The following is a 288,358-nucleotide window of genomic DNA, read 5'->3' on the forward strand; positions in this document are numbered from 1 at the left end:
CCCTTAATTATGTTGGTTGATAACCCAAGGCGGCATGAAATGTAGACAGTTGATGATGGGGGAAGCTGGACTGTGTGATGGACTAGACTAGCTCCACAACTCTCTACAAGTTCCTGCAGCCTTGGACCAGGCTGTTGCCAGAACAAGCTGTGATACATCCTGATAAGACGTGTTCTATGGAGCATCTGTAGAAGTTGGCAAGAGTTGTAAGATGCGTGCCGAACTTCCTTGGTCTTCTGAGGGAGTAGAGGCATTGGCATGCTTTCTTGGCTGTAGCCAAGTGGTTGGTCCAGAATACATTGAGGAACCTCTCAACCATATCCACTATGGCTTCATTGATGCTGATTGGGAAGGTTACACTTACTCCCTTCCTCATGTCAATAACATATGATGAGCGTTTGACGGCACTGGGCCTGTACGTGAGAATGATGAGGGGGGACCTAATTGAAACGTACCGTACAGTGAAAGGCTTGGATAGAGTGGATGTGGAGAGGATGTTTCCACTAGTGGGAGAGTCTAGGACTAGAGGTCATAGCCTCAGAATTAAAGGGCTTTCCTTTAGAAAGAGATAAGAAGGGATTTCTTTAGTCAGAGGGTGGTGAATCTGTGGAATTCTCACGGAAGGCTGTGGAGGCCAAGTCAGTGGATATTTTTAAGGCATAGATAGATAGATTCTTGATTAGTACGGGTGTCAGAGGTTATGGGGAGAAGGCAGGAGAATGGGTTTAGACGGGAGAGATAGATCAGCCATGATTGAATGGCGGAGTAGACTTGACGGGTTGAATTGTCTAAATTCGCTTGTATCACATGAACATATGAACATGAAGTAGCTCTATCTTCTTGCTGTCATTGAGGGAGAGGATGTTGACCACACCATGTTACCAACCTCTCTGTCTCTTTCCTTGTCATTGTTCAAGATATGACCCACCACAGTGGTGTCCTCAGCAAGCTTGTAAATGAAGTTAATGAACAGAATTTGGCCACATGATGGTGAGTGTATAGTAGGAGCTGGGAACGTATACTTGCGCTGCAGGCACTAGTGTTGAGAATTATCGTGGAGGATGATTTATCACCTATCCTCACTGATTGTGATCTATGGAAGTCAAAAATCCAATAATTTGGGTGAGATGGGTGCTGTTTCTTAGGTCCAGGAGATGCGTTTGGCTGGGATTATGGCATTGAAAGTGGAGCTACAGTGCTTTCAGAAAGTGTTCAGACCCCTTCACTTTTTCCACATTTTGTTACGTTACAGCCTTATTCTAAAATGGATTAAATTCATTTTTTTATCAGCAATCTACACACAATAGCCCACAATAAAAAAGTGAAAACAGGTGTTTAGAAATTTTTGCAAAATAATTAAAAATAAATAACTGAAATATCACATTTACATAAGTATTCAGACCCTTTACTGAGGCACCTTTGGCAGTGATTACAACCTCAAGTCTTCTTGGGTGTCACGCTACAAGCTTGGCACACCTGTATTTGGGTAATTTATCCCATTCTTCTCTGCAGATCCTCTCAAGCTCTGTCAGGTTGGATGGGGAGTGTTGATGCACAGCTATTTTCAGGTCCCTCCAGAGATGTTCGATCGGGTTCAAGTCCGGGCTCTGGCCGGGCCACTTACGGACATTCACAGACTTGTCACGAAGCCACTCCTGCGTTGTCTTGGACGTGAGCTTTTGGTCGTTGTCCTGTTGGAAGGTGAACCTCTGCCCCAGTCCGAGGTCCTGAACACTCTGGAGCAGGTTTTCATCAAGGATCTCTCTGTACTTTGCTCCGTTCATCTTTACCTCGATCCTGACTAGTCTCACAGTTCCTGCCGCTGAAAAACATCCCTACAGCATGATGCTGCCACCACCATGCTTCACCGTAGATATGGTATTGGCTAGGTGATGAGCGGTGCCTATTTTCCTCCAGACATGACACTTGGCATTCAGGCCAAAGAGTTCAATCTTGGTTTCATCAGGCAGGGAATCTTTTTAAGGTGCCTTTTGGCAAACTCCAAGCGGGCTGGCATGTGCCTTTAACTGAGGAGTGGCTTCTGTCTGGCCACTCTACAATAAAGGCCTGATTGGTGGAGTGCTGCAGATATAGTTGTCCTTCTGGAAGTTTCTCCCATCTCCACAGAGGAACTCTGGAGCTCTGTCAGAGTGACCATCGGGTTCTTGGTCACCTCCCTGAATATGTTAGTAAGTCTCTATCCTAAGGCCCTTCTCCCCCGATTGCTCAGTTTGGCCAGGCTCTATGAAGAGTCCTGGTGGTTTCAAAGTTCTATTTATGATTGACGGAGGCCACTGTGCTCTTCGGGATCTGCAATGCTCCAAAAAATGTTTTATACCCTTCCCCAGATCTGTGTCTCAACACAATCCTGTCTCGGAGGTCTACAGACCATTCCTTCGTCTTCATGGCTTGTTTTTTGCTCTGACATGCACTGTCAACTGTGGGACCTTATATAGACAGGTGTTTGCCTTTCCAAATCATGTACAATCAATTTAATTTACCACTTGTAGACTCCTATCAAGTTGCAGAAACATCTCAAGGATAATCAATGGAAACACGATGCACCAAAGCTCAATTTTGAGAGTCACCGCAAAGGGTCTGAATACTTACGTAAATGTGATATTTCAGTTATTTATTTTTAATTATTTTGCAATAATTACTAAACACCTGTTTTCGCTTTTATATTATGAGGTATTGTGTGTAGATTGATGATAAAAAAAAATGACTGTAACCAATTTTAGAATAAGGCTGTAATGTAACAAAATGTGGAAAAAGTGAAGGGGTCTGAATACTTTCTCAATGCACTGTATAGTCAATAAATGGTAGTCTGACGTAGGTGTCCTTGTTACCTAGATATAGCAGCGATGAGTGAAGGGGCAGGGAGATGGTGTGTGCCATGGAGCTGGTGCAACGGTAGGCAGACTGCAGTGGTTGTCTGGGAGGTTGGAATTAATGTACACCATGATCATCATCTCAAAGCACTTCTTGCTGGTGAACGTCAGAGCCACTGGACGGTGGGCATTCCCTTATGGTTCTTTGGCACTGGGATGATAGTCTCCTTCTTAAAGCGGGTGGGAACCTGGAATGGAATGGAATGCTATTTATTGTCATTCAAACCTAGGTTTGAACGAAATTTCATTTACTACAGTTTTTTACATTACAAAAAAAAAAAACAAGACCCACAATTAACACAATTTACATAAAGATCCATCACAGTGAATCTCCAACACCTCCTCACTGTGATGGAAGGCAAAGTCTTTATCTCTTCCCTTTGTTCTTCTCCCGCGGTCCAGCAGTCCAACTGCAGCGTCGAGACGAACTGGGGCTCTGATGTTAAAGCCCCCCGGCGGGCGATCGTAAGTCCTGTGGCCGTTTAAGCCACGCCGGGTGATGTTAGACCCCGCTCCGAGTCCTTTAAACCCCGCGGTTCCAGCGGGAGAAGTTGCCGTAGCGGAGCTCGGAAAAGCGGTCTCCCACCAGGGACCTGCGAGCTCCGATGTTACTGTCCACTGGGCCTGCGGCCGGAGCCTCCGAACTCCAACGTCGGGTTGCAGCTCTTCCCGTTCCGAAGTCGCCAGCTCCGCGATGTCAGTTCCGCAGGCTCCGCGACTGGAGCCCTCAGGTTAGTCCCGGCCGGAGGCCACCGCCGGCTCCTCGATGTTAGGCCCAACGACATCCGAGACCCGACAGGGAATAGTCGGGTCCCCGTACAGGGAAGAGATTAAACGGTTTCTCCCACAGCCCCCCACCACCCCCCACATATACACAGCTAAAAAATAAAAATAAAAACTAGCTCAAGACATACATTTAACAAGACAAAAATGTAAAAAAAGACAGACGATTGTAGTCGAGCCGCTGCCGTTAGGCGCCGCCACTTACTTACCTCAGAATGGAATTGTGAGAGGTCATGTGTAGGAAGGAATCAGCAGACGCTGGTTTAAACCGAAGATAGACACAAAAAGCTGGAGTAACTCAGCGAGACAGGCAGCATCTCTGGAGAGAAGTGATTCGTGACGTTTTGGGTCGAGACCCTTCTTCAGACTAGGGTCTGAACTTTATGAAGGAATCTGAAGAAGGGTCTCGACCTGAAACGTCACCCATCCCTTCTCTCCAGAGATGCTGCCTGTCCCGCTGAGTTACTCCAGCTTTTTGCGTCTATTCATTGTGAGAGGTTAAACAGGTCCGTGACTACCTGGGCCAGCTGATCTGTACGGATCCTGAGAACTCAGCCGGCACCTCCATCCAGGCCAGTTGCTGTCCATGTGTTTGCTCTCAGGAAGCAGGAGGTAACATCTCTGACAGTGACTGTGGATACAGGCGCACCTGAGACTGTCGACAGGGTCACATCATTCCCACCGACCCTCTGATCAAAACGAGCATGTCAGGGTGGGATGCATTGTTGTCAGGGATACTGTCCAGTTACATTTTGTAGCCATTTGCAGCATACAGACAGTGTCACAATCACCAGGTGCCTGTGTACTTATCCCAGGACTCTAGCTTGGACTTAATTCTGTCTGTGCATCCTTGATAACTTTCTGAAGGACCTAAAGAGGTTTCTTGTATTTCTCAAGATTGTTTGACTTGAATGCTGCAGAATTCAGCCATTCGGCCCATCAAGTCTACTCCGCCATTCTATCCGCTGATCTATCCCTCCCTCCTAACCCCATTCTCCTGCCTTCTCCCTGTAACCCCTGACACCCGTACTAATCAGGAATCTATCTATCGCTGCCTTATAAATATCCATTGACTTGGCCTCCACTGCCTTCTGTGCAAAATAATTCCACAGATTCACCACCCTCTGACTAAAGAAATTCCTCAACTTGTACTTCTCCTGGGAATGGACTTCATGGTTCCTCCATGGTTTCCACTTTGGGAATTGTCATATTGTCTTTGTTAGCGTTCCCCTGCACACTTGCTAATGAAGTTTGTTATGACGGTGGCATGCTCAGTTGTGTTAACCACAGAGTCTTTGAACATGGAGCAGTCACAAATGATCTCAGTTGTTTCCTCAGGCATGAACTGAGCAATGTTCTGTACCTTCGGGTTCTGCTTATGAGCGGTGACTAGAGGCACAGGCAGGTAGTCAGATTTACTAAAGTGAGGTTGTGGGATTGAGTGGTAGGCATTTTCAGTTTAGTTTATTGTCACATGTACCAAAGTACAGTGAAAAGCTTTTGTTGCGTGCTATCCATTCAGCGGAAAGGCAATACAGTGTTCAAATACATGATAAGGGCATAATGTTTGGTGCAAGGTAAAGCCAGTAAAGTCCGGTCTAGGACAGTCCGAGGGTCCCTGATGAGGTAGATAGTAGTTCAGCACTGCTCTCTGGTTGTGGTAGGATGATTCAGTTGCCTGATAACAGCAGGGAAGAAACTGCCCCTGAATCTGGAGGTGTGCATTTCACACTTCTATACCTTTTACACTTCCACACTGTTGATGGTTGTGTAGCAGTGGTTGAGTGCTTGTGCCTCTGGAGGGGCAGACGATATGCTGATGGTGTTTTGGTAGCACACTCTTGAGATTGGCCTGGTTGAAGTCCCTGGCTATCATGAAACAAGGCCTGAGATACTTATTTTTCAGCTTGGTGTGACGTGACGAATAGTGCTTGAACAAGGAACCAAAGATGGGATAAGTCTATCGGAGGTACAAGTGCAAATAGCAGGATTGTTGCCAACAATTGCAGAATGTAAAAAATGGGAATGGTACTATGATTTGAAGATGCCAAACTCAATGTTAAGTCTGTGAATCTGTAGAATCTATTTATTTATTTATTTATTTTATTATTTATTTCGAACAGAATAAAAGAATAAAAAGCAAGTATGAAACAGCATACAAAAAACAAAACAAGAATACTTATAAAGTGTCATAAACAATATCTATAAGTAAATGAAATTGTATGTGTCCGAAAAGGAGCAGGAAGAAGCCAAAGCTTATTAATTCCCACCCCTTATTCAACTGCTTACAATTATCTTATACAAATTTAGCAGCTATATGTACACCATATGTACACCAGCAGCTATATGTACACCAAATTATCCACATTTAAACACCAATCAAATATTTACAAAGCCATACAAAAAAAAATGAAGTGTTGTTCCTAGATCTAATGTTAACCTCCAGGGAAAAAGTCAGAATTGGAATTGATTGAATGGAAAGGAAAATAGATTAGAAGCATGAATAGGAAAGTGATGTCATCAGAATACTCAATGAAGATGGGGAAATTGTAGGAACATTATTATGTTCCTTTAGTTTCAGTTCTTTTATTAGGAACATATTAGTTCCTTTAGGACAGGGGTTCCCAACCTTTTTCGTCCCATTTACCCATGGCAACTTTAATAGCGCATAACAATGTTATTTGACTTACTTACGAACTACCGATGATATACCAGAACCAAACACAGTCAGTCAATGAGAAAAAACACGTATAAATCCAGAATCAGCAAATTGACTCCCTGGGTAGGTGAAATTGACCCCCTGGGGGTAAATTGACCCCAGGTTGAGAACCCTTGCTTTAGGAAGTGCGATGGGAAGAGGTGCAGTCAATATCGTTACTATGGCCAGTAAGCTTATGATGGATAGTAATTAATAGCCAACCTACATATCATCTAGCGGTGTGGCCATTGCTAGAAAGCAAATTTCTCAGGTATTATTCTATTGTAGAGGCACAAACGTCATGAATAAATGATTTCTTTATTCAGGCATTGTAGGTAAGATATACATGCATGTTTAGCACTAACATAATAGTCATTGTTGCTGCTGAGAGGCTGTTGCCTCGTGGGCTCGAGCTGAGCTCCTGCTGAGGTGGCTGGACACTCTCATGAAGAGCGAGGAAGAGAGCGAGAGAGGGAAGGTCGGTTCTTATATACTAGGGCACACCCCTATCCCCCGTGACCCTACCCCCAACGGCCAAGGGTTCGCATAGCAAGAGTGGCCGAACCACTAGGTGCCACAACACTATCAATGATGGTGCAAGTGACATCCCAAGAATGCCCAAGAATTATTTTTTTTTTTTTGAGTTTATTTTATTAGAAGCAATTGTACAAGAATAAAGCAATCGGCATGAAAGTTATACAATTTCCGTACAGCTTCATTTCTAACATTTTATAAATTAATACATAATTTTTTTTTTAAAAGAGAAAAAAGGAAAGAATGAAGAAAAAGAAGAAAAATGCAAAAGAGAAAGACCCCTGAACTACCAAAGAAGTGTGAGAAGAAAAAAGTGAAATGAGAAAAAAGAAGATGGAGATATGGCCCACTGTCCTCCCATCCCCCCCCCCCCCCCCCCCCCCCCCCCCTCCGCTCACCCATCCCTAGCATTGGTTTTAAATTTGTGTTCAACCATTCTGTTGTTGAAGAAATTCAGTGAAGGGAGACCATGTTTTGAAGAATTGGTCTGCTTTATCAGCCAAAACAATGCCTAAGAATTTAATGTTGATCTCTGCAGGAGGAGCATATTAATGGCACACATTCCATGCATATGAGCATGCTCCAAAAGGGCTGGAGTAACAACGGGTCAGGCAGCATCTCTGGAGAACATGGAGATCACGTTTTGGGTTGTGGCCCTTCTTCAGACTGATATGCACCAACATCCTAAACATACGTAATGATTACCAGGAGGTTGTACACCACCTGGCCACCAGCCCATACCTCTGCTATGACCCTAACTGCCTTGACCCAGATGAATAGGTACCCAATATTACAGCCATAGAATGGAGTACACCAGAACACTCTACGACAAAGAATTTTGAAGTAGGGACTCGATCCGTAAGGTTAGTCATTTCTTCTCTCCGGGGATGCTGCCTGTCCTGCTGAGTTACTCCAGCATTTTGTGTCCATCTTCAAAGAATTCTGATCTCAGTTTGAACTGGGTGTGCAATGTTGCACAATTGATCGGATGCAATTACAGCTGTCGGGGGAAGAGCAAAAAACTCTTGTCATCCAAGGGGCACTTACAACATTCCTTAGCAAATCAGACCACAGAGGGTTTGCATTCAAAAGATGAATATTACCCGACAAATAAAATGCTATCCTATAGAAACGTATAGAAGTATAAAAGAACTGGACAAGCTAGATGCAGGAAAAATGTTCCCAATGTTGGGCGAGTCCAGAACCAGGGGCCACAGTCTAAGAATAAAGGGGAGGCCATTTAAAACTGAGGTGAGAAAAAACTTTTTCACCCAGAGAGTTGTGAATTTGTGGAATTCTCTGCCACAGAGGGCAGTGGAGGCCAATTCACCGGATGGATTTAAAAGAGAGTTAGATAGAGCTCTTGGGGCTGGCGGAATCAAGGGATATGGGGAGAAGGCAGGCACGGGTTATTGATTGGGGATGATTAGCTATGATCACAGTGAATGGTAGTCGGGCCGAATGGCCTCCTCCTGCACCTATTTTCTATGTTTCTATGTTTCTATCATTGTAGAATGTGACACAGCCCATGCAAAGTCTGGCAGTGGCTGTGAGGTGGGGGTGAGGTGGGGTGGTGGGGGCAGGGGTGTTGAGGTGGGGTGGTGGTGAGGTGGGGTGTGGGGAAAGGAGGCACTGTCAACAAGTGGTGCACATGTTTCTCAATCTAAAAGCAATCCAAGTTAGGGGTACATTGTCTCTTAAGCAGCATCTCAGAGTTCCTTTGCACAATGCTGTTTTTTAGTCTCGGTAACATCAGAGGAAATATTTTTTTTATGTGGGAGGATTCAAAAGACATGTTTCGTAGGAAAAGTAATTTTCTTATCAGAGAGTTTTGGGATGGAAATTGTTACTTTATCGAGTTTCTGTTCATGAATAAGTGGCTGATTACACCAGATACAAGGTACTAATAGTGGCACTAAATCAGAGATAGACATCAACAAACTAACATTTACCGAGCAAATACAGTACGACCTGTTAAAATTGAATTGCACCATGACTATCGTACTTACTTTAAAGACATTTGTCATGATGAAAAATAGCTTTCAAACATTAAAATTGAATGTTATGTTTATTGCCTCTTTACATTTCAAAAGCTTTTTCATCTTTTACATTATGATTTTTACTCCACTTTCCCTTAAGTGTTTGCGTTTTCATTTAGGTGTTTCTCCAAGTCAAAGACCACTTGTCTAAGTGAATCATGCCCCATTTGGAATGCCTCTCTTTACACACCTAATGTCTGGCAATGCAGTGAGGTCAGAGGGCATGTTGCTATTTTTGACTTCCTGGTTATGTGGGAGGCCCTCTTAAGGTCTGCCGATGTCTGGAACAAAGTAGAACATAATTTAATTTATAAACTGCAAATATTCTTTTTATTTAAACGTTCTATTTGTATTGCGTTGAAACAGAAAATGTACGGTATCAATTCATTAGGTGATAGGACAAAAACAATTAAAGAGAGATGTGTCAAATAATTCCCTCTTTTATTTGTCATTGGTTGTAAAATTAAGATATTAAGGCAGTTTAGGAAGCTTTGCCAAGGGGATTAAATAATTTTATAACTAATATGCAATTACCTGATGTGTAAATATCTCTTTGGTAAAACTATTGTTAACAACTGTCTGCCAAGGTCTGCTGGATCTCCCAGTTGCTAACTATTTTTAATTACCCTTCCCATTCCCAGACCAACCCTCTGTTCTTGGATTTCCAGAGTTCGGCCATAAGCAAACTGGAGAAACAGCACCTCATATTCCGCTTGGGTAGCTTACAACCCAAGGGTATGAACATTGAATTCTCCAATTTCAAGTAATATCACCCCTACTCTTTCTCTCTTTTCTGTGCTCCCCCTCATCACCTTACCACGGAGCGCACCTAATTCCTCCACTAGCTCCCACTCCCCGCAGTCACCCTGCTGCTTTCCCCTCCTTTATACATTCATCCTCCATCTCAGACTTGCTCATTTCCCTTTCATCCCCCTTCTTTCCTCACTGCATTGACCCTTGTACACGTATCCCTCCCCCTGGCTTCACATTTCTCCTTCCTTCCTTCCTCCCTCCCTCCCTCCCTCCCTCCCTCCCTCCCTCCCTCCCTCCCTCCCTTCCTTCCTTCCTTCCTTCCTTCCTTCCTTCCTTCCTCCCTCCCTCCCTCCCTCCCTCCCTCCCTCCCTCCCTCCCTCCCTCCCTCCCTCCCTCCCTCCCTCCCTCCCTCCCTCCCTTCCTTCCTTCCTTCCTTCCTTCCTTCCTTCCTTCCTTCCTTCCTTCCTTCCTTCCTTCCTTCCTTCCTTCCTTCCTTCCTTCCTTCCTTCCTTCCTTCCTTCCTTCCTTCCTCCCTTCCTTCCTTCCTCCCTCCCTCCCTCCCTCCCTCCCTCCCTCCCTCCCTCCCTCCCTCCCTCCCTCCCTCCCTCCCTCCCTCCCTCCCTTCCTTCCTTCCTTCCTTCCTCCCTTCCTCCCTTCCTCCCTTCCTCCCTTCCTCCCTTCCTCTATCACTTGCCTGGTTTTATCTGCCCCCACCTCTCTTTTCTTGATTTCTCCCCCACTACAATCAGTCTGAAGAGGGGTCCTAACCCAAAACACACCCCCTCCCCCATCCATTGCCAGCACAGATGTTGCCTGACCCACTGACTTTTTTCCAGCACTTTGTGCTTTGGGCTTTTATAACCAATCTGGTTATTTCATGGCTCCGATTACTGAGACTAGTTTTATTTTTTCCCTTCTACTTACAGATTTATGACTTGAATTTGAATTCCACAGCAAGCATAGCAGAACACAACACGTGTCCTTGGATGAATGGACCAGATTACTAGCCCAGTAATTTACCACAGCACTTCTGCACTTCATCTAGGCCCGGTGAGGTGGCTGATGTCAACCTCATCGGGACATCCGTGGCAGATTTGCACCCTGCGGTCAGGTCTCTGGAGCTCCAGTCCGATGGAGCCAGCAGATCCATTCCCATGGCTGATTTCTGAGGCCGACTTTGCGGGACGGTATCTCGACTCCCCAGCATCCTAGGCGGACCATCCTGGTACCGTTCTACTCCACTTGGAGGCCATAATGTCTGTTGGTCCAGCAGAATGGATGTTCCAGCACGGCTCTGGAACCAAGGGTGCTGTAAAATCAGTGGTGGACCTGCAGTTCCTCTCATCAATAGATAGAGCTTGTCCTTACTGATGGTGTGGGAATTGCAATTGTTGAACAGCAGGAGGAGCTGACCTTGTGTGTGGGAAAGACCAATTGTAGAGAATATTAGAGAAAGTCAGATTAGAAGTAAGAAAATTGATAGGATACTGGAGCCACATCATCAGTCTTAGCTATATCTTCTATGTCTTCTATATACACATGGCAATTATTTCTTCAAAGTGGACTATCACTGTACAACACACATTTGTACTTTTCATCATAAATGATGTATTTGAGCATTGGTTTAATTGCTCCTGGTACCAGTTATTGGTGCAGGTGTAGTTTTATTGCTGTCATGTGTGCAAGTTTACAGTGTAAAACTTTGCAAGTTATCCAATCAAATTGTACCATACCAGAGTACAGTTAAACAGGACATTAGACCAAGTTGTACAAAGGGGGAACATAGCCAGAGAGCAGGATATAGTGTTATAGTGTCACAACTCCTCTCCTGGACCGCAACCTTGACGTGGGGGAGAGGCTTGTGTACTCCAGTGATCCTGAGAGCTATGCCGGATGGGGTTTCATATCCCTGGCAGGTTCAACCAAACCGGACAGGTCTCGGGTGAGGAGGCTGACGAAGCAGTACCTGGTCCTCCAGGTTGGGGGTTGGGCATGGGGTTAACTACCCCACCCTGGAAAAAAGTGTGAGTTACAGTAACTTTGACGAATGAAAACCAATTTACACACTTGGTTGAAGAAAGTGCCCCAGCAATGGGGTACATGACGCTTCCCAGCCAAACCAGCAAGGGCGCTGGGAAGCTGACACACCTTCTGATGCCAAAGAAACCCATCCTTGTGGGGACATGGAACATCCGAACCCTGTTCCAGGCTGGCAAGGCTGCCACAATTGCCAACTAAATGGTGCGCTACAATCTCTTAGTGCTGGGCTTGGCTCTAACAAGATGGACACAGTCAGGGGAGATCAAATTGGTCAGGAAACCTGCCACAAACATCACCAGGCAAGCCCTGAAATGGAACCCCCAAGGAAAAAGGAAAAGAGGTTGCCCCAGGAACAGCTGGAGAAGAGGTGTCCAGACAGAAATGTCTGAGAGTTGGCTCAACTGGGGAGATCTCGAAAGAACTACCAACAACCGAGTGAGGTGGAGGACATTTGTCAATGGCCTATGCTCCCTAGAGGAGCAAAGGGCTTAAGAAGAAGTAGTGTCACAACTACAGAGTGAGTGTAGATTTAAGGTGCAAGAGCCGCAATGAGAAAGGAGAGAGGAAATACATGCATGTGACCACATCCATATATATATACACAGTTTCATAGTTCCTGCTATTTCACAACCAACTTCATAATTTTCTTTCTGTGGAAGGAGAAACCCTTATTGAAGAAAGCTGTCAATGGGTTAAGCATGGAGCACAGTAGAAGGACTCAACATTCCTTCATGAAGGATGGCTATATGACTGCGGGGCTAAAGCTCAAAATCCCAGGGACCCAATGTTGAAGAGAACTATGATCTGGATATATTTGTCTCGTATGGAAGAAGTTCTGAACGACGTGGCTGAGAGTGGACAAGTGGAAGTTATTTATTGCTCAAATTTGCAATCGTTTGCATCAGACTTCCCACAGAGCTTGTTGGATGTGGTGAAATACTAGGCAATTACATTAGTATTGTCATCCCAAAGCAGCTCCAGAAGAGGTTTTGTTGGTCTCTCTGTTTAGTTTAGTTTAGAGATACAGCGCAGAAACAGGCCCTTCGGCCCACTGAGTCCGTACCGACCAGCGATCCCCGCACTTTAACACTATCCTACACACACTAGGGACAATTTACATTTATACCAAGCCAAGTAACCTACAAATCTGTATGTCTTTGGAATGTGGAAGGAAACCAAAGATCTCATGCAGGTCACGGGGAGAACGTACAAACTCTGTACAGACAGCACCTATAGTCGGCATCGAACCCAGGTCTCTGGCGCTGCATGCGCTGTAAGGCAGCAACTCTGCTGCTGCGCCACCGTCCCGCCCTTATCTTGAGAGTTGGCATGAACACTGCACTTGGTTAGGATGCCTATCATCTGTTTGGGATGTATTTAACGGCACAGAGTTGGTGTCATTTTAGGCCTGTAACCAGCACCAGTTGAGTGCACGAGGAAGGTGCATGTATCAGCGAGTAGAGAGTAGTGCTGCCAAAGTCCCTTACAGAGAGACGTAAAGGTTCTGAACTCGAAGGTCTGATGTACCTGAACAAAATAAAAGAATGGATTATGGTGATGATCCCCTCAAATGTGAGGAGAGACAATGAACCTTCCAGTGAATCAGGACAACCATTCAAGGCTCAACCTAAATTGGAGGAACAGCACCTCATATTTCACTTGGGCACCTTACAACCCAGCGGTATGATTATTAACTTCTCCAGCTTCAAGTAACCCTTGCTTTCCCTCCCACTCCATCCCTCCCCATTCCCAGTTCTCCGACCTGTCTTACTGTCCCCGATTACATTTTACATCTGTTTGCTTTATTGTCACCTTCTCCTAGCTAACAATGATCTCTTCTCCATTTTCCTTGAACTCCATCTCTCTTGATGTCTCGTTTTCACACCTTACCCTTCCTTCTATCCAGAGATGCTGCCTGTCCCGCTGAGTTACACCAGCATTTTGTGTCGATCTTTGGTGTCAACCAGCATCCGCAGTTCCATCCTACACATCCAAGTCACCTACTGCTCGAGGGAAAACAAAGTAACAGATCAGGGTCACAATTATCTGGCACAGAAGGTTTTAAAAATAAGGTGAAAAAGGGTGATTGGAACTTTAGCATTCTTTTGGCGAATACTCATCTGCAAAATGAGCACATTTCCAAGATTGCAGCTGATGAGGATTTGGATGATGGCAGGGAATTGTAGATTTCTACCTCATAAGAAGGAATTTGGAAGGTCTTTTGCAAGGTTTTGTGAGGATGTGAGAGGAAAGAACCAAATACAATGTGGTTTTATTTAGCCAGTCATTAGGTTATTAATTGTTTGTCTTCTCCCCGGCCATTGGCAACCTCTGATTCCTATCCACCTCGGCCTATAGGAACTCTATCACTTTCCAATTGCAGGATGAGCAAGTTTCTCTTCATTTTAATAACATGCAGAACTATTCAAAGTAATAGTCAAGGTCTCTCAGAGGGTTTGAAAATTATATGATCAATGTAACTTTTTTATAAGTTGATATATAGGCCTCATTCCATCTGCAATTCCCTGTTTTTATGAAAGTACTTTCATTAGGAGAGTACAGCAGAGAAACAGGTCCTTCATGGCTACTTTCCGATCCTGAACCATACTTCTTGCAACCACAATGTTCTATTTAGCTCTGAGATGTGCTTCCAATTTCATATCATTTCTATCACCAAAGTTGCCTAGTTCAGTCTGTTGCCTGTCTTAATCCCATCTGATGCTATCTGCTCTGGGAATCCTCGTGCGTCTTCTTATTACTAACAGGATCTTGTATCCTCTGCATGGATTCAATCAAAACTGTTGTTCATATCCTAACTTACACAATATCCTGTTTGCCATCACCCCTGTGTACCCCAGTTCAGAAACATTAAAATTCGAATTCATGGTTTCAAAGGTCTTCGCAGTCTATTTCTCTAACCTCCTTCAGCCTACATACAACCTTCCAAGATATCTGTGTGTTTTTCCAGTGTTGGCCTGATTTCCTTCCACCCTCCGCTGACAAACTTGACTTCTGATATGTTAGGGCAGCTACTGTGTTCCTTACAATCTCTGCCTTTTTACCCATCTCCTTTTCGATTAAACCACTTTTAAATTTTATTAATTTGACTCGGTTTTTGGTTGCCCATCCTAAAACTTTCTCATATACTGTAGCTTGCGTCAAATTTTACCGCATGAAGTGCCTTTAGAGTATTATAATGCAAAATCATCTTGTGTTATTGTGGGTAGCTGCATATATGAACATCTAACCTTTGTATACTGAAAGCATATCACAGCTTCTTGTAAACCTGTCTCTGGCACCTAGTGAAATGGGATTGATGTTGATGCACAAGAAGCTGTTACAATGCCTTCATATCTCATAGAATTAAAATATTTATTTTTCATGTCACTGAGGGGAATGTCATATCATGATTTGGGACACAGGAACTCTTATCAATTTTTCTTTGCACATGTGGAACACATGGATCTCTCTCTCTCGTCTCTCTTTGTTCCACTGGGCACGAAAGAAGCTAAACGGGCCTCCTGAATAGAACATCAGTGACCATGGTACAATGTTGAACAGCTGTCTGATGAATATGGAATGGGTCACCTGATGCTATGTGGGGGGAAAAAGCAGACGCTAAGAAATTTAACGCACTGGGGAACTTGTCTAATCTAGAAAGGCAGATAGATTTGATGAAGATCGACACAAATAGCTGGGGTAACTCAGCGGGTCAGGCAGCATCTCTGGAGAGAAGGAATGAGTGACGTTTCGGGTCGAGACTCTTTGATGAAGACTCCTTTTACTGAATGGACTAATTGCAGAACAAAGCACTTCATCCGGACAAATCGTTGTCAATTGAACTGCATCTATCTTCAATGGGTTTCACAAACCAAATGCATCTTAGCTTCTTTAACTGAATATGAAAACCATGAATCTTGTTAACAGGAGAAGATAGAGAAGCTTAATATTTGGGCGTCCAGAGTTAAGTCTAGTTTCTTCCTGTTATCAGGCTCCTGAACTCATCGCCTCTTTCACACGCCCTTCCTGGATGTAATCTTTCTGTTAACTCCACCTTGGTGGTTTTATTATTGTCCTTTACTATTATCACCACTTATACACTACTTAGGTGTGCACAGCAATCTTGCACCATTTTGCTGTTTTACACTTATTGTTGAATTCATCATTATTCTATGTGTAGTTTACTTTGTGAGTTTCTTGTGAACAAGGTTTTTCATTGCACCCTAGTGGATATGATAATAGACTAATCTGAATCTGAATCAGATATCTGATTCTTAAGCATTTCAAATTGAATACTGATAGGAAGAGTAATTAAATGTTAAAGTGTCTGTCATTATTTGTGGACTAACTAGGTGGACTTATTAGCACTATGGGTTAAATAACCTTTTCATTGCAGTTTAAGAGAATGCCAATTTGTTTAACTGCTCAAATATACTTGCACCCAACATATACTAAGACCCAAGACTGAGCCCTCCCTGAGACTGGTGACTGAATCAGGAGACTAAGGCACATTCCATTTAGGTAACTGTGAAATGTACTTGTTTTTTTGCCAAAGTCACAACTCTCCGTGGTTCCGTTTGTGGGTAGAATGTGCAGTCTGTTAACACAAACAGGCCGGATCTCCTGGTTCGCAAAAAAAACCCCTCTTTAGCCATTGCAGAGAGTCTGCAGTGAGAAAGTGAAAACTGTGGTTGGGACTTTAAATGACTCCACATGTACTTCCCTTTAGATCTGTGAACTCCACCTGCAGTACAAACAGAACGAGTTCCAGGGCAGCGGGAACCCCAATGCACTGTATTTCTGGAATTTGACGGCGTACACCTCTAATTCCATTTTTGAAATGTGGTTTTCTCTGGCAAACTCAGCAATTGTTGCGCACCTCGCATTACCCTTGTGAAGATGGTGGTGACAACTTCCCGGAACTGCTACAGTCCTTCTCATCAAGGTACTTCCACGGGCTGGGAGATTGCAACCTTCACGTGGTCCGCCCTGTGCAATCAACCTGGTGTGCACAATCGAATAAGATCAAATAGAACAAGTTGTCATACAACTTTAGGCAGTGCACGCCATACGCAAGAAGAAGGTACTTCCACAATGCTAGTGTGTGAGAAGTTCCCTGATGAAGTATTCTACTCTCCTTGGGCTTTACTGTGGTAGAGATCCTGGATTTGGGAGGTGTTTTGTGATTAGCCTAGGTGAATACCTGTAGATGCAGTACATTTTGCGGGTGGTATACATGGTAATCACTTTGCAATGTAATTCCAGGAATTAATGTTTAATGTATTTGATGGGGCATCAATCAGGTGGGCTGCTTTGTTTAGTTTTAGTTGTTTAATTTAGAGATACAGCCCTTCGGCCCATCGAGTCTGTGCCGACCAGTAATCCCCGCACATTAACATTATCCTACACACACTAGGGACCATTTTACCTTTATACCAAAGCCAATTAACCTACAAACCTGTACATCTTTGGAGTGTGGGAGGAAACCGAAGATCTCTGAGAAAAGTCACGGGGAGAACATACAATCTCCGTACAGACAGCACCCGTAGTCAGGATCGAACCCGGGTCTCTGCCGCTGTAAGCGTTTGTAAGGCTGCAACTCTACCGCTGCACCACCGTGCCGCACGTCCTTTGTCCTAAATTGCGTCAAGCTTCTTGAGAGCTATTGGAGTAGCAGTCATCCGGGCAAATAGAAAGTATTCAAGTCAAGTCAAGTCAAGAGAGTTTATTGTCATGTGTCCCAGATAGGACAATGAAATTCTTGCTTGATGCAGCACAACATTGTAGGCATAAATACAGATCAGATCAGTGTGTCCATATACCATAGAATATATATATATACACACATAAATAAACAGATAAAGTGCAATAGGCTGTTATAGTTCAGAGTTTGTTTGAAGTTGTGTTTGATAGTCTGATGGCTGTGGGGAAGGAGCTGTTCCTGAACCTGGATGTTGCAGATTTCAGGCTCCTGTACCTTCTACCTGATGGTAGCGGAGAGATGAGTGTGTGGCCAGGATGGTGTGGGTCCATGATGATGCTGGCAGCCTTTTGAGGCAGCGGCTGCGATAAATCCCCTCGATGGTAGGGAGGTTAGAGCCGATAATGGACTGGGCAGTGTTTACAACTTTTTGCAGTCTTTTCTGCTCCTGGACGTTCAGGTTGTCGTACCAAGCCACGATGCAACCGGTCAGCATGCTCTCTACTGTGCACCTGCAGAAGTTCGAGAGAGTCCTCCTTGACATACCAACTCTCCGTAATCTTCTCACGAAGTAGAGGCACTGATGTGCTTTCTTTATGATTGTATCAGTGTTCTGGGACCAGGAGAGATCTTCGGAAATGTGCACGCCCAGGAATTTGAAGTTCTTGACCCTTTCCACCATCACACATCACTATTTTTTAGATGGTATAAAAGCTTTGGGATTTTAGAATCGGGTGAGTCTCTTGCTTCAAGATGCCCATCTTCTGCCCTGCTTTTGTAGCTATGGCATTTATGAGGTTACTCCAGTTTAGATTCTCCTCAGGGATGACCTCCAGGATGATGATGCAAAAGCAACTCAATTGAAGATAGAGGGCAGGTGTTGAGACACTCACTTGTTGGAGATGATCATTGCCAAATATTATTTCCAGTTTTTAGGCCAGGACTGAATGTCCTGTTGCATGCAGCAATGGCCTGCTTTATTCTCTATGGAGTTGTGGACAGAATTAAAAATTGTGCTACCATCAGCGAACATCTCCACATCACAGTGATACAGCGGTAGAGTTGCTGCCTTACAGTGCCAGAGACCCGGGTTTGATCCTGATAATGGGTGCTGTCCATACAGAGTTTATATGTTCTCCCAGTGTCCTGCGTGGGTTTTCGCCGTAATCTTCGGTTTCCTCCCACACTCCAAAGACGTACAAGTCTGTAGGTTAATTGGCTTGGTATATAAATGTAAATTGTCCCTAGTGTGTGTAGGTTAGTGTTAGTGTACGGGGGCGCGGACTCGGTGGGCTGTAGGGCCCGTTACCACGCTGTATCTCTAAAACTAAAACTAAGCTGTAATAGCTGTCATAGCTGTAAATTCCGATTGTATCAATCAGCTTTTATTCTACGATTGGTCTATCTCCATTGACTGAAGCAGTCCTCACTTATTTTCCTTTGCCTGAAGGTACACATCTCCTGTGGTAACATTTACCAGTTCATTGTGCTATTTTCAGTTCTTACTCAGCTAATGAAATTGACTTGTGTGGCACTGTCACTGTCCTCAATAAGTAATATCATCTCTTCACGTCCAGGGTGCTGAGACTCTGTCCCATCAGCACAATCTTTACACCTTTTTCATGCTGTCATAGAAACATAGAAACATAGAAAATAGGTGCAGGAGTAGGCCATTCGGCCCTTCGAGCCAGCACTGCCATTCATTGTGATCATGGCTGATCGTCCCCTATCAATAACCCGTGCCTGCCTTCTCCCCATATCCCTTGACTCCACCAGCCCCTAGAGCTCTGAAGGTTTCTATGAAGTTATCTGATCATCCAACTCAGAATCCTGTACCCGCCCTCTCCATACCCCCTGATCCCTTTAGCCACAAGGGCCACATCTAACTCCCTCTTAAATATAGCCAATGAACTGGCCTCAACTACCTTCCGTGGCAGAGAATTCCAGAGATTCACCACTCTCTGTGTGAAAAATGTTTTTCTCATGTCGGTCCTAAAAGACTTCCCCCTTATCCTTAAACTGTGACTCCTTGTTCTGGACTTCCCCAACATCGGGAACAATCTTCCTGCATCTAGCCTGTCCAACCCCTTAAGAATTTTGTAAGTTTCTATAAGATCCCCCCTCAATCTTCTAAATTCTAGCAAGTACAAACCGAGTCTATCCAGTCTTTCTTCATATGAAAGTCCTGACATCCCAGGAATCAGTCTGGTGAACCTTCTCTGTACTCCCTCTATGGCAAGAATGCCTTTCCTCAGATTAGCAGACCAAAACTGTACGCAATACTCCAGGTGTGGTCTCACCAAGACCCTGTACAACTGCAGTAGAACCTCCCTGCTCATATACTCAAATCCTTTTGCTATGAATACTAACATACCATTCGCTTTCTTCACTGCCTGCTGCACCTGCATGCCTACTTTTAATGACTGGTGTACCATGACACCCAGGTCTCGTTGCATCTCCCCTTTTCCTAATCGGCCACCATTCAGATAATAGTCTACTTTCCTGTTTTTGCCACCAAAGTGGATAACCTCACATTTATCCACATTATACTGCATCTGCCATGCATTTGCCCACTCACCCAGCCTATCCAAGTCACCTTGCAGCCTCCTAGCATCCTCCTCACAGCTAACACTGCCCCCCAGCTTCGTGTCATCCGCAAACTTGGAGATGTTGCATTCAATTCCCTCGTCCAAATCATTGATGTATATCGTAAATAGCTGGGGTCCCAGCACTGAGCCTTGCGGTACCCCACTAGTCACTGCCTGCCATTGTGAAAAGGACCCGTTTACTCCTACTCTTTGCCTCCTGTCTGTCAGCCAGTTCTCTATCCACATCAATACTGAACCCCCAATACCATGTGCTTTAAGTTTGTATACTAATCTCTTATGTGGGGCCTTGTCGAAAGCCTTCTGAAAGTCCAGATATAACACATCCACTGGTTCTCCCTTATCCACTCTACTAGTTACATCCTCGAAAAATTATATAAGATTTGTCAGACATGATTTACCTTTCATAAATCCATGCTGACTTTGTCCAATGATTTCACCACTTTCCAAATGTGCTGCTATCCCATCTTTAATAACTGATTCTAGCAGTTTCCCCACTACCGACGTTAGACTAACTGGTCTGTAATTCCCCGTTTTCTCTCTCCCTCCCTTTTTAAAAAGTGGGGTTACATTAGCTACCCTCCAATCCTCAGGAACTACTCCAGAATCTAAAGAGTTTTGAAAAATTGTCACTAATGCATCCACTATTTCTGGGGCTACTTCCTTAAGTACTCTGGGATGCAGCCTATCTGGCCCTAGGGATTTATCGGCCTTTAATCCATTCAATTTACCTAACACCACTTCCCGGCTAACCTGGATTTCACTCAGTTCCTCCATCTCATTTGACCCCCGGTCCCCTGCTATTTCCGGCAGATTATTTATGTCTTCCTTAGTGAAGACAGAACCAAAGTAGTTATTCAATTGGTCTGCCATGTCCTTGTTCCCCATGATCAATTCACCTGTTTCTGACTGCAAGGGACCTACATTTGTTTTAACTAATCTTTTGCTCTTCGCATATCTATAAAAACTTTTACAGTCAGTTTTTATGTTCCCTGCCAGTTTTCTTTCATAATCTATTTTCCCTTTCCTAATTAAGCCCTTTGTCCTCCTCTGCTGGACTCTGAATTTCTCCCAGTCCTCTGGTAGGCTGTCCTTCCTTTCTCTGATGTGTGTTCAGCTTTCCATTTTCCATTTCTCCATCGTGTTGTGGATATTATCACATTTCTACTCTGAAACTCCATTAAGAAAGATGAATGCTTTCTATTGTTTTCTTCTTAACTATTAGAAACATAGAAAATAGGTGCAGGTGTAGGCCATTCGGCCCTTCGAGCCTGCACCGCCATTCAATATGATCATGGCTGATCATCCAACTCAGTATCCTTTAATGCTTTAATGAATGTGCTCAAAAGCAGTTCTTTTCGTCTTAGGCTTTGTGAGGTTTCTCGAATAATAAACTTTAAAAGAGAATAAAATAAAAAAGAGAAGCCATAGTGTTGCTTTGCTCAGAAACAGGCCCACCAAGCCACCAAGTCTATGCTGACCTTTTCATTCATCTATACTGATCTGAAGTCTGAAGAAGGGTCTAAACCCAAAATGTCACCTATTCCTTTTCTCCAGAGATGCTGTCTGACCCGTTGAGTTACTCCAGCTTTTTGTGTCTATCTTCAGTTTAATCCAGCATCTGCTGTTACTTCCTACACTGATTCTATTTGCCCACAGTAGGACCCTATCTTTCAATGCAGTGAAAACCACCATCGCGTAAAGTTGCCAATCCCAACCAAGGAACAGCTACCACCTGGTCACAGGTGTGACTGGAATACCTGGAAGTCCCTCAATAGACTTCGTACAGGGATGGGACAATGCAAGACCAATATGAGGAAATGGGGCTATGCAGATGTGGCAGACACAGAATGTGAATGTGGAACATCTGTACAATCCATACCACACCTACTAAGATGATCACTTCTTGGTGAACAATGCTGCCTGGAAGATCTAGCGGTGGCAAACGAGAAGGTTGTCCACTGTGCAAGAGCCTGGCCCAACATTTGAAACATAGACAATGGACACGAAAGAAGAAGAATGCCTTACCTATTTAAGTGTTGTCACAAATGCTTCTTAAACACAGTATCTGTATCTAATTCCACCAGTTCCTCTGGCAGCAGGTTGTAGATATCAACCATCCACCCTCAGATCCATTTTAAAGCTCCTTTCTCTCCCCTTAAACCTATACCCTCTTGTTTTTAATCCTCCTATCATAGGAAAACGATTCTGATTATCTCCGCATCTTTGTGTCTCTCATAATCGTACATACGTCTATCAGGTCTCCCCTCAACCTCCTTGGCTCTAGTGAACTCAAGCTCAGCCTATCCAATCTACTGCACGTAACTGAAGTTCTCCAATCCATTTTGTGTCTATCTTCAGTGTAAACCGGCAACCACAGTTCCTTCCTACACAAGTCGAGTTAATGATTTAACTCCTGGGCACAGTTAAAGTCAAAGAAATGAACAGGTTCAAAAGTAGTTTCAGATGGGGTGAAGTATTTTCTCTGTACTTTCTCGAGTGCCATCACATCCTTCCTATAGTTGTGTAAAGTTGTAACCAAAGATACGTGGATTAAACTGCGAGAGGCATAATGGAAGTTGGAGTCTTATTCCCAAAATGGCGGACGTTCCGCTCCATTGCGTACTACACGTCAGTCCATTGGATTTTGTAGGAGTGGTCTATCTTGCTCCTCTGGTATCTTTGCTTGTAACATAGTGTCCCAACTCTTATCCACTATGCCCTGCCCTTTAGCAGCATCTGTGTAGAATGCAATAGAGCCAATATTTCAGGTGATTGGTACCTCATCAGTTTAATGCTGACTGTCTTGTGAAACTCCAGCCCAGAATATAAAAAATAAATAAATGGCCAGGTGTACAGAGATGCAATGCACTATTCCCAGATTTTCTACATAATGAACATTATATTTGGATTGAATGCGGGAATGTTGCCTGGGATAGACACAAAATGCTGGAGTAACTCTGCGGGTCAGGCAGAATCTCTGGAGCAAAGGAATACATGATGTTTCGGATCGAAACCCTTCTTCAGAACCGAAACGTCACCTACTCCTTTACTCCATAGATGCTGCCTGACCCACTGAGTTACTCCAGCATTTTGTGTCTATCTTCAGTGTATACCAGCATCTGCAATTCTGTCCTACACAATGTAGCCTGGAAGTCAAGTTGATGATTTAACTCTGGGGCACAGTTAAAGTGAAAGATGTGACCAGCTTCAAAAGTTGTTTCAGAGAGGGTGAAGTATTTTTTCTATTCACTTCAAAAGTGTACAAGTTGTCAGTTCATCACTTTTGGCATCGATAAGCTTAATTTTCAAAGATTTTGTTAAACACGAAGACTTGCTGAGAATATTCAGCTATTCATAGCATTTAGGGCTGCTCCTTATTTAGGTGTTTAAATGTATTTTCATTCATACCGGTCTGGTTTCCTCGTACAGTGTAAACCTTTAGCCACCAGGGGGACCTTGGTGGCTGCGGAAGTTCACTTGGAGACTGAAACTTTTATTGCTGAGAAGGCTTTTCCTCAAAGATGTTACTGCCTTTGAAGACATCTTTCCATCCTACTAAATCCATAATTTCTTCTATTTGTTCTAAAGATTTGCAATCCATTTTATGACCACCTCATGATCTCGTTTTATTTTGCTTAACTTCTGAAATTACCTAAATGCTGATATTTTATTTTATTTCCGTTTACTTAAAAGTAATAAACCAAATGCATGATTCACCCTCTCCAGCATTAAGCACATTGTTAATTGTAACTAACAATTCTTACAATGCATTTTTTTGTATGTACAGAAGACCTACCTAAATTCTAGTTCCCAAAGCCTTGCTCCTCCCCACCACGTTCCCCAAACCGACCACCATCCCAAACCAAGTTATCCCCTGAACTTGTACCTTAAACTTCAACTTAAAATATAATTCTGAACTTTATTGCTTGGTTCATTTTGGCAATTAGTCTCGGTGGTTTCCGATATCTTCTGGTGTCCTTGTTTTATTGTTATATACTTGCTTTGATTGGTTTCTCGTCCAATATGTGCCGAAGAAACGTGAACTCGTGGTAAGTAGTTGTCAAATTTGCATCTTTTCAGCGCGTTGTAAAAAGCAAGATATAATTCATCTTGCAGTTTGGAGAGAAAATGTTTGAAATTCCAAATAAATTGCTACTCTGAATTTAATGTATATATACTTATTTTCTTGAGCCCAGCTGCAAGCGTTTTCATGTTTTAAACCAATGTTTTTCTTCAGGGTGCAACTGAAGATAATTAATAATTTAGAATATCTGTGTGGGTAGAATTTAATGATGAGACATTAGATATTTGAACTGTAAGTTAAAGTTAGCGCAACTCATGTTTCGGGCTAGTGTTTTCGATTTCAAGATTCGAAGAAGGGAAAACTCAACTGCATCATTGATAGAGAGACAGTGAATAACTCTTTACGACGTTTTTGTCTTAACAATGGGCCCCTCCGTTGACAGACGCTTGAGCAGCATATTTAGCGCAGAGTTTGATGTTTGCTGTGACCCACTTGTGCGGTTGCAGAGTGTATATACAATGCTGCCTTTGCCCTGTTGGTGGCGCGCGTTCATTACAAACTGTTGGACAGTGCAGAACCTCTGACAAAGAACCACGAACTCCCTCCTTTTACTGCTAACCACTGAAAAGCGCGCTTATCCGAGTTGATCTAAACGCATAACTTTTTTTTCAATCGGTCCGCACAAAATTGAATTTGATCTTTATCACCCTGCTGTCTATTTTCCGCTTTGATTTGCAATATTCCTGATTACCAATTGAGCACGGCAGCCTAACAAAACCAATTCTGTGTGAGATAAAATGCTGTTTTAAAAAAAGTCGCAGAAGCAAACGAGCTATTTAAGTAATCAGTAAAGTTTGGGTTTAATCCATGTTCAGCATAAAATATATTCATACGTGGTTCGCGATTAGAACCAAATATAAATGTTACAGAATAAACACGCCCACCTCGGTATGTAAATATATCTTAAAGATGGATTAGAAAGTCTAGCAAATTATGTCTCTGCTAATATGCATACGATTGTAAATCATTTGTTGTTCCGTTAGTATAGAATTATAGACAGAGGGTGTTGCAGTCTCTATCTAGTTACATACTTCCATTTGCACCTCAACGCTGCACAGCTACAATCAAAAATAAATCTTTCATTTTCATACGCTGGCTCAACTAAGCGTGTCCCCAGATTCCAAAGGTGAATGGTTCTGGTGAAGTTGGAGGGATCTTCAGCCACTTCCCACCGGAGGCATGTTGAAGAAATGCCAACCTCTCGAATCAAAATCCTGCTTTTCACGCGTGAGATAAATTGTTTGTGGTCCCATGTGTGTGATCACAGCCTCCTCATTTGTCATCATAACAACCGTTTAGTGTAAAATTAACAACAACTTAACTACACCAGTTATAAACAAGATCATGCATTACGATAGATTGATGGACAGTGAGTGGGCAGCAATAACCAGCCAAGTACGCTGTGAAACAAACGATTAAAAAAAAGTAAAGTATACATGGACTTTAATTGACTTTTCACGTTCGGAGATTCTCCTTTAACGGGTGTCCTGAAAATGCATGGAACCCAAGTAACATTTTTTTCGATATCTATTTCTAAATATGCTTTTATTTAATCGCATTCCGTTTTTTTAAGCTAGTTTACCTGTATACAACAATTTCCAAGTTTTCACAGCGCTACTGATTTATGTAATACATATGTGTGAATTATCATTTTAAAAGTTATTACATGCTAGGCATTAATAATAATTTATTGATGTAACACATCTCAATAAAAGGAATTGTTTGGATTGTAATATGTTTTAATACTGGACACGACCGCTAAATTTCAGGTGTAGTATAACACTTTATCATTAGGAAGGATGGGGGCAATCCATGTTATTTATGAATCTCACACAAATCCTGCAAACAAACACTTTAAAAACAAATTAAGAGAATGGCCAAAACATAAAACTAATTCAAATATTTGTTTGCTGGTCAAGTAATCCATTTTGATCACGACCATTGTTCTACAAAACCTGGATTTTACAGAGGATGTTAATACTCAGAAAGACATCTTCACGTTAATATTCATAGTCAGCCACAGATTTAAACCTGTTCTGATGACTGAACTGCTAAAGCTAATGATTACCTTTTCAACAACAGTAGATGAGATATTAACCTAACTCTTAATTCGTTATTTTAAAACCATTTGACATCTTACATGTTAAATAACTCAGACAATACCTATTTTATCCAATTGTTTTATCATTCCATTTTCACATGGGCATCACCTATACTCTGCTGATGTAAACGCTAACATAGACATATATATGTATATGAACTACTGAACGGTGGTTCAGTGTATTATGCATTTTTATAAAAACATATGAATTATAAGTTCATAAGTGGGTTGTATGTTGCATATTACCGTAGGATACTGGTGGGTTTGGAACATGGTTTAGTGTTTGGGCTATTTGAAAGTATGTCCGAATCTTGTAGCAGTTGGTGGATGATATATAATCAATATAGATTCCGATCACCATGTTACGTGTAAATGAATCCATGGCCATGACTCCTTCTATGGAGCGCCAATTAGAACATGATATAACAATATAAAACAGCTCATAGAAATACCATATTAAAATCCCATGTATGCATTGCAGGGGCAGTTTCCTTTCCTGTTTATTTATTGCTTAAATAAAAGAGGAAGTCTAGAAATTCTGACGCATGTTTTGGCTGAACATTCCGACTAGTTGCAGTATGTTTTGTCAATGTAAAGTAACACACGTCGAAGCAAACCTATGTAAAGTAGTCGCTAGTCGGTTAATAATGTGCAATAGTGTTATTGAGAAGGTTTTGTGTGTCTGCGCAGGGCTATAATTCAGCTTTAACAACAGACTAGCTGAGTGAAGTCCCCTGAAAGGGTCGATGCGGGGCTTGGCAAACGTAACCTCTTGGCTCTGTGCGCCGTCCATCTGTCTGCACTTGAGTCCAGACAGACTCAATAGGTCCTTGTGTGCTTATGTCTGGTCTCAAAAGGTGAAAATGGCCTGTAACTGGACTAACTAACTAAATGTTCAAGTTTATAACCGAAGTAGTGACCGTTCCATAAAACGAAACTCAAAATGATGTCAAAATGATGCCCCTTTTGATGTATGGGGATTTCTGCACATAAAAAGCAAATAGTTAAATTGTTTCATTAGATGAAGAAATCAGTATAACAGATACCCAGATAACATCTTAGGCTCGCTGAACACCTGCAAAATGCATTCACGTAAAGAAACAGAAAATGAATAGAGACTTTTACTTAAGAAGCCAAATATAGTTTCCATTTTTTTCACCAAATGGAATAGTTTAAAAAGATTGTCGTTTAGTTTGACTTATTATCCAAAAGGAATAAAGTTACAAAACTTTAATTTGAGAAAAATATATATAATTGATTCCTGATGCAAATTTCTATGCACAAAATGTAAAAGAAATCCGAGAACATGCAAACGCACCCGGATTCTGTAAAGATAATGTTGATAAAGCGAATTGATGAGCAGTAGAAAGAGGATATCCAGATATACAATCTCGCAGAAATGTAGCCGCTAGGAGTTGTCAAACGTTGAACAAACGTTGTCATTTGGGTATAGAACGTTGTATAAACTAAAATAAAGTAAGCGGGGGAAGTCAGCATGTCTTAACCAATGTTACAATTTCTTAAGGTAGCTCGACTTTCCAGTTGATCGCCCCTATGTTTTTCTCAGGAAAGCACTTTGTACCCCCAATGAAAGGTACTTGTTTCAGTTTTATGAGTTTCCCTTTTCTCACACCTGGATGGGGCGCTGGGGGGACGGGGGGGGGGGGGGGGGGGGGGACGACGACGACACAGATTCGGCCACAGACAAAACAATCTTTGTTGTACTACTACCTCTCGGTTGCCTGTCTCATCTTGAACAAAGGCAATGAATATTATAGCACCAGATCCATATGTATAACATAGCACACAGCATGCATGCCACCAATTACGTTTGCATTGTACAGCGGGGGCATTTCAAACGTTACACTTTCTCACTCAATTTTGTATGCCGAGACACACATCTTTTGTTCGCGATTAGTTTTGGTACAAAGCCTACACGATTTGCACTTCTGAATATAGTGCAAACGTCATCTGAACGCTTTCTGCTTAAGTACCTCCTAATATGTGGGATGGAATATGGAAGCTTGTAATTGACACTCATTTTTACTGGCAAGCACTGGCACGTCTTCAAGACATTGCAGACAATACAAAAACACTGCCAAGTTCGCCTTTATTTTCAATGGGTACAGCAACGGACCTTTTCAATAAAGCGTATCGTATCTGGTAATGAGAGAAAAAAAAGGGAAAGTGTTGCATTACTGCTATTAGTTCCGTCTTGTCAACGGATAGGATAGACATCAAATAACGCATTCACTTTAATGCAATGGAACCAGATAGAGTCGCATGCTACAACCGTCCACTTTCCCAATACAAGATTTTTTTTTTTAAACAATGCATTTAATGTCCTCCTTCGTAACAAAATAATATGTTTCCGGAAGCTAAGTATCGAAGACTTATCGATTAGTTATTCGTTCATCGATTGTCACGTTACTAAACCCCAGCCTTTATCTGCCTTACAATGGAATTAAACTTTCGTATTCGAACCGCTGTTCACTGTCCAGTGTAGCTATGTAGATTATGCAAACATTTGATCACAATCGCTAACAACAGGGCCCTGGCCGCCGAGCAAGGGTGGGGGACCAATTCTACTACACACGGTCTAAAAGCGGGGCTTTAAAAAAAAGTCAATTTACTAAATGATGTAGAAAAAAAAATAATGACAGAACGGCGGAGTGGTTTGATTTATTTGGCGGATGGGTCGCGACTGCTAATGCCTGATCATTTACATATTGAAATGCGACCAAGCGGACACTCAATTTTCCTGCCCATGTTTTGCACATGGCTCTCTCGGTTTTCAAGCAGTCAGGTTACCTCGCAACGCTCCTTGAGGAGGTCAGGCGGTCGATTCCGCGTTGATCAATTTTGACTGCAAGGCATCAACATTATGAAAAACACCCTGGCACCAGATGGAGCGAGGTCTAGGTAGAGGTCAAGGTTAGCTCAGCCTGCTATTGAATCGGCTGCGTGATAGATCGTTGACTTGCTTTGCTCGGAGGCACCCATAGGGGTTTCTGCGAATAAAAGGAGTCACAAGTGAAACGGTTCGACGCTGCTCTGAATGCTAAAATAATTATTAGATGCATTAAAAAATACGAGTAGCCAAACACTTCTTTGGAAAAAAAAAGACACACGCAGATACACGCTCGGCACATTTATTAAACAAATCAGCCGACTTTGAATACACAGCGCCAGTCATTGGATGCATGGCATAAAGTTATTGTTAGTGAGCTAATCAAAAGATAGAATTAACTCTTTCGTTACCGACTTGTCCACAATTCGCAGCTGAATGCGTGCAACCGCCCCTTCCCTTCTCCAGTCATTCGATCGTTTTTATGGGGACCATTGTGCTGCTGGGTCGGAGTTTAAGTGGGCGAACGTTGCAGACACTTAAAGTAACTTTTATTTGGCCGCGCCAATAGTTTTTAATCACGAACGAGTGAAGAACCCAGGACTACGTTTTAGTTTGGCTGGGTCTCGCCAATAAATGGATCAGCCAGCTCAGTTCAGTGACTACTGGGTAAAATGGCAGATAAAAGCTGACCAGGTTAGCAGCCAGCTCCCAGATGCAGATTAGATCAGAAATCATTTTGCATTAGAAGTGGGGGAGGTCCGTTGGAAGGAACCTGGCTCCCATGCAGTTCTGCGACTCTTTGCACTCTCTCCCCATAAATTTACAGAACCCTTTCCTGCAGAAAACCGCACGTTCAAAACAACATAACCTACAGTAATTTGGAATCCTTGCAGATGTGAAATGTACTTTTATTGTTTTAATAGAAGTGCCATCTACTCCGGGTTAGGAGTCACTAAACCATATAGTTTAAAAGGCATGACTTAAAGTAACCTAACTTCCTCCTGAAAGAGGGACAGTGCAGCTGCAACCGCAGGTCGTATCTGATCGTTGAGCGTCAGAGTAAAAATAGATAACCCCTTCAACCACTTGTCACATCTAGTGAAAACAAAAAAATGGCGAAGTCTCTGTTAACACATCCCACCATTGATCACAAATGAGTTCAATTTCACTTCTGCTGCCTGAACTGTTCTGTTGGCCATATTCGCGTCCACAGCCTCCAGCTAAAAACGTCTATACTCAATTAAAAAAAACACCACCACATACACCACGTTACATTTTGGGGTTGGGGGCGGGGGTTGGTGTGGAAGATGGTGGTGGTGGTGATGTACAGTTCTCAGACTTCACGGAAACAATGAATCAAAGGCGACCCTCAAATCTTCTACAGTTTATGCTTCCCGTTACATCAATGCATAGTACAACACAAGATGGTCTTAGCCATCTGCCCTGATCGATATTTCTCCGAATTCCAATGCCATGTATTAGCGATAAATCTCTCCTTATTTATGACTCTCTAATTGCAAAGTACACTTGTTTTTGTTTGTTGTGCAGATTTTTGTTTTAAATCGACATCGATGGGGAGGTTTAGCAAAAAAAATGTTTTATTTTGTTATTGATTTATCAGAGTTCCAGCTATCACCTTTAATGAAATCATTCAAGTATTACCATGGGCAACATAATTAACATACAATCATTTTTCCTTTAATACATAATGTGCTTTGAAACCTTATTACTTAAAAAAAAAATAAAGCGATCGATACAGGTGCAAAATCTTACAAAGGTTACTTGAAAACTCTCATCTCAGAGTGCATATCTGCTTCGAAATGAGAAACTGCACTACAATTTTTAACTACGATTTTCATTCAACTCAAATACCTGCTACTAAAATACCTGGAAACCCATTGAAAAACGAGAAAGCATGAAGCTCAATTATTAATCCGCTCTCGAATTAGTACACTGCATAGAAGAGCGGCACAAAGGGTAGAAAAATAATAGGATTAGTATTTTCACTTTGCATTATAGATTCGCTTGATGCATTGTAAATCTTGTGAAATATTCACTGATAAGTAACCGAAGACAACACATCTGTGGTTAACAGGTAATGTCCCACAAAACAGATAGCCGAGGACACTTATATTTACAAAATAAACGTATATTTAAAAAAAAACTACGTACGCACAGAAAGTCTCAGCAATCCCCACGAACTGTTGTTTTTGCCCGATAGTGTGAGAAATTCATGGACTAGATTTCTGATTTTAATTTAGAATTATATTCAAATGTAGGTATGTTTTATTCTCCATCTGCACCATCTGGGCTCGCGTGTACGCCATCGAATATTATAAAGCTAATCCTCGTTTTGTTATTTATTCGGTAGAATACTTTGCAAATCTCGTTTATTTCCCGAGTAATTAGTTTTGTGAATAAAGCCGGCCCTTTGCTGTAGGTGACAAGAGGAACTTTCGCATTCACACACACACACACATTTACATGTATATGCACACACACACACACACACATTTGCGTGTGCGCGTTTTAATGTCTGGTTCCTTGCACTAGTGCTGAAGATGTGTAAACCTGCGTGCTTGGCTGCATGAATTTGGCCAGTGACTCTGTGCCCATGGAGTTGCGAACAGCCCAGAGCTGGCACAGGGAAGATGGAAGGGGCGGAGGGTGGAGTGGCTTTGAGAGAGGGAGGCTTTGATGGATTGACTGGAAGCAGCTTGAAGCTGCGCCTATTGGATGTGTGTGTGTGTGAGACAGTGTGTGTGTGTGTGTGTGTGTGTCTCCCTCCCTCTCCCTCTCTCTCTGAGCACAGGGGTTTGTCCAGCCCCGTGTCCCAGGGTATGTATCATTGGCTTGCTCTCTCCTCTCGCCCTGCCCAGCCACCTCCTGACGTTCAAGTTCGCGGGCACGTCACGTACGCACTTGAACTTGGTGGTTTTAAAGCCATGACGGCTATCCCACAATCCATCTCCATGCGCCATCTTTGTATTATTTCTAATTTATTTTATGTCAAGCCATTGATGAAGATATTTTCTCTGGAGTCTCCTTCTTCCCGCTCCCGATGTGACCGAGCATGTCTCGCCGCAAGCAGGGCAACCCTCAGCACTTGAGCAAACGGGAATTTTCACGTAAGTATCCTTTGATTCTGTTGCTCTTGCTGCACTTTTTTCCTTATTTTTTTTAATTTAATTTGGGGGGGGGGGGGGGGAGAGAAAAGCCCGTGTGAAAGTAATGAGTGAGGGGGAAAGAGAGGGGGGAAAGAGTTGATGGTTGGAGCAGTGCGGGGAGCGCTGGAGCGCTGGGCTGGCAGCAACAGCAACAGCAGCAGCAGCAGCAGCAGCAGCGGGCAGAGTGGAGGGGAGAGAGTGGAGGGGAGAGGAGAGGGGGACAAGCGGGGCAAGTCTGGCGCTGACCCGGGCAGGCAGGCAGGCAGGCAGGCAGGCGCCGGCTACACTTGCCCTTCTCCACAAGTGCAGCTCCGAAAGAGTTCGCGATCATCTGTTAACTCTCGCATCTGAGTGAGTTTGCAGCGGTGATCCTGCAGCCCCATAGAGCGCACGCTGTCGGACCTTTGCCTTTCATTCTCCTCCTTGCCCCCCTCTCACTCTCTCTTTCTCTCTCACACCCTCTCCCTCTCTCCCCTGCTTGCCTGAGCCTTCACTCTCTCTCCCCCTGCGCCGGCTGAGAGCACGCACTTTACCCTGCACACACATCTCTACCCCCGAGAACTTTAAGTTGCCGCTCAACTTTCCATCCCTTCCACTGAGTTTGGGGGGTGGAGTGGGGGGAAGGTTTGTTTTTTTGGAAGATTTTCAAAATGCAAAAGCAGAAAAAAAAAATTTCGCCGGGACTTGCTTGTGATTGGGAAAGAAATCTCGTGTTGTGTGTTTACAAGGAGCTTGCGGCTCCGCGTGTGCGGCACCTCCTGCACGACCCGGCACTCGCGCCTTGTTGCCGCCGCTTCCTCGCTTCACACCAATGCAATCCTCCCCGCCCGATTATTATTAATAATTGCACCTTAAAATGGTTTAACCCCTGTTGGTGCAAATGCAAATGCAATTGCAAGTGCGGAGGGAGGTTGCAAGGGGAGCCCAGGCACACGTGTTAGCGGGCGGGCGGGCTGGGCTGCTCGGCTCCTTGCCGCTGTCCCAGCTCCCGGCTCCGGGCTCCCGAGTCCCGCTCCCCGCCGTCTCTCTCCCTGCAAATCGCTCAGCAGTTTGGCTGCAAGACTGGGGGGTATTTCTCTTTCGCGCCCCTGTCTGTGTGCATCTGACACTTTTATTTTAACGTTTATCTTCTCTGAGTCTCTGACACTTTTTAATGTATTCTTTTCTGTGCATCTGACACTTGTAATGTTTTTCTTTGGAGGGGAGGAAAGGGGAGGGAGGGAGGAAGGGGGGAGGGGGGGTCGTTCGTTTCTCGCCAGGAACCCAAGTCTTGCTGCGGCCGCGGATCTCCCTCCCTCCGCTAGCAGGGGCTTCCAGACAAAGATACTATGATCTTTGCTTCCTGCCCCCCCCAAGCTGCCTGCAGGGAGACGGGTCGGTTTTTTGCGCGCTGGACGCCAGCAACACGGCGAATGTAATGCAACCCATTCGAGAGGACGAGGCTCCTTTGCGTTTGAACGATCCTTTTTTAAACGGGGCAATAGTTGCAGAAAAGGTGCATGTGTTTGCAATAAGCAAGGAGATGGAAGCTACCGGTGATAGTGACAAACGCCGGGCTTTCGGGCTGCTGTGTATGTCTATGTCAAGCCAGCGTTGGATTGTGTTCAGTGCAGAGTACTGGCACGGTGGTTGCAAGGAGAGGGAGAGAGCTGTGTCAAGTTGGTGAGACGGAGCAGGGAGGGGGGTCGATACAGTCGGTTCGTGTCGCTAGGAGGCAGAGTAACATAAAGAACAAGTCCAAGCGCAAGACTGCAACCTGCACAAACTTCAACACCATTCCTTAACGACTGCTCAGGTTCGTTCTCTCTCCACGTTAACCCCATCCAAAAAAAAAAGAGAGATAGAAACTCTTTGTCCCCCTTCCCCACCCCCACACCACAACCCTGCCGGCTTCTGTGGTTGTTTCTATGTGATGGTATTTCAGGTAAAGGAATCTCGAGAAGCTCGGCGCACTGGTCCCAACTTCACCATCTGTTAAAATCGATGGCTGAATTTAAAAAAAAGTTATTTCTTAACAAATCTGAATATTGCAGTGCCCCGATTCGTACTGTTAGAAATCTGGATCAACTGCAAATCAGATGTTTTCTTAAATGCAGTTGTTAATATAAAACAGTTCAGCTTGTTGGCCGAATCTTTTGCTTTGATGCACGTGTTTGATGCGGAGTTTGGTGTTCGCTGATGGTTTTATTATCACGGGAAAGGCTTTGAAAGAGAACATAAGCCCGAAACAACGAGAGTGACGAGCTTCGGCGGTCAAGTGTTAGTTTGTCAAGACCGACTCCCTCGCTCCGTCTCTCTCGTTTTCTCTCCCCCAGATCTCACACACTGTGTGTCGTTCATAACTTTTTATTGGCATTCGCAAGCCGACACTCCCCAATAGTTTCGTGAAATCATATTTGTATAAAAAAATCATCTGATGCTTCCCACAACATTGTAGCAGATTCACGCAGAGGTGGCGCGGAAGCTTTTACTCAGAAAGAAAATACACCGTGGCATTGTTTGAATAGATTCTGACAGCTGAAACTCGATATGGCTTTGGCGAGACAATAAAATGTAAATATGTTTTCAAAAGAACCTTGTAGTTTTCTTGGAAGCTGAGTGTAAAGGTGTCTCCAATGTATGTGAGCGAATTATACTGTGTGTGCCACCATTACCATCGGTATAATGATCACAAATAACCCAACGCAAATTTCAACCCGTTTCTTACATAGAAATAAAAGATTTGGTCTCGAGATTTGAAACGGCACAATTTCTATTTGTATATTACCAAGAACGGTATACCATTCCTCGTGGAAAACTCTCTCAAAGACCAAGATCAACCTCCTAGTACTGACACTATCATCCTCCTAGGTAGCAAATGTATGACATCTTCAAATACATAAAGCAAGACTGACTCATAGGTGTCGAAGTGTGGAATTATAATATTTTGCTGCAATAACGCTATTAATTTAATGAAAGGAAAGCTCGTGGATGAAACAGCAACTGCCTATAAATATAAACTCACATCCTATTTCTTAATAATGAAAATGTACTGGTGTTTCAAGTCCAGTGAAAAAAAAATCATAGGGCTATTTGTCTGGATTACAGAGCACGACTTATTCAATAATTAATTTTTAAAAAATCATGTATATATAAATTATGTTTATTTTTCTGAGGGCATATCCTTACCATAGGATCAAAATAAAATACAATGGAAAGATAATTTCCCATTCAAAATTAATCAGTAATGAATTGTGAAAAAATCTAGAGGCTAACTGAAATCATCTTTCTCTTCCTCAACAGTTTTTTTAGGTATCAAAAGCTTTAAAAATCAAGTTTGCAGAATACTTTCGTACTTATGCAGTATTTTTCCCCTTGAGTGCTGAAGGAAATTCTATTCAATTGCCATGATTCTTTTAAATTAAATCAAATTATCGGTGAACATAGACTGACACTTTTTAATGCAAATGTTTTATCTTAATGATGCATGTTACTATACTGCAACGCAAACTGAGTCAGTTCGATTTATTCATAATTTTCTAAATACTAAATGCTTTAATGTCAGTGTTGGTTGCCAGGGTGTAGGTGAGATGCATTCACATTTAATTTAATAAGTTGCCATGAAATGTATGCTGTCAATGGATTGTTTCCTTCACTACCAGAAAGCAAACTTAGCTTCCAGTGATCGGAATCCTATAGACATAAACTTTAGAACTCTGTGATGCAGGTCTAAAATGGATATGCGGTTCTTTGCGGCTTTCTGTAATTAAAACCAATTTGTTGGCATTCTGTGAAAAGGGGTTACGATATGTTGCAGCCCTTTCAATGTTATTAACGTTTATGGTAAAATAATAACGCTTGTGCTAAGTGCAGGAAAAATGGTTATTTGGATTCTGATAGAGAGCATTTAACAAAAGCAGCAAGGGAGGAACGAGCTTCCATTACAAAGGGCGTTCTAAGTATGAGTATTTGGAGCCGTGTAGCTTAGAGTAAGTAGCCAGCTGTTTCATGTGGCTACCAGAGCTGACATAAGCAAGCCAATTTCCTAGTGCCAAATAAGCCACATTATTTCCCTGACTTTTTTTTCCTTTAAATGACCAAAATTTATTTAAATGAAGAAAAAAGACCTGCACTGACTCTTGCTCCACTACCATTGTAATTTAAATTACCAGCACTTCCTAAAGCAGTCAGTTTCATCTATGGGGAATTCTGGTGAAATTTACTCTTGGTTTTCTGGTGCGCTTTTGTTTTTGTGGAAGAAACCAATTTCTTTGAAATCTAATTAAACAGTTTTTGTAAACTTGGCCGTCTTTGTCTGTTGCCGTGCCGTGATAAATTTCTGTGAAGAGCATGCAGTTAAAAAGGACAGCGACCCTCTTGCTCTGAACGCTATTCATGTCAACCGAGTCTGTTACTGCAGGGAAAGTAGAGGGGTGGGGGAGTTGAAGTTGATTCAATTTGCTGAGAAGAATCACAGATTTTCATTATTTTTTTTTGCTCTCTTTATGTTCCTCCACTGTAGCTGATTCCCTCGAAGCCATTCTCACAGATGAAGAAGAGGCACATGGCACCTTGGCAGCTCCTGAGGGTGACCACGACCTCCTTACCTGTGGCCAGTGTCAGATGAATTTCCCACTGGGGGACATTCTAATCTTTATTGAGCACAAAAGGAAGCAATGCAATGGCAGCCTCTGTCTGGACAAAGCTGGAGATAAGCCACCGTCGCCGACTCACAGTGAACTCAAAAAGGCGTCCACACCTGTTGAGGTTGGCATCCAGGTCACTCCAGACGATGACGATTGTCTATCTACATCATCGAAGGGAGTTTGCCCCAAACAGGAAAGCACAGCAACAGGTAAAAAAAAAGCAAACAAAACACTCCACCTTACACAAACAGGAAGAAGCAAAGAAAAACACATGCCTCGCTGTTTACCTTTTATTTATTTTTCTAGCTTTAATCAAACTGCTGCTGCTAGCTCCCAGTCTATATCAGCTGTCAGCATTTGCACTGTAATTAAACAAAGCCCCATGGCAAAGTGACATGGGTGACCTTGACTTTAAGATGCCATTTATACCAGCCAGGCCAAAGTTAAGAGGGCAGATAGTTACTGAAGCGCATAGACATGCTTATTCAAAAGTTTAAGGGCATGTTGGAAATTTCAAAGGTTGGTTTGACAGGAAAGGCCACTCGATGCACCATAACTTCACAGTGAATGATAAATGGCCCCCATACTCTCTCTCTTCCTGATGTGGTTCTGACAGATGTATCTTGATCATTCCATTTTTGTTTCCTCTGCAATATTTCAATCTCTTCGACTTTTTCTCGCGCTCTCTGTCTCTGTCTCACGCTCTCCTTCCCTGTCTCACTCCTTCTCTGTCTCTGTTTCGATCCCTCCATCTGTCTTGCTCTCCCTGCCTCACGCTCTCCCTCTGCACTTTGCGTCCTCTCTCTCCGCCTTGCGCTCTCCGCCTCGCACTCTGCCTCTCTCTGCTCTGCCTCTCCCTCTCCCTCTCTGTCTCACGCTCCCTCTCATGCTCTCTCTTTCTCAGCTCTCTCCGTCTCACGCCATCCCTCTCTCGCTGTCTCCCTCTCTGCCACGGGTCCTCCTGTTGTGCTTCGCTGTCTCTCCGTCTCTCGCGCTTGCCTCCATCACTCGCTCTCCTGCCTCTTTGCTCTACCCCTCTTGCTCTCCCCCTCTCTCTGACCCTCTCTCTCTCACCCCTCTCTCTCACCCCCTCTCTCTTGCTCTCTCTTGTCCTCTTATTCCCTCACTGGCTTGCCCGTTCTTGCATGTGTATCCCTGTTCTTGTGCTTTCACCTGTCCTGTCTCCCCAGCACGCGCACACCCTTCCTCACCCTCTCTCTCACGTGCATGGTCTCCCTCTCTTCGGCTCTGCTCTTTCTCCGTTGCTCTATTAGATGCTTGCACACATGCAGACGCTCTTGCATGTATATCCTTTCTTGCTCTTTATCTCTTCCTCAAGCACCAGTTTCTCTCCTAGTGCTGCTCTTTCCCATGTGCTCGTGCACTCCCTCACAACCTCTTGCCTGCACCCCTTGTTCCTGGGGATTCCCTTTCTCTGATTGATTTTCCGCCTGTCCATCTCTCGCTCCCCCCAACCCCACCACGTCCATCTCCGTCTTGCACTCCACTGCCTTCTCCCTCACTCTGTGAGTACTCTGCCTCTGTCTACTTGTGCACACTTCACCTCTCCTTTTCTCTCCTGTGTTTGTCGTCCCCAGTCCCTGGCACAACCTCACAGTTTTTTTTCATCATCTCCTGAAAAATAAGGTCAAATCTTGATTCAAGTATTTTCTTCAAGTTAATACAGGAGTTTGATAGCCATTTTCGTCTCTGAATATTATTTTGTGTTTCTTTAATTATCTTTGTTTCGTGGCTTGTTTAAAACATTGAGAGTGAAAACACTGAGGAAAATGTAAAGGCTTTAAACTTGTGATAAAATTATGACTATATTCTGTTCTAATGCTCTTTCATATCTCTGATTTGAAGTAAGTAAATCCCCAGAAATCCTCTTTGCAAGCAATTTGTGCTGATAGAAAATAATAGTTCCGTTAGTTATTTTTTTAGGTCACCTTCATGTTTTTATGTCAGAGTTGTGATATTAGGATATTTTTAATGAAGATGTTGTTATTTGAGACAAAGTTTGCTAGTTAATTTTAATTGTGTGGTTTATTTCCTGTTGAATAACTGGTCCTGGTTCAAGAACGCATTTCTCAATTTAAGCAGATTCTCAAGACAGTGTGCACATTAATGTGCTAATTTTCAAAGTTGAATGTGGCCTTGTTTTGCTCACATAGCTACTTCAATCAAAGATGTTAATACATCCCAGAAAAAAAACAAGATAAAAGGTGCATTGCAGATTATGTTTACTTAATGGCAACCAATTATGCAGGAAGATACCCAGCACATTCCAGAGAAATTGCTTTTATTTAGAAAGAAAATGTCCCCACGACTGGCTGCTTTATTTTACAATTTTGATATATTATGGTTTTGCCTTTTTGGGAGAAGGTTGGAGGATTGCGTTATTATTCCTATAAAAGTGAATCTGGTATTTACCTTTGAGAAAGTGGGTTGGAGATTCTTTGAGGGGACAAATAATGTCGTGACCATTTACATGCACAGTCTCAGATGCAAAGGAAAATGAACACAAATACAGGGCATGATTAATGAACCTGGAGCTTGGCGGAAGGGGCTCCTAGCCTTTAGAGACTGTAAAAGCCACGCTAAATCGCCAAATATGGGCTATCGCTAGAGTGATGCAACCTGCTATTTACATATTGAGGAAAGCAACTCAAAGGAGATGCCACACAGCTACCGTCAAACAAATCTGATCCAGACTGTATCAAGCAGCCAGCGAACTGCACAGTAGCTATATTGCATGCATTGGAGACCAAGCACACAAACCCGCGCCTGTACAGCAGGCATTTAGACTCCTAAATGCAATGCATGAGCCGCTCTATCTGCATGAACATTACAAAAAAGAGCAATTTTGTCCCATGAAGACCAGTTTCAGAATAAAATAATAAATATTCTGTCACACGTTTTCCATATTATTAATAATTAAATAATCAGTGTCGTAAACTACTTTTAACAACAAGCATTACAAATGTGTACTTTATTACACTGCATTTTACAAACTAAGCGATATGATTGCATATACACTTCCGAGCCCTCCCTGCTGTCCCTTCCTTATTTGCCGTGGTGAAAAAAGTTTGAACTGTTTTCCTGACAAATTTGTTGTAATTTCACAGCTCACATTTACAAAGTATCTATTAAAAGATAGGTTATAATTGTTAAAATTCTCGTCTATGTTGTTATGAAATAACCGCTATGAAATATTGTAAAGGGGATAAAAATTGCAGCGCAGCCACGAGCTTCTCATTACATTAAACAGACTGATCATGAAAAGTTTTATTTATTGTCTATTTTGATGGTGCTGAGGTTTTAAGTGTGCACTGCAAGGCAGAGGGAATAAGCATTTTTGTTTTGTTACTTTCATTTATTTGAAAATGGTTTGTGGATTCCTTTAATTAGATTGTGTTTAGGAGAATGCTGTGCCTAAGTCCAGTTTTGTAAAATACTAGAAGTGAGACCAGTATCCTAATATAGTGGATGTTTTGTTAACCTTGGTAATTGGTGGCTGACTGCTGACACCAAACTAGCCAGGGCACCAGCACTCTGTTCCTTTTGTGATAGCTAGTCTTTGATAAAATTATATATTTTTGGAATATATTTTCAGTTGTAAGGAATAATAATAAAAAAAAACAGGTTTATTTGGTGGAGAATAATTCATTGTCTAAATTTTTACATTCATATTGCCAAGGCTTTGTGGAATAAAAGCATTTAGTGCCTAGTCGGCCATTTCCTGGCATCATGCCACCCCTTTCCCAAAAGCTCAAAGCACTGGGTATCTTAAGTATTCAGCTTCGTGCTCCGTACTAGTTTAATATTGAACGCTGGTGCAGCAGTGCATACCAGGCCCGCTGGGTTCCTCTCATTTTACGATATTCTCTTCCCTCTTTCTGCCTATTTCTGCATTGACTCCCCTCTGCCCCCACCCCACCCCACCCCACCCTCCCAATATTGATTTGGAACCAGTGTCTTAATATGTTCCTATTCAGCGTCTGAGAAACACTTTGGCACTGGAAAGAGCAAGGTGCAGGGAGGAAAGAGGTCAACGCAGATCCCAGCAGGTTTTTAGTGTTCTTCATTTGCCTTTACAATCAGAGCTCAATTACCAAGTCTGAGTGTGGCCCTCAGGTGTAAGCTCAGATGGGATCATGTAAATGTCCTGTGAGATGCCATGCTGTAATATTAATGTTATTCATGAGTGCACTGTAATATTGTGCTAGGATAGAGATGGCAGCTCTGGGCATGGCACCATTTGGGAAATGGGCACGGACCTTTTTAAACAAATGAAAATTCTTGTAAAGAATTTCACCATTACGTGATGAACATTATCTAATGATAAATTAATTTTACAATAAGCCAGACCTTGCCAGTTGTTTTCCACTAAAGTGGAAGTTATCAGTTACGTTTGTTATATTGACACCTACCTACTGTATATCTGAGCAAGATGCCCGTTTAATCACATTAAAAAACACGAAATCTGATCATTATTATAAATATTTTGCCTTAAGGAATTATCATGTGTTTTGGCTAAATATGATACCAGTTAGCTGGGGCTAATAACGAATGATGTACACACAGTATATTCGGTTCTGAGTGCATACTTAAGTGGCAAGTTGGGCCATTCTTATGATTCTTTAACATAGTATTCAAATGAATTCATTAGTTGTTTCATTAATGAAGGGAGAACAATATTTGGGCAATCAAATATACATCCATTTTAGCTTTAATACATACATGGCTTTGGGCCCGGGGAGGGAGAGTTTCTGGAAAGAGGAGAGGAAGAATTTCCATCAATTATAAAGAAATAGTTTGTTTTTGAATTAGCCATCTAATTTTTAATAACTCTGCTTTGCATATATTTGATCACATTGCGATACAACGTTATTGTTTAGTGTGAGAAATGGGTTGGTCGGGATTAGCAGTGATAATACGAAGAGCTCACCCATTTCATGATATTCAGACAGTGAACTGTTCCTCCATGGCGAGCTGCAGTTCGGGAGCTGCCTGATTCTTGGAATGTTGTTAACATACACGAGCAGCAATCGTTTCAGAAGAACGTGTGGCCACAAGTGTTTTGCTCTTGTTACTCCTGGGTTTTCTTTTGAAATGCTCAAATGACTGTGGCTATTTGATGGAGCAGCTGCTTGTCATTTCCTCTTCATTTCCACAGCCCTGTTCACGGGTTTGGTGGACGCAGAGTTCCTTGATGGACTCTGATGTGAAAGAGAGACCAGTGGGCAATGGGCTCAACAGCACTAATATTCATGCAATCACAAATTAAATGTCAAACAACCTTGATCATTCTGAGAGCTATTTTTCCGCTAAACCCTGGTATTTGTTCTCCTTATTACCCCTTTCCTGCATGAAACTGATTTATTTTTACAGAATGATTCTGAAAACATGCTGAAGAGCATTAGGTACAATGAGGTATGTTGTGGCCATCCATCTTGTATTTGCTCATTTGATGAAAACCCCCCAAATTTTTAAATAATGTATTTGCTCCTGGCTCATATTGTGGAGTTAGCCATTGTCCGATACCCCACAGTTGAATATTATAAATGTTGCGCCGTATGCAATATAGTCTCACAGCACTCACAGCTAGCTAATTGTCATGTGTGTGTGTTTTAATCAATGTATGCAGATTGTGAGTGTGTGTGTTGCTCATTGTTAGACATCTATTGGTACGTTTCCGAATGATAATTTAGATCCACGGATGCCAATATGTGTTATTATCCTGGCGTTGTTATTGTTCCTGAGACCTGTCTTGAGGATTTTTATTTTCGGCAAACTTAGATTAACGGATCTAATATTTTTGCATTAAAAAAAAACTTTAAAAAATAGCTCAGAACAACCTGCGCTTTCTGGATGAATCTTGCTGATAATTTACCAAACCTCATTTGAATTTTAAGCACTTCTTTAATCTTCAAAGGCTAAATTGCTTTATGAATATGCATGGCGCGGGCAGACTTTAGTTCATTACCTAGTTGTAAATTCTAATGACCATTAGGTCCTCGCTGTAATTGCCAATTGTTTTGCATTTTTGATTGGCCTATTAACATGTGCATTCGGCACGCATCAGGCTGGCCTGTCAGAATGCTGCAGAAAAAAAGGTGAAAATTGTTTGTATCGCCAAAGACTTGAGTGTTTCAGAGCTTGGAAAATTGATGTTGTAAATTAAAGCAGTGCCAGTTTCTCCCCCCTTTCCCCAAGATTGAAAGTTCACCAAGAGATTTGACATGTTTAATTTACATGATGACTTTGCGCTCCTTTATTAATGTAATTTGCATATGAAGCTGTTGTTAATCACTTCTGATCATGTTTTCTGCATTAGCACAGAAGCTGCCACTGTGGCTCTTTTCCCAAAGATGCTGTAGTCAAAAGCTGCTAGCTGCCCGCTTCCTCCCACTCTGCGATGCTGAAAGCATGCTTCAGAGTTGTTAATATTCATCAGTGAAACAGTATCCAGAACACAAATAAATTATTAAGTGCATGAACTTTTTAGACAGTAAGATGAACTGATGGGGTCCATCTGTGAGTTCTAGTTTTTTTTTTTCCGTGTGCGCAGTCCTATCTGACTTTGTAGCCTTTGGTCCTGGTCCAAGTGCATGCATAATTGATTCCACACGCGCTATAATTTTCTTGATGTAATTGCATTAGCAAGATACGACGAAATCTAATGGATAATTTACGTTCCCCCCCCCCACTTTTTTTGTACGTAAAGAACTGAAGACCAGCGGGAAGGAAGGGGTGGAATAGGTGAAAGAATGTGTCTAGTAATACAGTATAAGCAAGGTGCTCCATGCCATGTTGTTTGTTCCGCTGTCGTGTGTCTGCAAAACAGTTAGAATGACTTGACTTTGGCATCATGCCCTCTTCCCAACAGAATAGTTAAATACTGCTGAATTAAATCTCTCATTTTACGGTTCGGTAAAAAATGTTGCTTTTACAATTTTTGCAAGAAAAAAATTAATGTCCCCTCTCCACTCGGTCGCGATACTACACCACTTTGATGCATTGAGGAATTTTTTGCTTAATTGCACTGAACATGGCCACCACACAAACGGAAGGAAAATTAAACGTACCCATTGCCTGAGCTTGTTGGAGAGAATCTGTCTCCTAAAACCTGAACACTTTCACGAGAAGTATTTTTAAAAAAAATATCCTTTGAGATCGCTGTTACTGCAGACTGATGAGAAGATGAGCAGTTTGCAACTGCTACTTTTTATCGCTGATTCTTGCATCAAAGAAACTAGAATTGAGGCTGATGACAAAGCTGATCTGTACCAAGGAATTCAAATGTAAGGAGCCTTGATAATAAACAGTGGAGATTCTATACGAATTAATATGGAGGATGAATGAGGATCTGTCCTTTTATTTGGATGGAAGATGCAAACAGTGAATATAATTCCTCATCTTCTCTCCCCCCCCCCCCCCCCCCCCCCTCCACCGCAGCAGCAGCAGCAGCAGCAGCTTACCATACAGTATATCACATTAATTTGGGAATGCTATTCTTTCCGAGGAATGGTTGGCTGCCTTTGTTGAATGTTTGGACTGATATTAACCTATGTTCTTTGCTTCAATCAGAGATGATCGGGTTTATAATTTGTACACAGGGAAGTGAAACCAGCTTGATCCAAGTAAAGTGTTCGAGAGTTGTGCTTTCCTCCAATGTGTTCCGACTCTCCTCTCGAGAAATGCAAACTGAACAAAACCGAGCACACATTAAAATGTACAATGGTGGACAGCATAATGGGGAGGGGGGCCTTTATCGTAAATCCTTCAAAAGTTTTGAATTGGAACCTGGTTCGTTTTGCTTTTGATGTGTTCAGATCAAATCGTGGCAGTGCAGAAGTGTGAGGACGGGAGAGTCAGTGGGTGTCGCTGCTCAATGGCTGCGTGAATAGCGACATCGGTTTGAATCGGTCTTTAATAAATCAGCTTATTGACAGCTTGAGTCCGACCTGTTTGGCTATCTGCTCCCTATGGTAATTTCCCTATTTCAGATCAATCTGAATTGGTTTCCCTGTGCAGACGTGAATGGATTCAACTCACTGCATGAGCTGTTAATGAACCAATCTGTGCACACCAGCACAGAAAATGGTTTATCTAAAATAAACCACCCCCAGAGTAGATTTATTAAAGATCAAGCTAAACCTGATGCTGCCTTAAATGTGCACAGATACAAGTGATCAAGTGCAAAATGAAGTACTTTAAAATGTCTAATGTACACAGAGACAAACAGAATTAGGAATGCGTGATGTTAGCAAGCGACTATCTGTAAAGAGCCTGACTGAAAAGCAGCTTGAAAGCTTCTTAAACAAGGAAAGTTCTAACAGAAATGTTTTCCAAACCTATTTGCCACAAGTGAAACATTTGAAGTAGCAAGGGCATCCTGTAATAATTTATTTGCCGTTTCCTTGACCCCGTTCTTTTCAGGATCACCAGTAGCAGCTTTTAAAATCCTGTTATTTAGAAACTACTTTCATCAAGACACATGAATTTCTTTTTTAAACTTTTCAAGCAGAGAAAAAGGAACAGTCACTTTCTTTTCATTTAATATAGCTTTGTGCTTTTCCCCCTCTTCAGCTTTTTTTATTAAAGCTAACTTGGCTGGGAGGGGCTTACACAGAGCGGTCAAGCACATCTGCTCGTCTGAAGACGGTAAAGAAAGGGGTTAGCAGCACCGGGGCAGCAGCACAAAGGGAAATTGTACATTTGAACCATTAGTCTCTTTCGCCTTGGTGCAACCAGACTGGTTTAGCAGACAGAATGATAGATTGCTTTGTCATAGGTCCCAGGGTGTGCCCTGAACTTGAAGCACTTTGTTTATCCCGAATAGAAAAGGAAAGGCAGACATAATCTATGTCTAGCTTTTAGGAGCTGAGGGGTAGAAGAGTAGACTGGCAGGGGTGGAGGAGGGCTTGGTGGGGGAGGGGAGGGGATTGGAGGCCCTGATGATGGCTGTCCATTAACATATATGAACTTGGCTTGGCTCCAGACTTTTGATGAAAGTGTCACAGTCATCGAGCAGTTTTTTCTTTACCTGCTGACAGTATTAATGCTCCTGGGTCTTTTGGCTGAGGGGGTAAAAAGCCGACACCGCTCAGTTTTTATCTTGAGAACCAGTTGAGACTGGTCTGCCTGGCCTTGCGGGCAGGCCGGCCCTTATCGTCTTTCCTGGCTTGCCTTGTAAAGACTTGTGATAATGCCTGTAACCAGAGGGCTTTGGACAGGGGGGGGGGGGGGGGGGGGTGGGGTGGTTTTGGAGAGGGGTGGTGGAGGGCGGGGGAGAGAGAGAGAGAGAGAGTGAAATAGAGAGAGAGAGAGAGAGAGAGAGAGGGAGAGAGGTTTGCTGTTTGTGCAAGCAAATTAAATTGAGAGTCTTTCATAAATGGGAGAGGTTGAACTTGCCCTATAGAAATCATCTGCAAACTAATCCACACGTGGTGTCTAGAAACGTGATGTGACAGCAAAAGGAGGGGGGAATATCAGGACAAAAGGATGTATTGTAGATGATGGACACAAGACTGAGGGAAAAAGTGGGTGAAAAAAACGTGAAGGAGCCTGTACTGGCAAATCAGACCCCAGTCTTGTGAATGGCGAAGCTGCTCGGGAAAGGGTTAGCAGGGCTGTATTGTTCCTCTGATCCCAAAGAAATAATACACAGAAAATCAATGGCCTTGACTAGTGATAATTTACAGTACTCTGAGTGCTAACTATTCTGGTACTCGATGATGAGCTCCCAGTACAAAGAGCAGTTCTCCAGCATTTTATTTCTGTCACAATGCATCATGTCTGTTGTAGGTCATTCCTTTTCCTTTAAAAAAAAAAAAATTGTTTCCTCAGAATATCTTAATGCTGTTCTTGCATAATTTATGAGTGCCTTCACACATTGAAGATTTTCATTGCAGTTTACTTTTGGTGTGTAGGTGTCGAACACACGGCAATAATATCAATTGTTATTTTGCGCAAAAGGCTTTTTTTTTTAGGTGGGGAGGGGGGGTGGGGGTTGTTCTCTGATCAGCTTAATGGGCTGCTACGAATGGAAGGAAATGCCTCTGGTTCACAACTGAAAACCTAATCAATACTCCAGCATGGAACTGACAGTTCTTCTGAAGCTTTGGCTCTAAAATATTTATACTAAAGACTTCTTGAGAAAGCCGCTTTTTGCATTTACCCCAAAAGCCATGTTTCAGTATTCATTCGGATAGATATCATCATTATTGCATCACGGCCTGTAGGATGTGTATGATTTGCAGCCGTGAATTTATTTGGTGTCATTTTTGCTCCGTTTTTTGGAAAATATCACATCAGAATTTTGCACCAGCTATTTTGGGAGCCTATCTTTGTTTTTTTTTGCGGGACACCAGCGAGCTGAATAATGTTGAGCGTGCACATGTTTAGTTTATTCTCAAAAAACACTTCCGGTCCTTATTTAGATTTTCTTAGGATTTAGGAGGCCATTAAACCCATCAAGCCTAGTCAGCTCTTTGAGCCATCCCATTCATCTTGTTCCCCCATTTATCTCCCTGTAATCCGTTCTCTCTTGCGTGCCTATTAACCTGCTGCTCACCCACACCAGGGGTAATTCACAATCGCCAATTATCTATCAACCAGAAGGCCTTCAGAAGCAGGGCACCTGAGGGAAACCCACAATATTACAAGAAGAACATGCAAACACCACACAGAGAGTACCGGAGTTCAGGGTCAAACCCAGATGGCTGGAGCAGATGGCATCTGCACTAACCACTGTGCCACCATACCACATCCTCATAGCAACATTAACTGCTGTGCCACTCTGCTGCCCTTAACAGCAGCACTAACTGAAAACCACTGTGTCATCCTTATGAACATCTTTAACTATTTCCCAAAGGTGATTAGGACAGAATCAAGAGCAAAATGTTTCCGAGATCAACCGAATATAGAAATTGGCAAAATCCAGCCTGAAGTAGTTTGACAGATTGATTTCACTTACGGCAGAGTCCTCTAAAACTACTGATACCTTGCAACAGCCTGAAGGTTTGGTTATTTGCTAAACTAGCGCACTTAGATGCTTTTTCTAAAATAAGCATGCAGTTCCTGCACTTTCATTTACTGATAACGATATGAAGACTATACTGGAAGTAATTGTTAGGGTTTGTGGTTGGATGTTGCTGAAATTATGAACAAATTGTGAAATGCAATTCTTTTGACTTGTAAGCTTAAATGTCGAAAGTACCACTGAGGGAGGTTGGTATTTTCAAAGTGGGTCGTGGAAAGAATTTTGTTGCCCGTGTCCACTTGGCCTTGGATGCTATTTTCTTGGCAGGTCGTGGCATGCGATCAGTGTTAACAGGCTGTTGTCACAAACACAGATGGAGGCGATAGCTATCCGTACTCAAAAGAAAGTTTTGAAATTGAATTCATTATTTAAAAAAAACGTATGAACATGAAAAATACATGGCTCATTGCATCGTTATAGACAATGTCTGCCTTGAGAAAAGATGGAATTAGTGATGTGTTCATTGGGAATTGTGCAGAATGGGGCAAAATAAAAAAAGGCTAGTTAGTTTGGCACTTCGTGTCTTTGTCTAAGATACGTTCCTGCACTTTAGTGTCCGTTGACAAGTATCTTCAGCATTGAAACAAATCTTATCGTTGTGACATCGGAGAAATTTGGGCGTCACACTGGCTCAGTGGTGGAGTTGCAGTCTTGCAGTGCCTGAGACCCAGTTGACTGCAGGTGCTGTTGGTGTGGAGTTTGTACGTTCTACCTGTGACCTCGTGGGTTTTTCTCCTGGTATCTCCGGTTTCCTCCCACATGCCAAGGACATGCTGGTTTGTAGATTAATTGGTTTTGGTAAAATTGTCCCTGTAAGAAGGTGCTAGTGTACGGGGGGGGGGGGGGGGGGGGGGGGTCAGCGCTGACTCGGTTTCTGCGCTGTATCACTGAAGTCTGAAATCTAAATTTTAACAAATCTTAACTTTGGGGCAGATTGCAGCTAAATGAGGCATTCTTGAGTTCATGCCCCATCACAGGTCCATATTTAGACGACCGATTTTACAAATTGGCACCTGGCCTTGCCAGTGCTCACTGTGACTGCCAATTGGAGAGCAGGAAGATTTGAGATAATATCTTTTATTTGCTGCCGCTGGTATTTCTATTAATTTAGGCAATTGCACTGAAATAAGAATTGCTACGTTGAGTGATTCCATAAAGCTGAGAAGTAGGAAAAACAGCAAAGATCAGACTTGTACATTCTGAATTGGCCACATGTAACATTTCAATACTGAACCTTGTGCATCCGATCGCATCGGACCCTGGGGGCTTTCAGAGAAGAGGGATTTTGGGGATAATGTTCAATGACACATTAAAAAAAAGAAATGTAATTTATGAGGAAGCTGACAATTGATGTTTCAATTATTTAAAAAAAAACTTTAATAATGTGTTTTACATCTGAAAATCTTAGTGTTTTTTCTCCATAAATAAATCTGATTGGACATCACAAACTTAACGGCAACTATCTGGGTGCTACTTAAAGGGCTTCTGAGTTACTAGTTGTCATTTTGTATTCAATTTTTAGAGGATAGGAATTGGTTATCTTTTTAATCTTCAATTGAGTATTATCAACACATCCATTCTAGATCATGTTAATGGCCCACAGTTTGTAAAGCAAGGACCAGAGTCCAATTGAGGATGTGCCTGCTCTTGGCAGATGTGGAGTAACATTAAGAACTATTATTTTTTTCCCCCTTTTAAGGGTAAATCTACACAAATGTGACTGGGATTTTGCAGGTTCATAAGTGGCCTCTTGGGACTGAAGATTGATTACAAGTAAAATACCCCAGACCTTATCCCGCAGCCAGGAATGTGGAGCTAACATTTTCTTGATTCAGGAGAGGATCGAATCCTCATTCACCTTGTTTTTTTTCATAACCCAGAATTGTAACTAAAGCAGGATAGTGATTATATGATGTTTTGATTATCAGCATTTAAAGTTTGTAATATATCCACACACCACGAACTTTCCTCAAACCCCATTTATGAATAGTTTCATATGGAGGACATGTGCGATCAGGAAGCTTGCTACTCCTGCAAATTGGGAAGTATCAGGATTAAAATTATTACAACCAATAGCTTGTTGTTTTAACCATCATGTTACTTCCTCAGAGCCAAGCATAGATGTTGCTCTAGTGTAGCTAATGTATATACATACAAGCGGTTACATATTTATATGTCCTGCCGAGGTTCAGAGTTCTTTTGAGCTCTGAACAGTTTGCTCTAAACTTGTCTGCATTCACACCTCCTCAGAAAAAGCCGATTCTTTCCCATACTTGAATGCTCTGACTAATTACTTTACCTAAATTCAATGTGAAGTGCTTAGTTTCTCAATCTCAATGACTGTCCTAAAATTGGAATTAAAAAGGTTCCCAACCACTGAAAAAGAGTGAGGTTGTGGTGGAGGAAGGGGGAGGTTTGAGAGGTGAAACACCTGGACAGTCATCATGTGCTCTCATTGCCGTCCTGGTGTCAGGCTTATGGTTCCTGGTAAACTGGTGTACTCCTGCTCTGCGGCTGTCCTAAGCACTTTTAAAAGAAGACAACACACCTTTCGGCTCTTCAGGGTTCTGAATGAAATCACTGAAAGCTCGGCATTCTCTGTTTGCCAAAAACGTGCTTCAAATAAATTGCCAAAACATTCGCTACAGTAGGATGCTCTTGCTCTGCCTGCCTTGGGTCTCCGGTGGGGCAGTCAGTTTCAAAAAGTGCCGCATGGATTTTGTTTACTGTGGCATGTTTCATTGGAAGTTGGGCCATGCCATTTGGTGGGGATGCAAAATGAACTTGACCTCCTGTTTCATACAGTTCTCACTGTTGCCAATCTGAAAACCGGCAAAACCTATAATAACCCAAGTACAATGTTTAAATCTATGCGCTTGGCTCAGAGTTGCTTGTCTTCTACCTTGCTGCGAGGCAGAATGAAGGTTACCACACATCCTTGGCCCCACAGGTTTTTGTGCTGTCCTCAAAATTACATTTGGGAACTTCAGTGAAATTTGCTGTGGAACAAAAATCTGTAGAACCTGCAATGCTTTTAGTTGATTTGGGAAAACCCAAGTCATAAGTATTTTGAGTCATAAGTCATAAGTAATCGTTATTGATTTAACCAAGGGAGTGGATTAAAAAGCCCTGGTATTGTCAGAGTTGTATAACAGTTATAGCATTCTATTAATAAAATTCCTTTCAAAAGAAAAAAATGAGCCTTTATTTCCAAAGAATGGCTTCCAAGTTTCTAAAATTCTAACCATTGTCTTGCCCAATGCTGTCTAGGTACTTGTTCTTTTAAATAGAAGTGTTTGCCTTTGACTGACTGTATTTTCTCCCGTGTTAATATGTGAATCAATGTGCTGCTTGTGCTCATTCTCCGAGCCATTCTGTCTGTCTGGTCTCTTTGAGTGGAGTTCCACCGTGATGGGTCAGGGTTCACATATGCAAGGAGCTCACAAAAGTGAAAGGAGAAATTTAAATTGCTCTTTCCACCCCACTGACAGTGCCCACTATCATTGAAATTACTGTCACAGCGTGAACTGTGCTGATGATGCACAGTTCACTCTCTGCTTCTCAAGATGTTGGGGTAAGCTCTGGGAAGGGGGAGAATGTTACAGTTTGCACAACAAAACAAGTTTTAAGTTTGCCCTTTTGAGTGTCCAGACCCTAAGTTAATGAGTGCAGCTGACCGAGAATGGAACGGGAGCGTGAGGATAAATGTTGCCTAATTCTGGGAAAATGGTGAAAATTAGCTTCTCTTTTAACCCCAATACCATCGGATACTAACATAAATAGGATAAATAAAACTTTAACCATAGGCTTTTATCAAACTGTTGCTATCCTTAGCTCCGTGGCCTGAGATTGATTAGTTCCAACCCTACTCGTGTTAAGAAAAACAACATTTTATTTTACCGTTTGCAATGCTCTTCAATTTGTTCTTGTTTAATTTGAAATGCCTCCTGTGTATTATCCCCTACTCGTCTGAGTCTGTCAGGTTCAGATCCACTACAGTTCTATTCCGATAATAAAAAGGCAACCAAGGATGAGTAACTTTATCTCAAGGCCGATGCACCTTTGCTTTCAGAACTACTCAGTGGGAATGTGCACGAGTGGAGTTACTGATCTGTTAATTCCTTCTGTTTTCCTCCTTCTCCCTGTACCATGCGTATTATGTCTTTGTTTTCTCAATGGGAACTGCAGTCTAAAAGGTAATTCATTGCTTGATAAGCTGTGAAACATTTCATTGTTAAAAACACCGTGTAAGCATTAGTATTATCGTCTCATTTTAATATTGAACTTGGCCAGACTATGATCTGTATATGAAGAATCAACCATACATTGTGGAACAAGAAAGAGACTTGGATTTGTAGCACACGTTTCACAACCTTAGTATGTACCGACATTCCTTACAACCATTGATGTTTCTTTGAAGCAGTGTCACTGTTGTAATGTAGTACGATCAATTCTGAGCACAAGTAAGGAGAATTAATTTGATTTGAAAGCAATTGGTTAATTTCGTTTTAAATGCTATGTCTGGAGTTGTCTTCATATTAATATTTCCAGATCTTGGTCAGCTTGGTTTTTATATTTGTAAAATAATTAGAAATCGTCTTCTCACAGATATACAAAGTATTGTATAGGACAGTAAAACAAAAAACGAGCTGGCTTTGAAATTTTTTAGTTGCAGTCATACATGTGTATAAATGCTAAAAATATTTTTTTAAAGTGGGCTTTCAGTGGGCCTAAAGGGGAATTGTTCCCGACTGATATTTTTCTTCTAATAACCACTTTAGTGGTTGAAGCAATGCTGTCTCTTTGATATTTATTTACTCTCACTTCCGTTTGTACAGACTGTGATTTTTAATATTAAAAGATAAATCTGGCATTATTTAGTCCATAACACTTCAGATGTACCCTTCTGCATAATTATGAACATTATACAGATAAATGTTGTTGTTCTGTTTACTTCTTGTATTGTGTATTTATAAATGAGCAATAAGCCAGAAGTGAAGTGGCAAGTATCTACAAGTAAAGAGTAACAATGCAGCCCGATTGATGCTAAATACTGACTGATAACAATTTGGGATTGAGTAGTCAGCCAATTTTACCTAGGATTGGAAGGAATCAACCAACTTACTCAAAATCCATTGTGGATGCAATTTTTATTTTTCTCAGTAATTGACATCTATATTATTGAAAGCAGGTTCACTGGCAATTTAATTTAAAAAAATACATAATTCACAAACACATGATAAAATGTATCCTTTATAATTGCGCTCTTGATCTTTGAATGCCTTAAACAATTTTGTTTACAGATCTTTATTTTGTGGCTGAATCTGAAACCTGACATTTGTGGCTGCTTGCCTGTACAAACTATTATTCTGGAATCCTTTTTAGCCTTTTGCAAAGCTGTTTATGGTGCGAGCACTACTGTGTGACTACATGGTCTATTTTGGTATGATTGAATTATGTATTTACTGTACAATCCATTTTGTTTAGTTTATGCCGTAGCTTTTTAATTGGTGCTCACTGGATACCGCAGCTTCCATGAGGTGAAATGCCCGATTACTATATAATAATGCATCTGATTACCTTCTCCTTTGGTGCTGCATTTCCACTATTGGTCTTTGGCTTTTTTTAAATACATCTTGGAAGAAATTTTGTTGAGGAACATTCAATTGTGCATAGATCATCAAAGGCTGTTTTACTTCCAAACCTGCTCACAGCTAATTTCGGGATGAGAGTTTTCTCAGCAAACTACAATTGAATTGTGATCGCCTTTCATTATCCGTTTAGACTTTGTGGGCTGAAACGAACAGAATTTCACCTAAATTGCAAAATAGTATAATGTGCTAGAATTTCCTCAATCTAATTTATGCTTATATTTGCATTAGATTTCATGATCATTTAATGGTGGAAATTTCCTGGGAATCTTTTTGAGTTCTGGTAAAACATAAAAATGCAGTAGTGTAAACAGAAATCAGGTGGGATTTGAAGAATGAAACATACATTCCTTCCTTTCAAGTTCACATTGATCATTCATACTACAAAAAAAAAACATTTCAAAGATATTACACTATTATTTATGCACTATAAACATGCATGTTTATAATCCTGAAAGCCCCTGACACCATAGAAAAAAATATCAAAGTACAGTGCATGCTTTCCTAAGGAGAAATTAAAACTAATTCACAAAAAGCAAGTCATTCTAAAACATTAGGTATAACAACTTTAGGTTTTTGCAATTGAGGTAAAATCCTGTTCTTTGCTATCCACATCAAAATTGTGGGCTTTACCATGCCATTTCATAATTTGGTGCAAATTCAAGAAAATTTCTCTGGTCTCTGCTCTTTTCAAGGTGGAGAGCTAGATTAATACTCAAAGTTTTGTTGGATGTAACTAGCGATCGATTGAAGAAGTTGGCACATGTTGATGTTTTGACGTAAAATAAGGTGGATCAATTTGGCATGGGATTTTGTGAATGTGGCTGTTGAAGAATTTAGCTCCGTTGTCATGCAGTTTTTAATTTCTAGGAAATCACTAGGCTTTTCAAACAATGCTCTTGTCCTCGCAATAGCACATCATCTTGCTCACTGTGACTTCATCGTGGGGGCCCAGGCAACCTTTTGATGAAATTATATATTTTCCCTCTTTCAGTTTTTTGTTTAGTCTTGCTGTTGCAGCCTGTTGCCTGATGTTCACGCTGTAAGGATGCAGGGGATTTGTGTGGGGGCATCCATTCCCTTCATTTGCTTCCCATCATTTGCTTTTGGGATCATGAGCATTCACACAACGTCCAGCGAGATCTCCGCTTTACTGAACGTGACTTAGTGCCCTTGGAAAAGGACTGAAGAAGACACGCGAGCGAGCAGCATTGTCTCCCTGCTGCTGAGTAGTAATGGGATTCACAATCTGCCCTCCAAATACCGATTTCAAATTAGCCTCAGTGGGTTGCCATAAAATTGATATAAGCAGCTTCACTTAAATATGTAAGAAGAAACTGCAGATGCTGGTTTAAACCGAACATAGACAAAAAAAGCTGGAGTAACTCAGTGGGACAGGCAGCATCTCTGGAGAGAAGGAATGGGTGACGTTTCGGGTCGTGACCCTTCTTCAGACTGGTTAGGGATAAGGGAAACGAGAGATATAGACGGTGATGTGGAGGAATAAAGAACAATGAATGAAAGATATGCAAAAAAGTAATGAGGATAAAGGAAACAGGCTGTTTGTAGGGTGAAAATGAGAAGCTAGTGCGACTTGGGTGGGGGAGGGATAGAGAGAGAGGGTATGCCGGGGCTATCTGAAGCGAGATAAATCAATATTCTTAACACTGTAAGCTGCCCAAGCGAAATATGAGATGCTGTTCCTCTGACAATGGAGGAGACCGAGGACAGAAAGGTCTGTGTAGGAATGGGAAGGAGAATTAAAGTGTCCAGCAACCGGGAGATCAGGTTGGTTCACGCGGGCTGAGCGAAGGTGTTCCGCGAAACGATCGCCCAGTCTGCGATTGGCCTCGGCAATGTATAAGAGTCCACATCTTGAACAACCGATACAGTAGATGAGGTTGGAGGAGGTGCAAGTGAACCTCTGCCTAACCTGAAAGGATTGTCGGGGTCCCAGGACAGAGTCGAGGGAGGAGGTATAGGAACAGGTGTTGCAGGGGAAGGTGTCTGGGGAGGGGGTGGTTTGGGTGGGAAGGGATGAGTTAACCAGGGAATTGTCGAGGGAATGGTCTCTGCGGAAGGCGGAAAGGGGTGGAAATGGGAAAATGTGGCTAGTGGTGAGATCCCGTTGGAGGTGGCGGAAATTTTGGAGGATTATGTGTTGTATGCGACGGCTGATGGGGTGGAAGGTAAGGACTAGGGGGACTCTGTCTCTGTTGCGACCAGGGGCAGGGGGAGCAAGGGCAGAGCTGCGGGGATTTTCCTCGTTACTTTTTTGTATATCTTTCATTCATTGTTCTTTATCTCTCCACATCACCGTCTATATCTCTTGTTTCCCTTATCCCTAACCAGTCTGAAGAAGGGTCTCGACCCGAAACGTCACCCATTCCTTCTCTCCAGAGAAGCTGCCTGTCCCGCTGAGTTACTCCAGCTTTTTGTGCCTAGCCACACTTAAATATGTGTGCTTCTTTCTGTTGTGTTGGATAAAGGTTGCATTGCGATCCATGTTAAGATTTTGGTCCAAATCTTGGCATGCCTTTATGGTTGTGTGCAGTTCTTGTCTCGCCACACACACTCAAGGAAGGATTTGGAAGCATTGGAGAAGATGCAATAAGAGGGTCACCAAGACGGGGCTTGGATTGGAGACTATTAGCTTGGAGGAGAGGACGGACAACCCTGGCTGTTTTTTTCTGGAGGGCGACCATCGAGAAGTTTATAAAATGATGAGAGGCACAGATAACGCAGGCAGTGAGTCATTTGGCCAGGGAGGAAATGCCAAATACCAGAGGTGGGAGAAAAGAAAAGGCGAGAAGGGGAAGGTTTAAAGCAGGAGTTGCAAGGCAAGTTTTTTCACACAGTGAGTGAGTGGTAGGTGTCTGGATCTCTCTGCCAGGGAAAGTGGTGGAAGTAGATATGACAGTGACATTTAAGAGACATTTTGACAGGCCCATGAACCTGCAGGGGGTGGAAGGATAAAAACTAGTAAGTCATGTTTTCTTTGAGGATATTAGTTATAGTTATACAGTATGCAAACAGATCCTTTGACCCATCATGTCTGTGCCAGTTTTCAGGTCTCCGTCTGTACTAATTTCCCATTTACAAGCGCTGGATCCACAGTTTCCTATGGCATGGCATTTCAAGTGCTTGTCTAAGTACTTGTCAAATGTGCCAGAGTACTGGTCCCCATCACCCCCTTAGAGTCTGCCCCAAATTTCATCCACGGTCAGCGTGAAAATCTCCACCTACAAATGCCCTCTGAATCTTCTACCCCTTACCTCAAATCTATGCCTTTTACCTCAAACCTTATGACCTCAAAGTGGTCAAGGTAACTGAAAATCTCCACTGCAGCCCACTTCCCCTGTGAATCTTTACTGAAGCTCTTCCAGTGCGATACATTCTTTCTATAATAGACATAAAAGGCTGGAGTAACTCAGCGGGACAGGCAGCATCACTGGAGAGAAGGAATGGGTGACGTTTCGGGGCGAGACCCGAAGGAATGGGTGAGATTTCGGGTTGAGACCCCCCTTCAGTCTGAAGAAGAGTCTCGCCCGAAACGTCTCCCATTCCTTCTCTCCAGGGAAGCTGCCTCTCCCGCTGAGTTACTCCAGCTTTTTGTGTCTTATCTTCGGTTTAAACCAGCATCTGCAGTTCCTTCTTACACATTCTTTGTATAGTATGGTGGCCAGACTACACTCAGTGCTCCAGCTGTAGTATTGTTTTATATGGCTGTACCAGAACCTTTGTGCTCTTCTTATATTCTGTGCCTCAGCTAATGTAACCGGTTTGCCTTCTTAACCATCTTATCTAGCTGTGCTGTTGCCTTGTGGGACCCTTGAACATATATATACATCAGGTCCCTTTGTTCCTCAATACTCCCTGGGCCCACCATTTGATGTGTATATCCTAGCTTTATTAGTCCTCTGAAAATGCATCGCTGTTTGATTTTAGGACAAGAATTATTGTTTAAGATTCTTCCATCGGGCCAATAATTATAAAAAAGTATCACACAGAATGTTATTTCCATGTTTATAGTGAAATGGAGCCTGAAATGCAACTGAAATGAAGGGGAGAGTAACAGATTATAGTACTTTACATTTTAAAATTTAAGAGTGAATCAAATGTTTGTGCTTTGATTACTCTCGCATTGCACCTTTCACAAACGTATCTTGCTTGAGATGGTGTTTTCACATGTGGTGTGATCTGTGAAGTTAAGCGATGTTGCACTTGGGATCCTCCACCAGGAGGTGGTCTTGAGCAAAGAAAAAGTGACTCCTTTCTCCCCTTCCCAGAGATACAATTGAGATTGGTTTCATCAGTTTTCCATTGATCCCGCACAGGATTGGCAGGATGTGAGTGCCTGTCCAGATTCAGAACCAAACTCAGTCAGTCAGTTTAGTTTAGTGTATTGTCACGTGTACCGAGGTACAGTGAAAAGCTTTTGTTGCGTGCTAGCCAGTCAGCAGAAAGACAATACATGGTTACAATCCATCCATTTACAGTGTATAGATACATGATGAGGGAATAACGTTTAGTGCAAGGTAAAGCCAGCAAAGTCCAATCAAGGATAGTCCGAGGGTCACCAAGGAGGTAGATAGTAGTTTAGCACTGCTCTCTGGTTGTGGTAGGATGATTCAGTTGACTGATAAACAGCTGGTTCTGGAACTCCAGAATCTTATTTGAATGCCATTCACTGCAGAGATGTGATATCATGCATCTCAGTGCAAAGTAATTGGGAGAGAAGCATATTGTTGTCACGTGCCATTCCTGACAACTCTTGAGTGGTTAGGTGCAAGCCTGTGGTTGGTCTTGACCTATTCCACAGAACAGGGCTCTATTCTACTTTGCATTATTTGTCAAGGCTGCGATCAAACCCGTTAATACTTTCTCAGTGTTTGCTGCTTGGAAAGTGTGACGTCCCCTTGATGCAGAGTGCTTAGTGCACTAACTATCATGAAAGTAGCAACATTTAACACTCCCTGCCAACCCCCAACCACAACCACAACCAATGTACGGTGAACCTATTTGCTCTTGGAGAATGGGGATTTGATAGCACTATTTTTTATAGGACTAGTTCCTGTCAGGAAAGCAGCCAGAAATCCAGTTTGTCACAACCTATAAACCTTATGTGCACTATCTGCTTTCAATCCTTATAGAAAATGTACAATCTGCTGCACAGATGGCGAATGATGTTGAGTCTGTACGCTAACTCTTATATACACAAAATTCCAGTTATTCATTCTTTTTATGTGGGAGGTAACACCAGGATTTTTTTTTCTTTCCTGCTCCCTCCATTTTTAATCTGTATCAGTCTGGTTTGGTCTGTGGCACCACACAAACTGAGTAAGAAGTTGTGGTTTCAGCCTGAATAAATTATTGAAGAAGGCGATTGACTGCAGAAATGAGGGAGGGCTGAGTTGCCTGAGTTGTTGACTTTTAAACAGAGTGCCGAGCCAAGGCCTAGATTGTGTTCAGCTGGTTGTAAAAGATAACATAGCTTTATTCGAAGAGCCGCTGGGAGTCCTTTAGTGTTATGGACAACATTTGTGACTCGGTCTGAATGTGGAAGTTTTATTTCATTGTTGACATTGTATCATTGCAAATTGTCTATCACAGGCAAACACGTTACTGCAAGAAATGCTATTACTACCGGCACTTGGAAAATAGGCAGCAAAAGTCCGCAGGAACACGCGAAACAAACAAAAAAAATGTTGCCAAGGTATATAACAGCTTAATATAACAAGGTATATAACAAGGGTCACAGCTTAAGGATAAGGGGGAAATCCTTTAATACAGAGATGAGAAGAACTTTTTTCACACAGAGAGTGGTGAATCTCTGGAACTCTCTGCCACAGAGGGTAGTCGAGGCCAGTTCATTGGCTATATTTAAGAGGGAGTTAGATGTGGCCCTTGTGGCTAAGGGGATCAGAGGGTATGGAGAGAAGGCAGGTACAGGATACTGAGTTGAATGATCAGCCATGATCATATTGAATGGCGGTGCAGGCTCGAAGGGCCGAATGGCCTACTCCTGCACCTAATTTCTATGTTTCTATGTTTCTATAACGAGATATGAGGGAAGGAGGTGAGATTAGTCAAAAAGGTAGCTCAGAAGAGAGTGAGGTGGAGAGCAGAGAAGGCCAGGGTGTTAATTCGGGATTTGGGCACCTAAAGCCTCAACTTCAGTTGAGTGATTTGGAGGTAATCAAGAAACCTGTGGAACTACAGATCATAATTGGTTGATAAATTGTTTGGACAATCGTGGGAATGTGCTGTTATGATTTATGTCAAGTTCTTCTAATTTGCTGGGCAGTAATTGTGACTTTTATAGAAAGAAAGTGGTTTTTGAATGGTTATAGAACTGGTTATAGGTGAGAATCTTCTCTTTTTGGCTTCCTACAAACTCAAAAATTTCACTGTGCGTTTTAGTCAAATCAACGATAAGTTGTTTGCAGCTTTAGTTTCTGAGTGGGATTGAGAGTGCTGTTCATTCTGTCGGTCAAAGTGAGGCCACTGTAGATACTTGATTTCTGGGTCACAAATGAGCATCATCAGATTGACCTTTATCATTATGGGCAGTCAACTTTTTTCGTAAGGAAAAGTGTTCATAATGTTTTTCCAAAGTATAACATTTGCAAATATATTCATATGTTGCCACTCACAGTAAGAGAGATGGTATACCTTTTGCTGACAAGGTTTATATTTCAACAGAAATATCGGCCAATTTTGCTCATACACACTTAAGGGCCTGTCCCACTTGGTGATTTTTTTCAGCGACTGCCGCCATCATTGACTGACGTATCCGGTCACCGAACAATTCGCGGCGTGACGACGTATGACGCGCGGTGTTTTTTCAAGTGTCGCAACATTTTTTTTATCGCCGCTGGATATTGAAATGTTTTGCCGACCCTGATATGACGCCGGCAGTCGCCGAAAAAAATCGCCATGTGGGACAGGCGTTTTACTATTAGCATTAAGCTCGAAGGGTTTTACGGAGGTTCCAGTCCCTCTTTGTGCAATATCAGGAAGATATTGTGGAGTTGGCATCAAACTTCAGTGAAATCCTCAGCACCTTGGAATTTGCCTGCATGCAACATTCACTTGTGGTCAGCTCCTTGCTGTGGGCACCCAGCAAACTTTAGGCCGACCAAAACGTGCTTTGATTGAGTTGATAATCTTTCAAAGGCAGTCTAATTTTGTCCAGGTGCCCTGGGCACAACCCATAGACCACAAAGAGTTCTATGAAAGATTTGATGCTTGGCAAATATATTAGAATTAACATCTTTAAATGTGTCCAGACGCACTTGATGAGGCTGCTGCTTTGCTTTCAACAGCAGTCTCTTTGATGGAAGCACATAGTTGCAGTTAATACTGCTTCCGCACCGTTCCAGGGAAGCAGCAGGTTCGATCCATATCTTCGGTACCATCTGTGCAGAACTTGCACATTCTCCCTGTATCTTCCGGGTTCTCCAAGTTACTCCCACATCCCAAATGCTTAGCCTACTTAGTTTACCGTGAATTGCCCTTAATGTGGGTAAATCACACTGATCTGTTCTGTATTTATTGATGCCTACTAAATTCTGTTGTGCTGAAGCAAAGCAAGAATTTCATTGCCCTATCTGGGACACATGACAATAAACTCTCTTGAAATGGCGAGAGAAAAAAAGAGCAATTGGTGGTCATGAGAAAGACAATAGGTTGCGTGGTTGGTTGCAGGAGAATATGTGACTGATGGGATTGCTATGCCAAAAGCCATGTGGACTCGATGGACTGAAAGGTCTTCTGTCTTTGTAGTTTGTACAGCAGCTATTTTCTTTCTCACTATCACTAAACAGTTTGCCAGTTTCTGTTCCGTGGTTTATGTTCAAAGAAGCCGACGAGGTTTACAAAGGGAATTTCCAAAGTGTGCACGTTGCATTATTAAATGATTTTCATTTGGTGTGCCATAAAAAAGTTAATTCTGATTAGCCCAGAGCAGTAAATGATACCTGATCAATGCAGCTTGTATTTTCAAAATGCCCTGTGCTTTTGAGGGAAGATAATGCCCATCCAATCCCACTTAATTTGCTTTATTATTGTAACAATAGAAATAATAATTTAGATTGGAGACTGGTAGGTAATTGTGACTACATTCTAAACCCTACCTCACACAATGGTCGCTGCCGAGGGAGTTGTAAAGGTCACTGTTGGCATTTCTGTTCAGGGCTGATTTTGGAATTTCTGCAGGTTCTGAGAAACTATTTTGAAACTGTACCTTCGGTGTCCGGTTTCTCATCATTTTCACAAAATGTCCGCTCCCAATCTTTGACATGTTTAACTATTATAAGCATGAGGCAGGCAGGCAGTCGGCTGTCTGAGAGTGGCACTTTTAGCTGCCACTTAAGTGCCTGCTGCTTGGTTTTCATCAGAATAAATGAGGTTTCAGGCTGGCTTGGCTTCAGTGAAAGTGGACAAAAGAAATAACTACCGTGGAAGTGTAATCAGCACCAACAAGCAAATATGCCTTGACTTATATTTTTAAAATTGTAATTAAAAGTTTTTAACGTGCAACTGGCCTTTCTTTATAACGTTCTTCAGGTGTCCCAAATCTGAGCCTCCTGTTAAGAGAGAATTTGCTTCCTGGCTGCCAGACCCTTCAGATTTGTTGCAATTTTGCTTCAGGAGTTGGCTGGCAATGGACTTTTTTTTTCAATATAAAAAAAGATGAAAGTTTTTTTTTTGAAAGCTAGTGAAAGGACAGTCAGTGGTAATCGTTGGCTGCACAGTGGGCCTGTGCAGCTACAACTGTTGCATGCTGCAGGGCCGCAGGGCTGCTCCACAGGACCTATTTTAAACATGGAAATGTGGGCAAGATGTTGAATTGCAGCCAGCTGGGGCCGTAGAGATGCACACCTTTCAGCTGCTTCTTTGAAATAAGTGATAACGCTATACTTTTGTAATCTCCTTGCAAATTCATTTTCCAGATTCATGAAGTTTAAACCTTGTGTCTAATATAGAATTTAATTAGTTGGCACATTTAGCAATTAAATGTTCTGTGTTTACAGTATAAGTTTATGTCATTTATCCCCTCAAGCCTGTTATAGATCATACAGCACAGAAACAGGCTGTTCTGCCCAACTTCTTCATGTTGATCAAGATGCCCCACTCAGCTGGACCCACTTGCATATGTTTCCCTCTCAACCTTACCTTTCACTGTGAGGGTCCTATTCTGCATGCTGTGATAGGGATGAACTAGATGGGCTGAATGAACGAATGAATTAATATGTTTATTGGCCAAGTATTCACATACAAGGAATTTGCCTTGGTGCTCCGCCCGCAAGTGACAACATGACATACAGTGACAGTAAAGGAATGACACATAAAACATTAAACATAACCCAGGCACTTGGTTACAGACCTGCAATGCCAGGAATGGAATAAATATATCACCATTAAAGGCCGTGGTGAATATTGTTCAATAAAATCAGGATCAGTAAGGTTCTGGCTAATGTTATTATTGTCGCTTTCATTATAGATGGATTACTTTTCTCTTGAGCTTTTTTTCTGGATGCTTTTTCTCACCGTATGGATCATGACAGGGAACATGGCTGGTCAGTTTGAAACTACAGCCCAGTCATGGTGATGGGTTGGTTATTCCTCATTCTGCTAAGCAGTGCCTATTTCAGGGAGCAGAGGCACTCAAAGCGCGATATATATGAATGACCTGTCAGTCCCTAGATTTGGCATCTTAGTTTTAGTTTAGTTTAGATACACAGCACAGAAACAGGCCCTTCGGCACACCGAGTAAATGCCGACCAGTGATGTCCGCACACTTACACTATCCTATACACCCCAGGGACAATTTACAACGTTACCAAGCCATTTAACTTACAAACCAGTATGTCTTTGGAATGTCGGAGGAAACCAGAGAGATCCCGGAGAAAACTCACGCAGGTCAGAACGTACAAACTCCGTGCTGACAGCACCAGTAGTCAGTATTGAACCCGGGTTCTCTGGCACTGTAAGACAGCAACTCTACCACTGTTCTACTCTGCCACCCCATCTGATGCCATTTCAGACTCGCCTTCAGACCAAACCTAATTGCAGCAAAAGCAAGACCATATTCTTTGGCATTTTATGATAGACACAAAATGCTGGAGCAGCTCAGCTGGGCAGGCAGCATCTCAGGGCAGAAGGAATGCATGACGTTTTGGGTTGAGACCTTTCTTCAGAAGAAGTCCGAAGAAGGGTCTAGACCCGAAACGTCACCCATTCTTTCTCTCCAGAGATGCTGCCTGTCCTGCTGAGTTACTCCAGCATTTTGTGTCTATCTTCGATTTAAACCAGCATCTGTAGTTCCTTCCTATGCTTCTTTGGCATTGGCCCAACTGATCGATCCTTGCTCCTCTTCAATGTCACATCTCTGTGGGAATAATCATCAGAGAAGACAAACTATGCAGGCAAATGATATTCATATAGATGGGCAAAACAGTGGATCAAAGGGGCCATTTATGTGCTGTAGGCCTCCATGACTTTATCTGCCATGTACCAACAATACAGAGCTGTGAGAGTTAGGGAGAAGTAGGGGGAAGCAGAGCTGTGTTAGGTAGGGTGAAGCAGAAGATGAGATTATGACAGCACCACTCTTGTGGGAAAGAACCTAGTTATTAGCAGAGTGCCCTCCATTTGAGTGGCTGGTGTGATCCATATCCTCCTCTACAGCAGTACAACAGTCCATTTGTTTTCATATAGTCATATTGCACAGAAACAGGCCGTTCAGCCCAACATGTCTAGGATAACTCTCAACACCCACCTATACTAATCCCAGCACTTGATTCATGGCCGTGGCAATTTCAGTTTTGTCTGGAGATTGAAAATGCATTGTGTCCATATAAGTCTCCAAAGAAAGGAGGAAAAATGCAGTCAATGGGGTCATAATCCTGATTGCTACCATAGTGCGTTGCTGCTTTACGTAACACACAAACACCAAGGATCACTGTTGTGACATCCTATGTTGAAGAGGGATGCCTCGAGGCTTATTAAAGTTGCCACGAAAACTGTACGGCAAAGATCATAGTTATAAAGTCCTTCACTCTATTGCAAATGAATGTCCCAGCTGCTACTAAAAATGGAGACATTGGCCACATCAGACCATTGGCCACCTGAGAACCCACAAAATTGGAGTGGTTGGAGACTGCCTAGTAGAGGGGAGAATTTATAAAATAGTAATGTAGGAAACGTTATGTGAACTTTTAAACACTAATAAAAACTCATGCATTTGCAGATGATAAAATTAATTGTTTTGAGGGAGAAGCAAACAACTTGTAATTAAACATAGAAACAGAAAATAGGTGCAGGAGTACGCCATTCGGTCCTTCGAGCCTGCATCGCCATCCAATATGGTAATTGCTGATCATCCAAAATCAGCACCCCGTTCCGGCTTTCTTCCCATATCCCTCAATTCTGTTAACTCGAAGAGCTAAATCTCTCTTGAAAACATCCAGTGAATTGGCCTCCACTGCCTTCTGTGGCAGAGAATTCCACAGATTCACAATTCTCTGGGTGAAAAGATTTGTCCTCATCTCAGTCCTAAATGGCCTACCCCTTATTCTTAAACTGTGACCCCTGGTTCTGGACTCCCCCAACATCGGAAACATTTTTCAAGCATCAACCCTGTCCAATCTTCTAAGAAGTTTATATTTTTCTATACGATTCCCTCTCATCCTAAATTCCAGCGAATACAAGCTCAGTTGACCCATTCTTTCATCATACGTCAGTCCCGCCATCCCGGAAATTAACCTGGTGACCCTACGCTGCACTCCCTCAATAGCAGGAATGTCCTTCCTCAAATTAGGAGACCAAAATTGCACACAATATTCCAGGTGCAGTCTCACCAGGGCCCTGTATAACTGCAGTGGGACCTCCTTGCTCCCAAACTCAAATCCTCTCGCAATGAAGGCCAACATCCAATTGGCTTTCTTCACTGCCTGCTGTACCTGCATGTTTACGTTCAGTGACTGATGTACAAGCACACTCAGATCTCGTTACATCTCCCCTTCTCTTAATCTGACACCAGATAATAATTTGCCTTCCTGTTCTTGCCACCAAAGTGGATAACCTCACATTTATCCACATTATACTGTATCTGCCATGCTTTTGCCCACTCACCCAACTTATCCAAGTCACCCCGCAACCTCATAGCATCCTCCTCGCAGCTCACACGGCCACCCAGCTTTGTGTCGTCCACAAATTTAGAGAGGTTACATTTAATTCCCTCGTCTAAATCGTTAATATATATTGCAAACAACTGGGGTCCCAACACTGAGACTTGCGGCATCCCACTAGTCACTGCCTGCCTTTCTGAAAAGGACCAGTTAATTCCTATTCTTTAGTTCCTGTCTGTCAACCAGTTCTCTATCCATGTCAATACTCTACTCCCAATACTATGTGCTCTGATTTTGCACACTAATCTCTTGTGAGGGATCTTGTCAAAGGCTTTTTGAAAGTCCAGATATATCATATCCACTGGCTCTCCCTTATCCATTCTACTTGTTACATCCTCAAACAATAAGTAGAGCTAATAGGACTTGATGTTTCAATCCCTGTAGTAAATCGGCACTCTTGATATTGGCAGTGGGATTGGAGTGGTGGAAGGTAGGGTAGGTATTTCATCGGGGTATCCGGTGTGCACTCTCCTTTGACGTTTCATTGATAGGCACACAACATCTCCAGAGGGCTCAACTGATACCTGGCGTCCCAGTTACACCCCCCCTCAGTTCTATACCCTCCTGTCTTCATCTTGTCGGCCAATTGTTGTCTTTCCTTTTAATCCAAATCCAATTGCTGCTTTTTTCTGCTGAATTTGACAATGGCGATTGCTTGTTGGAGGGAGCGACTGGCCAGGTATTTGTAACTTGGTTGATTTGTGTCTCAATAGGTTTGCCTATATCTGAATGTGTAATGTGTGCTGATTCCATGTTACTGTTTAATAAGGCAAGTAAAAATGAAAAAAGCTTCTTTGCAGCTTTTAATTCCTGGCCTCATTGATGAACACAGTGTTGCTTCTGGTCCTATTCTATTATTTGTATAATGGTATGTGATGTCACACTTCTCCACAACAAAAGAACAAAATGGCTTGTCACTTGGCTTCTCAAAAGTAGCTTCTTTAACTGTCTCAGTCAGACCTCAGAATGAATGCTAGGTTAAGTTAACAGTCTTCAATAAGTTAATACATTTTAATTTTTATCTGCCTGTTATTACAGTGCCGGCCTGTCACTGTTGCAGAAATGTGGGTGGCTGGGTGATAACCATACACCAGTGAGAGATTCTAATCTCATTGCAAGGAAGTTTTGTTGCGGTGATTGAATAAACATCCAGCGTTTGTGAGGCTCTGTGTGCGCGTCTGTGGAAAGCACTTTACTCGGAAAGGGGTTACAGTCTCATGAGTGATGACATTGGTTTGAGACAAGAAAATATCCAGAGACACTTGGCTTCTATGCAGCATCAGAAGAAAGTGAATTGGCATAAAAATGTAAGGAGCAACACCATTTGGAGGACAAAACTCAATGCATGCTAACAGAAAATTAAGATAGATAGCGGAACATTTTGTGTAATCTAATTGTAAAATTTTCTGTTTCAACAATTGGATTTTTCAATTTAAAATATTGAATTAAGCAATTTTAACATGTGTTTTGAGTTTTTGGGCTTCTTTCTAGAATTTAATAATTAGAGATTTTATTTTTCAAAGCAAAGGGAAACTGTTGGCATTGCAGCCAATAGTCACTGTCGTTTTCTCTTTTCTGTTTTTGGTTATTCTGTGAAATATTAAGGTTTAAAAAAAAAAAACCTAGCAGAAGTCCTACTCTACTCCCCCTGGATTAAATTGCTAGATAGACCGAAAGTTGTAATGAGTTATTGTGTTTTGCGTTTTTGTTTCATTCTTTTATCAAATAATCATGCATTAGAGACTGAGGGAAAACAACCAAAGGACAAGTTACTGAAGCTAATTGTCTGTGAAGAATGCATGATACATATCGAAGTGCAAAAGAGGAGAAAAAAGGGATTTCCCCAAAGCTTTTACAATTTAATATGTTGTTAATATAATTGGCTGTTTATAATGCTCATATGTTTATCAAATTTATGTTTCATCTGATTTGAAATGAAATCCTTCAGATAAGAATTCATTATATTGGGACGGGTGATTGAAAGAAAAGTGGACGAGATGGACAAAGTGGGAAGAGTTGATCTCAGATACCCTCGAAGGGCAGCACGGTGGCGCAGCGGTAAAGTTGCTGCCTTACAGCAGCAGTAGACCCGGGTTTGATTCTGACTACGGGTGCTGTCTGTACAGAGTTTGTCCGTTCTCCCTGCAACCGCGCGGATTTCCTCCGAGATTTTAGTTTTCTTTCCACATTCCAAAGATGTACAGGTTTGTAGGTTAATTGGCTTGATATAAGTGTAAATTGTCAATAAAGTGTAAATCCTACTGTGTGTAGGATAGCGTTAATGTGTGGGGATCGCTGGTCGGTGGAGACTCGGTGGGCTGACGGGCCTGTTTCCATGCTGTATCTCTAAACTAAACTAAACTTACAGAAATAACAAAAGTTTCTTCAAAGATGTTTGTAGCTAAAACAATTTTTAATGGTATTAACAAACATCACTTTGAAATTATTTGGTTAGAGCCATACAGATGGAGACCAATATGGCTGAAGGGCCTGTTTCCGTGTTGCATCTCCAAGCTAAATTGAAATAAACCCTAAATTGGGCTCATGGAAGGATTTGTATTTGGGGAGGGAATCTGATATTATCTATCTGGCTTGGAATGAATAATTGTGCAATGATGGGTGAACCACAACACCATCTTGCATTGATGTAGCAGCATTACAAGGTGTTTTAAAGGACCATTGATAAGCTATTCAAGGGAATATTAGGACAAAAGGTAGCTCCAATAGGTAGCTTCCTGGGAGTGTCTTGGACGAAAGAGTGCTGGTGAAGTGTAATGACAGAAAGAGTTCCACGTGCATCTCTTTCTGTGTCCCAAAGCAGATTTTAGTCAATTTTGAAATGTAGTCGCTGTTGTAACTTAGGAAATAGTTTGCTAATTTGCAAACATCAAATCTTCACAAGCTGCAGCGTGATAATTACCAGATAATTTGCTTTTTAGCGATACTGACTGAGGGGTAAATACAGGCCAGGACACTGGGGATATTTCCCCAACTCTTAAAAATTGTGCAATGGAATATTTTACAACAACTTGATTAACCAGAGAAACTGCAGTTGCTGGAACTATGAGCAAAATAAAAAGTGCTGGAGGAACTCAGCTGGCCAGGCAGTGCCTGCAGAGGGAGTGGACAAATGACGTCTCGAGTCGGGAGCCTTCTTCAGACCGCTAGAGTATGGGGGAGAAAGGTGAAAAAGAGAGGTGGTGTTGGAACAAAACCTGGCAAATGAGAGTCTGAAGAAGGGTCTTGAACCAAAACATCACCCATTCTTTCTCTCCAGAGATCCTGCCTGTCCCGCTGAGTTACTCCAGCATTCTATGTCTATGACAGGTAAATACACGTGATGGGGGGCAGTGGTGGTTGGCAGGCGGGTGGAGTAAGGAGAAATGTGGTTCCTTGGAACAAAATCTTCTGGTTATAGGATTCATCCTGTCCACAAGAATTCTGTAACTCTTAAAATTAGAAACCTTACCTTTAACAAAGTTTTTCTGAGTATTAGACCATGAGCTATTACTGATATTACTGACATTAATGCTGGCACAGAGAGAGAGCATTTTTTCCTGAGATTAATGCTCTACCGATTGTCCATCAAGATATATTTTTTAAAGAGTAGTTAGAAAACACATAGTAGACTGTGGAGTTTCTGTGAAATTGCAACTCTAGTGATGGAACGTTTTAGTTTAGTTTAGTTTAGAGATACAGCACGGAAACAGGCCCTTCAGCCCACCGAGTCCGCACCGACCAGCGATCCCCGCACACTAACACTATCCTACACACACTAGGGATAATTTACATTTATTCCAAGCCAATGAACCTACAAACCTGTACATCTCTAGAGCGTGGGGGGAAACCGAAGATCTCGGAGAAAATCCACTCAGTCACGGAGAGAACGTACAAACTCCGTATAGACAGGACCCGTAGTCGGGATCAAACCCGGGTCTCTGGCCCTGTTCGGCAGCAACTCTGCCGCTGCGCCACCGTGCCGCCCACGTTGCAAGGACGAAGCCTATATTAGTAACATTTAACCTGTTGTGCATCTCAATCATTATTTAAAAAGTGACTTCCTCTTTATTAATCCCAGAATCTAAACTATCCCTGGTTACATGATGGCAATTTTTGGCCAGAGTGTATGTTAATTGACCAGCTAAAGGGCTGAAATCCACTTCAATATTTATTTTGTTAGCTTTACATCAGCTGTTTCCTCTGGAACAGGATCTGAATGACTGGGTCCAGTGTGTGCATAGCCTTGTACTGTGCCAATACATGCTGGCACGATGACAGATCCCTTATTTAATTTGTAATTGATTAAACTGTTTAACCAATTTATTTAGAATCTAGTTTTAAATCCAGACCATTCTAAATCAGCTATGATTGTTATTAAGAGGTGTACATTTACTCTTCAGCTGTGATTCAATACATAGGAATTCTGGCTCATGACACCATGGATTTGTGGGTTTGGAAGTCTCTGACTTTGGCGAGTTCCTCATCTCATTGTGTCGAGGCCTTGGTTAAGATGTGTATAACTGTCTCCATTGTGTTTCACATTTAAGCTGCCGATTATGGTAAAGGAGCTATCTGTCCTGTAGCCCTTTGACCCAACGTTGCTGTGAGTGCAGGGTTTGAGGTAGCATGTGTCAGCTGACCATTAGTCCACAGGGAGAACTGCACCTCAGAAACATTGATGCCATTTCATCACTGTTGGCTTGATTGCTACCAGGGTTCGTGATGTTAATGGCTTAGAGTTAAGTTGGGTTTATTGTCATATAGTTTAGAGATACAGCGCGGAAACAGGCCCTTTGGCCCACCGGTACGCACCGACCAGCGATCCCCGCACATTAACACTATCCTATACCCACCAGGGACATTTTTTACATTTTCCAAGCTAATTAACCTACAAACCTGTACGTCTTTGGAGTGTGGGAGGAAACCGAAGATCTCCGAGAAAACCCACGCAGGTCTCGGGGAGAACGGACAAACTCCGTACAGACAGCACCCGTAGTCAGGATCGAACCCGGGTCTCCGGCGCTGCATTCGCTGTAAGGCAGCAACACTACTGCTGCGCCACCGTGCTGCCCTTATATACATAAGTACAAGAACTTAGGTTGGTGGTGCATTTATCCATTGAGGCAGCGCTGCACCTTTCATTTGGTCATTTTCAGAATAACGTATTGACTTTTGAATGATCAAATGGCCATTATGTCCATTTTTATGTGCATTTAGCTGACAGGTGGGAGGAGTCGTGGAGCTTGAAAACTTGTGCAAACCTTAGCAGATTGAAAATATGGAGAAATTGAAAATGTGTAGTTTGTGCACCCATTATATCAACCCGTTTAAGAAGACCAAGGGACAGTTTTGTTCTGATATATTTTTGGGAAACACATTATTTAAACTAGGCTGGCGACAGTGAAAAGAAAATGTTGTATTTCAAGAAGCGGAAGAAATACAACGTCCTTATCATAGTAATATTAAATGAAATAATTTCTCTGGAAAAGAATCAAAATATGAAGATTAGATATAATTCTGTCCACAATAAAAAATAGATATATGCATCTTTGCATTGCATAGTAATATGGACAGAATGAAACTCTGAAATTGGCATGAAGGAATCATTTCAATAATTTGTTGAATAATCCAATGATAATAATTTGTTCTGAAGAAGGGTTCCGACCCGAAATGTCACCCATCTTTTTTCTTCAAAGATGCTGCCTGACCCGCTGAGTAACACCAGCACTTTGTGTCTATCCTTCGTATAAACCAGCATCTGCAGTTCCTTCCTACACATAATGATTTGTTTATTGTAGATGAACAACAGTAGATCAGTTTTTTATAATCTGCAACAACCCCCATTTCCAGAGACAGTGAAATCTATTAGGGAGGTAAATACTGGCAGAGGAAGTGCCCAGGTTACAACAGGGTTTTGTTCCTGAGAACTGTTTGTAACTCGAACTGTGCGTAAAATGGAAATGAACAAGAACAGTGTGTGGGAGCGCAAGTAGGTGCAGGGAGAGAGGCTGCTGGCCTGACTCGGTGAGTAAATGAGTGAGACAGCTCAGTTCTACTAGCTGAGCTCAGCTCAATCTAGCCCCACATTGCTGTGTCTCGGCAGTGGCGTTAGGGAATGGGGCGAGAAGATAGATGGAAGTGCTCCGTTTCCTCCTGGCAGAAGATGCAGCAGCCAGCATCCCACCCAACTCTTCCGTCTCCCAAATGATCTTTTGTATGTGTGGGTGTCTGTAAATCGGGGGTTCGAACCTGGGGAGGGCTAGTACTGGTGGCCCTTTGGATGAACACAAAACATTTTCATGATTCTGGATCTAGTTATTTTATGTTTCACAATGACTGAAAGATTTATTTGGTTCCTTTGAGTCCGATGTGCCCAGCTTCTTTTTAGTGCAATAGTCAGTTGAAGCTGAACCTGTCTAGGTTAATAACATGAATTTAGTTGGTATCTGTATCAAACTATTTGATGCTACCAATGATGCCCATTATTGGTTATGTTGTGCTTGGGTTAAGAGATTATATATTTTTATCTTTAAACTATTACTTATTTAGAGTCTGATAGTGCATGAAGCTTTCCTCTCAATTTGTTGTCTACCAGCAAGAAGAAAATATTTGAAGAAATATCCCAACGTGAAACATCGTCTGCCTATTTTCCTTCACAGATGCTGCCGGGCCTGCTGAGTTCCTATAACAAATTTTTGATCATCTGTGGTTTATTTGTGGGACATTAACGTTTATTGTTCATCAGTAAATGCCTTGAACCTAGCAGTTTATTAACAGTCAATTACATTGGAGGGCAGGACTCATAATTTGACCAGACTGGATAAGGATGCAGACTTTTTTTTCCAGAAGAATTTTAATAAAACAGGTAGATTTTTATGATAATCTAATTTTGGAGTTACTGCTAAAAGACTAGCAATTTTTACTTTCCAGATTTATTTAATTATTTGAATTTAAAGGTTCACGTTTGCAGTGGGATTTGAAGTCCTTTTACTTAATCGGTGGTCCAGAACGCTTTCTGCCAGTGACTGGATAAAATAGCACAATTGATCGGCATCCCATCCACATTCCCTTCACCCATGGCTGTGATCTAAATTAACTAAATTCTCTGCAACTCTCTTCCTAAACCTATAACCTCTGCACTTACAAAAATGAGGGCAAAAGGCACGCTGTGACACTGCTGTCAGGAACAGCGATATATTTCCAAGATTGTACAATGTCAAATTTGGAATTTCTCCTCCAAACCTGATAGCACACTAACTTTGGAAATCTATCACCATTCCTCAATGTTCCACCCTGGAACTACTTGTCTATGGGAGTCATCTGCTGGAGGGCCATTCTTTGGAAAGCGAGCCAAAATGTCACACACGTGACCAGATGGCATCACATAAAGTAATACATTAAAAGATTCTTGTACGAGATTAATCTTGTTCATTGCTATGTTCCTACCTACAGAACTATAATGCACGTCTGCTAAAGATGTGAACATTCTAGCTTTTTAAACTTCATAGATTTTGTCAGATAAAGCTGAGTTTTATGAAAAGAGCGCGTTTGTGTGAGGTCGCACACGTGACCAGTCATATTTGACCTCTGACACTAAACAAACATTGTCTGCATAACATAAACATTTCACTTGATAAACTTCGAAAAAAGATATGAATCATATATACAGCACAAAACAATATGCCTGTGATGCTTTCAGAATTGAAAGAGATGTATTCCACCATTTATCATATTTTTGGGCACACGGGTGACTAAGAATGGGCCTGGACCAGTTCAAGGAGGTTGTTTGACCATGACCTTGTGAAGGCCAAGGCATTAGATTCTGGCAAGATGGCCAGTTCTCATCAGATGGTGGGGTGAGGGGGAGGAAGGGAATATATCATTTAAACCAAGCTGAAAAGTTGAGGGCATCTGATACATGGTGATTTATGAAGTGTGCCTCAGCACACTGAACGCTAATTGCTAATTCAACTGGCATAAGTGGTGCTGGTGCAGTGCCAAACCTGGGATAGATGAGAATGACCTGTGACATTCTCAGTGGGTATTTGATTGGAGTGAATAGCCTCTTCCTATTCAGACCTGTGTGTTGCTTACTGTGTCACCTTATATGAAGTCGGTGTACATGATGCCCAGTGGCCATATAGGGCTACAGTGGGAATTCGACCCAAAACATACTGCAGTGAGGGGTATTTATCTGTCTTCTGTTCTAGTGAAGAAGCCATAAATGATGTGTGCTCTGTTGTATGTCATGATGCAGAGCAGGCAGCTGTACTGAAGAGCTGCTGTAAAATGTTTTCTGGCAGCAGATTAACCAGAAAACCTCGTTGTCTGGCTAGAGTTACAATGTCACCAGTGTGCTCTGCACCATGGGAGTTTTAATCCAAACCTCCTGAAACATTTGCCTCTGTTACCAGGAACAATATTTCCAGAGGCACCTGCTTCACTTAAGTTCAGATCTAAACATTATTTTAAGTTTGTGTGAGTTTTCTTTCAATGCAAAAATGCTATGAGGCTGTTCTGAAGTGAAAGGTGAGAACTTGTGGTTAATTAAGTTTGATTGTAAAGACTTTCTCTCTTCTCAGTTTTCTCCCCTGATGACAGGCACATGCTGAAACTCTTGTGTTCCACACCCTTGGCCTTTCTTCATATACAGCCCTAGATGATGCGCATTGGAAGGCTGAGCGATCTTTGTGGGGGTATAACAGTGAAACCCAGTTCAATAATATTTTGGTATCTGAATGACCCTGGCAAGATTAACAATTCTAAATTATCCTTAACTTTGCATGAGAAGTTGGAAGTAAGGCCCCTTCTTGACTTCCTGCAGTCCTTCAGATATTCCAAAATGCTGCAGAATGAGGAATTGTCTATAAACTCAACTGACCCAAGGTCCATTGAGGAAGCAATAACAATTTATTTCCAAAGCAAGATCATGTGTTGCCTTGGAGAGGAATCTGTACGTTGTGACATTGTCTGCAGCCCCAGTGTTATGTTCAGGGTCACTGTCTTGTGAGGTGCTGGTGGAATCGCTTATGTGAGCAACAGCAGTGGATTTTATAGATGGTGCACGCTGAAGCCGTCGTGTGGGTGCTGGAGGGAATGAAGGCCTATGGTGTTGAATGGGATGCCAATCGTGCTTTGTTCATGATGGTGCTCAGCTTTTTGAGTGTTTTTCGAGTTGCCATATCCAGGGAACTCTGATTTATGCCTTGTAGATGGTGGAAGGTCTTTGAGATGTGGTGAGGTGAGTTATTTGATGCAGACTACTCAGCCTCTGATCTGCTCTTGTAGCTATATTTATGTGGCTGATTCAGTTGAGTTTATAGTCAATGACATCCCTAAGGATATTGATGGCCTGGAACGTGATAATGGTAAAGCCCCTGGTCCCACTGTACAAGGTAATTCTCAAGTTCTCCCGAGTTTTCCCCTGATTCGAACTCGGAGAATGTCCGTAGCGGGTCCGTAGGAGTTCGTGGATGTCATAGCGGCTCGTAATGCTAACGGTAGGTACTCGGGAAATCTGGTAAACTCGTGACGTTTTTTCATCCCTGTAAAAAATGTCCACGAGTAAAAAAATACTTGTGATGAAAAAAATGGTTACTTTTTACTCGTAGCTGATCACTACGAGTTCATTGTTTAAGCAGGAGCTGTATGGTGACAAAACAGTTAGCTCTGCTTCCTCACAGTTTCAGGGATGTGGGTCTCTTCCTGATCTTGGTGTTGTCTGCAGGACGTTTGCAGATTTTCTCTGTGACCACATGGATTCCTCTGGGTGCTCCGGTTTCCTCCACATTCCCAAAGCCACTGGTAAATTCATTGACGACTGTAAGTTATCTGCTTATGTAGGTTTGTGGCCAAAAAGTTAAAGTGGAACTGATGGCCACATACAGTATGAGAGTGAATACGTTGCATTGGTACAGGGAAAATAAGGAGGGGGAGAGGGACTAATGGGACTGCTCCCTTGCGAGATGCTACTCACCTGGTGGGCTGAATAGCCTCCTGTGTCATTATAAAATGAGAATGTTGGAAAGCAGCAGGAGTGGACACTTTGCATTATTCTGCTGCATTATTGGTCCGTGGGTGTTGGATCCATTATAATGAATAATATTGTCCCCGTGATGACTGTGAACTATTTTGACATTTGTTGGGTTTGCCTGGACCTACCTGATCTCCCGGTTACCAAGCCATTTAATTCCCCTTCCCATTCCCACACAGACCTTTGTGTCCTGGGCCTCCTCCATTGTCGGAGTGAGGCCAATTGCAAATTGGAGGAACAGCAACTCATATTTTGCCTGGGCAGCTTACAGCCCAGTGATTTGAATATTGATTTCTCTAGCTTCAAGTAACTCTTGCATCCTCTCTCTCTCCATCCCTCCCCCACCCAAGTTGCACCACCTTCAAAGTAATCCTGTTGTGTCATGTTTAAGAAAGAACTGCAGATGCTGGAAAAATCGAAGGTAGACAAAAAATGCTGGAGAAACTCAGCGGGTGAGACAGCATCTATGGAGAGAAGGAATAGGTGACGTTTCGGGTCGAATCCCTTCTTCAGACTGATGGGGGGGAGGCGGGAAAAAGAAAGGAAGAGGCGGAGACAGTAGGCTTGTGGGAGAGCTGGAAAGGGGGAGGGGAAGGAGGGAGAAAGCAAGGGCTATGTAAAATTAGAAAAGTCAATGTTCATACCACACCTAAGCGAAATATGAGGTGCTGTTACTCCAATTTGTGCTGGGACTCACTCTGGCCATGGAGGAGGCCCAGGACAGAAAGGTCGGATTCAGAATGGGAGGGAGAGTTGAAGTGCTGAGCAACCGGGAGATCAGGTTGGTTAGTACTAACTGAGCGGAGGCGTAGGGTGCAGTGATCGCCGAGCCTGCAATCGCCGGGTCTTGCCGTTGACACCTTGAACAGCGGATGCAGTAGATGGGGTTGGAGGAGGTGCAGGTGAACCTCTGCCTCACCTGGAATGACTGCTTAGGTCCTTGGATGGAGTCGAGGGGGGAGGTAAAGCGACAAGTGTAGCATTTCCTGCAGTTGCAAGGGAAAGTACCTGGGGAGGGGGTGGTTTGGGTGGGAAGGGACGAATTGACGAGGTAGTAATAGAGGGAACGGTCTTATTCCCCATCCTCCCACTCGTAACAAGGTCATAGTCCCCCTTGTCCCCTTCCACCCCATCAGCCGCCGCATACAGCATATAATCCTATCTAAGTCTGAAGAAGGGTCTCGACCAGAAACGTTGCCCATTTCCTTTGCTCCATAGATGCTGCCTCACCCGCTGAGTTTCTCCAGCATTTATGACTACCCCCATATAATCCTACAACATTTTGCCACCTCCAACGGGATTAGACCACTGACCACATCTTCCCATCTCCTTCCCTTTCTGCTTTCCGCAGAGACCGTTCCCTCCGTAACTCCCTGGTCAATTCGTCCCTTCCCACCCAAACCACCCCCTCCCCAGGTACTTTCCCTTGCTAGCATCTGCAGTTCCTTCCTGCACATTTGTTGAGAACTGTTCTTTGTTGAATGGCATAGTATCCTATGGGATAGTGTATTTATTTACTGAATTACCAGGAAGAACATAGAACAGAGTTGCATTGGAAAGGACGCCGTAGGAATGGGCCCTTCGGCCCACCATGTCTATGCTGAACATGATGCCAAATTAAAATAATCCTAACTGCCTGCTTCCACCACCACCTCTGCAAGCGCATTCCAGGTACCCACGATATTCTTTGGGAAACAAAGACCTTGCCAAGCACATTTCCTTTAAACTTCACCCCTCTGACTTTAAAACTATGCCTTCCGGCTCTGAAATTTTCACCCAGGGGAAGAAATCCAGACCGTCTACCTATCGTAGGTTTTATAGACTTCTATCAGGTCGCTCCTCAGCTTCTGATGCTCCAGAGATAACAATCCAAGTTTGTCCATCCTGGCCTAATAGCTAATACCAGTGGCCTAGTAAACTTCATGTGCATCCTCTCCAAAGCCTCCACATCCTTCTTAAAATGGGGTGACCAGAACTGGACACGATACTCCAAATGTGGCCTCAGCAAAATGTTATGAAGTTGCAACTTGACTTTCTGAATCTCGTACTCAAGGCCTCAAACGCTGAAGGCAAGCTCACCAACGGTTTCCCTCACCACTCCATCAATGTAAAGCACGATTGAACCATTAAACCATTGAACTTGTGTTGCCATGGACATAAGCCCCCCATAAGCCTCCTCTGTACATCAATACTGTCAAGACTCCTGCCAATAACTACAAACTTTTCCCTTACAGTTGACCTTCCATAGTGCAACACCTCACACTTGTCTTCATTAAACTTTATCTGCCATTTCTCTGACCGTCTCTGATCCATATCCCATGTGTCTTTTGACAGCCTTCTTCACTGTCCACAACTCCACCAAATTTAGTGTCGTCTGCAAACTTACTAACCAACTCGTCTATTTTTGTCCAAGTCATTTTTCTATCATAGCACAGATCCCTGTAAAACACCACAGGCAAGGCCTCTAGCCAGAAGAACGCCCTTACTCTTCAACCCTCAGTCTTCCATGGGTAAGCCAGTTTTGAATCCATATCACAAGTCACCATGGATCCCTGGCATCTTAATCTTCTGGATCAACCTCCAGATGTTTTACGACAGACCATGTAGACAGCGTCCACTACTCTTCCCCCATCAGTCGCCTTCTTCACCTCAAGAAACTCAAAATCAAATTTGTAAGACATGACCTGCCCCACACAAAGCATGCTGAATGCCCCTAATTAGCCCATTCTCTTCCAAACGTGAGTGAATCCAATCGCTAAGCATCCTCTCCAGTAGCGTCCAGAACAATGATGTGAGGCTCATAAAACCCTAATTTCCTGGATCATCCCTATTTCCCTCCTTAAACAAAGGAACAACATTGGCTACTCTCCAGTCATCTAGGACTTTGCCTGTGGCAAGGGAGGATACAATGATCTGTGTCAAGACTTCAGCAATCTCAGTTCACTAACTTGGGATGGATAACTCAAGCCTTGGGGAATTATCCACCTTATTGCTCTTACTGCTAGAGCTCAGTGCCACCTCCTTCTTGATCTCAAAATATCCTGACATAACTATAACCCACGCAGATGTCACTATCCCCCATGTCCTTCTCTGTGGTGAATACTGATGCAAAGTACTTGTTTAGTAATTTGCGTACATCCCCTGACTCCCAAGTATAATATCCCTCCTTTATCCTGATTGTCCTACCCTTTCCCTAGTTACCTTTTTAATGTCTGTATAAAATGTTTTGGGATTCTCTTGCTGAAGATATTTCATGGCCCATATTGGCCCTCCTAATTTCCTGCTTGAATTCTTTCCTGCTTTTGTTATATTCCTTAAAGGACCTGACTGGTTTCAACTTTCATGTGATTTCTTTTTATAATTTGCTTCTTATTCACAACCATCTGAAAGTCTCTAAGCAGTTGTGATCACTGTTCCTAAAATGTTCTCCCACTGAAAAGTCAGTTACCGTACATGTCTGAAGAAGGGTCCCGACCCGAAACATCACCCATTCCTTCTCCCCAGATATGCTACCTGTCCCACTCCAGCATTTTGTGCCTATCTTCGTTTTAAACCGGCATCTACAGTTCCTACCTACACAGTTACCTGACCAAGCTTGTTTCCCAATACAAGGTCCAGTATGGCCACTCGTATACTTGGACCATCCTCATACTGTTTCAAGAGGCCGCCTTAGAGGCATCTAACACATCTTACCCTATCCAAGCCTCTTCGCTGGGGAAGTCCAGTCAATAGTGGGGAAGTTAAAATCAATCACTATGACAACCCTCTTGCTTACACATCTTTCCTTAACCTGTCAACATATCTGCTCCTCTATAATAATAATAATAATGGATGGGATTTATATAGCGCCTTTCTAATACTCAAGGCGCTTTACATCGCATTATTCATTCACTCCTCAGTCACACTCAGTGGTGGTAAGCTACTTCTGTAGCCACAGCTGCCCTGGGGCAGACTGACGGAAGCGTGGCTGCCAATCTGCGCCTACGGCCCCTCCGACCACCACCAATCACTCACACACATTCACACACATTCACACACAGGCAAAGGTGGGTGAAGTGTCTTGCCCAAGGACACAACGACAGTATGCACTCCAAGCGGGATTCGAACCGGCTACCTTCCGGTTGCCAGCCGAACACTTAGCCCATTGTGCCATCTGTCGTCCCATCTATCACCCGCAGGTTGTTGTGAAGCCTGTAGTACAATCTCATCAGTGATTGCACTTTTCTTATTTTTGAGCTCAGTCCGTATTGCCTCAATGTTGGAACCCTCCATATGTCCTCTCTGATTGCAGCTGTGACATTCTCTAGTTCAGAGTTTTACTCAATAAGAACATTGAGGCAGATTCCATATTCTTTGTTCTCAGTTAGGGAATGTCCTGCCATTGAACATCTGCTAAGGAAGATTGCATGTCTGTCTTGGAACCTGTTGAATTTTAACCTGAAGCTGAAAGGACAATGTTAGACTTTTGAGTAAAGAGGGAGGATGAAGTCTGGATTTCAGTAGTTGGAGTCCAAAATTTAGCCTTTTACCTAGAGGTTGAATTGCATTTTCAGTTTTGAAAAGTAGAAGTTGAAAAAGCAAATGCTTGCCATCCCAAGAAATCTGAAAGATAAGTGTGTAGACCAATGCATCACATTAATATATCTCATTTGCACTAATGCGGATGCAATTGATGGATTTGTTTGTGTTAGTTGCTGTTAAAATATCCATTCCTCTTTCGGCCAAATGTTTTTAATTCAACGTTAACTAAGATTTTTCTGTTTCTGTTAATTGATGTTACTTTGGGGGTCCAATTTCGCTTCTGATAAAATTCCACCGACTTTGAATATTGTGGTGATACCCCAGGTCACTTGTCCTAACTTCCATGGGTGTGTGGCTGTGTGTGGGTCACCACCGAAACAATGCTTGCAATAGAGCAAAGAGCAGTTTGTGAATGTGAAGAATGGAGAATGGAGAATGGTACCATCATAAGAATGATGACAAATTAGTGTCCTCGTTTTGTTCTCGTTGACTGCCAATCTTTCTCATTCAAGCAGACTAATATGAATAATTCCAGTTCCAGTTTTGATAGAACTTTTGAGGATACCATTTGTTAATTAGGAGTGACTAAACGATTTCAGTACATAAGAAATATAAGCAGGATTAGGCTATGCGGCCCATTGTGCCTACTCCGCCTTTCAATAGGATCATGGCAGATATTTTACCTCAGTGCTATTTTCCTGCACTAATCTCTTGATTCCTTTAACATTTAAAAGCCCATCGATCTGTCTTGAATATATTCAATGTCCGAGTCTCCACAGCCCTCTTGGGCAGAGAATTCCGAAGATTCACTACCCTCTAGGTGAAGTTATCGTCTCATCTCAGTCCTTAATAGCTGACCCCTTATTTACTGATTGTGACCCCTGGTTCTATACTCATCAGCCAAGGGAAACTTCAACCCGGCAAATAACCTGATAAACTCTGTAAGAAATGTTTCATTGCGATCATTGCACACTTTTCTAAATTTGAGAGTTTGGGCCCAGTTCTCATAGGATGCAGCATTTCTGTGAGAATCCCAAAGTAGCCACTGTGAAAATCTTTTTCTCTTTAAGTAAAATGTGTCATGAGGCATCAGTGTAGGAAAACAGGTCAAAACATGTTTATTCTCAGTAATTTCGTGGTTTTAAATTGGTTGAGATTGTCAAGATGAGACATTAACCTTCATAGTGTATATTAATATGTGGCAGAGTTTTTCTTCCCATTTAGTTTTCTATTACAACAGTGCTTTTTGTTTTTGACAGATTTTTGATGTTTCTTAAGTTGCTGTTTCTTGCTACACTTAGAATGTGACAGGACACTACTTTAGAAAGCCTGTTCACAAGCTGGAAAAGTGAGTACAAATGATTTCCCTTTCACCCCCACTCTGTTCCCCCTTCCACCCCTCTGCCTTTTTAAGTTAATTTGCTGTTTAAAATAGAACGGACCCGTTGGTGCTAGGATTAGCTAGTAAAAGTTGTCTCGATTACTGGAGGCCGACTCTGCCACTGACCTCTCTGACACCACCCTCCCTCCATCCCTCCCATGTCGTGATTTAGATGTGTTGATGACGTCATCAACCCGCCAACATGCTGAGACCTGTTTGGTTCCACTTCCTAGTGTGAAGTAAGACAGCATGATCTTAGAAGTTTCCTTCCTTCCATGAAACGTCCCTTGAGAACAAGCACAATATTAAAATTAGGTTCCCGACCAATAGTTAAAATTCTGATTGCCCCCCCTTGCGCAAAGAGGGGGAGGGCGGGTGGGTTCTTTAAACCTATTCTGGGTCGCAACATAGTTCCCTGGGAGGAGTGAGCTAGTCGTGGCGAAGATGGAGTTGTTGAAATGCAGGCAAGTTATTTATAAACTGTATATGCAAATAGTGATAATACCAAAGTATTAGTTCCGCAGGTTGTGGATATTTTTTTAAATACCTGCCCGTGATTTCATTCTGTCTTCATCTTGAACTCATCTTCAAGTTCAAGTTCAAGTGAGTTTATTGTCACGTGTCCCTGATAGGACAATGAAATTCTTGCTTTGCTTCAGCACATAGAACTTAGTAGGCATTTACTACAAAACAGATCAGTGTGTCCATATACCATGATATAAATATACACACACATGAATAAATAAACTGATAAAGTGCAAATAACAGATAATGGGTTATTAATAATCAGAGTTTTGTCTGAGCCAGGTTTAATAGCCTGATGGCTGTGGGGAAGTAGCTATTCCTGAACCTGGTTGTTGCAGTCTTCAGGTTCCTGTACCTTCAACCTGAAGGTAGCAGGGAGATGAGTGTGTGGCCAGGATGGTGTGGGTCTTTGATGATACTGCCAGCCTTTTTGAGGCAGCGACTGCGATAAATCCCCTCGATGGAAGGAAGGTCAGAGCCGATGATGGACTGGGCAGTGTTTACTACTTTTTGTAGTCTTTTCCTCTCCAGGGCGCTCAGGTTGCCGAACCAAGCCACGATGCAACCGGTCAGCATGCTCTCTACTGTGCACCTGTAGAAGCTGGTCTATTGGGGTTTAAGCAGGTGCTTGACATGTGGAAGCAGAACCACTTTATTTGGCAGTTAATGCAGAAGCCGTGAAGCGGAACAATGCTCAGTGGGGCAAATCGGCCATTTCCGTCAGATTTTGTCTCCCGTCTCTCTTCCTCTGGCCCTCCCTCCCTTCGTCACTCTCCCACCTGGCTCTTATCCCCCCTGCTCTTCTCTCAAGCCTCCCTGGATTTTTCATTCAATCTCTTCATTCCCCCTTTCCATTTGCCCTTTCAATTCCCCCTTTCATTCACCGCCTCCATCCCCTTCATTCCCTGTTCCATTCCCCCACTTCAATTTCCCCATCTCCATTCCCCCTTTCCATTTCCACCTCCCCTTCATTCCCACCTCTCTATTTCCCTTCTCTCCTGTCCTCTCGCTCCTGCCCCCCCCCCCCCCCCCCCCCCCTCCCCCCTCTTCCCTGGCCACCTCTCAGTACATTAGGGTTAGTGCTTTGATCTAATTATTGAAGACAAGGGAACATCTCTGTAAAATATTATTCTGCAGCTCCATAACATTGTGCAGTCAAGGTGTTCTGGGGAAAAGTGTGAAGTAATGGCTTGTGATATCCCATGTGCCAGCAGAAAAAGTAGGTCGTACTTGCGTTCACCGTCTCAACTATTCATTTCTGTGAAAAATTCCAACTTCAAAGGTATCCAGAGCACTCAGAACTGGTGAGAATAACTCTCCAAATATGGCCAGAACCATATCGAATGGGCTGTAGCGCGTGATTAATGCCCTGTTGACCTCTGATAATAAGGCTGCAACACTGATAGTATGTTTACCCAGGGTCACTTTCTCATTCCTTATTGGTAACGTGACCTTGAGTGGTGCAATGTTTTCTTTGCTCTCTCTTACTATGTGGAAGGTGTGGCTTTCTGGTTCAATGGCCTGCCATGCCATTTCACTCCTATTCCCTCCGTTCTTCCCACTCCCACCACCATCCGAGCAATGTCAGGCAACTCTTTGACACTGCCGTTTACTCAGGCAGACGATGCCCAGCTTCCCCAGTTACCAGTGGCTAGTATAAACAGGTATCTTGATGATACATCAACAGTGCTGCCACACAAGGTGTATTCACCCTGTGAAATACATGTATAACATTAACTCAGTTTCCCTTTCTCCACAGATGCTGCATGGACTGCTTGGTATTAATTTCCAACAGTATTTCTTACTTTACATTTTCAGGAATGGCAGCATTTTATATTTCTCACATCCAGCAGTGATTTTTCTCTCCTCAATTCTCATTCATCTCCCTTTATTTAAAACTTCTCAGGATAGACCAGCTACAGTTCGCAGGACGTTATTTTGGGAAGGAGATGAGGAGAAATCTCTTTAGTCAGAGGGTGGTGAATCTGTGGAATTGTTTGCCACAGAAGGCTGTGGATGCCAAGTCAGTGGATATTTTTAAGGCAGAGATAGATAGATTATTGATTAGTACGGCTGTCAGAGGTTATGGGGTGAAGGCAGGAGAATGGGGTTAGGAGGGAGAGATAGATCAGCCATGATTGAATGGTGGAGTAGACTTGTTGGGCCAAATGGCCTAATTCTGCTCCTATCACTTATGATTTCACTGCCTTCCCTCAGCCAGCACCAACGCCATTTAATTTCAATCAGTCTCTACCCTATTATACCCTGCTTTCTCTCTATGTTTATAACGTTTGTTCACTGATTATTCACACACACACGCACCCGCACACGCACACGCACACGCACATACATATTATATAGTGATATTTCTCACAAAATATATTTTGTCATCCCAATTACAAACACTTTACTCATGAAATCACTCATGAGTTGAACAACCTTTCTTAAATTTAAGGAAGGGTTCCCAATCTGGAATTTTTTAAATCAAATGAAATTTCATACCACAGTTGTTCCTTGAACATAATTGTTTCCGCAACAATGCAAACTATAAGTACATCGTATTATGCCTATATTTTGAACGTCAACTGTTAACACGAGTAATGTATTGTACATTTGTATTTGGTATACTATTATATGCCATGATCCAACTATGTATTTATTTTTTAAACATATCCATGTTTGTGCACTATTTGCACTTTGCCTCTCATTCCTGACTTCGACATTGAGAGCCTTTAAATGCCAGCTGTTTTTTCTTTATACAGACACTGTTGAAGTCACAAACTCATCCCTTCTTACTTTTCTGTCCTGGATTAGTTCCTTTGCTTACAATTTGGTTATAGCTATTTTCAGCCTTGTATTGGATTGGTATCTGTAAGTCTTTTGATCACTCACATAGCATCTTCTGAACTATTGAACTGCATCCACATTGCAACAAATTCCTCTCTTAATGCATCCAACTTAATTTGGCTCATTCAGGATGTTCAGTGATTCCATAAACAATTAAATGGTCTCATCTTTTGCAGCAATATCATCTAAGCCAGACCCGTTAAAATGATCTAATCTCAGTAACTCAAGCTGAACCTTTTTCCTTCCACCTCATGGTGCATTATTAACTCCTTTCAATGGCACAGTCCCTCATCTTGAAACTCCTGTGAACCAGTTCACTGTTATTGACAAAGTAAGTTGTGGATATTCGTTCTGAGATACTTTCTGTTGAGGGTGGAGAATATTCCCATTGCTCCAAAACTGCACAATCCTCACTCAAATGATATTGTGGTGTTGGCTTCTCCCAAAGGATTGTCCTCCACTCTGGGAAGTTTTACCCTGGTGTAATACCAATTATAAAAAGATGTTAGTCTGCGTCACAGGCTTACTTTGCAACTTTGCAATGAGCTGTAAGCCTCTTCAGTAATGTAGAAGCCTGCCTTTATAATGTGCTGCCATATCAGCAAGATTTAGCTTTTAGGGCTAACAGAAAAAGCAGGAACTGGGTACTGAATGGTGGTGCTGGCTCAAAGGGCCGAATGGTCTACTCCTGCACCTATTTTTTATGTTTCTATCATAGAATATTTGTAAAACTTGCTGTCCTACAGCAAATAGATGTCTTCAGTCCTTTCTGGCAACACTTGAATGGTCAGCAATGCATGGCTTTTGAAAAATACTCTTAATATTCTTGTTATGTCAAAAAGAATACTCTATATTGAGATTGCCAGTCCACATTACCAGCACACGTCTGGGACTTTGACATTTCCATGTGGTCTCTCCACAGCCTCGGACTCTACATGGATTGCTCAATTCTCAATTTTCAACTTTTGCATGCTTTGACCCAACTTCTAACTAATTTTCACCCAGTAAAGGCTTGCATTCAGCTGCCAATCTCCCCTTTTAGTCCATGCTTCACATTCTTCTATGGATGGATTATCATCCACCTTCCTCTGTAGTGGTGCCAGTGATTTCTCTCTGCATCTTGATCTGTCACCCATCTTTGCTGTATTCCCTCGCAGGGTAACACTTCCAAACACAAATATATGATTTGAAATTTTTTTTGAGGAAAATTCAATACATAGAGGTTAGGATCATTCTAATATCTCAGAAGTCAACTCATAATCTCATTTAATGTATAATTTCCCAATGTGTCTGTCTTGTATTCAAATCTTCATTTATTTTCATTGGAAGAACAGCTAATGGAGATATTTACCTCTCTCTGGCTCTTTGTAAACTGTTTCAACTTTTAACCAAATAATGTGTGTAAGTTTTATGTTAGGATTGTTCTAGGTCATGTCATTACCGTGTTCCTTTGGATTTCTAGAACAGAGTCTAGCTTACAAAGCCACATAATACAGTATCCAACATCAACTAGGAGCATAAGATTAATGGTCTTGAACTACACGTTGCTGTATCCAAAATTCTTTTTTATTCACTTTAGTTTTTTTTTAAAGTTAGGCTTCAAGTTAAATAAGAGTTGAGATTCCTTCCCTCCAGAGATGCTGAGTTCCTGCAGCATTTTGTGTCTATCTTCGGTGTAAACCAGCATCTGTAGTTCCTTCCTACACAAGAGTTGAGATTTGTCTGAATATGCTAAGCATTTTACATGTTAATATTTGCCCTGTGTGTTTATTAAAGGCCCAGAGAAGTATATTGATAATGATTTCTGAGTGTTTCAAGTATAGGACCTGAACAAGTCTATATTTAGATCTCAAACTGCTTCCTGAATAAAATTAACCTGCATTTTAGCATTTACTAGCTCCTGTGTGGCTTCAATTAAAGTTTGCTATGAATGCAGTTTCTAAATTTGTAATGTAAGTTCTACTTAAAGGAGACAAATTGAGGCAATATGTAGAGATTATAAATAAACCTTGGAATGAATTCTGTCACGTTGTGGGGATTAAAGCTAGGGGATGTGTGCATGTGGCCCAATGGCTGTGTCAAGTCCATCCACACCCTCCGCCATCTGTGTGGTTGTGTGACCAACACCCATCACTGCAGTGCTGAATAATAAGTACCTGATTGAAAATAAAAAGGTGGAGGCTGCAAATATCAGGAGGACAAGGAGCGCAGCGTTGATTAAAGTTTGTCCAGTCTGAACTTGGCCCACCCAGTTGCCATAGCTGCTGAATGATTCTGGGTCAGACAGCTGTTTTTTAGGCTGTCTCAAAAGTACCTGCAAGTCCAAACAAATCCTGTGCTGTGGCTGCCGCCTCGAGTTGCTGGTGGAATTGCTGACCTGTTCTGTATGTGACGAATGGGAATATTTAATTCGAGCTACTGTCTTCCACACCTCTCGCATTAAAACTAATTGCTTGTCACTTTCCATTGGAAAAACAGCGGCTTGTGAATGGAATGTACTAGATGCACAATAACATATAATGAAAATTCTGCTTTTTTATCCCACCTCAGTTTTCTTTTCATTAATTTTCATTTCTTTCCCTTCTTGAGACCCATTCTGAAGTAAATATCAGATAAAGTATAGAAATACATTAAACTGCGCACCGATATCCAATCCTAGGAAGATTAACTGAGCTGATTATGTTAATCATATCAATGTAATCCTCTTCAGACTGGTTTTGGGGATCAAAGCGAGTCCAAAGCTGGGTTGAACTGTTCATTTCATATTGTTTCAGACTTATATTTGGAGCTTTTGCAGATTTATATGAGGTTGAAAGCTGTTGATAATTGGATGAAATATAAATGACAGATAATGCTGCTCTTGTTTATAAAGCAACCTTTGATATTTGGAGGTGTTGGGGTATAAGTGGGAAGCGGGTATTTGGGAAAAATAACTTGACCTGCCATCCGAGAACATCGAGGTGGTGTTGGATGGGTGGTGAAGGGGGTGTGAGTGGTGGGTAACGAATTTTGGCTTCGAGGAGCTAGGTAAAGTCTACATCTTGAAATCTCTCATCAATCTTTTAAAGTTTGAACAATTGAAAGCTTAAGTTTGAGATTGATTTTGTTTTGGTGCTGGGTAAAGTTAATGAGAGTAATGGAACTGAGGTAAGTACATGTTGTTGTGTTATGGATCTGCCATGATCTAACTGGGCGGCACGGTGGCGCAGAGGTAGAGTTGCTGCCTTACAACGCTTGCAGCGCCAGAGACACGGGTTTGACCCCGACTACAAGCGCTGCCTGTACGGAGATTGTACGTTTTCCCCGTGACCGCGTGGGTTTTCTCAAAAATCTTCGGTTCCCTCCCACACTCCAAAGACGTACAGGTTTGTACGTTAATTGGCTTGGTATAAGTGTAAATTGTCCCTAGTTTGTGTAGGATAGCGTTAATGTATGGGGATCTCTGGTCGGTGCGAACTCGGTGGGCCGAAGGACCTGTTTCTACGTTGTATCTCTAAACTAAACTAAACCTGGTGGAATAGTCCTGTTCAAAAAGCTACTGTATTGTATTTTGCTCCGATGCTTTTCTGCCGTTGTGCATAACCCAATTTGTTATTTAGATTTTTAGGCTTGCATTTAACCATTAGCTATTCTGTGCACATGATATTCACGGAAATTTCAACATGTGCATTTGCTGTTTAATCCCCGGATATCTGTTTCAATTCTGAAGTAAAAAAACTAAAAGGCATTTTTGCAAAATGAAAATAGTTTTCTAAGATTGAAAAATAGTCATGTTTCATGACATAAAGCACCAGCCTTAAAATTCACATGAATGTAAAGGTTTATTTTGGGTCAGTGGACTGTACCTACAAGACTTCAGTGGTTAGTCGAGCCTGAGGAAATGCACCATGCAGTTTTATGATATTGTTGTGGTTAAAATGCTGCTGAGCTACAAAACTCTAGATCTGGTCTTTCTAAAGGTTGTATAACATTGTTTGTGGTGATTGATTTTTAATCTATGTTTGCTCAAAAGTCCATCTGCTAAAAAATTCTGCTCTATAGATACTGCCAGCACAGGTGTCACATTTAAAAACGCAATTGTGGTCGTACTAATATAACTATCTATTTTATTTTCTGTTCTTATAAACACAGTAAACAAAACAGACCACAAAAAGGAAGTTGAAATAAATTCTAAAGCTACTCATTTATTTGAGCACTTCAGTAGTTAATGGCTTGCCAAGAAATCCAGCCCTGCTGGTATTTTACAGTCCCAGCCACTTCTCTAGGGCTATGTCTCTTACTAGTCTTGCAGTAATTCAATACATTATAACGCATGTTATTATTTGAGAGCAAAAACATGAAAGTGGACTTATGTAAATTGTAAGAGCCCGCTGTGCTCTGGTCCAATATTTGTTAATATTCTGTGTTCATGATCTAACTAAGAAACGTGCATGTTTAAGAAATCTTTATTCTTTATGAAAACCTAAAATACATCCATCTCACAAACAAAATGTCTTCTAATCAAAAATCTATGTCCAAAATATGTAAATGCACTCCCTTTTATTATTAAATATTTATGCTCAGTTGATTTTCTTTTTGATTTCTCAGCAGTTAAACTGCTGCGAAAGAGCGGAGGAAGACAGTGTGAAACACACCATTCATTTATTAGCGGCCGGGCTAGTATTTAAGTTTAGCAAAACAAAGTATAAATTCTATTCCTGTACTGCCTGAGCATAGAGATTCAAAAACAGTGCCTCCATTACGGATTTAGAAGACCAAACTGAATAATGTTGACCTAAAAGCAATATTGGCTAATCAGTGCTTTAATGAATGGTCCTTTTGGTCTTCTGATTGATAGTCCTTGTTAGTGTTTTCGTTGGCTGCTTCAGAACTCGCAAGTGAAAAGCTGGTTAAATAAACTGTACAGTGATAATTGCAATGACATTAACACACTGAGTTTTTAAAAAATTGTTTTGATTCTGCAGTGTGATTAAAAGCAAACACTTCACATCGGGTCCACTCGACAGTGCCAATCCCACACTCAGAATTATGCATACCTGTGAGAGCGGAGAGCTTAAGCAGTTGATGAATGTTATCTGAAATTCATAGATTATTTTACCAATTTTAACATCCTTCTGGCTGTGCCCTTATCACAAGGGATCAAAAAGATATGGATACAAGAATAATACCAGCTAATCTTCACTGGTGTGATATTGGGAAATGAGACCAAGAGTAATATTTCTATGAAGTGTGATTAAAGGCAGGGCAATATTAAACAACACTCACAGTCATAATCCTGTTATACACAATGTCTTTATTCTTATATACTTTGATTTTATATCCTAATGTATTATGCCCAAAACTGCCACATTTTGTGAAGAAGAGTTTTTGTAGACTAAAAAAAAATGACTGGTAACTTTGGGCACCGTATCTCTGTCGTTTGGTAACCAGCATGTATGAATGTTAGCGATAGGCTGTGTCTTTTATAAAGAAACGTTTGACAAAAACCATTTCTGGGAATGCTCTGGTGCTCAGAATATTTTATTTCTTCTGTTTTTTTTACCTGGAACCTCCCTCTGGTTAGGGGAGTATGCCAAAAGAGTGGGGTATATTAAGTAGGTGGGCAAGCATAGCCTTCACGGGATGTTAGGGGCAACAGGAAAGGGTCGCTCATTTCAAAACTGGTATCTATTCTATTGTACAATGAGGCATGTGGTGGTAGGGTTGAGAGGGGAGAGCAGTCCTCTCCATGACGGCAGCGTTGATTGCCGAGCACGAGCTGTCATGAATATTCTTGTCTGCGAAGACTTTTCATGAATGTTCTTGTACGTGAAGGCATTGCCAGTCTTAGCAACCCTGATAAAAACTGGGATCAACCTGCAAAATGCCACCCATAAATCATCAGTACAAGATGTCCCCAGGTTTTAGTCGAGTTTATAAAACAAACCCAGGTAGCAGCAACTCCAGCAATTTATTGGGACAAGTGCCCACATTCTATGCAGTTTGTCTGGTATTTGCTAATATCTGTTCAGTGTCTCATCATTCAAATGCAAATGGATACCAGATGTATTGTTTATTACAGTAGTCACTACAGAATGTCAGAGGGCATTATTGGAATTTTGAGCTAGATCTGCAGTCCATTCTGATTTGACATTGTCTGTCAAGGCCTCTTTAATATTTAGTCTAATAATTATTCCGTTAGATATGTAGCTGGTTGTGCTTTACATTGCCTGGGTTATTCATTGCAGTTGTGGCCGAGTTCTGTATTTTTTAGGATATTTATTATAGTAACTATTGGTTTCAACATTATCTAGGTAGATTTTGTGTAGTGCAGGAATGATGCAGGGTTAACTGGCTTTTTATCCAGGTTAACAACTGCAACAGCAACTGAGTTCTGTGTTACTGTTTTTTTTAAAGTGGAAGCTAGGTTTTGTGTTAGCAGTGTTTTGTGTGCAGTGAACGCTTCACTAAATTAAATCTAGAATTCATGAAGAAATCACTCCAGATGGATTTAAGATTGTAATTATTGCACTGATAGAAAAACAAACCTGCAGATTGCAGCCATTGTAAACAACGCTCTTGGATTGAGTCATAAAGCTATGCAGCACAGAAACAGGCCCTTCAGGCCAACAGGTCTATGCCAACCAAAACGCCTAATCAAGCTCGTCCTACTTGCTTATCCCTCCAAACCGTCCCTATCCATGTACCTGTACAAGTATCTTTTAACTGTTGTTACCTCCATCATTTCATCTGGTAGATCTAAAGCAAGAAAATATTTAATTGATGGAGGCAAATACACTTTTAGATCATTTTGATTGATAATGAACTGATTATTTTAGAGGTTCTGTGACTAAATTATGTACCTGAGATTACTTTTTCAACTTTGGAAGATTCAATGTTCAGTAGCTGTTTCTTGGGCATTCATGAGGATGAACCCTCAAAAAACATCTAGGCTTGATGGTGTTCTTGAAACATGCACAGACCAACTGGCTGGAGATTTTAGTTAGTTAGTTCAGTTCAGTTTATTGTCACATGTACTAAGTTACAGTGAAAAGCTTTTGTTGCGTGCTAACCAGTCAGCAGAAAGACAATACATGATTACAATCGAGCCATTAATGGTGTATAGATACATGATAAGGGAATAACGTTTAGTGCAAGGGAAAGCCAGCAACGTTCGATCAAGGAATTAGTCCGAGGGTCATCAATGAGGTAGATAGTAGTTGTAGATTTCACTAACATCTTAAACTTCTCACTATTACGGTCTGAGGTCCCCATCTGCATTGACAGGACATGCATCATACCGGAGCCCAGGAAGAGAAAGGCGACGTACTGAATGATTACCGACTGGTGACACTCATGTCGTTGTGATGAAGTTCTTTGAGAGATTAGTTATGATGCAAATGAACTCCCGCCTAAGTAATGATCTGGATCCCCTTCAATTGGCTTACTCCGACAACAAAGCAACAATGGGTGCGATCATGCTGGCTTCCACTCTGCGCTGGGCCTCTTGGACAACGTGTACACATATGCCATGCTGTTATTCATTGACTACAGGTCGGCATTTCATGTCATCATCCCTTACAAACTCATCGTCAAGCTCGGGGGCTGGCTCTGCAACTGGGTCTTCAAGTTCCTCATCGGTATGATTGGCTCCATCAACACCTCTTCACTAACCTTCCACACAGAAGCACCTGAAGGCTGTGTGTTAAGACCCTGCTCTACTATCTCTACATCCATTACTGTGCATCCAGACACAGCTCCAAAGCCATCTTTAAATGCAACGACGATGCCACCATTGCTGGATGAATAACAGGTAGCGACGGGTCAGAGCTTAGGAGGAGATCAATAAACCGGTTGAACTCCAGTTAATCAATAATCTTGCTTTCACCGTTAGCAAGAACAAGGAGCTGATTGCTGCCTTCAGGAAGGGAAGGTCGAGGAACCATGCACTTGTCCTCATTGGCGGGACAGAGGTGGAGAAAATCAACAGTTTCAAGTTGCTGGGCCTACACATATCTGATGATCTGCCCTGGCCCCAACTAATTGATGCAATCACAAAGAAAGCTGACCACGCCTCTACCTCCTCAGAAGTAGGTGGAGATTTGGCATATTGCCGAATACTCTTTCAACCTTCTGTAGGCGCAGAATGGAAAGCACACTGACAGTGTACTGAGAGCTGTGTACTTTAACATGCCCTTAGTTTTATTGACTGTTTGTGCATATACTGAACAAGGTGCGCTTTCAATTTACCAGCAACATTGGAACAGATATTTTTCTTAATTAATGTGAGGTACTTTGCATTTTTTCTACATCCATTTTTATCTGTCATTTTCTGCCCTCAAACATATTTTTATCCCACTGACACAGTCATTTCTGAGCTATCTCTCTTGAATTACCTCCCCCCATCTGATTAGTATCAATGGAAATCTGACTACTTTGCATTGAGTTACATAAGAAATGATGATTCTCAATACCTGACCAATACTGGGGCATCTTATACTTCACCACTGCAAACTACAACTCCTTTAACCTTTACCCTTTATTCAAACTTTCCTCAAGGCAGTGTGCTTTGCATACAATCTCATCGAAGTTCAAAGCATTATTTTCAACTGACTTGCTTGGAACCTTCAGTTGAAAATGATCTTCCCCAAAACAAAAGCACCTGACAAAACCAAGTGATTAGTTTATTCAGTAAAGCAGTTGCCTTCATTATTATCATTACTAGTACATTATTATCACTTCATTATAGTTGCCTTCCTCATTTTTGCGAGTGTACTGGATTTTTATTGTAGCATGTCCTGGATATCATTTCCTGTAGCAACGAAGATTTGCAGAAGTCACAAATGTAAGCTTTGTAAGGGTGTAGCCTGCACCCATGGTGTCCTGAAATTGGAGCAATACATTATGGGCTAAAAACATAAGCACCATTCTTTTCTGGGGGCTAAGTACCATTTATGGAGAAAAAAACAATTGTAAGTTCAGACATCATCATTTGGAAAACTTTCGATTTAGTGATTTGATGTGTATATTTTGACTGAATATTTCCACTCCCACCTTTATGTAATTGTTCTTATTCTCACCAAAGTGAACAGTATGCTAACTGAAGGTAGACAAAAATGCTGGAGAAACTCAGCGGGTGAGGCAGCATCAATGGAGCGAAGGAATAGGCGACGTTTTGGGTCGAGACCCTTCTTTAGACTGCGAACTGAAGTGCTTCAAAGGGTGTCTTTACTAATGATAAAATATACCCACAAAAATGATATCAAACACAATTGACACTGTTCATACTGGGGTAGGTGACCAAAAGCAAAGAGTAGAACAGGGTTTTAACAGAGAGAGGCAGAAAGGTTTGGGAAGTGACTCCTGGGGGGATAGGACTTGTGCAACTGAAAGCAAAGCTTAGTGGCGGAGCCGTCCGATATCCAAGAGGCTAACTTGAAAATGCGTAAAGGGCTTGTCCCACTTGGGCGTCATTTATGCGACATCATTTACGCGTCACGGCGCACGACACGCATGTCGTGATGCGCGCATGGCGTGCATTTCACGCGCATGGTGCGTGGTGACGTAGGCAGTGACACGCGGTCGCGCGCGGCACCCTAGAATTTTGGGATTCACAAAATCTTCGTGCGCCACCTGCGTGACGTGCAAATGACACCCAAGTGGGACAGAACCTTAAGGATCTCTGAAGGTTGCAAGTGTGCTGGAAGCTACAGAGATGGGGAGGAGCAAGGTTGTACATGGAGTAGAAGGCAAGGCTGAGAATCACAAACGTAATGTTGCTTGATCAGGTGCTCTTATGGGTCAGTGAACTTTGTGTTTGGGTAGGTAAATATCTTCATAATTGAGTCATTTTGTAGTAGTCTATACAAATCCTTGTGAATTGTGCCCTGCCTCTTGGAACAGGTATTTCGCAAGTCCTTTAATTAATTCCCGATGAACTATCTGTCTTGTTGCATACCTTATGGCCTCTAGCAATTCAGTCTGAACTGTATCTAATTTGGAGGGCGTGGATCTCTTTCAGCATTGTTTACCTTTTAAATGTGCGGGTTTCAGTTTATACCTAATATGTGGGAAAAGGCCTCGTCAGATCTCAAGGGGTCTGTTTCATCACGAATCAGGACACCCACTTTGGTTCAAACATATTGCTGGTAAACTTGCCTTTTGTTTGTTTTGAATACAGTTTTCCAAAATAAAAGTCTGAAAACTTACTGATCTACACATATTCTGTGATGTCCTGGAATTCCCTAAGCAAAACCACCCTGTGAGTACCTTTCCCAGAAAGACAGCAGCAGTTGAGGAAGGCAACTCACCACCACCTTATGACGAGTAATTAAGGATGTCAGTAACATGCAGATCCTGAAAATGGACACCTTTTTTACAGATGTACATCTGTGCTGTGCCAGGTAAATGGACATGGCAGTTAAATATATTTGGCAATGATTGCCATGAATGCTGATCACTGAAATGTGGTTTTGGCAGGCTTCCGAGGCTGGAAGGGCGTGTGAAATATGTGATATATTATAATGCCTGTAGAGTATTTAGCATAAGGCATTTGGAGTATTTAACTAAATAGACTGCTTGCTTCTGAAATATTGCAAGGTTTGAATACGTCTTCTAAAAATATGATTTACACAAAAGAGAGCAGTTTATCTGCTTATTGTGGGCGGAGGGAGGACTGGAATGCACCTATCTGGGAGATCACTGACTAAATGTCAAATAGTTCTACCAATTAAATATATCACAAATTTATAGCAGGAGAGAGGAAAAGATGGCTGGAAATAGTTCTGATAACCAAAATTTCATAGAAGATTATTGGTGTACCTTGCAGTGCACTAATGTATCATTATCTCTGAATGAGTTGAGGGGTTTGCTGGTTCTAGGGTCACTAGCAGCTTTGTGCCATTAGAATCCATCCTCCAGAATCGTCAGTAATGTTTTCAGTTTTTATCTGCGGTGAGAGGGATGCGAGTTGCCGTTTCTCTCGGTGCCAAATGATATTCTGCTGTTGTGAATGATCTCTGATCTCATTTGCTGCTGGAGGTGTGCTCTCTTGGATTTCCTGAAAAGAATAATATTTAAAAGGGAGTTATTTTGGCACTGAAAAGCAGCACTCAGGCTGTGCATAAAAAAATGTCAATGTTTGGCAGGAATTTGTCATTCAGTTTGCAAGGACATACATTGAATTGATCATCAGAACTACGACCTGTAGGTGATATCATCACATGGGGCATCTCAGAGTCATAAGCATGGAAACAGGCACTCCGGCCTAACTTGAACATGCCGACCAATATGCCCTATCTACACTAGTCCCACCTGCCTGCCTTTGGCCAATATCCCTCTAAACCTATCTTATCCATGTACCTGTCCAATGTTTTTTAAACATAGTAGTACCTGCCTCAACTACCTCCTCTGGCAGCTTATTCCACATACTTACCATCCTTTGTGTAAAAAAGGTTAGCCCCAAGATCCTATTAAAGGGTTTGTCCTACTTTTCCGAGTTACTCACGAGGGGAAAACTCGGGACAATTTGTGAGTAACTCGGGAAAGTGGGACAGGGGCTTAAATCTCCCCTCCCCCCCCCACCTCACCTTAAACATATGTCCTCTGTTTCATGATTCCCCCACTCTGGGTAAAGGACTGTGCATTTATCCTATCTATTCCTCTCATGATCTATAAGATCATCCCTCATCCTCCCGCACTCTAAGGAATAAAGTCCTAGCCTGCTCATCCTCTCCCTATGGCTCAGGCCCTCGACTTCTGGTAACATCCTTGTAAATCTTCTCTGCGCCCGTTCCAAAATTAACAACATCTTTCCTATAACAGGGTGAATAAACATGAACAAGATATCTAAATGTGGCCTCACCAATATCTTGTACAACTGTAAAATGACCTCCTAACTTCTGTACTCAATACCCTGCCCAATGAATGCCAATATGTCGAAGGCCTTCTTGACCACCCTATCTATCTGTGACACCATTTTCAAAGAACTATGTACCTGCATTCCTAAATCCGCCTGCTCTACTTCACCTCCCACATCCCCTGCCATTCACTGGGTAGGTCCTGTTCTGGTTAAACTTCCCAAAATGGAACACATCACACTTCTCCGTGTTAAACTCCAACCGCCATTCCTCAGCCCACCTGCCCAACCGATCAAGATCCTGCTGCAATTTCTGACAACCAAGTTCACTATTTACGATACCATCCATTTTAGTGTCATCTACAAACTTACTGATCATACCTTGTACGTTCTCATCCAAATCATTGATCTAGGCGGCAAACTGCAATGGAGCTAGCACCGAATTCTGAGGCAAACCACTAGTCACAGACTTCCAGTGCAAAAACTATTTTCCTCCATCCATCCATGATGCCTATTTTATATCCATTTGGCTATCTCTCTTTGGATCCCATGTGATCTAACCTTCCACAGCAGCCTACCATGTAGAACCATGTCAAATCCCTTGCTTCTATTCTATCTGCAATCATTTAGTACAGTGATCATGGTCAGTCAGCTTTCAACAATCCACTGGTATTCAAACTTTCTACCTACTCCCACCACAAACTTCTAAAGGAGTATAAACAGCATTGAAAATGATGGCTCACTTTTGCAGAATTGTACCATGGAAAGCATACTGACAAATTGTACAATTACACTACAAATACACTTGTACTCGTACGAACAATTTTAACTGCTGATCTGATCCAAATCATTGATAGTAGTTTGACGTCTGTGGCATTTTGTAAGCATAAGGAAGTTAATTTTAACTCCTAAGAGGAGGAAGGTATCAGGAAGCGAATGAGGAAAGATACATTTAACAGCCGTCTACACTTCCTGCAATTAATTTTTTCAAAAACGAAACAGCATTTGAGAATTCGGAACCTTTTATTAGAAAGAAACTGTATTTAAATAAATATGGGAAGCCATTGTATGAACTATTTTCACTCTGGTATTAAAACTCATGAAGTGTTGTTATACCATTTATTAATCAACACCATTCAGTTTTCAAGTTTTTCATTTACAAGAAAGCTATTTCAACACCAACTTTATAGATCTGTTGAAAGTGTCATTTTTAACAAAGCCACGGGGTAAAGTGTATCTTTTCCTTTTGTTTCTCCATTTGTACGAGTTTTACCTGGCACAACCTCCAGCTGCTGAGGTTTGGTGCATGAACATAGACAGATACAACTAGATTCTATTTTGCCTGTGTCCCGACAGTAATGTACGATGCAGTATTCTTTTGTGAAGCACAATGTGAAATATATTAATTTGCCCCTTTTTTTGGCGTGACATCTCTGTAACCTAATTTCCATTTACAGTTGTGTGCCATTTTGTGGTGTACTGTGAATGACAAAAATCGGCAGATGGATGCTATGAACTAATTTTAGTGGATTTTGGTGTGTTGTGCTGGCACTGGCTACTAACTGCATATTGTATTTGTGAGGATCTTTGCCTCATTGTCCAGCAAAAGGACCCTTCTTGCATTTTCTTTTCATTCTTTCTTTTTAACCGTAAGATTGCTTCCTCTCAGCAATAATGTCAATACCTAGATATCTTTTTCTCTCTGAAAATCTCTGGCATGCCATATAAATGACGACACCTTTTTAATTTGGTTAGCTCTGTCAAATCGATTTCAGGAGAATATTCCATGATTATATCGACTTGCTATCAACATGAACACCATTCATAAATAGCATAAAATATATGGCTTTCTTTGACTATTGAAACATAGAAACATAGAAAATAGGTGCAGGAGTAGGCCATTCACCCCCTTGATCAAGGCTGATCATCCAGAATCAGTACCGTGTTCCTGCTTTCTCCCCATATCCCTTGTATGGTAAACAATTATAAAAGGTCTGATAAATATGACAGCAAGGGGTTTGTGTAGGAAGGAACTGCAGATGCTGGTTTACACCGAAGATAGACTCAAAATGTTGGAGAAACTCGGCGAGACTGGCAGCATCTCTGGAGAGAAGGAATGGATGATGTTTCGGGTGAAGTGTGTAGTGTACAACCTGCTGGCCTTGGTGTTGAATGAATACGTTTATTGTCATTGCACAATACTGTGCAACAAAATTCCATTGCATCTCCTCCGGTTAAAAAATATAAACACGACAACCATTGACACATATGCACACTTATTAGTAAAAATAATAAATAAGTATTTAAAAATAATTTTAAAAGAATGTTGCATTTCTTGGAATTACATTTTGCTTCCCCAGTGTTCTCTGTTGGAATTAAGTTCTTTTATCGCACATGGGTAGAAACTATTTTTTAGTCTACCGGTACGAGCCTTCAGAGACCTGAATCGCCTCCCAGAGGGTAGCAGAGTGAAAAGGTGGTTGGCAGGGTGGGATGTGTCCTGCTTGATGTTTGTGGCCCGGCGCAAGGTGAAGAGCTAAGGGGAAGATGCAACAGGGTGAAGACTGGGGGCTACCTTCTGTGTGGCTGTATGAAATGCATCCTAATGAGATTTGAGCAATCCCATCACCAGTTCCTCATTTGTTGACGTTACCACACATTACTATCTCTCAATTACTCGTCATTAGAGTGCCTCCTTTGTCAAAATGCAAAAGCAAAAGCTACCACCATAGATGTATGTTCACACCATGCCATTGTAAATCCAAGGACTGAAGAGGAGGTGGGATGTATGAAAGGATATGGGTAAGCGCATACAATCATTCTTTGATTGTTTTAGTGCCCCTGCTGGCCACAGATTTGGCACGTCTACCTGGGTTTTCTCTTTTGTCAATTTGAGCCACATTTTTCCATAAGAGGAATAGAAGTGACACAGAGAGTGGTGAATCTCTGGAATTCTCTGCCACAGGAGGTAGTTGAGGCCAGTTCATTGGCTATATTTAAGAGGGAGTTAGATATGGCCCTTGTGGCTAAAGGGATCAGGGGGTATGGAGAGAAGGCAGGTACAGGATACTGAGTTGGATGATCAGCCATGATCATATTGAATGGCGGTGCAGGCTCGAAGGGCCGAATGGCCTACTCCTGCACCTAATTTCTATGTTTCTAAGTGTTAGGAATGAGCCTGACCGATAATGATTGTTGATCAGTGCGTTGTGGTGGGGATGTTTAACGAGCAATATCTGGGGAACAGTGATTGATACAGTTGATGGTTGCTCGGATTTGAGGACGCGTTCACTGTATCTGACTGCCGCTTGAACTTCTCGTGGCTTAGCATTTAGTACATCAGGGCTTGACCTCCAGGGCAATCTGCTCCCTTTGCTTTCCATGTTTGACTCCGAAGGTCACCAGATCTCCCGTGATATAGGACATCTTTCATCTGTCCACCACCCTCACCAAATGTTGTGTTACCTTGTTTGAAAACCTAACGGATCCCATGTTCTTGAGTATGATGCCATCTTCAGTTTTCCCGGTTAGCCTGAAATGTGAAACACCTTTAGCTCAAACATTTTAGTTTCAAAATGTCAGTTGGAGGGACCATATCACCAACGCCCTCGATAGGGAGATGTGTGGTGCGTCCGTCACCGTGCCCGCCGGAATCCAGCACCACTGCGTCGCTAATGTTTTCAACGATGATGATTTTAGCACCTGCTTCAATCTCGGCTTCTTTCCTCAGAAGGAAAGGCTGGCTTTGGTGATACTATAGTAGCCACTCAGTATTGATTCACTGCTGAAGCCCTTACAATTAGCGGGCAGCACGGGGGTGGTGAGCTGCATGCATTATCCTGTGCGGACGGAGGTTAATTGCATGTTGTGATCCCTGCTCCCATATGTTCACCGCCTATTGTATTAGACCTTTAATTCATTTCTTAGGTTATTTTTTTGCTTTGATGCTAACATTGTTTGCATCTACCGACACTGACAGCCTCCCAGTCCCTCACGATCTGACAGTTTTTCAGGTGCCATCACCGTGATTGCTGCCTGGTTATTTTATGGTAAAGGAAAAGCAAGATTATCCAGCCAGAATCAGTGAGAACTATTAAAAATGAGAGGATGTTCCCCTACCCACCCTCCGTTCTGCTCTACCCAAGGGACAGAGGTTGCAGTGCACCATGTAAACATATCAAAAATCCAGCCTGGATTTTGGAACCTTTTAAACTATATGAAGTATATTTTTATGCTGGACCATTTGCAGAAATAAGAAATCTGGATCACAGTATCCTGAGAAAATTGTTGTGGAAGAAAGAGAGGGGAGAAAAATATAGAAAAAATTGTGGACCTTAAAACTGTGGAGGCTCCTTTGAAGAGGACAATTGTTCAGATATTATTTAAATACAAACACAGTTTATTGGGGATGATGGGATAAAAAAGAACACTGGCATTGCCACAGTATGACCAATAATGAGCTCCTAACACAATTTTAAAGGGACTTGTACCTTTCTGTTTCAGACTGTTGTTGTCTTGTACTTTGTTGCATCTATTTTTGTACAAAGAAAATTGCTCAGGGGAGTGAACCTCTGGCGCATTGCACAGCAGTGCATACCTTTTTAATTAATTTGTTGTGTTTATGGAAACCTTCATTGGTGTTTGATAATTAACCCTTTGAGTATAACATTATCTTGCAATTTTTTTTAATCAAAAAGATAAGCTCGATGGTGTTTACTATAAACTAAAATGTTTGATTAATAAAATCTTAAAGAGTGTCCCTGAATTTTAACTTAATTTTGGTTTGTCATAAAGGATCTTGTTTTAGCACCTGAAATGGAAATCAGAAACTGTTGGGAATACTCAGCAGATCGGGGTGTGTCTGTGGAAAGAGAAGCAGTTATTTACTTGATTTTAATTGACTGGTTTTGATCATCTTAATATTTGGAGCGACATAATCACCTAAGAATTTATTTGATGAAAATTTGAGTAGCTTTGCTAATACTCAGGACCCAATTAAAGTTTTCAGCAGATTGCACTGAGTATAGTATTAAACAATCACCAACTAATTATTATCTCAGAATACAGAATAATGAAAGGCGTGGATAGAGTGGATGTGGAGAGGATGTTTCCATTTGTGGGAGAGTCCAGGACTAGATACCATAGCCTCAGAATGAAAGGACGTTCTTATAGGAAGGAGATGAGGAGATATGTCTTAGTCAGAGGGTGGTGAATCTGTGGAATTCTTTACCACAGAAGTCTATGGAGGCCAAGCCAGTTGATATTTTTAAGGCAGAGATAGATACATTCTTGATTAGTACGGGTGTCAGACGTTATGGGGAGAAGGCTGGAGAATGGGGTTGGGAGGGAGAGATAGATTAGCCACGATTGAATGGCGGAATAGACTTGATGGGCTGAATGGCCTAATCCTACTCCTTTTCCTTATGATCTCGCCACCATTTCCCAAAATCTCTTGTTTTATAAGTACGGATTTTTTGAGGACATGGTCATGCACCATTGAGGACAAAGCAACACTTTATGACTGCTCTTGAGCAATGAACAGGCCATTGGGCCATGCTGGAGGTTGACTGTTTCACCTAAATTCCACTATGGGATTAGTGGTTCTAAATTCTGCCTTCAGAATGGAATTACTGCAGCTATCCTTCAGTGTTGAAAGGCACCAACTAAGCATGTTGGGACATTAATTATTTTTTAATGCATTTAAAAGGCAGTAAAGTAAACCTTGGCATAATAATACTATGTTTATGCTTGAGTCATTTGATACACTTGTTACCTTATGATGAAGATGACTTTTATCTTTCCATTCCTTATTTTCTCCAGAAGCAATAATTTACGTTAGAATGTGCTTTCAAAGGCACACACCCATCTTACTATTCACCATGTGGATATACTTATGTGAGACCAAATGTTTCTGTGTGACCACAGACAGTTATTCGGGCATCGCAGGCAAGCCTAGTCCTATCATCACTCAGTGTGCACATGTGCTCACAGCATGGAATTACAGCTGATATTTTAATCTTATTACGGAGATCTCAGGACAGCTACTTTCCTGGTTGAGATTGATGAACTAATCAGAGTGTAAGAGACAACCTTGGTCATGGAGCAAATATTGTACAGTTACAGGCCCTTCAGCTCATTCAGCTCGCGCCAACCAGCCAGCACCCATTTACACTAATCCCATTGTATTCTCCCCACATCCTCTGCACTCCCTGCAGATTCTACCATTGATCTACACACACACACACACACACACACAGGGTAATTTACACTGGCCAATTAACCCAGTTGTGAATCTGTTGAATTCTCTGCCACAGAAGGCATTGGAGACCAATTCACTGGATGTATTCAAGAGAGAGTTAGATGTAGCTCTTAGGGCTAATTGAATCCAGGGATATGGGGAGAAAGCAGGAACGGGGTACTGATTTTGGATGATCAGCCATGATCATATTGAATGGTGGTGCTGGCTCGAAGGGCTGAATGGCCTACTCTTGCACCTGTTTTCTATGTTTCTATGCTCAGCATCCTCTTGCCTGCATTCACCTGCAATGACAACGTGATCTCTGATGTGGCCACTGATGGGCAAGGACCAACGGGGATTTTGTCCTGAGAATATATGCACCGTGACAGATATTTCAGTCACACCCTTAGGCTTGCTTTACTGGCCACAAAACTGTCAAAAGATTTTGCTTGCTATGTTAAAAGTAACATTTTTAAAAATAATTAAAAGCAGTTTAAATGTTGGACACTAGAAAATAATGAATGAATTACATTTAAACACCCTCACTTATTTCAAAGTATGTCCAGGACACAGGTTCAATGCCCAGGTTACCCAGGATAATGGCAGGAAAACCGCAGGATGATGGCACTCCCGGTGTCCATGCCAAGTCCAACTCTGGAGTGCGATCAGAGTGACGGCAGTTTGGGACTTCTGCACTTGTGTTGTGGCCATCAACGGGCTTAAATAAAATGGTGTACTCTCACAGCAATGCATTTGTACATTGGCACTTGAGAGGAGTTGCAGCTTTACAGGTTTTAAATAAAGACTGAAATCTCTGTTCATTATCAGGAGCCACAAAAGCTAGTGGATTTCAGATATTGTTTTACCACATAATGATGGCGATGAGCAACAGGCAACAGGCTTTGTCATGCTTCAAGACAGAAAATCTTGTAGTTGGCACTCAGTGAAGGTGGCAGGAGTTTGCAGGGCATCCGTGACGGCACTGTTTCAATTTATCCATCTCTGGTGAGTTTAAACCCATGGTGGCGATTGGGCCCCTGTACCTCGTGTGAACCCTGACGTCAATGTGGAACCGTATTGTGGAAGTTGAGTACAAAGTGCTGCCAATATTATGCATTGTGCGGTTCAGTGAAACCTTCTGTGAATAGCTTCCTCCCCTCAGCTTGTGTGTTATCTCTGAGACCGTTCTGAGTCTACGGCCCAGCAGGTAGCACCTGACTTATCGTTCAAAATGCTTGGACAGAATCTTGTTCACAAATTTAAAATAAGATGTTCCGTAAACAGTCAACGGCTCAGACAGCATCAACAGGATAAAAACAGAATTAAAGTTTTAGATTGATGATCTTGTATCACCTTCTGTTTTCATTTTAGGTATTCAAAATCTGCAATATTTTGCATTTTAAGTATTTTCCTTAAATCTGTTTATATTGCTGCAAACCTAACCATTTCAAGTAATAGCCTATCTGGTGCATCACTTGAATTGGGAGAAATATTCAGGGTATCATAGCTATCGTTATGATATGAACCGATTGGGTAAGCTGGATCAGTTGTGATTTTCGAGAAGGAAATGGAATGACAAAGGAAGATGCTCATTTTTTGCATCTTTCACAATATCCTAAAACACTGTTCAGCCATTGTAGTATTCTTTAGAATTGACACCACTGTTAATGTGCAATGCTTAGGCAGGTCCTTGGAGTTTGGTCTGACTGCTTCTACTCCAGGTCTGTGGTCCTGAGCTGATTGAAGAGTGTCTCGTAGAATCTGTCTGTGTCTGGACGTTGTCACAAGTTGTTGCTTGACAGGATGGTTGTTGATTATTTGGGATGCTGTTTCCTTCTGCTCTTTGTACACGGCCTCTGTGCGGTTCTGTGGTTGAGACTTGAGATTCTCAGCATCTTCCTGAATGCTCCTTCTCCATTTTGAGCAGTCATGGCCAGAGATGCCCACGAGTTGGTGCCCACGTTGCATATTTTCAAGGCAACTGTGAGATATCCTTCAAGTGTTTTTGTTGAAATCTCGAAAATATCTTACCATGTCTAAGGTCAGAGTAAACTACTTGCTTTAGGAATCTGGTGCCATGCTTATATATAAAGTGCCACCCCCACCCTCACTGGTTGAGCTGGTTGTGTCTAATCAGAAACACAATGGTGGGTAGATGTTGATATTGGTTCACCGACCTTTCGGACGGATTTGCAGGATTTTACACGATGTTGTTAGTACTTCTCCAGTGCTTTGAGATGGTCTGTTGATGTCTGTTGTAGTTTACTCATGCCTCTGAAGCATTGATGTTGCTAACTCGTAGACTATGATCTTTCTGGCAGGTTTAAGGTCTTGATCATCAGACATCTTTTCCCCTCAGTTAGCTGGAGGTTTTGTTGCTGCACTGGAGTTGGTGGTGTTTTAGAACATAGAGCACTACAGCACAGGAACGGGCCCTTTGGCCTATAATGTTTGTGTCGAACATGATATCTAGTTAAACTGATCTCATCTGCCTACACACGATCCATAGCCCCCTACTCCCAAAAACTTCCACGTACCTATCTTAAAGCTTCTTAAACACTACTATCTTATCTGTCTCCACCACCTTTCCAATACTTTCCAGGCCCCCACCACCCTCTGTTTATAAAAACTTGCCCCGTACATCTCCATTAAACTTTCCCCATCTCACCTTATAGCTATGCCCTCTAGCATTGGCCATTTCCGCCCTGGCAAAAAATGTTCTGGCTGTCTACCTTATCTATGCCTCTATTATATAATTTCATATACTTCTATCAACTCTCCCCTTTCATCATTAATATCTGCCTTTGCTGAGAGGAGGCTCCTGAGAAATGGAGAGTGATCCATTTTTTAATGCTCAATAGACAATAGACAATAGGTGCAGGAGTAGGCCATTCGGCCCTTCGAGCCAGCACCCGCCATTCAATGTGATCATGGCTGATCATCCCCAATCAGTACCCCGTTCCTTTGTAAATCTTGATCATCAGGGGTGGTGATGGATGGGAAACAGTCTGACAGAAGACCCTTGTCTTCCAGATGGTTAGTGCAAGGCCCAGTCTCTTATAAACTTTAGCAAGGGAGTCAACAGTGACTGGGATCTCAGCCTCCAAATATGCGTATACAAACACCCTCTGCGTACCATAAATCAGCAATTGCGGCTGAGGTGAATGTGGTTTTGAAGTGGAGACGGCAGAGCTGAAACAGTTTCCTTCTTGTCCTGCAGAGTAATTGCATTCCAAAGGGAAGATTATAATAGGTGAGGCGTCTCAAGGTACCAGAAAAATACCACTAATGCTCCTGAAGGCTTTCCAAATTCTCTGGAAGGATAAATGAACCATTACTTATGCTCCCCTCCAGGGCAACATTCCTAGCTTTGAGCCTCTTGTTGCTATCAGGTGTCCATGTCTGGAGGCCATGGAATTCATGTCTCCAGAAACAGACACACTATTGTCAGCTCTGAAGTGGGGGGAGGGGGGGGGGGAGATCATCAGATGGGTAAGTTAATGAGTTGAGTGTGGGCTCCATGCTTCCTGAAGAAGAGTTACTACTGATGACTGATGAAGCCCTGCACCAGGACCACACAACATGGGGAAGGGTGGACTTGAGAACTTAGTGGTCATGCGCTGGCTGCAATGATAGAAGGATAGCACCTCTTAAATTGCCCACCTACTCACCCCATCAGCCACCTCCTGCTCCATTGATCCTGAGGACCCTCCAAAGAAAAAGCGAGTATCGCAGCAAGGATGATATTAAAAAAGTGCTAAATCATGTCCTTAATTAACCCCACTATGCACTGAAATTGGGTCTGTGGTGGATCATAGAATCATAGAAAATAGGTGCAGGAGTAGGCCATTCGGTCCTTCGAGCCAGCACCGCCATTCAAGATGACCATGGCTGATCATCCAAAATCAGTACCTCATTCCTGCTTTCTCCCCATATCCCTTGGTTCCGTTAGCCCTAAGAGCTAAATCTAACTCTCTTTTGAATCCATCTATTGGTTCTATTGGTTATGATTATGTCTTGCCTGTCATCATTCAGCATACATAGAATGGTAACATAGTTCTGCGATACAGCCTAATTTGAGAAGGATTCTCCATTATCCTTGGTTGATAGAGTCAATGGCTTTGTAGGGTTAAAGGCCATGTATTGTGGGCAGTGTTTAGTTTAGTTTAGAGATACATCATGGAAATAGGCCCTTCGGCCCACCGGGTCTGCGCTGACCAGCGATCCCCGCATATTAACATTACCCTACACACACTCGGGGACAATTTACACTTATACCAAGTTAATTAACCTACAATCCTGTACGTCTTTGGAGTGTGGGAGGAAACCGAAGATCTCGGAGCAAACCCACGTGATCATGGGGAGAATGTTCAAGCTCCGTACAGACAGCACCCGTAGTCGGGATCGAACCCGGGTCCCTGGCGCTGCATTCGTTGTAAGGCAGCGACTCTACCGCTGCGCCACCGTGCCGCCCCCAGAGTGCTGCTTTTATTTCTGCATTTGTTACATGGTGATGCTCATGTCCATTTTACCTCGATGGATATTTGCACATCGTGACTCTGAGGGGAACGCATTTGCAACTGGGAAGAGGCAGGGGAACCCTTCAGTAATCACCACAATTTGACTTGTCTTCTTTCTTAAAGATGGTCATGATTACAGCATCTGAAGCCCTCTGGCGTGCACCCAGATGAGAGAGATAACATTGTAATGTAGGTAATGAAGAAACAAGATAACCATCAGATAAAATGTTTTTCCACTAATAGTTGGCAAGGTTAAAATATTGACCAGGATAGCAGATAACATCCCAGCTCTTCATCAAAATTGCCATCAGGTCATTTACCTCCATGTGGAAGGGCAAAGAGTTGATAGATTTCCACAATCTTGAATTTGGTGCCTTAACCATGTTGGTGGAAGTGACAGATTTTCACATCTAGCTATACATCAGGAACAGCAGTATAGAATGGCCATACAGATGTTGAAATGGACTGGACACATCACAACTGCGGGGAACACAGAGTCATACTGGGCATCCTTTCCCCATCTCAAGTGGGGGAAATCTTTCCTTCTACCAGAGATACAGGGGGGAAGATTCCTCCTGGAGCCTCACATCTTTTATAGGTCTCAGTGGTTTCTATGCCCTGTGATGTAGCAATCTGAAGCAGCATCACACACTCTTTGTGACCACTTTTTGAGAATCCAACATATCAATTATCTCTGAGGACATCACATCCTTTTGAGTCTACCCACATTGCATAGGGGTCAGCAAATGCTGTTTTTGTAACTAAAGATAGAGAATGTTTTATCTGTTGGTGCAGCTCTTTCTGTGGTCAGAATCCACCTGTTGTCTCACTGGTCGAAGTAGTAAATTTAAACTATTGTCCAGTGCTCCACTGACTTCTTCATAGCTGCCAGCAGACACATAAATCATGAACGCTTTGTCCTGACAGTTTAGCTATATCATACATTATTAGCTGCCTTTTGACGACGCAGTGGTTCACACTGAGCAAAACCAAAAGTCAAAAACGATCCAACACATTTGGCACATTCTACTTGCAAGAAACAAGAGCGAGTTAACCAGTCATTTTTGCACATTGTGCCTCGGTTTAAAGCCTTGTTATACAGCAGCCCCTCCGATGGTGCAGTATTCTCTCAGTCGTGCACTGAAGCACCAGGCCAGACACTATCCTGGTACCGTCAAGTCTCTGGTGTGGAACATGAACTTAGAATCTTTTGACTCAACCAAGCAAGTCATTTAACTGAGTCACAAATGAGATGGCTAAAAGAAACTTGCAGAATCATCAAGAGAGGCTGAGTGGAGGGTGGGGTGGGTGGGGGGTGGGGGGGACAGAATGGGGGTCGGACACAACCATTTTTTTTACGAGCAAAAATGTCCAGGACCAAATGGGCTCCTTCAGGTTTAATAACAAAATGTAATAAGAAGGACTTTGATTTTATTCAAAAGACGATTTTGGAGTGAATGATATTTAGTGAAATATTAAAACTACTGAAATGGCTCTGAGCCATGGGACTTGTTCCAGGTTTAAACTCACTTCCTATTCAATTAGAATGCCTTTTTTCTGATTGATGATTGTGGACCATACCTCTGTTGTGCAGATTTTCTTTGTCTTTCAGTTGTGGAATTAACAATGCTACTCTGAACTAAAGCAGTAATTGTAACCAGTTCTATTCTATATGTTTAATGGATTCTCAAATAGTTGATCGGTGTTCACAATCTGTCAGTTAATTAAATCCCAGTTATATCAGACACCATGGCAAATGCATATTAATCACTAAATTGTTCCAAGTGCAGTGAAAGTAGATGATTAATGCATTATAACAGGTAATTGATTAGAAATGGCCAGCACTCATAAACAGCAGAAATATAAACAGCTCCCGGTAAGACATTTATACCCTGTAATTATATGGCCATGGTCTTGTGTGGCTTTAGAGTGCTATTGCTGGGCATAATTCACGACAAAATACTCAAAGTAGCTGGAGATATGTTGGTCTCAACCTGAAACGTCACCTATTCCTTCTCTCCAAGGATGCTGCCTGTCCCGCTGAGTTACTCCAACATTTTGTGTCTACCTGGAGATATGTTAACTTTTTACATATGCATTGATCTCAGCAAATGTGTTTTGTATCAATGTGCGTGTGTCTATGATTTGTCTCTTCACAAGTCCTAATATTTGTGAACCATTGTTTAAAATATCCTCCCTAGTAAGCCTACCACGCTCCCTTCTTTTCCTCGTGGGGGAAAACAAATGACAGAAGCACTTTGCAAAAATACTTCATATTTATTAATTCTGTCAAGTTTGTCCTTCATACTCAGAAACTGTTTATTGGATTTGCACAAACAGTAAGATATTTGGTACAATATATAAACAATAAAAATTAATATTTGGATTATCCACAAATAATGTGTTTTATTATTTTTCCAAAACATGTTGTTTGAAATCCTGAAGTTTATGTTTGTGATTTAAGACCTTGTTTTTAAAATACTCATTTATGCAAATGCAATCAACAATTTCTGTGAATGATGGTAAATCTTTACAGAACTCTCAATAAACATGATTTTTTATTTGCCAAATGCTTCTGGAAATTTGTTCATTTAAACCTTATTACATTTGTGGTAAATTCAGGGCGTGGAATTTTCTCCGTGGTGCTGGGTGATTTTAGTAGTGAATGAGTAGACATCATTTAGGGAGTTGGTCTATCAGCTGTTCCATGTTATTGATTACGGTACCGGGACGTGGCGCCGAAGGACGAGAAGTCGAAGCCAAATAACCGAATGAAAACGAAGCCGAAACGCCACCGAACCGAAAGGGCGTGACGCCTAAAAGCCAACTAACCGAAAGGCTGCGTCGCCTAAAAGCAAACTCACCGAATGGCCGCTCTGCCGAAACGCCACCTAACCGAAAGGCTGCGTCGCCTACAAGCCAACTAACCGAATGTCGCTCTGTCGAAAAGCCAAATAACGGACATGACATCTCCGGGGGGCGGGACATGTCAGCGATTGTTCCAGACCCCCGCGTCCATCACATCACTGGCCGGTGGAGACGGGAGGGTGGGGGTCATTTTCCCACACAACCCATTATTTGACTTTTCGACAGAGCGGCATTCGGTTACTTGGATTGTAGGCGACGCACCCTTTCGGTTAGGTGGCGTTTCGGCAGAGCGGCCATTCGGTGAGTTTGCTTCTAGACGACGCACCCTTTCGGTTATTTGGCGTTTCGGCTTTGTTTCCATTCGGCTATTTGGCTTCGACTTCTTTGCTTCGGCTTCTCGTCCTTCAACGCCACGTCCGCACACGATTGATTACTTCCAGTTGTTTGCTTCAATATAATGCCATGGACCACATGTTTCACGATTAGTGTGAAGAAACAATGGATAGTGATGTTATTTATGTATCGTTAGTGCTTCAGCAAATACTGCTCATTGTTCCCCACCCCAAGAATGAGCGTTCATTTAAAGGTGACCTCCTCTGAAGTATGAATTTGGGCAAAGGAATGCTCCTTCCCATGCAGAATACTGCTATCATCTGATTTTGCTCTGCCTGACTGGCCCAGATGCCCAAAGCCTGCAGCAGATTTGTTTTGTCCTTTGTTGGTGGCCATATCTTGTCACGGTTCCACTGGAAAAGGCATTGATAAGAAAATCTGGAGCTGGCGAAGAGAATTTGTTGTGGAGAATCTGTTCTGTCCTTATCTGAAGTCCAGTGCAGAATCTTTGCTTTGATACAGACCAATGATCCTTTGGCTGTTTAAGTCTTACTGCAGTCTGCATTGGTATTTGTCAAATTTTATTCCTAAAACAGTTAGGAAGCAGACGTTTTTCCAAGAATAAATGATTCGATTTGGTCAGGAAATGTTTTAATAGGAACCGAAGGGGCAACTTTTGCACTCAATGGGTGTTGAGTATATGGAACAAACTGCCAGAGGAGGTAGTTGAGGCAGGTACTGTAACAGCATTTAACAGAACTTGGACAGGTACATGGATAGGAAAGTTTTCAAATTATATGGGGCAAATGTGGGCAACTGGGACTAACTTCGATGGGGCATCTTGGTCAGCATGGACGAGTTGGGCTGAAGAGCCAATTTCTGTGCTGTATGACTATGACTATAGTAATAACTACAACGCACAAGCATTATGGCTTTCAGACCTCTGTGTATCCTGTCCACTGTAAATGTTAAATGAGTATATTATCATAATAATTGCACCTGGAATTTATTACTCCAGGTTGATATTGTGAATCATTTCTCAACTGGGGAAAGAAACAACATATTTAAGATAGTGAGTACAATTTTAAAATAATTAGGATATTAAAATTAATATTTGGATTATCCTCTAATCATGTGTTCTATGTATTTTTCTCAAACATGTTGCTTGAAATCATTAATTTTTCCTTTTGATTCAAGGTATGTATATATATATATATATATATATATATATTCAAAGGTATATGGACACACTGATCTGTTCTGTATTTATGCCTACAATATTCTGTTGTGCTGAAGCAAAGTAAGAATTTCATTGTCCTATCTGGGACACATGACAATAAACTCTCTTGAATCTTGAATCTTGAATCTCTTGAAGGCTTTGCTTTGAAATTCAAATTGGTCTATACACATTCAACAAGTTATGTGAATGAATTGAAGTTGCATACGTATTGCAGGAAAATAATTTGCATTTCGATCTAAGTTTTTAGAAATTACTTCAGTGAAGGTGAGTAAACAGTTAAGTTTGAGAAACTTAACAAAGTGGGAAAGCAACAAGCAGTGAACTCGAGTGGGATTCGAAGCTGGAGCTGAAAACACAGGAGCATCTGGAGGGAGATGAGCTGAAGGAAACTTATGTTTGGGAATAACAGTGGCAGGATCTGGGCTGAAATAGAGCTTGTGAGTAATTAAGTTGGATCTATAAATCAAGAGAGCAGACTTGGGAGCAGCAGGTAGCCAGGCCAGGAGATGGTGGGAAGGATTGGGAAGTCTGGAGTCTGGGGATATCCAATATCTTTTAAGGATGCAGTCAAGTTGCTTGGTTTTGTCACAGTGCAACTACACACTAGCAGTTTGGCTTCAGGGATTGTGTGGCTCGGATCAGGAAAGAGATTTACCCAGAAATGTTCACATTCCTTTCAGGATATTGAAAGCACTCTACAACCAGTGATTTTTGAAATGCCGTCACTGTTTCATTGAAGAAAGTACAACAGTCAATTTGTGCACGACAATGTGATCGTGAACACATTTATTTTCAATTACTTTATGTGAAGTATTGATAATGGTCAAGAAATTGGAGATAAACTACCTCCTCGACTTATAATAGGGTCACTGGATTTATTATAGGTAGACACAAAATGCTGGAGTAACTCAACGGGACAGGTAGCATCTTCTTCAGTCTTCTCGACCCGAAACGTCACCCATTCCTTCTCTCCAGAGATGCTGCCTGTCCCGCTGAGTTACTCGATTTAGATTTAGATTTAGACCGGCATCTGCAGTTCTTTCCTACACTGGATTTATTATGTTCTACTGAGGAAGCAGAAAAACTTCCCTGTGTATGGTTACTGGCTGATTACTTGTTGGCAAAAGTTACTATTTGAAAAAAAAAACTGGTTTTGACACCTAGCTCATGCAAACATTTTGATGCTATGGTGTGATTTAAATGTGTGATCTTGAGATTGCTGGTCCAATACGAGCCCTCACACATATTTCCTCCATTTCCTGCACATCTGCTCTGAACCGATCCACCCCAACCCCCAACACACCAGGTGGAACAGCAATAGATTTCTTTACTTTTCACCCCACCAGCTACCACAATCAACACATCCTCCGCCATTTCCACCAGCACCATCAGGATCCCATCACTGGCCACATCTTCTCCTATCTACCCCTCTCTGCTTTCCACAGGGCCCACTCTCTTTGTGATTGAAAGGTCTCTTCATACCTCCCCCCTACCCAGGCACTTTTCCTTGCAATCAGAGGAGCTGATTCACCTTTCCCCACCTCACCACCATTCAGCAACCTAAACAGCCCATGTGGATGGAGCATAACCTGCACCTCTTCCAATCTCGTCTACTGCATTCAACGCATGTGATGTAGCCTCTACATTGGTGAAACCAAGTGAAGGCTAGGTCAGTGATTCCCAACCTGGGGCCATATGGAAAATTTCAGGGGGGCCACAGAAGTTTTTTGGGATTTAGGGGGCCACAGGTTCAATGAAGGGGGCCACAGAGCTACCACCCTGTTGCCTCCTGAATTTCAGTTCTAATACATTTAAATCTATGTAGTTGAAATATTTTTGATGTTTGCGGAATAGAATAAAAGAGAATATATGTGCAATTAATAGACACTGATATTTTTATGGGAGGTATTATAATATTGAAGTACTTTTTTTCCGCTAATAATGTCAAGGGGGGGGCACAGAAAAATAAAAAGATCTCAAGGGGGCCATGAGCTAAAAAAGGTTTGGAACTAGTGGGCTAGGTGACTGTTTTATAAAGCATCAATGCTCTGTTCACAACCACCAACACGACCTTCTGGTTGCTTGTCAGTTTACATCCCACATCCCCTTCACATCTCACATCAACCTGCCTGTCCTCTGCCTTCTCCACTGCTATGAGAGCTACAGTAAATGCAAGTTAGACGAACAACGTGTCATATTCCACTTGGGTAGTTTACCACTCAAAGGTAGAAGTATGAATTCTCCAATTTCTGGGAACCCACACCCCTGGTGCTCCCCCTCCAAACACAGCCAACCGTCCACCTAGTTTTTCTTTGCCTTTGTTCATTCCTTCCATCTCCACCCACAACTAGTGCCACCTGGCCCTCATCCCCATTCCATCTGACTCCACCTATCAACGACCTGCCACTGTCCCACTCTTCCTCCCACACTTGGTTTAATCTTCCTATTATTCTCTCCCCATCTGTTTCCACTTACACCTACCAGCCACTATCCGACCCCTTGCATACTGCTATTTATTGACTATCTTTCCTTTTCCCTCTCAGCCCTGATGAAGGGACACAACCCGTAATGTCGATGAATATTTAGGCATCCACAGATCTTGCTTGACCTCCTGAGTTCTTCCAGGGTTCTATTTTTGTTGTGGATTCCAGTATTTGTAGTCTCCTTTGTCCTAATACAATCACCACACTGTTCTATGCCCATATGGTAGTGTATAAATCTCTCAACAAATTCCCTGTAACCCAAAACTCCCTGATAGTACAATTTTAATTTTCATAACAACCTTTCTTGTAGTGTCTCTGAGTAGGAGTACCAAATTTTGGGGAATTTCATCATCTGGGCCTGTTTGAAATAGGTTAAGATAAGTAAACGTATTCACATAGGGGTCCATTACTCTTTGGAGAAAAGATTTCAACCATATCAAAATGGGCAAGATTTATGTCTGGGTCCCAGAGGTGAAAAGCTTGTTGTAAGTCACTGCACCGACAAGCCTCCAGTCGATTAGTTGAAGTTTATTTTATGGTGTAATGGTAAAAATTATTTTCACATCTGGAATTCACATTCACTTACTAACATATGTTTCCAATAATAATCCTGACACAATGATATTCTTTTCCAGTAGACTGTAGCTCAGTGGAGTTCTGGGGCTTTAAGTGAACCTAGTTATATCTAGCATTGTGTTTGCAGTATAAAGCTGTCCTGGAAGTTGCTCTTGGACCCAGCTCATGCAGTTCATCAATGGTGAAGTCTCAAAGCCAGTGTTTCTAACTGTCGAGTTGGGACAGCCAAACAGATTTTTTGCAGTGCAAGGTAAACGGAGCCCGACATTGGTACAACTTGCACTTGTGTGCAGTGGGATTCGTATGAATTAAGCCTAGATTAGATTTGTGTTTTGGGGATGGCAGATGACTAGTGTGGGAAGGAACTGCAGATGCTGGTTTAAATCGAAGATAGACGCAAAAAGCTGGAGTAACTCAACGGGGTAGGCAGCGTCTTTGGAAAGAAAGAATGGGTGACGTTTTGGGTCGAGACCCTTCTTCAGACTGATGTCAGGGGAGTGGGTGGTACATACAACAGGACAATGTACATTTATTATCACATACACCAATTGGTGTAGTGAAATTTGACTTGCCATTGCAGCACACGAATAAAGATAAGACACAACATTAAAGAATTTAACAATAAACATAAAGCCATCCCCCCACAATGGTTCCCACTGTGGGGGAAGGCAGCATAAGGTACATAAGGAAGATCCATAAGGAAGTGTGTAGATAAGGAAGTGTAAGGTGTGAATACAGGACAAAGGGAATGGAGCTCAAGGAAAATGTAGAGTAGATCATTGTTAGTTATGGTAGATAACTATATTGACAAATAAAGTTGGCCTCAATGTGAGCATGATAACCCCAGGAATGTTGACTATATGGTATATAATTTATACCAATTGGCAAAAGAGATGAATACGAGAATTTTTTATAAATTTACTTGGCAATATGTTAGATCTGGAGTGCAAAAGGATGCTTGAAACAGATTAAGCATTAACTTACACAAGGAATTGGATATGTAATTGAAAAGGACAAGTTCGCTCGATTATGGGGAAGAGGCGGGAAAGTCACTAATTGGATAGCTCTTTCACATATCTGGCAAAGAATGACCTCTATCTGTGTTGTATGATTCTATAAACTGGAAATGGCAATTTTACTGAACTCCAAATCCATTACTGTAATTTAGTGGTCCTTAGTATTGTCTGTTTCTGACTGGAACATTTCCATCAGCTAATAGATAGAAAAGTAATAGACCAGTTGATAAATAAAATGGCATCCTTGTTTAAAATATTCATGTTTTCCCTTCCCTCATACAACTTAATGGGCAAATCTGCTGTGTGAAATATTCAGACAGGAGCTGTAGGACTTGAATCAGCTCTGGATTTGTGTTATGCAGATTATAACTACAGAAGCTCGTTGAGGACCAGATTATGTTTGGCTAGTGTCAGTAAGCAAGATCTCATGCTGGTAGATACCGGATGCGCTGCTGGTGCCCATCGAAATGGCACGGGAGATGGGAGGAAAGTCATCCATTTTTTTACGGGGTTATGATCTAGACCAACTGCCAGTAAGAATATCAATATCAATATCATGCTTTATTGTCATCTTGCAAGGCAACAGTTGTACAGTGCAAAATGAGAAGACGTTTCCCAGGGAATACCGGAGCATCGCACATATATTTAAAAAAATAATTTAAAAAATGGTGAAAATATAGTCTGACAGAAAATAATAAAAAGTGCTGTGGTTTAAAGTTTAGAGTTCGAAAGGTGTTGCTGTTCAGACTGACCTGGATGTCCTTGTACAATAATCAATGAAAGTTAACATGCACGTACAGCGAGCAATTAGGAAGACGAATTGTAAGTTGGCCTTTATTGCAACAAGAACATTTGAGTACAACAGTGTAGCAGTTTGGTTTCAATTATATATATATAGTGCTCTAGTGAGACGGCATCTGGAATATTGCATACACATCTGGTCTCCTTACCTAAGGAAGGATATATTTGTCATTGAGGAAACATATCAAAGGTTCACTAGATTGATTTCTGGAAGGGTGAGTTTGTCATTTGAGGAGAGATTAAGCAGACTGGGCCTCTCCTCTCTCGGGTTTAGCAGAATGAGAGGTGATCTAATTGAAACATTCAAAATTCTACTCGGGCTTGCCAAGGCAAACATAAGATGATGCTCCATTTGGCTAGGATGTCGAGAACCAAGGGTCACTCTCCGAATAAGAGGTCAGCCAGATAAGATAAGAAGTTACTTCATCCTGAAGAGATTCTCTACCTGAGAGGGCTCTGGCGGAATGTAATCGAGTTTATAAAGTTTCATATAGCTTTGACATGACTTCCGAACTCTTATACTCAATGTCTCGAATGATGCAGGCAAGCATGCCATATGCTTTCTTTGCCACTCCATCTACTTGCATTGCTGCTTTCATGGAGCAATGGACTTAGAATCATAGTGTCATCGAGCACATATACAGCATGGAAACAGGCCATTCGGCCCACCCTATTCAAATTGGCATTCTGGACTCACCCATTTGCCTGCATTTGGCCCACATCCCTTCAAACCTTTTCTACCCAGTTGTCTTTTGAAAGTCGTGATTATACCTTTTATACCTTGGTCTGCAGCTCATTCCAGATATGGTCTACCTTGTGAGTAGCATTAGAGTAACAGATCAGTCATGATCTTATTGAATAGCAGAGTGCAGGTGGGATGAGGTCGGTAAAATCAATTCTCAGTGAAATTACACAGACAAAACAGGGTTGAGAATCGCTGCACCTAGTGGGCAAGAGAGAAGAGAAGAAAGTTAGGCCAGAGTGAGACAAGAGAAAAATGTCTGATTATCCAGGTTAAAATCAGCGCAATCATATTTTCCAAGAACTGTTTTTAATGACTATTTGTAGACCCAACCCTTTCAACTAAAGTGAAGTGCTGAAACATCTTGCTCATTAGACTTCAGAGCATTGCTGGTGCCTAATAAACCTCTCCGAGCTTTGTTATCACTATTGTAGACCTTTAAGTCGCCCATTTTCAGTTAACAGGGGTAACAAATGCCTTTGTTCACTTTTTAAGATGTATGTTTGTGAAGAGAATTCTGTTTGGATGCAAAGCTGTGGGTAGCTGTCTGAACATCAATTCATGCTGTTAACAACACTACCTCCAACATGGTTTTGTTTTGGAACCACTGTTGGTCAAACAAGCTTTTGTTGTGTGCTGAGTGACTGACCACAAACAAAGCACAGAACATTGGACAATGAAAAAGCTGTTTTGCTATTACACAGAGACAGCTGTGATATTGCACCAAGCAGTAATCACTCACTGGGCATTAACTGGACAGTTAGGATGAATGAATCAAAGCAAGCATGAGGACTAGACTTTCAGTGGCCATGACACTGAAAGCTGTAACGTTTATACATTTTTCATAATACATTGTTATTTAAAACTAACCTAGACTTAAAAATCACCAAATCCCCCAAATATATTGTCATTCAATTGCACCTTTTTATATTATATAAGCTTTATATTATAAGGAAGTGGCTGAGAGTGAAAGTTGCTAATCACATTTATGTGAATAGTTCAACCTTATCCTCCTTACTGTTATTTTTTACTGGTTCTTTACTGGCTCGGACGGTGGAAGACTGAGGGTGAGGCTGGATGTAACAGTCAGGATGAGCTGCAAAATATTTCCACTGAGTTGCGGACAAGACACACAATATGACAGACAAGCAACTTTGAAAGCAGAGAAGGCTTTCCATATCTTGGGAGCCAGGTTTCAATGGAGACGGACGTCAATGATGGGATTCATCATCACTTTCAGTAGGCCAGCACACGTTTTGGCTGTTGGAAGAAACAAGTGCTTGAAGGTGTAGCTGGTAAAGGAGATTCCGTATTGCGCCGTGGACTTGATCTTTTCAGGAGCATGTGGGAGGGTATTATGAACGATTGAAGGAGTGGATCACTTCCCAAACTGCCCACTCGGTCAGGCACCTTCTGTCTTACATGGCAGAATCTGCTTCTCCTACGCTGCCCTCGAACGACTACAGAACTAATCAGCTTTGATCCAGAGGGGACTGCTAACCAAAAGGAAGATAGGAGTTGGTGTGAGATATAATGCTGGAGTAAACTTGGGTAGATGGATTGGGAGGAAAGGGTGATATGCACATTGGGATGAAGCTGAATATATCACTGCGTTTGTCTACCTCGACAAACACCTGGACCCACTGCAGTTTGCTTACCGCCACAACAGATCAACGGTGGATGCGATCTCGCTGGCTCTCCACTCCGCTCTGGACCACTTGGACAACAAAAACCCATATGTCAGGCTGTTATTCATTGATTACAGCTCGGCATTTAATATTATCATCCCCTCCAAGCTGGTTACCAAACTTGCAGAACTGGGTCTCTACGCATCCCTCTGCAATTGGATCCTCGACTTCCTCATCCACAGACCACAGTCTGTTCGTATTGGTGGAAATGTGTCAGACTCAATAACAATCAGCACGGGAGCACCTCAAGGCTGCGTGCTCAGCCCCCTGCTGTACTCACTCTATACTCATGACTGCATAGCCGGTCATAGTGCGAACTCCATCATCAAGTTTGCTGACGACACCACTGTCGTGGGACGTATCACTGATGGGGATGAGTCCGAGTATAGATGAAAGATTGAGCAACTGTCCATATGGTGCCAGCGCAATAACCTGGCCCTGAACACCAGCAAAACCAAGTAACTGATTGTGGACTTTGGAAGGAGTAGGATGGGGACCCACAGTCCCGTTTATATCAACGGGTCAATGGTTGAAAGGGTCAAGAGCTTCAAATTCCTGGGCGTGCACATCTCTGAAGATCTTTCCTGGTTCGAGAACACTGATGCAATTATCAAGAAAGCACATCAGCGCCTCTACTTCCTGAGAAGATTACGGCGAGTCGGTTTGTCAAGGAGGACTCTCTAACTTCTACAGGTGCACAGTAGAGAGCATGCTGACCGGTTGCATCGTGGCTTGGTTCGGCAACTTGAGCGCCCTGGAGAGGAAGAGACTACAAAAAGTAGTAAACACTGCCCAGTCCATCATCGGCTCTGACCTTCCTTCCATCGAGGGGATTTATCGAAGTAGCTGCCTCAAAAAGGCTGGCAGTATCATCAAAGACCCACACCATCCTGGCCACACACTCATCTCCCTGCTACCTTCAGGTAGAAGGTACGGGAGCCTGAAGACTGCAACGACCAGGTTCAGGAATAGCTACTTCCCCACAGCCATCAGGCTATTAAACCTGGCTCGGACAAAACTCTGAACATTAATAACCCATTATTTGTTATTTGCACTTTATCAGTTTATTTATTCATGTGTTTTGTAGTCAATGCCTACTATGTTCTGTGTGCTGAAGCAAAGCAAGAATGTCATTGTCCTATCAGGGGCACATGACAATAAACTTGAACTTGAACTTGAACTTGAACTTTCATGTTCCGTCTAAGTCGTCGGCAATGAGTCTTCAAACATATTCCACCAATCTTGCAGACCTTGTGGGCAAACTTCAGCCAGGATTTTACTAGTGAGCAAATTCCTCTCATCATGGGCGGTCATGGTGGCGCAGCGGTTGAGTTGCTGCCTTACAGCGAATGCAGCGCCGGAGACACGGGTTTGATCCCGACCACGGATTCTGTCTGTACGGAGTTTGCACGTTCTCCCCGTGACCTGCGCTGGTTTTCTCCTAGATCTTCGGTTTCCTCCCACACTCCAATGACGTACAGGTTTGTAGGTTAAATGGCTTGGTAAATGTAAAAATTGTCCCTAGCGGATGTAGGATAGTGATAATATGCGGGGATCGATGGTCAGCGTGGACCCGATGGGCTGAAGGGCCTGTTTCTGCGCTGTATCTCTAAAACTAAAACTAAAGCTAGGAGCAGTATATGCCTGCTGATGGACTCACCTCTTCTGTGTCCTTGGTGTAGGTATCTCTGATTGTAGTCTTTCTCTGTGACTACATTTCGATCATGGTCGTATTTGGTAATTATCAGCATCGATTGAGGGAAGGAAACCTTTCTTATCCCAGAGATGGACTACATGTGAAATAGCATTATTAATATTTATTTTTAATCTTTATACCCAAAAACAAATGGCGGCACATCATTTACAGCTTCAGTTTACCTTTACAAACTGTAAATTCCAAATGCAACATTCTGCTTTGTCACTTATGAGGAGGTCGATAGAAGATAGAAGAAAAAAGCTGGAGTGATTCAGCGGGACAGGCAGCATCGAGACCTTTCTTCGACCCGAAACGTCACCCATTCCTTCTCTCCAGAAATGCAGCCTGTTCCATCATTTTGTGTCTATCTTTGATTCATCAGCATCTGCAGTTATTTCCTACACATTTTGTCCGCTCCACTGCGAAATCTCCTCCAATTGCCTACACATAGAACAACACAGCACAGGTAATGGCCCTTCAGGCTACAATATACGTTCCGAAACATAGAAACATAGAAATTAGGTGCAGGAGTAGGCCATTCGGCCCTTCGAGCCTGCACCGCCATTCGATATGATCATGGCTGATCATCCAACTCAGTATCCCATCCCTGCCTTCTCTCCATACCCCCTGATCCCTTTAGCCACAAGGGCCACATCTAACTCCCTCTTAAATATAGCCAATGAACTGGCCTCAACTACTTTCTGTGGTAGAGAATTCCACAGATTCACCACTCTCTGTGTAAAAAATGATTTTCTCATCTCGGTCCTAAAAGACTTCCCTCTTATCCTTAAACTGTGACGCCTAGTTCTGGACTTCCCCAACATCGGGAACAATCTTCCTGCATCTAGCCTGTCCAACCCCTTAAGAATTTTGTACGTTTTGATGATGCTGATGCTGACGAACATGATGCTAAGTTAAACCAATCTCCTCTGTCTGCGCATGATCCATATCCCTCCATTATCTGCATATCCAGGTCAAGAGTGTTTAATTGTCATATGTGCCGAAAACATAGAAACATAGAAACATAGAAAAAAGGTGCAGGAGTAGACCATTTGGCCCTTCGAGCCAGCACTGCCATTCAATATGATCATGGCTGATCATCCATAATCAGTACCCCATTCCTGCTTTTTCCCCATATCCTTTGAGCTAAATCTAACTCTCTCTTGAACACATCTAGTGAATTGGTCTCCACTGCCTTCTGTGGCAGAGAATTCCACAGATTCACAACTCTAGGTGAAAACATTTTTTCTCATATCAGTCCTAAATGGCCTACCCCTTATTCTTAAATTGTGACCCCTGGTTCTGGACTCCCCTGCGTCTACCCTGTCCAATCCTCTCAGAATTTTATATGTTTCTATAAGATGCCCTTTCATCCTTCTAAATTCCAGCGATTACAAGCCAAGTCGACCCATTCTTTCATCATACATCAGTCCCGCCATCCCGGGAATTAACCTGCTGAACCTACACTGCACTCCCTCAATAGCAAGAATGTCCTTCCTTAAATTAGGAGACCAAAATTGCACACAATACTCCAGATGCAGTCTCACCAGGGCCCTGTACAATTGCAGAAGGACCTCCTTGCTCCTAAACTCAAATCCTCTTGCAATGAAGGCCAACATGCCATTGGCTTTCTTCACTATCTGCTGTACCTGCATGCTTACTTTCAGCGACTGATGTACAAGAACACCCGGGTCTCGTTGCATCTTCCCTTCTCCTAATCTGACATCTTTCAGATAATAATCTGCCTTCCTGTTCTCACCTCCAAAGTGGATAACCACACATTTATCCACATTATACTGCATCTGCCTTGCTTCTGCCCACTCACCCAACCTTTCCAAGTCACCCTGCAGCCTCATAGCACCCTCCTCGCAGCTCACACTGCCACCCAGCTTTGTGTCAATGAAATTGTTTCTTTCAACTGCATAATAAGTCTGTAAACACAGTACTCATAGACAACAAAATAAGTGAAAACATGTTCAATAACTTAAAAACACATTAGTGCAAAACAAAGCCCAAACTCCTTAGTGCAATCAAGATCGTTTGTAGTTAGCAGTTTAGTTAGTATTTGTAGTGTTCAAGAGCCTGATGGTTATTGGGAAGAAGCTGTTCCTGGGCCTGGAGGTCACGGTTTTCACATTCTTATACCTTCTCCCTGATGGCAGGAGTGAAATGAGAACGTGGCCAGGGTGGTGAGGGTCCTTGATGATGCGGGCTGTCTTTGAAGGGCAGCTCCTCCTATAGATCCCTTCAATGGTGGGGAGGTCAGTACCTGTGATGGACCGGACAGTGTTCACCACTTTTTGTAAGCTACCTCATTCCAAGGCTTTCAAGTTGACAAACCAGGCCGTGATGCAACCAGTCAATCAATATGCTCTCTACCATTCATCTGTGGAGGTGTACGAAGGTATTCGCTGACATACAGAGTCTCTTCAATGTCACTATTGTCTCTGCCACCGCTGACAGTGTGTTTCAGGCACCCACCACTCTCTGCACAGAAAAACCTTGCTCTGCACATTTGGAAAAGTTTCTATCGAGTTTCTCCCGCCTCCGACACTCCAGAGAAAACAATACAAGTTTGTCCATCCGCTCCTTATAGCTAAAGTCCTATAAACCTGCAACATGACTTTCTGATTCTTGCCACTTACTGCCCCAACCGATGAAGGAAAGCAAACTATACTGTATGTCTTCTTTACCTCTGTATCTACTTGATGCTCGGGTATTGCTTTTCTGATCCATATTAATGTGCTAGACATGGGGATGCAACCCACAATTTCTAGATTTGCAGAAGACACAAATTTGAGCACATTGTGAAATGTGAAAAGAATTAGTGATAAATTGTAGCAGGATATAAACTTCTTCTCCTTCTTTTCGTGTCCATCTTGTTACAAATGTTGGCCTCGCTGTCATCGTCCGTCCTGAAAAGGACGCAAGCTTCCAGCGACAACCAGTGGAAGTCATCACTTGTCGCAGTAGATGATGGTGGTAGCGGAATTAGCTCAGGATACTTCCAGTTTCCAGCCCTGCGACGTGGACACTCCTGGGGCCTGGGTATAAACTGGAAAGGACAGATGCATGGCAGATGAAGTTTAATGCAGAGAAATATAAGGCGATTCATTTTGGTAGGAAGAATGAGATGAGCAAATAGTGAATAAAGGATACTGTTCTGAAAGGATGAGAGTGCAGGGAGCTGGGAGTATGTGTGCAACAAATCATTGAAAGTGGCAGAACTGGTTGAAAAATAAGACAAAGAATTCTGGACTTTATCAATTAAGGCATAGAATATAAGAGGAGGGGGTGGAATCAGTCTGAATCTTTGTAAAACACTGGTCTGGCCTCCAATGGAGTATCATGTTCAAATCTGGTTCCCACATTATAGAGAGAATGTGAGATCATTAGGCCTGGCCAGAAAAGATTTACAAACGGTTTCTGAGATGAAAGACCACTATGACAAGGATTGATAAGAGATACAGGGACTGTTTTCTTTGGAGAAAGCCAAGGGAGATTTGACAGAAATGCGTAGAATAATGGGTAGTCTGACCAGAGTGGGCAGTGGGAGGCTGTTTCCTTTGGTGGAGGGGTTGAAGATTGGACATCACACACGTAAAATAAAAGGGAAGAGAACTTAAAGCCACAGGAGGAAAAACGTCTTGACGCAGCGTGAGGTTAGAATGTGGAGCACACTTCCTGCAGATGTGGTGGAAGCAGATTCCATTGTGGCTTGTATGAGGGAATTAGATAAATATACGGAGAGGAAAAATTTGCAGTGCTGCAGCAAAAGGGCGGGGGGGAATGAAACTACTGAGCTGCTCAGGTAGCCGGCACAAACTCGACGGACTGAATGGCCTCCTCATGTGCTGTAACCACTTTACGATACTATAATTTATCAGAAATAAAAAAAGTGTAAAGTCATTCTTCATTTTATCCTATTGCACCTGCAATTTGGACATAAGTTAAAGAAAAAAATGATGGTATAAAACTTTGCTGCTTATGCTGTACGGTGAAAATTACACACCTGCAAAGAATAATATAACAACCTTTGACAAGTGTCTGAGAGGGATCTCAGCTTCACATTTACATTTCTGAAAGGAGTTGGTAACGGCAACCTCCCACGATTGCACACTGGACCCCTTGCATGAAAGCAGAGATGTAAGTATTATTTTAAACGGCCTGAATTCCACACTTATCTGATTTGAGTGCATTTCTACTTGTATAAATCATGGATGGCTTTCAATGGAAACCATAAACATTTTCTTATAAACATAAAGGTAATTTGTGAAACTATTATTGGGCGTGAAGTCTCAGAAAATGTACTCTATTGAGAGATCTGTCAAAATATCAACTCAAGAATGTACGTCATTGTGATCAGGAATGCAAATAACCAGCAAATACTGATTGTTTGGGGTGATGCCTCATTTGCTGGGAGATTTCAGGGTTTACATCTGAAACTTTAAAATGGTTCTTCTTTACATTTTCAGCTTTTATTGTGATCACCAAGATTGTGTATGATTGCAGAAGGAGAATCCAGCACAGCAGATAAAGGACAGTTTAAAGTGTGTGGAGTTCAGGTTAAGTTGATTGGGATTGGTATAAGGAAGGTCCTGTTTGATGAACCTGACTCCCCTCTTCAAAGACTCATTTAGTCAGGTGGACAAGGAAATACATCTGTGAATGTTGCATTTTGGGACGTCGAACAAGGGCAGGACCTACACTGTGAATGGTAGGCTTCTGGGTAGTGTTGTAGAGCAGGGGGATCTAGGTGCATTGTTCCATGGAGATCGAGTCGCAGGTAGATAAGGTGGTCAAAAAGGCTTTTGGTACTTTGGCCTTCATCAGTCAGAGTATTGAGTATAGAAGTTGGGAGGTCATGTTGCAGTTATATAAGATGCTGGTGAGACCGCATTTAGAATATTGTGTTCAGTTCTGGGCACCATGGAATAGGAAAGATATTGTCAAGCTTGAAAGGCTTCAGTAAAGATTTACCAGGATGTTGCCAGGACTAGAGAGTTTGAGCTATAGGGAGAGGTTGAGTAGGCTGGGTCTCTATTCCATGGAGCGCAGGAGGATATCTTAAAGAGGTGTACAAAATCATGAGAGGAATCGATCGGGTAGATGCACAGAGTCTTTTACCCAGAGTAGGGGAATCGAGGACCAGAGGACATAGTTCCAAGGTAAAGGGGAAAAGATTTAATAGGAATCCGAGGGGTAACTTTTTCACACAGGTGACGTTTGGGGTCGAGGCCCTTCTTCAGGTGGGTGTATGGAACACGCTGCCAGAGGAGGTAGTTGAGGCTGGGACTATCCCATCGTTTAAGGAACAGTTGGACAGGTACATGGATCGGACAGGTTTGGAGGGTTATGGACCAAGCGCAGGCAAGTGGGACTAGTGTAGCTGGGACATTGTTGGCCGGTGTTGGCAAATTGGGCCGAAGGGCCTGTTTCCACACTGTATCACTCACTCTATGAATATTGTTTATATGGACCTTGAGAAAACATTTGATAAAGTTCATGTAACTGGAGATGTATCTAAACATTGAAGCCCATGGGTTTGAGGATGCATTGTTAATGTACAATTGGTTATGCGGCTGGATTCAGTGGGGTATTGGGATAATGGAAATCAAGTTGGCAGAACTTGATCAGTGCAGACTAAAAGGGCCTTCACTGGGGTTTCAATGTGTCCTGCCAACTTGGGTGATGAGTTATTAAATATGTTGTTGACACAAACATTCGGGCACTGCAAGTAAGCAGTGTTGAGGGTTAAATCATTAAACATACCAACAAGGTTAAGGAAACGGGCAAATCTGTGACAAAGTACCTACAGTGAATAACTTCCAAAGTGTCATCACAGTTAATAGGTAAAGGTAACACAAGTAATGTTTTGCAGATAGCAACATTGAACTGATTTTAATGATGTTGTTTGAGAATAAATTGGCCCGGACAGTACGGCAACTTCCTCACTTGTCTACAAACAGCACAACGTCATCTTTTCATCAGGAAGGTACTACAGATGCTGGTTTACACCGAAGATAGACACTAAATGCTGGATTGGAGTAACTCAGCGGGACAGGCAGCATCTCTGGAGAGAAGGAATGGGTGACGTTTAGGGTCTGAAGAAGGGCCTCGTCCCGAAACGCCACCCATACCTTCTCTCCAGAGACGCTGCCTGTCCCGCTGAATTACTCCTGCATTTTTTGTGTCTATCTTCGGCATCTTATTTTTATTCTGAACTGACAGATGGATCCTTACTCTCATGTCTATCCTTCAATATTGGTATCGGTGTAGATAATGCACTCTAGCTCAATCACAAATGTATATTTCAGCAAGAGACTGTAAACCAGTCAGGATGTGTGTATACATTGAGTAGACATGGTTGGAATGTTTATGCCAGAGGGAGAGTGCTGTATTTTGGCTATTGTGGGAAATTATAAAAATATTCATAGGAAAGTTTTAAAGTTTGTTCATTTAATTTTGGGCACATGCGCCGAATGCTCACGTTTTCCATACGTAACGTTTTGTAAACCACTTCAATACACTCCTTATCAAGCTATCCTCTCCTTCGTGAGATGGTGGGCATTAGTGTATCCACCATCATTTGATCAGGAAGTGAAGGCATGTGATGAATTGGAATGTCACTTTTCCCATCTACAAACCACAAGATTCTCCAGTTTCCTTTGACGATTATCCTGTTTGCTTGTCATCCGATTAGCTTTGTACCAGTGTGTTGGAAGGAACTGCAGATGCTGGTTTAAACCATCCTGGTGAGGTTCGTTGTCTGCAACTCGTTTTCACTTAGCCCACAACTAACAATGGCCTGTTTCTTTTATCTTCATTACTTTTCTTCATATCTTTCATTCATTTGTTCTACTCGAGTCCGCTCCAACCAGCGATCCGCGCACGCTAAGACTATCCTACACACACTAGGGACAATTTACACGTGTACCAAGCCAATTAACCTACATTCCTGTACGTCTTTGCCATGTGGGAGGAAAATGAAGATCTCGGAGGAAACCCACGCAGGTCACGTGGAGACCGTACAAACTCCATACAGACAGCACACATAGTCGGGATCGAGCCCGGGTCTCTGGCGCTGCAAGCACGATAAGGCAGCAACTTTGTACCACTGCGCCACCATGGCCGCCCTTGAATGAAGGAGACCACAGAGAGTGGGAGACATTGCTAGGTCAGCACAAGCACTGACCTCCCTGCCTTCAAAGCAAACCTCCAACCTATAGGAGGCGCTGCCTCAAAAGGATAGCCAATATCATCAAAGACTCAAGGGCCTGTCGCACTTGACTGTCATTTGCGCCTCATTTACGTGTCATATGTAAAATAGGTCGACGCGTTGTTACGCGCGATGTCGCGCGCAAATCACGCGTCATCATGCCGTTTGGTGCGCATGACGTCATTAGAATACCCTGCGGTGCGCGGTGACGCATGATTACGCACGGTGACGTAACCATCCTTCACCACGCGATACACGTGAGACGTCGGGATGCAGCGTGCGTACCCAATGTGTCAGCGTGCGTACGCGATGCGTCACGCAGGTGGCGCGCGAGGATTTCGTACAGCACGAAATCCTGGAGTACCGCGCGATACCGTGCGCAACTCCACACTCCTCCACGCCTCTCCATGCGCCCGTCCCGCGCTACCCACACGCTACCCGTGCGTCACAACGCGTCGACCTATTTTACATATGAGGCGCAAATGACGGCCAAGTGGGACAGGCCCTTCAGACCACACTGCCCATGCTCTCATTTTACTACTACCACCTGGAGGAGGTACAAGAGTCTGAAAACTATTACCATCACTATCACTATACAAGAACACCTTACAGTTATTAATTTACTGTAGTATGAATTATATATTTATTTGTGTGCTATTGCATCAATGGTCCTGTTAAGCTGCAGCTAGTAAGAATTTCATTGTTCTCTTGCTGGTACATATGACAATTAAACACCGTTGACACTAAAATGGGACACAGTGACGAGCGTGCTCTTATGGAGCCAAACTACCATAATATAAAAGTAGGGTTATATTTTAACAGCTGTTACTATGTCCATGTCATAAAGTTAATTACAGTATTTGCAAGGGAAGAGACGGCACCTCATTTATACAACAAATATAAACATCTTTCAAAAACCTGTCACACAAAGAACATGGTTAGAAATCCAACTGCACAGTGATACGATGGATCACAAAACCAAAATCTCTTCTCCCAGGATATCATGCCGTATGAATTGGAAACAAAAGGGAGCATGGATTTTTCATGGAGAACTATGGCAGATCTATTGGTTCTCAGGAACAATTGTGCTGTAATGTGTTCTATTAATGCCAGGACGTGAAACTTAGACAACACAGAAAAATGGACTGACTTGGACTGTCTGTCACTCTAGTCTCAAGCTTATAAAATGGGATATATCTTAATGCTACTGGTGGAAATTGGTTTAAGCAGCTGCTATTATAATGTTTAAAAGGCATTTAGACAGGTACTGGGATAAGAAATTGAATCCTGGCCACACACTTATTTTACCCCTGTCATCGGGAAGAAGGTACAGGAGCCTGAAAACTGTAACGTCCAGGTTCAGGAACAGCTTCTTCCCTACAGCCATTAGGCTATTAAACACTACAACCTCAAATACGCTCTGAACTACAATAGACTATTATTATTATTGCACTATTATTTGTTTTTTGTGTGTGCGTGTGTATGTATATATCAATATATATATATGTGTGTGTGTGTCTGTGTGTACTTGTGAGTATGTTAATATATACACACACTGAACTTTATTTTTTGTTGTTTATTATATTGTTTACAGTGGACTATGTTGACATATTCTGATGTGGTGCAGCAAGTAAGAATTTCATTGTTCTATCTGGGACATATGACAATAAAATCCTCTTGACTCTCTCGACTCTTGAAGAAAGGGCTAGAGGATACAGGTCTAACGTGGGCAAATGGGTTTCGTCCAGATAGGCATTGTGGTCGGCACTGGTGCAGTGATCATATGGGGCCTTTTCTGTGCCGCGGATTCTATGTGTGTAGTTTATTTCCTAACTTCAGGATATCTCAAAGAACATTACACCCTAGTTGCAACAAATTAAGATCTTTTGTTGGACCATGTCTATTACAGCGAGGGATTCCTTTCAAAAGCTCAGGGTAACCAGATTTGAGGTAAATTCTTCCAAAATAGTTAGATGTAGGAGTAAAGGAATAATACATCATTATTCCATGTTCTTTTTTGTGTTTCAAATGTATGTGTGTTTGGCAGGACTCTTCCTTACTCCACATAGATTGAGCATTTATTGTGTAAAAAAGATTTTAAAATAAAGCATTATACACATGCTCGTAAATCAAACAAAGCTCACAAAATGTTTTTAAATGTTCAATATGGGTGTCTTAAGCCCCTGCCCCTGTCATGACCTAGTTGGCGACCTCTGCCGAGTTTTCATACTTGATTCATACTCGCAGCATGGTCGCCACAAGGTCGTAGGAGGTCTTCGTAACCCTTCGTCATGCTCGTGAGTGGTCTCCGCATACTCGTGGCCTGTAGCGGGTCGCGGCGTTTTTTCCAGCCTGATAAAAAATGTCCACGAGTAAAAAAAAGTTGGCATGGAAAAAATCGATACTTTTTACTCGTAGGTAGGTTGTAATAGGTCGTGATGGTAGTCGTAGGTAGTCGTAGATAGTCGTAGCTCGGTAACTGGCCCGAGAAAAAAAAAATGACATCATTTTATCGTGTGATCATTTTCCACTCGTAGCTAGTCGTAGTTGGTCTTAGGTGTGGAAGACTGAGGTCGAGGGGGGTCGTAGGAGGTCGTAGTCATAGTCGTAGGATGTCTTTTACTTCGGCGAGTCAACACGACCTTGACATTTTTTTCAACTCGTCTAGGGTCTTCTAAACTCGTGGATTAGGTCGTCCAAGTGGGACAGGCCCTTTAAAAAGATTAGAACTGAAACAACTCGCCTGGTTATAGACTTCCTGATCTGTGGAGCCAAGGAATTAGACTGAAAGTATATTGTAACACTGGCTTGTCATTATTTAATCTGCAAGTAGACCCAACGTTCGATTGCTTTTTATTGTGTTAAAGAAAAGTGCAGTTTAAAGTAGTGATCAGTTTAGAAATTATTGAAAAGATTTGTTAATGCTGAAGGCTTGAGATTTAATATGCATCAGACCTTGACAACATGCCCACTCAACAAAATGATTTGATTAGGCACACAAAATAATTTAATGTTAAGTGAATTTAAAATGAAAAATAGAAATATGTATGGATTTAACTCAACATTTCATTCAGAGTCTAACCCCAGATAATTTTTAGTTTATGAACTGAAAGTTTTTATTGTGCACACCTACAATTGATCCAATTAGCAGTATCACTCAGAATCCAGAATTTTTTTTAACATTGTTTGCTTGACGCTAAAACCCGGGTTTCCAGTTGACGGTATTTTCATGATTCGTGTTATACAATTCCAAATAAATTGGCTGGCATTGACAGTCACATTATACAAATCTTAAAAACAAGTCTGCGGTGATGGTGTGGGGATAGAGCAGTGTGTGAGGTTGTGGTTTTGCTTTTACAGCGACTATTTACTGTTTTATTAACAAATGCACAGAAGCAATTTTCAAAGAAGCAATTCCAAATCAATAATCATGCTAATTTCTTAATATGTGGTGACAGGGTTTGGGTTATGAAATTTTATATCTTTAACCAATTAGCACTGTAACTTTCTGAGTAGTCTGCACCATTTTGTACTGACTTTTGCCTTTTCATCAAGCATATTCTTTGGCTTTGAGTGTATATATATATATTTTTTGTGTGTGCGTTAAATGTGGAATGTTCATGTCAATCGCTTTAGATGCAGCCAGATTACTGGTGAATTTGCATTGAAATAAGAATTGCAAAATTGTGTGTTCATTCCCAAGAGGAGCTCAGTTTAGACAGACCCCAGTAGCCGGCAGAGTGGGGAGGTTTGCCTCCGTGCATTCCTGCAGTTTGCTCCGGCATTGAACCTAGATCCCATGGGATAAGATACTCTGACCCTGGGCTTCAAAAGTGAGCCACTTACTCTCTCCGCTCCTTGTAGTAGGAAAGGAGAGCTCCAGGGAACGGCGGCTGCTTTGAAACATAAGATCGGTCCAGTCCAGTGATTTCTGTGCCATTAAGAAACTCGTGTAGCTTGTATTGTCCTATTAATTGCCCACCTTCTCGTACATCCTTGAAGATTTACATGCCACAAATAAACTCAAATCTTTCCCTTGTTTGCTTGCTGTCCCCTCTTGGATCAGACAACTTATTGTGTCACCTAAAGTTCTTTGGAGATGTCAGCTTTTATGCTTATCACTGGAAGTGAATAGAAAATAGACAATAAGTGCAGGAGAAGGCCATTCGGCCCTTCGAGCCAGCACCACTGTCATCACATCCAAGAGCTTTGGCAAATTGCATTTATCATCAGATACTATTCTCCCCACCACTCCACCTCTCCCCAATTCCTTCAAAGCAGAGTTTATAGTCATCAACCTAATTAACTATATTATTGATTTGAATGCAGTTACAGGTTTCTCTGGTGTTACTGTTTGTACTGCACACCAGATGGTGAATCTTTCTTACAAAAATAAATTTCTGCTGGCTGTGTTGTGCGTTTCTTTGATCTGTGATTTTTTTTTTTTAATGCGTAAAGTGAAAATTGTCTGGCATGATTTTGGTGCTGGATTAGGAATGTGCTATCAAAATGTATGTGGAATCATGTGTCACATCCTTTGATATTTTTACCCACTTGGATTACAAAATAACAAACCTTTTGTTTTATTATGAAATTAAAAAGGCCAGAATAGCAGAATGTAATTTCCAAAACCCCAATAAAGATTATGGGATCCCATGCAAGAAAAACAAAATTAAACGTATCCCGTCACCTTAAACCACCAGCTCTAATTAAAACCACATGGAATCTGAAAATGGGTTCCCTGAAACAGTTCAGATGCTGTAATTTGACTTATTTGGTCACTATAAGCCAGCTGTCCTGATTATGGGTTGCGGGGGTAATGTGATATCATGGTATACTCACCAGACATTTTATAATGGCTGTCGTGCCGTATTGAACGCTTCACAGCAAATGGTAAACAAACCACGAGATTCAACAGAAAGATATTGTCCTCAAAGGAAATTATTTCACCACACACAGACATGCATACATTTTTCTTTTCAATATTTCTTAGAACTTTTCCAGTGACCATCTTTAGCCTGAGGCCAATCAGTATTTGTCTAACACAGGAACTGCACGTTGGAGGTAACCCTGCCAGTAGCTTCCTGTTGGGGAAGCAGAAGTGATTGAATTCCCCACACTGTCAAATTCTGGGTAATCCTGCCATCCTGGGGAAGGTCAACTCAACAACTGTCACACAGGAAGCATCAAAGATACAACTGTCAATAGTGACCCACATATGCGTGAATCCGAGGGCTTTCTAATTAAACCGAGGATCTGCAAATGGAAGCGTACTGCCATTCACTTCCATTGCTCCAAGTGACGAGCTGCAGCTGTAATCATTACACCCAACACACTTCGACTTTAGTGGCCTCTTGAAGACCAGATCGACATTAAACCAGCAAAATGTGAAATGAATGATATTGAACCTTTTTTCGGTAGCTAATTGTGTCTGGCGAGTTGGCTCGTGATGTCATTTAATCCAACAGTAAAAATGAAGTCCTGTGGGTAAAACGGATGCCACAACCCGCAATTTGACCAATTTACGCCAGTTCTAAGCACTAAGTGTTCTTACTACTTACAGAACTGGGATGCTGTTAATCCACAGTTTTGTTTTCCACTGTTTGAACGACTATAATATTCACTTAAAATCAGCGGCATGATAGAAATAAAAATAGCAGAGATGCAATATAGCATTCACCAGGATTAATGCAGGTTGTACTTACAATAGAGAGGCTGAGTTAGGTGTGGTTGAATTTATTCTTACTATTTTTGCTAATAACACTGAATCAAACTTGAAAACAGGTATTCTAATACTATGATAGACAAAATGCTGGAGAAACTCAGCGGGGCAGCATCTCTAGAGAGAAGGAATGGGTGACGTTTCGGGTCGAGACCCTTCTTCAGTTCTGAACCGAAACGTCACCCATTCCTTCCCTCCAGAGATGCTGCCTGTCCCGCTGAGTTACTCCAGTATTTTATGTCTATCTTCAGTTTAAACCCGCATCTGCAGTTCCTCCCATACCTATTCTAAAGCTACCTTCTCTGGCAGATGTATTGATTGGTTTTGCAGACACGGGGAAATGTGTCATGGAATCCAATTCATTACTGTTTGGATCACAAAATGCCTCGCATGGGGATTGGCTCGATGGATTAGAGGGAAGGCAAATCTCCTCTAATTCATAGAGCCCAACGTCATGATCAGTGATGTACTGATTCATACTGGGTGTACTAATTTTTCCTAGATAAGTTAGTGTATGGAGAATAAGGTCAGGAACAGGCCTGGCTGGTGCCTGCCTTCACTCTCGTACTGTGTTTGTATAATGGAAAGTTGAAGTGAAGTATTCAGGAGGGGATATGAAAGTGAAAATAAGTCATTGATCTTGAGGAGGCAAGGGTGAAATTATTTTGTGGTTGATATACCTGTGAAATGGTGGATTTGCAGTTATGTGAATATCAATAGCATTTCACGAATACAAGTATTTAGAAACATATTGGTGCAACTCAGTGGCTTACACAATCACTTGATCAGTACGGGTGTCAGTGGTTATGGGGAGAAGGCAGGAGAATGGGGTTTGGAGCGAGAGATAGATCGGCCATGATTGAAAGGCGGAGTAGACCTGATGGGCCAAATGGCCTAATTCTGCTCCTATCACTTATGACTGTGACATGACTGAGGAAAATGCTACTGTTGGGCTGCTGAAAGCTATGTAATCTTTAAAAACATTTGTTTTTATATATTGATCCTGATAAACTGAAATACTGTAGATCAGTAATTGTTTAATGTTCTGATATTGCGGCAATATTCGGTCTAGATGAATGTTTTAAACGTCATCCAAAAGAGAACCCTGCATTGTGGAAAAAGGAGAGCACAGTCTTAGAGTCTGGCACACAGCCAAGCTTGAAATAAGGAACTTGTGAAGTCTTTGGAAAATAGTCTGGGCCAGTTTGTAAATGCAGGAGGAGCTACATTAACTTAGGGGAACCTGATTTTCCATTTGGTTTCCTGGTTGCCAACATTTTTAAAAGCATGTAATTTTTAGTATCACACACACTTCACCGTACGAATTCCTGCAAAAACGTCTGAGCTCCTCTTGTCATTTGATAGCTGTCTGTGACATGATCAATTTAATTTACATGACAATAAGATCAAATCCATCAATCATCATGGAATTGCAATACAGTCCATCCAAACTAAGATACATTGATTGGTAATGTTAGTTCATTTGCTTTATTTTAGAATGTATTTCATAACAACTTTATTTTTTTTTGTATGTATTTCTTCCACTGTATTCAGTTGCAAGTTTGACCCAATTCATGGCTTTTCCTTGGATTTCGCATGCTGTAGGAGATACATGCTCGTTTTATTTATGTCCCTCCTGATTGGGCAAATGTTGCCACTGTTTAAGGGCTCTCCTTGTTGGAATGGCAAAGAGTGAAAATTCAGCTCATGATGCAAACTGATGAGACATCCAACCGGTTTTCTGCCCATATGACAATTGTGTGATGGGGGAGTTGAAGGCATCCTTGCGCAGTCATGTGTGTCAGCTCTTCCATCCCATCCTCTTTATCACCCTTTCACCTATATTATGTTGTCTCAAGTAAACATGAGAGAGAATGACAAATATCTGACAGTGAGATACAAGGTAATAATTCAGACTCACAATTCTGCTGATGCTCATAAACCTCTTTCAGGGCTGTCAACACGAGGGGAAATGTTCAGAGTGGCATTTATGAACAGTAAGAGTGACACGGCTTGCAAACCCATTTAAACGTATGGAGCTGTGTTTATTTTTAACGCTGACATACATCAAAATAGGTCACAATTTTAAATCTCAATGAGTGATTGGCACTCAGAATGGGTGACATTTGATGGACTGAGCTTTAGATTTGCAACGGAATGGCTCAATTGAGTCTTGTGCTTTGTATCTTATTGTCAGCTATTGATTATCTTAAAGGCCCAAGAAAAGTTGGGAACATGACCAAAGTTGGCTCATCGGCCTGTCTGCTGTACCGTTAAATGTTATTGAATAACTGCTGTGTATTCCATTTTTTTAATTGGCATGTTATCAATCTTTAAGTGAAGGAATAATATCTAATATTACTTTCTACTCATTTTTCATTGCCTCCTCACGATCTACTTCATTGATGTTTTGTGTCTTTGGCTGGAAAACTTTAAATTTAGATATATTTTCTGCTTGGCTAATTTAATTTCTGCATAATTCATCATTGTTTTGACCTAATAGAAATAATTTGGTTTTAATTGTGTGCTGCTAGTAAAATGATTACTGGCCATAATCTTTACTGTTACAAATTACAGTTGGAAAAAGAAATCAAAATAGCGTCTCGGATCAAGGCGCTTTATTAATCCATTAGCAATGTTTCATTGAAATAAAAGAGTAATTCCAAAAAAGGATATTGCATGAATTGCAAAGCACTTCCTCTGCTGAAATAGTGAGTTGGTTCTACAATGCTTATTATCATTACTCTCCAATTAATAGCCCTGTCCCATGGTACAAGTTCATTCCAAGAGCTCTCCCGAGTTTTAAAAAGATCAAATATAGATACATAGATACATAGAAAATAGGTGCAGGAGTAGGCCATTCGGCCCTTCGAGCCTGCACCGCCATTCAATATGATCATGGCTGATCATCCAACTCAGTATCCCGTACCTGCTTTCTCTCCATACCCCCTGATCCCTTTAGCCACAAGGGCCACATCTAACTCCCTCTTAAATATAGCCAATGAACTGGCCTCAACTACCTTCTGTGGCAGAGAATTCCAGAGATTCACCACTCTCTGTGTGAAAAATGTTTTTCTCATCTCGGTCTTAAAGGATTTCCCCCTTATCCTTAAGCTGTGACCCCTTGTCCTGGACTTCCCCAACATCGGGAACAATCTTCCTGCATCTAGCCTGTCCAACCCCTTAAGAATTTTGTAAGTTTCTATAAGATCCCCCCTCAATCTCCTAAATTCTAGCGACTATAAGCCGAGTCTATCCAGTCTTTCTTCATATGAAAGTCCTGACATCCCAGGAATCAGCCTGGTGAACCTTCTCTGCACTCCCTCTATGGCAATAATGTCCTTCCTCAGATTTGGAGACCAAAACTGTACGTAATACTCCAGGTGTGGTCTCACCAAGACCCTGTACAACTGGTGGTAAGCACGGAGAATGAACGTAGCGGGTGCGTCGGAGCTCGGGGACGTCTCTTAGCCCTAACGGCAGGTACTTGGGAAGTATCGCTAACGGCAGGTAAGCACGGGAAGACTCGTGAAGATTTTTCAACATGTTGAAAAATGTCCACGAGAGCCCCGAGTACCGACGAGTGGCCATTACCGTAAATCTCTGAGTTCGAATCAGGGCAAACTCGGGAGAACTCTTGGAATGAACTCGTACCGTGGGACAGGGCTTTAAGGCTCTGTTTGTTTTTTATGTGTATGTATGTGTGCATATGTGTGTGTGTGTATATATATATATATATATACATATATATATATATGTGTGTGTGTGTATTTGTGTGTGTGTGTGTATGTATGTGTGAGTATGTGTACAAACGCACATGCTGGACTTTTTTTCTTGTTTATTATATTGTTTACTATGTACTATGTTTACATATTCTGTTGTGCTGCAGCAAGTAAGAATTTCATTGTTGTCTCTGGGAATATGACAATAAAACACTCGTGACTCTTGAAGGCTACTCATCCCGTTTAATGAAGTATTAGCCAGTGGGAAAGTTCCAGGGAAAATACCTTTCCTGAGATAAATTTCACTAATAGGTTTAATTTTTAACATCCTATCCAATTGTTGTACGGTGCTATATGAAAAAAGTAAAAGCGGAATCCAGGACTTCTAATTTCACAAACACTGAGGTTGACAAATCCATTGCTTTCATTGCATGTATTTCACTAAATAAGGCTGCAGTATTAATGTTGGGAAAACATTGCCTTACCAGGTTAAATACTGCAACCTTTTTTAATGAAATGCACACTTGGGGATTAAATAGTAATTTACGTTAAAAAAATGTGATTTTGAAGAAAGCATCATAGAGTTGAGATGATAATCAGCAGTTCAGGCCATGCCATAAGAAGTTGGCTAAAATCCTGAACTTTACAGGAGTGGTAATGTCAGCACCAACTAGGTGAGGAACAAACTGACACTCAATAACACTTTGTTTTTTTATCAAGCTGGTTTGGTAGATATTGTTTTTAAAACATGAATGAATGTAAACATGAATGTGGCATATATAATGCGAATGCTGGTGAATTAGAGGGGCTTCAGTATATTCCAAAAGACATGGGACGTAGAACAGTACAGGAATAGGCCTATTGGCCCACAACACCTATGGCAAACATGGTCACTTTGAAGTAATTCCTTCTTCCTGCATTAGATCTACACCCCTGAATTCCCTGCAATATTACGCGCCTATCTAAAAGCCTCTTAAATGGCTTGTGATAGCATCTGTTCCACCACCACCCTGGCAGCAGGATCCAGGACACCTACAACTCTCGGTACAACAAAAAAACTTGCCACGTAAACCTCCTTTAAACTTTCCCCTTCTGTCCTTAAATCTATACCCTTTATTATTTAACCTTTCCACCCTCTGAAAAAGATTCTGACTATCCTTTCTACGCCTATCATCATTTTATAAACTTCTATCATGTCTCCCCTCGGCCTCGAATGATCCAGAGATAACAATACAATTTTGTCCAACTTTTCCTCATAGCTGGTAGCCTTTAGTTCAGGCAGCATCTTAGTAAACCTTTTTCTGCACCCTCTCCAAGGCTCCACATCCTGCCTGTGAGGGAGCGATCTGACTCTGCTTTCTTGAGATATTTTTACGAAAAGGTGAATGTCTGCCAATCTTTCATCAGGGTTCCGTGTTCCTTTTTCAATTTAATGGTTCAGAGGCTACGAAAAATATTGAATTATTCTTGGATAAGCCCAAATATTTTCCAAGGCGACTCTTAGAAAGCAAGGGATATTTTTACTGCCTCTCTAATTGTAATGTGGGTAGTGCAATTCCTGGCACTGCTAAAACTGGAATAACTGGAAGAGTGATCACAAGGTAAATTTCACAATTTAATCTGCCTGTTGTACTCCCAGTTATCTTTTTGCAGTGGTACTTACCTTTTTACTATCATTTATAATGTATTTATTTCAATTACGGCGATTTAAATAGCACAGACATATTTGTAGCATAAATCTATTAACCAGTGTGTTTAAAAAAATAATGGAGAGAGAAAAGTAAATCTCATATTGTCAAAGTGTTTGAACCATCAGTATTGCTGTACATGTGATGATCTCATTAGGGCAGAGCTATCAGAAGTGGCCAATATGTTGAATGATGGTATTTTCATTGTGAAGGAATGATATTTCAGGTGGATTAAATTTGATTCTCAATCAAATTGTAATGAACAACATGACTGGACTGAAGCAGGAACCCTGTGGCCTTGCAGAGTGCACAAAGTGCATGAAGTACACTCACTGGGGGAATTTCAGACTCAGATTATTCCCCCCACTTCTACTTCTCTTTACAGTTCCAAGAAAGGAAATGGGACTATTTTGCTGGCAAGCTGGGCACGAAGGAATTCTACTGGTTTTCCAAAGTTCTGGTTCAAGTTTCCACTCCAGTTTATTGGCATAATCACAAATGTAACGTCTTCTGTGAACCAGCATATTCAGGCAGAAATTTTATTACTTTGAATTAAAATAAAATCTTGCCATATTTAAGAGTGGCAGCCCGGTCGGTTCAGCTGTGTTTATTAACAGCAAATACGCATTTTAATGTGTGTATGTTGAGAATTTTGAGCAAAATTTTGTACAGACTGATTTGTCTTTGCAACAAACAACAAAATCATTTTTCTACTAAATATTTAAAGTTGTTGACAAGCGTGTAATAGTTCCTTTGCCCATAGAAGCTTAATTTGTAGAACTTCCTCCAAAGGCTACAAAGGGCATTTTTGGGGGCAGAGCCAGATTTCGGTGAAATGTTTTGTTTTAATCAAACACAAAAGATTTGCAATGGATTTAACTTGTGTTTGAAATTCCCAGATCTTTTACTCTGTTAAGACCGATTTTGGGCAAATTTCCTTGGTAAAACAATCACAATTTTTTTCTGTTGCAAATTCGAGGTCCTTTATGGCCCCACTGTGAAATTTGCATGTTCTCCCTATAACTGGTAGTTTTCCTCCCAGAGCTCCATTTTCCTTCCCCACCCCAAAGATGCACAGATTAATAGTGTAACTGATTGTTTAAATTGCACCTAGTGTATAGGTAAGTGGTAGATTCTGGGTGTAGTTATTGTGAGACAGATAGAATGAAATTGGATTGTATAATTGGGAACTTGATAGTCAGTCTGACCTGTTGGGCCAAATCTCTGACTTGTTCTTAATTTGCTAAAATCAGATAGAAAATGATCTATTGCTTTCAAATTCCAAATCGTGGCAAAGTTAATAGAAATTAGCCTCTTTGATCAAATAGAGTTTGCATGTGATTCTCACGCTTTTATTAAACAGCCTTGTAAAAGTGCTTCTACTTGGGTGGTGTTAATAAGACGATGCTGCAATTAATCTCAGTATTGCCCTGAGCAAGAGAAACATTGGTCACTATTGCTGCTTCATTGCTTCTACTGGAAAGAGAGTCTTTGCCTGGGCAGAGGATCAGGAAACGTCAGGCCTGCTGCAATGCTTCCCATGCTCTCTCTAGAAGGACAGTAGGGAAGATCAGTGGTTGTAGACCAGAAATGGAAGACAGAAGCCATGGAACCAATAGAGCAGATCTTAAAGGAAATGAGGGAGGAATGTGGAGAAAGAGTGGAAATGAAGGGAATCTGCTGAAAGGAGAAATATTTTCTTGTTGTGATTCTTTATTCAGACCAAGCTGAAGGAAAAGATGCAGGGGTTAGTGCTGCTGTTTCACAACTTCAAAGATCTCAGTTTGTTCCTGCTCTTGTCGAGCTTCCATGTTCATCCTATAACCATATAGATTTTCACTGCGTGCTTTGGTTCATCTCAAAGGTGTGCTGGGAGGTTAATGTTGGTCAGAAAGGTGGCAAATCATACTCAAGCCACCCTTATGCCAGGCAATGGTTACATCCAACAAAATAAAATCCAGCTCTCACCCACTGACATTCAGTGGCATTACCACCAGTGAATCACCAATGTCGATATCTTAGAGGTAGCAACTAACTCACCCTCTAACTCCCCGAGGCCTGTGCACCATTTACACGGCCCAGCCATGAGTTTGATGGAATACTCTCCACATACCTCAATGAATCTGGCTTCAACAACTGAAGAAGTTTGAAATCATACTGGACATAGCAGCCCACTTGCTGGGCAACCCATCCACAACCATTCACTAAACTCCGCACAGTAGCATCAGCTTGTACCATCTGCAGGATTGACAGTTGCAACTCACTAATACTCCTTAAACAGCACATTGCAAGCCCATGCCTCCCACCAGTTAGAAGGACTGCCGCGGTTCAAAACACCTTGCCAGTACTTTCCCAAGGCCATGAGGGATGGCCAAATGAGTGCTTACTCAGCCTGCAAGGCCCAGACCTAATGAATAATTAAAAATAAAATTGCCACTGTAAATGACCCCATAATATAGGCAAACGGCAAAATAATTAATCGGTGGTGGATTGGTATGTGTGAGAGAGGATAATTTGCTGGTTGGCAGGGAAATGGCTCAATTGTAATCATGTATTGTCTTTCTGCTGACTGGTTAGCACGCAACAAAACCTTTTCACTGTACCTCGCTGCACGTGACAATAAACCAAACTGAACTAAATTAGACTAAATACGAAAGAGATGATGGGACAGATAGGATTTTTTTGCTGGGGAAAAATACCCTCTTCCTGTGTTGTAATAAGTAAGCGAAGGTACTCACTAAAATTTCATTAGGAGGGCCTATAGCGAAACCTACCTTCTGCCAAGGCATCTCATTTCTGGTAATTTTTTTTCTTGTATGGCCCAGCAGGAGGAAGTGTGTTTCTCCAAAGTCTGTTCATAGCAGTAAGTTCCAAGAGTTTGAAGTAGAAAAGGTTGATATACGTTGACAGTGTATAGATGTGAGGAAATGAAAGCAGGAATAGTTGGCCAAGAGATTTATTACGATCTCCCTTGAGATTATTGCTGCGGTTGAGTTTTGCATTGGCCTCATTAGGAAACTTGTTGCTGACAGAGTTCTTGGGACATTTACGGGTGATTATAAAAGATATGGTAAACCGAAGTTTCAAAATAATAGGGGAACAGTAGAAAGAGATTTTAAAAACGACCCCAGTATTAACTGGGTTCTCCATGGTATTAAAGGCTTAAAGAAGGCAAGATATTATAAAGTGTATCCCGGAGAGCTTTGTGAGCAGTACACAGTTGTGGATGATCAGCCATGATCACATTGAATGGCGGTGCTGGCTTGAAGGGCCGAATGGCCGACTCCTGCACCTATTGTTTATTGTCTATTGTCAGTTAGTCTGACGAGAAATATTGGTACTTGATCTAATCTTAGTAAATGGAAAGGGTGGCGAGTGGGAGAGCATTTGATAGCAACCAGAACTTTTCAGTTTTCAGGTTATTAAGGGGAAGGACAAGATAGATTGGAAACTAAGTTCATGAATTGGGGAAAGCGGATTTCAATGTGACTAGACAGGACCTGATGAAAGTACGTTGGAACCAGCAATTTGCAGTAAAGACTCTCTGCCACCAAAAATAAAGTTGTGAAAGTTCAATGTGTTCCTATATTATTGGCATATAAGTCTAAAGCAGGTTTAAGGTGAAAATACCAAGGTGGACAGTTAATACTAGGGACGTAGCCAAGACTGTTGATGGAGGCAAAGGAGGGGGGGATGCAAATACTGCAACCCTGACAGACATTTTCAAATCTTCTCTAGGGGCAGGATGGCAAATATGTACCGTTGCTCAAGAAAGGCAGCCGGAATAAGATAGGTAATTAACGGCCTGTGATCCTGATGTAAGTGGTAGGGAAGTTATTGGAAAATATTCTGAGTGGCAGAATTAATCTGAACTCGGAGATGTGGGGATGTCCACCTGGCTGTGCTAACTGTAGATCTGATCTGACTAATTTGATTTCATTTTTAGGGGAGATGTGTAACTATGCCGATGGTGGTAAGGTGATGCAGTTGATATAGTCTACCGTGAGCCATTGAGTCTTTTGAAAAGGTCCCACAACGGAGACAGGTCCAAACAGGAAGAGCTTTGGAGAGGGTGCACGGGATGTTGCCTGTTCAGAGTTTCATCTGTGAGGAAAGACTGGAGGAGCTGGATTGTTCTTTATTATTTGGGGCCAAGGGGACTGAGGAACGACTTGATTAATGTAAACAAAATTTTAACCACAAAATAAAACGAGAACCATTTCTACTTAGCGGTGATGTCAGAAGGCTTATGGGCCTGTCCCACTTACGTGTCTTTTTCGGCGACTGCCGGCACACGTCATAGGTCGTTACAGGCCGCTGAAAATTTTCAACATGTTGAAAATCCAGCGGCGACCAGAACAAGGCACAACTCTTTGGGCGACTACTCACGACCATACAGGCTTCACCCCGTGGTATGTCACCAGGGTGTCGCCTGTATGGTCGTGAGTAGTCTCCTCAGTCACCCAAAGAGTCGTAGCGTCTTTCTGGTTGCCGCTGGATTTTCAACATGTTGAAAAGTTTCAGCGACCTGCAACAACCTATGATGGGTGCCGGCAGTCGCTGAAAAAGTCGCGTAAGTGGGACAGGCCCATTAGTTTTAAGGTAGAAGAGGTACGATATTTAGAGGGGATTTGTGGAAGATTTTTATTTAATCCAAAGGGTGGTTGAAATCTAAAACAGATGGGGGGCAGGCAATCTCACAAACACTCTTATTATGGGCACATGAAATGACATGGTACAGAAGGTCAGAAGAAGGGTCTCGACACGAAACGTCACCCATTCCTTTCTCCAGAGATGTTGCCTGTCCCGCTAAGTTACTCCAGCATTTTGTGTCTGCCTTCGATTTAAACCAGCATCTGCAGTTCTTTCCTACACATTTTGTCCGCTCCACTGCGAAATCTCCTCAAGGTATGTCTTCTTTGAAGAAGTTCTCCTCTTCTCTCCGACGAGAGTTCAGCTGAGTCTGAAGAAGGGGTCTCGACCCGAAACATCACCCATTCCTTCTCTCCAGAGATGCTGCCTGTCCCGCTGAGTTACTCCAGCATATTGCGTCTAGTTTTGTGGTACAGAAGGTTGTAGGCCGAGAACTGGAAAATGGAAATAGTCTACATAAGTGTGTGATGACTGGAGCCGCATTGTGTGACTGCAGGGCAGATAAAAATCAACTTGAAATAACCATGCAATATGAAAAAGGAACTACTACCATGGAGGTCGGATTCCATGTTTTTTTAATCTAGTGCTTACTGAGATTTGTGGGCAGTTTCCATCAGATTAGGAGCGTGCCTGCAACAAAGCAAAGCAACACCAGTCTTTATTTTCTCACTGGGGAGTCAAACAAATGTTTCAATGAGGGTGAGGAACAAAGATGGTGCAAAAAAGGGAATGGTATCACAGCATGTAGGAAGGAACTACAGATGCTGTTTGAACCGAGGATAGACACAAAAAGCTGGAGTAGCTCAGCAGGTCAGACAGCATCTCTGGAGAATAGGTGACGATTCATATTCATCATCGTTGAAAACATTAGCGACACAGTGGTGCTGGATTCCAACGGGAACGGTGACGGACGCACCACACATCTCTGTCCTCCAGTTCCTGCCGACTTCTGCCTCTGGAAGTGTAGGATTTTGGTGTGTGTGTGCTTTATCATCATTCCTTACAATGCTATGTACGACAGTGAACGCAACTTCTACTGAAGTGTGGATGGCCGTTGGCTCGCTAGGAGCTCATCCGCCCTTTGACAGATCTTGTTTTTTGGTCCTGCTGGGGGTCCACAGCCCCCTCCTCACCTGGAAAACAAGGTGGGGAGACGGTTTAGTCGCTGACTATCCGACCATGGAGCAGGTAGTACGGGATTACATGGTACCCGTGGCGGGGGGAACTCCCCCCGACCTGACCTGAAAACATAGAAACATAGAAAATAGGTGCAGGAGTAGGCCATTCGACCCTTCAAGCCAGCACCGCCATTCAATATGATCATGGCTGATCATCCAAAATCAGTACCCTGTTCCTGCTTTCACCCAATATCCCTTGATTCTGTTAGCCCTAAGAGCTCTATCTAACTCTCTCTTGAAAACATCGATTCGATCCACGTTTTGGACCGACCCTTCTTCAGACGGTATCACAATGTTCGGCGGGCATCTTTCCAGGGTTTTCGACAATGAGAAAGAAAGGAGAGTTTCTAACTGCAAAAACAACACAGTGCAACCAGAAAAAAAGAAATGACAACACTATTCTACTCCTGAGAGTTCCATGCCACTGGCAGTTTCTTCGTGATTTTTCCACTAAAATGTTTTTTTAAACATTTGACTTTCCTGCTGCTGGTTTGGTGAATGAAGTACAGATGGGATTTGGCAAGCAGTGTATTAACAGATGATGCACGAGCCCTTGAGTTAAATTGGAGCCTACAGCAGTAAGCGAGAGAGGGTGGTTATTTCTTTAGAAGTCTCAAGCCATGAAATTGGAGTATGGTAAAATGGAAATGGAGGTCTCTTTGTTTTTGTAATTATGTTGTGACTCTGAAAGTTTTAGGAGGTTGGTACAGGCATCAGCTTATTTCACTGATCTTAGTGGGACATTGTGGTGTGGTTTGCCAGAGGTCGGTGACCATTGAGACGTTGTGGTCCATAATGAATGTTGGGTAGAAAGTAAATTGCTTTGCTATAATTGTTTTTACATTTAATAGCAAAGGGAGAATTAAGTGTAGGATAAATGTTATTTCTTTGGTGTTTTTATACTGCCCATGTGCCCCTTTCTAGCACTGGAAAGCTGTAATGTGAAGCAGGTTGGCTCAGTACCTCACGTTTGCCCAGAGGCCGACTCTCATGGATAGGGATCAGAAACATTGAAAACAAGTATTACTTTCTATAGGCTTTCCCTCAGGACCAAAAACCACATAAAGGCACCAAAAATAGGAAACTAGCATTTAACACATTCCAGCATCATACATAGCTGAATAAAGCATTAATAGTACGGTATTTTAAGTAATACAGCACTTTGGCTGAAACTCTCATGCTAGGATAGAAATATCCAATAACTAAGGCGGTAAGTTTTATTTCTTGCTGAATGCACTGCCAGTGAGTACCCTTAACCACGTGGATGGCTGGGAGTCGTTGGAGTGACGTGACGGGTAGCTAAAGGTTCCCAGAGAGACTGCACTTAAGATGTTTGCCTCATTAACTGATGAAATGGCCTTAAATTGAGCTGGAAACACATTGTAGCTCTCTGCTCAGGCACCACTCTCCTGGAGGCCAAGCTCAAATATAAATGGGCCTTTAAACTGACTTAGAAGAGTGATGAATTACTGCAGGGCTAGGGGGAAAAATGTCAGACTGCTTTGAAGTAAATCGCCCTTTTTCCCCTCTATAGGTCAATCACAGCAGTTACATTGACGTAATAATAGAGGGGTCTGTGGCCTAGTCTGCCTAGCCCTCCTGATGGAAGAAAGAAGCCCAGTGCTAGATCCAAACTAGGCCGCTTCTGGCTGGACACACTAAGTAAAAATAGCATAATAGTGAACCAAATTTCTCAGTTTAAACTTGTGGCCGATTTAAAAGGTTGACGCTTATAACAGCACATTTTAAAAGCTGAAGATGAATGTTTTTGTAGAATCAAAATATAAATACATTAACGCAGCCATGAAGTGCAAGCAAAATACAGCTAAACGTTTTTGACAGGAAAAAGATTAAACTCTTGGTGATTAAAAAACATAAAACTCCAGCCGACTAATGATAATTATTGGTTTCTTTGTGTTTCTTCACCACTCCAATGGTTTTGTTAAATCACTGATATGAATTTAATGAAAATATGATTCTATTGATTGCCCTTATTTTTTACGACCTGGTTTTGCGTGAAAATGGCACCACTGATCTAACCTCAACAAATAAGACCGGGAGAAAAGAGAAGGTCACTTTCAGTGTTTGTGAGCTCACTAGCTTCTCAATTCAGCCAAATTCATGCTGCCCATGTGAATCTGTCAATTGGATGATTACATATTAAGCCTTCTTGCCGTTTAAATACAGACAGTCACACTTAATCTCATTGTTCATCAAAGCATATCACTAATATTTATCTGAAGCTCTGCAAGCTATTCTGATCCTATCCTTTGTCTTGTAAAATATGCCACATAATTGCAGGATATTTTGTTTAGTGTATATTTATATTCATGGATGTAGTCATCTCCACCAGATTTAATATTACCATGTTTTATATAAAAAGACAGAAAATGTTGTCATTTAAATATGAACCATTTCATCTTTCTCGTTATTAAAAGCAACATTTATCTGCCTCTCCTCTCAGCCCTGATCCCATAGAGATGTCAAATGGCATCATTGTTGTATTCGCATAGGAAGCAATGTAGCAAATAATCTCATGGTCGTAGTGTGGAATGAATGAATGCATTCACAGAGACTCTCAGAGGTTAATAATATGCAGTAATTTTGATTGTAAAGTTTACATCTTGTTGAATAACTAGCCACTCTGTAGCCATTAACCACGTCATGACTGCAAAGTTGACATGTTGGTTTACCAAATGGATATATTTTAACCTGTCATGGGGGTGGGATTCTCAATGGTTCTTCTTCTTTTTGCATATGGTGTGCACAGCCTAAAGTTGTAAGACAACTTGTTCTGTTTGATCTTTTGTTTGTGCATGCCAGGTTGATTGCATTCGTTGAAACAGGGTGGACCACGTGAAGGTTGCAATCTCCCACCCCCTCAATGGTTCAATGGTCCTTTTTGTCACCATTTTGAACCATTGAGGGGGTGGGAGATTGCAACCTGAACAGTGAAATTTGATTTACCATACAGTCATACAAAAAAAATGCAACAAGGTGTTTTGTCCAAGATTTCTTCCACTGCCACTCTTAAACTAGCTATTACACGAAGAGAGATCTGTCCCGTTGGTGAATAATCGGCCAGTGCGTAGCCATCAACCACATCACCCTTGCAAAGTTGACATGTTGGTTCACCAAATGGATATGTTTAGGTTTCAGGTGATATTACAGACAAAGTGTTTGAAATCCAATATTTTAGTCATAATTTGTGGACTTTCTTCCCAGTGCCTGGAGAGAAGGCAGGCACGGGTTATTGATTGGGGACGATCAGCCATGATCACAATGAATGGCGGTGCTGGCTCGAAGGGCCGAATGGCCTCCTCCTGCATCTATTTTCTATGTTTCTATGTTTCTTGGCCACAGGGTAAAGAGGGAAAGCTAAATGAATCAAAACCGCTTGGTTAAAGATGAGGGTGGAGAAAGCCATCTTTATCTGTGGGATTTCGTCATGCAAGTTCAAAGATACATTTAGTCAGGTTGTGTTCCGTCCTCCCTAGCCTTACCCTGAACGTGCCGTGGGGGTGGGGTGGGAGGAGGGATTCTGGCGTTTTGTGTGAGATTTTTTCCACTGGCACTCTTTAACACGCTGTCACACGAAGAGGGATCTGCCCCATTGATGTTTCTCATTTTGCTCCATCGGAAAAGTTTTACACTTTTGATCTTGACATCAACAAATGGGGGCTGTCCAAGGGAGGAGAGAAGGACATTCAGTGCCACACACTCGTGCGTATACATTATTACAGCAGGTTGCAGTCTGACTAAAAAAGCCATCACTCTGCGTAAAACCTTGAAACTAAAGTTGCTTTATTTTTCCATTTTTACCAAGTGTGAATTATAGGGGCAGGTATACAATTTCCTCTGGGAATGGGTTGGAACATCCCAGTACCCAAAGACCTACCTTTCTTTCCCATAGGGATCTTGGTAGTCATTAAGGGAGTCATTCATTCATCATGTTTGTTTGGCTGAACACAATCCTGGACCTCAAAGCTTCTGGGACACAAACCCTGAAGCACTTCTTACCAGCAAAGCTGAGTACACCACTGACATCAACATCAGAACTGCAACTCAATTACTTTCCCTTCCAGGAAGTAGACGCTGCTTGGAAAGAATGAAATATGGGAGGCTGATATCGCAGCACTTGTTTCTCTGAAAATAAATTGATTTGGGGCGATGAGGAATCGGATCAGCCAAAGGTTTCAGCTCCACTTAGCTGCAGTGCTCTGCTTTCAGCCACTGGAGGTCACCAGAGTATGTATGGATGGAGCTCACTAGCAGTATCTAGTGGAAAGACTTGAACATGACAAAATCAATCCAGCTGCCCTGTTTATTCTCTTCATAGAGCTGAACATTTGGAACAGTTCATTCCTGGCTGGAAATAGACATGGGAAGCGTGGCTGCCATTCTGAGGCATTGCTGACCAATCCGTCGTGAGGCTGTCGTTAACTGGACGTTTTCCATTTACTTTCTATGAGAAGCCTTTGATGAAAATGTGATGTGTTTCAAGTCTGCTGAGCCTTATCTGCACTTTCAGACGGAGCAGATTAAACAAAATTTCAAAATCTTCTGCAAAGAGCTTCATAACGATATATCAAATAATAGGAAATGTAAATAGATAATACCCTTCTAATACCTTTCTTTGGATGCGTTGTCCCCCCCCTCCTTAATTTGTTTAATATATAAATCTACTAAAGGGTTCATGTAAACATAATGAGATTATGTCTTCGGTAGACAAAAATGCTGGAGAAACTCAGCGGGTGAGGCAGCATCTATGGAGCGAAGGAAATAGGCAATGTTTCGGGCCGAAACCCTTCTTCAGACTGATGTGAGGGTGGGGGGAGGGGGGAGGGGGTGAAGAAAGGAAGAGGAGGAGCCAGTGGGCTGAGGGAGATCTGAGAAGGGGAGGAGAAAGTAAGGACTACCTGAAATTAGAGGTCAATGTTCATACCGCTGGGGTGCAAACTGCCCAAGCGAAATATGAGGTGCTGCTCCTCCAATTTACGGTGGTCATCACTCTGGCCATGGAGGAGGCCGAGGACAGAAAGGTCGGATTTGGAATGGGAGGGGGAGTTGAAGTGCTGAGCCACCGGGAGATCAGGTTGGTTATTGCGAACCGAGCGGAGGTGTTCGGCGAAGCGATCGCCAAGCCTAAGCTTGGTCTCACCAATGTAGAGCAGCTGACATCTAGAGCAGCGGATGCAATAGATGAAGTTGGAGGAGGTGCAGGTGAACCTCTGCCGCACCTGGAAAGACTGCTTGGGTAAAGAGATTATGTCTTCATTGTGTTTCAAATTTTGGGTCCAGTGAAGTGCCTTTTTTGAGGACTATTGTTTCAAATAGTTGGTTGGCTTGTGAAATGTGGCCCCTGTTTACCACACAAAAGAACGGCGTAACATTTTTATTACCAAAGAGCAGTGTGGTAAACTGAGAGGCGCAGTGGTCTGGAGGCTGAACTACATGCGTGCATCTCCGGGCAACTATGTACTGAAATACTTTGAACATTTCCCCTTGAAAGGTCCATGTGATGACACAACCATTATTATAGGTCTTGTTAATGTAATCTCTTGTTGCTGATAGACCACAGGCTCAATGATAAATATTTTATACTGTAATTTTCAAAATATATATTTTTGTAAAACAATATGAATACAATGCACTTGCCGTGGAATAGAAATTTTTAGCTCCCATTCATCATTCACAGCTCACGATGTTCTACCATTAAACTGCTAAGATTAAGATCTTTGTGGCATCCCTAGATGTTACTAGAAATGAGAATTGACTTTAGACTGTGACCCTCCACCCTTTCACTTTACTGACACAAGCTGATTTTTTTAGTATCCTCCGCAAAGCTGCAGCCCAGCGTCATGGATTCCTGCAGACTCTCTATCTGAGTCTCCACATTTATAGCGATGTGTGCCCATCACTAATGTGCTCATAAGGTCAAAAGTGATAGGAGTAGAATTAGGCCATTCGGTCCATCAAGTCTACTCTGCCATTCAATCATGGTTGATCTATCTCTCCCTCCTAACCCCATTCTCCTGCCTTCTCCCCATCTCCAATTGCTCCTCCCATTAGGTTACCTATCCCATCCCCCCTCCCACCCCCCACACTGTTCCCATTGGCCCACCATCCCTTCCTTATCTGCTTCCACCCTTTCTTATCAGAATGCATAATCTGCAGTCCTTCGTTGTCACAACTGCCCGCCAAGGTTTTGTCACTATCTCCACCCTTCACTCCCCCAATTGTTCCCATCTGACAATCAACTCCTCCTCGCCTGGATCCACCTATTGCTTGTGTAGGAAGGAACTGCAGATGCTGGTTTACACCGAAAATGGACACAAAGTGCTGGAGTAACTCAGTGGGAAAGGCAGCATCTCTGGAGAGAAGAAATGGGTGACGTTTCGGCTTAGGCCCTTCTCTCCAGAGATGCAGCCTGTCCCGCTGAGTTACACCAGCATTTTGTGTCTATCTTCCTACTATTGCTTGCAGGTCTTACCTCATCCCACCCATTCCCCACACAAAGCTGGCTATGTCCCCTCTTCAGTCCAGATGAGATGAGTTTTAACCTGAAATGTTGACTGTCCGATTCCTTCCGCAGATGCTGCCAGGCCTGCTGAGTTCCTCCAGCAGTTTGTTTTGTGGCTTTAGATTTCAGCATCTGCAGCTTCTTGTGACTCCATCTATGGTGAGGGGGGGGGTAGTGAGTTCATTTTACAAGGCGAGGCATTTTGATTATTTTAATGACCAAGGCAATGCAGTCAACTCTAATACAAATTGAGAGATTCACTTTAAGTCACATCTCCAGGTCCACACCAGCACATCACCAATCTCACCCCCCCCCATCACCCAACCCTTCTCCTTAGCATACCAATAAAAGCACGCAACAAAACTTTTCACTGTACCTCGAAACATGTGACAATAAACGGAACTAACTAACGAACCACTTTATCACCCAGCTCCTTTTACGCTTTCTAATTCATCTTTGCCTAATGTTGGAATTTGGGCAGTGAATGGCTGCAGATCATTTAGTTTAGTATACAGCGCGTAAACAGGCCCTTCGGCCCACCGGGTCCGTGCCGACCAGCGATCCCCGCACATGAAACACCATCCTACACCCACTCGGGACAATTTTTACATTTACCAAGCCAATTAACCTACAAACCTGTACGTCTTTGGAGTGTGGGAGGAAACCGAAGATCTCAGAGAAAACCCACGCAGGTCACGGGGGGAACGTACAAACTCCGTACAGACAAGCCCCCGTAGTCGGGATAGAACCCGGGTCTCCGGCGCTGCATTCGCTGTAAGGCAGAAACTACCGCTGCGCCACCGTGACAGAGACTATTTAAGTGATGACTATGGTGCGTGGCACTGAGCAGCAGTATCCTGTGTGGGTGTGGAGGGCTTTTTAGCGTGATTTTAATCATGGATGGTGGTGTGCTGCACAGAGTGAAGAGGGTGCTGCTTTCAGCAAGGGGAAGGGTTCTGTGTGCTGAGTTTCTTAGTTTAGTTTATTGTCGCGTGTACCAAGGTACAGTGAAAAGCTTTTGCTGCGTGCTAACAAAAGGGGAGCAAAGGGGTTCTGTGTGCTGAGTTTGCAGCCAATGTGGAGGTCATGCATCAATGAGGGGTTAGAAAGTTTGGATGTCTTTACATTTTGATGTTTTGCTACATTGCAGTCACATCAGTGCGAAGGGGTTCCACAAACATCCCACTCTCTCTCGCACCTGCATCCATATGTCATGGCAGGATCTCTTGTTGCCTGGTAGAAAGAGAACATCTCCACACCCTGCGTACCTCTTCAACGGAGACATCTGGTGGTAATAATAATAATGATGGATGGGATTTATATAGCGCCTTTCTAATACTCAAGGCGCTTTACATTGCATTATTCATTCAGTCCTCAGTCACACTCGGTGGTGGTAAGCTACTTCTGTAGCCACAGCTGCCCTGGGGCAGACTGACGGAAGCGTGGCTGCCAATCTGCGCCTACGGCCCCTCCGACCACCACCAATCACTCACACACATTCACACACATTCACACACAGGCAAAGGTGGGTGAAGTGTCTTGCCCAAGGACACAACGACAGTATGCACTCCAAGCGGGATTCGAACCGGCTACCTTCCGGTTGCCAGCCGAACACTTAGCCCATTGCCCCTGGTACTCTTGTTTTCCATGTACTGAAGGTATCTTGGAGACTCTTGCAGCCAAAATCTACAATCCCAAAAGAGATGCAAATCTGCCTTTAAACCCTATCCTTTCACATTGGACAACTGGAAAACTGGTGTTAGTGCAGTTGTGATGTTGTAACTGACATCCTCTTCATTGATAGTTTTATTTATTTAGACCCATGCAGAAAATTAGTTTAGTCTAGAGATACAGCGTGGAAACAGGCCCTTCGGACCACCGAGTCTGCACCGACCAGCGATCCCCGCACACTAACTCTATCCTACACACACTAGGGACAATTTACACATATACCAAGCCAATTAACCTACAAACCTATACGTCTTTGGAGTGTGCAGGAGCTGATGCAGATTTTAATATCATAATAGATTCTTAGATCACTGGGATCTGTTTTGGGGTAAGGGGGAACTGTACAAAAGGGACGGATTGCATCTTAACAGGTGTGGGACCAGCATTCTGGCAGGCAGGTTTGCCACTGCTACACGGGTGGTTTTAAACTGAATAAGGGGGGTGGGGTGTCGAATGGGCTAGTGGAGGATGGAGTTAAAAGGAAAGGGTTTCTTAAATGTGTGAGCGTAGAGACAGAGGGGTGTAAAATGAGGGTAGAAGCAATAGGTAGCAAGGTGAAAAGTAAAAGTGGCAGGCCGGAAAATCCAGGGCAAAAATCAAAAAGGGCCACTTTTCAACAAAATTGTATAAGGGGTAAGAGTGTTGTAAAAACAAGCCTGAAGGCTTTGTGTCTCAATGCAAGGAACATTCGTAATAAGGTGGATGAGTTGAATGTGCAGATAGCTATTAATGACTATGATATAGTTGGGATCACGGAGACATGGCTCCAGGGTGACCAAGGCTGGGAGCTGAACATCCAGGGATATTCAATATTCAGGAGGGATAGAGAGAAAGGAAAAGGAGGTGGGGTAGCGTTGCTGATTAGAGAGGAGATTAACGCAATGGAAAGGAAGGACATTAGTTTGGAGGATGTGGAATCGGTATGGGTAGAGCTACGAAACACTAAGGGGCAGAAAACGCTGGTGGGTGTTGTGTACAGGCCACCTAACAGTAGTAGTGAAGTTGGAGATGGTATCAAACAGGAAATTAGAAATGCGTGCGACAAAGGCAAAACCGTTATAATGGGTGACTTCAATCTACATATAGATTGGGTGAATCAAATTGGCAGGGGTGTTGAGGAAGAGGATTTCTTGGAATGTATGCGGGATAGTTATCTAAATCAACATGTAGAGGAACCAACGAGAGAGCAATCTATTTTAGACTGGGTATTGAGTAATGAGGAAGGGTTAGTTAGCAGTTTTGTTGTACGTGCCCCCTTGGACAAGAGTGACCATAATATGGTTGAGTTCTTCATTAGGATGGAGAGTGACATTGTTAATTCAGAAACAATGCTTTGAACTTAAAGAAAGGTAACTTTGAGGATATGAGACGTGAATTGGCCAAGATTGACTGGCAATTAATTCTAAAAGGGTTGACGGTGGATATGCAATGGAAGACATTTAAAGACTGCATGGATGAACTACAAAAATTGTTCATCCCAGTTTGGCAAAAGAATAAATCAGGGAAGGTAGTACATCCGTGGATAACAAGGGAAATCAGGGATAGTATCAAAGCGAAGGATGATGCGTACAAATTAGCCAGAAAAAGCAGCATACCGGAGGACTGGGAGAAATTCAGAGACCAGCAGAGGAGGACAAAGGGCTTAATTAGGAAAGGAAAAATAGATTATGAAAGAAAACTGGCAGGGAACATAAAAACTGACTGCAAAAGTTTTTATAGATATGTGAAAAGAAAGAGATTAGTTAAAACAAATGTAGGTCCCTTGCAGTCAGAAACAGGTGAGTTGATCATGGGGAACAAGGATATGGCGGACCAATTGAATAACTACTTTGGTTCCGTCTTCACTAAGGAAGACATAAATAATCTGCCGGAAATAGCAGGGGACTGCGGGTCAAAGGAGTTGGAGGAATTGAGTGAAATCCAGGTTAGCCGGGAAGTGGTGTTGGGTAAATTGAATGGATTAAAGGCCGATAAATCCCCAGGGCCAGATAGGCTGCATCCCAGAGTACTTAAGGAAGTAGCTCCAGAAATAGTGGATGCATTAGTAATAATCTTTCAAAACTCTTTAGATTCTGGAGTAGTTCCTGAGGATTGGCGGGTAGCAAACGTAACCCCACTTTTTAAGAAGGGAGGGAGAGAGAAAACGGGGAATTACAGACCAGTTAGTCTAACATCGGTAGTGGGGAAACTACTAGAGTCAGTTATTAAAGATGGGATAGCAGCACATTTGGAAAGTGGTGAAATCATTGGACAAAGTCAGCATGGATTTACAAAAGGTAAATCATGTCTGACGAATCTTATAGAATTTTTCGAGGATGTAACTAGTAGCGTGGATAGGGGAGAACCAGTGGATGTGGTGTATCTGGACTTCCAGAAGGCTTTCGACAAGGTCCCACATAAGAGATTAGTTTACAAACTTAAAGCACACGGCATTGGGGGTTCAGTATTGATGTGGATAGAGAACTGGCTGGCAAACAGGAAGCAAAGAGTAGGAGTAAACGGGTCCTTTTCACAATGGCAGGCAGTGACTAGTGGGGTACCGCAAGGCTCAGTGCTGGGACCCCAGCTATTTACAATATATATTAATGATCTGGATGAGGGAATTGAAGGCAATATCTCCAAGTTTGCGGATGACACTAAGCTGGGGGGCAGTGTTAGCTGTGAGGAGGATGCTAGGAGACTGCAAGGTGACTTGGATAGGCTGGGTGAGTGGGCAAATGTTTGGCAGATGCAGTATAATGTGGATAAATGTGAGGTTATCCATTTTGGTGGCAAAAACAGGAAAGCAGACTATTATCTAAATGGTGGCCGACTAGGAAAAGGGGAGATTGCAGCGAGACCTGGGTGTCATGGTACACCAGTCATTGAAAGTGGGCATGCAGGTGCAGCAGGCAGTGAAGAAAGCGAATGGTATGTTAGCTTTCATAGCAAAAGGATTTGAGTATAGGAGCAGGGAGGTTCTACTGCAGTTGTACAGGTTCTTGGTGAGACCACACCTGGAGTATTGCGTACAGTTTTGGTCTCCAAATCTGAGGAAGGACATTATTGCCATAGAGGGAGTGCAGAGAAGGTTCACCAGACTGATTCCTGGGATGTCAGGACTGTCTTATGAAGAAAGACTGGATAGACTTGGTTTATACTCTCTAGAATTTAGGAGATTGAGAGGGGATCTTATAGAAACTTACAAAATTCTTAAGGGGTTGGACAGGCTAGATGCAGGAAGATTGCTCCCGATGTTGGGGAAGCCCAGGACAAGGGGTCACAGCTTAAGGATAAGGGGGAAATCCTTTAAAACCGAGATGAGAAGAACTTTTTTCACACAGAGAGTGGTGAATCTCTGGAACTCCCTGCCACAGAGGGTAGTCGAGGCCAGTTCTTCATTGGCTATATTTAAGAGGGAGTTAGATGTGGCCCTTGTGGCTAAGGGGATCAGAGGGTATGGAGAGAAGGCAGGTACGGGATACTGAGTTGGATGATCAGCCATGATCATATTGAATGGCGGTGCAGGCTCGAAGGGCCGAATGGCCTACTCCTGCACCTAATTTCTATGTTTCTATAAACTGCAATATAATGAAATTCAAATACAATAGGCATTGTATGAAACTCCATATGGTGCAGGTTCAAAGGACTGGTGAGAGATGGAGATTGAGATGGCATTTAAAGGTGGCACCAGGTGTTTAAAGGAAGTGCAAAAGGGGCGTTCAGGGAGGAAGTGAAGATGGCTGAAGAATTTACTAAATAAAGTCTATACATTTGTAGGTAACCTGTGTGATATAAGAATTCAGAATAAATCTGTAAAAATGTATGCTTGCTCGCTATCGACCTGGAAGCTACATAAAAGAGCCATCCCTCTTTAAAAAAAATCCACGATGCTTCTGGCAACAATTAGTTGAGGGAGCTGGGGTCCAATTAAGGTAGCTCTAACCCAGTTTTTTTTGCATTAAATTTGACTCGAGATTAAATATTTTTTGGGATTCACTGGAGCAGTATAAAATGTAGGTTACTGCTCCTTGTAATCGGAAACAGGTAGCTATTCACATATTCTGTTGTGCTGCAGCAAGTAAGAATTTCATTGTCCCTTCCGGGATATATGACAATAAAACACTTTTGACTCTTGCTATGTTTCATCCGGAGAAACCAGTTTAATGCCACTGTCAATTACAGGAATCACCTTATCATTACAACATATCTAAGTGGAGAAATATATAAAGGATTTGAACCATGAAGATTAAAAAAATTATGAAATGATATTTACCAATGATATTTTTTAGTGTTCAATCAATTTTAAAGTTGTAATCTAAATAATAGATAGGGATTAAATTTGTGATGTTGATTGTTCCAGAAAGTGTTACAGTTTAAAAGTCATGTCATATTCGGAGCCAATGTCCTTTTAAGGAGAAGTTCCAGGCGTGAAATTGCACTGTGGGAACCAGTATACACTTCATTTATTTTACAGATATCTGGAAAAGGGAAATCACAGACCAACTATTGTAATGTACTATGTCGACATGGTGTAACGTCTGACTTTTTCCCAACCCTGAGCCTTGTTGTACAATCACCAAGGAGGGACAGAAAGGGACAGAATAAAAGGCTATTCTATTCTATTCTATTCTCTAAAGGGGGGAGAAAATCTTGGGAAAGGGTCTCTCGTAAGGACCTGGAAGAAATTATATAAATCTCCCAGGAGGGTATCATGACTGGAGGAATTATTGACCAGTGTCATATTCTTTGGTGTGAGGTTATGGAGCCCCTCTTGGGAACTGCAGTCACTCCCTTTAATGTCTACTGCAGATCTGAAGTTGGAGGTAGACACAAAAAGCTGGAGAGACTCAGCGGGACAGGCAGCATCTCTGGAGAGAAGGAAAGGGTGGTGTTTCGGGTCGAGACCCTTCTTCAGAGGAGTTGAAGTCTTGCCTAAGAGATTGGTGACTCTGCAAGAGCAGGACTTCCTATCACTTGAGCTGGTTCGTGACGACTAAACGTACACTTGTCCCCGGATGCAACCAAGCCAAGCTACGTAGACCGAACCTAATCCTTCAGTAAATTTTCAATCAAATTTCCAATAAATGTCCACCACAAGCGTATCAATTGCTTCACATAGTTTTCTCCTTTTCAGATTGATGGCAGCAGGATTGGCTATTCTGTGTAGTCTGAAAATTCCTGTGAATGGGAATTAGACACTCTGGTTCTGATGCAGCAGCTGCTAAGGATCTGCAGTTGATCCCTGCAGATGAATGGATTGCCAACTCAATCTTTGATCTGTGTTATGTTGTCTGATTTTGGCTGAGCAGCAGTAGACATCAGCAGCCCTGGCTAAAGGGATGTGAAAGTAGGTTCTGAGTTCTGGGCTGCACTTTCTGTCTGGCCTCCTTTAGAAGGATTGTCTCCCGCATGAAATCTTGAGGGTGACCACTACTTGGATGAGATCTTGACGTCACGGATTTCATGTAGCAGATAATATTCTTTCAACCAGTTGGGAATGTCCGGGCCTGTCTCAAGGGACATTATGGGCTTGTGGATCATGGTTGTCCATGGCTCTGTTTCTTAGCATTCCACCTCAGCATTACCTAGATGAACATTGAATGGATTGATAGAACAGATATCAAGTGGAAAAAGATGACTTGTGCCCATAAATTTTCAGAGGGCGAAACAAAAGATAAATTGTTATGACGTCTTAACTTTTTTGTCAGTTTAGTTTGGTTTAGTTTAGAGATACAGCATGGAAACAGGCCCTTCGGCTCACCGAGTCCGCACCGACCAGCGAACCCCGCACATTGACACAATCCCACACACACACACTAGGCACAATTTACACTTACACCAAGCCAATTCACCTACAAACCTGTACGTCTTTGCAGTGTGGGAGGATAGGGAAGATCTCGGAGAAAACCCACGCAGACACGGGGAGAACATATAAACACCGTACACACAGCGCCCGTAGTCGGGATTGAACCCAGGTCAAGCGCTGTAAGGAAACAACTCTACCGCTGCGCCACGGTGCTTGGGTAGTGCTCATCCTGTCTCATCCTGTCTTGGGTAGTGCTCATTCTGTCCTGCCCCATTCAAATTGGGCAGGACAGGATGAGTTTGCCTGGATAACGCAAGGGATTGAGATTAAGACTTACTTTTGTGGATATGCTTTGTCCCTGTTGAAAGCCTTTTTGACCGCTGTCTCCAGCTTGTCTTAATTTAAAAAAAAAATCTTCTTTTACTGTCTGACTCACATTTTAGGGCTGAGCACAAATTTCTAAAATATTTGCAGCAAGTCTCTGAGAATCTTTGGTGGAGAAATTTGTGGTCTGTGGAGATTTTATTTATTCAGCAGGAGAAAAATTACCATTACAAGCAAGGTTATTTAAGTAGATGAGCAATACCTGTGTGGTTTGACCAGATTAATGAGAAAAGTCATGTATCGATTCCTATTTAGAAGACTTTAGATTTGTTACCTAGAGAAATCAGTTCCTATTTAAAGTAACTACGTGAAACTCTGGTTCTCAGCCTTCGGTTTGCTTTGCTGATTCACCTAAAAGGTCTCAGCAGCAATGTAAATAAACCTACTCATTTGACCCAACTGAACACTATAACAGGGTTAACTTTGTGAGGTCATAGATCTCCCTCCCATTAGGTCACCTTAAATGAAGATAAATTGATTCCATTTCAAGGTGCCTATAGTGCTTTTTACATTTTCCATTAGAGTTGAGTTTAACATTTCTTTAAAAACATTTTCTTTTTATTTAACTGTTTCAAGATGGCGGCTGAGCATGGTTTGCAGTTGTCTTCATGTTGGCATTATTTGTTTTCTCTTGCAGGGAAGGATGAGCCGAGCAGTTACACTTGCACAACTTGCAAACAGCCATTCAACAGCGCCTGGTTTCTCCTCCAACATGCCCAGAACACACATGGATTCCGAATTTATTTGGAGACCGAGCATGGAAGTCCCTTGACCCCACGGGTTGGTATTCCTTCAGGACTTGGGGCAGATTGCGGCCCTCAACCGCCACTTCATGGACTTCATGTAGCAGATAGCAGTCCTTTCAACCTGCTGAGAATGGCTGGGCCTGTCTCTAGGGAAACGCCAGGGCTTGTAGAAGGCCGATTTCCTCCCACGCCTCCGTTGTTTAGCCCTCCACCCCGCCATCATCTAGACCATCGGATGGATCGGCTGAGCGCTGAGGAGATGGCCATGGCGGCCGCACATCATAACAGTGCCTTTGACAGGGTACTGCGTTTTAATTCCATACCTATGGAGCCACCATCAATGGATTTCTCAAGGAGACTTAGGGAATTAGCTGGCAACACCTCCACTCCCCCATTGTCACCGAGTCGGCCTAGTCCCATGCAGAGGCTACTGCAACCATTCCAGTCAAGCAACAAATCGCCATTTCTTAGCACACCGCCCCTTCCTCCCCTCCAGTCCGCAGCACCACCAGCCCAGAGTGTGCTCAAGTCCAAGTCCTGTGAATTCTGTGGGAAAACCTTTAAGTTTCAGAGCAACTTGATAGTGCACCGTCGAAGCCACACTGGTGAGAAACCATACAAGTGCCATTTATGTGACCACGCCTGCACTCAGGCCAGCAAATTAAAGAGGCACATGAAAACACACTTGCACAAGACATCGCCCATGACCATCAAGTCAGATGATGGACTCTCCACTGCCAGCTCTCCTGAACCCGGTACTAGTGATCTGGTGGGTAGCGCCAGCAGTGCCCTCAAGTCCGTGGTAGCCAAGTACAAGAGTGAAACAGATGCCAATATGATTCCAGAAAATGGGGAGGAAGAAGAGGAAGAAGAGGAGGAGGAAGAAGAGGAGGAGGAGGAGGAGGAGGAAGAGGAGGATCCTGAGAATGAAAATAGGTCCGAATTTGCCTTTGGTGTCAGTCTCGAGAGTGTGCGTCACCATGAGAACAGCTCGCGGCCTGTGGAAGAGAAGAGCTCTCTACCTGAAGTGATGCACAGCATTGCCATGACTACCATGCAGCACTACGGTGAGGCATTCCATCAAGTCCTTGTGGAAAAACACAAGCGGACTCATCACTCCTCTGAGGTAGAGGTTCACAGAGACATTTATGATGAAGATTCGGTCGCTGGCGAATCTGATCGCACAGATGATGGTACAGTCAATGGAAGAGGTTCCTCACCAGGTGAATCGGCCTCTGGGGGCATATCGAAAAAGCCTATATTGGGCAGCCCGACCTCCCTCAGCCCTTTTTCCAAACGCATTAAGCTTGAAAAAGACTTTGACCTACCCTCAGCACCTTTGGCTCCCACAGATAACGTTTACTCACAGTGGCTTGCTGGTTATGCTGCCTCAAGGCAGCTGAAAGACCCATTCCTCAGCTTTGGAGACTCCAGACAATCCCCTTTCGCAACTTCATCTGAGCACTCTTCAGAAAATGGAAGTTTACGCTTTTCCACTCCTCCGGGAGAGATGGATGGTGGGATCTCAGGTCGGAGTGGTACGGGAAGTGGCGGCAGCACGCCCCACATAACCGGGCCTGGCCCGGGACGGCCCAGCTCCAAGGAGGGCAAGCGGAGTGACACGTGTGAATTTTGTGGCAAAATCTTCAAGAATTGCAGCAATCTCACGGTCCACCGGAGAAGTCACACGGGCGAGAGACCGTACAAATGTGACCTGTGCAACTACGCCTGTGCCCAGAGTAGCAAGCTCACGCGACACATGAAAACGCACGGTCAGGTGGGCAAAGACGTTTACAAATGTGAAATTTGTCAGATGCCTTTTAGCGTGTATAGTACCCTCGAGAAACACATGAAAAAATGGCACAGTGAGCGCTTGTTAAATAATGATATAAAAACTGAGTAGGTGTATTGATGCTCAAGTTCCCTATAGCTTTTTCTATTCTCTTGTGATCAAAACCAAGTGGAAGCTGAGGACGTAAGGAACATGTGCTTGATGCCAGTACAACTGGTTTAATGTCACTGATGAATGCATGATTTGTATCGGGGCAATACTATTGCATTTTACGCAAACTCGAGCCTTTCTCTTGTGCAATAATTTACGTGTTGTGTATGTTGTTTTCTTTTAGACAGCATGTATGGTATGTTCGGCAATTTAATTCTGTCCTTGGTTAGTGCTGGGTAACCACCTTTTGTCCTTTCTTTGCTTTTTGAAAGAAAATTACCATGCTGCATAGCGTCCTGTAACACACGTCATGTATAGTTTGGGTCGTAACACAGAGGGAAGACAAAAATGGGGGATCTCCCCTTCCTCCCCCCAAATATATTTCTTTATTTAACCCTTTATGGACAGGCTGGAATTCGCACTGTTAAAGCCGTCTCTTTCTAAAGGAAATCCTGTCTTAGAATGTTAATATATTAAATTAGAACGTAAGAGCAATTGCTGGCCTTGACTTTTGGCAAAGGAAAAAAAAAGAAGAAAATGATAATTGGGTGAATGCCATTGTTTGGTTGAAAGAAAAAAATAATAATCTGAGTGCCTTGGATCTTTTGAAACTGTATTGGTTTTCTTTCTGTTCTTCAGTTAAGTCCTGGAGGAGTAGCCTTGGGTTTTTGTTGACTTAAGTGATGCTTCCACATCATGCACTTGTTAGTTTTGGCTACCAGTGAGTGAACCAATACTCCATATATAAATAAAACGAGAGTAACAAAGTGGTAGGAACCGAGGAGGAAAATGTCTTGATAATTCCATTAATCTCATAGTACCCATCTGTGATCCGTAATGTCATGCTTGGTTCAGACACCACGTTGTAGTTATATAAACATCAAGACGATACAGTAATACTTCCACCAGCCCCTCCACCCACCCCTAGCTTGTATTTGAATCGCACTTGACTCTGCTCCTGACTTCTATGCCCTTTCTTTAATCAGGGGTACAGAGGCTGAGCAAAAAGACAAAAGGATAAAAGACAGCTTGGATAGGACAATTAAGTGCACTGTGCAATTTTCCCAGTTTACAAACATATAATTAAGGGGAAAAAAAAAAATCCTGAAATACTTAGGAAAGAAAAATGAACGGATTGTTTAGTGTCAATTTGCCAGTCATTGACTAGAATAGTGCACCTGGCTAAATTTAAAAAGAATATAAGATGTAAAGCAACACGATTTAACAGCATGTCTCCTCAGCAGATGATAATGGGACTGCAGTCAATTAGAATAAATAATCTCACTACTACAGTGCAAGAATTTTTGTACAGATTTTTTAAAGTATAAATGGTAAGATTTTTTTTTTTTTAAAGAAAACACTTCATTAAGTTAGGGAGAAGTATATTTTAGGATTTCAGTGTCTTGGTGGTTGTCAAGACTTTACATGTTATACCGTTAGTGGATACTCTGCCCTTGGCACACAGCTCTTCAGGTTGTATAAACTTGCATTGGGGAAAGGTTTAAGAGTATATATATATATGCATATGTATGTATATATATATATATAGTACTTAACTATAGGAAAATGCACACATGTTGATTCCTATGCTAAACACATTTATGGTCTCTACTTTTCTGTATTTCTAGAATGGTTATTTGAAATAAATGTTCACCTAGTGTAGGCACTATAGTATTTATATTGAAGCTTGTATTTTTAACTGTTGCTTGTTCTTTAAAGGTATCAATGTACCTTTTTTTGGTAGTTGAAAAAAACAGGCTGCCACAGTATATTTTTTTAATTTGGCAGGATAATATAGTGCGAATTATTTGTATGTTTCAACAAAAAAACAAACAAACAAAAAAAAGAATACGCCCGTGACATTGTACAGTTAAGAGGTCGTATAACGGCTGCTTGGGGAAACTTTAGAACGTCGCGCCAATGGTCAAAGTGGTTGGTTGTACATATCTTTCCCTCCCTGCTGCCATACTGTATACAGTACTGCAAGCTAATGTTTGTTCTGTAGTGTGCTTCTGTCTCCTAACCTCTCACCTACTACATTCCAGCATCTAACTTCATATGCAGTAAATTAAATGTTTGCAGTTTTTTCATTGCCAAAAATTAAATGGTGCTTTATATTTAGATTGGGAAAATTTCATATGCAAAGCATATTAAAGCCGCTTGAGTCAATACTTTTTTGTAAATGGCAATGCAGAATATTTTGTTATCGGCCTTTTCTATTCCTGTAATAAAAGCTGTTGTTGTAACTTGACATTTATCTTTTACTATGGGATTCACTATTTATTATTGCTTATGTGCGCTGTTTAAAACAGATGCACCGAATTGATCCTTTTTTCATTTTATTTTTTATTTTTTCGTTTAGATGACCAAAGGTCATTACAACCTGGCTTTTATTGTATTTGTTTCTGGTCTTTGTTAAGTTCAGGAGTCTATTGGAAACCACTGTCTGTGTTTTGGCAGTTGTCTGCATTATCCTGTTTACATTGCCCATTTTGTCCCTTTATGAAAAAAATTAATAAAAAATTCAAAGCTAATTGGTGAACCTTGTGTGTGCTTATTTATTGCTTTCCTCATTATTTTAATTTTTTTTAAAATTAATTTAGTTATTTGTTTTTGTATGGCATAATTAAAGTATACAGCTTTTGCTCCAGCTGAGTTGATCTCTGCAGCGACCCCTTTCTCTGACCCATATAGAGTTTGGTAGCATGCTGCAGAAAATTGCCCACCTTTAGAAAGGGTTTAACATAACAGACAATCGGGAAATGCACTGTGAGCCACGTGCAGGTTCATTCCCTGCATGGGTGAGGGGTTACCAGCTATGTAGCAGGATTATTGGCTATCTAAAAAAATGTGATCATATTTCAATGAAAATGAATGAAGCATACAATAAATTCTTTGTTACTAACTATGTCTAAATAAAATCATTAATCAATTAATTGATGCCAATTTCTCTGCCACAATTCCTTTTCCCACTAAAAGTGCATGATTAATCTGCATACTTGGGCCCTGTGTCCATGCATTGAAAATTAAACATTGACCAGGTGGTAGTTGAAAATACAAGCAGTACCTGTTTAAGTTAATAGCAACAGATCATTTAATTGCTAAGTCCAATTATCTGGACCTTCCATAAGGTGAGTCAGCAAACTGTTCAGTGTAGTTGTTCCAATGGTACTGTTGGCGTGGCGTCTTCTACTCCTAGGGTTTTTCCTTTGAGAGTTGACGACCTGATGAACTAAAATTTATGACTTGGAGAAATGGCGGATGTTTAAAATTGTTTGATGGTATTGCTGTGCCTCACGTAGGTGCGGGAAAATCTAATTCACACAACGTGGATAACAATTCTGCAATTTCTCAACCCCACAAGTTCTATTTAGAACACAAATATGTTTTCAAAAATCTTTCACATATTTGTTTTATTTCAATGCAGCAACGTAATGATGTGTGACTTCAAAGATGAGGACGAGTCCAATTCTACCTTGGGTAATATATCCCTGTACAGGGTATAGGATAATAGATAGAGAGAATTTTATTATTTGCCGTTTGGGATGCTGACTATATTTGTTCCATCTCCATCATCTACATCAACTACTTTGGTAAAGGATGTAGATTGAATCTGATTTGCACGACTCAGTATGGCAGTGGGCAGTGAAATTATCAGTTTCTAATTCATTGATTTGAATTTCCCTTTAATTGAATTGAACTCATAGTTTCAGAATTTTCATACAAGGATATAATATGAGGAAATGTGCATGTGTGTATTTTAGTCAATATTTAAAAAATAACTTTTAAATGATATATTTTGGCCATTTTCTTGTCTTTTCTGGGAAGCCACATGTCTTTGCCCGCTAGACAGTTCTCAGGCATGCATTGAGGTACTGGTTGCCCACAGGCCTTATGCAGTGAAATACTGCTATGTGTGCAGAAAGAGTATCTGGAGGACTATTGGGAGCTGGGATCCTGACTGGCTATTTTTGACACTCCCTAGCCTAAGCCCTGAGCACGGAGTCCAATTTTAAGATTCTTACCTCTACATTGCTTGGCATCTATTGACCTGGCATAAATTGGGGATCACAGCTAGGATCTGCAGTCTACATAGTTCAGCCATGCAATGGAAGGAAGAATGGGCCTTGCCACTGGCAGAAAACAAGCTTTCGATTTGGCAGTCTGTTTTGCAGTGCAAGCAATTGATTTCGGTGGAATGTAAAAATTAAATTCAGCATAAAGCAGTTTGCTGATTTGCTTTAAATATATTTCCCATTGCTGGTGAAGACCAATTTTGCCCCAATGGCATAACAACAGACCCATTAGGAAATGCTGTAAATTTGATCTTTTCACAAATGTTAAAAATAATGATGAGGCTCACTGTTAGCTTTTTTTTCCCAGACTTTAAAATAAATAAATGCAAAATAAATCCATGCTAGAAAATTACCTCTGGCAATATTAGCAAACATGTAATTATATTTGCATGTGATTCCTCTATATTTGATTATTTCAGGAAATAGTGTGTTAACAATAAAGAGAGGCAGTGCACAGAAATATCTTAATTGTTTATTTTTTAATATCACCTGCAGTAGCTTGTAGTTTATATATTTTTTCATTTATTTTTCTTTTGTTACATTAAATATTTGCAGTATCAATAGATTACCTTTTTAAAACTGGGTTTTAGCTAGTGTATCATTCATTTCTGCTCTTTACAGATCAAAAAGAAAGCTGTTTTATATTAGTACACACTTCCTTTTTCTTTACCTGCTTCACTTTTATAGAACAGGAGAGAGTATATAATCATTCTCTGTGCTCTTGTAAAAAGATGAGAATCTGAAATATCCCTAAGGGATGACAGTTTAGTTCTAACCTGTCGATTTTAGCATGGAACTGTATTTTTAGTAAACCACATTTGTTCTAAGATCGTTGCCAAAAACGTTAGAATTATTTGTAGATAGAAATTGTGCCCGACCAAAAAAAAAATAGACTTGTTTGGGAAAATGTTATTAAATCACTAGAATCCCACTTATTCCTTTGCAGAAAAATCCCATTTGAAAACTCTCCCACCATGGTTTGAGCAGCAGGGGTTATAAAACTTAACCAACCTCAGAGGGAAACATGTATAATGTTTCATATCAAAATATAAAATATTAAAAATGCATAACAGAATTTATAAATTAACCAGAAATACAATTTCAAATGCTGACGTATTTAAAAAATTCCCAGTAACATTTTTTGCTTTTGGTATAAGAGGTTTAATCTGTCAAATTCATTTGATATTTTTTGATTTGACATTGTAGATGTAGTTGCTCCAGATTTAGTCTTGCTAAAGGGAGAAACGTAGCAGCTTTAAACCTCAGTCAGCTCGTGGTGTGTTTCTGTTGGAGGCACCAATCATACTTCAAACACATCATGGGAAGCATGCACCATGCAGCCCAAATACTGTAAGCAAAGTGGCGAAAAGAAATGGTGGCTTTCCCGAACTGTTACACATTAATTGCATTATAAAATCATGAACCTGCAAGCCCTTTGTGCATTTACGAGAATCTCATGAGCAGATTTATGTGACAAGCATAACATGCAAGGCACCATTGTAAAACCATATACAAGTGTGACCCCATGTTCTCATAAATTTTGGATACATTTACTTCCTTTGTTTTTATGTGTCGCTAGAATTGTTAAACCTATGATTTCACATTTAAATGCATTTGTGGATTTGTAAAGAAGCAGATAGTTTTTACTTTTTGTAAAATGAGGGGATGGGTTCGGAGGAAGACACATCTATAAAGCTCTGCATTGCCATTGCTTAAAGGATTTAAAATAAATCCGATTCCAAGATGTAGAAACTATAGCTGTTGGAACGCTCTGAGTTATTGAGTTACAATTTTTGATAACGATTTAACAAATCAAATGACATTGTTTTGGAAATGTCGGCCTTTGAAAGCTGCAACATGGGCAAAGCTATTGGCATTAGATAGTAAGATCACATAAGAGTTGCAAATGCAGACCTGCGTAAAGGATATTTTTAGGACTAATTCTCTGTATTAGCGGTTCCAATTTAAGTTGATATGATTTGCATTTAATCATTTTTTAAAAGGTATGCATACATAATTTAACTTTCTACCGCTCATTCTATGCCAGTTAGTTTCAGATCCTTCTTAGAAAAGTGTGCATTTCACTTGAAATGTAAGGATCCATAACGAAGTACAAAATGACACTAGAAAAACCAGGAAAGAGAGAAAGATAATAAAAGTATGTTTTTCTGCCTGGTGTAAAGTAATGCGTGATTGAAGGTAGATTTCCTTCTTTAAAATATAAATTCTGAGCCTCATCTATTTAAACTTTTAATTAGCTCTCATCTGAAGATTTTAAAAGTTCTCTTTGTGGCTTAACCAACATTCTTCCCTCAGCCAATGCAATTGAAACAAGTTAACTAATCCAATCCATCTCGTTGCTTTTTGTGAGAACCTGCTGCATAGATAATGGCTGCCTTATATGTACAATCATTTGCTTCATTTCAACCTCACAAACCTCATAATGCTACTCAGAAAAGCTTGCTGTGTGGGTATTGTGTCACTGATAGTACTTGTGTTTATTTCCCATCCTCGGTTGCCCATGAGTGACTTGTTCAACCTTAATACCTGGTAGATGTGAGCCATCCACGCAGTTTCTAAACCATTACCTTATCTGTCTCCTTATCTCCAACCTCTTTCATCCGTGCAGCCGTACACAATTGTGGACATTTGTGTGTCCCTGATTTCCAATCTTCCAGTGTGAAGTGTTGCTTGATAATACTCCTGTGCAATGTCTGGGTGTCTTGCTACATTAAAGGCAGGATTATAAGCGCAAGTTGTTAGGGGGATTAGGAGCATTTATTTTATGACAACCCAACTACTTTCTGGGCTCTCTTATTGATTAGGGCTTCGGAAAATAGTTTGAAAAGAAATAACATAAGAAATCCTGATTTGGAGTTATGATGTCTGTTTGCTAAACAGCATTGTTTGTCCAGCTATTTATGAAGTTATGTTTTGCTAATTAAGTGAAGTATGATTTGTGGTAGCATTGAAATGGTGTGTAATCCCAGTGTGTGTGTGTGTGTGTGTGTGTGTGTGTGTGTGTGTGTGTGTGTGTGTGTGTGTGTGTGATGGTGTTCACTGGCTCATTTTGCACTGTTGCGCCAATTGCCTTCCTGAAAGGCATTGCGCTGTCCAAGTTAATCAGGTGCAGTCTTCAACACAAAGTATTCTGTGCTGTGCCTACTTTTCACCATGAAACATCGATTGCATCTTTGCCCAAGTGTATAAACTAATTTTTAATGTTGCTTGATTCAGATTGATAAAATGCATTGATTGTGCTGGCGATATTACTGAAAATAAATGTTGGCAAATTAATTCTTCATTTTTAGTTCTGGCATTGTTAATTTCTCTTGGTTTTTTGTTGGATTATTAAATAGGATGCAGTTAAGGCAGCATGCGTGGCTTGGTGGATTTTTATTTAGTGGATACAGCACCTGCAAAGTGGTGTCATTTCCAGGACATGAAGTCTAAAAATATTTTTCAAGATGATCATGGGTACCCAGTGAGACTTGTGTGAAGAGGCCCAGCATCATTCATCTGGTTTATTAATGTCCTACTGCTGCTGAGTCAGTGTATAGAGGTGCATAATCGCTGATTACTTGCATTAATATGTAGTGCAGTTTGCTCCTGGAATAAGTTTAAAATAAGGCTTTGAGTCAGAAGCTTTAAATCTTTGATTAGAAAGCATTAAATGCGGTTCCAGGTACACGTTGGAATACCATTCCAAGATATGCATAACTATCTTTCCCGTGGCAGCCAGCATTCTTTATCGCTGTTAATGTCAAATAAAGATGCATAGAATTAATGTGGACACTAATCCAAGTCATATTGGCATAAATGCATGGTGTAGATGTACCAGTACTTTATGAAGTGGTTTATACTACCTACTAGAGTATTTGTAGCTTATCACGCTAACTATCCCATAATTAACGGTGAAATATGGGAGCAGTCTTGTCAACATTTGGTGCTGTTTGTGGAAGAGTTTAATGTGAATAGAAAAAGAATAGTTGATGAGAATAGACTTGTACTGATGTATAGCTTCAGTATCGTTTGCTTCTGTTGTGCCTTTTTATTGTGTGATTTTGGAGTACAGAAAGTTAATTTGCTGTTAAGTTCAATATAAATATGACAGCCTTTATTTACCTGATTGAAGGCCATGTGTTGCCAGGTCTGGACTTAGTGCAGCAGATCTCAGAATGTTCATGAATCTGCAATTTTGTGCTTAAGTATTTTTGTTTTCAATGTTTTGTTTCTTTCCTGTAGCGTTAACTGTGGCTAAATACCAGATATAAAATACATCATCTCCACACAAGTGTGTTAACAGTGGGAATAAAAGTCATTTATTTCAATTGGCAAGACCTCATAGAATCATGGTGTCATATATCAGGCCACCAAGCCAACTATCATGCACTTATTTATACTAATCCTATGTTTATGTCATTCTCTCCACGCCCCCATTCAACTCCCCCCAGGGTCCCCCATTCACTTACACTCTTGGGTTAAGTTACAGTGGTCAGTGTCTCAAGTGATATTGTCCAAGGACTTAAACTGCATTAAAAAAAAAACTTGTAAGAAGGGATGGAGGACTAAGTCTCCCTGATTGCTGACGATACTAAGATATCACTGCATGATGTATTGGGGGGGGGGGGGGGGGGGGGGGGGGTGAGGAGAGGAGAGGAGGACAGGACAGGACCAAGGGCATTTGCAGGATAAGTTAGTCATCAGGAATGTGGCCAGCTGTATTCAATGTGGTCTCCAAGCTCATCTTTTTGAAATATCGTTATTTGCTCTTGAAATGGTAAACTAGGAATTACAGGAACAATGTATTAGCAATCCGCGCTTTGTAATTACAATACAATACAATACAATACCATTTATTGTCATTTGAGCCTCAGTGAGGCTCAAACGAAATTCCGTTTCCACAGCCATACAAACAAAGACAATTTCCTACAGACATACACACAATTTAATTCACACAAACATCCATCACAGTGAACCCACTGTGATGGAAGGCAAAGTCATTTCTCTCCCCTGTTCTCCATTTCTCTCCCGATGTCCAAGCCCCAGGCGGGCGATGATAAGTCCCACGGCCATTTTAGGCCGTGCAGGGCGATTTACGGCCCCACTCCCGGTCTAAAAGTCACAATGTTGGAGCCCCCGGCGGGCGCTGGAATGTCCCACGGCCATGAAGCCGTGCCGGGCGATGTACGTCCCCGCTCCAGGTCGTTCCAACCCCGCGACACAGGCTGGAGAAGTCGCGTTGCGGGAGCTCCGGGAAGCGGTCTCTCTCTCCCCCCGGACCCGCGAGCTCCCGATGTCCCGATAGTCCACCGGACCTGCGGCTGCGTTGCTGGAGCCTCCGAGCCCCAGGAGTCGAATGAGTTAGCAGCGAGTCACCACCGCTCCCCACGCTCCGAGGCCGGCCAGCCCCACGATGGTGAGTAGTCCGCAGCTCCGCAGTCTCCCGAGCCCCCGGGTCGTTCAGGCTGGAGGCCGCTCTACGGTGCTAGGCCCCAACGAGAAAGGAGACCCGACAGGGAAAAGGTCGGGTCTCCCGGACAGGGAAGAGATTTTAAACAGTTTCCCCCGCCCCCCACATATACACATTTAAAACCAGTATTAAAAAAAACACCAACACTACATTTAACTAGACAAAAAAAAAAAAAGACAGACAGGCTGTAGGGGCCGCTGCAACGGGTGAGTAACGCCGCCAAGGTGGTTCACAATTAATGCAACATTGTGGACAGACATTGATTTTAAAAGTTTATGGAGTTTAAAATTAAACACGGAATGCTCAGCAGATCAGACAACAGATTCATAGGCTTTTATGAAAACAGTATATAATTGGCCTACTTTCTGTAATTTGTAGTTGAACACACATTCCTTGCATCCAGAGGTGCTGCCTGTTCCGCTGAGCTACTCTAGCATTTTGTCTCTACCTGCTATTCTCCTCACCCCCTCCCCCATCCTGTTTAAAATATAAATCCATTGAGATGAGATCAATTGAATATTACTAACCTGACATTGATGGTTTTCTGAGGATAGACACAAAAAGCTGGAGTAACTCTGTGGGACAGGCAGCATCTCTGGAGAGAAGGAATGGGTGACGTGTCGGGTCGAGACCCTTCTTCAGACTGGAGAACCCGAAACGTCACCCATTCTTTCTCTCCAGAGTTGCTGCCTTTTTGTGTCTATCTTCGGTTTAAACCAGTATCTGCAGTTCCTTCCTACACATTGATGGCCACTGATTATGTTCATCACAAGGGCACAAATGTATGGTGTTGACTGGGGTTGAGGTCGCAATCAAACTTGATCTGATTGAATGACAGAAGTTGGGGTACTGAGCAGCCTACCATTGTTCCAGCTTTCTTTAAGACCCTTCCTTTCGATTTCACCTGTTCCCTGTTATATTTTAGACAGCTGTGGCAAACGCTCCATTTTCATCGAAGAGCTGAGTTTTGGTTTTCCCTAGTATTAACTAAAAACGAGAATACCACTTTTCATTCCTGTCACTTTTATTGTATCTAAAATTAGTAAAGACAGATATTTCAGCTCCATGGTGACAAACATCTGTTAATATCTTCAGAGCAGTTAAATCACTGTTGTGCAGTAAATGCTGGATCTACAGTCAGGAACTTCCCCATACTAAGTAAATAAAATGATGAAAATAAATTTACTGCTGGGAAGTAGGTAATAGATGATGGTCTGTGTATTAAATAGAAGCTGTTTGAAGTCTGATATTTCCCTTTAATAGTACTTGATCTAAACCATTTTCATTAGTAATTAATGAAGCATTTATTTGAATACTTGATGCAGAGTAAAATAGAAATGATCTGTTTTAACCTCAGCTGGAACTATCTTTATTGTGCCAGCTATTTGACCTTCGATAAATTATATTTCATGCACCTTGGCAACATTTAAAATTCTGAGTGTTGCAAAAAATATGGCAAAATAATGCTTTACTGCACTAATATTGCACATCCCGTGGTAAATGTGAGATATTGGGCAACAATTAATTTTTGGTCACCAGTCCTGAACATGTTTGAGAATTTTGTGCCACTGGTTGAACTATTCAATTTCATCGGGAAGCTGAATATTTGGAGATGAAAATAATCAGTGGCCATCATTTGCACTCATGTTTAATGATGGGAATCAGAGGATACAACCCCCCCCCCCCCCGCCCCCCATTCACTTTTGGGGACACCACAAGTTTTTCCTTTTCCAAAGCACAAAATGAACTAAAGCAATGAAAGTTTCCAATTAAAGGATCAAACCAAAATTATTTTTTACTTTTAGGTTAAGTCTATTTTGGCAAGATGACTCACCAGTGTGTTTACATGGATAATCTCATTTGTAATTATTTTGGCTTGGGGTCCCTTTCTGTATTCCAAGTACGATCATCATTCACTTCCAAGCAGGTAGATGAATGATAGGTTTATCCCATCACTGTACTTTAGGTGTGCAGGAAGGAACTGCAGTTGCTGGTTTAAACCGACGATAGACACAAAAAACTGGAGTAACTCAGCGGGACAGGCAGCATCTCCAGAGAGAAGGAATGGGTGACGTTTCAGGTTGAGTCTGAAGAAGGGTCTCACCCATTCCTTCGCTCCAGAGATGCTGCCTGTCCCGCTGAGACACTATTCTTCAGGTGTCTATTAGAGCAGCGAGAGAATGGTCAGGGTGAACTTTTCTGCCTGGGGCAACTCCTAGGTCTCAAATGTGTGACAGTGCTGGCTACCTGGTCAACATTGAGACTCCATGTTCTCTACACCCTGCTGTATTGTATAATGGGGCAGCTGTACATTAGCAGTACCGTCTGCAATATGATCATTTCAATCCAGCTCATCTATTGTTTGGAGAGAAAAAATGTTGTAATCAGGTAAAAACTCATCAGCTAACAGCATATATCTGTAATTTAAAAAAAAAGTATTAATTTCCCTTTAAGAACAACATTGCTGTTTTAATTAAACACATTTCCCTCTAATTGTGACCTATGCAAAAGTTGATGATATAAGACTGAGAAACGAATTAGCCTCATGAACTTTCTCAGTTATTTTGTTAGGTCAAGGATGATCCATTCTTGGTCTTAACTCCATTTCCCCCATTCTCTACTCATTATCTTTTACTTCCTCAAATTGTAATGTCTGTCAGTCTTGCGTATACTTAATGATGTCAATTTTCTGTGCTTGTGATTTCCAATGAATTATGGTCATCTGTGAGATGTTCGGCGACTCCTTAAAATAGGCAACCCCTTGTTCAGTACCTGTGCCCTCGTGTTCTAAACATCCCTTTCAGCATCCACATTGACAGTTTTCCTTAGTCTTATGTTTCTAAACACCAATAATTATGTCCCAACCTGGCTTCATCTTTCTATTTACTTTAATGCTTTCACCCTAGAAATCAACCAAATGAACTTGCTCTGCACTGTCTCAAATGCAAACAGATCCTTGCATAAATATGGAGATCAAAATTGTATATATTACTTACTAGCACCCTGCAAGATTGCATCAAAACTCAGATTGCTAAAGCATCTCAGTGGGTCAGGCAGCATCAAACTGTCTGATACTGCCTTCCATAGAATCCCATAGAAACATATGTTTCTATGTTTCTATGCCTGAAAAACGGAATTACTCCAGCACTTTGAGTTTTTGCATAAGATTCCAGCATTTGCAGTTCCCCAAAATTGTACCCCTTTCAATAAAGCTCAATATTCCCTTATCATTGCCAATTACTAGTTGTACCTGCATTTGTTCCATGTACTAATACCCCCAGAACCTTTTGGGGTCTCACTCCATTTAAATGATTATTTGCCTTTTAATTCTTCCCTCGAAAGTGGGCGACATCACATTTTTTACCATTTCATCAGCTTCACGTTCATCGACTTAACCTATCTTTCAGCTTCGGACGATAGCTAAAATAAAACAATTCCTCCACTTTGATGACCTCGAAAAGATCATCCATACATTTATCTCCTCCCGCCTAGATTACTGCAACTCTCTTTACACTGGCATCAGCCAATCTTCCCTGTCCCGCCTGCAAATGGTCCACTGGCTCCCTGTGCGGTTCCGTATACATTTCAAGACCCTCCTCTATGTCTACAAAGCCCTCAATGGGCTTGCCCCCTCCTACATTAAAAGTCTTCTCACCCACCACTCCACCTCCAGGTCCCTCAGATCGGCCGACTTGGGGCTGCTGAATATCCCGCGGTCTAGGCATAAGCTTAGGGGCGACCACGCCTTTGCGGTTGCAGCTCCTAGACTGTGGAACAGCATCCCTCTTCCCATCAGAACTGCCCCCTCCATCGACTCCTTTAAGTCAAGACTAAAAACTTATCTATACTCCCAAGCCTTTCCTGACGTCCACTGAGCGAGGGCTATATGTATATATGTATGTAGTTTGTTTGTTTATACTATTCTTATAACAAATGTAAAGCACTTTGGCCAACGAGAGTTGTTTTTTAAATGTGACTTGACTTTTGCAGACTTGTTATATTCACCTCGTAACTTGCTAAGCTACCGGCAGATGTGGCTATGGTACATTTGGTCTTTTCATCCAAGTCATCAGTACAAAATTAAATAATTGACATCGCGACACTCATCCCTGTGGAAGCAGCCAGTTACTGATTGCCATTCCAAAAATCCCATTTACTTGTTGTACTCTGTGTAGCAAATACAAATGCCATTTCACAAGGAAGCACGACCTTTGTTGCAAACGTTTATTTACAAAGAATAGTTAAATTATGTCAATATTATTATAACCTAGACAGAGAAAAGTAAAATTATCTTCAACTCATCCGTGTGCCCAATACTGTGATTCCATTGTTTATTTGACCCAGATGAAAACTTAGCGAACTTTGTTGAACAAACTTTCTCTTACTAAATGGCATCATTTAGATGGCTATTTTCAAAATGTTTGCTATACAATACTGTGCTTCTTTTACTTCACATCAATGCTCTCATAGCATTAATACTGCACGAGAGAATGGCATGGCTGTAAACTGTAAATAAAGCTTCCATTATGCATTGGCTCATACAAAAGAGTGAATTTTTACTTTGGGACAAATTTGATCCATGATACTTGTAAATGACAATAATGTTAATTTATCGTAGTATTTTGCTACTGTGATGTAAGACTCGACAGATTTCCCTCTAATAGACGATTTCATTGACACAATCGTCAGGGGTTTAATAACAATTTTCAATCTCATTTGTTCCATAACAAATTGTGTTTGGTGATGAAGTGCTGCTGGCCTATCCTGGGTACTTTATACGTTAAAAGTGTAAACATGTTGTGGGCTGTGATGGGTCTGGGGTAAGGTTGAGATTCTAAAAACACTTGTGATTTTTATTCCAGTTGCTAATTCTTACTCCAAAGCCTTTGTTGATTTCAAGTACAAATGGTGGTTTTGTTTCCCTGCCGTTCTAGATTGGCTTTCTTTGCTCTCTTTTTGTGTTGATTTTTAAAACTTCACATTACTGGAAATTTGTATCTTTTTAACCTCTTGTTTCAATTTTTTCTCTTCTTTCTCCTCATCTGCGGGAGGCAGTGGCCCACAGTGGACACGGATCTATGAACGTCGGCACCCCCTGCAATCCCTCGTCTGTGTGGCCATTCTTCATGTGTGAGCCTAGACAGTGAGTGCTGTTAGGCTGTTTGCCTGTGGGAACATCCAGGTCTGGCCTCATCCTGTCCGCACCCATCCATCCACCTTTTATTGTCAGTGTTGCTGTCAAGGGTGCTGGCAAGGATGAGGAGTAGAAATCCTGGACAAATATATCTCCTCCTCCCTAACCTGCTATGCTTAGACCATTTGCTGAGTCCCAAACCTAACCCCTTGCTGAGAGCTGTGTGTTCAATCCAAAAAAAGATTTGATCTTGGGACCTCCCTGACCTACTTGCCTGAATACGACACCACATGTTGTATTGATCCACTGGCATGTTTGGAGGGGTAGATTGGGGGAGGCGTGAACGAACATAAAGTGAGGATAAGGAGGTCCTGGAATCTCCCCTAATGGGTTCACACAGTATATTAATTGACGGACAGTTGACAGTGTGATGAGTAAGATTAGCAATTTTATATTTTAAATGATTGACATCTTTTACCGATACGGTGAAATGCTTTGGCACTGTTGCGTAGTAGGTAACATGATCATGGAAGAGTTATGTGGATACAGTGTAGTGAATGTGTCCCATCTGCGCTGAAGGTTCATTTCACAATTAAAAGGAATCGGGGATTGCATGGAAAAAATGTGGGAAAACTTTTCTCTTTTGTTCCATTCACAGGAATACAAGATTGTTCATAACAGAAAAGAAAGTGTACTTTTCTCAGTGTGAGAACTATTTCTGGTGCAGGCAGTTGTATTTTATTTAATTGTCAGTATAGAAACTCCCCACGTCTTCGAAGGGAAGAATCAGTTTTCCGATTGGATCAAAGAAACCCCCCATATAATTGGGAAGAGTTGCAGGAGTTTTACCTCAAGCATCAGGAGAGCTTGGTTGTATCTTGTGGTGTAAGCATTAAACCTGGCTCCTTGGCATCACGATGAAAAGATTGATTTGTAATAATCAGTTCAGTTTAGTTTATTGTCGTGTGTACCGAGGTACAGTGAAAAGCCTTTTGTTGCGTGCTAACCAGTCAGCAGAAAGACAATAATGATTTCAATCGAGCCATTTGCGGCGTATAGATAGATGATAAGGGAATGTTGTTTAGTGCAAGGTAAAGCCAGCAAAGTCCGATCTGGTCAGTTTATATTTTGGTCAACATGTTTAGAAAGGAAAAAATTAATTTCTAAAATACATCACTACCGCCACTCAAGATCATTTAATTTTGATGGCCCAGGTGGATTCTATGCACCTTTGTACTAATAGAGATACAACTCTGAGTGATTATATAGTATAGACTGAAAATAACTGAATTGCAATTAACTTTTATTACCTTGTGCAGTCAGTTCCTAAGCACTTTATTGCCGAAATAAGTGCAGATACCTGTTTGTCCTGAGTGCATTTTCTGCGAAACAAGGAACAAGCAAATACCATGAACTGAACTTTATCTATTTTTCTGAAACAATCAAAGCATTTTCCCTCTGAAGCGAATGGCCTCTTGTATGTTGTGATATGTGAGGTCTTTAGTGCTGGGTGACACCAGATTTCACTTGCTGGTAATAGAAACTTAAGTATAATTGCTTATGCCATTCAAATCTATTTGGAACATGCATTTTATTAATTTATGTTCTTACACCATACATCGTCAGGTGTTTTGATAATGGCTTGTATACTTGTCCGATACCAAAGTACCCGCATAAGTGATAAGTGAGCATGTTGCTGCCTCGAAGCAGAAAAGCGTTGTGGTGGCATTCGCAAATTGGTGATGTCAATGTAATAATTTGCACGGCTCAGTAGGATTTGATGTAGTTTGTGCTGCACCACTTTATTGGGTCTCCACTAATAAATTGACCAACTTGAGATCATAGCTCTGGAGGGTGGGGGGTGCTGTGGAAACCTCAGCATCAATTGTCTAGTTCTAACCTGCTGTGGAACTGTATCTATTATTGGTCTAGAACGGCTGAGACAGATGAAAATTTGCTGATTTGCCGGAAACACGTTTAGACCCAAAATGTCGACAGTTCCTTCCTCTCACAGATGCTGCTCAACCTGCTGAGTTGCCCCAGCAGATAATTGGAAGGAAAGTTGCCCTCTCCTCTGCGATACTATCTATAGGTCATTAGTACTGTGTATCCATGAAGAAGTGGAGATAAACCTGAGGACTACTGTCATTCCTTGTGTCAGCCTGGTGATGTGATTTAGTATTGTGGCTTCCTTGCAACAGATGTCACAGTTGCACAAAGCTGCACCCTGTAAAGTCTACCATCATGATCCCAGGAATGAGTGGGTTAACATATAATGAGCGTTTGACGGCACTGGGCCTCTACTCGCTGGAGTTTAGAAGGATGAGGGGAGACCTCATTGAAAATTACTGAATAGTGAAAGGCTTGGATAGAGTGGATGTGGAGAGGATGTTTCCACTAGTGGGAGAGTCCAGGACCAGAGGCCATAGACTCAGAATAAAAGGATGTACCTTTAGAAAGGAGATGAGGAGGAATTTCTTTAGTCAGAGGGTGGTGAATCTGTGGAATTCATTGCCACAGAAGGCTGTGGAGGCCAAGTCAATGGATATACCTTAGGCGGAGATTGACAGATTTTTCATGAGTAAGGGTGTCGGGAGTTATGGGGAGAAGGCAGGAAATTGGGTTTGAGAGGGAAAGATATGTCAGCCATGATTGAATGATAAAGTAGACTTGATGGGCCAAATGACCTAATTCTGCTCCTAGAACCTATGAACCTATGTTCCTGGACAATAGGCTGTCATAATACCCGTGTAGATGGTTGTTCATCAGTTGATGGATACAGCCAATTTGGCTGGAATGAGATATCACCACCCCAGCATGTTTTCATTCTTATACTGGCATGGCACACAGAGACCATGGTGGAAGCAGTATTGGTCTTCATCAGATATTCACAAATCGGTGTCGGCACTTCAATATATCAGAATCTCTTTTGGAAATGAGAATCCCTGGTGCGTAAGACAATGTTTGTCTCTTGCCTCAGTAGGTGTGTATGTGTGATAAAACAAGGGCATAAATGTGCCCCCCCCCAACGGCACCCTCTCAGGTTGATTGTTCCTGAGATGGGGGGGAAATTCTCACATGGTTATCCTTTGGTTGCTCCACTTAGAGGCTGACACATCAGAGGAAGTATGAAAGAGGAAAGCAGTGGCAGAACTGGCATAAGCATAGACAATAGGTGCAGGAGTAGGCCATTCGGCCCTTCGAGCCATGGCTGATCATCCAAAATCAGTACCCTGTTCCTGCTTTTTCCCCATATCCCACTTGATTCCGTTAACTCTAGGAGCTAAATCTAACTCTCTTGAAAACGTCCAGTGAATTGCCCTCCAGTGCCTCCCGTGGCAGAGAATTCCACAGATTCACAACTCTCTGCATGAAAACATTTTTCCTCATCTCAGTCCTAAGGGACTTCTGCTTCGGGATGGAGTTTACACTAGAAAATGGATAAATGTGCATGTTTGGGCTAATGTGAGGTGGCCAACAAAGTTAATCTGGACTACACGTCTTCCCACCCTGCCCCCTGTAAAGACTCCATCCCCTACTCCCAATTCCTCCGCCTACGCCGCATCTGTTCCCAGGATGAGACATTCCACACCAGGGCATCGGAAATGTCCTCGTTCTTCAGGGAACGGGGATTCCCCTCCGCCACCATAGATGAGGCTCACACCAGGGTCTCATCCATACCCCGTAACACTGCTCTCTCCCCATCCCCGCACTCGCAACAAGGGCAGAGTCCCTCTGGTCCTCACCTTTCACCCCACTAGCCGCCAAATACAACACATAATCCTCCGCCATTTCCGCCACCTCCAACGTGACCCCACCACTCGCCACATCTTCCCATCTCCCCCCATGTCTGCCTTCCGCAAAGACCGCTCCCTCCGTAACTCCCTCGTCAATTCTTCCCTTCCCTCCCGCACCACCCCCTCCCCGGGCACTTTCCGTTGCAACCGCAAGAAATGCAACACCTGTCCCTTCACCTCCCCCCTCGACTCCATTCAAGGACCCAAGCAGTCGTTCCAGGTGCGACAAAGGTTCACCTGTATCTCCTCCAACCTCATCTACTGCATCCGCTGCTCTAGATGTCAGCTGATTTACATCGGGGAGACCAAGCGTAGGTTGGGCGATCGTTTCGCCGAACACCTCCGCTCAGTCCGCAATAACCTACCTGAACTCCCGGTGGCTCAGCACTTCAACTCCCCCTCCCATTCCCAATCTGACCTCTCTGTCCTGGGTCTCCTCCATTGCCAGAGTGAGCAACAGCGGAAATTGGAGGAACAGCACCTCATATTCCGTCTGGGGACCTTGCGTCCGTATGGCATTAACATTGAATTCTCCCAATTTTGCTAGCCCTTGCTGTCTCCTCCCCTTCCTTAACCCTCTAGCTGTCTCCTCCCACCCTCCCATCCGCCCGCCCTCGGGCTCCTCCCCCTCCTCCCCTTTTCCTTCTTTCATCCACCCCCCATCAGTCTGAAGAAGGGTTTCGGCCTGAAACGTCGCCTATTTCCTTCGCTCCATAGATGCTGCTGCACCCGCTGAGTTTCCCCAGCAATTTTGTGTACCTAAGTTATTTACCTCCCCAACCTGAAACTCCACCTGCTCCATTTCTGCTGGAAAACAACTCATAAACAAATGCGGGAAATTAGGTTTGAAGCATCTTTGGAATTCCTGAATAAATTTTCACCCCAAATCCTTAAACTGACTTTATTTTACCTCTTGTTGTTGAAGAGTGATACTGTGCTTTGTACTGAATGGCAGTAAAAATTAGCATATGACATGGAGACAATTATAGTGCTGGTCTTTCTTTCACGACTCCCCAATTCATTCTTTTCCAGCTTCCAACCACTCCCTTCTCCTCTGCCTGAGGTGATTTTTGAAATTCAAGCTGCAAGGAACATGAACAGTGGTCTCTTTAGATAAATCTTTGTAAATGTGTACAGTTCACAATGTCCGTCATCATCCTATTCATGGCAAAATGGATCCAAAATTGGCCCAAGGTACTTAAAAGCAGACATTATTTTCAAGATTTGCATTGTGTGGTTGCAGCAACTTGTAGGAAAAGGAGAGAATGAATAGACGTATGCTTTGTCCAGGGATGTTACCCACTCCTTGCAAATGTACATATTATAAATAATTTTTTTATCCCTTTCACTGCAAGGCAGCCCCACCACCATGTGCAGTTAGTTTATAGAATTAGGATTGCATTACTTCAAAAATACATATAATGAGATATTGGAGTTACTTCATCTACCAAGTCACTAATGAGCAGATTTTTTTAACGCATTAGTTAGCGCATCCCAGGTTGTTTGGGATTTGTGGTGTCTGATTTTGGCCAGCTCTTTTCAGATGAATTGCTGTTCTTCATCTGTTGGCATCTGTGGCATCATGAGTGAGGAAACGCAAGACTAGCTTCTGGGACGAAGGGCTGACAAATCCTCTGACCCGATGGCCTGAAGTTCAGGATTGTAAAATATGGCTGCTGCGATAATAAGGCACTTGTTGTCTTACAACATTCCCCATGTAATGGGCAGGTTATATCGGCAGTACCCAGGTTCAGTTCCTGAGACAAACAATAAGAGTGGGTGGGAGAAGATCACAGAAAGAGCTGCGAGCAGGTGTGAGAGAAGCACCCCCCATTGAGTGAGTCTGCTCAGTCCAGTCCCCCATTGTTGCAGTTTGTTCGTACATACGGGTATCCACTCGCCTGGCATTTGTATCCAGGGCAGTGGCGGACTGGCCAGGGTGTCAGTTTGCCTGATGGCATGTGGGCCCCTGATGTAGTGGGCCCCCTTTGTCTCCTGGCAACCAGTATTTTTAGACCCAGTCCGCTACTGATTCCGGGAATGGATTGGGTGACAAACACATGTAATACCATTCTACATGAGAGGAGGGATAAGGAAAAATGGGGAAACTGCAGGAAAGTTAACCTGTTGTAAGTTGTCAGGCATTTGCTGAAATACAGTAAAGAACAGATAACACAACCACCCAGAAAAATATAATACGACTAGACAAAGTCAATACGATTTTTGGAAAGTCGAACAATGTTTAATACAAAACCCAGGTTGCCCATCTCTCTAGTTTGTGACTAAGTAGGATAAATGACTCCTTCATGTCTCATTGTATCTTTCAAGTAATCAGCACTCTTTGCTGGCCAGGTGTAGGGGAACCAGTGGATGTAGTGTATCTGGTTTTCCAAAAGGAATTCGATAAGGTGCCACATCTAAGGGTTTACTGCATTAATTGAGGGTAAACTGTTACTGTGAATGGAGTTTGGTTAATGGACAAAAAGGAAAAATTTGGATAAATAGGTTAGAAAGCTCCAACTTGTGGGATATATCAGAATTCAGCTGGTTGCAATTTATTAATATTTGCTAGTGATGCAAAATTGGGTGGGAATGTGAGTTTTAACCAGCAATATCTGTCTACATAAGGATAAAGGCAGATCAAATGATTCGGCTAAAGGTGGCTTTATAGTTATTTGAAGACAGTTAATCATTGGATTTACATGAATATTAGGCAACAAATAAAAGGGATTAGAATCAAAATGTTGAGATAAAAACTAAACTGTAAAACACTGCCTTTATACAAGGTTTTCTTTTATAATGCAAATTATTAAATTCAGATACATTTTCTTTGGAAACAAGTCAAAAATTCAAGTGGTATTGGTATTTTTACACAGAGTGGTGAATCTGTGGAATTCTCTGCCACAGAAGGTAGTTGCGGCCAGTTAATTGGCTATATTTAAGAGGGAGTTAGATGTGGCCCTTGTGGCTAAAGGGTTCAGGGGGTATGGAGAGAAGGCAGGTATGGGATACTGAGTTGGATGATCAGCCATGATCATATTGAACGGCGGTGCAGGCTCGAAGGGCCGAATGGCCTACTCCTGCACCTATTTTCTATGTTTCTACGTTTCTATGGGACACTGCATCCACCGGTTGCCCTTATCCAGCAAGCATGGGTCACGACTCTTAATAAAGTAGGTTAACTAACGCAAAACTCCATGGTTGCCCAAACGATGGCAAAGAAAAATGTACAATACCATATTTTTTTTAATATGATCAAACCCAAAACAAAATAGCCTTGGCCTTCTATTGTTAAGAGTTATAATTTAGTCTGAGGAGATAGTGCTTCATTAGAGTCTAAACAGTTTGGTAATAATACGTGTAGGAAGGAACTGCAGATGCTGGTTTGAACCGAAGATAGACACAAAATGCTGGAGTAACTCAGTGGGACAGCCATTGGAGAGAAGGAATGGGTGACGTTTCGGGTCGAGGCCATTCTTCAGGCTGAGAACAATATGTTCCTTAATTAAAAATCTGCATATAAACATGTATTTTCAAATCATACTTCACCATGCCTTACCCAACTTGCTATATTAGAAATCATAAAAACTAAATTATCTGAATATCCTGTGCTCATGTTCCATGGCATTCTGATATCCATGGCAGCATTTAAAAAATTTCAGACAACATTTTGTCTGAAGTCTTTATTTGTTGTGTCCATCATCACTGATAAGAATACCCAAGTAACAGAAGGGGAGCCAGAATAGGTGCCACAGGTTTTATATCAGCTTTCAAAGTAACACTGCCATGTTACAAAATCACAGGAATACAGTTCACTAACCAACTAATCCTCTGAAGAAGGGTCTCGACCCGAAACGTCACCTATTCCTTCTCTCCAGAGATGCTGTCTTACCCGTTGTTACACCAGTTTTTTGTGTCTATCTGTGTTAATCCTCTGTAGGTCCTTTCTTGGGAACTTTGTCCAAGTCAACACATCAGAATGCCATCCGTGGAAAACCAAGGCACACAGAGACTTGGTCGTATCGTATCGTTAAACAGTTTGCAGCTAGGCTGTAGATAGTTTATGGAGCTTACTGGCTGGAACGCTCTCTGCCCACCATGCTCAAGAAAACCAACTAGTCTTCCTGAACAACACTGGTATTAGGAGCTCTCAAGTCCTCAGGAGGTCTTTAAGTTGGGATTCTAGAGAAACCAACAAACTTCACAATGACGAAGGTGGCCCCAGGTTGTACATACTCTTGTGGACGTTTTTTCCACTGCTTGATCCTCTAAGAGCTTCCAAGTCCTGGACACAGATCCGGCAATGATATCGGACATTGATCGATCATTCCCACCCATGAAAGGCTTGGATAGAGTGGAGGATGTCTCCACTAATGAGAGAGTGTAGGACTAGAGGTCATAGCCTCAGAATTAAACGATGTTCCTTTAGGAAGGAGATGAGGAGGAATTTCTTTAGTCAAGAGGGTGGTGAATTTATGGAATCCTTTGCCACAGAAGGTCAGGGGTTATGGGGTGAAGGCAGAAGAATGGGGTTAGGAGGGAGAGATAGATCAGCCATGATTGAATGGTGGACTAGACTTGATGGGCCGAATGGCCTAATTCTGCTCCTATCACTCGTGGCCTTGTCCTGTGCAGTGAACAATTCTTACCTGAGACTGATTGCACAAAGTGTCCTCCTTGTTCATTGTGGTGTTTGCTGTTTACTATTTCAGATTATTGGGAAGATGACTACACCTGTTTAATAGTGAAACATGAAACATTAACTTGACTTGAAATATTTGTCACTGTTTTGTCGTACGGTATGTTGAGGCAGATCTTCTGTTGGTCTTGGATCGCACAGTTTCTTCCAACACGGTCTGGGGTGCTATCTCTTCCACTGGAAGAGGAGCACTCCGTACACTGACATCAACAGCATAGTGTCGGGCCTCGCGGCTTTCACTAACATTCAACATTCAAAACACTGGGGAGCTACTAAATAATTAAAAATAATATTTTAAAAATTAAAAAGGAATTGGAACTCTTCAAAACAAACTCTCATACACAGTTTGAAACAATTAACAATGCGTCAGCTGAAGTAAAATGTCTACTTATTCTCCCAGTAGTCCTTTCTTCCTGATTTAACCTGCTACAGATTTACTGGGAAGTAGGCTAGCCAGATAGCTGGGAAGATTGTGTCATTTGAGCTGCCTTGTTGGACTCTACGAAAAGTCCAGCATGTGAATGCAGGGATAGCTGGCGATCCAGGCAGCGTGACTCACCTCCAGGCCAGCAGTACAATCCAGGACTTCAGTGGATAAGGGAGGGTATTGAATTGAATTGAATTGAATACTTTATTGTTACATGTGACCAGTCACAGTGATATTCTTTGTTTGCACACCCAAGGTATGCAAATAGACGCCCATAAAGGGCGCTAACAATGTTACAAAGTAACCCCGCGCTAGATCCCCCTTTGTTCTCCCCCTCACTCAGGGCGCCCCCCCCCCCCCCCCCCCCCCCCACGCTGTGTCCTCCTTTGTTAGTAAGGGCAATTCACTGGATGTTTTCAAGAGAGAGTTAGATTTAGCTCTTAGGGCTAACAGAATCAGGAGATATGGGGAGAAAGCAGGAACAGGGTACCGATTCTGGATGATCAGCCATGATCATATTGAATGCCGGTACTGGTTCGAAGGGCCAAATGGCCTACTCCTGCACCTATTGTCTATGTTTCCAACAAAAGTGCTGAAGCCTGGGTATAATACATGTCCTGTTGTGCAACTGAGTTTGATGTTTTCCTCTACTTACAACATCTCAAACTCAAGTTCACATGAAGTGTGGGTATGATTCCAAGGGTCGCTTCTGAATGCTTTTAAATGTCAATATCTTGGTGTCGGGAATGGCCACGTGTGTTGCCTTTATCACAATATTTCTGTTGATAGATGTGAGCATCAATGTTGTTTATATGGACTCAAAATAGTCATTCTTTGCTGTTCCATGTCCTGTTAGACACATGCCCATGATCATTAGGATGTCAGATGCAATATTTCATTTGCAACAAGGGCAGGGGGCATCAGCCGACTCAAGGACTGTAGGCTGGTTTGTAAGATACGAGGCATTTGACTACGCCCATAGCTTCAATGGAGATGCATAAAGTTCTGGGGAGGTTTGGAAATAATGAGGGGTTTCACTGCAAGAGGGAGGCCGCATTGTGGGCATTTCCATGTTGGGAGGTCATGTTGCAGTTGTATGAGATATTGGTGAGGCCACATTTAGAGTATTGTGTTCAGTTCTGGGCAACGTGTTATAGGAAAGATGCCAGGCTGGATAGGGAACAGATTTATGAGGATGTTGCCAGGACTAGAGGGTCTGAGCTATAGGCAGAGGTTGAGCAGGCTAGGACTCTATTCCTTGGAGCGCAGGAGGATGAGGGATCTTATAGAGGTGTATAAAATCATGAGAAGAATAGATCAGGTAAATGCACAGAGTCTCTTGCCCAGAGTAGGTGAATCGAGGACCAGAGGACGTCGGTTTAAGGTGAAGGTAAAGGGGAAATTATTTAATAGGAATCTGAGGGGTAACATTTTCACAAAAAGAGTGGTGGGTGTATGGAACAAGTTGCCAGAGGAGGCAGTTGAGGCTGGGACTATCCCAACATTTAAGAAACAGTTAGACAGGTACATGGATAGGACGGGTTTGGAGGGATATGGACCAAATGTTGGCAGGTGGGACTAGTGTAGCTAGAACATGTTAGCCGGTGTGGGCAAGTTGGGCTGAAGGGCCTGTTTCCACGCTGTATCACTCTATGACTCTATAACACTTAAATCAGTGCCTGATAAATAGGGAACAGTGCTGACATCTTGTTCCTGTGACTGTCTGATGTATCCTTCATTTTTGAGTTGCCAGGCCAGAAGAAAGGTTGGCTGCTTGAGGATGAGATGCCTCTTAAAGCAAATGAGTCTGGCCATTTAATAATCCCTGCTGCCTTCTCGAATATCCCAGAGCCGGTCGCCATGTCCCAAGGTGCTTGCACTGATCCTGAAGCGCACAGCAGGATATTTCGGAGTAATCTGTGACTATCTGGTGTGTGTGTGTGTCTGTGTGTGTGTGTGCGCTCTGGCCGTTTTGTGGGCTCTGTGCTTGTAAGCAGAAGATGTAAGAGGAGAAGGTAGATGATCAGGTTAGCCGGGAAGTGGTGTTGGGTAAATTGGGTAAATTGAATGGATTAAAGGCCGATTAAAGGCCGATAAATCCCCAGGGCCAGATAGGCTGCATCCCAGAGTACTTAAGGAAGTAGCTCCAGAAATAGTGGATGCATTAGTAATAATCTTTCAAAACTCTTTAGATTCTGGAGTAGTTCCTGAGGATTGGCGGGTAGCAAACGTAACCCCACTTTTTAAGAAGGGAGGGAGGGAGAAAACGGGGAATTACAGACCAGTTAGTCTAACATCGGTAGTGGGGAAACTGCTAGAGTCAGTTATTAAAGATGGGATAACAGCACATTTGGAAAGTGGTGAAATCATTGGACAAAGTCAGCATGGATTTACAAAAGGTAAATCATGTCTGACGAATCTTATAGAATTTTTCGAGGATGTAACTAGTAGCGTGGATAGGGGAGAACCAGTGGATGTGGTGTATCTGGACTTCCAGAAGGCTTTCGACAAGGTCCCACATAAGAGATTAGTATACAAACTTAAAGCACACGGCATTGGGGGTTCAGTATTGATGTGGATAGAGAACTGTCTGGCAAACAGGAAGCAAAGAGTAGGAGTAAACGGGTCCTTTTCACAATGGCAGGCAGTGACTAGTGGGGTACCGCAAGGCTCAGTGCTGGGACCCCAGCTATTTACAATATATATTAATGATCTGGATGAGGGAATTGAAGGCAATATCTCCAAGTTTGCGGATGACACTAAGCTGGGGGGCAGTGTTAGCTGTGAGGAGGATGCTAGGAGACTGCAAGGTGACTTGGATAGGCTGGGTGAGTGGGCAAATGTTTGGCAGATGCAGTATAATGTGGATAAATGTGAGGTTATCCATTTTGGTGGCAAAAACAGGAAAGCAGACTATTATCTAAATGGTGGCCGACTAGGAAAAGGGGAGATGCGGCGAGACCTGGGTGGCATGGTACACCAGTCATTGAAAGTAGGCATGCAGGTGCAGCAGGCAGTGAAGAAAGCGAATGGTATGTTAGCTTTCATAGCAAAAGGATTTGAGTATAGGAGCAGGGAGGTTCTACTGCAGTTGTACAGGGTCTTGGTGAGACCACACCTGGAGTATTGCGTACAGTTTTGGTCTCCAAATCTGAGGAAGGACATTATTGCCATAGAGGGAGTGCAGAGAAGGTTCACCAGACTGATTCCTGGGATGTCAGGACTGTCTTATGAAGAAAGACTGGATAGACTTGGTTTATACTCTCTAGAATTTAGGAGATTGAGAGGGGATCTTATAGAAACTTACAAAATTCTTAAGGGGTTGGACAGGCCAGATGCAGGAAGATTGCTCCCGATGTTGGGGAAGTCCAGGACAAGGGGTCACAGCTTAAGGATAAGGGGGAAATCCTTTAAAACCGAGATGAGAAGAACCTTTTTCACACAGAGAGTGGTGAATCTCTGGAACTCTCTGCCACAGAGGGTAGTCGAGGCCAGTTCATTGGCTATATTTAAGAGGGAGTTAGATGTGGCCCTTGTGGCTAAGGGGATCAGAGGGTATGGAGAGAAGGCAGGTACGGGATACTGAGTTGGATGATCAGCCATGATCATATTGAATGGCGGTGCAGGCTCGAAGGGCCGAATGGCCTACTCCTGCACCTAATTTCTATGTTTCTATCAGTAGGAGGCTGGAAAACTGGGTGGAGCGGTGGTGGTATCACCTGGAAAGTCGGGCAGAGTGGTGGCAGATGGAATTTAGTCCAGACAAGCGTGAGGAAAGGAACTTTGAGTCATCCAATTCCAGTAGGGCATATAGAGTAGATGGCAGGGACCTCTGGAACGATGGTAGACAGATGGGTTTTTGGCTGCTGGTCTGTAACTTACTGAAAGTGGTGACACAGGTGGATAGGATAGGAAAGAGGCGGTTGGTATGTTTGCCTTCAATGTATGAGGCATTGAATATCGGAGTTAGACGTTCGTGTTGCAGCTATACAAAACACTGTTAAACCTGTTTATTGCCAAGTTTCTTTCTTTCACATTTGGCAATGACATGAGTATACTCGGGAGTGACACTGAACAGGTTAAAGCTGAAGAAGACAGAACCGATGACCAGAATATTTTTTCCAGAGTAGGAGTGTCCAGAAATAAAGGCCACGGGTTTAAGATAATCGGGGAGAAATTAAATGGAGATCTGAGGAGAACGTTTTTTTTTTTGCACCGAGGGTTGTCTGCAATAAGCTGCAGGAGGAGGTGAGGGAGGCAAATACAGTTACATTTAATAGTCAACAGGATATGTTTGGAGAGGTATGGGCCTAAAGCAGGCAAATGTGATTAATGTAGAAAGACATCGTGGGTTGGAATGGATGACGTGGGCCGAAGGACCTATTGATGTGCTGTACAATTCTATGGCTCCATGAGGCATTGTCATGGGCTACATTCTGACCAATCCTTCAACTATTCACTAATCTCATTAAGATTTTGTTTAACAGAACACTCACGGACAACCATGTTTCCACTGCAGGAGCTGGACTGGGACCCCTTTGTCCATTACTTGCCACCCATAGTTCATCCCACTGATCTTGCCTCTCCCATACCTGATAATTGGTCTCCCCAACCACTTCTGACTCTGCATTCATCTCCCCCTGTATCAGCAACTCCACAGTGGAGGCTTCAAACCTCCCACAGTCCCATTCCCCTCTCCACCCAGAGTGACCTCCAATCCAGCACTCCTGTTTTCACCCCAACCTCGAAATGTCAAGTCTTGCTCAATCCCTGACTGCCTTCCAAATTCCACAGAAGGATGAGAGGGTATCTCATTGAAACGTAAGATTATTAAGGGTTTGGACACGCTAGAGGCATGAAACATGTTCCCACTGTTGGGGGAGTCCAGAACCAGGGGCCACAGTTTAAGAATAAGGGGTAAGCCATTTAGAACGGAGATGAGAAAACACTTTCTCACAGAGAGCTGTGAGTCTGTGGAATTCTCTGCCTCAGAGGGCGATGGAGGCCAGTTCTCTGGATACTTTCAAGAGAGTGCTAGATAGGGCTCTTAAAGATAGCAGAGTCAGGGGATATGGGGAGAAGGCAGGAACGGGGTACTGATTGTGGATGATCAGCCATGATCACATTGAATGGCGGTGCTGGCTCGAAGGGCCGAATGGCCTACTCTTGCACCTATTGTCTATGGACCTGGCATAGTTAGCACCACCACTCAAGACAAGTTCCTGTCCCGTAGTTTGACTACATGGTTCTGTTGCTTTTGTACTTGAGACTTTATACTTCATACTTGTGTCCTGGTACGGGCATCATTCTGACATTTCCATCTGGCACTCTGTCAGCCCTTGTCCAGAAACGGAGGCAATGATTTCAGTATCTTCAAAGAGTGGGTCTCTGCCACTACTGGAACAAAGTAAGTAGGTTAGTTGATGTTTGAAATGCAACTGGGAGTGAGAGAAATGTGCCTTCACCTTTGCCTCTGGTTTTATGACATGAAGATGTGTTTGTAGAAAGAGTGACTGATGAACAAAGACACAGAAATGACACTAGAAGATATTCTTGAGTTGCACATGTAAGGAGGGGAGAGTGAGAGAAAAGAAGATAAAAATAAAGTACTATAAATATGGAGTTGGATACAAAGACAATAGGTGCAGGAGTAGGCCATTCAAGAAGTCATTCAAGAAGTTGCACAAATTGAATTGGGGGAAAAAGGAAGTGGTTTATTTTAATTTTCAATGACCAGAAAATGTCAAATATCATAAATATGAGGTAGACAAAAATGCTGGAGAAACTCAGCGGGTGAGGCAACATCTGTGGAGCGAAGGAAATAGGCAACGTTTCGGGTCGAAACCCTTCTTCAGACTCATTCTTCTTCAGATTCTTCTTCAGCACCCCCCCCCCCCCCGCCCCTTATCATAAATATGAGTTTGTTATCAGTTAGTTAAATGATTGAGTGTTTGGATAGAATCTTATTTAATGGGTCAGAATTAACAGATGAATGTCTGTCGTCTGGTATAGTTTGTTGTTGTCTTGTATTCAGTTTGACGCAAGGTTTAATCATTTTTTTATAATTCGTAAATATTTTTGAACAGTTTCAGTGGTCTGATGTAGATTATTCATGAAATTTGTGATGTGAATTTTAAAGATTTCCTCTGGTATTTTCGATAGTTGTACAATAAGGGTGGAGGTGCTCGAACGAACCCAGATTTCTACGCTAAAAGCAGTAATTCTCCTTTAAGGTTTTCTAGATTCAGAAGAAGAACCACAGAGCTATCAAAATGAAAGCAGAACATGGATTTTTAAACCAAAATAATATCAAAGACTGTAAAATTAATTTTCCATCAGTCATTTTGTAATGCATATTTGACTAGAATTTGAGCAAGTTTTAATGCTATCAAACACTGATCACAGGCCGGTGAAACACTAAACTCAACTACAGATAACACTGCTCATTCTGAAGCTCACAGCCTCAAGGAAGTCTTTTTTTTTAAAAAGCTTATGAAACCACCTTTTGTCGTGGTTGTTTTCCCTCTCACACACAGACATATAAATGACATGAAACTATATATTGGTGCCCTTGCCCAGGACCCAAGTGTTTGTCAAACATGCAAGGTTAAAGTCTACAGATAGTTGGTCATGGAATGCAAGGTGCGGACATCTGAGATAAGCAAGTGGCTGAACACTGATGTGTTTTGTCTGCTTTTTGTCCATTTTAAAAGCTGAAAGGTCAGCTGTTAGTCTGAAAAGGGGTTGTGGGAGGGGAAGTAGTCTGGCCGCCTTAAATACAGTATTGAATCTCCAAGTGCCCTTCAGGCTTTGTGAACAATTTAAAGATTAGGAGAGTGGTTTTCCCGAGCAACTAAGCCCATCTAATAATGTTTTATTGTGTGGTTTGGTTTTGTTGCCTGTTTTTTTTTTCCATGGGGAAGGGCAAAGGTGAAGTTCATGTAACATTTACTGGTCTGGAGACTAAATGTTCGCTGGCACAGACAGTACAAGGAAGTCACAGTAAACTGAAGTGAGCTAACTATGATGTGACTTAACCCTTAGCCTACCATGAAGCAATAAATCCACCACCACAGATTATTACAGATAAAACATAGAAGAAATAGATGCAGGATGAGGCCATTTGGCCCTTCGTGATTCATTGTGATCATGGCTGATCGTCCCCAATCATTAACCCGTGCCTGCCTTCGCCCCATATCCCCATATCCCTTGATTCCACTAGCCCCTAGAGAAACATAGAAAATAGGAAACTGAAGATGTCGGAAAAACCGAAGCAGGTCACGGGGAGAACGTGCAAACTCCGTGCAGACAGCACCAGTGGTCGGGATTGAACCCGGGTCTCCGGTGCTGCATTTGCTGTAAGGCAGCGACTCTACCGCTGCGCCACCGTGACCAACACAAAACACAAAGTACTTGTGCTATAACTCCAGGATAAGCGATCAACTAAAGGGCCTGTCCCTCTTTCACGACCTAATTCACGACCTCTGCCGAGTTTGCCCTTGACTCGTACTCGCAGCATGGTCGTCACGAGGTCGTAGGATGTCGTAGGCAGGCCGTGATGCTAGTCGTAGGTACTCGTGGCATCAAGTAGGTCGGGGCGTTTTTCTAGCCTGATGAAAAATGTCTACGAGTAAAAAAGGTCATGAATTAAGTCGTGAAAGTGGCCCTTAAGAAAACCAAGCCTAAAGCCAAAGTATTAGCTAACTAAATATACCAACTTACAATAAATAAGTTGCTGGCTCGAAGGGCCAACTGGCCTACTCCTGCACCTATTGTCTATGTATCTGACTCCATATGTAAAAAGCAGCTACCTACATATTAACTAACTCTTTAAAAAAAAAAAAACTAATCCTGGAGATGCAAGTGTATCATTGGAGTTATCAAGTGGGCACCTTCTTTCACTGGTGTTTCATTGAGTTGGGCCTACGAGTTGGGCCCACTGCCCACCCAGTAGATAGTAATTGGAAAATAGTGAAAGGCTATCCACGTAAGAAGGATAAAGGGCCAAGTTGTTTAGACAAAATAACATATGTCACGTGATCACAATCATAGCAAGGCTGCCTAATATTTTCTAGAAATTCTTCAAGTGCTGCAGAATGTTATGCATGTGTTGTTGCGTATGATATTTGTAGATTTGAATTTTAGAGATACAGCGCGGAAACAGACCCTTCAGCTCACCGAGTCCGCACCGACCATCGATCCCCGCACACGGATACAATCCTACACACACACTAGGGACAATTTACATTTACCAAGCCAATTAACCTACAAACCTTTACGTCTTTGGAGTGTGGGAGGAAACCGGACATCCCGGAGAAAACCCACGCAGTGACGGGGAGAACGTACAAACTCCGTACAGACAGCACCCGTAGTCAGGATTGAACCCGGGCCTCTGGTGCTGTGAGGCAGCAACTCGACTGCTGTGCCACCAGGCAAGATACCTGAATGTTTTGACAGAGTTACAGCAATAATTAAACAATTGTACGTGCACATATATCGAATGTATAAAACTCAGACGATAGTGACATCAACAGTATTGACCATATTTGCCCAATCCACAGGAACAATTGCAATTTCAACTGGAATTAAAATTGCATCATTTTTTCGTTTTTGTTCTTCTTTTAGCAAATCATATATATTCCTGATTATTTTGATTGCTTCTTGCACTGCCTCTAACAGTATTCCAAATTTCCTGGTCAGGCAGATTCCCTGTGACTGACGTTCACTCTCCCCCAGCCACTCGGACGTGTACAAGAGGCAAATTACTTTGATGAAAGATCCGTGTCACTCTCTCCACTCTAGGTTAACCTTATAGAAACATAGTAAATAGATGGAGGAGTCGGCCATTCGCCCCTTCGAGCCAGCACCGCCATGCAATATCATCATGGCTGATCATCCAGAATCAGTACGTCATTCCTGCTTTCTCCCCATATCCCTTGAATCCGTTAGCTCTAAGAGCAATATCTAACTCATTGTTGTGAGAGAAATCCTGTCTCCTTCCCACTGCTAAAATCCACTGCTCATTTAAGCCAGTAAATTGCTTGATGAAAAGATGTGCCTGACACCTGAATCACCAAATCAACCTGTTATCACTAACTGGTGCTTTTCTGTGTACCAAATTACACAATTGTTCCTCGATCAAGCTCCCCATTTTATAAATGTTTTGTTTTCGAATCTCGAGATTGGAAATGTTATTTCGCATCTTCGCAGTTTGGCTTGTTTCTCCCGTCTTGTTTTCATAATATTGATGAACCCTCAATAACCACATTAAGAATTCAGCAGTAAGTAAGAAGCTTTTGATCTACCTTTCTTGCTTCTGTACTTTGTTGTGGCAAAAGTCCAAAACACGATAAGAATATTAAAAAAACAGGCGCATGGTCAACCATCAAGCACCCATTAACGTTAATCTTACACTAATGCTGTTTATCTTGCACTAATACTGGCTTCCTCCAACCGTGGAGACACTCTTGGTTAGCCATGACCGAAGGGGGCCTAAGAAGGCTCAGTTTGCCTAATCCCTTCTCATACGTCAGAGTCCCATTTCGGAAATCAATTTGGCGAACCTTTGTTTCACTCCCTGTTGCTAGTGTATGCTTCCTTAGGAAGGGAGATAATCTCACAAGGGTTGTATATAATTGGAACAAACCACTTCTAGTCTTGCACTCAAACCCTCTTAAATGAGAGTCAATGTACTGTTGGTCTTCCTACTACTGTGCTACTCTTATGAATAAACACAAATATACTAAAAATATATTTTTGTACTTATTCTTGAAACAAGATTCATTGTTAGAGTTTTGTTTCAAAAGAAGAAAAACCATTCTTGTATAGGTTACATTTCCACAACTGATAAGCGATCTTCAGAAAACACAGACTGGTACAGCACAAGAATATGCCCTTTGGCCCACAGTGTCAGTACTGACCATGATACTAAACTAATCCCACCTGACCACACATAGTCTGTATTCCACCATTGTATGTAGGAAGGAACTGCAGATGCTGGTTTAAACTGAAGATAGACACAAAATGCTGGAGGAACTCAGCGGGACAGGCAGCATCTTTGGAGAGAAGGAATGGGTGATGTTTTGGGTCGAGACCCGAAGTTCGAATAAGAGTCTCCACCCAAAACGTTGCCCATTTCTTCTGTCCAGAGATGCTGCCTGTCCAGCTGAGTTACTTCACTGTTTTGTGTCTTATCTTCCTCCATTCTATGCCTGTTCATGTGTTGCCAACTTATGCCCCTGTCCCACTTAGGAAACCTGAACGGAAACCTCTGAAGACTTTGCGCCCCACCCAAGGTTTCCGTGTGGTTCCCGGAGGTTGCAGGTGGTTCCTGTAGGTTGCAGGTAGTGGAAGCAGGTAGGGAGACTGACAAAAACCTCCGGGAACCTCTGGGAACCGCACGGAAACCTTGGTCGGGGCGCAAAGTCTCCAGAGGTTTCCATTCAGGTTTCCTAATTGGGACAGGGGCACTACCCACCAGAGTTTTCTTTCACTTGCTGCTTCTTACATCCACCTCAATTGATTCTGCTGTTTGATTTTCTGTGCTACAATCCTTTCAAATCAATTTCTGTAGATACTATCATCAGATCTAGGAATCAAGGAAGGCCTCTTGTTAAAGCAAGGAATGAAAATGTGGCCCTTACTTCAGAGCATAGCTAAAAAGGGTAAATTCAACAAATCACGCTTTAGATGCAGAGTTTACTTTTAGTCATAAAATGCAATGGTCGACATGCATGTTATCTGTTAAGATTCAGTGCAGGCTTTTTTTTGGAAGCAATGAAACCAGATTTCCAAGCAATTACATGGACATTTATTGACTGGAGTTGAGAGTGCAAGAGGTGTTTAAGGAATTAGTTAAGGCGGAGAGAAATACAGGCTAACAGTAAGGGATGTAGTCACTTTAAGAGAATAATATGCTTTATTTCTTGTAAAAGCGCTTTGCTGCATGTTTAAGTGTGCATGGCAAATCTGCCGGCTAGCTTCAAGAGCCTCTGCTGTTAAACTGTGCTTCGAGATTGGACGTGGGGTGATGGTATAAATATGAGATTTAGCATAGACCAGCACTCATGGTAGCATTAAGAAATTCAAATATGTGTTATGCCTCGTGGTCTACTGTAAGTCTCATATATTGGGATGGAAACCTTTTACAGTAATGTCGGCATGGTATTAGTGCATAGTCTTTCAGTTCAGACCTATAGAAGGGATTCTGTAACGAAACCAAATCTAAATTTCAAATACTGAGACAGGGCTAAAGGTTAGTGTTCATGTGTTAGGTTTCATGCTTAACATCACATGACACCTTTGTCAAACATTTCTGTGTAGTAGTGCTGTCTGGATTTTGTTGTCTGGGCGTCTGACGTCTGCATTGTGAGGTCTTTATATAATATATGTAAAAGGCCTGGGGCCTTGCACAATCACATAGAGTTTCTGGTATGAAAAAAAAAAGCCAGTGGACTATTGTAACTTGTAAAATGGCTGATGAAGTTGTCGAAAACCTGTAAATGTATTTGGCTCTTTCACGTAAATTCAACAGCTGAGGGTTCATCAATTCACCTCCTTTACTCGCCTTTATACTTGACGATCATTTTTATCCCACTGCATTTACAATTCCCCAAATGTTTCAATGGGTGCGAGGAATTGTACGCGAACACCACCACAGAACTTAACTTGTTTCAAATAAAACGCACTGCGTTGCTGAATTCGGTTCTGAATTTAATTACTGTTTATTACAGGCCTGATGAGATGTGTGTTTTTTTTTTTTGGGACACCAATTAGCTTTCCAAAGATTATGGATAGAAATGCAATTAATAGGAGTTTCTCTGTGCAGTTACTGCATCCAAGAGCCAGCTGTCTGCATGGATAACTTTGTACCCAGAATGTTTCGAAGGAAGAGATAGCATAGCAAACACAACAACCAGGGAAAGTAGAGCATGGGTCCTGACCAAAGCAGTATAAAACGGAGAGTTATTTTTAAATGGAGAGAAGAGTAAATAATAAAAAGATACACTTTCCAGGATGTAACTTTTAGACTGTGCAAACCGCCTTTGAATATAGATTTTCTGTCAATGGAAGTGGTAGTGTCTGGTGCGCGCACAAATTAAGTGTCCATGTTGCGAAGGTGCTTTGTGGTTCCTTAATTCCAGACAGCTCATTGATTGATAACTTGTCTATATTTACCAAAAAAAAATAGTTTGAATTTAATTTGCGATAACCAGCATTGCAGAGAACTTTTAACCCTTGAAGTATTAGAGACAGCGTTTCTATGTTCAGCTGTACTCTGGCCATTGGGATCCGGTGAAATATTACAATGTTCACTGTAAGGTATTATATCTGTTGAACATTGTAATATTCAATCCCACTGTCAAGTTGGTTCCTTTGTGTTGTTTCAGTATATTTCCTTCCATGATGCTTTTGAGCATTGTTCAATGGGTTACACTCTCTTGGGGGTGTGAAGGCTCTGGGTTCAAGTCCCGCTCCAGACATGAGCACTAAAGTCGATGTTCATGCATCAGTGTGGTACCAAAGGAGGGCTGAACAATTGGAGGTGTCATCTTTTAGATAGTTAAAAGCAATCAGTACCTGGCTACTTAATTAGAGTCTGATGGGAGTAGACGATTTGTGTTGGTTCAGGTTGAATCAGGTGACTATCCCACGTCATGCACTGGGATTTGGATCAGGCTAGGCTAGTACAGTGTAGGAAGGAACTGCAGATGCTGGTTTAAACCAAAGATAGACACAAAAAGCTAGGCTAACTCAGCAGGTCAGAAAAGGAATAGGTGGCGTTTTGGGTCTCGACCCGAAACATCACCTATTCCTTTTCTCCAGAGATGCTGTCTGACCCGCTGAGTTACTCCAGCTTTTTGTGTCTATCCTCAGGCTAGTACAGTACTTGATAAACAAAGCTCACTCCCACACCATCTACATGTTTGAACAGCTTAAATCTCCTACCTCCTAAAATACTTTTAAAATAAATAAAAATATGTTCAAAAGAAATGAACGGATCAACAATATCCCGATTAATGGTGTGTTTGAGAGGATCACATACCCAATTGATGATTGGGAATGAAGGGATTTATGTTCTTGAGCGGGGCCTGTATTTGAATTGGGTTTTCATTTTACAGCCCAGCTGAACATTAAAACCAAGCAACCCTTTGCTGCCTCTGGAGTATGTGTGATAGGGTCCGGAGGGTCATTTGAAAAAAACTTAGGGGAGTTATTCCTGGTGTCAGGAGAGGCACTTATCAATCAACCCAATTCACAATAACAGAAATGTTGATCATTATCCCATTGGTGTTTGTACAAATGAATTAGCTGGCATGATCCCGCATTGCAATAGTGGCTGTATTTCAAGGACACTACCTTGGCGACAAAATATTTTGCGACATTCTGAATGGTGCAATATAAATGCAAGACTTCTGTTTCCTTTCTAAATGGTCACCCAGGGCAGTCATGTGATTTTACCTCAGCCTGTGGATTTTGGGTGAATGGGCAAACATTTTCCTACTCTGACATAAGTTGCCCAGTGACATCATTGGGACCAGATCTGAATGTGGCCCACACGTCACTACTTGCTCTGAGATAAATAGAAGTAAATAGAGACACTTAGAAGTAAAGATGTGAAAATGCACAGGCTTATAGATAACCAATGAGTTTTTAAAGCTATTAAGAATACTACCTTATTTTACTTTTCAACATATATTGTCACCCGCAAACACTTTGTGAAGAATGTTTTCCCAAACTTGACTCATCCAATTTTTTAATCTTTGATATTTACTTCTCAGTTCTAGCTTGTATCATATTTGCCTTTCACTAAATCACTCTGAAACACGCCCTTCACTTTACATGCCTCCAAGTCGATTTCCCTACAGTATATGCACCTGTGATACCCTGCCATTAAAAAAAAAAGCAGTCTCAATAAGAGTTGCCATGAATCTACCACATTCTTGTAGAAACATCTAATTTATGATGTCCTGGAAAATCAGCACCCTTACCGAGTCTGATATGTGTGCAGTTCCACTGTGACAAATCGCTTTGATTCTTAATAGGCAGGTCAATCTAGATGGGCATAAAGTGCTCGCACTGCCAGCAAGTCCACATCCTTGTCAATATATAAATATAAAACAAACATCCATTGTGTGCATTCCCTGCTGTTGCAAATCTCATCCACATTTATACAATTTCAATTTCTTCAATACTGTTCGCACCTGCTTTAACTGCCTTATCCTTCACGATCAGTAACTGAATATTACATTTTTTTACACAAAGGGTGGTGGGTGTGTGGAATAAGCTGCCAGAGGAGGTAGTTAAGGCAGGGACTATCCCAACATTTAAGAAGCAGTTAGACAGGTACAGTGCCCTCCATAATGTTTGGGACTAAGACCCATCATTTATTTATTTGCCTCTGTACTCCACAATTTGAGATTTGTAATTGAAAAAAATTTACATGTGGTTAAAGTGCACATTGTCAGATTTTAATAAAGGCCATTTTTATACATTTTGGTTTCACCATGTAGAAATTACAGCTGTGTTTATACATAGTTCCCCCATTTCAGGACACCATAATGTTTGGGACACAGCAATGTCATGTAAATGAACGTAGTCATGTTTAGTATTTTGTTGCATATCCTTTGTATGCAATGACTGCTTGAAGTCTGCGATTCATGGACATCACCAGTTGCTGGGTGTCTTCTCTGGTGATGCTCTGCCAGGCCTGTATTGCAGCCATCTTTAGCTTATGCTTGTTTTGAACCATGTTTCACAGATGAGGTGGTATGCTTTGGATCTTGGGCAGTTCCTTCTCTCCTCCATACTTTGCTCTTGCCATCACTCTGATATAAGTTAGTCTTCGTCTCATCTGTCCACAAGACCTTTTTTTCCAGAACTGTGGTTGCTCTTTTAAGTACTTCTTGGCAAACTGTAACCTGGCCATTCTATTTTTGCGGCTAACCAGTGGTTTGCATCTTGCAATGTAGCCTCTGTATTTCTGGGTCATGAAGTCTTCTGCGGACAGTGGTCATTGACAAATCCACACCTGAAGAGTGTTTCAGATCTGTTGGACAGGTGTGTGGGGATGTTTCTCTATAATAGAGAGAATTCTTCTGTCATCAGCTGTGAAGGTCATCCTTGGCCTTCCTTGGCCTTTGCGATTAGTAAGCCCACTAGTGCTCTCTTTCTTCTTAATGATGTTCCAAACAGTTGATTTTGGAAAGCCTAAGGTTTGGCTGATGTCTCTAACAGTTTTATTCTTGTTTCTCAGATGGCAATGTAGAAAGATATAGAAAATATGAATGGAAGATATGGGGGAGAGGTGATGGGGTGGGGGAGGGATGGAGATGGAGGGAATGCAAGGGTTACTTGAAGTTCGAGAAATCAATATTCGTACCATTGGGGTGTAAGCCGCCCAAGCGAAATATGAGATGCTGTTTGCGTTTGGCCTCGCTCTGACAATGGAGGAGGCCATGGCAGTTTGTGAGACAGTTACGTCTGAAGAGTGATATGCGTAAGGTCAATAAGTTGCAAGGTAGCAACTTGGATGGTGAATGAGGTCATTCTCAAAGGATTTTTACCTTGCAGGTGTCAGGATAGGTATTCCTATTAGCTGCCTTCAAAGAGTACATTACAGGATAGTTTTCAGTTTCATTAACAAGCCGACCCTCAGCCTGTGAATGGATTTGTCATTATTGATAAACACACTTTTCCAAACTAATGGTGTAATAAATTAAGAATTGATTAGCTGACATATTTTGAATAGGCTACATGTTGGTTGTCAGATTCCTGAATCCAATAACAACAATCTTGGAAATGTACATAGGAAGTTTAGCTTTCTAAATCCATCTAAGTAGATCTCTGTTCGTGCGACTAATTCAAAAATCTCTGTGCTCGTAACAAAATTATGTTTTTGACATGTGTGCGAATTCAAAAATGTAGCGAACTTCGCGAACTTTGACATGCAGTCTGTGCAGAGCTAACCAGTCGGGGAGGAGGGGAAATTGATAACCTTAATTGTCCCTGGGCTGGAGAAGAGAACAATTGTCCAGTGTTCTCGCATCAGATTAATCTGCAGCAACCGTGCTCTCCGCGTGTGCGCCTTGGGCAATGGAACAGGCACCTCTTGCCAATGATAATTCAACCTGGTGATGCTCACTGTTCAGGTCCACACATGACAAACAGCCACTTGGGCGAGGACTCATGACACCAAGTGTCAAAGGGACGGCTGTCCCCCCCCTCCCCCACCCCACCTCCACCCTGAGTCATTGCCTTCAACAGAGGAGGAACAAGAAAGAGGAGAAGGCTGAAAGAAAATGGGTAAATATGATCTAATAATTTTATGTCTGAAACAGAAGGTCGTGGATGGGAATTGTATCATTTCCTTATTTGGTTTGTATCTATTGCTTGAAGCTGAGGCTTGGTCGGTGGTGGCAGTTTCTCTCTGCCCGGGGAATAGGGGCAGCTTGCACCCTCTCTATACACAGGGACCGCTCTTGCTCAGAATCATGTGAAATGTGGCGTAGCTGTGGACTTGCTATTGATTACAATACACTGATTCACTCCTCTTTTTCGTTTCCATGTGGTGGGACAGAAAGATCTGAGTGCAGTCCAGGATATAGGCGTGACACCGTGTTGTATATTGAGTAAAGGCAGCCTGATACGTTGTGGTTGTGATGCTTGGTTACATTGTCCTGTCAACAAAGCCAGTGTCACTCAGTAACTGAATCACTCGCTTGGCTCCAAAGCCCCTGTCCCACTTTCACGACTTAATTCAAAACCTCTGCCGAGGTTAAAGGAACTAAAAAAAAAAATCAAGATCATTGTAATCTACGAACTCCTACAACCTTCCACGACTATGTTCACGAACTCCTACGAGTATGTCTACAAATTCCCACGACTATTTCGATGCCCTCCTTACGAGTAAAAAGTTGCAATTTCTTTCATCCCGACCATTTTTTTACTTGTGGACATTTTTTATTGGGCTGGAAAAAACGTCCCGACTTACCTGATGCCGCGAGGACCTACGGGCTGGCATAACGGGCCACCACGGTATATCTACGAACTGCTACCACCTCCTACGGACTCGTTACGAACATTCTGCGAGTTTGAATCAAGGGGAAAACTCGGTAGAATTCGTGAATTACCTCGTGAAAGTGGGACAGGCCCTTAAGGCAGTTGCAGCGCCCGCAGCATATCCGGCAGATAAACAGTGCATCGCCTTTTCTTCCTTGACACATGGTCTTGCTTGATTTGGGAGCAAGAAATCCCCTCCGAATTACGGCCAAACATTGGACTACCTTGGTTCCAATCAGATCTGAGTTTGGAGGGGCCAGTCGATGATGACCCCACTGGTCCTGGTCTTCATGCTAGAGATTTTGCCAATGGCCAATCTTGAACTGATTGCAGGTATGTTGGTAAATTGGTTTGGTAAATGTAAAAATTGTCCCTAGTACGTGCAGGATAGTGTTAATGTGCGGGGATCGCTGAACGGCGCCACCCGGTGGACCGAAGGGCCTGTTTCCGCGCTGTATCTCTAAATTAAACTAAACCAAAGGCATTCCAGAAACCACATGATTCTCTTCCCTGTGAGGTGACTGGGTGGGTAGTGTACGGGATGGTACACTTGTTGTGCTCTAAACTGGTTTTCTGCCTGGTCCTGATAAAGGGGTCCATACACTCAATGCCAGTCCTTTTCCATTTTGGGTTGTCCTGAGTCAGGGGTTCCCACCAGCCACTGGGGAATGTTGCACTTTCTCCAAGAGGCTTTGAGAATATCCTTGTATCTTTTCCTCCTCCACCTAGCTACAGAAGAACAGGAGCAGAGGCAGCGTGTAGGAAGGAACTGCACGGATGCTAGTTTACACCGAAGATGGACACAAAATGCTGGAGTATCTCAGCGGGACACGCAGTATCTCTGGAGAGAAGGAACGGGTGACGTTTCTGGACGAGACTAGCTGAAGAAGGGTCTCGACCTGAAACGTCACCCATTCCTTCTCTCCAGAGATGCTGCCTGTCCCGCTGAGTTACTCCAGCTAGCATTTTGTGTCTATCTTAGTAGCAGAGGTAGGTCAGGCAGCCTATCAAACCTGCCCTGCCACACAGCAGGATCATGGCCGATTCAGGTTTGGCCTGGACACCATGCTCCAAAATCTCCCCCTGCATTCCTCCACCCCTTGTGTATGAACCGCCTGCCAACCTCCATCTTACATACAGTTGGTGACTCCACTTACACAGCTCTCTCAGGTAGAGAACTCCAAATAATGTTCTGGGACGGTAAAACATTTTCTAATTTCCTTCTTCGAAAACAATGCCCTCTAGTTCTAGATACATCACCGCAGTAAACACCCACCCTGCCAATCCTCTCAGAATGCCATGTGCTTCAACAAGCCAACCTCTCTCGGTTTTAAATTTGAATTTGTATAAACCCAACCTACTCAACTGTTTTTCATAAGCCAAGCCCTTCTCCCCTGGAATGAACCCAGTAAACCATCTCTATATTGTTACCAATGCAAATGTATTAATAATGGAGATCTAAACTATATACAATAGTCCAGGTATGATCCCACCTAATGGCCTTTAAGATGGAGCAAAACTTCCTTTATTCTCCATATCCCTTGCATAGAAACATAGAAAATAGGTGCAGGAGTAGGCCATTCGGCCCTTCGAGCCTGCACTGCCATTCAATATGATCATGGCTGATCATCCAACTCAGTATCCCATCCCTGCCTTCTCTCCATACCCCCTGATCCCTTTAGCCACAAGGGCCACATCTAACTCCCTCTTAAATATAGCCAATGAACTGGCCTCAACTACCTTCTGTGGCAGAGAATTCCACAGATTCACCACTCTCTGTGTGAAAAATGTTTTTCTCATCTCGGTCCTAAAGGATTTCCCCATTATCCTTAAACTGTGACCCCTTGTCCTGGACTTCCCCAACATTGCAATAGAGGCCAGCATTTTTTAGCGGCCCTAATTATTGTACCTGCATGCTGAACCTTTGTAGTTCTTGTGTTAGGATCGCAAATCGTTTTGTTCTGGCAAAATGTTAGCAATCTCAGTCCATTTTCATTCTTCCTTTCAAAATGGATAACCTCACATGTTCCCATGTTATATTCTATCTGCCAACCTATTATCTGAGTCTATATCCAGTCTCTTAGTCTTCTCTTCACAACTTGCTAACTTGCGTAACTGAATCGTCAGCAAAATTGGCTCAGTGCACTTGGGCCTTTGGTTTTACTCACTAATATAGATTGTAAGTTGTTCAACATAGAAACATGGAAAATAGGTGCTGGAGGAGGCCATTCGGCCCTTCGAGCCTGCACCGCCATTCATTGTGATCATGGCTGATGGCAGTACTGGTCGGTCTGGCATGCTGCTTGGTTCCTGATTACCAATCTGATGATCTCTGCTCTCTGCTGGTCAGCCAATCCCTATTTATCCCACCCCCCAGAACAAGGGGTCACAGTTTAAGGACAGAGGGGAAATCTTTTAGGACTGAGATGAGAAAAACATTTTTCACACAGAGAGTGGTGAATCTCTGGAACTCTCTGCCACAGAATGTAGTTGAGGCCAGTTCATTGGCTATATTTAAGAGGGAGTTAGATGTGGCCCTTGTGACTAAAGGGATCTGGGGGTATGGAGAGAAGGCAGGTACGGGATACTGAGTTGGATGATCAGCCATGATCATATTGAATGGCGGTGCAGGCTCGAAGGGCCGAATGGCCTACTCCTGCACCTATTTTCTATGTTTCTATGAACCAGTGTGTTATCATCATATGTGGTAACCTTGTTTGTGGCGCCTTATTAAATGCCTTTTTGGAAATCCAGGTCCATAACAGCTTCTGGTTCCCTTTATCCACGCTGTTCCATCCGTAAAAGATATGATTTTCCTTTTCATAAAATCATTGTCTTATGATTTTCTAAATCTTCTGCTATTGCGTTAACAATGGAATCAAGTAACCTTGTGTATTGGAGCTGAGATTAGCGTGTGTGTGTTTTGGCCTAGATGGCTGTTTAATTAGGGCTTTGATATGTTGGTTTGGGTGAGCCCATGCTGACCATCGATTACTCCTTCACACTAGTTCTATGTTATCCCACGTTCTCATCTATTCCCGACACATTTGGGCCATTTTTTATTTTTTTGCAGAGGCCAATTTATCCTACAAACCCCCATGTCTTCACGATGTGGGAGGAAACTGGAGCCCCAAGAGGAAACCCACGCGGTCACAGGGGAAATGTGCAAACTGGACAGCACCCAAGGTCTGGATCGAACCTGCGTCGCTGGTGCTATGAGGCCCCACTAGCTGAACCACTGGGCAGCCCTTCAAACATTGGTTTCTCGCAGATATTCGAAGGCTGTGCTGGCCCACTGAAGGCCAGTGGTGAAATTCATCTTCAATGACTGCATCCACTGAGAGCTGTTAGCCAAGATGTGAGAAGTAGTCAATATTTGGCAGGCTGTCATTGTGGGCACGATAGCATTGTATTGCAGGAGCATGTTGGTAGCGGGCCTTATTTGTGGATGTTAAACGCGGAACGCATTCTCGTGTGTGGTTCAGTCAATTGGCTAATGATAACTTGGATGTGTAGGAAGGAACTGCCGATGCTGCTTTAAACCGACGATAGGCACAAAATGCTGGAGTAACTCAGTGGGACAGGCAGCATCTCTGGAGAGAAGGAATAGGTGACGTTTCAGGTCGAGACCCCTTGGAGGTTAGCCTGCATGCAGCAGCTCGATGATTGAATTAGGATGCCGTTGCTTCTGGTGTGGATGTGATGTAGGTTGAAGGGGTTGAGATAAAATGCTGGTGTGATGCAGCCTGTCTACTCTGAGCTGGAATCTGCTGTTGACCCACAAGTTATAGACTGCATGCCATTGTGAAGCAGTCACAAGATGAAGATGAATTTCTAAGCGAACCAAATGTGGAAAACATGCTCAATAATCCTCCTGAATTGATATAGTAGATGAATTTGGTTATGTCATAAAATAAGTTGTCTCCATCTTCACTCAGTTTGCTCTGTTTTTCTTCGAGTTGTGGAGTTCTTGAAGGACAGAGAGGAAGCCCACACCTTAGTTTAGAGACACAGCGCGGAAACAGGCTCTTTGGCCCACCGAGTCCGCACCGACCAACGATTCCCGCACATTAACCCTATCCTACACGCACCAGGGACAATGTACATTTATCCAATGTACATTATCAGCTTTAAGAGAGAGTTAGATAGAGCTCTAGGGGCTAGTGGAGTCAAGGGATATGGGGATAAGGCAGGCACGGGTTATTGATAGGGGACGATCAGCCATGATCACAATGAATGGCGGTGCTGGCTCGAAGGGCCGAATGGCCTCCTCCTGCACCTATTTTCTATGTTTCGATGTTTCTATACCAAGCCAAATAGGCAAGAAACCTGCATGTCTTTGGAGTGTGGGAGGAAACTGAAGATCTTGGATAAAAACCCACGCAGGTCACGGGAAGCACGTACAAACTCCGTACAGACAGCACCTATATTCAGGATCAAACCCGGGCTTCTGGCGCTGTAAGGCAGTAGCTCTACCACTGTGCCACCGTGCTGCTGCTGCTTGAAGTAACACTTTGAAGAACCATGATTCTCTCCTTGATAGAAACATCTAGACTCCATTTTACAGCAAACTAGATTGTCTCCACCCTGACCAATAAGATGTCATAAAGATGTCAACAAAGATGGCACCCCAGCAGCTTTTGTGGCCATGAACTTTGGTGACAAATCCATAACCTTATCTCCTACAAATTCAATGTGGAGGACATGCAAGGCACTCTCCGAGGCACTGTAAATGTGACCACCTTAAAGACAGGAGACAAATCTGACTCTGGTGACTCGGAAAGTGGATGTGGATGATCAGCCATGATCACAGTGAATGGCGGTGCTGGCCTATTCCTGCACCTATTGTCTATTGAAAGGTCTCCCTGCTGTCCGTCACCGGGAGATTTATCACCATCTCCTGCCAGTAGTTGAGGTGCTTCCCAATTTATTGCCTATTCTGTATTCCAACCATGGCCCATTCCTTCTCTCCAGAGATGCTGCCTATCCCGCTGAGTTACGCCAGCTTTTTGTGTCCATCCTCCCTGAACTGATCCCGACTTGAAAAGTTAGATTTCTTTTTGGTAAAATGCAACAGTGCCCGCCAACATCAAGATGGACTGTTTGACCAATACAAATGGCCCCGGTTAGATCCAGGTCACGTTTCAAGGTGGCGCTGGCTCGTGTTTTGAGAGTAAACCAGATCACTGTCATGTTCATAAGTAATAGGGGCAGAATTAGGCCATTCGGCCCATCAAGTCTATTCCGCCATTCAATCATGGCTGATCTATATCTCCCTCCTAGCCCCATTCTCCTGCCTTCTCCCCATAACCTCTGACACTCGTCAGCGGCAATGAGACCAAATGGTGCACGGAAATGAAAGGAAATATAAAGCAAAATCGACAATGTCTATTTTTGAAGAGCATATAGAATGATCGACGGGCAAATCAACAGGAAGTGCGGCCAATACAAATCTGAGAAAGAGACCATCAGTAAGAAGGAACTGCAGATGCAGGTTTACACCAAAGATAGACACAAAATGCTGGAGTAACTCAGCGGGACAGGCAGCATTCTGGAGAGAAGGAATGGGTGACGTTTCGGGTCGAGACCCTTCTTCAGACCGATAGTCAGGGGAGAGGGAGACACAGAGATAAGGAAGGGTAAGGTGTTAAAATGAGACATCAAAGGAGATGGTGATCAAGGAAAATGTAGAAGAGATCATTGTTGACTAGGAGAAGTTGACAACGGGGCATACAGAGATAAAATTTAATCAGGGGGACAGTCAGACTGGTCAGAGAACTAGGAAGGGTGGGGATGGGATGAGGGGGTAAGCAAGGGTTACTTGTCATGAGAGGTCAAGGCTGGGGTGTAAGCTGCCCAAGCTAAATATGAGGCATACAGAGCTGTCACCGTGCTGAGACATGCCAAGGCCACACCAAGGCGCCCCAGACTTCAGCTGGTCCCGAGCACTGTAGCTGTGTGAGTGTGTGTACATTGGGCAGGGAGTCATGTTTCACCAGGAGCCGGCCCTTCCAGTTGTAAGCACCAAACAGCTCCGGGGGCTTTGTGTGTGTGTGTGTGCGTGCACACTCTGAGCACCAGCGTGTTAACTGCTGTTGAATAATACTGACCTTTAATAAAGGCTCAGATCCTGAGACTTTGTTTCGTCCCAGACATGCGGTGACCTTTCAAACTAGACGAGGGTGAGTGGAGGGTGTGATTTGGACTTTGAACCGACCAGTTCCCGCAGCGTCCCACTCAATGTCTGCCTCCTGATACTCTTATTGTGACACGGAGCCGCGCTCTGTATGCAAAGCCAGTTTGAACCTTTGCAAATCAATTTGTCTAGATAGGGGAAGGCAAGTCCACTGGTACAGCTGTAGTGGAGGTTAGCTCGCTGCGGGGCAAGGTGGAGCCAGAGTTTCTGCAGCCAAGCATGTGAACGCTTGGCTGGGGTTGTGTGCACCCTTTTCTGTCCTTCATTTAACTTGGCAGCATACCTTGCATGCAATCTACTTACCTTCATCTCCTCTCCACTGTATGTTGCAAGCATGTCCCTCGCTTTCTATCCGCACTTTAATCCAATCTACCTACTCTGAATGAAGCACTGTCAATTTTAACACTGGAGTTGTTTATTAATGATGAATCTAAGCAAGGGCAACGCCAGCAGTGAAAGGCATTGGGGGGGGTAAAGAGATGGCGAGTGAGTTCGCCGGAGGGTTTCAGGACGGGTTTTCCCATCTTCCTGGTCAAGACCTGTGTATGCTGCTCATGTCCCTGCACATCGCCAGCTTCAGGCAACACGCTCAGGGAATGCACAGCTTTCTTGGACAGCCGCCCAACCCAGCAGTGGAACTTGTTTTGCTTGGACTCTGTTGTTAAAACTTTCTTGGTAGAGGCTGGGGAAAGGGCGGGGAGACGGTGGAGAGAGCAGGCTCTCGGCAAAGGTCAGATCCACTTAAGTAAATAATGTGGTTCAATATATCATACTAAAATATAAAATCCTGTCATTAAGTTTGTCAGACAAATGTTAGACGTTAGTTTTTGTTTTGCTTTCATCCTGGGTGCTGTTTTAACCATTTAGTAACAGGAGGATGAAAGGGTGATCTTATAAAATCATGAGGAATAGATCGGGTAGATAGATGCACAGTCTCTTGCCCAGGGTAGGCGAATCGAGGGCCAGAGGACATGGGTGAACCGGAAAAGATTTAATAGGAATCTGAGGGGTAACCTTTTCACACAAAGGGTGGTGGGTGTATGAAACGAGCAGCTAGAGGAGGTGGTTGAGGCAGGGACTATCCCAACATTTAAGAAACAGTTAGACAGGTACATGGATAGGACAGGTTTGGTAGGATATGGACCAAACGCGGGCAGGTGGGACGTGTAGATGGGACATGTTGGCCGGTGTGGGAAGTTGGGCCAAAGGGCCTGTTTTCACGCTGTATCACTCTATGCTACTTTGAGTAACAAAGTCTCTTGTGTATGTTATTTTATAATTGTAGTTTAAAGACAATAGGTTGGTTTGCATAAATGAACATCGTTTACAGTTTAACGACTCGTCGTGTAAAGTAATTTTGAATATCCTTTCCTCCCCTGCTGGCAGGAGAAGTTGTTGTGGTGTAGGGATGGGAACTCCAGTCGCTGTCTGTTGGCGACGAGACTCCTTCAGAGAAGGGGGTTTGTTGCTGCAAGGTGGTGTGAATGAAGGGAGGAGCTGTATGCAGATGCTGGTTTAAACCAGAGGTGCACACAAAACGCTGGAGTAACTCAACGGGTCTGGCAGCACCTCTGGAGAAAATAAATAGGTGACGTTTCGGGTCTAAAGAAGGGTCTCAATTTGAAATGCACCCATTCCTTCTCTCCAGGGATGCTGCCTGACTCACTGAGTCTCACCAGCATTTTGTGTCTGACTTCGAGCTGAATGGATGTGCTGGCCACAGAGGGCAGTGCCCGCAGATCCCAAGGCCAACAGAGGTAACAGGCACAATATACATGGACAGCTCCAGGCCCTCGTACAGTACGTGGAAGAAACGAATCGAAGAAACATCTTCATCATCTTAAGCGTTTTGCTGTAAAAAAAAGCAAACTGCTGGAGGAAGTTAACGGCTCAGGCAGCATCTGTGGAAGGAAATGGGCAGACAGATAAGGTTTAGGGTTGGGAGCCTTCCTCAGACTCGGTTTCACTCCATTTATTTTGAAGAAGGGTTTCGACCTGAAACATCACCCATTCCTTTTCTCCAGAGATGCTGCCTGTCCCGCTGAGTTACTCCAGCATTTTGTGTCTTATCTTCGGTTTAAACCAGCGCCTGCAGTTCCTTCCTAGAGAATTCCTCCAGCGCTTTGTTTTTTTAATTTGCTCAGGATTCCAGCATCAGCAGTCTCTCGTTCTAATCTGAAATATATTGAGCGCTTGCCTCATTTTGATCTCCCAGTTGGGGAGATCATATTTGGTCCCAGCTGGTTAATGTTGAGGTAACTCCTCGGAGCTGAGGAAGGCGGTGGAACACCATCGGACCTCCCAGTACCCCAGACGTACAGAAAGGAAAAATCGCCTCTGCTCACTTTGCATTACTAGGTGTTGGAAAGTGGAGGTGTAAGGTGAAAGTGGAGGATCAAGTTTCAACCCCATTACCTTTTCCTCCCCCCCCTCCCACCTTCCCTCATGTTTGTTACCTGACATCATCTTAACTCGCCTAAGGGGAGAATTTTAGTTGAGCAACGAGCAGCACAGTGGCGCAGCGGCAGAGTTGCTGCGTTACAGAGCTTGCAGCACCGGAGACCCGGGTTCGAGCCCGATTACGGGTGCTGTCTGTACGGAGTTTGTACGTTCTCCCCGTGACTTGCGTGGGTTTTCTCCGAGATCTTTGTTTTCCTCCCACACTCCAAAGACGTACAGGTTTGTTGATTAATTGGCTTGATATAAATGTAAATAGTCCCTAGTGTGTGTGGGATAGAATTAATGAGCGGGGATCGCTGGTCGGTGCGGACTCGGTGGGCCAAAGGGCCTGTTTCCACGCTGTATCTCTAAACTAAACTAAACTAAATATGGAAGGAAGGAGACTATGACCAAACTTGGTGGAAGGAATAGTGATAAAATAAAGCCAAATGAAGTATGACAAAAGCTGGGCCAACTAATTTTACAAGACAAAATGAAACTCTATTTTATTGACTTAAATATCTTAGAAATAGTATGCGTATATAAACAAAATATAAAACAAATATGCAAATATAAAACAAGTATTCTCATTAGCATGGGGTGAAATACAGCTGATTAAATCATTCCATAAAATAAATTTCTTTGAATATAGTAGGTACAGTCAGGAATCGTTTATGGCAAGCACCATTTTTTTTTTGTGATTTTTTTTGTGTGCACCTTTGTTTTCCTGGCTCCTGTTTCCAAAATTTAGCCACCTCCTTTAGTTAAATTTGCTCATTAATTAGTTAAACAGCAGGCAGGTTCCGAATGGATGCACAGATACGCATTTAATTTAAACAAAAGCAGGGTTGCCCCTCCCATTATTTTCAACATGCCCTGTCTTTGCAATGATCTCATTTACTTCTATCTATCATGTATAGAGCATGGGCAAAATAGAAATTTTAATCTCCATCTTTTCAGTTTTAATAATTTGCCGTGGTGGTAATTCACGACTGGATACGGTTTTGGAAACACCTTAACTCTTTAAAGAAAATTATAATTTGCTCTTCGGATCAGTTAGAGTTCAGCATAAGCTGTCGATGGCTGGCTGTTTGGCCCACCTCTCTAACAGAACGACAGGCCGGAGCTGAGAGACGGCAGTTCTGAAAGCATTTTCACCACACTGGTCCTGAAAGGTTAAAACACATTTTGACTATGGGAGGCACCGCAAACAATGTGAGCCATTAGTTGTGGCGTACAAACCCTTGCCACTTATGTTTTAATGCAGGAGTAATAAAAACGACAGTAGAAGGGTGGGGCTCGGTTTGTGGTTTCATGTTTGTTCAAAGAAATAAGGCAGCTCATTGAAATTCTTAAGAACCATATTACAGGCAGATGGCACGACCGTTTACATGCATGTCCTTGAGAAACAGTGCCATCAATTGTAGAAACTAATTAAACGGTAATCAAAAAGGAAAGGCAGTCGACATATGGGGCCTTTCCTGAAGCACTAAACTTCACGTAACAAGTCTGTTTCTTCCCCCCCCATTTTCCTTCCTCTGCTCCACCATCATGAAATGGCCCCTTTCTCCGCAAGCCTTCAAGCCAATTAAGGAAAGTGTGTAAAGAGGATGCGAGTTTTGCTTGAAGCCTGTAAAAGTCACAGAGTTTCCTGTGACACTGATTTGATGTTGTATTAAAAGTGCATCTAGAATGACGGGGTGCAAAGAATCGAGATCCACACTCACCCCCGATGCTCAACGGAGCTTTCCCTCAGTGACTCTGCCAGTGATTGTATGGTCTGTTCCCACCTGTCCATATTATAAGGAGTAGGATTCTATGAAGTGAGTGAAAGTGGTAATAATTTCTAATGCAGGGTGAGTGTGGTGTTCGGCTGAAAGCATAAATACTTTATCCTTCCCTGTTCTTTAGTTCTTGACCTTTCTGTCTATTGTGTTCAATTTTTGAAGTGCACTGAATTTCACAAAAAGTGTGCATTTTCTCATTCTTGTGCTTGTCATCACATCTCCCGGGGCGGGGGGGGGGGGGGGGGGGGGGGGGGGGGGGGGGGGGGGGGGGGGGGGGGGGGGAGACTTAGTCTGGGCCATTGTTCCAAGCTTTTGTATGTTTGTTGATAACACCCCACACTGTTGGCCACAATCCTCACCTCCTTCGATTGTGTGGACATTTGTCTCTCTGTTTTGACACTCGGCTAAGCTTCAGCCCGATCTATATCTTGTCCATCACCAGGGTCACTTCAGCATCTCTGTCCCTTGCCCTTATTTCCACCACCGTCCCTATTTTCATTACTCCAGGTCAACCTTCTGTTCATGCAACATTGCAGGCTCCATCCTACATAAACTAAAGGGCCTGTCCCAGTTACGCGATTTTGTTCGGCGACTTTCCGGCACCCGTCAGAGTCGCAGCAGGTGGCCGAGAATGTTCAACATGTTGAAAATCCAGCGGCGACCAGAAAAAGGTACGACTCTTTGTGCGACTACTCACGACCATACAGGCGACATGTCGCTGGGTGATGTGAATATTCCTCCACTGAGACCTGCACTAACCCCCACCGTTCCTTCCTTGCCAATCTCTAGTGACTGTTTCTCTCCATTGAACTGAATTCAAAACCCCGTCTCTCTGTTATAATCAGCTTTGGCCTCCGCCACTTGTCGTGGAGAGACAGAAGTTGTAGATACATGCAGCATGGAAATAAGCCCTATGTTGCACCACATAGACTGTCAAGCAAATACTTGCACTGAGTCTGCACTAATACTATTTTATTCTCATCAACTCTCGCAGATTTGATGTGTGCCTGCCTTCCCATTAGCTAGTCAGTATTGCCTTGGTTCTACACTTTAGATCCCTCATCCTCAATCCCTCTGCTCTTCCTCCTCTCTTAGTTTAGTTTAGAGATACAGCGCGGAAACAGGCCCTTCAGCCTACCGAGTCCGCACCGACCAGCGATCCCCGCACACTAAAACCTATCCTACACACACTCGGGACAATTTACACACACACACCAAGCCAATTGTGCACTTGCACGACTTTGGAGTGCGGGAGGAAACCGAAGATCTCGGAGAAAACCCACGCGGTCACGGGGAGAACGCACAAACTCCGTACAGACAGCCCCTGTAATCAGGAACCCGGGTCTCTGGCGCTGCAAGCCTGTAAGGCAGCAACTCTACCACTGCACCACCGTGCCACCCACACCTCTCTCCACCTTCAACATCTTCGCCTTAACTCCCCTTCCTTTGGTAACCTCCCTGACTCTCTCCCCCCTGCTATTGCCAAATGCCTGTTAGCATCTTGAAGCTCCATTGAAGGCACCACATAAACGTGAGTTATTGCTGCTCAGTAGTTGGGTGCTCGCTAACATCTTCTCCAATTTCATTGTCGACGTTGAACCCATCTAGTGAGAAATGTTGAGTTTAGTTTATTGCCACGTGTACCGAGGTACAGTGAAAAGCATTTTTGTTGCCTGCTAACCAGTCAGCAGAAAGTCTATACATGATTACAATCGAGCCATCCACAGTCTACAGACACATGATAAAGGGAATAACGTGGATAATGTCTAATGCAACATAAAGTCCAGTAAAGTCCGATCAATGATAGTCCAAGGGTCTCCAAATGTTACATTTTTCAACTGTGCGAGCCATCATTGAGTTCCACGCAGTCTTCATGAAAAATCAATACACTGCTCATTGTTCCCAAGCCTCTAGTCAGGCAATATTCTTTGCGTACAGGCAAGTCTCATTTCCCATTATTCAGATGTACGGAATGAGCAAGAGGATTTCAGTATAGGAGTAGAGAGGTTCTTCTGCAGTTGTATAGGGCTCTGGTAAGACCACATCTGGAGTATTGTGTACAGTTTTGGTCTCCTAATTTGAGGAAGGACATCCTTGTGATTGAGGCAGTGCAGCGTAGGTTGACGAGATTGATCCCTGGGATGGCTGGACTGTCACATGAGGAAAGATTGAAAATACTGGGCTTGTATTCACTGGAGTTTAGAAGGATGAGGGGGCATCTTATAGAAACATATAAAATTATAAAAGGACTGGACAAGCTAGATGCAGGAAAAATGTTCCCTATGTTGGGCGAGTCCAGAACCAGGGGCCACAGTCTTAGAATAAAGGGGAGGTCATTTAAGACTGAGGTGAGAAAAAACTTTTTCACCCAGAGAGTTGTGAATTTGTGGAATTCCCTGCGACAGAGGGCAGTGGAGGCCAAAAAACTGGATGGATTTAAGAGAGAGTTAGATGGAGCTCTAGGGGCTAGTGGAATCAAGGGATATGGGGAGAAGGCAGGCACGGGTTATTGATTGGGGAAGGTCAGCCATGATAGCAATGAATGGCGGTGCTGGCTCGAAGGGCCGAATGGCCTCCTCCTGCACCTATTTTCTATGTTTCTATGAACAAACTGGCCAGAAATTAGATCCAGCTGAATTAGGGCCTGCTCCTTGGTCTGTTCTGAGTTTTCCCGCTCAACTCCCTCCACTAGCAATAGAACATCCCCTTCTTTATAATATTTTAATCATGCTAATAAAATCTTACTGAAATAATATTTATGCTATGGTGCAATTAGATGAAAAGAGTAGATGAACTCTAGCTTCCACTCCATTTAGTGTGGACGTTCAAACAATATTTGGTTCTCTTCCTAACTGACTGCACATGATCAACAATTGAGGTGGGGTGCAGCGGGAACTGAGAAACTGATTACACAACAACATGGAAATGGGAAAATCCAATTGACTAAGAGACCTTTTTAAAAAGAAAAAGTAGTTTCTGTAAAGGAATGAGAGATAGAAAAATTAAATTACAAATGTTACAAGGATATTAGTGCTAGATGCAATCTGCCACCCATATTAAGAGAGAGTGTAATGTTTGCTTGGTTTCTAGCACTAAACTGGTGCCTGAGTATTGACCTCTGATTGTACCCGTACAGCATGAATACAGGCCCTTTGGCCTAATTTGTCCTTGTTGATGAATTTGCCCCTTCTAAGCTAGTCCCATTTGCCCACGTTTAGCTATCAACCCTTTCCTTTCCATTAATCCGTCCTAATGCGTTTTAATTGTTATTATTGTACCTGCATCTACTCCAAACTCTTTCATGGGAAGAGACTGACAGGACAGAGGAACCAGTTCAAGGATATCTTCAAAGCCTCCTTGAGAAAATGTTATATTCTCCCAGAGGCAGGGACTATCCCAACGTTTAAGAAACAGTTAGACAGGTACATGGATAGGACAGGTTTGGAGGGATATTGGCGAAATGCTGGCAGGTGCGACTAGTGTAGATGGGACATTGTTGGCCGGTGTGGGCAAGTTGGGCCGAAGGGCTTATTTTCGCACTGTATCACTCTATGACTCTAAACAGCACATGACTACACTAAATGGAGAAGATGTATTCGGGACCACCTCACAAAGCACTCACCTACGCTCTATGTCGGACACCACCTGCCTCATCTCTAGCAAAGTTCCTACATCCCCCGCCAGCTCGTTCCGTACACCCAATATCTTATTTCAGGGCAGTTGTGTGTGGATGGGAATGACTGACTTCTGCTCCGGTTCTGTTCGTTCATACGGCTGCCTTTGAAGCCAATGTTCGGCCAACAGACTATACCAGAGATGAGGCAGGTGGTGTCTGACATGGTGTGTAGGTGCGTGGTTTATGAGTTGGTGCATTCCCTGTGATGCACAATTACTGCAGGCATAATTACTGCACAATTGTCTTTTATGAATCATGCACGAGCACTCACAGATCCCTCTACAACTCTGAGCTCTGCAATCTCTCTCCATGTCAATAATATGCTTGTTTTTATTTTTCCCGTCAAAACGAACGAACTTGCATTTTCTCACATATACTCCATTTGCTCACTTAAGCCATCAATATCCTCTTGTGACCTTGTGTCCCCTTCACAACTTGCTTCCCTTTCTAGATTCATCATTCAATTTAGCAACCATACCTTCAATGCCTTGATCCAAGTCATTCATTTGAGTTGAAGCAGATTTGAAGAGGCATGATATATTACTGAGGGCAACCTAATTTGACAACCATTGTCATTGCTTTGTATTAGGTCAATAACACCATGTGTAGAGGTTGGAAACATAGACAATAGGTGCAGGAGTAGGCCATTCGGCCCTTCGAGCCACCACCGTCATTCAATATGACCATCATCCAGAATCAATAGGTAGACAATGCTGGAGAAACTCAGCGGGTGAGGCAGCATCTATGGAGCAAAGGAAATAGACAACGTTTCGGGTCGAAACGTTGCCTATTTCCTTCGCTCCATAGATGCTGCCTCACCCCCTGAGTTTCTCCAGCATTTTTGTCTACCTTTGATTTTCCAGCATCTGCAGTTCCTTCTTAAACATCCAGAATCAATACCCTGTTCCTGCTTTCTCCCCATATCCCTTGACTCCATTTGCCCTAAGAGTTTTATCCAACTCTCTCTTCAGCACATCCAATGAAATTGGCCTCCACTGCCTTTTGTGGCAGAAAATTCCACCAGATTCACAACTGTGGCTGTTTTTCCTCATCTCAGTTCTAAATGGCCTATCCTTTATTCTTAAACTGTGACCCCTGGTTCTGGTCTCCCCTTACATCAGGACCATTTTTTCCTGCATCTAGTCTGTCCAATCCCTTAAGAATGTTATATGTTTTTATAAGATCCACTCTCATTCTTCTATGTTGATGTGACTCCTTGTCCTTATCTTGGAGTCATTGTGAAGACCCAAGAACCCTTGGATGGACAGATCTGCATTGCAGTTAAGTAGTTACTCTCTGACCAGTCAGAACTGTTTGCGTTCCTGAAAATGTCAATGATTACTGCATCTCTGAGCCCCCCCTGGTATGTTCTCCTCCCAGATGTGGGAGCTGAGGCAGTAGGTTTGTGCCTGACATTCCTCTCTGCTAGGTCTCTGGGGTTATTATCTACTCCCAAGACTCTGCAGTTTCTTTGTGGACATACAGCCTTTTTGCCTTGCAGTGGGAGACATGCATTAAGGGCACGTGCATTAAGGATGAGTCACGGGGACATAGAGATAGAGTCATAGAGCTGTAGAGCATGGAAACAGGCCCTTCAGCCCACCTTGTCCATGGCGACCATGTTGGCATATTGGGCTAATCTCATTTGCCTGCATTTGGCCCATAGTTCTCCAAACCCTTCCTATCCATGTACGTCCAAATGCATTTTAAAAGTCTTAATTGCAACTACTGCTATAGCTTGCTCTTCCAACTCATTACAGATATGGATTATCCTCTGAGTGAAAATGTTGCCCCTTAAAGGTCTCCCCTCTTGCCTGCTACTTGCTGAATTTTGTATCCTGGGAAATAGGCAGTGAGTGTTTGCCTTTTCCTTGCCCCTCGTGATTATAACCTTCACTATAGTCACCCTTCAAGGGAACCAAGCAACTGTAGTTCCAGATCTCTCTGTTCTGCAACACTTTCCAGGGCACTACCATTTACTGTGTAAGTCATAAGGTCATAAGTGATAAGAGCAGAATTAGGCCATTTGGCCCATCGTCTACATCACTATTCAATCATGGCTGATCTATCTCTCTCCCTCCTAACCCCCTTCTCCTGCCTTCTCCCCATAACCCCTGACATTCGTACTAATCAAGAATCTATCTATCTCGGCCTTAAAATTATCCATTGACTTAGCCTCCACAGCCTTCTGCGGCAAAGAATTCCACAGATTCACCACCCTCTTGTCCTGATTTTGCTCTTCATATTCACACAATATGAGGTGCAGCACCTCGTATTAGTAGCAATGTTACAAAATTTTGAGATTTAAAAAATCAAGTCTGCAATTTATCCCATCAGATAAAGCATAAAAATCAGTTTAATTTGACACCTAATTCACTTTCATATCTCAAGTATTTAAAAAGTTATGGCCATTTTCATACTCGGAAATGAGCATCTTGTTCCCTATTGATTTTCTATGGACATAACAAAAAAGCTGTGATCGAGGACAGTCAAAAGCCCATAACTTTCTTAAAAATTAAGAGAACTGAATGAAATTTTCAGTTATCATAGATTGAAGCATTCTGAAACAAATATAAAATAATCTTACTTGGATGATCTGAAATTAAAGCATATAATTAGTTAGTTACCCAATTGTAGCTAATTTCAAACTTCAATTACTAGATCTAAACATCTATCCATTTCTTAATAAATGATTAACATTTTTAAATAGCCTAAGTGTCCAAATAATATTCACAAATAATTCGCAATAAAACATGATTTTTAAATCTCATTTACATTAATTTATAGGCCAAATGGAAGGAATTTAGTGTTTAATTGCTGTAAATTAAAGTCCATTTAAATCAGCTTTCTAGTGGGATTCTGTGAACGCGCTGGTTTAGAACGTTCACATTGCGGTAGATTTGTGCCCTCAAATGCCCAAAAAAATACTGCGGGATATAATGGGCCCAAAATTAGCTACTCGCACCATTAAACTTTGTATAAAGGGATCTTAAGAAGCCCTTTTTAACGTAAAAATAAACAGCCTACCTCCTGTTGTCCCCTGTATGAGATCTGGCCCGTTGTCGGCGGTCGGGGGTTTAGAGGTTAATTTTTAACCTACTATAACAATTAAATAAAGCCCTTAAAACTAATAATAGCTCAAGCGAGGGAATCTTCCAGCGATTTTTCGTTAATAATTAACTAGGCTGAAAAACCTCGATTTGAACAGCCTAGGGAAAATTGCGTTTTAAACCCGCCCCCCTCTAAACGGCGCCAAAATCGCGCACACGGGCTGGGACAGATTTTCAGCGACGCTTCAGGTACGTTTTGCAACATACCTAGTATTATTCAGAGTTAAATTCAGGCGTGAGATTTCTCCGCGGATTTTGAAATTTGGTAAGGCATCGCCGCCGCCGCGAGGCTTCACCGCCGCCATGGCCCCATCGTTGCGAGGCTTCACCGCTGCCGAGGCCTCACCGCTGTCGACGCCCCACTTCACGCCTCCGTGGTGCCGACCCGGGCCCCAGCCGTGGGCGCCATCGATCGCTTCATCCGACCCCGGCTTCTACCCGTCAGGCTCCGACCCGGGCTTCTACGCGGTGATCTACGGGAGGCATCGAGACCGCGGCGCCTCGATAAAGGCCTCTGGCCACGTTCCCAGTTCACAGCCGCGGCCCGTCAGGATGCCTTCTGGCTGCGCAATGCAATGTATTGTTGCATTTACAACTTGGACTCACTATTGAGTCAGCAATTAGCATTCCTTAATAGTCACTGACTTTGCAAATTCTGGCAATCAGAAAATATCCAGCAATCAAAAGAAGATAAAAGATATTCACTTATTTTTCTTTTAAAAAAAAATAATTTGACCATAAATTGAAAGAAATGAAATCTTTAATTTCAAAATTTGAGAAGTGTTATTTTCAAATAATGTCTTAAATTCCAGGTTGAGATATTAATATTTTGTCGACTGTACTTAATTTGACTGAGTAGCTATGTAGCACAATATGATCATCTTTGAAGTAGAAGGGTCATCATTTTCATGCTAACTGTTAAGAGTTGGATTTGAAATTCATTTGGCGCTTAAATACATTGGTAAAGGATACTTCTCCATAATTAGAGTAAAGAAGCAAGGAACAGGTATCATGTTACAAGTAGGTGTAGGTGTAATATAAAATATTTTCAATATGACTTAAGTGTAAACAAGCAAGGAGTTGGTGTCATTTTAAGGTATAATTATCACAAATTTTCTGTGTAAATTAAGAAGTGACAAGCAAGTATTGTTTTAAGGTACGATAAAAAAAAATTACAGTATAAATTAAGGGTAAACAGGCAAGAAAACTGTGTAATTTCAAGGTACAATTATCAAAAAATGTCTGCATATAGGGGGTGCTGCCCTCTTTTACCCCATGCCTGGGGCGTTGCCCCTTGGAACCCTACCGAGGGCAATGCCCCCTGAACCCACATCTCTCTTCCTCTTTTTTCAGATTTTTCCTGTCTCATGCCTGTAAATTCCATTTGGCATTCCTTGGGCCAACTGATCTGGTTCATGTAAACTAAGACAACAGTCCTCACTGTCTTCTATACCACCTATTTGCTGTCATCAAATTATTTACAACAGTATTAATGACATTGTCTTGCAGGTAGACAGAAATGCTGGAGAAACTCAGCGGGTGAGGCATCATCTATGGAGCGAAGGAATAGGTGACGTTTCGGGTCGAGACCCTTCTTCAGGCTGATGTGGATGTGGGGGAGGGGGAGGGGGCGGGAAGAAGAAAGGAAGAGGTGGAGACAGTAGGGTGTCGGAGAGCTGGGAAGGGGAGGGGAAAGAGGGAGAAAGCAAGAACTACCTGAAATTGGAGAAGTCAATGTTCATACCGCTGGGGTGTAAACTACCCAAGCGAAATATGAGGTGCTGCTCCTCCAATTTGCGGTGGGACTCACTCTGGCCATGGAGGAGGCCCAGGACAGAAAGGTCGGATTCAGAATAGGGGGGAGGGGGAGTTAGAGTGCTGAGCCACCGGGAGATCAGGTTGGTTAATGCGAACTGTGCGGAGTTGTTGGGTGAAGCGATCGCCAAGCCTACGCCTGGTCTCACCGATGTAGAGCAGTTGACACCTAGAGCAGCAGATGCAATAGATGAGGTTGCAGTTGGTGCTGTGAACCTCTGCCTCACCTGGAAAGACTGCTTGGGTCCTTGGATAGAGTCGAGTGGGTAGGTAATGCGACAAGTGTAGCATTTCCTGGGGTAGCAAGGGAAAGTACAAGGAGAGGGGATGGTTTGGGTGGGAAGGGACAAATTGACCAAGGAGTTACGCAGGAAGCGGTCTTGCAAATCATTAATGTCCCTTGAAGTGTTCCTTCATGTAGGTGATCACATTGAGTTGATATAACTCAGTCATATAATATTATAATATAGTTAATATATAATGTAACTTCTCTTTTCACTGACTCTCAGTTTGAAGAAGGGTCTCGACCTAAAATGTCACCTATTCCTATTCTCTAGTGCTGCTGTCTGACCCGCTGAGTTACTCCAGTTTTTTGTGTCTATCCAAAATTACAATCTGCTTGAATCCATCCCAGATTGCCACCAGGTACATGAGTGGGATTGATAGGTTAGAATGGCCGTTGTTTTTTCTTCACTTGTATCTAGCTGTTAAATGCACGGGGTTCCTGTTTCCCCCATTTTTGTCCTTTCATCGCATGGGATTCTGCATTTTTTGTTACAGATCTGTTATCAATATTTAAATGTGCCTCTTAGCTCAAAAAGGCAGTGGAAATCAATTGTTAGATTTGAACAATGAGCCAGAAGTAAAATATGCTCTGTGCTGAAGTTCTTGGTGCTGTATCAATGAGGGTGCATAACTGAAACACCAGTTAAAAGCAAAGGCATGCAGTAAAGTGTAGGATAGCAAGTGCAGATCTTATAGCACCTGCGTGAAGCCATTCACGCCACTGACATCCATTTTGAGTTCTCATTCTTCCAAACTCAATTTCAAACATATTATTGGATTTTAAATAGATCATCTTATCCAGCATGAGCTACTGAACGGCATTTGCCTGCGTTCTACAACACAGTTTCATCTTATATTGATTTATTTAGGTTTGGGCGAAAATAAATAAGATCATCTCTAATTATTGTTCCATTTGCAGAACAATTTTGTTTGCTTATTGAAGGGACTGAATCAAACAGGGTGGTGTACTAATTGTGAAATACATGGTTTAAAATGGAGGCTGTTTTCATTTATTACAACTGGTTTCATGTAAGTAAAATCAGCAGTGAATATTGCGGGTCAGAAATTAGCTGTAGTGATAAATTAGACTGGCAAAAGTCCTGACAATCCCTATTCTAACCGGAATGCTGAGAGGGACAGTAATTTTGCGCCACCTGCCTACACTTTACGAGTATTTTCTGAACAGGATGCAGCCAGCGCAGTGGCATTCTGTGGCAATGCCAAACGCAGAATTAAACCAACTGCTTCGATGTTGCTGAAGGAATTAAGATCCTAGTGCTGGCTGGAATGATGCACCAGATGCATGTATGGCGATTGGTTGACTTGTCAACAAAAATGCTGGAAGCTATGGAAGGCAAAAGCAAGGTGTGGAGACGTCCTGCACTTGTACAGGGCCAATTGCTTTGGTTAACTAAGTATGGAGGTCACATTTATTTATGCTTGGCTGTAAGATGAATGAATGAATGAATGAATAGGTTTAGTGGCCAAGTATATTCACATACAAGGAATTTGCCTTGGTGCTCCGCCCGCAAGTGACAACATGACATACAGTGACAGTTAGGAATGACACGTAAAACATTAATCATTAATAATAAAACATTACTACTAAAATGGGGATAATAAAAGGGTGATCACTTTGCCAGGATTATACTACAGGCCATAGTCAATGAGAAATGGAGGAACAGATATACAAGCAAATCATAGAAGAGGATAAAAGCAATAGGTTTATAATAGAGTGTAGGAGTGAACTACCGATGTTGGTTTACACTGAAGATAGACACAAAATGGTGGAGTAACTCAGTGGGACAGGCAGCATCACTGGATAGAAGGAATGGGTGACGTTTCGGGTCGAGACCCTTCTTCAGACTAAGAGTTGGGAGAGGGAAACTAGAGAAATGGAAGGGTAAGGTGTGAAAACAACAGATCAAACCAGACAGTTATTAAGGAAATGTAGAATGGTTCATTGTTAGCTGAGGGGAAGGTGACAATGAGGCACACAATCAGTAAAATTAAATCAGGACAGTGAAACTAGTTTGAGAACTAGGATGGGGGAGAGACGGAGAGAGAGGGAAAGCGAGGGTTACTTGAAGTTAGAGAAATTAAAATAGTAGTAGTTATAGTAGTAGTGGATTTCAACTTTCCCCAAATTGCCTGGGATTGCCTTTGTGTAAAGGGGCTTCAATGGGGTGGATACTCAAGTGTATCCAAGAGAATTTTTGGAGACAATATGTAGATCATCTTGCAAGAGATGGAGCATTATTCAACCTTATCTTAGAAATGAAACTGGCAGGTGGTGGGAATGTCGGCTTTGGGAACGGTGATCAAAATTCTGTAAGTTCCAATTAAATATAAATCGGAATAAGGTTGGTTCTCAAGTTAAGGTGCTAAATAGGGGGGAAGGCAGATTCAACAGCATAAGTGAGCAGCTGGCGGAAGTATATTGGGAGCAGATGCTTGCAGCTAAAATTATATCTGATAAGTGTGAGTCTTTTAAAAGAGAGCTCGGAAGAGTTCAGGGCTAGTCTGTATCGATGAGGGGTGGTGCAGCTGGTAACGCTGTTGCTCATCGTGCCAGAGCCCTGGGTTCGATCCTGACATCGTCTCATATGTGTTTGGAGCATGCACTTTCTCCTGGTGACCTGGTGGGTTTCCTCTGGGTGCACCTGTTTCCGTTCACGTCCCACAGGCGTGCGGGTTTGTGGGTTAATTGGCTTCTCTAAAAATAACCCTTCGTGTCGGGAGTGAATGAGAAAGTGGTCGGTGTGGACACGTTTCCATGCTGTAGCTCTAAACTAAGAAACTAAGATCGAAAAGCAATGCTGGCGTGATTAGGTTAATTCCCGGGATGGCAGGACTGTCATATGTGGAGAGAATGGAGCGGCTGGGCTTGTATACACTGGAATTTAGAAGGATGAGAGGGGATCTTATTGAAACACATAAGATTATTAAGGGTTTGGAAATGCTAGACGCCGGAAACATGTTCCCGACGTTGGAAGAGTCCAGGACCAGGGGCCACAGTTTAAGTATAAGGGGTAAGCCATTTAGAACGGAGATGAGGAAAAACGTTTTCACCCAGAGGGTTATGAGTCTATTGTGTGGAATTCTATGCCTCAGAAGGCAGTGAAGGCCAATTCTCTGTATGCTTTCAAGAGAGAGTTGGATAGAGCTCTTAAATATAGCAAAGTCAGGGGATATGGGGAGAAGGCAGGAACCGGGTTTTGAAGGTGGATGATCAGCCATGATCACAGTGAATGGCGGTGCTGTCTCGAAGGGCCGAACGACCTACTCCTGCATCTATTGTCGATTGAAAAAGTAATCGGTGCAGAGTCCCTTGGTACTGTTATGTTTGAATGACTTAAATGTGAATGTAGGAGGTATGATTAGTCAGTTTGCAAATGAGCTTGAGCAAAGGTGGCTGAGAGTCGGGTCGGCCTGACAGAAGTATTTAACATTTTAAGAGGCATATACAGGATAGATGGTCAGTTCCTTTTTTCCCCATGGTAGTGGCATAAAAAATGTGAAAACAAGAGGGCATAGCCTTAAAATGGGAGGAAGGGTCTTTAAGGAATATTTGAGTGGAAAGTTTTTTTTTACACAGAGTGGTTAATATTTGGAACATGCTGCCAGAGGAGCTGCTGGAATCAGATACAATTACTATATAAAAGAGACATTTAGACAGGCACTTCAATAAGATGTGGTCCCATGGGATTAGTTCAGATGGGCAAAGATGTTGACATGAATGGGTGTTCTCTGGCTGTGACATTGTAGGGTTCTTGCTCCAGCTGGATATATTCCTGGAGGAATCTGACTCGCACTTCACCTCTCGATGGTCATACACAGCTCAATTTTGCAGTGCTTTAGTTTTCCAACCTAATTGAAAATTAAACAGTTCCTTAACATCTGGACGATCCTTTGGTGTCAGATCACTGTTGTCCAAATCCAATATGTTTTTGTCACTTTTATGGAAAAGCGTTGAATTATTTTTTTTAAATATAAATTTGCATGCCCCAAATGTTCTGTCCGGGTTCTTGGTTCTTGGTTTCTTGGTCCTCCAAAATATTCCAAATGGAATTTAAACTGGAGGTGGTGAAGGGAGGGCTTAAGCCAGAAAGGGTTATTGGGAAGAAAGAGCTACTTTAAATTTAGTTGCATCTGGTTGGGTAACTATAGTTGGGTGGAGATTATTCCATGCTTCAATTGTGCGGGGGAAGAACGAATTGCTGTAAACATCTGTCTTTGTAGCTGGGATCACAAATTGGATCGAATGCCCTCGTCTGCTCCTAATTGGTTTGGGTTTGGTGTAGGTCTAATATTGGGTGCCCTCGATATTAGCTTTTGATTGTTGGCCCAGGACCATCCTGGAGGGGTCGATAAACCAGGCTTATTGTACCTTGTACAGAACCATAATGTAATTGTTTTCTAAAGCTAGTGCTTGAAAACTATGTGGACAACGAACGTGTTATTGGTAGATTCCAGTTGATTCCGTTCTTATGTAACTGTTCCTGATATCTCTGGATTTCAAACTTCTGCTTTGATTTCTATTTGTCTATTAATTCACCAAATCTTATCCTTGTAGGTGAGGTATTACGGCTATTATCTGTCTCAATTACAGCCACAGTGAAACCCAGCTGGACAGGCTGGTGGACAGAACCACTGGAGTAAAACAGACACTGGTCACCTCACCCATTCAGCAAGGTGAGCCTGGAGCACTGCCAACACCAGTCCAACTGATGGAAGCCACACGGACATTCTCCCTTTTGAAGGGAAAACACCGTAAATGTAATTTTTTTCTAAAGCTAGTGCTTGAAAATTATGAGATTCTTAACGTAAAACATTTAAATATTTGATATAAAGACGCTCTCTGGTAAGGCACTTTTTTTCCTTAGAATTCTGTGCAAAGCACTATTTCTTTTCTATAGAATTTTCATATGTAACACTTGAAGCTGTGCAATGCAGTACGACATTTCCACTAGTCAGTAGTTAGAATTCCATTAAAATATTCCCGGAGGAAATCTCGATTAATAATCTATAGGATCCTGTGGGAATTTTGGAGGATTTTTATTGCCTTATAGGATTTAATAGGATTCTGTAGGATATTCAGATTCCTATGGAGATTTTAGTATGGGACTGCACTGGAATGGCTAGAAGGAAATTAACGCAGGAAGATACAGGAAAGCCTGATGTCTGAGAGCAATTTTAATTGAACTCAAGTGTCAGATCAATGAAAACAAATAAAGACATTCCACATAAACAGGATCATTCGTTTATATAGGGTGAAAGGTTAAATTGGAATCAGTGTCAAATATATATGTATTTAAAAAAGACAAAGACCATTCCCCACCCAAAACCTTAAAAGGCCATGTTTGATCTGCTGGAGGAGGGGAAAGGTGAGCACTTCTGGCAACTGCTGAGAGCAGCTTAGTTTTTATAGGATAAAGTCACGATTCAAATTGCTATTGAAATGATTGCCGTGCACTCGCACCTGTCACCCTTCTGAACACTGCCAAGAAAGTCTGGTTTCTTTTTTACCTTTTTGGGTATTTTCGGCTTGCCCGGCCAGTAGGAAATGACCGACCGCTCATTTCCCATTCTTCTTAATTGGCCCCTTTAGGATTGCGGTTGGGTCACCGTGACCTTCCTGCTGGCCGCCCCTCAAGCTTTTACAGTCTTCTTGATAACGTGACAGATTATTCCCTTTTCTTTGAACAAAATGTAACGAATGCATTGAGGGATGTCGATGAGAATGTCTCCTCATCGCAACCACTTTAGAAATGAATCGAACCATTGCATAAGACTATGATTGTTTGAATGCCTGTCTGTTTTTCTTTCTGTGGCTACTTCTGTTCATTTCTTTGACTGTAAATTATTGAAACATTTGGTCTTGACGACATCACGAAGCGCAGTGTTTTGGAGTGTTTACTGATTCTGACTGTGATGGCGAACACAATTCACATCAGTTGATGGCATCATTAGAGCAGTGTACTTCACTCCCAGCTGCCTGTGTTGTTTCATTCCAGCAGAACCGTTAGGATGGGTAACTCCTCCGTGCTGTTCCCCCAATGATGGTATCAGTCTGCACTATCTAAACGTTAAAAAAAAAATTAATAAAGGATTGATAAGGAATGTCCAAATCAATCAGATTGTTTTTATCTGAGAAAGGGATCCTGGCAGTAAGATTCCATTCATTGCATTATTGGCAAAACTGCTATTCCGTGCATCCTTCAAGAGAATGTTTGTGAATTACTTTTACTGCCCCTGTTATTCAGTCTGGTTTGCATCTCTGCATTTTGCCTTGCACCGTGCCAAGCGACTGACATGGCAAGTGGTCTATGACCAGGACTCCATTCATTCCACTCTGTCACTGGTCAGTATGAAGGCTATTATTCCATGTGCTTAGAGGGTCTAATCTGCTCAAGTTCCTTCCCTTGTTCTGGGGACTGCACCTTCCCTTCACTGCCTGCCACTAGTCAAGTGAAGTTTCCCCCGGAATGGCCTTCCATCCTTACCACTCAGCGGGCAATGCAGTACCATGGTAGATGCCGAATAATACTCATTTCAACATATATTGCCTGATGCAAATTTTCCCTTTGCAGTGAGGTAAATGCAGTTGAATCCTGCTCCATCAAGTCTACTCCACCATTCAATCATGGCCGATCTATCTCTCCCTCCCAACTCCATTCTCCTGCCTTCTCCCCATAACCCCAGACGCCTGCACTAATCAAGAATCTATCTATCTCTGCCTTAAATATATCCACTGACTTGGCCTCCGCAGCCTTCTGTGGCAAAGAATTCCACAGATTCACCACCCTCTGACTGAAGACATTACTCCTCATCTCCTTCCTAAAAGAACGTCCTTTAATTCTGAGGCTATGACTCTGTGGCTAGTCCTAGACTCTCCCACTAGTGGAAACTTCCTCTCCACATCCACTCTAACCAAGCCTTTCACTATTCTGTACCTTTCAATGAGGTCTCCCCCCTCATTCTTCTAAACTCCAGCGAGTATAGGCCCAGTGCTGTCAAACGCTCATCATAGGTTCTGACCTGCTCATTCCTGGGATCATTCTTGTAAACCTCCTTTGGACCCTCTCCAGAGCCAGCACATGGAGTACCATAGTAGATGCCAATCAATGCTCATTTCAACATAAATTGCCCGATGCATTTTCTCCCTTTGCAGTAAGATAAATGCCGTTGAATCCTGGTCTGTGCAATGTATTTAGATGTACAGCAAAGTCAAAGTCGGCCGTGACAGGTCTAACTGCACTATTACTGACGGTTAAAACCGGAACAAATTCCATCTATCGGGAATATGCTGGTCTCAAGGTTGCATCTGTATGGATTCTTCTGTATGTACAGATTTTTTAGTTTTAGGAGATGTCACTGGAATTGGCAGCTCATTAACTGAGAATGACATATTCTGTTACTGTAACAGAATGGAAAGGACACTGCTTACAGCATGCTCTGGTATTGCTGCTGTTGCTATGATCGTAAGTTCAGTTAAATTCCGTTCAAATCCCTTGTTTCATGTCCTAAGTGTAAAAACAAAATTTTTTCCTCCTTTTTCAAAGGGTCATAGAAATAAACTTGCAACAACGCAGGTTTAAAAAAAAAAATCATAATTCTTTCATCTTTCTGAACAATCATTTAAGCTTGTTATGAGAATACTAAGCACCTTGTCAACCTTCTACAGTGCTGTAACCAGACATTGTAATGACAGTGTATATATGCTGCTATCAAATGTATTCTATTTCAGCGAGTCACCATGGATTCAGAAACATGTATTTTGTATTCCTTTCAATAAATTTTTTTGCTGTATTATAATTGAAGTCTACAGTGATGTTTGTTTGCAAGTTGATTTAGTTTTAATCGCTGCGACGAAAAGGTCAAATGAGAACTGTTCGGGACACACATCACTTCAGAGAATGACTGCCCCAAGGTAGTCACACAGTAGATAGACACAAAATGCTGGAGTAACTCAGCGGGACAGGCAACATTCCTGGATAGAAGGAATGGGTGACGTTTCAGGTCGAGACCCTTCTTTTAGAGTCATTTAGAGTCATAGAGTGATACAGCGTGGAAACGGGCTCTTCGGCCCAACTTGCCCACACCGGCCAACATGTCCCAGCTGCACTAGTCCCTCCTGCCAGCATTTTGTCTATATTCCTCCAAACCTGTCCTATCCATGTACCTGTCTAACTCTTTCTTAAATGTTGGGATAGTCCCTGCCTCAACTACCTCCTCTGGCAGCTCGTTCCACACATCCACCACCCTTTGTGTGAAAAGGTCACCCCTCAGATGACTATTAAATCTTTTCCCCTTCACCTTAAACCCATGTCCTCTGGTCCTCGATTCACCTACCCTGGGCAAGAGACTGTGCATCTATCTACCCGATCTATTCCTCATGATTTTATAAGATCACCCTTTCATCCTCCTGTTACTAAATGGTTAAAACAGCACCCAGGGTGAAAGCAAAACAAAAACTAACATCTCCCCATCTAACATTTGGCTGACAAACTTAATTACAGGATTTTATATCTTAGTATGATATATTGAACCACATACTCTTGGCAAGAGACTCTTTGCATCTAGTATGTACATAGTATGTGCAATGCTATGTACTGTAATACATTCCACTAGAGAACCAGCTTCATGTTTTGGACGTTACTTGGTCAGAAGCCTTCAGTGCCTTTTTTTTATTTTTTTTTTATTTTTTTATTTTTTATTCAATTATTAAAAATAATATTTACACTACAATAAAACAAGCCAGAACCCACCACCATAATACAATACAAACATGTATCCATAATAAACTACTATACAACTATGTTACAATCCTTATTGAGGATACATTCAACACCCTGCGGAGCCCAGCGGTCCCGGAACTCCCTCAGGGTGCCCGTAGACAGGGCGTATTCCCTTTCTAACCCCACCCGGGCACGGACGTAACCCCGGAAAAGGGGCAGGCAGCCGGCTCGGGTAGAGCCCTCCACTGTCTGGCGCCGTGACTCGCGGATGGCCAGCTTGGCCAGGCCCAGGAGCAACGCTACCAGGACATCTTCAGCCCTACCATCTCCCCTACGCACAGGGTGTCCAAAGATGTGGATGGTGGGTGAAAAATACAGCCAGAAGGCAAGGAGCAGCCCCTTTAGATATTCAAACATCCTTCATTGCCTTGGCAATGCAATTGCTTATCTGGATCATTATTAAATGCTTTGAGAGTCTTTGTCTCCACCACCCACCCACTTGGGCAGTTACTCCAGATTCCAACCACACTAAGTGAAAAAATACACAAATCTATACCCTCTGATTTTATATATCTCTGCTGTATCTAGGGAACTTTAATGAGCTATGCAACATTATGAGCAACACAGGGGAGATTAGTGAGAAACTTATCTACTGCCATTCTCAAAGGGCACAAACGAACTATAGTTTACATGAACTTCGCAGCTGATGATCAAACTTTTGTCTAGATTCATATCGAGGAAACGCTGAAGTTATTGTAGGTAAATTCATAAAGATGAAGCGTGGAAAGAAAATTCCTTTTTGCCTTGTCCAAATATGTGTTTTCAGGTGAAATTCGCGTGTATTTTTCGGGGCTGAAAAGTAGCGCAGCAGTAGAGCTGTTGTCTTACAGCGCCAGAGACCCGGGTTCGATCCTGTCTATGGGTGCTGTCTGTACGGAGCTTTACCTTCTCCCCGTGACCGCGTGGGTTTTCTCTGAGATCTTTGAGATCTTCGGTTTCCCCCCCACATTCCAAAAACGTACAGGTTTGTAGGTTTAGGAAGGAACTGCAGATGCTGGAAAATCGAAGGTACACAAAAATGCTGGAGAAACTCAGCGGGTGCAGCAGCATCTATGCACCCGCTGAGTTTCTCCAGCATTTTTGTGTACCTTCTGGTTTGTAGGTTAATTGGCTTGGTATAAGTGTGAATTGTCCTAGTGTGTGTAGGATAGTGTAAATGCGCGGGGATCACCAGTCAGCAGCTGAAACGCTGTTTCTGCGCTGTAACTCTGAACTAAACTAATTTTCTCAGATATCCCACAATCTTGTCTTGAGCTGTAAAACTGCACAAAAAACTATAAGGTGCAAAATAAATCTTTAAAAGGCAGCCTGATGGTTTCCATTATGTGCAAGCCCAGTGCTTGAAACATTAAATCTCACAGCAGTTCCTTCATTACTTCAGTTGTTTGATATCCTAATCATTTTAAAGCACACAATAAAGATCATGAACAGTGCCGCTCACACTGTATAACGGTCAAGAATACTGTGTTGAGCTTACAATCTATTCACCTCTGATCCTTCCTGTAGAAAGGCCATTGACCTAAAATGATAACTCGTGCTTCTTTCTTCACAGATGCTGCCTGACTTGCAGAGTTGAGTCCAGCATTTCCTGTTTTTATTTCAAATCTCGAGTACCCGAATGGAGAGTGTTTTATTATCATATGTCCCGATTAGTACAATGAAATTCTTACTTGCAGCAGCACAACAGAATATGTAATTATAGTACACTGTAAACAATATAATAAACAAGAAAAAAATAAGTTCAGTATGTGTATGTATATATACACACACTCACATATACACATGCTCACATATACACATATATACAGATCATACAGTATATATATATATATATATATATATATATATATATATATATATATATATATAACAAACAAACAATAGTGGCGCAATAATAACAGTAATAGTTTTGTAGTTCAGAGCTTATTTGAGGTTGTAGTGTTTAATAGCCTAATGGTTGTAGGGAAGAAGCTGTTCCTGAACCTGGACATTACAGTTTTCAGGCTCCTGTACCTTCTTCCCGATGGCAGGGGTGAAATAAGTGTGTGCCCAGGGATGGTGTGGGTCTCTGGTGATGCTGGCTGCACCCACAGTGTTTACTTCTGTTCACACCTGCTGATGGAGCGTACACCAAGTGGAATGATGATCGTGCAGCTACAGACGCAGCTATTGAACCGCGCCTCATTTTGTTTGCTGCTCATTATGCCCCCTTTTGCTCCTCAATGCCATTTGTTGATTACGTCTCCAGGCTCTGCGCTTGGTGTACGTTTGCCTGAAGCCGCCCATTCACTGTACCAAGGTGAATCTTCTTTCACTATTCCAACCTGCTGAGTTTCAGGGTTATTTGGGTTATTCAGTTCATTTCTAATGTTCGCTCTGCACAACAGGAGTCAAGAAAAAAGCCCACAATTTTCTGTGAAAGGCATAATACATTTTTTAATGAAAGATTTCCCATGCGGTCTCTCTGAAAATGAAAAAAAGTGTGCCTTATATGCAGGATTGAATAAATAATAAATACTTATGCACAGCTATCTATCTATCTATCTATCTATCTATCTATCTATCTATCTATCTATCTATCTATCTATCTATCTATCTATCTATCTATCTATCTATCTATCTATCTATCTATCTATCTATCTATCTATCTATCTATCTATCTATCTATCTATCTATTTCACGTGGTCCGCCCTGTTTCGACGAATGCAATCAACCTGCCATGCACAATCAAATAAGACCAAATAGAACAAGTTATCCTACAACTTTAGGCTGTGCACGCCATACGCAAGAAGAAGATCTATCTATCTATCCATCCGTCTGTCCGTCCATCCATCCATCTATCTATTTATCTATCCATAACTAAATGATCTTGTGCTCTTCCGGTTTGCGCATTTTTTCTATTTACGCAAAAATGGGTCGAGATAGCGCTACGATTTTTCACCAGGTTACTCACCGTTCTCTTGTGCTGCGAGTACAACAAGATTCATTCCGATCGGTGGTATATTGTAAAAGTTATTGAGGTTTAAAAATCATTAAAAACTGCGCGTGCGCAGATTCCTTCAGCGCCACGCAGATTGGTCTCTTCTCCTGTCAGTCAATGCCATGGCCAGGATAGTGATGCCCCTTCCTGCCCCACCGGCAGCGGGCTCTCCCACCTCACTCACAAACTCCTCTCTCCCCTCCTCACAGTAACTTGTCTATCATCTCGCACGCCACTGGAAGCAGCCGCGGGGGGGGGGGGGGGGGGGGGGGGTGGGGGGTGGGGGGGGGGGGGGGGTTCAGTGCAGGACGTCCCGTTTCTCTCTCCGCTCATCACTCACCACTCTCACCCACCACCCACCCTCTGCGGCAATGGCAGTCCCGTCTACCCGCCCCCCCCGGGTCCGTCTCCTCCTCCGCCGCCGCCGTTGCGGTAACTCACCCTCACGGCCTTCTCGGAGGAGATCATCTCCACCAGCTCATCGAAACTCGTGATGCCCACCGTGACGAACACCGACTCCATCCCCTCCCCCACCCCCCTCCCCGCGGCCCTGCCCGGCCCGGCGGCGACAGTCAGCAGGCAGGCAGGCAGGTAGGCGGGTGGGCAGGACGGGGACGGGCAGAGGGAGGGAGGGAGTGAGAGTCGGGTTGCAGGGTGGCTGAGCAGTTTGTGCAGAGTTTGAGTAACACACACACACACACACACACACACACACACACACACACACACACACACACACACACACACACACACACAGTGCGCAGATTGTTCTCCTCTCCGTAAAAATAAAGAATAAAAATAAAGAAAGTAACAATTCAATTTGCCCAAGGCTTTCAAATCTCCTTCATTCTGAATTACTGAATGGTTGGGGGGTGGAGGGTGATGGCAGGTGGAGAGATGGTGGCAAAACGGGAGCACACCGGGACAAGTTGAATCAATTGTCATCTTATTGAATTACTATACTAGTTCAAGGGACCAATTGGGGGGAAGAGTTCCTTTCACAGCATGTGGGGAGTCTGGCCAGGGGTAAAGTTGCGTGGAAGGCAGGAGCGTTGAGAAGGAGGGGGTCGGGGATCATGCCAGCAACTCACTCACTTACCGCTGCCGCGGCGCTCCGGGCGCAGAGCCACAGCATTGTGGCCGGGGAGGGAAGCAGCTCGGGTGGCTGCGAGTGGCCGCCGGACCTCAGCGCCTTCTGCCAGCCCGCTCACTGGCAGTGCTCTCCGTCTGAACAGTGAGGGGACCAGCTCAAGAGCAAAGATCATAGTGTGGAGCGGATCAGCGGGCGATGGATAACAGGACAGCGGGCAGTGGACACTCCTGTATCAGCGCGAACAAGGGACCAATTGAGGTTACTTGCACTGACACATGGAGTAAGCTCCACCGCCCGCTGTCCTGTTATCCATTGCCCGCTGACCCGCTCTTGAGCTGGTTGCTCTGGCATGATCCCCGACCCCCTCCTTCTCAACGCTCCTGCTTTCCCGCAACTTTATTGCTGGCCAGACTCCCCATATGCTGTGAAAGGAACTCCCCCCCCACCCCCGCCCCCCAGCGGCGCTGTCCTTTTACAGCCGCTTCCCACTTTATAGCCGCTTGCGCTGCGCATGCGCAGTACACAGTCCACGCTGCAAAGGCAGAATTTCAGCTGCCTTCAGCTCTGCTTGAAATTGACGGCTTGAAGCAGCGTCGACGGCACGTGAGCTGCACACACTTTCCCGTCTTACATGTACTGCACGTGAAAGGCACGGAGAATTATGCCTACCTAAGAGATCGATCTCTTAGATAGGCATAATTCTCCCGTGCCTTTACTATTTATATTTAATAATTATCATTTTATAATTTTAATCAGGGTACGCAGTGCCTACCTTGCCCACCCTGACGGCACCGCCACGATGCAAACTGGTCCAATCGTCAAGTCAACGGGATCTAAACACCAGCTAACAATGAATGATCTGTGGAGGAAGGAACTGCTGATGCTACTTTTTATGGAGGGAGGGAGGAAGGGAGGGAGTGACTGAGGGTAGGGGAAAGCAGAAACAGAAACATAGAAACATAGAAATTAGGTGCAGGAGTAGGCCATTCGGCCCTTGGAGCCTGCACCGCCATTCAATATGATCATGGCTGATCATCCAACTCAGTATCCCGTACCTGCCTTCTCTCCATACCCTCTGATCCCCTTAGCCACAAGGGCCACATCTAACTCCCTCTTAAATATAGCCAATGAACTGGCCTCGACTACCCTCTGTGGCAGAGAGTTCAAGAGATTCACCACTGTGTGAAAAAAGTTCTTCTCATCTCGGTTTTAAAGGATTTCCCCCTTATCCTTAAGCTGTGACCCCTTGTCCTGGACTTCCCCAACATCGGGAGCAATCTTCCTGCATCTAGCCTGTCCAACCCCTTAAGAATTTTGTAAATTTCTATAAGATCCCCTCTCAATCTCCTAAATTCTAGAGAGTATAAACCAAGTCTATCAGTCTTTCTTCATAAGACAGTCCTGACATCCCAGGAATCAGTCTGGTGAACCTTCTCTGCACTCCCTCTATGGCAATAATGTCCTTCCTCAGATTTGGAGACCAAAACTGTACGCAATATTCCAGGTGTGGTCTCACCAAGACCCTGTACAACTGCAGTAGAACCTCCCTGCTCCTATACTCAAATCCTTTTGCTATGAAAGCTAACATACCATTCGCTTTCTTCACTGCCTGCTGCACCTGCATGCCCACTTTCAATGACTGGTGTACCATGACATCCAGGTCTCGCTGCATCTCCCCTTTTCCTAGTCGGCCACCATTTAGATAATAGTCTGCTTTCCTGTTTTTGCCACCAAAATGGATAACCTCACATTTATCCACATTATACTGCATCTGCCAAACATTTGCCCACTCACCCAGCCTATCCAAGTCACCTTGCAGTCTCCTGGCATCCTCCTCACAGCCTACACTGCCCCCCAGCTTAGTGTCATCCGCAAACTTGGAGATATTGCCTTCAATTCCCTCATCCAGATCATTAATATATATTGTAAATAGCTGGGGTCCCAGCACTGAGCCTTGCGGTACCCCACTAGTCACTGCCTGCCATTGTGAAAAGGACCCGTTTACTCCTACTCTTTGCTTCCTGTTTGCCAGCCAGTTCTCTATCCACATCAATCCTGAACCCCCAATGCCGTGTGCTTTAAGTTTGTATACTAAAGGAGGAGGTAGAGGTGAGGGAGGAATTGTGGGAAGGGAGGAAGGGAGGGGAAATATCTTGGGGAGGTGAGGAGGGAGAGTGGGGGGGATAGGGGGAGGTGAGTAGTGGGGGATAGAGAGATAGGAGGGGGTAGGGAGGGAGAGGGGTTATGGAGGGAGGGAAGGAGGGAGTGACAGGGTAGGGGAAAGGAGAAGGAGGGAGAGGGATTGGGGGAGGGGAGGAGGTGAGGGTGAAGAGGAGGGGGAGGGAGTGCTAGGGGATGAAGGGAAATGAGCCGTGCCTGCGCAATTAGGGGCTATGAGGAACGGGTTGCGTTGGGGGATCAGGTCTCCCGTGTGATGGACCCAATGGGTCCCACTTAGTCTAGTATCCACTAACATACACACACACAGTGGCATATATATAATCACATACATACAAAAACAAAGAGACACACTCACATGCATACATGTACGCACACACATATAAGCACACACACACATACATGCACGAACACACATACATGCGTGCACACTTACATGCACGCACACTCATACATGCACACAAACACATACATGCAGGCACGCAGATACATGCACGCACACACATGCATGTACACATAAACATGCAGACACATACATACATGCATGCACATACATACATGTACACACACATACATGCAGGCACACACATACATGTTCACACACATGCATGCAGGCACACACATACATGTACACACACACATACATGTTCACACGCCCACATACATGCACGCACATACATGCACGCGCACACATACATGTACATACACAAAGCTGCTCAGTCACTAATCCCTGGTGGTTTTACAGTGCGGTTACTTGCAACATAAAACGATCATAAATATGGGAAGAATTCCAAATGCTGTGAATGCAGATGAGATGAGTGTGAAGGTGAGACGTTACTATCCACAGAGTCAGTGTTGTGCAAGAAGCAGCTTGCATTGTTTTGACGAGGATTACACAAGGAGGAGAACAATCACTGGAATAGATCAATTGCTACCTGCGGGCACCTACACCAGTAACACATGAAGGCAGCACTAGTAGATATCCTTTCATTTTAGGCAATAAAAACTCCTTATTGAGAAAAGTAGTGTTCGTTTTTTTTTGTGATACAGCCCTTCAGCCAACCAGCGACCGCCCAGCGATCCCCGCACATTAAAACTATCACACACACACTAGGGATCATTTACAATTATACCAAGCCAATTAACCTACAAACCTGTACGTCTTTGGAGTGTGGGCGGAAACCGAAGATCTCGGAGAAAACCTACGCGGTCATGGGAAGAGCGTACAAATTCCGTACAGACAGCACCCGGATTCAGGATCGAACCCCGGGTCTCTGGTGCTGCAAGCGCTGTAAGGCAGCAACTCTACCGCTGTGCCACCTTGCCGCCCGACGATCATTTACTAATAAACACTTAACAGTTCTAGCTTGCCCTTACATGGCTCATACTTTATAAATTTAAATCCACATGAAATTAAAAATACAGGAGAGATCTGCAATTGGTGTAGATGATTCACACTGAAAATGCCTTTAACTGGAATGCATTAATGGGAACCACTCTTACCTAGGTTTCTGCTGGTTTATTGGCAAGTAAGAATATTTCTTCCACTCCTTCAAATTGTTGTTGGATTGCATATCTAATTCATGATTCAATCACCCCAGCACCCCTTCCCTCAACATTGTTTCATCTCCCTCGGCTGCTCGTACCGCCTAGGTCTACGCGATCTCCCAGTTGCTAAACACCTTAACTCCCCTTCCCATTGTCACACTGACCTTTCAGTCCTGGGTCTCCTCCACTGTCAGAGACAACGCAAATTGAAGGAACAGCACCTCATATTCCGCTTGGGCAGCTTACAGCCCATTAACATGAATATTGAAGGTGGACACACAATGCTGGAGTAACGCAGCGGGACAGGCAGCATCTCTGGAGAGAAGGAATGGGTGACATTTCGGGTCGAGACACTTCTTTGTCAGTTTGCTCGGGTAGCCCTGTCCCACTGTACGAGTTCATTCCAAGAGCTCTCCCGAATAAAAAAAAAAAAATCAAACTCGTGGTAAGCACGTAGAATGAACGTAGCAGGTACATCGGAGCTCGGGGACGTCTCTTAGCGGCTCGTAACATTAACGGCAGGTACTTGGGAAACGCGGCTTAGCTCGGGAAGACTCGGGAAGATTTTTCAAAATGTCCACGAGAGCCCCGAGTACCCACGAGCGGCCATTACCGTAAATCTCCGAGTTCGAATCAGGGCAAACTCTGGAGAACTCTTGAATGAACTCGTACAGTGAGACAGGGCTTTAAGGCTATACATCTGTACTTGAAGACATTTCACGTTTCGATGGCTATTGTATGAGTTCTAAGTCAACATGCACTTGAAGGCCATGTAGAGCATCACCAGGCAGCAGAAAGTAACATTGAACAATCAGTTTAATGAAGCAAGGCCCTGTCCTGTCAGGTTGTATTTCAGATAGTCAGGCAAAGATGTCTATGCTTTCAGTTCACAGATAGTAGAATGTTTCCCTCTTCTTTTAGTTTAGTTTTGTTTAGTTTAGAGATACAGCACAGAAACAGGCCTTTCGGCCAGTGAGTCTACGCTGCCCAGCGATCCCGCACATTAACACTGTTCTACGCACACTAGGGACAATTTACATTTATGCCAAGCCAATTAACCTACAAACCTGTACAGTTTTAGAACATAGAAACATAGAAAATAGGTGCAGCAGTAGGCCGTTCAGCCCTTCGAGCCAGCACCGCCATTCAATTTGATCGTGACTGATCATCCAAAATCTGTACCCTGTTCCTGCTTTCTCCCTGTATCCCGTCATTCCATTAGCCCTAAGAGCTACATCTAACTCTCTCTTGAATACACTTTGGATTGTGGGAGGAAACCGGAGCTCTCGGGGAAAACCTTCGCAGGTCACGGGGCGAACGTCCAAACTCCATACAGACAGCACCCGTAGTCAGGATCAAACCCGGGTCTCTGGTGCTGCAAGCACTGTAAGGCAGCAACTCTACCGCTGCGCCACCGTTCCGGTGCCAGTTTTACGGACTGGTGAACGCAGAGAATTATGATTTGGTCAGATTGACTTCTCCATTTTCCCATTTGACAGTAGGTTTCTCATGCAGAAATAAAAATACATCAAATTATTTTTTTTCTTAACTCACTTGGATGCCACCTGGAAAATTGAAATGTTGATTTGATAACGGGGAAGACTTCTGAAGGGAGTGGTTTTCTTTTGAGTCGTAAAGTCATAAAGTGATACAGTGTTGAAACAGGCCCTTCGGCCCAACCTGCCCACACCAGCCAACAATGTCCCAGCTACACTAGTCCCACCTGCCTGCTTTTGGTCCATATCCCTACAAACATGTCCTATCCATCTACCCGTCTAACTGTTTCTTAAACATTGGGATAGTCCCAGCCTCAACTACCTCCTCCAGCAGCTTGTATGGTGGGAATGGGGATGGGATTGAGGCAAAAAGGATCTTTTGTACTTTAACACTTACATTGATCGAAGTGGCCCCAGCACAAAATGGGTTGTTGCCTGTGAAGCCTGTGAAGACTATTAAAGAACAACATTCATTACATTACAGACACTCAGCTACAACCTAATGCTACAAGTTTTGGACTGCAACATTTCATCGTATGCTATGTTTCATCAAAGGTACCTTGTATTTTATTCTGGTGCAGAGGGAGACAGAGGAAAACATGTCATTATTTAACTGTCCCTTGGTTTGCTTCTGAAGCCTGTTCACATCATCGGTAGGGTTACTGATCTGTACTGAAGGAGTACTTTGCCTTTTGCTCTGTCTCCTCATTCAGATGCCGCCCGCCCTAATTGCTGATGCTTAGCTGAGAGCCAGCAGGCCGCAAAGGAATTTCTAAAGCCATTTCTGCCAATGACTCCGCAAGTTAATACTTTATTGTTCTTCAGCGTTTTACTCCAGTTTTATATGTTTGTAGTTTATTTCCCTCCCCGTCGTTTGGCTCTCTACAATTCAGATGGGCCAGCAGATTTCACAGGCTGGCCGCCAACTCTTGCCAGTCAGCAGTGGCAGCTCAGATGTGGAGCCCGTCCACACCCTGCTTACAGCCCAGTGGTATTAATATTGATTTGTCTAACTTCAAGTAGCCTGGCATTCCCTCTCTCTCTATCCCTCCCCCACCCAAGTTGCACGAGCTTCCCGTTTTCAAACAGCTAACAATGGCCTGCTTCCCTAATCATCGTTACTTTTTTGCTTATCTTTCATTCATTGTTCTTTATCTCTCTGCATCATCGCCTATATCTCTCGTTTCCCTTATCCCTAACCAGTCTGAAGAAGGGGCTCGATTCGAAACGTCACCCATTCCTTCTCTCCAGAGATGCTGCCTGTCCCGCTGAGTTACTCCAGCTTTTTGTGTCTATCTTTGGTTTAAACCAACATCTGCAGTTCCTTCCTAACACACGAGAGACCACACTCTCCTCACCCGCTGTCGATTTGCTCACGAGGTTCACTGGATCACAATTGTAACTGAAACCTCAAGCCAATTTATTCCTCACTGAAGTTTATGCAGCTATTGAGGGTGAGATCAGCTAACTTGCTACGCAAGCTACAGGAGGGGCTCATTTTATTGCTACAATTTAGGAAGCCTCAAAACTATTTACAATCTAATCATGTCAGTAAGGTCACATTTTTGCAAACAAAATGAGCATGAGTATTATTTTATGGAAGCTTTGGGGCATTTAAATTGAACCAAAGAATCGCTTAATTGAATACGTTCAACATTCGTAGGATATTGGGTACTATGGTTGTATTCAGCATCTGGAAAAAAGACTTAAAGGTTACAGTTCTGTGTGTTGGCTGCCAAGAGCCTCTATTCCCAAAATCAAATGTAACAGGAGCACAATGTTCACAAAGAAGCATCTTTTAAATTCTATTCCTTATTAAAATAATCTCATGAAAGGTTCAAAACATCCAGTGCTTTCAACATCATGCTCTTTGGGAGGGCGGTGGCTAAAATGAAAAGAGATATGCATTTCCTTCATCCAATGGCGTATTTTGAAGGCCTTTGCTTTGAGTGAGGTGTGTCCTTTAGGTCAGTTTAGAAATAACGTGGAAACAGGCCCTTCGGCCCACCGAGTCCGCACCGACCAGCGATCCCCGCACATTAACACTATCCTACACACACTAGGGACATTTTACACATACGCCAAGCCAATTAACCTACAAACCTGTACATCTTTGGAGTGTGGGAGGAAACCGAAGATCTCGGAGAAAACCCATGCGGTCTCAGGGAGAGCGTACAAACTCCGTACAGACAGCACCCGTAGTCGGGATTGAACCCGGGTCTCTGGCGCTGTGATGCAGTAGCTCTACCGCTGCATCACCGTGACTGCCATGTCATTGATGGCTCTGCCCAAAGTCTTCTGCAGTTTGTTTTTACCAAATTAAGAATTAAATTAATCTTCATGTCAAGAGTAACACTTGCTTTTGTGAAATCTCTGTACTTTTAAAACATACTTTAACATGATTTGATTTATTGGTATGTTTCGCAGCCAATGGCATAATTGATTTTTCACATTGTAACCCAGTGAGATTCCTGCAACTATTTAAATTGGAGTTTCGGACTTCCCTGTCAAAATGCTCCTTATGACAGTAATGAAGGAATGAAATGTGGTTGAAATTCTGCAACTAGACAGTTCAGCTCCGTAATTGTATGCTTCTGTAGTGATTAAGTTACTCCACTTGCAGCCAAAGTTCTGGACCATTGATCCAGCAACACAAGTCTGAATCCCACCGTGGCACCTGGGGAATTTAAATTCAAGCAATCAGACAAACCTGGAGTTTTTTTCCCCCCTGAGAAACCATAAAACTCCAAGATTGTTGTAAAACCTGCCTGGTTCAATAATGTCCTTCAGGGGAGAAAATCTGCCAACCGTACCTGTACTGTCCTACACACAATCCTTGATCCACCTACGCCTTTCACTTTTAACTGGAGCCTCAATTTAAGAGCAAATAAGAACGGACAAAAAGTAGTGGTATTGTCAGCAATGCCAGCAAGCTGTGAAGGAATAACAAAATAGTTTCTCCGAGATAAAGAGCAGACGTATATCGATTCACCGACAGGAACTATTTCTGCCACATTGAATCCAAAACTACACTTGACTTCTTTTCATCCATTGATTCATACGACATTAATTATTTCAATCAAAATATTTTTGTTTTGATTCCAATTTGTTTATTTAATCATTATCAAAATAAAGTTTGCTCTTTCTCGCTCGATGTCATAAGGTTAGATAGAACTGAATTATATATTTAAGAAACATTTACTATTACACAACCCAGTAATGAATACATTATTGTACAAAACCTTTTTGAAATATGTGTGCTGCTTTTACAGATTAGTTTCCTTAAGTAGATACAGTTTTGAATTAAAAAAATATTGAAGAATATTGGCCAGAACTAAATAACGAATGCTGCCTAAAATGGCTGAGCTACTGCACCAAAGTAAGTTGTGGATTATTTAGAGAAACACTCAGTTTCAACTTTACAAAGGTGGGTGACTAATTTTGCAGTTTTCTTGAAGTTGACCTTCAAAGAATGGCCACTTTGTTCACAACATCCCAAAGGCTGCAGTTTTCCATTTTCTTCAGAGTGTCTGTCAAGTGAATTGCTTTTACTGCTTTTACAGATTCTAAGAACAACTTACGAAACATATTTGGGGATTCGCTCACTTGTTCCAACAATTAAGAATTTCTCCTCGCTTTTAAAGTTTTGCATTGTAATTTCTTGCTGCCCACCGAATCTCCCACCCAGAGTTGGCTGGATTATTCCAAATGGATCAGGACTCCATGGTAATTATGATGAGACCAATGTTTGAATCAGTTGTTATTAAAAAACACCAGAAAAGAATTGGTTGAAAAATGAACAAAGGTAGATAACTCCTGCATAATATTAATTTGTAAGCAGTGGAAATCATTGCTTGCTTAGTTGGGTAAATAACTCACATTCCTTAAAGGAATGTTTTGAGTTGTATGCTGACTGAATATTATTATTTATCGATTATTATTTATAAAAAAATATTTTAGTTTAAATGTTATTAAAATCATGAATATTTGGTCATTTACAGATATGATGAATCTAAAGAATCATTCGGACCGCTGTATGCGTTTCACTTCTGTAGCTGTAAAGTCAGTCTCAGTGGGTCGGACAGGCTGCAACGCCTGACAGCTGGGCCTAAACTGGATTCAATTTCATGGAAAAAACTCTTTCAATCAAAGACAATTCTGCTTGGAGAAAGATGCACCTTCTGGAAATGAATAGACGATGGCTTGTGGTACTATCAGCTGGCCCACTGAATCAATAGCACAAGCAATGGCTTTGTACATCCATTCAGCATCCTATTTATTTCCCCTCAGTACTTGAGTGCACCTGCTGAGCTGTCCAGCACTGCAGTAGCGAGAGCCCTAGTATTGTCTATTCCTGTAATGGCGAAAGATGTTAACTTTATACCTTTATATTCTAACTGGATCTATATTCATTATCTGGCCAGATAGAGACACCTGTTTAAACTCTCCGATTTACAATCCACATTGCAAACCGCAATCGGACATTCCCTATTAAGTACAGATTCGCACTTCTGCTAAAAATGACTAACCATACGTGGATTTGAGATTACTTCTGTTGGTTTATCCCTCTTTCTGTTCACTAAACATTAATTGCTGATCTTTTTTTTTATCACTCTCTGTACTCCCAGTTAATTATCGTGCTGTAAATCTCTTTCAACTCTACATGCCAGCAGTTCGGGGATATCAATGGCTCTTTCAGGTACTGGCTGCTTGTCTGTCAGGCGAGGCTCAGCTGTGCTTTGGGATGATGAGCATTAGCGCCCTGCTGAGACGATTCTCCCAATCTTACAGCTACCAACAGGAACTCAAAGGGATTCGCCACACTTCTACCTGTTTCCTTAATCCCCACTTTCTCTCCCTTCCCTTTGTCCTAATGCTGCTATTTCAGCTGGGAAGAAACTGTTTTTTTTCCCTCTGATGTGGTTCTTACAGATAGTTAACCCATTTCTACCCAGAGCTGGCACTGCAGTCAATTCTTGTAGAACCCATTGTCCCCGTACCTCGAAATACCTGAAAGTGATTGATGCCAGTTTGCATTCATCTGGTGGAACCTATGCTTCAAATGTTGCACTTTCTTCATGCCTCGACAGTAGGCTGACCTATTTTCTAATGAATCGCGTTTCCAAAGTTGGTTTGTGTCCCTTTATTGTTTTTATTGTTTGTCACCGTAAGTAACAGTGGATCTATACGTGGTGCTTCAGTCCCAGTACTCAACGTATATCCAGTTGTAATATCCAGCTGAATTGCTGTAATGAATTTCAAGGATCTGGTGTATTACACTGCAGCTCGTGTTGGAGGTTAGAATGGATCTTTGATCACACGGAAAACACATAATGCTCTCGCATTGTATTCCTTTGTTCACCTTGCTTTAAGTGATTTAATGTTCGTGCCACAAAAATGAACAAAGCAGTGAGCATGTTAAGTGTGCGCACTCATGGCCTTGGCGCAGAGTTTTCTTCTGTGTGTCATCATGAAGGTAATGAATATCCGTCAGTCTGTGGCTTAGTTAAGTTTCGTTTATTGTCACGTGTACCGAGGTACAGCGAAAAGCTTTTGTTGCATGCTAACCAGTCAGCAGAAAGACAATATATGATTACAATCGATCCATTTACAGTGTATAGATACATGATGAGGGAATAACGTTTAGTGCAAGGTAAAGTCAGCAAAGTCCGATCAACGATAGTACGAGGGTCATCAAAGAGGTAGCTAGTAGGCCAGCACTGCTCTCTGGTTGTGGTAGGATGGTTCAGTTGGCTGATAACAGCTGGGAAGAAACTGTCCCTCAATCTGGAGGTGTGTGTTTTCACAGAGGGAGTGGCTGGGGAGCGACTCGTCCTTGATTATGCTGCTGGCCTTGCCGAGGCAACGTGAGGTATAAATGGAGTCAATAGAAGGGAGGTTGGTTTGTGTCCCGACAATGTCCTTTCTGAGATTACCCCACTAAACATAGCCTGGTGGCAGCGTTCGGCATTCCATTTCTCTCTGCCGTGTAAATTCCAAGTCTTGGCTTTACTGGGAACACGTCAGATGTTTAGTATAGTTTAGTTTGGAGATACAGCCCGGAAACAGGCACTTCGATCGACATCGACCAGCGATCCCTGTACATTAGCACTATCCTACACACACAAGGGACAATTTACAATAACAACAAGCCAATTAACCTACATACCTGCACGTCTTTGGAGTGTGGGAAGAAACCAAAGAGCTCGGAGAAAACCCACGCGGTCACGGGGAGAACGTACAAACTCCGTACAGACAGCACCCGTAGTCGGGATCGTACACGGACTTCTGGCGCTGTAAGGAACAACTATACCGCTGCACCACCGTGCTGCCCACTAAAATGTAAAATGTCTCCAAACGAAAGGATGGGAATCAAATGTTGTAAAGCTCACGTTATTTCAGATGTTTTCGTAACATTTGGTGAGCTCTGTGTGCAAGTGTGTTGGGGGCAGCATGGTGGCACTGTGATATGGCTGCCTTACAGCACCAGAGACCCAGGTTCAATCTTGACCATGGGTGCTGTCTGCACAGAGTTTGTACATTCTCTCCGTGACCACATAGGTTTTTTCTGGCTGCTCCGGTTTCCTCCAACACTCGAAAGACGTACAGGTTTATAGGTTAATTGGCTTTGACAAAGAATATACATTGTCCCTAATCAATAATCAATGGACAATAGGCAATAGGTGCAGGAGTAGGCCATTCGGCCCTTCGAGCCAGTGTCACCATTCACTGTGATCATGGCTAATCATCCACAATCATTACCCTGTTCCTGCCTTCTCCCCATATCCTTTGACTCTGCTATCTTTAAGAGCTCTACCTAACTCTCTCATGAAAGCATCCAGAGAATCGGCCTCCACTGCCTTCTGAGGCAGAAAATTCCACAGACTCAAAACTCTGGGTAATAAAGTTTTTCCTCATCTCAGTTCTAAATGGCTTACCCCATTCTCAAACTGTGGCCCCTGGTTCTGGACTCAGCCAACATCGGGAACATGTTTCCTGCCTCTCACACAGAGGTCGGCAACCTTGTTCTGCATCGGGGCCAGAACCCATGTTTGTGAGCGGATGGCGGGCCACATCTAGTTCAAGTTCAAGTTCAAGTTCCCATTTATTGTCACATGCACCAATTAAGGTACAGTGATATTTATCGGCATAATTAATAAATGGAGGTAATATTAATACATACTGACTAAACTTTGACATATTTATATATTTAAGTAACATTATGTCTTCTGAACATAGTGGTTCGAAGGCTCTGTGCTTAGAGGAGGGGGTGCCCCCAGTGAGGGAGGGCGAGGTGGGGGAGGCAGGGGCCAGGAGGGCGGCTGCCTGTTCAGAGTGCCGGGATTACTGGCGTCGCGCCGCCCACCTGCTGCTGCTCACCATCGGTGGACATGAGCGACCGGTGTGAGCGGGGCTCGCTAGGCCGGCAGCTGGGTTGCGATGCAGAGGCCCAACCCCCTCTGCCACCCCGCCCCGTCCCCATCCACCTCGGCCCACCTTCGCCTGGACCTCCCCGGCCAGGCCAGTCCCAACGGTAAGGCGGAGGCCGAGCTGTCTGACGGGGACAACGAGAGCTTGGACAGCACGCTCAACTCCAACGAGGTCATCAACTGCAGCACGGGCTCCTCGTCCCGGGACAGCCTGCCCGAGGCACCCTCCTGCCCACAGACCTACCTGTGAGAAGCACGTCACAGCTGGGACTCCCCCACCATCAACACCAACGCCTTCCAATGACGGCAGTGCCGCATCGATCAAAAAATACGCCTGCGGGCCGGATGATTTCGGGTTACGGGCCGGATCCGGCACATGGGCCGTAGGTTGCCGACACCTGCCTCTAGCGTGTCCAATCCCTTAATAATCTTATATGTTTCAATAAGATCCCCTCTCACCCTTCTAAATTCCAGAATATACAAGCCCAGCTGCTGCATTCTATCCACATATGACAGTCCCGCCATCCCGGGAATTAACCTGGTGAACCTATTCTGCACTCCCTGAATAGCAAGGATGTCCTTCCTCAAATTTGGAGACCAAAACTGCACACAATACTCCAGGTGTGGTCTCACCAGGGCCCTATACAACTGCAGAAGGACCTCTTTGCTCCTATACTCAACTCTTGTTATGAAGACCAAAATGCCATTAGCATGCTTATTTTCAGTGACTGATGAACAAGGACACCCAGATCTCGTTGTACTTCCCCTTTTCCTAACTTGACACCATTCAGATAATAATCTGCCTTCCTGTTCTTGCCACCAAAGTGGATAACCTCACATTTATCCACATAAAACTGCATCGCCCATGCATCTGCCCACACACCCAAACTGTCCAAGTCACCCTGCATTCTCACAGCATCCTCCTCACAGTTCACACTGCCACCCAGCTTTGTGTCATCTGCAAATTTGCTAAAATTACTTTTAATCCCTTCATCTAAATCATTAATGTATATTGTAAATAGCTGTGGTCCCAGCATCGAGCCTTGCGGTACCCCACTAGTCACTGCCTGCCACCGTGAAAGGGACCCATTAATCCCTACTCTTTGTTTCCTGTGTGCCAACCAATTTTCTATCCATGTCAGTACCCTCCCCCCAATACCATGTGCTCTAATTTTTCCCACTAATCTCCTGTGTGGAACCTTATCAAAGGCTTTCTGAAAGTCCAGGTACACTAACATCCTAGTTACATCCTCTAAAAATTCCAGAAGATTAGTCAAGCATGATTTACCCTTCGTAAATCCATGCTGACTCGGACCGATCCTGTTACTGCTATCCAAATGTGCCGCTATTTCATCTTTTATAATTGACTCCAGCATCTTCCCCACCACCGATGTCAGGCTAACTGGTCTAGAATTCCCTGTTTTCTCTCTCCCACCCTTCTTAAAAAGTGGGATAACAATAGCTACCCTCCAATTCACAGGAACTGATCCTGAATCTATAGAACATTGGAAAATGATCACCAATGCGTTCATGATTTCTAGAGCCACCTTAGTACCCTTAAGTGCGTAGGATAGTGCAAGTGTACAGGGACCACCACCAAGCAAGAATATTTACAAATTAATGATATGCAGGATATAACACACAGGCAACCAGGGATCGCTGTATTTAAACTAAACTAAACTAGAGCTGCGAATAACACATTGTGTGGATAGTTTAAGTCCAGGCGATATTTACCAAGGGGTTAATTGTCATAAATTCAGCCAGATTTTTGTGCATACATGACATGCTGTTGTCCCTGTTATTGGTGGCCAATGGTACAGCAGTTAGTGCTGCTGCCTCACAGTGACAGAGACCCAAGTTTGGTCCTGACCTCAGGTGCTTTCTGCGTGGAATTTCCAATACCTACCTGTGACTTTGTGGATTTTCGCCAGCTCCTCTAGTTTCTTTGCGCATCCACAGGTGGTGTATACACTGGTTCCAATGTAGCTGGGATGCTGCAGAATCAGATGGCATTGATGGGGAGTAAGGGAGAGTAGTTTATAGTGCAATAAGGGGCTGAGGGGGGAATGGGATTGATGGATGAGCTTTTAGAACTGCCTTGAAGCGCTGAATAGTTTTAGAATGGACTTGCAGGGCTTAATAGTTTTCTTTCGCATATATACGGAAGTACAAAATTTGGATTTGGAATTGCAGTAGTTTGCTTTTAAGAATATTCAAATCAAATCAAATGTATTTATAAAGCACATTTAAAAACAACCCACGTTGACCAAAGTACTGTACAGACCAGAGCAGGTGGCTAAAATCACAAAAAGAACCAGACATACACAGGAACGCACACAGTACATAGGTACAAATAATCAGCTCAAAGACACAAAACAAAGATCAGCCACATCAGGGGGATTCAAACGCTAGTGAATAAAAATAAGTTTTGAGCCTGGACTTAACAGAGTTGATGGAGGGGGCAGATGTGATAGGGAGGGGGATGTTGTTCCACAGTATTGTCCTATTTGCGTTTGGAAGCACCAATGATAGACACAAAGTGCTGGAGTAACTCAGCGGGACTGGCAGCATCTCTGGATAGAAGGCAGGGGTGACGTTTCCAGTCGAGACCCTTCTTCTTCTGTAAACATTCAAGTTGCCTCTGGTCTTGTGAGCAGGCTTGCTGCCTCTGTGGATACACGACTGGGAACAGTTACCAGGTGGAAATGTGTATTAGTGATGCAGGCATTATCATCCCCCATATTAGTCCTTGCTTGCTGGAGCCTGGCTTCTGCCACGCAACTCATCACAAACTTCACAGCAGAAAACGAGACCACTGTCCTGAATACGCAAACATCAATTCAGCACCTGGAGCTCAGGGAGGGGGATGTTGTTCCACAGTATTGTTCTATTTGCGTTTGGAAGCACCGAAGATAGACACAAAATGCTAGAGTAACTCAGCGAGACAGGCAGCATCTCTGGAGAGAAGGAATGGGTTATTTGATCTACCTTCAGGCTTCAACTATTGTGGTATCTGAAGTTCATGTGTTAGCTCCACCCCCATTCACACAATCCTCTTTAATCTAATTAGTTGTTCATTCAGGTACCACTTGAATCCCGAGTCTGTCGGAGTTGGAATAGGAACCAGCAATTTGGTCTATCTCACACACGTTGCCACAGTTACCCTCGACACTTGTGTCCACAGCCTTCGAACATCCAGCTCCTACTCCCGTGGCTACGAGTGGGATAGTGCTGGTGATTTTGCTGGAGTCAGACTCACTCCAAAAGCCTTGGTGGGCGGGAGGAAAAGGCGAAGAAAAGGAAATTATAAATGTCAAACGATAATCGTAATGATTGTCAACCCAGCTAAAACAAAAGTGTGAAGTATGGTCCCGACCTGAAACGCCACCATCCATGTTCTCCAGGGATGCTGCATGACCTAATGAGTTACTCCAGCACTCTGTGAAACGCCACCTATCCATGTTCTCCACGGATGCTGCCTGACCCGCTGAGTTACTCCAACACTTTGTGCCTTACCATCAGTCCAGACTGATGGTAAGGTCAGATTCTGGCAAAATCCAACCTCAATAAGTAATTCCAGAATCACCTACAAAGAAATAAAACTGGAAAAAACACCAGGAACTGTTCAGCCAGGTCCCAACGACAGCCCTAATATTGTGTGGGTTACCTGGTACAACAGCCTCACCTGGTTATCCTCCGAGCTCTTTGGATAGTTTTAGTTTGGAGTTGGGAGGTGGAGGTAGGTGGATATACAGTGGCTTGCAAAAGTATTCATACCCCTTGAACTTTTCCACATTTTGTCACGTTACAACCACAAACGTAAATGTATTTTATTGGGATTTTATGTGATAGACCAACACAAAGTGGCGCATAATTGTGAAGTGGAAGGAAAATGATACATGGTTTTCAAATTTTTTTACAAAAAAGAAAAGTGTGGCGTGCAAAAGTATTCAGCCCCCTTTACTCTGATACCCTTAAATATAATCCAGTGCAACCAATTGCCTTCAGAAGTCACCTAATTAGTAAATAGAGTCTACTTGTGTATAATCTAATCTCAGTATAAATACAGCTGTTCTGTGAAGGCCTCAGAGGTTATTGTGGATGCCGGCTGCCGTAAAACTCCAAAGAAGAAGAAGAAGAAGAAGAAGAAGAAGAAGAAGAAGGCCTCAGAGGTTTGTTAGAGAACATTAGTGAACAAACAGCATCATGAAGCCCAAGGAACACACCAGACAGGTCAGGGATAAAGTTGTGGAGAAGTTTAAAGCAGGGTTAGGTTATAAAAAAATATCCCAAGCTTTGAACATCTCACGGAGCACTGTTCAATCCATCATCCGAAAATGGAAAGAGTATGGCACAACTGCAAACCTACCAAGACATGGCCGTCCACCTAAACTGACAGGTCGGGCAAGGAGAGCATTGGTCAGAGAAGCAGCCAAGAGGCCCATGGTAACTCTGGAGGAGCTGCAGAGATCCACAGCTCGGGTGGGAGAATCTGTCCACAGGGCAACTATTAGTCGTGCACTCCACAAATCGGGCCTTTATGGAAGAGTGGCAAGAAGAAAGCCATTGTTGAAAAAAAGCCATAAGAAGTCCCGTTTGCAGTTTGCCACAAGCCATGTGGGGGACACAGCAAACATGTGGAGGAAGTTGCTCTGGTCAGATGAGACCAAAATTGAAGTTTTTGGCCTAAATGCAAAACGCTATGTGTGGCGGAAAACTAACACTGCACATCACCCTGAACACACCATCCCCACTGTGAAACATGCTGGTGGCAGCATCATGCTGTGGGGATGCTTTTCTTCAGCAGGGACAGGGAAGCTGGTCAGAGTTGATGGGAAGATGGATGGAGCCAAATACAGGGCAATCTTGGAAGAAAACCTATTAGAGTCTGCAAAAGACTTGAGACTGGGGCGGAGGTTCACCTTCCAGCAGGACAACGACCCTAAACATACAGCCAGAGCTACAATGGAATGGTTTAGATCAAAGCATATTCATGTGTTAGAATGGCCCAGTCAAAGTCCAGACCTAAATCCAATTGAGAATCTCTGACAAGACTTGAAAATTGCTGTTCACAGACACTCTCCATCCAATCTGACTGAGCTTGAGCTATTTTGCAAAGAAGAATGGGCAAAAATTTCAGTCTCTAGATGTGCAAAGCTGGTAGAGACATACCCCAAAAGACTTGCAGCTGTAATTGCAGCGAAAGGTGGTTCTACAAAGTATTGACTCAGGGGGGCTGAATACTTTTGCACGCCACACTTTTCAGTTTTTTATTTTGTAAAAAAATTTGAAAACCATGTATCATTTTCCTTCCACTTCACAATTATGCACCACTTTGTGTTGGTCTATCACATAAAATCCCAATAAAATACATTTACGTTTGTGGTTGTAACGTGACAAAATGTGGAAAAGTTCAAGGGATATGAAAACTTTTGCAAGCCACTGTATCTAAACCACGATCTCTACTCTGGATTACTATCTGGTACCTCTGTTGGGAAGCCTGACATTTGCAGATGCCACTTAAGAACACGATTGGGTATGGTTTGTTGTGTAGGAAGGAACTGCAGATGCTGGTTTACATCGAAGATAAACACAGAATGCTGGGTTAACTCAGCGGGACAGGCAGCATCTCTGGATAGAAGGAATGGGTGACGTTTTGGGTCGAGAAGTCTGAAGAAGTGTCGCAACCTGAAACGTCACCCATTCCTTCTATCCAGAGATGCTGCCTGTCCCGCTGAGTTACTCCAACTTTTTGTGTCTATCTTCAGATACGATTGTGTTGCTATTCATGGGGGAATAGTTCGGTAACAGGGGTTACTCGTAGAAAGGTTTTACTTGTATAAGGTATGAATAATTTGCTGTAAATCATGAATCCTTGGAGGAAACTAAGAATGGGATTGGGGTTAGGGGATGTAAAGATAAGCAGATTGTGCAGTACAGTTCTCTTTAAAGAAGCCGTGCCTGACGTCTCCGATGTCTCTGAGCACAGAGTGGACTGGCTGGCACTGTTTAAGCATTCTGAAAGCAACATATGCAGGCTGACATCAACAATGGTGAAACGCGGCCACCATAAGATGGGCTGGGATAAACCTAAAGCCACCAGCTCAGAAACAAGCAAATGAAAGCCCCGAGCTGCAGAGCTAATGTGCAAACTTGTTTCCGTCTTCTATGGCTGCATCATTTATTCAGGAGGTAGGAGCAGGAGACAGGGACTGGCATTTGCTTGATACTCAATTATACATTAGTGTACATCACTTGGCAATCTGTTCATATCAATTTAATTGGATTTTAATATTGCCTCTGATCTTGTTGTCTAATTAACAGTATTGGCTGGCAATAAAGCATAACCACACACTATGTAACACCTTTGATCCCTGCCATATGTAGCTCCTCCATTGATTACCACATTTCCAGATATTCCGCTCTCTCAATGTGGGTCGTACTAAATGAGGGGGATAAAAAGCACAATCTCCCTGCAATACAAAAATACACATCCTCTTGCAACTTCATTTGTTTCAGTTGTCATTCTTTTTTGATTAAGAACGATAATTATATTAAAAAAAAAAAAATTGCTTCCCTGAATATTGTATGCAAATAACACTCTGGGCATGCATCTGATAATACCAAGGGTGTGATCGGGTGTCTGCCTTGGCAGAACTGGCACTACTCTAGCAGAGATGAAGCTGGTGAGGAGCCAACACATGATTGGTACCTCCAGTGTGCCAGCGAATCTCAGCATATCTGTTACAAATGTCATAAATTATTTCTTGACCATTAGCAGTTTTTATGCATCAGAGCTGTTCTCCAGGCATATTAAATCAGTCACAAGGAAGAGCACACTAGGACATCTGGGGCTGCCAGATAATTCAGTTAATTTCTATTCCCCTGAACCTGGAGGTGTTAATTTGGAAGCAAAACAGCAGAGTAGGAAGAATGCTAATACGTCATTTGAATGATTAATGCAATCAGGGGGTATGTAGGACCTTTGTTTACTTTTTAATTTCTTGACCTGGCACAGTGACGAGAAGACCTCTGATTTGAAGTTACGGAGGCAGGCGCAATGCATTTATACCCTGTGATTCCAAGCTGGGCTACAGGGACTTTTGTTCAGAGATACAGCGTGGAGACAGGCCCTTCGGCCCACTGAGCCCGCGCCGACCACGATCCGCACACACTAACACTATCCTACACACACTAGGGACATTTTTTACATTTACCGAGCCAATTAACCTACAAACCTGTACGTCTTTGGAGTGTGGGAGGAAACCGAAGATCTTGTAGAAAACCCACGCAGGTCACGGGGAGAACGTACAAACTCCGTATAGACAGCACCCGTAGTCGGGATCGAACCCGGGTCTCCGGCGCTGCAATCGCTGTAAGGCAGCAACTCTACCGCTGCGGGAGAAGGGGGGTTGGTATATAAATGAACCGGATTCTTTTGTTCCTGTAATGGGCGCAGCGAGGAGAGCGGATGAAATGGTTTCTGCTGCTAAGCTGTGGGCCGGTGAGCAGGGAGGGGTGCTTGAAGCCAGCAGGATGCATACAGCTCGGGGAGCGGGGCAGGTGAGTCGTGGTGTGCTCTGGACCAACATATGAAGCTCGGAAGACCACACCGGCAGCTGCAGTGCGAAAAGGTTCCGTATGAAAGGCATGAAGCGGTGAGTCCGGCTTTCTTCTGTCTTATATGAGGGCCTCAGGTCAAAGGCAATGCTCCATTGCAAAGCAAGTCCTGGCCTACATGCTGTACACAGCTGGCTGTTTGGCAGCACTATGCTCCTCATCAGATATGTTGAATGCCTTGGCAACACTTCTCACACACCTGCTGCTATTATACCTTTTAATTCCAACTGCTGAACCATATAAAGTTCACATGATAGTATAATTAGGCCAATCGGCCCATCGAGTCCACTCCGCCATTCAATCATGGCCTATCTCTGCCTCCTGCCTTCTCCCCATAATCCTTGACACACGTTCTAATCAAGAATCTGTCTATCTCTGCCTTAAAAATATCCACTGACTTGGCCTCCACAGCCCACTGTGGCAATGAGTTCCACAGATTAACTACCCTCTGACTAAAGAAGTTCCTCCTCACCTCCTTTCGAAAAGAGCGCCCTTTAATTCTGAGGCTGTGACCTCTGGTCCTCGACTCTCCCTTCAGTGGGAACATCCTTTCCACATCCACTCTATCCATGCCTTTCATTATCCTGTAAGTTTCAAGGAGGTCCCCCCTCAACCTTCTAAACTCCAACGAGTACAGGCCCAGTGCTGTCAAACGCTCTAAATTTACACAACGCCTTTTTCAGTTTGCTGGCTGAGGTATCAGTCAGTTCAGTTTAGTTTATTGTCACGTGTACCGAGGTACAGTGAAAAGCTTTCGTTAACTGTGCCCTGGTGTGAGTGAGGGGTCTCAGGCTAATGTGGAACCCACATTGTGGTGTGAACAGGGATTTCACTTTAGTCTGAGGCTTGCTGCTTGTGTGAGCAAGAGATCGGAAATTAACTTGGAGCCCACGTTTTGATGTGTGGTTAATGCGGTGCCTATGTTTTTATGCGATCCAGGGATGGCAGCTCTATCAATATATGTCCATGATTTTACAACTTACATTGAGGACATGTTTCCGTGCGGGCCCCCAGTTTGGTGGCTTGACCCAGCAGTAAGTAGTGTTCTCTGTATTGTAAATGTGTGAGGTTGAGTGCATGTTTCAGGCTGACTCTTCAGTCCAATGCCAAGGTCTGAGGTGCTGTCCTTCTGATGAAACATGATGTCCTTCTGGCAGTGGCGGACTGGGTCTAAAAATATTGGTTGCCAGGAGATAAAGGGGGCCCACTTCATCAGGGGCCCACTTGATATAGGGGGCTCACTTCATCAGGGGCCCACTTGCCATCGGGCAAGCTGACACCCTGGCCAGTCCCCCACTGCTTTCTGGCATGAACCTGAGGGGGGTTTGTTATACAGGTGGATGAGTGCAGGGTGCTGTGGAAGAACCTCAATCCTTCTTCCAGCATTACCATACACTTACTGCAGGGTATAGCCTTTTCACAACACAATTCCGTCCCCCGCCTGATGTCAATGGAAGAAGGCTCAACTGATTTTGATAAGTGGCCATCGTCTCTGTTAAAACTGGAGAGCTGCCAGTGCTTAATGAGTGCCGTCAGGCAGCTTGATGATCAGGGGGAGTGGCAGTGGGGGCAGGAAGCCTAGCAGCTCCTTTGTGGAGCCAGATGAGCAGGGCAACCTTAAACAGGCTCCACTGGGCCCCACAACGACCAGTTTGAAAAACATTGTTTCTGAAGCAATTTTTAGTGTGGTTTGGGTAGGCGATGTTCAGCTGCACTGCTTGGGGCTATCGCAATCTGTCCTCACCTCACCTCACAGTAAGCGCACCGCTAAACGCTTGTGTATAAAGGTCAATCAGTAAACATGGGCAGAAGGCGCACACAAAATCACTCAGTGGGACAGGCAGCATCTCTGGAGAGAAGGAATGTCCAGTCTGAAGAAGGGTCTTGACCCGAAACGTCACCCATTCCTTCTCTCCAGAGATGCTGCCTGTCCCGCTGAGTTACTCCAGCATTTTGTGTCTATCTTCGGTTTGAACAAGCATCTGCAGTTCCTTCCTAAACATGAGCTGGAGGCTCCGCCCAGTTTTGTCACGAGCTGCGACGGACTAAACTGCTCAATAGTGTGAGGGGCCAGCAATGTCTCCTTATAGCTTTCATGTTGCACACATTGCCTTGCACATGGTACAGAAGGAGGGTGCAGGAAGGAACTGCAGATGCTGGCTTAAACCAAAAATAGACACAAAAAGCTGGAGTAACTCAGCGTGACTGACAGCATCCCTGGATGGATGGAATAGCAGGAGGAGGGAGAGGGTCCACAGTTAAACTTCGTGTGCGCAAGGTCTTACTGAGAAAAGATTGGCTGTGGCATGGATGTATTCACGAGAAAGTTAGATTTAGCTCTTAGGGCTAACAGAATCAAGGGATATGGGGAGAAAGCAGGAACGGGGTACTGATTTTGGAAGATCAACCATGATCATATTGAATGGCGGTGCTAGCTCAAAGGGCCGAACGGCCTACTCCTGCACCTATTATCTATGTTTCTATGTGCCTGCTTTGAAGCAGTGATTACAATTCAAAAGTGCTGAGTTGTGCGTTGGCATATTCTGAGGTGCAGGGGTCTTTCTTTGTTTCTTGTTATCCCAGCCAACATGTAGCAGGAACAGAAGACAGGTCAGTAGCTAGGCCCGATTCATCAGCTGGTGAAGACACAACGGGCACAGCAGGAACGCGGATTGGTAAATAGTTTCTAAATAAACGTAATCTCAAATATAATTTACATTCTTTAACTCAGATGAACAAAAGGCATATTTTAGTCTGAAACCATTTAAGAGCTGCATACATTTGCATTTCTATCTTGTGGGTGACAGCAGATTGGAGGTATAGTTAGCGACGGGACAAAATACCAGACCAATAATACTCTTGCATGAAGGTTTGCAAGTGGTAAGTTAATTTCAATACCAATCAGTGTAAGCTGATTAATTTTGATGGGAGGAATAAGGAGGCCAAATCCTATACGGAAAATAAGAATTTAAAGGGGAGAGAGAAACTAAGAGATTTGCAGGTGCAGATTGACATATCATTAAATGCAGCAAAATAGGTTAATGAGGCCTTAAGAATGCTAACAAATAACTGAAGTTCATCTCTGAGAGAATTGAACAGCAGAAAAGTTAGACACAAAAAGCTGGAGTAACTCAGCGGGACAGGCAACATCTCTGGAGAGAAGGAATGGGTGACGTTTCGGGTCGAGACCCTTCTTCAGACGACGAAGGGTCTCGACCCGAAACGTCACCCATTCCTTCTCTCCAGAGATGCTGCCTGTCCCGCTGAGTTACCCCAGCTTTTTGTGTCTATCTTTGATTTAAAGCAGCATCTGCAGTTCCTTCCTACACAGCAGAATAGTTACGTTAAACTTGATTCAAACTGTGCTCAGATCGCACTTGGGGTCTTGGGTTCAATTGTGGCTTTCATTTTAAGAATATGCAAGAAAGACAAACACCAAGAACAGAGGTTCTGTGTATCAGGACAAGTTAAACTGTGCTAGCTACAAATGTCAACATGCACGCACGCGGCAGGTCTCTGGATATTGTCGAGCTCCTTCCCCCCTCTATGTAGTGCATGGAGGACACTGGATACATAGCACAGATGTGCAACGCATGACTGCCTACTGTTATCATGTTCTAGTGTACAGTGAGGGCCTCCAATACAGTACAGGCCCTCAGCAGAATAGACAATAGACAATAGGTGCAGGAGTAGGCCATTCTGCCCTTCGAGCCAGTACCACCATTCACTGTGATCATGGCTGACCATCCACACCCAGTACCCCATTCCTGCCTTCTCCCTATATCCCCGGACTCCACTATCTTTAAGAGCTCTATCCAACTCTCTCTTGAAAACATACAAAGAATTGGCCTCCACCACCCTCTGAGGCAGAGGATTCTACAGATTCACAAACCTCTGTGTGAAAAGGTTTTTCCTCATGTCCGTTCTAAATGGCTTACCCCTTATTCTTAAACTGTGGCCCCTGGTTCTGGACTCCCCCAACATTGGGAACATGTTTCCTGCCTCTAGCGTGTCCAAACCCTTAATAATCTTATATGTTTCAATAAGATATCCTCTCATCCTTCTAAACTCCAGAATATACCAGCCCAGTCGCTCCATTCTATCAACATATTACAGTCCCGCCTTCCCGGGAATTAACCTCGTGAACCTACGCTGTACTCCCTCAATAGCAAGGATGTCCTTCCTCAAATTTGGAGACCAAAACTACACACAATACACCAGGTGTGGTCTCACTAGGGCTCTGTACAACTGCAGAAAGACCTCTTTGCTCCTATACTCAACTCCTCTTGTTATGAAGGCCAACATGCAATTCGCTTTCTTCACTGCCTGCCGTACCTGCATGCTTACTTTCAGTGACTGATGTACAAGGACCCCCAGATCTCGTTGTACTTCCCCTTTTCCCAACTTGACACCATTCAGATAATAATCTGCCTTCCTGTTTTTGCCACCAAAGTGGATAACCTCACATTTATCCATATTAAACTGCATCTGCCATGAAGATGACTCCCTACTCCAGCTTTACCTAAAGTCTCTGTTTGAACTCTTCATGGAGAGTCCAATGCTGAATCAGCAAAATGGTTCCACCAAGAGTTTGACATTGCCCATCCACCAAATATGGTTACTGGTGGTGGATCCCAATGAGTTGAGTTGATTCTTCCTCCAATTGGTATTTAAAGAAGATAGACACAAAATGCTGGAGTAACTCAGTGGGACAGGCAGCATCTCTGGAGAGAAGGAATGGGTGATGTTTCAGGTCGAGACCTTTCTTCAGACTGATGTCAGGGGAGTGGGCGGTACAGAGATAAAATAGTAAGATTAAACGAGAACTTACCAGTTTGAAGTTTGATCTGTATTTTATGAGGAGTTACGATGAGGGATTACGTGAAGAACCCGCTCAGTGTGCAGGCGCGGCATACTTCCAAGCAGCGGTGTGGAATCACAGATAGACACAGTTATTTGAAGTAAACATAGTAAAGATAAGGAGACATCAATTTATTAGTTTGATCCATATAATGAGGGTGGGAGCGGAGGGCACGTAATCCCTCATCGTAACTCCTCATAAAATACAGATCAAACTTCAAACTGGTAAGTTCTCGTTTAATCTTACTATTTTACTTCGGAGTCACGTGAGTGACTACGTGAAGATTTCAAAGCTCTGTGATTTCAAACCGTGTAACAGTTTCATTTCACTCACTGCCGAAGTTCTTGAGGGAGGAAGTGTTATCGTAATCAACCAATGAGTCTATTTATAGAAAAACACAATGGTATTTTTTAAACAATAACAACAAAGAATTAAGTTGCTCCCCTGGGCTTAAATTAAATATTTGCAGTTCGTAAATCTTTACTGCAAATAAACCAGGTTTTGCCAACGGCTTATTATAACATTTCTGAACGGTCTTTTCCCCCTCCCACCATCCTGCTGTAGCCAGGATGTGGTCTATAGGCATGTCCATTCTTTAGCCGTCGACATGGATGCTGTCCTGGTGGAATAAAATTTGTACATGTTAGTGTTTATCCCAGCAGTTTCTAGCACCTGCTTGAGCCATCTCGCAATGGTTTGGCTCGTCACCTGACCATAAGGTTTTTGTGACTGACCCACAAGGCTTTTCATCTCCCTCGAATATTTTGGTTGTGTCTATGTAGGATAGTAGGTGGGTCATGGCACATAACCGTGGTTCTGGTGGGTAAGCCACGACTGGATTAGGTGTTCCTGGTCTGCTCTGTTTGATCAGTCGCTGGATAACGACAGATCTGGTCTGGAGCTGTGATCATGTTGTCCAGTCGCAATAGGTGTAGTGACTGGACCCTCTGAGCGGATACAAGTGCCATCAACATGAGCGTCTTTAGTGTAGCTTGCTCGAGGCCGGGGGATCTGGCTGGTGGCCATTCCCTGAGATATGTCAGGGCCACACTGATATCCCAAATATGGGTATACCTGGGCTTAGGGCTTGATATTGTAAATGCCCTTCATCAGTTTTACCACCAGTGGATGGAATCCCATCGTCTGTTGTCCTGGCGCTGGTTTGAGATAAGCAGAAAGGGCACTCTGCGCTGTGTTGATGGCACTGTAGCTGATCCCTACATCGTGGTGTAGATAGGCCAGGAACTCCAGTATGTTGGTGGCTGTAGCTGTTGCGTATGTTGTCCCTGTTTCCTGGCAGTACTTCTCCCTTTTTTGATGCTGGTTAAGTACTGCCTCTTGGTGGATGTTCGAAGGGATGCCGACATGGTGATGGTTTGTTTGGACAATCCCAGTTCCAGGTAAGGTCTGTTCAAACTTTCAACCCAGGCGTTTAATTTTCTCATGGCATGGGTGTTTAGCTTACCTGGTAGGTAAGTAGCTGATAGCCAAATATGTATTTCGACACACCATTGCCAAATCATGTTGACCAATTTGTCGCATGATAATGATTTTATGCCACCCATATGGTTAATATAAGCCATCACCGTAGTATTTATCAATTTGTAACCGAACATGCAAGTGCTGCATATTAGATACATATGCTTTTAAACCATAAAAGGCGCACAACATCTCTAGATAGTTAATGCCCAGTGTAAGTAGTAATGATGACTCTAGGTTAGTCCATCTACTACCTGTGCTGGATATGGAGTTAGTCGCTCCCCAGCCTTGAGCACTGGCATCTGTTTGAATAACTAAAGTAGGGTTAGTGATAAAGATAGGGCTGAAACTATGCCAAACATTTTCTGCCCACCACTGTAGCTCTGATATTGCTTCAGTGGGTAAGTTCATGACACGATCATAGTGACCTGTATGTCGTTTTATTGCCTGTACCTTTGCTCTCTGTAAATTTTTTGATAGTGCAAAGGTCCGAATTGTGTAGCCGGAAATGCTGCTACCATTTCCCCAATTACTCTTGCTACTTGTCGAATAGTTGGTCGCTCGTTGACCATTAAATTGTTGCATGATTGTGCTAATTCAACCATTTTTGCCTTTGGCAAGGTAACAGTCATCTGGACTGAGTTAATTGTGAAACCCAGGTAGTCCATGATAGTGGATGGCTTCAACTTAGATATATCTGGATGTAGGACGAACCCCAGAGTTTCGAGGAGCTGTTTTGTAGCTGATATTGCTGCCACAGCCAATTCCATCATTTTCCCTACTATCAGAATATCATCCAGATATGCCATGACAATATGTTTTTGTTTTCTTAGTATTGCCATGGCTGGGTTCAATATTTTGGTGAATAATCTTAGGGCTGAAGTTAGCCCATAGGGCAATGCTTTGTACCATCCAGATAAATTTTAGGTATCTGCGATGATCCTTGTATATGGGTACTAGATAGTAAGCATCTTTAAGATAAATGCTTGCCATGAAGTGTCCTTTGGAATTCAGTTGTTTGGCAGTAACATATGTCTCCATTTTGAAATGTATATACTTAACAAATTTGTTTAGTGATGTTAAGTCAATGATGATGCGACAGCCACCATCTTTTTTGGTTTTAGAGAATATATTCGATACAAATTCCAAAGGTTCATGTTTGGTCTTTTCGATGACCCCCTTTGTGATAAGTCTCACCAGTTCAGCTTGTCCCTCACGTTTCTCTTTGACGGAGGGAGAAATACCCTTTGGGGCCATTGTTGAACTGGCGGCGTTTTTTCTGACATGAATTGTATTTTATTTCCACTATGCTTCAAACCGGTGCAATCTACCTCCTGTTAGTATTAAGCCTCCACCTCCCAAAAGTTGATAGGAACCAGACCCACCTACCTCCATGGTTACGGGTATTTCCTCTGATTCCCTTTGGTCGGACGAGGCTTGCGAGGTGTCTGATGTGGCGTGTTTGTTGGGGGTTGGCGCATTTTCCATGGGGTCCGCTCTGGGCCCTGGTCTAAAAAAGACTTACGATGAAAGTAAGCGGACCCCGAGCTTTCACCAGTGTTGAATGGCGGATGTTTACTGGTGGATGCGGCGGGGTGCTGCCACTTGGTGGTGTGTGTTTTCAGTTTGCTCGTTTTATACCCTGCCTTCATGAGGCCTTGAGGCCTCGGTCATGTCCTTCATGCGTTTAGGTAGGTCTTTCCCGAAGAGCAGCCTGTCTGGCTCATCGGCTGGTGTTTTACACAGCCCGGCAAATCGAGGATTGATGGCAGGTTTGATGATTTCTTTCCGCAGATTATTAATTTCAAACTGCGTGTTACACAACAACGCGAGTGTATCCTGTTGATTGGTGGTCATCTCGGTGTTGTTTATAGAACGAGCAAACGAAGTGATGCCTGCTGTCAATAGTCGGAGTATCCGCTGCAGCTTTAGCTCGTGGTGCCAGATGATTGCCCCAATGTGTCCCCAGATTTGGCTGTTCACCGCTGGTACTTTTAGAGATTCACAGTTCTCCGGCGCCGTATAGGTATCTAAAGCTTCATTAATCACCTGCTCCTGCAGAGCTCTGTTGGAAAGGTGATTGATACTTGCCGCTAGTTTGGCCTCTAGCGGTTCCCCTGCACGGGGTTTTGACACGTAGCGGCCCACTACACCAAGCAGCTGTTCCTGCTCCTGCACCCCCTGCATACTCCCGAAATCTTCAGCCATAACCCCTTGTTCTGGACCAGCCCAGTCCTGGTCCCCAAAGCTATCCTCTGGAAAGGAGGATGCAATGGACAGTGCAGGAGGCACTGTAGAGGGAGTGCCTGACCTCCCTCTGCAAGAGCTCCCCTCCCGGGGTGCACCTTGCTGGAGCACCTGCTCCAAGAGCCGCTCCATGCGGCTCAGGCGGCTGTCCCTCCCCCTCCTGGGTGGAGAGACGTCCCCGTCCGACGAGTCGGATGCCACCGGCCGGTTGCTCTTCCGTTTGGCTTTGCCTCCAGCCCGCTGTTCAGGCGTTAGCGGAGCTGGACTCGGCTCGGTGTCGGGGATAGCGGAGCGCCCGGATAGCGCTCCTACCGCCTGTTGCTGCCCCCCCTTCTCCTCTTGCGGAGTTGGACGGGGGGCAGATTTCTTCGAAAGTCTTGTCTTGAGTGTGGACATTCTGCAAGAGAAGACAGCCGTCTCTTCTTCGGTATCGAAGGAAAGCCGACTTCTGTTCACTTACCTGACGGTCCGTCTTTGAAATTGCAGCGGCGCGTTTGACTTCCGCTGCTGCCGCTGTTGCACTGCTGGCGTAATGCTGCGCCTGCGCACTGAGCGGGTTCTTCACGTAGTCACTCACGTGACTCCGAAGTAAAATGTAGTCGGAGACAGTAAGACTGGTGGGAGAACTGGGAAGGGGAGGGGATGGAGAGAGAGGGAAAGCAAGGGCTAATTGAAGTTAGAGAAGTCAATGTTCATACCGCTGGGGTGTAAAGTTACCCAAGCTGGTTTTGAGAGAATATGGCTTTTCCCTTACCTACATGGTATTTGGGGGGGGAATCTATCCTGACATCTATCCAAAGATGTACAGGTTTGTAGATAAATTGGCTTGGTATAAATGTAAATTGTGTCTAGTGTGTGTAGGATAGTGTTAATGTTCGGGGATCGCTGGTCGGTGCGAACAGGGTGGACCGAAGGGCCTGTTTCCGCATGATATCGCTAAACTACACTACACATGAGCCCTCTTTAATAGCACCACTGAGCATGGAGATTAAGCAGGGTTGCTATTCCCATGTGAATTTGCCTGCTGCACAGTTTGTGAGATTCCACAGCTTTGGACGGAGCTGACATGAACTCTGTGTAAGTCTTTATATTTTTGGCACGCTGCGCATGGAAAACAAATTTCAACAAGTCGCACATTTCATCTCCTGAAAGTGTTAATACACTATTCCGCAAGGATTGGCCCCCTCTTGCTTTCAGACTGAACAACATGTGTTCTTCAAGCTCAGTATGAGCTGAGTTAGCGAGTGCTATACACACAGTGGTGGTAAAATCTCAGCCTGGCCTCATTCACATTCACAATCCAGACATGCTAGATATTGTCAGGGTTCCAACCTGACGTAATGCCTTATACAGTATTTACCCACTCAGCTCCTTCACACGCCTAAAAGTAAATAGACACATTTTCTAGTATATTTTAATAACTTTGAAATAATTTATGAAGTTTGAAGATTACTCACTATTGAGACTTTCATTTGAAAATAAAGTTACCACGTGGTGAACTATATTCTTCTGCTTGGAAAGACGTTCTTTTTGCCTATATATTTCATTTACATTCATGGGTGAAGAAGTGTAATTTAACAGATTTACCTTGCTAGTGTTTAAATTTACGTTATATTTCATGGCAGCACATAGGAAGACCAATGTGCTTTCAACACACTCTCCACGTGTGCCATTAGTCCTCTGGTATTAAATCCAGGAGGCCATTCTTCACATCGAGACGAAGAAATTTACTTCCAAGGTCATCACAATGAAGCTTGCTCCTAACTTTAACTGATGCCTACACATGTCCATTTTCAATGGGATTACAGATCATTATGGACTATCCTTGATCGAACTTTGTTGGCTTTACCTTGCACTAAACATGCCCTTATCATGTATCTACACTCTGTAAATGGCTCGATTGTAATCATGTATTGTCTTTCCGCTGAGTGGATAGCGTGCAACAAAAGCTTTTCACCATACCTCGGTACATGTGATACTAAACTAAGCTGAACTGAACTGATGATCAGGAGCTGGTGTCCTGCTGATTTCTCTCTTCTTAGCACATGGTTGCAGAGGCTATAGTGGTGTAAGAGTGCTGAAGCTTCAAGGTTGTTGGAGTAGAGGGATTCAGAGGCTGAAACGCCAGGGTGCTGACGGTGCTATAAGTCCCTTGACATCTTCCTCTGCCTAAGTGAGTCCTGCTAACCCAGCAAAGACTAAACAAAGACTAAATCAGTCTGAAGAAGGGTTTCGGCCTGAAACGTTGCCTATTTCCTTCGCTCCATAGATGCTGCTGCACCCGCTGAGTTTCTCCAGCACTTTTGTCTACCTTCGATTTTCCAGCATCTGCAGTTCCTTCTTAAAGACTAATAGCCCTGTCCCACGGTGTGAGTTCATTCAAAGAGCTCTCCCGAGTTTAAAAAAAAATCAAACCCATGGTAAGCACGGAGAATGAACGTAGCGGGTACGTCGGAGCTCGGGGACGTCTCTTAGCACTAACGGCAGGTACTCGGGAAGACTCGCTAACGGCAGGTAAGCACAGGAAGACTCGTGAAGATTTTTCAACATGATGAAAAATGTCCTCGAGAGCCCCGAGTACCGACGAGTGGCCATTACCGTAAATCTCCGAGTTCGAATCAGGGCAAACTCGGGAGAACTCTTGGAATGAACTCGTACCGTGGGACAGGGGTTTAAACCAGGATCCTGACTGCATATGTAACCACCAGCTTATCCCTTTCTAAGCTTGGCACATACAAGTTTCTGATAATCGAGTAGTTTGTGGCTGAAAATCTTTGACATGTTGTTAGAATCATCTGTTTAGCGCCTGATCTTTTCAGTATTAACCCAACAAATGTTGTTGATCACAGATTATACTCCCTGTTGCCAATAGCAGGATCCTTTTCCATTTTTGCCATACAAATGCTGATATGGATAACAGACCAAACCCATTAGTTTGTGGGATGCAATGATCAGTGCCGTTACAGACGTGAGGATGGCTGGAAAGGTAAAGGTGCCGGTGGACTTTTGGCAGGTGAACAAAAAACTGAGGACCTTGTCAAAGAAATAAATATGTTAAAGCCTGGACGAGTCTTGACTTGGACCAAGTCAAGACGAGTTTTTGCCACATGCACAAACAAGACGAGGTAGGGAGTGGAGGCCCTGCAGAAGCCTGGGGCTCGGCTGAACCAAGAGGCCGAGCACGTGGACCGCCCACAGCCTACAACGGTGGAGCCACGGTGGAGAGCACCATGGCTACGCTTGGCCAGGCCGACCCTGCAACGGCGCCAGGACAACAAACCTCCATGGTCAGATCAATATCCCGGCACTTACAACAGCTGGGACTTGAAAATGGCACCAATCTGGCGACTCTGTATACTGTCTCAGCGTACTACTGCTATACACTTGTACTGTATCTGAGATGCTTAACTAATATGTATCTAAGTGCTTATGTATAATGATACTTGTACGGAACTGTATGCAAGAATGATTTTCACTGTACCTCGGTACATGTGACAAATATTGTACCGTACCATACCATGACGATCTTGCTTGCAGTAGCATCTCACGCTCACATGCTGAGTTATTATTACCAATCCAGATTTCATTATATTTTCAAGGACTGAAAGTTGATCCATCGTCTGTAAGTTTCTTTTCAATAATTTTAACAAACACTGGCAAAAACTGAAAGAAACTCCAGCTTGGCCTAACATAAAAACTGCAAAGAAAACGGTTTTCAAATCTTTATTTGAAATTTATGCCAAAATCTGTTGTAATCACTATAATGATGCATCAATGATAATCGCACGACTAACTTCTCAACTGAGTAAAGATGTAACTAGTTCATGTTTCTTTATCTGAAAGATGCATTGTAGTCTGTGCAGATCTGTGAAATTCTGTCTCACAGAGATATGAAAATAAACTTATGGAATGATGTGGCACATGAGACCATGTTGCCCATTGTACAGCATTGACTCTATTGTCTGAAGAAGGGTCTCGACCCGAAACGTCACCCATTCCTTTTCTCCAGAGATGCTATCTGTCCCACTGAGTTACTCCAGCTTTTTGTGTCTATCTTCGGTTTCAACCAGCATCTGCAGTTCCTTCCTACACACTGGTTCTATTCAACTGGTTCACTTCCTTTTCTTTCCCCAGAGCTCTAAATGTTACCTTTTGAAAGTTATTGAATCTGCTTCCAATATCCTTCCAGGTAGTGCATTCCGAGCCATAACAACTTGCCATCTAACTTTCTTCCTCTAGTCCTTCACCACAATCCCTCTATCCATGGCCCTGCTCCTCACACTTCTGTCACTGGAAGTGTTTCTCCTTTTCTTCATCCATTCACGGGTTTGAACACCAGGATCACCTCCCCTCAACATTTATTGCTCTTGGGGAAATGCGCTTGGTAACTGTGCAGGAAGGAACTGCAGATGCTGCTTCAAACTGGAGATAGACACAAAAAGCTGGACGGGTCACACAGCATCTCTGAAGAAAAGGAATAGGTGAAGGGGGCTCGACCTGAAACGTCACCTATTCCTTTTCTCCAGTCTGATCCACTGAGTTACTCCAGCTTTTTGTGTCTATCTTCGTTTTGCACTTGGTAACTGATGTTCTTCCTCGCCAGTGCCACTCTAATAAAGCTCTTTGCACTCTCTCCAAGTTGGTGACATGCATTCAAAAGTATTGGTACCCTATTTTGCCAAAATATAGGGGCTTAGGATGAACTGGTGTTTCACAAAGGATTCGCCCCCATATCTCCAGTTCCCCATCCCTCTGTCTTATTCCACCTGTATTCCTTCCTCTGGCTCTCTCGCTTCCCATTTCTCACCTCTTCCATCCTTATCTCACATGTTTTGTCTCTTCATATCTGGCCTTTGTCTAACCAGTTACCTATTACCTGTATCCACCTATCACTTGTGGATATTGTGTCCCCCCTCACCTGTATCCACCTATCACTTGTAGATATTGTATCCCCCTCATTTGTATCCACCTATCACTTGTAGATATTGTATCCCCCTCATCTGTATCCACCTATCACTTGTAGATATTGTATCCCCCTCACCTGTATCCACCTATCACTTGTGGATATTGTATCCCCCTCACTTGTATCCACCTATCACTTGTGGATATTGTATCCCCCTCACCTGTATCCACCTATCACTTGTAGATATTGTATCCCCCCTCACTTGTATCCACCTATCACGTGCCACATTTTGGCCTGCCCCCATCTCTCTTTAAACTTTCTCCACCCCCCCACCACAATCAGTCTGAAGGACGGTCCCGACCCGAAACGTCACCTATCCATATTCTGCAGAGATGCTATGTGACCCATTAATTACTCCAGCACTGTGTCTTTATTTGTAGATCACCACCTGCAGTTCCTTGCATCTCCTCCTTATTATAACATTGTTATTTTCTTTTATTTGCTATTTAAGCGTCTGCTTATAAAGCCATATATCTTGTGTGCTTTTATGATAGGCTTCTTAACTTCTTCGACACTTTCAAAGACATCTGGGATCTCTCTGTTCATGCATCCCTTTACATTGTCTCATTTATATTGTTGATCCTCATTATTCATGCCAAATTGGATCATTTTATCTTCCCCGACATTGGACTTCTTTCACTGGGTTTCAGCCCATTTTATAAATCTTTGTCTTTTATCCACAACATTACTGTCCCCATCAATGATTTCTTCAGTACTGAGTTTCCTGTCATATGGAAATTTAGAAATTACTAGACCAAGTGGGACCTGTTGGGTCCCGTCCCCCCAAAGCGCGGTTGCGGGGGGAGGGGGTGGACTGCGGCGTCACACACACATACTAACCAACCCTTCACACACACACACTAACCATCCCCCACACACACACACTAACCACCCCATTTTATATTATATTAATATTATTCATTCACTCACGCATAGCCCCCAACTCGTAGATGCAGCTAGAGAGGGAGTGGGGTAGAGAGAGAGGGACGCAGAGGCACAGAGGCACAGAGAGGGTCACAGAGGCACAGAGAGGGAGGGAGGGTGGAGAGAGGGGGGGGGGGCGAGAGGGAGTGTGAGGGGGGCAGAGAGGGAGCGGGGGCAGAGGGCAGAGAGGGAGGGGGTAAAGTTTGAGGGTTGGGGGGGTGCATCGTCAAGGTTACCGAACCTTGCTCTCGGCTCCAGGTTGCAGACTGGGCCTGAGTACGGGGGGAGTGGTCGGGGGGGGGGGGGGGGGGGTGACGTCACTCGCAGTGCGAGCAAGAAGTTTTTTAAAGGTTTTTCGGCAGCGAAGGACCGGACCCGTGAGCTCTAGTGAATGAAGTGCTTTGAGAGGTTGATCATGGAGCAAATCAACTCCTACCTCGACAAAAACCTGGACCCACTGCAGTTCGCTTACCGCCACAACAGATCAACGGTGGATGCGATCTCGCTGGCTCTCAACTCCGCTCTGGACCACTTGGACAACAAAAACTCATATGTCAGGCTGTTATTCATCGATTACAGCTCGGCATTTAACACAATCATCCCCTCCAAGCTGGTTTCCAAACTCGCAGAACTGGGTCTCTGTGCATCCCTCTGCAATTGGATCCTCGACTTCCTCATTCACAGACCACAGTCAGTTCGTATTGGTGGAAATGTGTCAGCCTCAATAACAATCAGCACGGGAGCACCTCAAGGCTGTGTGCTTAGCCCCCTGCTGTACTCACTCTATACTCATGACTGCGTACCCAGTCACAGTGCAAACTCCATCATCAAGTTCGCTGACGACACCACTGTTGTGGGACGTATCACTGATGGGGACGAGTCAGAGAACAGAAGTGAGATCGACCGACTGACCAAATGGTGCCAGCGCAATAACCTGGCCCTCAACACCAGCAAAACCAAGGAACTGATTGTGGACTTTGGAAGGGGGAGGATGGGGACCCACAGTCCCGTTTATATCAACGGGTCGATGGTGGAAAGGGTCAAGAGCTTCAAATTCCTCGGCGTGCACATCTCTGAAGATCTTTCCTGGTCTGAGAAAAATGATGCAATCGTAAAGAAAGCACATCAGCGCCTCTATTTCCTGAGAATATTAAGGAGAGTTGGTATGTCAAGGAGGACTCTCTCTAACTTCTACAGGTGCACAGTAGGGAGCATGCTGACCGGTGCATTGTTCGGAAACGTGAGCTCCCTCGATCGGAAAAGACTCCAAAAAGTAGTAAATACTGCCCAGTCCATCATCGGCTCTGACCGCCCATCCATCGAGGGGATCTATCACAGTCGCTGCCTCAAAAAGGCTGGTAGCATCATCAAAGACCCACACCATCTGGGCCACACACTCATCTCCACACTACCTTCAGGTAGAAGGTACAGGAGCCTGAAGACTGCAACGACCAGGTTCAGGAATAGCTACTTCCCCACAGCCATCAGGTTATTAAACTCGGCTCGGACAAAACTCTGAACATTAATAGCACTTTATCAGTTTATTTATTCATGTGTGTATATATTTATATAATGGTATATAGACACACTGATCTGTTCAGTATTCATGCCTACTATGTACTGGTGTGCTAAAGCAAAGCAAGATTTTCATTATCCTATCAGGGACACATGATAATAAACTCAATAGATGAAATAAGGGGCAAGGAGAACATACAACCTCTGCGCTGAGGTGATCCAGGCCTCCGATGTTGTGACCCCCACTGGGTGATGGTAAGTCAGTCCTGCGGCTCAACCGTGCTCCGCGAACAGGGATTGACATGAATCTTCAATGGACTATAGTCCTTTTTAAAATTTCATTTTAACTTGCATGTATTTAATTGTCCAAGAAGCACCAGCCAAAGATACATCTCCTTCTCCCTTGCAAGAACATGTCCAGTCTATACGTGAACCAATTCCTCTTTGAAAATTGCCTACTGCTTTACCTGCCAATCCATCAGGCCAAAGCTTCTTCCAATTCATTGAAATTAGCTCTCCCACATTGGAATATTTTCACATTTGTGTTCCCTGTCCTTAACCTAAAAAAAACTCAAAACCTAAAAAAAAAATGATGCCTCTTCTTCACCATTATCCAGAGGAAAATGTACATCATGGCTTATTTCCTTATTAGGCTGATAACATTCTGAACAAAGAATTTTCCCTCCGTGCCATTAAGCCCATCAACCAGGGAGGCAACAAAGAAAGTCTGCTCACCAGGAAAATGGAGAAGTCCAGTGGAAACAGCGGAAAGCACCCATCCATCCGTTTAAATAACATGTGGACAGGTACATGGATCGGTACGGTTTAGAGGGATGTGGGCCAAATGTGGCAAGTGAGACTAGCTTGGATGGAGCATCTTGGATGGCATGGGCAAGTTGGGCTGAAGGGCCTGCTTCCATGCTGTATGACCCTATGACTCTATGACACCCACCCACCCACCCAAGCATCTCCTCACCCACCAGGAACAGAGCGAGTGAACCACAAGCCATCTCAGAACCCACAGAACAGTAGTGGAAGTAAGTCATCTTCGACCCTGTGGATCTGCTTAAAAAGGAGAAGCAGATCAAGTTCAGGAAAGGTATCCAGTGTGGTATACCTGGGCTCAATGTCAGATAAATGAGATCTTTAAGTTATATTTATGACTTAGATACAAAGAACAGTACAAATTAATCAAATGTGTAGATGCTTTCACAGCCTGGGAATTAGTGGAATTGGAGATGGCATCACTAAAATACAAAAACACAGAATGAAACAAGCCATGGAGACAAAAATTGCAGGTAAAATCCAATGCAAACAGTTATTGGGTGTAAGAGGGAGAACTATTGATATTCTGTGAATAATGCTGAGATACATAAGTTGGAAAGAGACCAAAGATTGTTATTGTCGGAGAAGCTTCAGAGAAGAGGCACAAAGCTAATCGTTCACCCAAGGGCACGTTGCGAGAGGTAGGAGCTATTCACACTGGAACGAGGTTGCCTGAGTGATGAAATTGTAGGCAGAAAAAGGCAATCCGACTATTTGTTTTAAATTACACCAATGGCGCAGGACTGAGAACAAATGTCCATGCTAATAATGTACAATTTATCATTTGTTATTAGGAAGAATTTCCATCCTGAAGTGGACTTCCAGGAAGAAGGTACACAAAATTGCTGGGGAAACTCAGCGGGTGCAGCAGCATCTATGGAGCGAAGGAAATAGGCGACGTTTCGGGCCGAAACCCTTCTTCAGACTGGGAATTACGTTGGAATGCTTGACAAAACAGTGGGCGGCACAGTGGCGTAATGGTGGAGTTGCTGCCTTGCGGCACCAGAGACCTGGGGTTCGATCTTGACTACGGGTGTTGTCTGTACGGAGTTTGTACGTTCTCCCTGTGATCGCGTGGGTTTTCTTTCGGTGCTCCGGTTTCCTTCCACATTCCAAAGACGTGCAGGTTTGTAGGATCATTAGCTTCTGTAAATCGCCCCCAGTGTGCAGGATAGAACTGGTGTACAGGTCGGCGCGGACTCGGTGGGGCCAAAGGGACTGTTTCCACGCTGTGTCTCTAAAAACTAAAATCCAAATTTAGATCCTTGAGCATGGAGTCTGCCGTATTGTTCAAGAAGATGACATTTTAAAAATGAGTTGAGGGACTTTCCTAATCTTTATGTACCATGTGATCATGGTGGAGTACTGAGGTTGGTGAGTGTAGAGTTGGGTGGAGATGCTAAACTAAGCGAATTACAGGGGGCGAACGCCAGCATTTTGCATTTAGTTTTAAGTTAGTGCATGTGGAATAGATGATGCTAGGTAGTTTAACCAATGAGGCAATGGAAATAAGTAAATGCACAGATTTAACTAATCTCTGATTATAAATTTAAGAAAATAACTTAATATTAGCCAGTAGTATTAAATTGATCTTAATTCTGTGAGAAAATGGCAAAGAGGCAGAGTTATTTAATTAAAGTATATGGAGGTGCAGGGCACAGGCCTTGAACCTGGTGAGATGCAGGAGGAGCCCGGCCAGGACTCACCCCACTAGAATCTCCCAACCCCTGCAGTGTAGTTACTAAGATGGCGGATCCGTGGGCGGTTGCTGCTGGGACGCAAGTCGGGGCCTGATCAACCCCGGCTGGGTCGCCTGGGCGAGGGTGTCTGATGTTGTGAGACCCGAAACACCCGATGACCCCCAGGTCACATCACTGAGGATGTGTCCCAGCGCATCTAGAAGGTGTATATTTTTCACACGGACATTCTTTTAGAAAGTAGATGAGGAGAAATGTCTTTAGTCAGAGGGTGATGAATCTGTGGAATTCTTTGCCACAGAGGGCTGTGGAGGCCGTGAGTGGATATTTTTACGGTAGAGATCGATGGATTCTTGATTAGTATGGGTGTCAGAGGTTATGGGGAGACGGCAGGAGAATGTTAGGAGGGAGAGATCGATCAGCCATGGTTGAAAGGCGGAGTAGACTTGATGGGCCGAATGGCCTAATTCTACTCCTATTCCTTATGACCTTGTGACCCATGTCTTTCAGAGCGACATCATGGAAATTGGCAGCAACGTGTTTTTACGCAACGTAACAAACTGCGACACCAGGATTTTCCCACGTGCAGGCAAATATGGAAGTTGCTATCAGTGATTCATTGCTGGACAATAGGCTAAACTCAGTTCAGTTTAGTTTAGTTTAGAGATGCAGCACGGAAACAGGCCCTTCGGCCCAGCGAGTCCACACCGACCTGCAGTCCCCTCACGCTAACACTATCCTACACACACTAGGGTAGGGACAATTTACACATATATCAAGCCAAATAACCTACAAACCTGCACGTCTTTGGAGTGTGGGAGAAAACCCACGCATGTCACCGGGAGAACATATAAACTCCATACAGACTCTGTACAGCACCCATAGTCAGGATCGAACCCGGGTCTCTGGCACTGCAAGGCACCAGCCCCACCGCTGCGACAGAAGAAATTTGAGCTGATTGCCCTACACTTAAGGGGCTGTCTCTCTTGGGCCACCTAATTGGCAAGTTTAGAAGAGTTTGAAAATATGACATGTTGAAGACCTCCTTCGACTATGCAGAAGACCTCCTTCGACCATGTTGAAGACCAGCTTCGACTAGCTACGACAAACTTCAGGAAAATTGGACACCGAATAGTGGAAAGTGAAGCCGACCTCCTTCGATCTCCTTCGACCTCCCTTGGACTATGATGAAGACTATCTACGACTACTTTCGACTACCCTCGACTACAACTAACATGCCGACCTATTACGATGTACTACGACTAAACCTACGAGTAAAAAAAGTATCGATTTTTTCCATGGCGACCATTTTTTACTCGCGGGCATTTTTTTAACATTGACAAAAACGCTGCGACCTAGCTGAAGCCTCGAGTACGCGGAGACCATCTTCGAGCATGAAGGAGAGTTACGAAGACCTCCTACGACCTTGTGTCGACCATGCTGCGAGTATGAGTCGAGGGCAAACTCGCCAGAACTCGCGGATTAGGTCGCCCAAGTGGGACAGGCCCTTTATGTTCCAGATTCAATGGAGAATTCAATGCTTTGTTTTAAATGGAAGGGAATGGCATTAAGACACTCAGGAATGAGTTTAGCAATTTAATTTAAGAAAGGATTTTTGCAGAGATTGGTAACTTAAAAATACTCTTTGAAACATTTCCAATAGTTTTATTTTTAAATCAACTGACTCTTTGATTTCTTATGGTGTTATGAATACCTTATGGTGTTTAGAATATTTTAAAGTTTTGAGTTTTTAATTGTTGGTTCAAGTTGTTTTCATTTTTTTTTTAATACTTTTAAACGCTTCAGAAATACTCAGAATGTTTGTAAGTGATTTAAGGGCATGGATTTCCTGAGGGGTATCTGAACCTACTGTCAATTTGCCTTTTGAATTCTCCATTCGTTGATCTTCAGACTGAAGAAGGGCCTCAACCCAAAATGTCACCTATTCCTTTTCTCCAGAGATGCTGCCCGTCTCGCTGAGTTACTCCAGCTGTTTGCATCGTTCACAACAGTAGCATTGTTTCGGTTTGTTTGGCTGTGTGTGTGTGGGGGGGTGGGTGTGGTGTGTTTTTGGGCTCTTCCTTCGGGGGGATGCGACTTTTCCTGCCGTATCCCCGTCTCCGTGTCCGTCTGCGCTGAGGCCTATCGCGGAGCTGGCGGCCTCCAACTGCGACCGACCTCGAGGCTGTGGAGGCTGTGGAGCAGAGCCAGGACTTAACAACGCGAGCCTGGCCGACTTCGGGGCTGTGGTTGCGGTGCGGCACGACTTCCGACCCGACTTTGGAGCCTCGGAAGCTCGGCCGCGGGCCAGTGGGCCAGTGGACGACATCATCGGGAGCTCGAGTTCTGTTTTCCGGAGCATCCGCAACTACAGCTGCGTCCGCTGGACTGGAGGACGGCAGCTTCGACCGCCCCGGGCCGCGGAGTTTGAACCGGCCCGTTTGCGGAGCTCGGATTCAGCCTGCGGGACTTGCCTACCATCACCCGGCGGGGTCACAACATCGGAGGCTTGGATTGCCTCAGCGCAGAGGGAGAGCAAGGAGGGAAGAGACAATGACTTTGGGACTTTAAACTGTGTTGAGTGTTTGTTATTTATTCTATGTTATGACTGCAGGCTAAACCATATTGTTTGTTTTGTTTTTGTTTTTGTCTTTTGTTTTTACCTTGTTTGGGATGTGTTTACCTTGTGTGGGACTAAAGATGGAAATTAGCCACTGGCTACAATCTTGCATATTACATGCAAATGTTTTATTAATATGCACTGTCCCTAATAAAATCAATTCAAAAAAAAATCAATTCAATTGCAGGTTTCATTTTTGCATTCCTACAACTTTGTGGTTCTGAAATCTGCATTTTCTGCTGATAAAACTCTTTCCCTGCGTACTTTCATGAATTGGATAAAATAATGAGATTAATAGATCGGGAGATGCACACGGTCTCTTGCCCAGTGAATCGAGGACCAGAGGACATGGGTTTAAGGTGAAGGAGGCAAAGATTTAATAGGAATCTGAGGGGTAACTCTTTCACACAAAGGGTGGTGGATGTATGGAACAAGCTGCCAGAGGAGGTAGGTAGACAAAAGTGCTGGAGAAACTCAGCGGGTGCAGCAGCATCTATGGAGCGAAGGAAATAGGCAAAGTTTCGGGCCAAAACCCTTCTTCAGACTGAGGAGGTAGTTGTGGCTGGGACTATTCCAACGCTTAAGAAGCAGTCAGACAGGTACTTGGATGGGACAGGTTTGGAGGCATATGGACCAAACGTGGGCAGGTGGGACTAGTGTAGCTGGGACATGTTGGCCAGTTTGGGCAAATTGGGCTGAAGGGCCTGTTTCCACGTTGTATCACTCTATGACTCTATGAATTGCTTTGCTATCTCCTGGCCCACGGATAATCTAAAGGGAGGGGACTTTCTGGGGGTTAGGCAATGTAGAACATATAGAGCAATTATATGCAGCAGTTGCTGCAGGTTTATTTTATTCTTGAACAAAACTGTACGGATGCAAATGCCTAATACATATATATCATATATTTATATATACCACACAACCTGTCCCCTAATTCACCAGTGTTATTTCATAATATTGTTTCTTCGCTGAGTAACTAAGTTCTATAAAAATAACGTCTAAGACACGGGCAGCAAAAGCTCCGTGTTCCGTTCATAAATAAACTATAATCTGCCCCAAATATTTGTCCTCCGTTAAAGCACCATGGATAGATGTCTCGTGGGGGTGGACTGGATAGTTTTAATGTTACTTAACCAATAATCCAGTTTGCCCGGTCTAACAAAGCAGAGGCCTGAGTCCAAATCCTACCATGGCAGCTGGGAATCTAGGTTCAGCTAATGAGATCCAGAACAAAGAGCTGGTATCAGTCACGGGGCCTCCAGGCTTGCTGCTTCACCAATGACCCTGAGGGAAGGAAAAGCTGACAATTCATCTGACCTAGCTGTGCCTGCAGAGTCACAGTTGTGTGATCGACTCTTAACCGCACCTCTGAAATGGTCCCGCAATTGGTTCAGTTCAAGGGCAATTATGGATGTGGAAACATTGCTCCATCGTACCCACAATGGTGCGGCACAGTGGCGCAGCGGTAGAGTTGCTGCCTTTCAGCGCCAGAGACCCGGGTTCGATCCCGACTACGGGTGCTACCCGTACGGAGTTTGTACGGTCTCCCCGTGACCACGTGGGTTTTTTTCTGAGATCTTTGGTTTCCTCCAACACTCCAAAGACGTACAGGTTTGTAGGATAATTGGCTTGGTGTAAATGTAAAAATATCGTCCCTAGTGCGTGTGGGATAGTGTTAAGGTGCGGGATCGCCGTTCGGTGTGGACTCGGCGGGGCGAAGGGCCTGTTTCCATGCTGTATCTCTAAACTAAACTAAACTAAACTAAAGTTAACTAAACTAACCTGAATGTCCATATATCCTGAATTAATTACTAAAACCCAGCGGGTACTTACACCTAGAAGCTCGTCCCAAACTAATCTTTACCTTTGCTTTATTCAAGGTCTTCGGTTCGATGCCCGCTGGTCCTAAAATAACTGTGGAAATGATCTATAATAAGTTGAACAAAATACCGTACAATATTAGTTTATATTTCTTAACAGTGCCTTGTGCAACATCTGTTCTGGGAAAACTTGTCTGTGATCTTCATATAATGTATCCGAGTGAAATATTTAAGTTTCAGTTTAGTTTATTGAAAAGCTTTTGTTGCGTGCAAACCAGTTAGCGGAAAGATAATACATGATTACAGTCGCTCCATCCAGTTTATAGATACATGATAAGGGAATAACATTTGGTGCAATGTAAAGCCAGCAAAGTCCGATCAAGGATAGTCCGAGTGTTTAAGAAGACACTGCAGATCCTGGAAAAATCGAAGGTAGACAAAAGTGCTGGAGAAACTCAGCGGGTGAGGCAGCATCTATGGAGGAATAGTTGACGTTTCGGGTCGAGACCCTTCTTCAGATGTGGGGGTGGGAAGAAGAAAGGAAGAGGCGGGGACAGCGGGCAGTGGGAGAGCTGGGTAGGGGAAGGGAAAGAGGAGAAAGCAAGGACTACCTGAAATTGGAGGTCAAAGTTCATACCGCCAAAGAGGTAGATAGTAGTTCAGCAAGTAGCTAAACAGGACACCACTGGCAAGAGGTGAATACGGGGGACTTTAGTCTACCTCCACTGATTGAAAATGGACGAGATTAGGGGCAAGTTAGGTTACACAGTTTGGCTGACGAGCATTGTTGGGCAGAACGTAAAACTACAGACTGGAGGGATGAAGCTATAAGGATGGGTTGGAGAGGCAGGGTTTTCTATACCTGGAGTGAAGAAAGCCAAGAGGTGACTTGAATGAGATGTATTGTTAGTGTAGATAATAATAATAATAATAATAATAACTTTATTTATAAAGCACTTTAAACAACTATAGTTGCCACAAAGTGCTGTACATGAGAAATCATGAACAAAAAGCTATTACAAACAATTAAAAACCATTAAAAACCGTACAACGAAGGACTATAAAAAACACACTAAAAATTAAAAGACATTAAAAGCACTAAAAACAGGAGCAATGCCTCAGCCAGTGTCGAAAGCCAAAATTTAGACTGTGTCTAAAACTAATGGGCATAGATTTAAACTGAGAGGGAACAGGTTTAAAGGGGATCTAATTAGGACGACAGATGGCACAATGGGCTAAGTGTTCGGCTGGCGACCGGAAGGTGGCCGGTTCGAATCCCGCTTGGAGTGCATACTGTCGTTGTGTCCTTGGGCAAGACACTTCACCCACCTTTGCCTGTGTGTGAATGTGTGTGAGTGATTGGTGGTGGCCGGAGGGGCCGTAGGCGCAGATTAGCAGCCACGCTTCCGTCAGTCTGCCCCAGGGCAGCTGTGGCTACAGTAGTAGCTCACCACCACCGAGTGTGACTGAGGAGTGAATGAATAATGCGATGTAAAGCGCCTTGAGTATTCTAGAAAGGCGCTATATAAATTCCATCCATTATTATTATTATTAATTGGTAAATTTTCACACCAAGGTTAGGTAGTATCTGAAATAGGCTCCCAGAGGAGGTGGTGGACTTAGGAACAGTAGTTCTATAATTCTATTTTAGAGGCATCTGAACAAGCACTTGAATGAAGACTGCAAAAAGTAAGACATAAGAGCAAAAACGGAATTAGAAAAAAAATAGTGTGAGGGGCAGGCTGCAGTGTGTGTGCGGAGGAGGTCTAGCCCTGTGTAGGTTGGCTCAAGAACCTGATAGTTGATTGATTGATTGATTGATTGATTACTTTATTAATCCCCTTATTCAGGGGAAATTCTGATGTCCTTGCAGCACACTAATAAAAATACAACACAGTATTCATAAAGAAATTCAACACCAAAACATCCCCCCACAGTGATTCCCACTGTGGGGGAAGGCACAAAGTCCAGTCCCCATCCTCTTGTCCACCCATAGTCGGGCCTATTGAGGCCTCCACAGTCGCCACCACGGCGCCCGATGTTCTCGCCGGGTGATGGTATTCCGGCGTCGGGAGAACCCCCAGCAGCTTGGGGTGCCAGGAACGGCCGCCTTCCCACCGGAGCCTGCGGCTTCCAAGCCAACAGACCACGCCAGACGGAGCTCCGCACACTGGTGATCTCGGCGAGATGTAAGTTCAACGTCGCAGCTGGCCGCTCCGCAGAACCGCGGCTCCACGATGTTTTCCTCGGTGGTACCAAGCATACTGGAGTCCCAGCGCGGCGACCCAGGAAAGGCATCGCCCGCTCCGCAATAGCGCTCCAGCGCTGCCCTGCCGCCAAAGCCGATGTTCTGCGCCGCCGCCAACGCCGACGTTCTGCTCCGCCGCCAACGCCGATGTTCTGGCCAGGTCCCCTCAGGGAAACGTCGCTCCAGGACCCGCTGGTAGGCCGCTAGGACAGGTCGAAGACGCTGCTCGGAGGAAGGCAACCCCTCCGACCAGGTAGGGACTTAGAAAAGCAGTTTCCCCCTTCCCCCCCACCACCCCCCACACATAAAAGATTTAGACCCCCTGACTGTACACTTAACGAACTAAAAATAATAAAAAAGAAGGGGGAAAAACGGACAGCTGCAGGACAGGCAGCCGTTCAGGACAGCGCCTAAGTTGTTGAGGAAAGTAGCTGTTCCTGAAGCTGGTGGTGCGCGATATATCAGGCTTCTGGACCTCCTACCTGAAGGTAGCGGTGAGACGAGGGCATGGCCTGGATGGTGAGGATCCTTGATGATAGATGCCGCTTTCCTTAAGCAACGCCTCATGGGGATGCTTTTGATGAAGGTCTGTGCCTGTGTTGGACCAGGCTGAGTTGAACACTCTCCGCAGCCTCTTGCGTTCCTGGGCATTAGAATTGCCACACAAGGTCATGATGCAACCAGCCAGGATACATCTGTTAGCGTATCAAGAGACATACTGAATCTGGTTACATTTCTAAGAGAGTAGAGATGCTGACACGCTTTCTTTGTTCTTGCGTCCTTGTGGTGCGCTCTGGACAGGCCACCCAACATGTTTACCCGCATGAGTTTGAATCTACTAAAACTCTTCATCAATAAAAAACTGACGCATGGCCTTCCAACATATTGACTGGTCGCATCATGACCTGGTTCAGCAACCTGATCGTCCAGGGACAAAGAAGACTGCAGAATGTTGTGAACACTGCCCAGCCCATCACGGGTTCTGACCTCCCCACCATCAAAGGGATTTACCGGAGTCGCTGCCTCAACAAGGCAGCCAGCATCATCAGAGACCCACACCACCCTGGCCACACACTTATTTCACCCCTGCCATTGGGAAGTAGGTACAGGAGCCTGAAAACTGTTACGTCCAGGTTCAGGAACAGCTACATGGATGCTACATCCATCAGGCTATTAAACACTACAACCTCCAAATAAGCTCTGAAATGTTATTCTTGCACTATTATTGTCTGTTTGTTTCTAATGTGTACATATGTGTGTCTACACATGTGTGGGTGTATATATATATATCTATATAACTAAAAGTCTCATCTTGACCACTACCTGTCTGCGCTCTATATTGATTTTAGAAAAAAACGCTACCATATATCGCTATGATTTTTGGCCATCTTATTCATAGTCCTCCTCCGCTGAGGCAGCCCCGAGATTTTTTCCGATTGGTGAAAAATAAAAAGGTTATGAATGTTTAAAAAATCTTGCAATCAGCTGATTGGTCCTCTCGCTTGTCAATCACCATGATGAAGGTAAAGCCCATTCCAGGGGGGGGGGGTCGGAGAACACAGGACTATAAAACTCTGGATACCTGGACGTGAGTCACTCACTCTGGAAGAACACGAGGGCGAGGCCACAACTGTGATTCTGCTGTGAGTCTACTGAACTGTGAGTCGACTGAACTGTAAGTCTATCCTTTATGTGCTTTATGTGGTTATGTGGTTTATATGGTTATGTGGTTATGTGCTTTATGTGGTAACCATTTATGTGCTTGCAATAAATGATTTGTTAGCCAGCAATGTGCTTGCAATGAATGATGATTTGTTAACCCTTAATGTGCTTGCAATAAATGATTTGTTAGCCAGCAATGTCCTTGCAATGAATGATGATTTGTTAACCCTTAATGTGTTTGCAATAAATGATTTGTTAGCCAGTAATGTGCTTGCAATGAATGATGATTTATTAACCCTTAATATGCATGCAATAAATGATTTGTTAGCCAGCAATGTGTTTGCAATGAATGATGATTTGTTAACCCTTAAAGTGCTTGCAATAAATGATTTGGTAGCCCTTAATGAAATGAAATTAGTTGTTTGGCCTACCCTATGCTTGAAATGGAAGTGAAATGAAAATGAAATGAAATGAGTTGTTTGGCCTACCCTATGCTTGAAATTGAAATGGAAATGGAAATGAAATGAAATGAGTTGTTTGGTCTGCCCTATGCTTTTGCTTTTACTTTGCCTTTGTTTTGCTTGACTTCACCTGAAATGAAAGCAGATGGATTGTATTGTTGGCTGGCCCCGCCTGCCCTATGCTTGGCTTGACTTGACTTGACTTGAAATGGATTGACTTGACATGAAATGGATTGAAATGGATTGTTGGCCCGGCACTCACTGTGCTTGACTTGACTTAACCCACAACACCCATGCTAGTGCTCCAGAACCCCGCCCCCCCCCCCCCCCCCGGCCACCAATATTGGAATTGGTGGAGAGGTGGAATATTGTGTGATTTGGCCAAGTACAGTGGCGTCACTGGCAAATGTATAGGTGGTATTGGATCTGTGCTTAGCTACACTTTCAAACATTCCACTTGAATCTGTGGGTTTGCTATCCGATAAGTTAGCTTTAAACCACTCTCATGTTAATCCCCTCCTCATGTGATTACCATTTTCACAATTTGAGTTGAATTTGATAGTATTATTTAATATTTTTGTATTCTTTGACTGATGAAAGCAAATTACTTGGCCTTCACTTTTTTGTGTCTTCAGTCTTGCACACAAACTTGAGAAATGCTTGTACAAAGGTTGGCACAAGGAGCTGCAGGAAATAGTTTACCAAAAAAAGACACAAAGTGCTGGAGTAACTCAGTGGGTCAGGCAGCATCCCTGGTGAACATAGATAGGCAACATTTTAGATTGGGACCCTTCTGCAGTGGTTGTAGTAGGGATAGAAGATTTCTAGCTTTCTTGCCCCAACTACAATCAGTCTGAAGAAGGGTCCCTACCTGTCATCTCATCTCTCCATGTAATAAAGTTGAGCCCTTTTAAAAAATGTTCCCTGTCCATATTTCAACTTAGAATGGACCAGTTAGTTGTGGAACTTGGGCCTGATATTATTCAGCTAAGAAGACAAAACTCTAATTGATAAATCATTGGTTCATTGCCTATCTAAGCATTTCCATTAGTGGGACATTTCTCGTCCCAGGTTTTTACATTTGTGTAATTTGCCAACCTATTTTATTCTTCGCTGAACTGCATTCTCAAATCTAAAAGTCCATCCAACCCTCGCAGATCACATTTAGCATAACTACGACTCCAGGATATTTAAAATCAAATCAATCAATGGATCTACTATCAATATTCTCAGCTCATGCCACTATGAAATTGGAAAGTTAGGAAAATGATGTGAGGGATGTGATGACCTATGAATGACTGTTATATTGAAGGTGAAGGTATATGAACACATCTTCGTGTGCGGCCAAGTGCCTTAACGTGATTAGACATGAATACCGATAAATATCACCTCTGTTGAGTCTTTAGGTTGATGTCCAGTGATTTTTCCCGGATGAATTTTGATTGTGCCCATTAGACATATCTCCTCAAAATACTTTATAAAAACTTTTCCAACGAAATGCAATAAATATGTTAATTCAAACTTTAAAAAATTTACTTGCGTTTTGCAGTGAGGATGAAAGAAGTAATGGCAGATAAGAAATGCACTTGACTGACTCTGCGACAATGTCTGGTGTACATGGACATATTGGATCCAATCTACATCACGTCATACTCCCAGTTAAAAATGACTGATGATAGATAACGACTATCTTTCATCTCCAGGGAGGCAAATGTGAATTGAAAGGAGAAGAAAGTTTAAAGAACCACAATTAAAATGACTTCCCAATTAATTTCCCAGTAGACATATACCCGCGGCATCGAATAGACTTAAGGGCCTGTCCCACTTGGGCATCATTTGCGCATCACACAGATGGCGCGCAAAGATTTTGAACATCCCAAACTCCTGGGGCGCCGTGCGCGACCGCGCGTCACTGCCTACGTCACCACGCACCATGTGCGCATAATGCACACCATGCGCGTATCACATGCGCGGCATGACGTGCGCGTCGTGACGCGTAAATGATGTCGCGTAAATTACGCGCAAATGACGCCCAATTGGGACAGGCCCTTAATTGGGACAGGCTGGATACATTGGTCAGGTTTGCAGCAAATTCCAAAGCGGGTCAGTGAAACTGAAGGTGGCAGCCCAGCATGAGTTGGGCAACATGCATGTTGGACCCGGAGAAGGCACGTGAAATTTAATGCTAACAAATGTAACTTATTGGAGATGGGAAGAAAAAAATGGATAAGATATTGAAGAGTTAAAATGAAAAATACCAAGGAGATAGAAAAACATCAAGGTCAAAAGAATTTTGAATTACAGAAATCAAATCTGCAAGCTGTAAAATTGAGGAAATCACAATGAAATTGTATGTTTCGGCACAAGTATTGTATGGTGCGGTCCATTCTTTGTCACATGTACCGAGGTACAGTGAAATTCATTCTTGCATACAATCTCAGATACAGTACAAGTTCATCACAGTAGTACACTGAGACAGTACACAGAGTCGCCTGTTAGATGTCATTTTCAAGTCCCAGTCCAATTTCTATCACTGATTAAGAGACATTTAAGCCACTGGACAAGGTAGAATGTAAAACCTTGTAGCCGATCACCAGATATGGACATTGGTCAACCTCATCCCTTCCTCTAGGCAGGCAAGAGTTGAGCGAGGTGCTCAGACCCGAGGAACTTGCAACGTTGTTAAGGAGGGGCTGTTGGAGGTAAAGGGATGCCTGGTAGGTCAGAGGGTTTTAAGTGTGACATAGGGACAGTTCAGGGCCAGCTTGTTCCTGTTAGAGCGAACGGCAAGGCTGACAGGATTAGTGAACCCTGTTTGACTAGGGACTTTGAGGCTTTGGTCAGGAAAAAGAAGGACTATAAAACCCCGGATGCCTGGACGTGAGTCAGTCAATCTGGAAGATCGTAAGGGAAAGTCCACGATTGTGATTCTAAGCTGTAAAACAACTGAACTGTGAATCTGCAATGTACTTGCAATAAATGATTTGTTAAGAGGTTGAAATGCTGTCGAATTGGATTTGCTGGCCTGCACTCTGCTTGAAATACTGTGAAATTGGATTTGCTGGCCTGCACTGCTTGAAATGCTTTGAAATTTGATTTGCGGGCCTGTCTGCTTGAAATGCTCTGCAATTGGATTTGCTGGCCTGCACTGCTTGAAATGCTGTGAAATTGGATTTTCTGGCCGGTGCTCTGCTTGAAATGCTGTGAAATTGGATTTGCTGGCCTGCACTCTGTTTGAAATGCTGTGAATTGGATTTGCTGGCATGCACTCTGCTTGAAATGCTGTGAAATTGGATTTGCTGGCCTGCACTCAGCTTGAAATACTGTGAAATTGGATTTGCTGGCCTGCATTGCTTGAAATGCTGTGAAATTGGATTTGCTGGCCTGCACTCTGCTTGAAATGTTGTGAAATTTGGTTTGCTAGCCTGGACTCTGCTTGAAATGCTGTGAAATTGGATTTGCTGCCCTGCACTCTGCTTGAAATGATGTGAAATTGGATTTGCTGGCCTGCACTGCTTGAAATGCTGTGAAATTGGATTTGCTGGCCTGCACTCTGCTTGAAATGCTGTGAAATTGGATTGCTGGCCTGCACTCTGCTTGAAATGCTCTGAAATTGGATTTGCAGGCCTGCACTGCTTGAAATGCTGTGAAATTGGATTTGAGTCTGTCAGTGAGTTCGCAGGCTGTGAGTCAGTCAGTCTGTCCAGAGGCCATGAGTGAGTGTCAGGCAGTCCAGAGGCCAGGAGTTAGTCCAGAGGCCGTGAGTCAGTGAGTGAGTCCAGAAGCCATGAGTATGTCACTTTCCGTCCCCCCCACTGACATCCCCCACCTCAAGGCACTGCCCTCCGCCTGGCTGAAGGACGCTCCCCCTCCCGCCCCCGACTGAAGCTGCCCCCTTCCCCTGCTGCAGGACACCCCCCTCCCTCATCAGCCCACGACAGCCCCCGCCTGAAGCCGTCCCCCTCCCTCGGCTGCAGGACGTTTGCCACCCCCCCACCTCGACAGCCCCCCAGCAAGAATGTTGCAATTAAAAGCGTGCTTCGTTGAATGATGACTTCTGATTTTCTGACTTCTGAATGAAAATTCTCAGATTTTCATTTGTTAAAATTTGACCGCTCAATCTCTCTATATTAAAATTGTATCTTTTTTTTAATCAACAGCAAAGAGGCATCAAGGGGCAGTGAACAGCAGAACACAATAAGAGACACAACAAGAAAGAACTGAACTTAATAAATCTCATCTTTAACATTTAAATTGTTGTTATATTTTAAGTAATTCACATTTTAAACTTTAATAAATCCTTTTACCACTTTTCATGCCTGCGTGTTCTTCATCACAATGGGAGATGAACTGAATACGTGGGGTGGGGGGAAATGGCAAGGAGCAGAGTGGGGGGGGCGGGGGGGCGGGGGGGTGAAGGGGGGAGGGGTGACTGAGTGAACTGCCACCACACCAGCTGTGAGTGGCTGGACTGCCAGCCCACCAGCCATGAGTAAGTGAACTGCCAACCCACCAGCTGTAAGTGACTGAAGTGTCAGCCCACCAGCCATGACTTAGTGAACTGCCAGCCCACCGGCCATGACTCACTGAACTGCGAGTCCAAGAATCCATTCAGTCCACAATGTCCATACTAGCCCTCTGGAACCCAGTCCCTTCAGCCCCCAACACCCATACTAGCGCTCCAGAGATCCAAGCAAGGATAGACTTTCCTTCTTCATTGCTGTGATCTGTAAAAAAATATGAAAATGTCTAAAATTGATTCTCCACCCTCTCCCCCTTCTCTCTCACAGAGTCTGTCACCTGCTTTGGGCAGAATTTCTGGCAGTTTCTGAGCTGCCTGCCCACTAGGCCTGAGTTACTGAGCTGCCAGGCCTCAGTGACTGAACTGTCAGCCCAAGAAACCATTCGGCCCACAATGTCCATACTAGCCCTCTGGGAACCAGTCACTTCGGCCCACAACAACCATGTTAGCGCTCCAGAAAGCACCCCCTCCCCCCCACCACACCACTGGCCAGCAATATTGGAATTGGTGGAGAGGTGGAATATTGCGTTGGGGAACCAGCCCTCCCGTGTGAAGCTGGGACCCAACGGGTCCAACTTTGTCTAGTATTTCAATATAAAGAATAATGGAAGAAAGCTAATGAAAGAATCAGTAAAATCAATAAAAACATTTTGAACTAAAATCATTAAATCCTTCTTCACTGGGCATGGATTTACAGATAGGAAGTGGAAATTTAAACCTGAGAATCATGAACAAATCCATGAAACACAGCGATGTACAGATGTAGGAAATGAGATGAACCGAGTGGCTGTTCTCATATGTAATTATCATCTGATCTTGTTGTACAATGGGTGACTGTAAACTTCTGCTTTAGCCAGCCAGTAATTATATTTATGTCAAGCTTCATTGTGAAATGACTTGTCTTGGAATAGCATGGACAGCCTGCAGGCCACTTGGGACTGAGTTGCCGACTTCCACGGGAGAAACCGTTTACACAGAC

At 43.0% G+C, this 288,358-nt stretch overlaps 1 protein-coding gene and 1 long non-coding RNA gene across 4 annotated transcripts; one reads left to right on the forward strand and one right to left on the reverse strand.

Moving 5' to 3' along the window:
- Positions 1-28,326: 28,326 nt before the first annotated feature.
- On the reverse strand, positions 28,327-29,781 carry LOC116975731. The gene is made up of 2 exons (XR_004412727.1): positions 29,045-29,781; positions 28,327-28,393 (listed from the first exon to the last, which is right to left on the reverse strand). It is a non-coding gene; the product is annotated as an uncharacterized LOC116975731 (long non-coding RNA).
- A 2,075-nt stretch (positions 29,782-31,856) lies between these two features.
- On the forward strand, positions 31,857-228,487 carry bcl11a (BAF chromatin remodeling complex subunit BCL11A). 3 transcript variants are annotated; one of them, XM_033025164.1, is made up of 4 exons: positions 31,857-32,212; positions 36,753-37,085; positions 160,361-162,246; positions 226,963-228,487. In XM_033025164.1, the coding sequence occupies exons 1-4, from the start codon at positions 32,158-32,160 to the stop codon at positions 227,005-227,007; spliced, it is 2,319 nt and encodes a 772-aa protein (XP_032881055.1). In that variant the 5' UTR covers positions 31,857-32,157; the 3' UTR covers positions 227,008-228,487. The 3 variants fall into 3 exon arrangements, with proteins under 3 accessions (XP_032881055.1, XP_032881056.1, XP_032881054.1); XM_033025165.1 differs by having other exon boundaries at positions 226,999-228,487; XM_033025163.1 differs by lacking the exon at positions 226,963-228,487 and having other exon boundaries at positions 160,361-164,953.
- The last annotated feature ends 59,871 nt before the right edge of the window (positions 228,488-288,358 follow it).

Source organism: Amblyraja radiata, chromosome 8 (genome assembly GCF_010909765.2).
Source record: "Amblyraja radiata isolate CabotCenter1 chromosome 8, sAmbRad1.1.pri, whole genome shotgun sequence".
Classification (NCBI taxonomy): Eukaryota; Metazoa; Chordata; class Chondrichthyes; order Rajiformes; family Rajidae; genus Amblyraja; species Amblyraja radiata.

What these genes read in the sequence shown, in the direction of transcription:
- bcl11a (XM_033025163.1), top strand. Translation starts at nt 32,158, where the DNA reads ATGTCTCGCCGCAAGCAGGGCAACCCTCAGCACTTGAGCAAACGGGAA. An exon ending in GAGCAAACGGGAATTTTCAC is followed by an intron (nt 32,213 to 36,752) that starts GTAAGTATCCTT and finishes CCTCCACTGTAG; the next exon opens with CTGATTCCCTCGAAGCCATT. An exon ending in ACAGGAAAGCACAGCAACAG is followed by an intron (nt 37,086 to 160,360) that starts GTAAAAAAAAAG and finishes TTTCTCTTGCAG; the next exon opens with GGAAGGATGAGCCGAGCAGT.